Here is a 207059-nt window from a genome sequence, read left to right as displayed (position 1 = left end):
GCTAAGGAGGAAGAGGAGCTATTTCAGTTAAAGGACAATGCTGACACAAAAGCAAACAGGCATCATAAACCTGGCATGCAGAAACCGAGGTGGGAAGTTAGGTAGATGTCAGGCATTGCTGCTGGCAGGGTGAGGGCAGGGTGAGGTCAAAGGGCTCGGGCAGCTCGCAGGGAGGCTGCATTGCTGTGGCTACCCATGCCACGGGCTGGTGACAGCAGCCATGGGATTGCGGGACCCCAGCAGGAGATGTCCGCCTGAGCCCGTTTGGTGGAGTGCCGGGGAGGTGGCACAGCAGATCTGCAGCTCCCACCCTGACTGGACCCTGAGGGCACCGGCAGCCCTGATGTCCCTGCCTGCTCCCGCAGGGCTCCCTCACGGCCTAGGACCCCATGTCAGCCCTCGGGGCCATCAGCCCCTGCCCCAGCGATGCCGCAGCAGGGCTACTCTCCACTCCCCACAGCTCTGCCCTGTCCAGGCATGGGCCCATGCGCGGGCCTAGGCCTGTCCCCGTCCCCAGGGAGGTGCCTGATGGCCGGGGCTGGCGCTGCCCTCCCTGGGCCTGCAGGGGCTGTGGGACAGGCACCTGCCAGCCATGTTAGCCCTGCTGCTGGAGGTGGGCAGCGTGGGGCTGTGCTGATCTGCGTGCAGGACTTTCACCAGCCCGTCGGTTACAACGGCCATAGCAGTCTCAGTTTGCCTGCCTGGAGAGGGAGGAAGCACCACTGAGATGGGGCGTGCTGGTGCCCGCTTTTTTCGTGGCCGGGGAAGGAGAGTTTTTCTTGTAATGGCTTCGACGGGGGATTTTGGGGTATGGAAGGAGGCGGCTGCCGCGGCCTGCTGCTGGTCATGGGGCTGGGGCCTGGGAGCGCAGCCAGCTGCCAAGGGCTGATGCTGCAGCAGCACAGGGCATCCCCAGGAGGCCACAGACATTTTGTTCCTGGCACAGAGCATGGTCAGCCACTGGAGTTAGCCCACAGCCGAGAAGCTCTCTCTGGGCATATCTGTCACTTGATATCACTCTCACATTGTGCTTCAAATCTCCAACTTAGGCTTCAGATCTCACTGCCTAAAAACGTTGGCAACACCGGCAGATGAGTGAGTTGCTCTCGGTGATGGGAGCCGAGTGGCTGCTGGTGTGCCAGTCCAGTTTTATTTCTACCCTGCACCATATGCTCGCTGAGACACTTCACCTTCGCGTCAGTGGGATGGAGAGGAGCTGCCAGTGAAACTGTGTCTCCTGCCGAAGTGTGCCCGGCCAGGGCAGGAGCCCTGCCTTTCCTCCCCAGGAAGATGCTGCTGCTTGCTCTCGGGACGCTCTGCCGGTACAGTGCTCCGAGCACACCCCACCTTTGGTGGCCAGGCCACCTGTCTGAGGACCGAGTGACATAAAGCGATGGAGATCTTACCTAGCTGGCAGGGGTGGCTTTTATTGCTCCTTGCAAAACAAATAACGTCGTGGTCACAAGTATCCCAGCTCATGTGTTTCAGGGTTTCCCCCCCTTTTCTATTTTCATTGAGTGAGGCTGAAGGCAGCCCATGGGATGAATATTTCACTCTGGACTTCCATTCAGCTGTTAAGCCAGGATGTTTGCCAGAAATGTAATTCCTTCTTATATCTCCAGGATAATAGCTGGGCAGGATGGCGGATGGCTCATTCAGGACGAGACATTACAACACTTTTATTCCTGGCACAGGATGGTATGTGGCTGTACCGCCTCTGGGTAGGTGCTTGGCTGCTTGGCTGACAGTGCTTCTTTAAGGGGAGATTTTTGGGTTTTTTTAAATAACTCTTCTCTTGCTTTGCCCAGTGAGTTCTCCTGGTTGGGACATCCTGTATCAGAAAGGGACCCGTCAATGCATGTGTTAGATGCCTGCTGCCCTCTAATGGCTGCCTGTCCCTGCGAGCCTTGGGACAGCAGAGGTTCTGTGCATTCAGTGAAAGAAATCTGCCTAGCTCAGAGCCTTTTCCAGCGATTTCATAGCATGGGACAAATCTCTGGAGAGAGAGTGTGGAGAGATCTCTTCATTACTCTTCATGGTATAACGTGCCTCTTCCTTTTCCCCGCGCTCAGTGCAAACCCCATCTTTTGCTCCTTGCTTCTGCCACATCCCATCCTGCTTTGATTCCTGTTGGGGAAGTACTTGCCTTTTCTAGTGGCTTTAGATGCAGTTTAGAGGGTGGACAAAGAAGAAAAACAACAACACAGCCCTTGAACTCCATCAGCTTTCTGCAGACCACAGGAGACCTGCAGAACATGGTCGGGGAGACACTGCTGTGGACTTGCCAAACACTTGGAGAGAGTTCAGACAGCTTTATTTGTGAAACGCTTTACTGTGGTAACGGAGACACATAGTGTCAACTTCTGCTGGTTCACTACCAGACGCGTAATAATGTCTCCTCTGTTCTGAGAAAGCTATCGGTGCCCTGCCTGCCTTGTTGACTTAGAGGGATTACATTTCTCACCAAGCAAGGACCATGCAGTTCCCTGCTGAACAGCTTGCTGCTTCTTATCTGCAGGCAAGGTACAGCATGTTGCTCCCTCAGGAGCATTTCCTGAACCAGCACAGGCTCCCGGGAAAGCCTGATGCTCATCGAGTGTTGTGGAGTTCTTCTGGTCTTCTCCCCCAAACCAAAATCTTTAAGACCGTCTGGAGGTCCACTGCTGTATTGGAGCAGCACAAGGGAAGCAGTAAGATATCTGGAAGGAATTTTGCAGATGAGTTAATGATCAGTGGAGTATGAAGAATGGTACCGACACAGCCTGCATCTCTTTGCCAAGGAATCTAGCATCCCACTGAGGGCTGGAGGCTGTAAGTGACAGGGGAAAATGAGAGATGAATTGCAGTTAAGCAGACAAACAAGCACTCTGAGTGCTCTTGGAGGAAAGTTCCAGGGGCTGGAACCTAACTTCATTCACAGCTTTCTCTCTCTTTTGACTTAACTACTTTTGCTAATTTTGATAACAATCTCAATGAGAACACAGGATCACAACTCTTTCATCACAGTTAGCCAGCCTCGGTGAAAGTTTAACGAAAACAGCAAGGCTGCAATCTTTGATGTTCCCTCTTCTATCCAGCCTGGAAAGAACAGCTTTAGTGCTCTATTTATAAAATGTATTTTAAATCTGGGTTTGTACATTTTGGAAGGTGGGGGGTGAAAGCCTGGCTTCATTCAAATCAATGGGAGTTTTGCCATGATTTGCACAGGCCAGATTTTCATCCTTGTTTATGTAGTTTTGCAGCCAGGCTGAAGAACTATTAGGATGCCTGGGCCAGAAAAAGAAATCTTGAATCTCAACATTTTTTTTCACTGTTGCAAACAGTTGGGGTAAAAATGCTGGGAAAGTCCCAAGGAAATTGAACTGGCATAGAAGTCATGTGTTCAGCTGGCCGTGCTTTAGATGCTTTTTTTGTGCTCTCCATCTCTTCTCTTGCTGCCTGAACCGAGAATGATGTGCTACAGACCAACCTGATCTGCAGAGAGCTGCAATTCTGACACACAGCCATCTGCAATGCGTTCACCGGCAGGGGATTGCTGGGTAGCTTTTTAAGATCAGATAATAGGCGGGTGCAAGACAACCAGAAGTCTGAACATACTTAGTAAGCAATGTTCCTGACTAATATAGGCAGCAGTTGGTTTAATAGCAATCCGCATTTGGTAGCCAAGGTGCTATGGGATGTGCTTGGGTCACGTCTGGGCATGCATCAGGTGAAAAAACTGCTCTGTTAGATGGGTTGCTTTTTCTAAGCTGCCATTCTAGGTCAGTGCAACACACTGAACTAGAAGCCACGTGTGAAAAGGATTTCTAGGTCACATCCCTGTGACTGTGAGTTTGCACTCGTGGGGTTTTCAGGTGGTCTTTCTATATCTAGTAGCACTCATCAGCTTCTAAATTCCCCAGTCTGTGTCTGCGCAGCAAAGAGCATGTGCAGCTGTTCATTTCATTTGACAAATCCTGCACCTCATATTCCAGAATAACAGTCAACATACTTAAAATTTCTATTTTGGGCAGAACAGTGAAACCAATAAGTTGCAATGTAGTTTTTACCCCAGAAGCTGCACTGATTTTAAAAAAGGCTACATCTGTGCAGCTTCTGCTAAAACACTGGGGTGCAGGGTGCCAGACAAACTAACCTGAGCATCCACACACGTCTGCAACACTTTAAAGCAGCTGTATGACTTTAAGCTCATTTAGTTTAATGTTGTACCACCCAAGCACAGCACCTTGTGTAGGGAAAGTTTCACAGGTACCACCAAGGGCTGTGCTGGATTGTTAGAACAGCCAACTCTTAAGGTAGAGCTTTGAGCTAAAAATAAGTCACTCAGTTCAAGTGTCCACATAAGGCTGTGCTATGCTCCATAGCTTATCTGGTAGCAGTGACTTCAGAGGAACTACATTGAAGAACACAAGAAGAAAATTTGGTCCCAGGCTCTGATCTCAGAACCTCCTGTAGGACCCAGAAGCACATAAAGCAAACACCAGTGCTTGTTTGGTGCAACACTGTCCCTTTTGCCTCAGAAGAATGAGGATCTGGTCAAGTACAGGCTAATTCTGGACCCGAACATGATGGCTGAAGAGTTGCTGGACTGGATCCTACAGGCCTTGTTTAAAACAAAACAAAGAAAAAAGACAAACCCAACAGTCCTGCTGACACAGGTTCGATTTTTGCCTGAGGGAGACCTACCAGGTTTGACACTTGGTGAATGAAAAGGGAAATTATTGGGGTGACTTCCCCGTTTTCTTCAAATAAACATGCCAACATTTCCATCAAAAGCAATGCTCCAAACAGAACCAGTTTGGCTTCCTCTCCTAGGCAGGACCCACCAGAGAGAATTTTGTCGAATCTTGCCAAGATGCTGGCAGCTGTAATAAGCTGGATATAAACAGGGCAAAGGGACAGCCCACAGGCCTTCCCTTGCCCCTACCAGTGGAAAAAGGATGGGTGAGAATTCCCTGCTGTTGCTCAGCTGCTGGTTAACAGAAGAAGCTGTTTTCTATTTGGGCTTGCGCTGGTTGAGCAGCCTGGTCTGCAGCTGTATCGTGTTACACGCTGTTATGCAACCCCATCCTCTCTTGCAAACAATGACAGGAGCAACCTAAATCATGAAACATAAAGACTATAATTAAAGAGGGGAAAGTGCTTATTTCGCATTCGGATACCCACAGCCAATTCAGATTAGCTGAACTAGCAAATCGCTTGGCACAGGCTTAATGAGGATAACATTTGCACTGGACTAAATGATGGTTGTTTTACCCCACTGTCAGCCAAGACAGTAGTGTAACCTGACTAATGCTGCCATGGCAGTTCTCTCCCTTCTTAACAGACAGTGAGGTTTACACCATGAACAGGAGGAGCCTTGCAGTCAAAGGCTTTGCCTCAGGTTTCAAAACCATTAGCACTCGGGGGAGCTCTGGTCCAGGATGATGCTTCAGCTCTGTTTCTTATAATTGGAAGTTTGTAGGTCTACAAACCTGACAGTATCTGCTGAGACTATGCTCTATGTTTCCCTACCAGGCTTACCCTCTTCGTGTTGGCTGGGGGGTTTATGCGTCCATGCAGCTTGCTGCTGCAGTTGGCTGTGAAAAGTGGAAGCCCCCAGCCGGGCACTCTGAGTTTAGAGAGTGTGTGACTGTGCAAAGCCTCTGAAGGCTTTGGAAAGGAAAGTGTTTCTGAACCCCCTACTGCCTCCCTCCCACCTCTTAAAGAAAAAAGAGCCACAGTTTTTAAGATCTGATGTTTCTTTCAGATTTTTCTTGCTGGAGGTCTTCCTTGGGGAACCCAGATTAGTAGCTTACGCAGGCATTAATGGAACAGCAGCTGTTTAATGTTAAACAAAGAGAGATTTTCATCCAACTGATTGCTAGATATTTGACTTAAATAAGAATTAATTAAGAATAAAGGCCCTGCTTCCTTTTAGCTTACAACTTTTACTCTGGTGAACATCTCCAAGGGACTCAGTTCAGTTTTCTGATTTGTGCCACAAAAGGCACAAATCAGGACTCCAAAAGTTCTAAGGAAGCTGGAAAAAAAAGGTGAATGTTTTTATGTTGCTGCCTATGAAACTATATACCTGCTGGATCTTCAGTTGACCCTGGGGATATCTAGCAGGGGGAGGAAAAGAGCTTAAGTTTAAAATGTAAAAAATGGGGAGATGAATCAGCACAATTTTGATGCTGGTGGCTCCACCCACCTGTTTTAATCATGCATCTTTCCCTTTTTCCTGCTGTAGTCACCCTCTGCACGTAGTTAGAATTATTTTACAGGTCGCTGAATGCCAGAAATGATGCAAGTTACACTGTCCCAGTATCAGTGACACCCATATCTTGCTAATTTATATTGGATATGAAGATAATTACCCATGACTTTGGGCAAGTAGGTCAACAGTTTAGTTTATGGAGAGTTCTGCAAAATACTGATGACAAAACGCTGCAGCATCTGTACCGCTGGTTGCATAGTGTCCCACTGCTGTCCAGAACCCTGCATTATCCCTTCCCACAGCCATCCCATCACAGCCAAAAGCTTATCTATCTGAAGACTCAGGCTACTCTTCAAATGGGAAGATGTTGCATGATATTGAATAACAGCTCTGTTTCTCCATATGCATACATTTTTCACAGTTAATCTCATTCTTTTGCCTCAGTCTCCAAGAGGAAAAGTTCAGGCATCTTAGCTTTGGAAACAGCTCTGTGTTGCTCCGACAGTTAGTTAAATTTGAGATGCAACAGGTTATTCCACAGAGGCATCATCAAGGCTGGGGAATGATCTAGACAAATTAGAGAGCTGGGCAATCACCAACTGTATGAAATTTAACAAGGGCTGGGTTTTGCACCTGGGACATGGCAACCCTGGATGTACATACAGACTAGGGAACGAGAGGCTGGAGAGCAGCCCCGCGGAGAGGGATCTGGGGGTTCCGGTCGGCGGTAAGTTGAACATGAGGCAACAGTGTGCCCTGGCAGCCAGGAGGGCCAGCCGTGTCCTGGGGTGCATCGAGCACTGCATTGCCAGCCGGTTGAGGGAGGTGATTGTCCCGGTCTGCTCTGCACTGGTGCGGCCTCACCTTGAGCGCTGTGAGCAGTTTTGGGTGCCGCAGTACAAAAAGGATACGAAGCTACTAGAGAGTGTCCAGAGGAGAGCCACAAAGATGGTGAAGGGTTTAGAGGGAAGGCCCATATGAGGAGCGGCTGAAGTCACTTGGTCTGTTCAGCCCGGAGGAGAGGAGAGTGAGGGGAGACCTCATCACGGTCTACAGCTTCCTCACGAGGGGAGGAGGAGGGGCAGGCGCTGATCCCTTCTCCCTGGCAACCAATGATAGGACCCGAGGGAACAGCAGGAAAATATGCCAGGGGAGGGTTAGGCTGGACATTAGGAAAAGGTTCTTCACTCAAAGGGTAGTGAAGCACTGGAACAGGCTCCCCCAGGAGGCAGTCACGGTGCCAAGCCTGGCAATATTTAAGAAGCATTTGGACAACTCCCTCAGACATATGGTGTGAATTTTGGGGTTGTCCTGTGCAGGGACAGGAGTTGGACTCAATGAGCCTTGTGGGTCCCTTCCAACTCAGGACATTCTATGATTCTATGACTGTGTTTACCAGGAGGGTGCAATATCACATTTTACTGACTGCAGTATCGGTCAGACATGAGACACTGCCTCTGCCGACACACTGAGTCAGTTCTCCAGCGCAGGTGTACCTATACGCCAGCTTCCCCTTAGAGCCCCACATCCAGAGATGCTTCTTAACCTCCCCCAGGTTTTAGGCTCCTCTTTTTTTTGTATATCCTGGGATGAGAACCTCAGCAGCCCTGAGTCAGTCTAGCTCTGCTTCTGCTTAGCTTTACTATAGGTTTTGGGTGGGATCCATGAGGATTTTACATGCTAACGAGCCCTTAATTGCACCTGCATTGAGATGCCTCCTCCCCTTCGCTTAGCTGAGCTCACAGCAAGTGGTTCATCATGTGCCTGAATGTACAGCAGGTGACCAGTCTTACATGCTGATAGAGAGGAGCTTATTTACAGCTGGGATCATTTCCAAGCTATAAGGCCCAATGGAGCCTAGGCAGGAGGTTTCTCTGTGGAGGCAGGGGGGGAGTTGCAAAGTGGAGCTAATGGGGTTAATTCAGCACTCCCTTGCCTTTAGGGCTGTCCCAAGTTGCTCACCTGCTTTTACTCAAGTGATGAAGCAGCAGCTGGTGCAACCCACCATTTTCATCACCTTTATATTTGGCCCTCCAGTAACAAGGAAAGAGAGTTTAGACTTGGCCTCACTAGTAGTGCTTGCTTTCCCTTTAGGAAGGATGGAGGTGGCTGGAAACATTGCTCCTAGTGCAGGTTCCTGCTCTCTCCTTCATGGAGAGACAAGCTGACCTGATATTCCTTCTATGTACAGGAGCTTCTCTGACTCTGAAGGTACTGTTACCAGGTAATTTTTAAAGGATTGCATTGTTTATTTTTAGTTCCTTAAATATGGGCTTAAGTTCATAGACAATTGTCCTTTTTATTTTATTTTTTTTAAATAAAAAGCTATTTTGGGAATACTTAGACCTAGGCTGATGCTCAGTATCAGAACTTGGCTCTCTGTGATGTTGCAAGGAGCACAGGGAGAAACAGCTGCCTATGGGCTGCAAAAGAGAGGCTCTTAAGCAGCCAATGGTGTCACCCCTGTAAAGATCCTGGGGAAAAATGTTTCCATGGATGCCTTGTTGGATGTAGGAGCAGGTGGGTATTTGACACTTCTTCAGAAGTTATGTATTTACAAAGTCAGATGCTGCCATCAAACACTTAAGTTACTAAGAAGGTGGAATTGTATGTTATGCTGGTGTATTCTTCTTTTTCTTCCATGTCTTCACTTCCTCTAGACCACCAGTCTGTTTTCTGCTTTAACTCTGTAGTGCCAAAAGCTGTTTGAAACAGGCTGTTCTCTTTTTCAGCTCTCGGTGACTCTAGTAAAATTCAAAGAGTTAATCTCTTCTACATGTGTTAAATACAAAGGCTCCCTTCTGGCTGAAGTGCTGCTTTGCTGAGGTCTGTCTTTTCTCTATATATTTTTTTGGAATCAAATTTATGGTTGCCTCTCCACAGAGTATGAAAGTTTCTTTTTATTATTATTTTAAGTAAAAAAATATAACTGCCGTGGTGTCCCACTTCCTGGATGACATTGGCAACTTTATGTGTGGCTACTGACATTTCAAGAGAACCATCTTATGCAGGCAGTCTGTGTTTGGCTAAATTTAGCAAGCCACGGATCAAGTGGCAAGTATGTTCCACCCTGAAACCTATTTTAGGGAGGAACTCGGCATAGGCACCAAGAGGTTAAAAAGCTGTGTGGGAGAAGAGGAAAAAAAAGACAAGAAGCAAAATATTTTGCAAGAATTGTTGCTATGTTCTGAGCTTCAGCTCTTGAACACTGTGGCTCTGAATCACGTTCACTGGGGAAACAGCTGCAGCTGTTTAAGATGCTACTGCTCCTCAGCTGTTTGTTACCTTCCCTTTGCAGGCTGGGCTCTGAGTGCAAACCTTCCTCAGCAGCTTAGGCTTAATGTACTGGCTTCTAACCTGTAGCAAATAAGATCCTGGCATGTACCCCTTCCCCCCAGCATCACTGGGAAGCGCAGCGGTGCCTGCAAAAGGGCTGGGGTGACTGTGGATATTGTAAGCAGCCTCAGTAAGTTTCTGTAATGGGTTTGGAAGGGCTGCATTTATGTGCACTGTGTGCTTGAGAGTCCTGACTGTATTCTGATGTCCCAGATCATGAAATATGTTTCTACATATTCAGTTGTGACTAGGTTAGTTAAAATTGTTTTGGAAAATTTACTTGGCTAAGTCACAGAGAAACCATGGTGTGGACATGCTGGTCTGTAATTAATTGATGAGCGCTAACCAGATAAAAACCGGTTGTCAGCTCGCATAAATGCATTCATATGGGTTTGTGTGTGTTTAGCCAAACAATTCAAACCCTGTTTTGATTCAGCTGCTTCTAGACGCTGTTTATTCCCTCCTATAAAAGTGTACATTAGCAAAAAGGAGGTGTAATGCTGTCCTAGAACAGAGGTGTACCACTGCGTGCCCATCTTCTCCCTACTACCAGGGCTGCCCTGCGATGGAAGATGCAAGGCAGACTGCCTCCCTGGGAGCCCTGCCAGCGGCTGACTCAAGGCAAAGTATCTCGGGGACTGACTGTAATGCATAAGAGCCGCACCCGGGCTGGTTAAGCAGCGCACCTGGTGCTGTCTGCTCTGGCAGCGATTGGGAAAGACATTGGTGTTTGCTGGCATAGCCCCCTGACAGCGTGCCCACGGCTCACCTGGGCTTCAGCCGCAAGCAGGCCTGCGAGCTCGCACAGCTACGAGGTCTTGCCTTGCCCCAGCCTGTGCAGGTGGGGAGCTGGCATGGCCCCTCTTCTTTCCTGCTGGAGGAGGGAGATGGATGAAACTAGGCTGGGGGCAGCTGAGTCACAGCCTGGCTCCTTGCTTACTCTTGGGGCAACTTCTTGATTGAGGATCCGGAGGTATGTTAGAAACGGGAAAGGGACAGCTAGTTTCTAGTGGGGATGCTGGGCTGGGAATCTAGAAGTGTAGGAGAGTCCCAGCTGTGCTACTGGCCTCAGCTTCCCTTAGAAACAAAATAGGGCTCGTAACTACTCTATCGTGAAGTTCAAGCTCTGGAATATTGAACATTACTTAACAGAGTATTCATTGGACTATCATTTGTGCTTTTGTTAGCAACACTGGCACTTATTAAAATGAGGATCTAACAGGCTTTTCATTGTGTAGCTTGCTTATTCTTTTACTGAGCTCAACTCAATTGACAAAATAGTTCAGGGTCTTCTGCATCAGCTGGTAGTGCAGTGTGAGAATAAGTATGATTAAGACTTTAAGTTTGTACCATAGTCACAGGAAAAAAAGAGGGTGTTCCCTTTTTTCTTAGGATGTACTAAACAGGTCTTTATTATTAAATCTTCACAGAAGTTTTGACCACTCTGAAAGGCATCCTTGCAATGAGCAAATTAATGCGTAAGTGCTTTTGATGCCCAAGTGTTTAGGAGAGATGCTTTCCTAAGCATTCATACTCTTTTTCACAAAAGTCATGAGAGCACTCAGTATTCAGCCCTAAAAACCTCTTGTTCTCTGCAAAACCAGAGAAGGCTGTGTTTAGCTTTCTTGGTATTCCTATATCGGGGGGGGGGGGGGGGATGACAACACCCCACACCTGAAAGGAAGTACACTTAATTTCCCTCCTCCATGGGAAAAGGTCAAGTATTTCTCAAGACCCAAGAAACTCCCCTGAAAAAGAGCAGAAACCCAATTAATAAGGATTTTTTTGCAAGCAGCCTTAAAATCTTGACAAAAGACAGAATTACACCTCTTGAAAACATCACCTTGACCTTATTTGGGGCAACACAGGTTGGCGTACAGTTTTCAGATCAGACTTGTCCTCCCCCATTTTCACTTCTGTGAAAGTAAGCAGAAGGGGTGATTTCAGCCCCTGCTTGCAGGACACAGCTGTGTTGAAGAGCAGAAAGCAATGCTTCAAGGCTGCTTGGAAAGAGAAGGAATTTAATTCCCACCTTAATTGGTGAAATGGGCTCTTTCCTATCAATTTCAGTGAGGGCTGCTGCAGACACTAACAAACTGAGGTGAACCTGCAAATAGACTAAACCTTGCTGAAACTGGTGGTGGAGGGAGAATCTGTGTCCCCCTGTTTATGGTAGGAGTAGGAAACAGATAAGGTCCCTAATGGAACTTGAAAGGTGGAAATACTGGAGTCCCAACCCCAAATGCATGCTCATGGCAGGTGGCAAGGGCTTCAGCTGGCTGTTGGCTTATCAAATATGAAAGGATTGAGAAAAGCAGGGAAAAATGATGGTGGTCTTTTAATGATATAGGAAGGCTGTCCTAATGCCTAACTGCTGCTGACCACACCATCCAGCTCTGCCCTTTCCTCTGTTCTTCTTTCCTGACTCTGAAGCAAGCTACCTGGGGATACACAAACAAACCCCTCACCCTCCTAGCAGTGATTTTTATCTTTTTTTTTTTTTTTTAAGTAGGATCAGCTTGCTGTGGGATGGCAGGGGTGGTCGTGCTGGCCTGAGATAGAGCAGCACAGCTGCAGATGGGGGTTGTGAGGAGGTAAGAGGCAGTGAGCTGACAGTGATTCTCAGGGAAAAAAAAAATTTGCTGAGTCTTGTGTTGGCAGCTGAAGTTGTTAATGAACTGGCTGTGGATCTGCTGCAGGGGATGGGCAGCTGTATTAATGCCTGGTGTTGTCAAGTTTGCTAGTGCAGCAGCCTGTTACTGGAGGCGATTTGGGAGCAGGTACATGCTGTGCTTGGCTGTTCCCTCTGCAGGGCAGTAATCTTTGGCAGAGAAGGGTTTGGTGGCCCACAGCTGGTAGTGTCCTTGAGTCCTGTGGCAAGAATAGCCAGAGCTACTGTCAAGGTTTGAAGAAGTTTCTAAACAGAGTATGAATTTCAAAAGGGGACATGAGAATGTGAGCAAATATATTGCTTTGCATTATTTGATCTCTCCTGTGTTCATGGGGGGGGAGGAGGAAAAAAGGAATTTGTGCATTCTTTGTAAGGGATGGAGGGAACACCTTATTCAGCTTGTAACGGAAACTTGCCGCTCCCTAAATTTTTGGCTGGCTGCTGAGGTCAGAAGGGATAACAGTGGCACTGTGCTGGGGTTAGCATTGCTCTAGTTATGAGGAGGGAGCTCTGTCTTGTCAACATAGGCTGAAATCATCCCATAGTATGGACACAGATGATGTTTGTCATTAACACTTCAGTGATAAATATCTTCTCACATGGTAAAGTCCTAGGAAAGTGGCTTTGATAAAAATCAAGAGGATTGCTTAACTGGAAACTTTCTACCTTTATGGCACTTGCACAGTGTTGGCGTATGACACTAGATGTGCTCCAACAAGTAAGGGCCCAGCAGGACAATTCATAAGGATTGTGGCCTGATCCTTGTTGCATTTTTTGGAGGGCCCTTCAAAGTGGGCAGCAGGCTACTGTTACCCTGCTGGTGATGGCAGAGGTAGCAGCTGAGGCACTGCAGCCCCAGCTGTGTTTCATGATGCCTTTCCTGTACCAGGAGGCCAGGCGTGAGCTCTCTATGGGAGAGGAGGGGCTGCCGCATTCTCAGGAAAGCTGGTAATCGGGTTGGTTTCTAGAGAATTGGTGCTTGTGGGTAGCTCCTCTAATGAATCCCAGGAGCTCTTGGAAAATAGTTTGCTCTGGTGCCACCAGCCGAGGACCATCCTCCTGATGGCCTTGGTGAGAAGCAGGGTGGGTACGGGCTTGTGTGAATGCCTGCAGCGAAGGCAGTGTTTCAGAGAGGCGTTGAGCTGACTGCATGTGCGCAGGTTGGCTCTTCCCCTGTGTGTGATATGTGATGTTCAGGGATCATCAGGTGTGTAGTACTCATGTGGTGAGAAGAACTTGTGGCCTGTCTTGAGCTAGAAATTTGGGCACTGCTGTCCCAGAGCACATAGCTTGCAAAGCCTCATTTGCTGGTAGTTTCTGCAATTGTGGTAGAGAAGGGACAAGTTTCAGGGAGGAAAAAAGTGGCCATGAGAACTTTTAAATCACTAAAAAAAGATACAGACACCACAGTCTTTGCTATGACTCATCTAGGCTGTTATTTGAAAAAGGCAGGCTGAGCAGTTGGGGACCTCCTTGCTCAAGGGAGCAGCAGTCATTTGTGAACTTGCTGAAGCCTTGAAAAGCAGAATTGGTGTAGGTGAGCAGTTCCCATGCTGAGCCTCTGACCACTGATTTCCCTCTAACCATCGCCAGATGCAGCTTAGGGAGAGCTAGCAGGTCATGGCTGGCTAGTTTCTTTCCACCTGTTGTTTAGCAGTAGTGGAAACAAGTTTGAGAAGTAAAAATCCAGCAAATATATTCTCATCCTCTTGCTCCTGCAAACAAACAATGAAATAGTTGCAGGCATATCAGTAATTCCTGGATGGATGGAGCTTTGCATGGCTATAAGTGTTGTGAATGGGAGGTGGGGGGGATGTCTATGAGGAAAGCTGGTGTCTGCATTATCAAAGTGTGAGTGGAGATAACTTCAGGATGTTTCGGGAGCGTTTTTCTCACTTTGAACTTTATTCCAAATTCACAAAGAGGCAAAGCACTGCTGTGAACTGCAGCAGCTTGTTCAGTCACCTTCCTTCAGTGAACAAGCCATGCTCCCGTGGGGCGTTGCTGGGACATGAAAGTGCCGGCAGATGAGTTCTGGCAAACCTCGCAGCATCGCTGCCTCCTCCCTGGGGATTACGGACCCGTCGAGTCCCAGCAGGAAAGAGTATGTCCCCTCAGCTCAGCAAACCTCGGTGCAAACTGCTGAGGGGGATAGGTCTGCGCTGTTTCACTGTCTGGCAGCCTGGGCACTGGGCAGAGGAGTGCTGCTGTCCCCGGCCACTGCTGGTGTTTGTTCAGGGAGCGGGAGTCGGGGTGATAACGTGTCCCTTGTGATAAAGCGCTTTTGTTGTTTGCCTGCTCGGTCAGAGCTAGGTAGGTGTTCTGCATTGCTGTGCGTTAAGGGTGTAGGCTGTTTAAAAAAAAAAAAAAATAAGGAACTTTGAATGGGCTGGGTCTAGGTGTTGGAGGGTTAAAAAGGAACAGTTCCGGCAGTCGCTGGAGAGAGAAAGTTGTATAACATCACCTTACACTGAGTAAACATCTCCATCTTAGCTAGTCAGCCCCTTAAAATCTTGATGCGAGAGGAACGCTCGTGCAATCACGAAGCCACCGTCTGTTTAAGGAGCTTTCATTGTTTTCAGCCAAGTTTTTGCAATGGTGTATCGCCATCCTCAAGGCAGGAAAAAAAGATAACGGGGGGGGGGTGGGGTGGGGGGAATAGACGGGTGGCAAGGCTCAGTAGGTTAAGAGTGCCACCTGCTGGCCGGCCGTGCGAGGCAGGGGTGTCCCAGCTTTGCACTGACGTGTCCCACGCTTGCTGTTACCGGCAGCAGCCGGGCAGTCCCACGCACGAACTTCTTGCCAAGCGCTGGACGGCGCGGGGCTGGAAAGGGGGAAATCAGCTGCAGCTTATACCTAGTCAGCGCAGCAGCCAGGAATGGCCTTTGGTGTGCAAAGGCTGGCCCAGGCAGGATTTTTCCGCTTTGCGCAAAAACCACAAGCCTTCAGTATTTCTCAGCTGCATGGGATGAAAAGAAGTCCTGATCTTGCCTCTTCTCCCAGAGGTGGGGGGGCTCAGAAGATAAGAAGTTTTGATTCATAGGGGGGTAGGACAGATCCTCTTTGGTAAGGTCAGATCAATTGTCCAAATGCTTATATTTAAATTTCATAATGTTAACTAAAGGCAACAGTTAGAAAAGTATTTTGAAGTGAAAAGCCCCTTCCTATAGCACTGGTGTAAAGCTTTCCCTTTAGGAACAGGCCAGGATTTACCGGTGTGAGGGGGTATCCGTTGCCCCATCCTCTAGGCCCCTGATCTCCCTATTAACACCAATTAGCACAAGGCAGCACGGATGTAGCCAGGCAGCCCTGCTGGGGCTGCACGGGGTGCTGCTGGAAATGCCTCCTGAGCCAGGGTGATGCGAGGGCAGCGTGGCTGGGCAGCTCCTTGAGATGGGATGGCAGCTGGAGAGCAAGGACTTGCCTGGGACTGAGGAGCTGGAGCTTGGGATACTGTGGAAAAGGCTGTCCCTAGGGAGGCCAGCAGAATAGGTTCTCAGCTTTGCAGGAAACCTTGGTTTCCCTAAAGGGTTGGGTTTCCAGCCTTGCTTTTACTGCTGCACTTGAGTTTCCATGAAGCGGAGCAGGATCCAGGACTGCCTTGCATGTGGGTGGCAGTCCCATAGCAGTTTAGGCAGCTTTTAACCTCCCATCTTATTTCCCTGCTCCTGGCTACGGCACTCCTATGACCCCTGCAGAGCCAGTTCAGGAAGTTAAACCACTGGAAAGCACAAGGCAGAGGTGAGCAGCTTTTGCTGGCTCAGTTTCACGAACAGACGTGCGGTAGAGCAGGGTGAACCTAGCGTGGGTGTGAGGGAGGGGACAGGAGCACATAGCTGTGGTGACAAGGGCATGAGCACAGCCCCAGTGGCCTTGGTGCTTTGCTGTGCCCTGGATGCTGTGTTTGTGGTGGCCCCCAGTACAGCTGGGGCAGGCTTTCAGCAGCAGCCTGTGCTTCCTGAGGCACATCAGCTACTTCAATGTACAGTTGAGTGCTTAGAGATGCTCAGGACCTTATAGGCAGTATTTTCACTCTCTAAGGAAACAATTTATCTTCGCAGAGGTTCCAGTAACAGCACGGGGTGGTTTCTTGTCTCTTTTTTTTTTTCTCTAGATGGTACAAAAAAAATACATTCACTTACACAATGCAGCAGACCAGCTCTCTAATCTTCCCTCTGTTGTACCACTTTGGCAAGTTCTTTGGATTTATATCCGTATTTCAGTGTTCCCCATCCTCCTCACTTTCATCTCACCCTATGGTGTTTCCTGTGGGTGTAGTTACTACTGAGGAAGCAGGAGTGGCAGGAATGTCTTGAAATGGCTGTGATGGAAAAACCTGGAAGTGGGATAGCACCTCTGGAGCAGCACTTCAGCCTGTAGTGGGGCAAAGCAGAAACCTCTGCAACACTTGACATGAGGAATGCTGCATCCTGGGGGACCCTGACCCTTCAGCTGGACTGAAGGATTTGTGATAGGAGCCAGGCCAGAGAACTGGCTGAGACTAAAATAAGTAAATAAAGCTACAGTGTAAGTCTAGTGTGACACAACTGGGAATTCTTTCAGCCAGTTTTGCTGATAAAGCTCCCATATTATCAAAGTACAATTTAATGGTTTCCTATTTGGACTTTCTTCCAAATCACTCATGAGTGAGTCTTTTTCCTACCAGCCCTTTCCGCTGTGTGACCCCCATCTGTGTCTGGGAGGTTGTCTGTTTAATCGATCCTTTAGCTACCACCCTTTCCAGACAAACTGCTTTGCTTGATCTGACTGCTTGCCCTGAAATTGAGCAGAAGATCTTCAAACCTTAATATTTGTCTGTTAGCTCTGTCTCACCTGTGTTTGGGGTTTCATCCCAAGTGGGAGGTAAAAAAAACAGGAAACTTGCCAAGAAAATGCCTTTCAATCCTGATGGTGATATCAGTTGTGTGAAGGTCTGCACAGAGACTGTGATTTCCAAGCCAATGTAGAAAACTTTCCCTGAACTGTCACAGGACTGGAATCTTTCTTTTTGCCTCTGGTGTGATTAAACCCTGAGGTACCCATGAGTCTACTTAAGACTAAGTTTCTTACCTCAGCTGTACTTGAGATTTGTGTCCATGTAGCTGTTTTTGCTGGCCAGTAAATGCCAGAGTGAGAGCAGTTTGCCATTGTAGACACAACTATATGAGATCTGTGTCAGCAAGCAGCAGTGACTTGGAGGTGAAGAAATTCTGCAGTGTTTGCTTGCCACCTTCTGCAATTGCAGTACCAAAGCTCATTGTAGTAGTGGCTCTAGGCCTGTTTGTTTATTCGTACTCATCATCCCCAAGATACTGATGTATCTTTGAACTCTCATGTCTCTTGTGTGTTTACCCTTGGAGATGTTGATGAAAGAATTAGGGATGGAAAAGCATTGTGTATTCCTGATCTGGATCTGCAGTTCCCTAGCATCCAGGGAGGAGACCTTGAATTTGATGCTACTGTCCTATGTCTTAGGGAACAAACCAAGCTATGAATAAGAAAGATGAGCTCTGGGGGAAAACAGTCTTCCATTCATAAAATTCAACAGTAAAGACTGATTAGTAATTTCTCAGCCTGCTGCAAAGCAATAGGAACTCCACATTAGGACTAGAAAGCTACTGACAGCTTCTTCAGCTTTTGCTGTGCCACAGTAAATAAATTGGTTCAGCTTTGATTTTTATCTAGATACAACAAAGGTGTCTCCAGCTAAGTGATGCAGACTAGGAACTACACTAATCCAAGCAGTTTTGAACTCCAAAAAAAATAAAACAACCCCCCTTCTTCCTTCTGTTGGCTTCTCTTGGCTTTCAGAATGGGAAATAGCTGGGGCATAACTTGAATAAATCAAGTAAAAGAACAGATTAAAGTTATAGCATTGTATTTTGGGCTGAATCAAAACCTATTGTGCAGACACTGAAGTTTCTGCTTCAGTGATGCTGGGGTGAGAAAGAGAAAATTATTTTCACCTACGATTTGATGTGGTCCTGATCCTGCAGTTACTTGTTTCAGCAGCCAAAGGGTCCTGTGGGAGCTCAGGCAGAGCACTGCCAGAGGGAGGCAGGCAGGAGGGGGTAAATCACGGTCAGTAGAGTGGTGCAAAGGTTGAAGAAGATCTTTGATTTGGGTGCTCTAGTAAAGAGCATCTCAAGCATTCAGTAGGGAAACCTGATTGCGACTCCCTCTTCTCCTGCCCTGGAGCAGCCTGTTGTTTTCCAAACTGATGTTTGTCAGGTGGTAGAAGGAGACGAAGTTTTGCAAGGGGCAAGAGAGCATCCTGAATCAAAGTATTTGGTTTTTCAAGGTAAAGCTGCATTAAATGGGGGAGAAGCGAATCAACAACAGTGAAGAATAAGCTGTGCATTTTATCACTCTGCTAAACCCAGCTGTAAAACTCACCATAGGAAAGCTAATGAAATGGGAGCCACACAAGCAAACAGAGGGCATGGGGCTATCTGCAAACATTTATTTTGGCTCTGGTGGAGCCACTCTCCTGATCAAAGCGGTTGGAGTTTGAACCTCTTTTAAGTTGTTCCCTACTTGGTCTGGGAGTGCCCTGCTCTTGCATTGATGGCATCGGTACCCTCTGTGCAGCTGAGTGGAAGAAGGAAAGCATCAGTAGGGAGAAGGAAAGTATGTGTGAGGCTGCCTTACTGCAGTGTGAGACAACAGTAGCTTATTTTAGCTTTGCCAGCTGCTGCCTGGTTTAGGGAAACAACCTAAGGCTTATTGTATAACTAGATAGTACAGGCATTATCACAGGGCCAACAGGGAATGCTTTACCCTCTTGCAGGCTCATGCCTGGCAGACTGAGTAACTCCGCAACCCTTGTCAACAAAACATCCCTCTGGCAGAAATCCCCTTGAGCCTCAGGCTGGGCCCTTCGGGAGCCTCTTCTCTGATCTTTGTTCGGGGTTCCCCTCTTCTCTCCCAGCTAGAGATGCTTGAATCCCTCTTGGCAATTAGTCTCCTGGCTGAAATGAATTGCTCCTCTCTGATCGTTTCAGGCTCTGTGGTTGGTGTTTGGCAGGGGGGCTCGCTTGGTGAATGTGGTGTTCTTGCCCAGTCTCACTGGCTGGGGAAATACTCTAAGAGCTTCTGGGAGGAGGTAACATGGGTGAGGAAGGCAGTAGTGCTATGGAGAGAGGCAAAGGGAGGAGAAAGTTTTAAGGCCTCATGAGCAGGATCTTTCTATGCAAGCATCTTGCATCTCACTTTATATGTTAAGAGCAGATCAAAGGCAGCTTTATTTCTGACTTGCTTTCCATGATTTCTTTTCTCACGATTTTTGTCCCTTCTGCACCTTCTATATCTTTCTTTTTTCTTTTTTTGGTAGTCTGTTGGGAGATTGTTGTAGACACCGGTGTGCTTGAGTTCAGATCTAGTTTAAGACCAGCTCCTAATGTGTTTACACTAGAGAGGTGTGAGAGACAAGTGGGGAGCTGGGCTTGACTGTACCTGCTAATACTGTGTCCCTCCTCACTGGGTCAGGGCAGTGCTGAGGAACGACAGTGCGTCCCTGCCTCGAAGGAGGGGCCAGGCTGAGCAGCGAGGGAAGAGAGCAAACAGTGTGAAGTTAACCCTGTGGGTGTTAGTCTGCAAAGGATTGCTTCATTATATATTTTTTTAACAGTTCTTATTTTTAAATAGCTCCACACTATCTAGCCAGAGTACTTGTTTTTGGGGCCCTCCCTGGACGTGGGGGTATTGAGGGTAAACCGGAGCAATCTGGAAGGCTGGCAGAGCAATCTAAGCAAGACTTTCCCCTCGCTGTCCCAGGGGACCATATGTGACTCTGTCCTCATACCTGCCACAGCCGGCTCTCTTGTGCTATGTGAGGAAAGTCCTGTATCCATCGTGTGAGGTCCAGGAAGGCTTTCCTGTTCTAGGCTGGTTGAACACTGGCATCTGCCACATGAGTCTGAGAGCTCTTCCTCCATGGGAGCCCCATCTTACTGCTGCACAGAAATGAGGATCTTTGCAGTGTACACACATGTAACAAGCCCGGGTGGGCGACAGCTAGATTTGTGGGTGGACCTTCATGTTGATCTGGGGATATGCTGGTGTAAAGGAGTGGTGGGAGCTCTGTTCATGTCTGGCAGTCTTGAACTTTGCCTGCTGAGATACAGAAGTCTCTGACTGGGCTGTGCATGACTTGGTAGAAACATTGTAGAAACTGTTCTGTCTCAGCTTTAACTGACTGAGTGTATTTGTAGCACACTGATCATTGTGTTTGCCTGAGCCCTGTGGGAGTTTCTGGGGATCAGACTCCCATCCTATCTGCCTCACTGAGGCATTTGTTAGTCCTGGGAAGATTAGTTCAGAATATTCCACAAAAGAGACTGGGGTCTATATTCTAGGCAGATCCCTCATCATAGTCCATTGCATGAGAGCTGAGGCTAAAGATAGCTTCATGCTTTACCGTCTCAGTGTCCTCTGGGACAAAAACTTAATTTTTGTTGTGAATATACCACAGACCCTCTGGGACAGCAAAGGATTTGTTAGCTGTGCTGGGATCAATGAAACTGAGCCCTGGTTTTGTTGCTTGACCATGCTCAATGGTGTCTTATTAGACACAGGAATTCATGGAAGAAACAGAGGCATTTCTTAGGATGGTGGGGCAGAGCTCTTTGTAATTTAGAGCAGCTGAGGCCTTGAGCTGCTAAGCCTTGAATGATTTTCAGACAAGAAAGCTCCATGGCTCTATGGTATGGCAAACACACCTTTCTCCTGCTATGGAGAAAGCTCCAGTTTAAGTCTTGGAGTGTGGGTTTAAGATTTATTCTTGGTTCTTCAGCTTAATTGCAAGAGAAAAAGGGCAAGCAATTTTTGTGATAGGAAGCCAAAAGTTGTTCAGCTGGTGCTGGGAGTGAGGCTTTGCAATGTCTGTGTGTGAGCTGGGCAGTGAAGGGTTGGTGGTGGAAGATCTCAAGGGCTGGAAGTCTGTCACTTTACATTAAATTCCTGCTTTTTGGGCAACTGAGACCTGCAGCATCTTCTGCTACAGATGCTCTAGGGAGCCCCTGTACCATGTGGAGGTGAAGGCTGGCTTGTTTGCTGTGGTGGGCCTGGGGGCCCCTCCAGGTGTACCCCAGGGTGTAAGGAGCCTGGCAAATTTAGCTAAGAGGATCTTGGCTATTATGGGACTGATTTCAAGTAGAAGTGCTTAAACTAGCACTGGGTTTGTTTTTCATCTGATAACAGACCAAGAAGCTTGGTGGAAGGAATTTCAGTTTTAGTCATGCTTTTGTTGTGTGGTTGTGGTGGAACAGAGCTGAGCAAGTGGACTCTTGTGTGAGTGCTGCTGCTGAATGCAGTTTTGTTAGCTTTTCCTCGAGGTATGGCTCTTCTGCTATCTTATGGGAGTCTGGGGAGAGAAGTGAATCTAAAGAGCTACTGACATAAGGAGAAAAAATGGAGCCTGTGTCTGTATTGTGATACTCTCTTATTAGCTATGATAGACCTAAAACACAGTAATGGTGGTGACTTGGATGAACTGCTTCCAAAACAGCATCAGCGCTTCAGAGTTGACCCTGATCTAGGGAATGGTGGCCAAAGCTGTGATGAACCCCCTGGTGTTCTTTTTTTTTTTTCCAAATCAGGGTGTAATAGAAATGGGCTGAAACTGCAGTGTGTTAAACATGCACTCTCCCGTTCTGTGGCATTTGCTGGTTCATGTTCAACAGTGGTAAGCCTCCCTGATGCAAGTCAGGCCTCAAAGACTTGCTCATCTGTGCTGGGGTGGCAGGTGAGAATTTCACTGCATGGGAGGGAAGCAAGGGACTATCCCTTGCTGCTAGCTGTTGGCTGCTCTGCGGTGTTGGTCATCTGTGTGGCAGGGATGTTCTTGCTGCTCAGGAATTTTTGAGCCACAGCATGTGGGGGTGTGTAGGATGGAGGCCATGTGTCGGCGCTCCTGTGTGGCCAGCTGTGAGCCACAGCTGCCCTAGCTGTACATGCTGAACCTCTCCAAGATGAGGCATGCAGCCCAATGCTTGCTACCATCCTTCATAAGCCTGTGCTCAGCTCCAGGACCCTCCTGTGGCTCTGATTCCTGCCCATACCTTTCCAAATCAAACTTAACCCTAGTCCTGACCCTTCCCCTATGCTTCAAGTCTCCCAAACAGGTCTCCACACTCTCCAACCCAAGATCCTAATCCCATGTGCTGCCCTATGCTTGGTTATCTACCTACCCATCAGTTATGCCAGCTGCAAAGGCTCCTGGAATGAGAGGGTTTGGGGAATGTGCTGCACCTGGGAGTGTAATTTGTGTTTACTTCTCCTGGGGCTTCATGCTCAAAGCAAGGAAAAATTTGTCCTCTGCTACCATAAAATGTGTGTCAACATGACTGATATTTCATATTTAAAAAAAAGTGCTCATTTAACTTGTTTCCCTCAATCTTTTTTCCCCTCCCTTCTCCCCCCCACTTTAAGCTTTGGATAGATCCTGGAATCATGAGGAAAAATGAGAAAAATATATTCTCTCATTATGAATTTATTGGGAAGCAACAAAAGCACATAGCTTAGGTACAGAATGATTCACGTATCACTTAAAAGACAGTAAAGAACAAAAAATTTCAGGTAGACTCCAGAAGACTCGAGTCATATGAATCTAGTGACAGGACATGGATCACTGGAAAAAAGGCATGTTCATCCTATTTGGCCTTTGTTCTGTGGTTATAACAAAATCTATACTAGTGGAGGCTCCAGACAGGCCCCAGGGAAGATTGAAAATGTTGAGTGCTGTAACTGCATAATGTGTTACATATGAAAGTCATCTTTAGCCTGTGTTAGAAATGGATGCCTCCATAACTTCCTGCAAAAAAAAAAGTTTAGGCTCTTGCCTGTTCTGCCTCATGCTATTTTCATCCAAAGATGAGAATGTTGGTATCAGATACTTTCTACTTGCAGCTGTATGTATTAGAAGCAAAAAGTGAGCTCGTGTGCATTTAGAAATAAAATTACCACTAGAGGGTCTAGTGACTTCTTGAAAATAGTGGATTATAAAAAGGAATAGCATCAGAACCACCATGTGGGGATTATTTCCTTCAGAATCATTGTAGCATGCAAGCAGCTCACTTGGCTTGAATAGCTTTGGTAGTCTGTAGCTTTCATGAAATTGGCTTGTTGCTAATAATACTCTAAATAATTTTTCACGGTAAAATCAGCACAAGCAACAGTGACGTGATCTTCATTAGTCAGCTTTGCTGAAATAGTGTAATCTCCCTGTATGAGACAAACACAAAACAAGAGATTAACCCATCAGTAGTATATAACTGCTTCTGTTTCTATGAGGGAGTCCTCTTCCTAGAAACAGAATAACACTTTTCCCATCAAGTTCCTCCGAAACCTTTCCTGTCCAAATGTTTCAGAACTGGTAAAGGACTTGTCTATATTTTCTGCCAAAATACTCTCATCAGGGATATCAATGCTGACAGCACAAGTTCAAAATTAAAACAGCGCAAGGGGAACAAAACGTTTTGATGCATAAAAATTCCTTTCAAATCTGTGTAACTTCTCATGTTTCTTATGAGCAAGTGCAGTATGGCCTGTGCTGTTTAACTGGAAGGGGAAGAGGTGCTTGGTTGTCTGGCACTTGTCTTCCTTGGAGCTTGTTTTTCAGTGTGTACACTGTTATTGATATGAATTTTTATAGAAGAGCACCTTGGGGGATGTGTGTATAGATGACTCAATCTGTAATGAATTCCCATATAATAAAACAAGAGGTAGTTTAAATTAAACTTGTGTATAGAATCATAAAGGTTGGAAAAGACCCTTAAGATCATCAAGTCCAACCGTTAACCTAACACTGCCAAGTCCACCACTAAACCATGTCCTCAAGCACCACATCTACCCGTGTTTTAAATACCTCCAGGGATGGAGACTCAACCACTTCCCTGGGCAGCCTGTGCCAGTGCCTGACTACCCTTTCGGTGAAGAAGTTTTTCCTGATATCCAACATAAACCTCCCCTGGCGCAGCTTGAGGCTGTTTCGTCTTGTCCTATCACTTGTTACTTGGGAGAAGAGGCTGACCCCCACCTCGCTACAGCCTCCTTTCAGGCAGTTGTAGAGAGCAGTAAGGTCTCCCCTCAGCCTCCTTTTCTCCAGACTAAACCCCAGCTCCCTCATCCACTCCTCATAAGACTTGTGCTCTAGGCCCTTCACCAACTTTATTGCCCTTCTCCGGACACGCTCCAGCACCTCCATGTCCTTGTAGTGAGGGGCCCAAAACTGAACACAGCACTTGAGGTGTGGCCTCACCAGTGCTGAGTAAGTGTAGTTAAAACTATGAATACTTCAGGCTTTGGGGATAACTTGTATCATTGCAGTGCAAAAAATCTTAACCTTAAAGAAGCCATGGCTTTTTTTTTGTATTGGTCAAAACTGCTCTCTCCTCCTTCTCCAAGTGTCTGCACTGGGCAGGGGAGGTGACAATGCTCATTTAACAGATTTGGAGGAAGAGGTGAATTAGATCTAATTCACTCTGGATTGCTGGCACTGCAGTATTCCTTTCTGTTTTTTTCTGGAGCGTGGAGGGGAGCAAAACCTGGGGTAGGAGAGCTTGGCAGCAGTGGCCTCCTGGCTTTGAACCATAGAAAGCCCTTGCCCTGCTCAGGACTCTTCTGGCTGTGGAGTAGAAGGAGGCACAGCTAGAATGAGTCAGGCTTCTTGGTATTTGCCTTTTACCATGGGATTTCTAAAGCAATAACTGGCCTGTGTCCTCACAGAGGTTCAAGCTAAGTGTAACATCCAAATTTAGAGAGAGGCCCAATGGCAACATGCTCATGAGAATACAGCCTTGTTGTAATCGCTGTGCAGACTGTGCAAAAATCCTTTGGGCTGCTCAGATGAGGCTGTTCTTTGTAACGAGCAGAAGACAACTGCTGCATGGAATAACACCATCCTTCCATGCCAGCAATAAGGAGTTATTTGCCTGATTGATTAATTAACAAAAAAGGCTTCCTGTTCCCTTTCCCACAAGCATGTTAGTTCTCCAAAAGCTCATAGTTTTGTTCATGGAAGGGAGTTTATAATAACTCATTTCCATTGCTCGTTAGTGACTAGATTTTTTTTCCTGTCAGAATAACTTTTTGCTCATGGGTAAAAATTGATATTAAAAGAGGATTGTGAACAGTCTTAGAATATCTGGCTCCAAATTCAGTTAATTTGCCCAGAACTGGAGTTTTATTGGTCTGTGTGGATGTTTCTAGGGCTTCCTCTTGGTCTAAAGACCTATTCCTCAGTCTGTCTAGAGCCTTTACTATAGAAGTGTCCTCAGTATGTTGGTAAAGCTGCTCCTGGAGCAGGATGCTGACTGATAGGAGCTTGGGCACTCCAGTGTGGGAGAACAAAAGACATTGCTAAACACAGCATCTCTAGGCATAGCCTTTAGGGAAGCAGGCTGGTAAGGGTAGGATAACAGTCTGCATAAGGGGGCCCAGCTCCCTGTGTGAGAGCCTTGGAAAATGAAGGTTGTGGTTGCTGCTATCACCAAGGAAAGACTGAGACATATGAGATGGTAGCTGTTATGGAGGCTCAATCCTTCCAAAAGCCAACTATCCTGGTTATTGCCTCCGTAGGTTTTGGCAAGCCTGGTCCTCTGGGGCTCATGTCCTTGTTCTGTATTCTTGTTCTGGTCTTGTCTCTGCCTGTTCCTGCACCAACCCAGTGCTGAGCAAGCCCCAGACCTCATCTTTGAGGCTGTGACATAGGTTTTATGTCTGCTGCTGAAGAACTGAGAGCTTGTGCTGCGCTTCTCTCTGTGAGTAAATCTGAGGAGTGTTTGACTGACTACCTGAACTGTGTGCTTTCACAGTGGTGACAGTGATCCTGTCTTCACCACATTCTCAACTAGATGCCTTGATGATCCAGATGTTGCCTTCTCCCCTTCAATCCAGTCTCTTTGTGTCTGTGGCTAAAAATCCTGTGTTATTTACTGGTCAATATAGCTTCATGTTGTGCCCAGTTAAGAGACACTGGTGCGTTCAGCATTTGAGAGCTGTCTTGCTTTGCAGTGTGATTTAGTTGACCTTTAAGAAGGAGACTTAGCTGAGTGTGGAGAAGACTGCTTGTAAAAAGCATCTGTAATGGATGACCAGGAAATTCAGAGCAGTGCCTAGAGTACTGCTTGTTTTCACACCTTTTGAAGAAATTACTTTCTTTAAGGCTCCATAAGTCCAGAGAAAGTGTCCTTAGCCTAATAACTTGTACTTTCAGTTGCAACCTAGAATACTTCTGTCTGTATCTAACACCATATATGTGCAGAGGAACATGTACAATTGCAATAGTTTTAATCTGCCTTTATAGCCAGTGAGGATGAATGAGCTTCTCCAAATTGTTCAGCCCACTAAGGAGTGAGCTGAATTGCAGCCTTGGTCTATCAGAAGTCCCTTGGAGCTGCTTCTTTTGTTGCCATTTTAAGAGTAATAGAGGGGGAACCTACTAAAGAACTGTATGGCTGCATGACTTACTGCTGGTAGAAGGGATCTGCTGTCCTAAGAAAACCTGTCCATCTCTGGACTCTAATGGTGCCTGGTCTCTCTCTGGTGGCTCTCTAGTGCTTTAAGCAAAGCCACTTAATTTCATGTTGAAAAGGATTAGTCATGTAAACACTGTCAGATCCAGTGTGCCAGCGGGGGGAGCTTGGAATATGCTGATATGATTGCTGGTATTCCTCTGACCATACCTCATCCAGGAAGCCCTTCTGCTTGGGACCACAGCTGTGACCAACTTACCTGTGGGATTTCTTTGATCCCCAGTGTGACTGGTCCCTCATAGTAGAGGTGTTCTGAAAAGCAAAAATGGTGATGGGTGGTTAGACAGGCAGCGCGTGAAGGAAACAAGCAGCTGATCATAGATGCTTTCTTGTAATAGCACTCCAAAGTGCTCCAGTGACAAGTGTTATGGAACTGTGAAGTGCTCTATACACAGTCTTGCAACAGCCCTCCTGAGAGAAATGTTAGTATGTCTACTGCCTTATGGGGAAAGCAGGGCAGAGCCTGATCTAAAGGAGGAGGACCTGCAGTCCCTGGCTGAGTGGAGGAGGGGAGCATGGCTTTGCACAACTGGGTGGGTGTTCCTATGTCAGCATGCCTCCTGCAAATGGGGCAATGAAAGGGGAGGAAGATTGCCAGACACAAGTCCTTTAGCATGATCTGTTAAACACCTGCAGCTGCAATAGTTGAACTATAATGTTTTGGTAACTTTAAGAAAAACCAGTCTGAGTTGAATGTTTCTGTAGGTGTGGACTTCTGACTGCTTGCTGAACATGACCTTAAAGTAATAAGAACATGTCTATCTCGCTGCTGAGAGAGCGTTCACCAAGAAGTTACATGATGTGCTAAAGCCATCACAAGTGGTGTTGGTGACTGGAATAGAGCCCAGGAGTTCCACCTTCCAATCCTCATCTCCCTAACTGTGCAGCATGCTTGGTTTTTTGCCGTTGAAGAAAGGGAAACTTTGGCATTAATGGACAGAATTAGCAAGTTGTTCTGCAGTTCCTCCTACTTTTTCATAGCTTACTGGGCCAAACTGTGCAGACTTGACTGAAAATAAAATTTGTAGATGTTTCAGTATTTCAGAATTTCTTGCACAACTTGCCCTCCACAAGTCATGGAAAAGTCTAAGAACTGTTTAAGAATTCTATTTTGTAGGTGTCATGAAATATTCTTTACTTTGACAGTGACAGAGGAGTAAGTGTTTCATCATATTTATATGAGTATGTGCTGGCATATTGATGCTTGTCACTTCTTGAGAGTTGTTTTAGTCCAGTCTCACTGTGCTGGTTTAAACCGTTTCTTGTGAAAGGTTGGACAAAAGGTTTGTAATGTGTTTGCCGTATGGTCCATCCCACCATGCAGCAGGTATCTGACTTGGAAAAGAGTTCACAGAAGGTCTTCCCCACACATGCCATGAAATGTTAGTCAATGCCTTATAACAAACTGATATGAAAGAGTCATGACTAGAAGATAAACTAGGAAAAGAGTAGGAGAAACCTGAGACATCACCAATGTCCTACACCTTTGCATTAATGAGGAGTTTATTAAATGTAATGCCCTGATGATCCTGGGAGGTAGAGAAGATGCAGAACTTCTTCTCAGTGTTGCCCTGAAGAACCTAATACCAAAACTGAGACTTAATAAGTATGTTTTGACTTGTCACTCTCAAACTGATCAACTATGCTGCAGCACTCATACTGTATTCATTCTCCTCTGCGTCCCTGGCTACTTCACCTGGACACCAAGAAGCCTTTTACTTTTCAAAGAGCAGCCACCATTGCTGTTTGCTTCTGTGCACGAAGTGAGAGCCCTGGAGTCTGACACTTCTCTGCTGCAGAGAGCGGTGACTCAAGAATTTTAAAAATACAGTACAGCCCACTTCTCAGTTCACAACTTACTGGAGTCTAAATGGGAGTTAGAGGCACTGCAGACTGCATGACTTGGGTGATGACTGACTCCCTTGGGACTTGAGCTGTATGTGTGGTGTGTGCTAAGCCATGTTGTGAGCTGCCCCCTCAGGGTGGTGTGGGCCATGCAATGGTGTGGCTTGTGGTTCGTGTATCCTTTTGTTCGGTAGAGATCCTTGTTTGACTCTCTCTCCTTCAGTCAGCTCTGAGCCTAGCAAATCTTGGATGGCAGCAGAGGAGAGTGAAGAGGAAACTGGGCTGTGAACTATCACCCTTTCCCAAAGTCCTTCTCCACAGGGACATGGAAACTCCTCTTGGATCATGTGACTCATTAGGGTCTTGCCTAGACTGTTGGAAAGCCATCCAGGATCTAAACATACAGATGCAGCGTTCAAGCTCTGTAAAGCCTATATTTTAAAATGACGTAGGAGTCATCAGGCCATAAATTTGCTTCTGAAATGATGGCAATGCTAATCTCTCCTTCAGTGTAGGTAGAAGCTATTTTTTTCCTACTTTGCTGTGACAAAGTAATGATTACATCAGAGCTAGATGAATGCAGTCTTAGGGCTCTGCCTCAGCCTTCTCTGGAAAGTTTTCTGGGATTGCTCTGACTTATGGTAGCCATGCCTTTGCTTGGTAATCAATCTCATGGGCTTTACTATCTTTTAGGGAGGCTCAAACTGTGGAGCTAGGTGCTGTGTGTCCAGTTTGAGGTCCACGTTTACTGCTTTGTGTTTCAGCATTGTCCTTATTTAGCTCTTTCTAACCAGGGGTCTTGCAGTGGTTCACAGTTATTAATCATATGGAGCTACTGGAGAGAGTCCAGTGAAGGGCCACTGAGATGCTTAAGGGACTGGAATATCTCTCCAATGAGAGGAGGCTGAGAGAGCTGGGACTGTTCTGCATAGAGAACAGAAAGATTAGGGGAGACCACGTCAGTATGTGCAAATACCTGAGGGGAGGGTGTAAAGAGGATGGAGCCAGGCTCTCTGCAGTGGTGCCCAGTGACAGGACAAGAGGCAGAGGGCACAAACTGAAACACAGGAGGTTTCTCCTGAACATCAGGAAAGACTTTTTTTTTTACTGTGAGGGTGACTGAGCACTGACAGAGGTTGCCCGGAAAAGTTGTAGTCTCTAGTCTTGGAGATACCCAAAAGCCCTGCCTGGATATGGTCCTGGGCAACCGGCTGTAGGTGGCCCTGCTTGAGTAGGTGGGAGTTGGACTAAACGGCCTTCGGAGGTCCCTTCCAACCTCAACCATTTTGTGGTTCTGTAACCAGGCCTCTAGAAAACTCTTGTGACCTTCCTTGCTTCAGTGATGTGGAGGGGGGGAAAAAAAGGCCTATGCTGCTTTGAAAGTATGTCCTGATAGGAAAGCAAGGGCAGCTTTCATTTTCAGCTGTTGAGATCTGCCAGGAAAAAATATAGATCCATAGAACTGCTGAATTTTATCATTCATACTCACTTTGGACCATGGCAACCTCAGTGCATATGGTGGCTGGATCAGGCTTTTCAAAGCCCATTCAATGTTCCTCTTGCATGAGGATTTCTGCTATAATTCCAGAGGTGTAAACATCCTCCAGGGCTTTAAGGACTGTAGTTTATCACAGCATCCTTCATATACTCATACATTTTTTTTCTCTATGTATTCATATATTTTTGTATTCCTGCATTGCAAGAGGATGAACACATCTGTTGCAGTAAGTGTAACTGTCACAAACACTGAGCCTAGCTCATTGAAAGAATTCTGTGGTCTTTCTAGAGCAAGCCCAGATGTAGTTGGAAAAATGTACCAACATTGGGAACAGCGTAAATCATGAGTGCATTTTTCCAATTAAGAATTCCCTTATGTCTTTATTGGTTTGCTGTTAAGTTATGGTATTTGTCAAGCATGCTGTCATCGGTGATGTACTTCCAGTCCACCTTCTATTTTCAGCCCTTTTTCTTAAAGACTTAACTGAAGGTGACTTCTGTAGAGCATCCTGGAAAACATTTCTAATGTACCACTGATTCAAGGTGATATTATTGTCTTTTATATTATTGTATTTGTTGTAGCAGCTTTTTGCTATTTTTTTCTACCAAAAGTAACTTAGTCTTTTTCCCTGCCAGCAGCCAGGCCTCCAGTAGCTTCCAGTATGAAGCAGAGCCTTCAAATGTGTAAGAACTTCCTGAGGATTACTTCAAGTTACTAGTTATCATTTATTGTGAAGATGCCTTTCATTCCTGACAAAACACCTATAATGAAATTCTCACTCCTCTTTCTCAAATCTTCCTTGCACTGAAAAATCTTTAAACATTCTCACACTCTTGTACTATATAAAGGCCCTGTACATCTGCACCCACCTCTTCCTTTTCCTATGTTTTAAATCTTTTTTAGAGCTTAAATGCTCCATGTTGGAGTTCTTCTAGGACAAGATCTTGCACCCATGCAACTGACACACAACTTCTGAGAGTTTTATGGATGCAGGAATGATCTGAATAACTGCCAGCTATAGATGTATAGTTGAGTGAGAAAAACCATATATAAATACATATCTGGGTGAGAAATATCCAGTCTCTTTACTGGGGAGGAAAAAGTGAGATGAAGGGGCTAAGCAAGATGGCATTGTATATCAGCTCAAAGACCTAGCTTTGTGGTGTGGGTGCTTTCTCAAAACATGTAGCTAAACTCTGAATGTGATACGCAGTTCTGTAATTCATGCAACGTTCTCTACTTTTATTCACAAATACTATTTTAGAAACTTGCTCGCTGTAACACCTACCAAAAGGCAATAATGTAAAGGAATGGAGGTCCAAAGCAAGAGGGGTGGGGAGGCCTCTACGGTTTGGGAGTGTGCACAAGGAATCATGCAAGTGCTCCGATGGTGCCTTTATCAGTTGGGCCTGAAAGAAAACTTGTGGACTTGCAGAGGATGCAACTATCTTTTGTCAGGATGCTTTGTTTAAGCCTGCAAGTTGTGGTTGGCATGTTGCTAAATACTACCCTGGTAGGTCTTTTTCTCTCATTTTAGTGATTGCACTGGGAAATCTGTTAAATCTTATGTAACTATTTTCTTTAGAGGAAATGGGGAATAACCAGCCCTTCCTACTGAAAAAGGGGAAGAGCTGAGTTCATGTTATGCCAAAAGAATTTAGCAGTTTTGTTTTTCTTAAATGGATGATGGCCCATTTCCTTGCAACCTTTGAGCTGACAACTTCACAAGAGGCATATAGTTCAAAGAAAAAGATCTTGGAATCCTATTTAGGAGTCTCAGTATGCAGTGCCAGATGTGACCTTTCATTAACATAAATAGTAAATACTGTATGATCATGATGAACATGAAACCTCTAGCTATATTAAGTCTCCTAAAGTATTTCCAGTCATGGCAAAACTGTAGCATTGTAGGAGAGCAAAGAAAAAACAACCCCAAACACCAAGACTTTGCCGCATCCAGCTCTTAAAGTCTCTTTTCTTTGTAACCTCTGCTCCGCTTGTCCACATGAGTGAGAGGACCAACAAAGCCTGTAGCAGAACCATGTTCTGTCTCATTTTGGAAGAGGGAGGAACAGGCAATTTTTGGCCTCCTTGTGGAAGGCAAGAAAATTCTGTGTGGAACTGTATTTAAACTCAGGTCGGGTCTGGCCAGATATTGGAAATGTTGCCCGTACAACAGGGAAAAAGGGGCTCTGTATGAAAAGCTTCAGTTGAAAGGGCTATCTGCTCATCTGTACCTTTGCTAGGCTGCATACTTGGCCATTCCCAATGTTGTCCTTTCTGCACAGGTATTAGGTCAGGTTTACAGCTGTGCTAATATGGTAAACTATGGCTGTGCTGAATTGCCTCAAATTAGTCTTCAGCTCAATTCTGTGTCCTGAAACATGGGTTAGAATCAAATGTCAACTAATTAAGAAATACCACATTTTCAGTTTGAACCTTAGTCTGAGAAAGTTCGCTTCTTTCCCACTGTGACTGAATTACTAAATAAAACCAGCTACTGAACAAGAGGGTGTGTATTAAAAAGTGTGTGGCAGAGGTCCCTGCGCTAACTTAGGGATGCTTCTAAATGAAGATATATAGTATTATTTAAGCAACCAACTATGGTTTTATATCATAATGTACTTCAATTAGTAGAAACAATCACCTGTCAGTTTAAGATTAAGGGACTTGGAAACCCCAGGAGGTTTTGGCTTTGTGGCTTAATGTGTGAATAGCAGTTTGTGCTCTGCTCAGGACTGACTCTACTTCTCCTTAATGTATTCTCTAAAGGATGTTATTTAGTGCTTCATCAGAATAAGATAGTTTTTCAGTAGGTCTGTGGGTGTTTTTTTTTCCCCTTGTAATTCAATACACAGTTGAAGAAACCTCCGAATTTAATTTTTTTGTCTATCTGGCTTACAGGATTTACATAATTGGTTGCTCATGCAGAATTTCTCTATTATTCTTTGTGATGTTTCTATGCTGTGTGAAATGTCTTAGTAATTTTCCAGGGGCTGTCTTAGCAGTAGCACTGTGCATGGTCTTTAAGCTCATAGCCCTTGCACATGAATTATTGCAGTGTTATCAGGACAGGGATGCAAGTGAACGGAAGGAAACCAGAGCTTCTGAAAGTAACTGGTGCTCCAACAACTTTGAAACGTCCCTGCAGCTCTACCTGTTTATTTTAAAATCAGCCTAAAGAGACAATCGTGATGTAAGAGGGATTTAAAAAATAACCATTTAAGGTATGTGGATCTTACAGTCCAGAGGCATGATCATAGCTCTTCTGGACACACCATGGCTAGCTTTGCACTGCCTGGCCTGGGTTGTGGCAGAAGGGACCTTGAGGTGCCCAGGTGCACCTGGGACCAAAGGTGCCTACTTCCTGGGGACAGCTAATGCCACTGTAAACCAACTAGTGCAAGTCTGCACCAGGTGGCACTTTGACGGGCGTGAACTGAAATCATCCGACTGACACACAGGCATGCGTTGAGCAGAAACAAGATGCAAACCATAGATGGGATCAAATAGTATCTTGGTCCAAATATACTTATTCAAGCATAATTCCTCTTAAAGTGAGTTAAGAGCTGTCTTTAAGGACAGGAAGTGTTACTTGCTTAATAGTGAAGAAAATGTTCAGAGCAACTTGTTTGCTCAGCCATTTCTTTTACAGAACTGGCCTTTATTTTTGTCATACTTCTTGCTCACATGATGACCATGTGGCTATAAATAGGGTTTATGAATCTCTCTGCTGTTGGATGGGGTCATGTTACCACAGTTACTTTTTAATGGACTTGAAATCTCATGTGTGTGCAATGTTCTGTGATTAAAAGAAAAGCAAGCAAACAGGGGAAAAGGGAGGCTCTGAAATTAAAACATCTCTGTCCTACTGTGTTTCTGTCATCCATTAACATGCCGTTGAAGTAAACAGAACATTACGATGTATCGGTCTGTTCAACAACGCAGTGGGTGCATCCTGCTTGGAGTATTCAGTAGCCATCAAACACTTAGTGCTACCTAAATTACCTCCTTTCTTCTTTCCACAGAAAATAAGCTTAGAGACACCCGGCTCACACAGCGTCTCTGAGTAGGTTAAGACGGTCTTCCCATTTACGATCAGGTCAACCTTGATGTACAGTTCCTTGATGCTGTGTCCTACACACAAAGTAGAAAGAGCTCAGAGAAAGTGCAAGGGTAAGCAGGTTTATTACTTTATTTTTTAAAATTTCCTTTTTTCCTGTGCTGTTTAAGCCATTGAATGTTTTCACTGAGAACTCCTCATACATAAAAATCCATGCTTCAGGAACAGGTTTCTAAGTCCCTTAAGGTATATAACAGGGGACATAATAGCATATATCTTTATTGTTAAATAAACTATGCCCATGACCATTCTTTGACTCTGTGGCCAACTGGCACAGTAAATCTTGTCTGTACAACTAAACTTTCTTTCCTACTGTCCCTAGCAGAGGGACCATACCCAGCGGGCTCCTAGGAGCAGCCTGTGGTATGTATGTTCTGCCTGGGAAAACCGTAGGTGGCTCAAGCAAAACCTGTGCCAGGGACCAGCATAGCAGCTTGGGAGTGCTGGGAGGTTGCCTGCTTGTGCCTGGCTTGCTAACATAGATACAGCCAGTGAGGCTACTGGATTTAGAGGGAGGGCCTGTACTCTGAGTTGTTAGAAAAGTATTTGCAAGTGCCTGTAATGTGATTTTGCAGGCTTGTTTAACTTTGCAGCCACATGAAAACGGGTGCTCCCTAGGCAAAAGGGCAGCATGTCTCACAGGAGGGGGACCTTTTGCATGCAAGGAAGCATTCCCAAGTGCTAAAAGACACTTGGCACACAAACTTATTTTCAGTACCAGGAGCATACAGGAGTGCTCTAATATTTATGCTCTGGTAGTAGAGGTTCTAGGTGAGCTTGGGGCTAATAGGGTTGCAAGAAGGTGGCTTTCCTGTGCAAGGATCACAAGTCAAGCTATGGCTAATATTAGCTTGTGCACAAATGCAGTTCTGCTGTTGACCTTTCATTGCTGATCAGTCAAGTGCTGGAGGGTATAATTTCAGCTAACACAGGTGGTGAGCTGATGGCATGACTGTATGGCCTCAGGCTAGCACTCCTGCAGTGCTCTGGATCCCCAGCACTCCCCAGCATACTTTGTGTGGCAGGAGGTGCCCCACCTTACTCTGCGGTGGTCCCTTAGTTCAGTCTCCCACCTGCAAGGGTCAGCCTTGGTGATCTGGTAAGCACTGCTGGTGCTTACCCACAAGAGCGTGGGTGCTGTAGCTGTCTTAGCCAGCAAGACTCTCCCCAGAAGACTTAGCTGTGAAGGTACGCTCTAAAGCATCCCCCATGTTGGCTATCCATACGTACAGATGAAGGGTTGTCGCAAATGAGTGGTTAGGTCAGAGGAAGGAGGGCAACAGGGGCTGAGGGCTGGTATGACCTGCTTAGGGTGACACATGTAGCCTGAGGCAGAGCTGATAACAACTGACACTTCTGTAGCCTTATGCAGGCTTTGACATTTCTCAGAAATGAAGCCCATTCATATCTTATAGGAGGTTGTCATCCTTGCTTCTTAATACCAGCACTCACACATGCAGTACCTGTTTATGGTGTGAGAAAATAACAATTCACTTACTTAGGACTATTGCAGCTCTGATGTTAAAGATGTGGGTTGTGACATCAGAACAACGGTCAATGCTGAAAGCAAAATCTTGCTGGGGATCTGTTTGGAGACAGAAAAGCAGTGGGTAACAAGTTATGTTTTTAATGAGATACTGACTGTATAGAAGAAAACAATAAAATGTAGAAGTGTTATAAAAAAACAGATTACATATTCCTTAGAAATTCTCCAAGATGTGCTCAGAGCTCCTATGCTCTGTGTTTAGTAGCTACTCCTGTCCTTCCTGCCACTTCAGTCTTGAACTTTCAGATGATAGCCTATATGTGGCCTAAAACTTACTGTGTGAGAAAATGAGCCAAGTTCAGGGAAGGCAAGCTCCCCATGGTGGTGGGTAGTAAATACTCATTCAATAGTGCAGTCTTAGCACAGATGCTCTTCCCAGGCTCTGTATCACCATTCCTTCCTCAGCACTGATGAGCAATTGGTTATGATGATGTTTTTTAGTTCATTTGTATCACAAGATGACTTGGCGAGGCTGTCTGAGAAACTGAATCCTGAAGTGGGATGAAAAGCCCAAAAATGAAAATAAAATAGTGTAACTGAGATCCTGCAGTATTTCATGCTGGGTCCACCATCATGTGATATTTCTAACCCAGGAAATATTCTACATTTCTCCCTTTCTGGGAGACTTTAGCAGAGCTGGGGTTGAAGGGAGACCTACAGCTGATAACTGACATGAATGTGGCTCTTACCAGTTCCTGCAGTACCCCTTTCTCTGTATCGGGCTCCAAAACTCTCGTACAAACATAATTGCTTTCTCCCCACTTCCACCTTCTTCCTTAACTAGCCTCCATGAGACTCCGTGCTATGCCTGAAGGCTTGCCAACATGTCACTCTGGTGACACCCAGCAGTAACAACTGACAGCTCAGCTGCCGCAACCGACAGCACGTGCAAGTGTTTTCTAGAGCCATGGCTGGAGATGAAAAATTTGGCTGGTTTGGCAGCATATCATCTTGGGCCTCAAGGCTTGCTTTAGGCATAGGTTTATCCCTCATGGTGGGTTTCTAGCCAGCCTGTGCATCCGCTGTCCTTCTCTGTGGAAACCAGAGAAGCGACTGCAGCATGTGCAGAAGCAGCCATAGGCTCCCCGGTTTACATAGAACTGGTGGTGACAAAATACAGGCTTGGGAATTGAATTCTGTTTCTAAGTTATTGTTGCTTGAGGTAATCTTTTCACTGAATTGAAAGAATGGGTTGGGAGAATTTTCTTTTGATGCTGTGGTGAAACTTGAGTCACGAGTGTCCTCTGTGAGGCTGAGCTAGTATCTCTCTAGTCTGACCCTATTTTTGCAGCAGTGCCCTACAACTGTAGCAGCTGGCAGGGAGCAAGCCTGCGTGACCAAAGCCTGATTGCTTAGAGGGGAGCATGAAATGAATGAAAGTGCTGGGAGGAGCTGGAGGCTCTAACTAAGCCAGGCTCTGCAAGCACATGGATTGTTAGTGTGGTCCGAAAGGAGCTGCCAGGTCTTAAGTTCTGGTAAATTAAAATAATTGTTTGAAGGAGGGAGGTAAAAGCCACTGTGATATTTCCCACAGCTCTCTGCTTCTGTGCTAGATTTTGTCCTCCACACCACTAAAGCAGTCTCTGCAGTTGCCTGGAGTTGTTTATCTGCTCAAGTGTGACAAAAGTCAGAGGGTTGCCTTTCCTACTTTTCCATATTCTTGTCAGTTCTTGCTTTGTTATTGCAGCTTCAGAAGCTGTTGCAATCGGGTGGGAGAGCGTTTTCCTGCTCCAGCCGGAAAACGTGCCAAACTTCTCTTTTCTCCTGGACCGTTATGCGTGCTTCCCCTCTGGTCTCTACCACCTCTCAGGGCTTGGTTTCTGCTTTTCTCTGGACTTTTGCAAGAGCCCCTTTCATTTCTCTTTTGTGTGTGGTGCAATGACAAGGTTCAGGAAGCAGCTGCTCAGATTTGGAGCAACTTGGGCATTGATGCTGACAGGCAGCGCTGGTTGTCCTGTGACAAATTGTCAGCTCTCTAATTTCCAGAGGGAGCTATGGTCAAAAATGGCACTGCAACATACATGATGCTCTTCTCTTTTCAAAGAGACTAGGCTGTGCTTTACTCAACAAACTAAATCATGGGCTAGAAGTTAAATTTTTACTTCAAAATTTATCATCAATAAATGGATAGAAAGGGGATGTTCATGAAATCAAGCTTCCCTGGAAAGCATGGGTTTCTTACAATGAACCTGACCTCAGGGTTGTTTTAGTTTGGATGTCTCATGCCTGGTTTTTTGTTTTGGTTTTTTGTTTGTGTGTTTTTTTTTCTCTCCTGTGGGTTGAGCTGTTCTGCCAGATGACATATTTCACAGTGCATTGTAGCCATGGGTGTCTTCTGCTGCACTGCTAGTGATGCAGCATAGGACTCTGGCATATCCAGAGAAGTGTTGTCTGGTCCCCAGAGAGGAAGAGAGCGTGGAAGCGCTCCCATGAGAAATTCCAGCAAAATTTGTGAATTAAAGCACTTGGCTTTTGTGTTGTTACTCTGTTGCTGAGAAAAGTAGACTTTTCCACTGGCAAAAGAAGCCCCAATTAATGTTTATCTCCTTGTGGAAATTCAGGCTATGACTTTGCAGTCCAACATCTTAGGTATTGTGGTGTATGTGGGGGCCTCCTGCTGAAATCAATTGAAAGGATGGCTATGTTGCTAAAGCTATGGTGCCAGGGAGTCTGGATTCCAAAACATGTAGGCAGAAAAGTTGCTGCTAAAAGGAAATTAAAGAAAATAGTGATGCTTAACTATTTGGTAAGTGAAGATGTCTGTAAATTGAGCTGTGTACTATGAACTAAGGTAGTGTGCCATACCCCTCTTTCCTTAAATGTTGAGGAGTCTCTCGTGTAGCAAAGGCAACTCGAGGCAATTGCAGTTTTTCTGTTTCATCTCAGATGCACAACTGTGAGTCACTGTGTGTCTCTTATGGAGGTTTAATACTTATTCTTCCTTGTTTGCCTCAATCTGAAGTGAGCTGGTTAGACTGAAAAAAATACATGTTATGTCTTTCACATGTGCAGAGCAATAACATTTACTGTTAAATCTCTAAAATACGTGGGGCTGACCTTCAGCCTTCCACTTCCCTGCAACATTTCATAGTGCACAGTACTGTACGTTCCCAGACTTCCCTCCACCCACTCCCTTCAATCTGCTCCCTCTTCCATAATTAAAACTAGAAACTCTTCAACTGGTTGCAGAGTTTTGCTTTTCCAGTTCAGCTTTGCTATATTACCAACACTTAAAACGTTGCTGGAAATTTTGCAAACACGTTGAGGTTTATCAGTGAAAATCTGCTTATTGGGTGGCGGGGTGGGGAAAAGCGCCTTTTTTGTGTCTCTGTGTATCTACGTGAGAAGGGCTTGGGCTGCAACATATTTGCAGCTAGCACGAAGGTGCCTGGGAGCAGGATTTTGACAGAAGTTTCTCTCTAGACAGTTCTAAATCTTTCAGGCAGCTGCTCTGAGAAAGAGGAAAGTCCTTTTTTTTTTTTTTTTTTTTGTAAACAATCAATGCATTGTAAGATCTATTAGACCTGTTATTTGAACTTGATGCTGTGGCTAATGCTGAGCTCTCAACTGAATCTAGCACTGAATGTACAGCTCTCACTGAAGACTGGCTTCTGTAGTACAGTCCTGTTTTGCGAGAGGTAAATCTGGGATGTACCTGGCATCTTGCCACCAATCGCATCTTATGTGGTATAGTGCCAGATGACCCCATGCATCCCACCTCCCATTTCACCCTTGCCCAAGTACCCTAGTGGAGATTTATTGCTATATTGGCTTGGAATGTGGTTTTCCTTGCATATGACCTGTAGTGGCACCATAGTGCAAGATTTCAGCCTGGCTTACTATTGAGAGGTGCTCACAGCAATGAATTTGGCTGGGTCTTTCTAGAAGACTGAGCAGGCATGCGTAGTACAGCCTTAGAAGCTCAGATGAGTTCCTCACCTTTTCTTCCTAGAGTTTCTTTTCCTGCCCTTCCTTGTTCTTGGCAGAAGGCTTATAGGTAAATTAGCTCAGATATTTACAGTAGTGTATCTATGTGACCCTTCTGGCTGTAAGTCTTGTACCTTTGATGGAGATTATTATGCCAGTAACAGGGACAACAGATGGGAACGCACTTTCATGCCTCAGTTACTGCAGTTGTGGGGCCACCAGCTCATGCTCCTGCTGAACATCAGTGCGTGCCAAGCCACAGGGCTGTGAGCTGGGGCTACCCTTATGCCCCAGGTGTCTGTTCAGCCTCCTGGGCTCTGGGAGGTGATCTCCAGGAGGAAGATGAAGCAGACAGCTGGGAATGATAATGTGCTAAACTGCTGTGGCTATGTCCCTCAGAGCCTGAGCTGCTAGATGACTAACTGGGCATTACTGAAACTGCATGGCCAGATGGGAAGCACCCACTATCGGAATTTTGCTGGGCTAGTGTACAACAGTCTCTTCTATTCTTCTCTCTCCCTCCCCCCATCTTGTTTAACTATCCTCTACTGGCTTTACTCTCATCTGAATCTGCTCCAAAATCACATTGTTTCCGTATGAGCATGAAAATCAGTGGTACAAGTGAATAGGAGCAGCAAGCAGGCGAGCTTTGCTTGTAAGAGTTCACATCTGTAAGTCTTGCAGTGGTGAGAAGACTTTCCAAATTGGTAAGCTTTGAGTGTTTCAAAATAACACTTTTTAGGAACAAATAGGCCACATAATTGAATGCTGTGCTTGGCTAGGGTCATACAAGGACAGACTGGTGCTAAAGGAGCTGGAAATTAGCACAAGGAAGAAACATATTTAGTAATTGCCCAACACTCCTCACCTTCAAAGCTCTTAATAAAATTAAATCATTAGTCCTTATAATATTCAAGGTGATGAAAGGAGAGGGAAAGAATGAGGAACTGTTTGGGATCTCAGACTTTATGTATTCATTCAACATTTTCCCTTTAATGTCTATTTAAATGAATTAACCTGAATGCTCAAGGTTATATTTGACACTGGAATCTACTTATGAGGTACTGAGGAGGAAGCATCAGCTGAATTAGCAGCTCTCCAGTTGTGCATCTAGATTTCCCTGAGCACCTTCAGTTTAATGAGCTTCCCTTTGGGCCTGCCTTCCCTGCATGCCACTGCCATGTCCAGACATGGCTGGGAGAAGCAAAGTGACCCTCTGTTCAGAGGGGAGCAGAACAAATTGTGAGACTCGTGTTGGCTGTGGCTAGTTTATTGTGAGGATGCTTCATCCCAAGACGCTCACCTCAGACATGACCAGCTCTGGGTTTTTGCCTAGTTAGGACAGGCACTCTGGCCTCCTTCGCAGAAGTCATGGTATGTTTTATCTCCTGTACCTTTCTGGCTTGATTAGGCAATGTGGAGGTGAAGGAATAGGGAAGAATACAGTTCATGTATACTTGATATCCTGGGGGTACAGACTGTGGGAATTCCTCTTTGCAAATAGTGCTATCAACTTATGGTCTCTGAGGTCTGCTTAAACCTGAAGCTCTTGGAGATGGCTGGTGGCTTGAAGAACTGCTTCCTTTATGATAAAATTGACATGGCTGTAGAGGGAAGCCTGAAGATTTGGTCTCAGTATAATCTATAAGCTAAAAAAGCCCAGAACACTAGCAAGAGAAACTTAAAATATGGTTTTAAAAAGTGTTTATGCAATACTTAAATAATTTCCACTTCTCTCTCAAGAATACTGAACACTGACAATGCAAAGAGCAATTATATATAGTTTGGTTAGATTAAAGCACAGGCATTACTGGCCTGTGTTTACAGCCCTAGTTTTGAAGCAAGGCAACTCCTGTGTCTTACAAAGTCAGTTTAAATAAAGGACGAAGACTTTGTCTCTTACTATTTCAAATAAAACTCATTGTTGAGTATAACTGATGTCCAAATGTACAAATATTCAGAAACAGTAACTCGGGAGGATGGTAGCTTCTCCAGACGTGTTGCTGGGGCACTGACTGCAATAGCAGCAGTGTTTGGGCTGTGAGGAACAGAGGGCTCAGCCCGTGAGCAAAAGGCTTGAAGTGTGGCTGATGGAGAAGAGAGGAAGAGATTTGCCCAGTACCAAGCTGAGGTTGCCCAGCTGCCACCTGTGGCCATGGAGCTGCTGGTGGCCTGGGCAAAGAGCTGTGTGGTGTGATGAGCTGGAGGGAAGCCCCTGTAAAGGCAGCAGGGGTGAGGGGCTCACTACAGCTGGAGGGCTGTGTTTGAGGATGGAGGTGTCACCAGCGTGTATAAAGCAGCCTTGCCAAAGACTTGAGCTGAGCATCCCTGCCTTTTCCTGCCTGAACCACCTTTCTTAACAGCAAGCTTGTTAGAGCTGTTTGCTAGGGCTCAAGGGGAGGCCCAGTGTCTGAAGGTTCATGGAGGCTTTCCTTCCTTTTGCCAGTGGTGGTATTTGGAAAGGGGGGTTTCTGTGCTTTGTGTGGTGTGACAAAGCTTTGTCTAAGCCTGTTTGAGAAGAAAAAACTGAAAGATGCTGGCTTTGAGAGATAGCACATATAGATCGGTATTTGTATTTGATAATCCTGAGTTGTCCTAGTTAGCTTGAGAAAGAAAGGGAGGCAGGGCAGGCTTCAGCTACAGCAGTGTAACAAGAAAATGCTGCATTAATTTGGGCCCAGCAGGGAATGTATTAGAAGGAGAAAGTCTTTGTTCTTCTGTTCTGTTGGTAAGAAAACACCATGCGCTGCATGAGTAAGATGCATAGAGTATCTGCCTGTATTCCTAATCAGATCTGTCTCTTCTCTCTTCGTGTGTTTTTTTAATCATTCTTTACACTGCTCTACTTGAGATAGATCTCTGGACATCAGTGCTTGCCAGTATGACTGGGGATTCACAACAGACTTGCAGACTTGTGTCAGAAATAGAACCAAACATTACTAGAAACTGCCCTGCTGTTAGACACATGCCATGCTCTGGGATAGCAGGCTTTACCGCTGATTATACAGAACAGTAATCAGCAGCATATAAATGGGCTAAATGTTCCCTTTTTCCCAGGATGGGTTGAAATCCACCGCAGGAGCGTGGCAGTAAGCTATAATTGGAATGGCATGCTTCCTCTGCTGAGGAAACTAGCTGGGTTTCTGCCTGCCTGATCACCACTGGATCATTTGACAGGAGCCATCCATCTTCAGGTGAAGAGGAAACTGGTGCATTGAATTAATTTGTGGTAGCTTTCAAGATCCTAGCTTTTGGCAACTGGAAGCTCTTCTGAGTCTAAAAGCAGCATCTGGGACAGATCAGAGGTTTTGGATTCGGTACGTGGTTCTGTACAGGGTATTTCAGTATCTTGTCCCCGATGGCTACTGTTCCTCCTTAGTTTTAGGTTGCCATAAGCCTCCTTGAAGTTGGTGCAGTGGCACCAACACACAATAATGCTGAAGTCCTTTTTGCATTTTTGAGGTGTGTTAATTTTTGTTAGATTATTCTGGATATTTTTGCTGATGGATATTAAATTGCTGTGAGAACCTGATCTCCTGCCTCTTTTTTTTTTTTTTTTGTAAACTGTAAGCATTGTAGGGTCCAGAGCTATTTTGAGGCTTTGACAGCTCTAGATGAGATGGTGTGGCAACGTCAAAGCCTAGCAATGCTTCATATGCTTACACAGAAAGCTTTACACTGGAGCATTTATGAGCAACTGTGGTTTGCTCTTGCTCCTGACTTGATACAGTGTGAATGTGCCTTTTGATAACTTCTACTTTATGTAATACAGGAAGCTAACCTCAAATGTTCATCAAAACGTTAACAGAGCTGTGACTCACCTGTTTAGTATATTAGACTGCTCCCTCCATAGAGACTCAAATTTAGTGTGCAGTAGCAAATGACAGTTCTGCCTTGCTGACAGTACTACTTGACTAATGCAATATACAGTTTTTAGGTATGTCTCTCCTATTTGTTTCTAAAGGGGAGAGCACCTTTTCTTATGGCTTGCCTTGCAGGCTGTTACCCCTCCTGCTTGCAATTCCTTAGTGACTCAGTGGCTACAACAACTGAAGACGTGGCAAAAGTCGACAGGTGGAAAACGTGTCTACTAGTTTAGATTTAGCAGCTGCAGATAAGCAGAAGGGGCTGTCATATGTAAACAACCCTCTCTTGCAGTCCATGGCGCAGGACCTTTGTTGAGTTGATGAAGAAATGGACACTGAGCAAACTTCTGAGAACTAAATTAGATAGGAAAATTTAAAGCATGGTGGGGAAAGTTCAGCTGAGGTTTTCTCTCCACTACTAGTCTCGGTGAAAGCATTAATTTTGATTTTGCTAAATGGTTCAAAGTCTAGATGCTGAACCTAATGTTTTTGCCATAGTACCTTGGAGGTATGAAACTGTCTCTTGCTCCTCCTTACCATTTACATTTTAAAACTTACTAAATACTCTCCTCTCTAAAAGAAGATGTAAAATTAAACCAGAACCACCTTAAGAGGTCACATAGGAAAAGAAAGTTTTAATCCTCTCTAATGAAGCAGGTAATGAAACAGAAGGCAGTTTTAATTCATGGAGGGACCAAAACTTTAAAAGGTTTGCACATGCACTCATATCTATGTTTACCTCGATTCTGATGATAGCTTTAGTTTGTTAGGATCTGGTGCCAGAAATATGTATGTCGACATCTGGCCTTCCCCTTGGAATAAGTAAGCTATACCAGATGAGTATAGCAGCAAGGCTATGACACTAAGATGACTTGGACAGAGCAAACAAGCAAAATGTTTTCAAGTGAAATTCTTAAGTTCTTTGATTGTTTGCCCATTAGCGATCTATGCAACGAAAGATCAGAGGGGAGCTGGTGTTGTGTGGCTTTAAATAATTTAGAAGCAGAAGCAATTGCTGGATACTGCTTGAGGGAAATAAATAAGTCCAAAAGCAGCATCTGGCTCAATATGCCTGCCAAAAAAACCAAAGAAAAATGGAAAAAGAACCTTCTTTTACCAAGTGTCTAGAAGAAGACTTGCCCTGAAGATGCATGAGGTGAGAATTTTTTTCAGACTTTTCTTTGCCAGCTGAAGCTATCAGCTTACTTATATCATTTAATTAAAGGATATGTGTGGCTAGGGAGGAAAAAGGACTAGTAACATTGGTTGACATAGAAAACAAAGTTACGTGCTGTAAAATTGGTGCTACCATGATGACAATTTAGCAGGTTTGTTTACAAGTTGGTATTGCTGATTGAGCAGGGATGGGTGTTACAGGTCTATTTTTTAAAAAAAGGAAAAAGTATTTTAAGAGAAATAGTATATTTGATCTCTCAGTATGTTGGGGAAAGGATATGATGGGCTGAGTGTGTGAGGGGGACCCTAGTAAGACTGAAACTATTCAGCATGGACAGACAAATCGTCAGAAAATTGTAATCTACCCAGTCCATCAGTCTCCAATTTTTTTTTTGTTTTTAGTCCTGAAAAGTTCTCTCAAAGCAGAGTTTAACAGGAGGGTGTCTATACTGTGCTATCTGAACAGAGCAGGTCTTACACCAGAATAACCCTGTTGACTTCAAGGGGCCATCTTAATGGAGATCTAAATCTGAGCTCACAAGTTTAAAGAAAAGCCATACGAATGAGAGTTTCTCTACCTGTAAATGCAATCCAGTGCACGTCTGTACTGAAGTGGGCAGCACTGCTCTCTCCTACTGTACTAACATAGGGCAGGAAAAAATATTGTAGAAAAGACCCTGCTTGAAGTGTGACATAGAGCTATATGAGCAGTCACGCAGCTCAGTGGACATAAGTTCAATCTGACTTTGCTCTCTTTAGGAATCGGTATTGGCATGTAAAAATAATTCTCTAGATGACCATAGGGCCCTGCTTCTTTGTCTAGCAGAAGACACTAATTAAAGCAAATGGTTACCTATATTGCTAAATACGTTTTATTATTTTTAAATCTGTAGATATGCAGATATAAAACTTGTAAAGAAGGGTGCAACCAGTTTCATATTTAGGTTCTGGAGGTTGAAATGAATACTGATTGGTTGCTCCTTCTCCTGAAACTTCAGCTAATGGCTATTAATGTTGCTTCAGATGAAAAAAGAAGAAACAGAGAAGTCGTACATGAACTAGGAAATGTGTTTCTCTGTGATAGCAAAAAAATCCCGTGTGGTCTGAACAGCATTTTATAAAGCCTAGGGAATATCTCTCAAGATGTCATCTTCAAATACTACTACTTTGACTCTCCTGAAGGTCTCCCTGAAATTCTATTATTTATTCCTGTGCACAGAAAACAAAGTCCTTAATGGCTGGTGCTCTTCAGACCCTTTCTAAGAACCTTCTGCTTTACCAGTAACCTTTCTGCACTGTCAAGAAATCTACAGTTTCAGGCAGTAGGCAGCTCTGAAATCTCCCAGGTCCTCATCTAAATGTAGAGCTTTATTAATCACAGAGCATCCTGGTCTGGGTTTGCTGGTTGAAACAAAACCAGGCATTCTGAAATACTGATTTATTGACATAGGCCCAACTAACATTTCAAGAAAGAGCTGTAAAAATAGCTGAAAAATGGTTTTTGTGTGTCTGCAGCAGCAATGACCTGCTTTACCCTATGAAGAGGGCATCATTTGAACACTACATTGTAAGAATGTTTTCATGGCTAATTAAGACAATTAGGCTAACATGAATGGTCTGGAAGCAGGTGCTGGTAGACGTGTTGAAGAGTTATATTTTGTAGTCTCTCACTACTTTGCACTTCGAGGTGGGTGACTGACACTCGAATAGCACTGGAAACTGCTCGGGGCACTTTGCTACCATTGCCTTCCCGCCTTTCCATTCCCAGACAATTGCCTTTTAAAATGTAGCTAGAAAGATCAAAAGAGTTATTACTGTAAAAATCACTGTGAAATTAAAAGGGATAGGAATCAGCCATTTGTGTAGCAGGTTCTTTTCATCTCTCTGCATAGACTTGCCAATTACGGTTCTCTTTTCTCAGTCGGAGATGTTAACCTGTGCTGCTTTCATCTCGGGATCCCTGCCCAGGTTTCTGAAGTGATTTGTGGTCATTTGAGATCTTCCTTCGTTTTTGTCACTTGTTCCTGGGAGGAAAAGTGGCACTGATGGGAAATGTCTTGCTATTTATAGACTGTCTCGGTGTTATGTCTCCTGCGGTTATATAGAGGAGGCAGCATACTGTCTATTTACTTTACTTTTAGACCACCCGTCTCAGCCTGAGTTTCTTGCTATGGACTTGCTGCTGGGAATTTTTGTCTGATTTCTTCTAAATGACTTTTTTACAAGCGCATGATATTGATGAACGGGGTCTTGTCCAGCCCTTTCTCTTTTGATGCATCCCTGGGGGTCCTGGTCACTGAATGTTTAGTCTGATGTGGCTGGGTGGGAATGGGGATCCTTTTAAAGGATCCAGAGCATGGAGTGAGGCTGGGGGCTTGACGCATGCCTGCATCTTGCATGTTATCTTACACTTACAAGTGCTTGTGACAGGGAACTGGGACTTGCTCCTGGGTGCAGGAGATTGCTATGCTTTCTCTGTCTGTCTTCAGTTATCCACCTAAGCTTCTCTGCTATGTTTATCAGAGTTATATTAGCTCATATTTTTGGCTTCAGTAAGATTTTTACTGCATCATAGGAGAGAATCTGATAAACTGCAAAGTAAAAATATACACTTAGCTCCTTTTTAAATGCTCAGACTGAACTCTATTAATCTGTTGATAGAGGGCATTCAGCTCCAGAAATAAAGTTGCGTGAAGTACTTGGCTAAAATTCTCCCAACTTCTGTAAATTTTACTTGATTCAACCCCGATTCACTGATAACATCCTAGAGTTTATAGTAACAATAACAGAGGTGAAATCCTGACCCTCTTGAAGCCAACAGGGAGTCCTTTACCCAAGATTTCATACTAGGTACCTCACTGTGGCCACAGTATCCCAAAAATGTGGCATCCTCTGGCATCTTCAGGGGAGCAGGAAATACCGCAGGGATTTCTCAGACTGGAGGGACATGCAGGGCAGTCTTCCCCTGAAACAGCTGAAGAGTATGGGCAGTTGCCTAGCATTGACTCTGTGCTTGCTGACAGTATGAAGTTGTCACGAGAAGGTTTGTTGGGAAAGGGTCTTGTCAAACCTAGGCACTGGCATGTTTGTTCCCTCCTGGGTGAGAACAATTGGCAGGACACAGCTAAAGAACGAAGATACGTTCTGCCCATCTAGTTGTGGTTTACAGTGAAATGAAGTGGCGATAAAGCTTCCCCTCTCCTGAAAGGGTGATCAGCACCTTTGGCACCATGGTGAGCTTGCTCAGTAAGAGCAGTGCCTTCTCTGAAGGCAATGTAGACTACTGTATTCGGATTTATCCTCCCCAACTGTAGATTTTTGGGCTCAGCCCAAAACACCTTATATTTTTCTGCTTTATGCAAGCTACCAGGCTATGAGTTGGGTCAGCAGCGATGCAGATGATGGATCCTGATCTGATGCTGCAAGTGTGGTAGCCTCTGGAAAAAGCAAGGCAGAACATTGTGACAGCAGCTGTGAGCGTTGCTGTAACTGAATCTGCCAGAGCTGTAAGGGAGTGAGGAATCGGGCTTCAAACAAGGAATTTGATTTAATTCTTGCATTGTTTCCACATCTGTGTAATCTTATCTCCCATAGTTGTGCCCAGGAGAACAGAAAACCACTCTGTGTTGGGACCTGACCTGTATGATCTCTGGCTTGTGCTTCTCAAGCTGTGAATTCCTCCTGAATGAATGTACCTCTTACCTTTCTGTGTGTGGCAAACCAAAATAAGTGACACACAAGCTCTAAACAGATGCATTTTGTTAGCTAGGCCAGTGGTGTACATAGTAAGAAGCAATGCCTGACACATGCCCAGCAGACAAATTTCATCACCATTTGAATTGACTCAAACTCTAGCCTGTGCCTCTGTGTCAAGGCATCTCATGCTAACTAAGACCTGTTGAGGGAACAGAATTAACTTATACAATGAATTCTTACTAAAATAAAGGTAATAACAAAGCTTGTATTCAATATCTAATTAAATATTTTCCTAATGCAGTATACCCATTTATAATATGTGAAGCCTGACTTTAGTCTCCTGGGAGCAGGCCAGTAAAGAACAGCATTACAAATATTTATTTACTTCTCTTGTCCCTCACTGGCTTTGTTTTAATGGGTGTGCAAAACCGCATGAAAGCTACAGGGGAGAAAAAGCCCCCCGGGAAATCCTTTGTATCAGGATGAATTGGAAAAACAAACTCTAGGGTGCTCATTTGCCATGAATCGCTTTTCACATCACGTGCGGAAAATGAATGAGGCGTCTGTGAATCTAATTCCCTTTGTCCCTGCTGTAAAGCAGATCAGCACAATAGGAGAGGCACAAGGCCAGCAAAGCAAGAGGTGGAAAGCAGGCACCATTCAGTGAATTCATTTTCAGTCATTTCAGTGCCGCTTGCTCCTTTTCTTCTCTATGGATTTAAAGAACAAACAAAACTCTATGGGTTCCTGGGAAATGCCTCTGTTAAGTGCTGCTGCTGAAGTCTCGCTAAGCACAGTGGCAATGGTGAAGAACACAAATCCTTCCCACTGTCACGCTGGGTCCCTTGTCACTCCAAGTGGGAGGACAGAAAGCACATCACCACAGCCTCGTGCTGCACATTAGGAAAACAGCAGATCAGTGCATTGAAGAGACTGTGTCGCCCCAGGGGTAAAAAAGATAAAGATCTAGGGTCTTCCTCTTTTTTTTTTTTTTTTAATCTAACTTCAAGATAAAAATCCTAGTCATCTCTTTCATGCTGAACTGGATTTTTGACAGCTGTTTATTGTTCTGAATTAGGTTACATTATTTCCTCTTTATTACCTTCTATCTAAATACAGTTAGATTTGGGTGTGCATGTCAACCAAACCAGCTATATTTGAAAGACTAAAATATTCTAGCTGTGAAACCCAGTGCCGGCTTGGGAGTGTAACCCTTCCATTCGTTGCCTGGTTTATAAGCCTCTCTTGCTGCACAAGAACAACTTTGTTGCCCAGCTAAAAGGAAAATGGAAATTTAAAAAATCTCACCACAGCTTTTGTAATATATTTCCAAGTTGTCCTCTTTGCAGACTGTGTGCGTAGGCCATTCTGTGCTGGCATTGATGTAAAGCAGGACGAAGATGAGAACCAGAACATTTGATGTCTTCATGGTGGTGGTGGTAGTTTGCAGGATTACTTCTCCGTCTCTTGCCAACCCTCTGTGGAGGGAGGTGTTCCTTCCTTTTTCCAAGGGAGGCAGGAGTTACTACATTTGCGCCTGCAGAAGGGTTAAGCGAGCCAATGCAGCCTTAGCTTACCACAACGTTGTACAAACAAGAGGCTAATCGGAATTGGAGGGTGCTATTTCCGTGTGCATAGACTTCTGCTTTCTGCTTCATGTTAGTTTAAACTAATGACAAAGGAGCTAATCACACCTCACTGCACGGCATAGCTTTGCCTCGGTGCCTGCTGGAACAATGCAGCAAACTGTTTAGTTTTTCCCTCGCTGCCAGTTTCTTCTCCTGAAGTCAAAGCATTTGGGTCAAGACTTCAGACAGGCTTATTTAGCCCTTCTAGCCGCAAAACATTGCAATCTAAATCGCTCGGTCTTAATCACGCAAAGTCAGACCAAATTTTGCAAGGCGGATTGTTTGGTTTCTATGTGCTTCTTAGTAACAAATCTGTCTGCTAGAGGGAAGGGAGGTGTGTCTGATGAAGCTGACACCAAATAAGCAAGCCTTGAAACTTTTAGGAATGAATCCTTTCTGCTTGCCTATGCTAAATACCGTGTTTATGTTCATTTTGTTCAATGGTTCTTAGGAATGTACTATTTAACAGCATACCCAGTCAGGTAAACCTAGACTTAATTTTTTTCCTTCTGTCTTCCTGGTTATTTAACTGCCCACTAGTGACACTGTGCACTTGTTATTCACACTAGATTTTTTTAAAGCTATGCTTTATGCAAAAATTAGTGGCCGTTGCAGACGGCAGGGAATGATCAGTAAGGAAAAGAGGGAGGGTTGCTGCATCTCCAGTAAACTTCTCCAAATTCAGTTTAAGATCCAGGACTGGGATAGAATTTCAAACTGCAGCTGCCAAAAAGGTCTTTCCTGGACAGAGCACCAACTGGAAAAAAGCTACAAGCTAAATTCAACCCTAAAGCAAATGTCTGCAATAGTCTTCTCTGAGCTGGAGACAAGGAGAAATTGGCTCTGTAGCATGACAGAGTTGGATAAAAGATCACTTTGTCCATCTCTGTCTTTCTTGCTCTGAAGGCTGTGAATACCGTTTGCTCTGCCACTGAATAAAGTTGAAGAGGGGAAAGCCTATGTACTTTAGCAAACAGGAGTGCACCGTATAAGATAATTATGAAATAATGCTGAATAGTAGAGCTGTTCCTCAGGCAAAATCCTGGCCTGAACGAAGGTAATAAAAGTAATCCCATAGATTAAAGAGGAGGCCAAGATTTCAACTGTGATGTATTAAATTTAAAAGCTAATTCAATGCAATCCAAGAGACCTTGCTTTGAATCATGAGGCTTAGGCCTGCTTTGTGGTTTTGGATACTATCATAATGGTAAATTACATGTCCAGGGCCAGGGAGAGAATCCAGGCAACCGTCCTTAGGCATGGAATGCGTATGAGTTGTGTAAAGAGATTTGAGTTACAGATGTCTGGTTTGACTGGACCTTGGTTGTACCCAGCTGATAGCTGATGAAAGCAAGCGCAATTGCAAAGGGAATAGTAAGGAGAGACAATGTCTAGGATTACTGTAATACATTTAAACTAGAATCATGTAAAGTAAAAGTCCCTTCCCACTAAGGTCTACAAAGACAGTGAAAATTGGATATAGCAATTTATTACAAAATGCAAAATACTTGAGATTAGGACTGTGAGAACATAACCTCCAGATTTTTTTTTTTTTAAGGAATGACATCATTATGGTCCTTCATTTAAAATGTCAGCTAAATGCTCAATAACAATGAACAAAACAAATCAAATGATAAGCAAATGCTTCAAAGAGACCCACTGGGGATCATTAAATAAACCAAATCAGGTTCAGGACCTCTCCTGAGATGAAAATCATTAGAAGCCAGGAAAATACGTGGGAGAAATACCATACATGCTTGCCCTGCTCTTACTTTTCTCTTTTCTGCTTGTCCACACTGCTGGGAACAGGTTACTGGGTTAAATGGAGCCTTGGTCTGGACTAGAATGGTTTACCTGGACATTGGGCTTGTTCTTTACCTTGTCCACCCCATTCTCTTGGAACAGTGTTGCCGGTGCTTGTGGCTTTCAAAGTGCTGACTCAAAGCAGTCTTTCGTCTTTGCAGAAGCCCTGTGGTAGCTGCTCTGCAGATACCCAGGAGCCTGGGCCAGGCCTTGCCTTGCAGAAATTTCAGTGTAAGCACAAGTAGACAGCCTGGGAAAGTGGAACAATGCTGGACTTTTGGGATACAAGTCTTCCTGCTTCACTGAAAGCGGGATGGCTGGGGTAGATCTAACGGAAACCAAATATGACTTTGTAGATCAGCTCAGGAGCTCTGCTATGCACAGGCAAGTGCCTGCACCATTTTTCCCGTCTGGTGCATAGACTCTCTCTTGCTCTTTTGAGACAGCTACTTCATCTTTTTTTGGCAGTGCTCCTGACACTGACTCAAAATGACAAGTCACAAGATTTTTTTTTTTTTTTTTTTGTGGGTGTAAGGTTGGAACATGTGTCTCAAGTAGTTTTTGGGTAGCCAATGTTCTGAGGGGAAACAGCCATGATAGCTAATGTTTTGGAAAGCTGCGCTGTCGCTTCCACTTTGCCCCACCATGTTGTTCGCAGTGGGAAGGGAATTTTACTTTGAGTATTTCAAGTTTACAATGTGTACTCCAGACACTGTTTCGCCATTTCATTCCCTGTGTAATCCTTGTATCTCCTAGAAAGAGCTTTATTACCAACTCCATCTGTTCTGAGAACTGCTTTCCCTTCAAACAGCCAAAGCCTGTGGGATGAGAAACTACATCTAAACGAAGTGGTATCAGTGCTGGCAGTGGGAATTCTGTTTTGGCAGGTTGCTTAGCTGGCCAACAAGCATGTTTCTTTATCTGTCTGATTGAAGGCTTTGACCATAGAGATAAGCAGCTCAAAAATGCCAGTAAAGAAATCTATTTACTTAGAAGGGCAGTGACTTCATATATCTAGAGCACTCTTCACCTTGTTTGGATGCTTCTGCAGTATTAAACAGTGGAAAAGCCTCCTGTTGCTTATCAAGATTATTATATCTGTAATATAATTGGGAAGAGTAAAAGATACAAAGATAGCAGACTAGTAAGCAGATAAATCTTACATCAATGTCTAACTTCTTGGGTTGGCTGATACAAGGCTGCCGATATAACTGTATTAGCAAATCACACGCCCACACCCCCAAGTAGCTTATACCAGTAGCCTCATAGCTATAACCAATAGCCAGTACCAGCTGCTTGGAGAAAGTATGGCAATAAAGAGGTGTGGGGTTTGTGGTCTTTTTTTTTGTTGTTGTTTTTGGTTTTTTGTTCCTTGTTACTTCAGGGTCCAATTCTCCCCTTTTAGACTGTAGTCAATATTGAGTCATAACTGATTTAAGACAGCAACATCTATTAATTAAATAACATACTATTAAGTAGCCTAATTATACACTATTAATAGATACACTGTTACCATAAATTTACAAATGTATCATTTTGCACAGTTACAACCAAATATAAAACCAATTCTTATTCTCAGATCTTATAAATCACACCCAACTATTTTATTATAATTCTGTCACTCTTCCCACACACGCTACTTGGTGCCAGAGTGCAAGCCTGTCCCTCTTTACTTGCCCCCACTGAGTCTTTCAGGCATGAACCTGATGGAGAGTTGTGTGGGTTGTCAGCAGGGTTCCCTTCACTGTCCTGGTGGGTTTGGGCGCACAGGTAGCTTCAGTCCTGTTTGTAGGTGCCTGCACTCCTACTGTCAGAAGAACCCACCCTCTTTTTTCTTTACCTGGTTTTGTCTTATTCCCCCTTTTTTCTGTTGCGGAACCCATCCTTTTTTTTCCTACCTTTACCACCCCCGTTTCTTTACCTCAACACTTTGCAAACAAGCAATTCACCTCTTCCCCCCCCCCTCCTTGTTCTCAATTCTGCTACATCCGTACCCAGATTTGATGTTTCCAACACCTTTACTCAGGCAATGTTGGCCTCATGGATATTACTGATACAGTTGCTGAGGCACAGGCAGCATCCTAAGACTACATCCCCAAACTCCCCTACAATTACCTGGTTCATACTGGCAATGCTTTTTCTTTTGCTTTCATACCCTCACTAAGGCAAATTATTTTACTTTAGCCTTGATTCCTCTATCTACCTCCAATTAATGCAAGTAGTTTCATATCTGAGGCACAGCCTGCATACCAGAGCAACAAAGCTACGTGTTTTTCATGCTCGGTTTTGTGCTCCCACAGCATCCTTGCCCTTAAATTGTTTTAATTACTCTCTGGGTTCCCTGCAGAGGCTTAGCTAGTTGTGAGGCCCAGTGCTCTAGTGGGGCCTCTTGCTCGCATTTGTACAACTGCTCCTATACTATGACTTTTGCCAAAATAGTTATGAGTATGGTTTTTTCTATGCTCCTAATCAAATAGTTGTGTTTGCAAAACTTTTTGAAACATAGATCTGGATACTGCTTCACCTGATCTCAGTAATGGGGTTTCCTCTTAAGAGTTTCTTCCATGTAGAGCTTTTTTTTTTTTTTTTTTTTTCCCCCCCTCTATCATGCAAGCCTGGTATAAGGTGAGTCCTAACCAAAGTTTAAATTCTTTCTTTCAAGCCAAAATCTTTTTTTCTTGCCTTTGGCACCTTTGAGTACATTTCCACAGGGAAATGAAACATTTCCACAGGGAAAGCTTCACATTAAAAGCTTCACTGATTTATCTTCCTTTTTCTTGCAATTCTTTCTGAATAAAAGCTTTCTGCTTCATATTTATCAGTGTGGGTCTCCTGCTAGTACAAGATGAGTGAAAATTTCTCAGTAAATAGATGAGACTTTTCAGAGGAGATACCTTCACTCTCTGTAAAAGTCAGCTTTTCCTACTGTGCTCGTAATAGTGTATTTAATAGTTAAAAAACAACAAGGCCTAGAAATGTAATACAAGCTAATGTGCCACCGCCACCCCTTTCCAGCTGCACCTGAGAGGAGGGGAGTTTTGTTTTCTGAGATTTCTGCAGTGCTGGGGGTGTTCGAAGTGCTGCGCTGTCAGCAGTGTGCCTGACAGGGTTCGTGCACAGTGCAAGCCCTGCAGGAGCAGAGACCAGCAGGCCCTCGAGCCCCCGAGGCTTCTCCCTTCCACAGGATGGCAAATTTTTTGAGACCCACCAGCCCTGTTGGCTGCCAACGCAGCACCCGCTTGGTGGGCACCCAGCTCCTGCAATCACCCCTTCCCCCTGCAAGTGCTCCAGGACCAAACTGAGAGCTGAGACCGCTGCAAAGTGACAAGATTTGATGCAAGCAGGACTTGCAGATGGGGCTGCTGTTCCCTTCTTTCTCTGAGCGCTGTAAAGCTGAGCTTTGCTGAGCCCTGGCATGCTCTCAGCCCAAGCCCTTTGTGGCTGGCTGGGGTTGGACTGCTGCTCAGGAGTACCTGCTCCTTGTGAAACACTGGTGCTGTTTGTATATAGCATGAGCCTACACAGTTTTATACAGGTCAGGTTTTAATTACTTTGACACCTTAAATAGTAGCGGACTACTATGTTAGCTACCTTACTAATTTTAATTGCTCTTTTGAAAATTAAAGCTTGTAGCAAAAGGGAGTAGTCAGTGGTACGGAGGAAAGGAAAGAACTTTCTTCTTTTTATCATTTATTTCAGAAAGCTATCAAAGTTTATATGGTGTTACAACTTTTCAGGACTCTATCTGGAGTCTACAGCCTGTGAGACAGACTAAAGGTTCCTGGTTCATCTGCTACCAAGTGAGAGGGTGTGCATTTGCACCAACGTACACACCTTAGGCCATGCAGCTGTAATAGATATGCGCAAAAGTGGAGCCTTGTACAGCTTCTGGTTACAAACTAGCTTTTTTCTGGAGGAAACTGGTGGATAGTCATGGAGAAAGGGCATAATTAAGCTGTTGTCATGAAGCAAGCGTTGCTCCTTGGGTCCAGAGGAGGGCCACAAGAGTGATCAGAAGGATGGAATACCTCTCCTATGAGGAAAGGCTGAGAGAGTTGTGGGTTGTTCAGCCTGGAGAAGAGAAGGCTCTGGGGAGACCTTATTGTGGTCTTTCAGGACTTAAAGGGGGCTTATAAGAAAGATTGGGACAGGCTTTTTAATAGGGCCTGTAGTGATAGGACAAGGGGTAATGGTTTTAAACTAAAAGAGAGTAGATTCAGACTATAAAAAATGAAGAAATTTTTTACAGTGAGGGTGGTGAAACACTGGAGCAAGTTGCCCAGAGAGGTCGTAGATCTGCTGTCCATGAAAACATTCAAGGTCAGGTTGGTCGGGGCTCTGAGCAACCTGTCTAGTTGAAGATGTCACCGTTTATTGTAGCAGGGTTGGACTAGATGACCTTTAAAGGTCCCCCAAACTATTCTATGATTGTATGAACACTTCTAGATTTTAACATTTGAATCCTTACATATATAATGTCCAATATTTCAAAGACTTGTATGCAATTTCTGTGCTTTGATTATACAGTGTCTTTATATAAAAACATAGATTGTTTGTTAAAACTCCATTTAACTCATTTATAAAGTGCTGGAAGACAAGATGGAAAGATTCTGGTTTTTTGGGGCTTGTAGGCTTCTACTGGTAGCAGAAGAAGCATTTGAAACATAGGTATGAAGTTGATGGGTGGCACCTGGGCAAGAGCAGTTGTCTGGTTTCCAGCTTTCATTTATCACTATACGTTTTTATTGCCCTCGGTTGTACTGCTATGCCAGGGGCTCTTCTGTAGTGACACAAACTCTGTGCTCAGCCCCAAGGAAAGAACTAGTCTGTCTCCTGTATGGCCTCTTCTCTTTGGCACCTTCTTTCCATATATCAGAGACACAGAAAACATTCAGTCGTGGTAGGTTTGGAGTAGGAAGGTGATTTTTATATGCTGTTCCTCTGCCATTTGTTTGTATGCAGGAAGAAAATGTAGGATGAGTTTGCTCTGGTGCTCTGTGAAAAGGATAGCCATACTTGTGATGTGGCTAAGGTGACATACATCCATGTACAGAGTGAGTGACTGAGAGTTTGGGATGTTATTCTTGGACGAGTGTTGCCATTTTTATGAACTCATCCACAGTGTGCCCTTTTGAATAAGGGAACGGGAAGGAGGAAAGTAGACTTAGCACCATCAGAGCAGAAGCAATGATATGCACATACAGTTATTTGTGGTTTGCATTGCATGTTCATGATGCAAATGTACACAAGCCTAAGGCTGAAAAGAAATTCTGGCCTTGGAGTCATGTGGCCTCTTAAACCCCCACCCCGTAGTAGGGGTGGAAGCGACAAAACCAGCTTTGGTGCAAAGAGAAAAGCATTCATCTGCTTCTGCATCTCCCCTCCTTGGTTCCACCAACCAATCTCAGTAGCTGTGTGGAGTTATTACTGTGGTAGTCGGGTATTGAGGTGGGTGGGAATTTTCTAGTGAATACTGTTCTTCTCGGAAAATACCACTTCACTGAGTCCAAAGCTTCTTATGGAAATGCTGGTAATTTGTGGTAGGAATCTGCATACCAGTAGGGGAGTTTTCTCAGCACCAGGAGCAAGCGCTGCAGTTAGCAGAAGACTCCCTTTCCAGAATAGCCTGTGTAGGTTGAGCAACTTTTTTACTTCTTGTGAGGCTGGACTTCAAAGTAGGGACTTGTATGGGGACTTCTCCTGGGCTAACAGACTCTGAGCTGCCATGGGGGTGGCCTCCTCCTATTCAGATGAAGCTCAGAATGGGAGAAGCTTTGAAACCTCAAGTTTCAAGGGGTGAAAAAGGGTGTTTCATGCTGCTGTGCTGTCTCTTTGGTGGACTGCCTCTCAATGCATGGCAGCAGCAGCAATATGGTGAGGAACTGCTTTGGTGAGCAACCTTTAATTAGCTAAGGAAACAGCCTCTGGCTTAGCATGAACTTGGCAGGTCTCATTATGTCAGGAGTCAATATCTCCCACGTTACTTCATGGCTGTGCTTGTGAGCAGCTCTTCGTCCAGGCAATGTGTTTAAATTGGTGTTGAATCGGGATCACAGTGGATCAATGGCCTCTATTAAAACCTTGTGGCCCTCCTGGGTGGACTGAATTTGTTTGCCAACACTGCGGTGCTGGTGTGCAACTTTGGACCGATGCAGATCGGTGCCGGTTAGGCAGTAACAAACGGCACACCAGGACAGTTGAACGGAGGTGTGGTGTCAGCTTTTGTAACTCTGGTGGAAACAGGTGTTTCTCCATCCTGGCTAATGGAGTTTCCTCTGTGTTCATGGGGAAGTGACTCTTTCTGTAGAATAAGCTCAGTTCGCTGCCTGGGAAATGCTCAGCAGTGTCCAGGCGCTCCTTTCATAATATGCCCTGGGACCTTGTGACAGAGCTGACTCAGCAAAGGACTAGTTAATGTCTGATGTAAGGACAGACTTTCTGGTCCTACAGACAAATTCTGTTTACAGGTGACTCAACAGCGCAGGAAGGGATATCTCTAGATATCAAGATAGCCAAATGGATGTATTGGAATGGTGTGAAATTTTGCACAAGTATTGTGTTGGGGAACTTGGCAACTCAGCAGGGTTTTGAATTGAATGATCATCCACAAGCAGGGATGAACGTCCAAAATAGCTGCCCTGGTGCTTCTGGATCACCTAGCATTGATAGTCTTTCTCGCCTAAAATGATCCAGTTGACTTCCACACAGGCCTGACATGAAATATTTAAAAATGTTCTCGCAGTCATGTGCTGGCAGGTATGTAAAGAAGCGTCTGTTCACTGAGAGCACTCTAAAAGGGAGAGCAATTGGAAGTGGAGGTCTCTTACCAGCAACAGACGTGAACAAGCGGCTCAGCCTTTCCAGCTGAAAAAACAGGGCTTAAATTAGGCAAGAATTTTGGATTTCATCGACCTACTTTGCCATTTGCTCCCTGTTGGTACCTGAGCGTTCCCTAACCTATATTTCTTCTCTCCTTTCTGACTGATGGGTGGTGAGGTTGGATTTGTTTGGATGCGTGGAAAAAAGGAGGTGAAGGAACTACAGCTGAAGGAAGACTAAGTTTAAACTGGATTGTGATGGATTTAGTAGTGAATTTTATACTGGTCAGCCTACTGCTAAAAAGTTGAGTCTGATGCAAATGAATTTCATAGCTGCTGCTGACGTTCTTCCAGCAGAAGCGTGTCTGCTAAGAGTTTGCAGTTGCTCCCAGTGAAGCTATTCCTGAGTTTATCCCGCTGTTCTCAGACTATAGAAACGCAGGGTTTTTGAGTGTCCCTTTGTCATCAGCATGATGCCAATGACAAGAATGCAGGGAGGTCACTTTCTCAGTGGCTTGTGCTGTTTCAAATGCTGATGGGAAGATATTGCTCCCTCCGTGTCAAGCATTACTGTAATTGTGCGGGGAGAGCTTGGCTCCTGCAAACGAATCTTAATTGTGCGGGGAGAGCTTGGCTACTGCAAATGAATCTAAGTCTGACAGGAGGGAGCAAAGCCTGGTACAGGCTTCTCCTTCCTAGGTGGGAGGGAAGGACGTGCTGCATCCATCCCTTCCTCAGGCCCTCAGGGGACAGAGCTGGTACAAGGATGGCTTCAGCTGAGGTGGGGGGTTCAGAATTGCTCAAATCTGAGTTCTCCGCTCAGTCTCCTGAGGGTGCCAGTGCAGTGAGCTGTTCTCTACCCCGCTACATCATCCAGGCACTCCTGCTGGCACAGGTTGGTGTGGATTGCATCTGATGTGAGGGTGGGATAGAGCTGAGTGCAATCTGTGACGGGAATTTGCCAACAAGTCAGTAATTATAGATATGGGATTATATGTGTAAAGGGCCATTGCCACTTCTCTAACGTTTCTAGAGAGAATGACAGGAGCCATTTTAGGATGAAACTGCTACTCCCTGCTCTGTGTCAGGGTGGGACAGCAGGGATCCTTCCTTAGTGGTACAAGAAGATTAAGAAGTCCAGAAGGAGACAACTGTAATCTGTGCATTACCCCTGGTTGCTGCTGAGAAAAAACAATGAGAAAAGCATCATCTTTGGTCCAGGTCCTGGTCTGATATCACATGACAATGCTGACAATGCTATTGTGCCTTTTCAGGAAGCCAAACTTGCTTGCTTTAATAAGAGTTTCTTAGGGTGGGGCAAGTAATATATTAGGGTAGGCTGCTTTTTCTCAATGGATATTCAGAGAGCATCATCTGGGAGAGCTTCCAGCTCATTCTAGCTTCTGTTTCCTTAATAGAAGTCAGTATGGATCAGAGCCATAAGGTATTTGTAGCATGCAGACTGCCAGAGATCTAAAATTAACGTATGGACCTTCTTGTCCCAAGAGACCAGTGTGGCTATGGATAGCTTTCTTCAGAAAAGTCTGTCTTTGTGTGATAGCCTTCCCTTCCAGGTAGGCAAATACAGGCTTTCTGAGTTAGCAAGGACATGACAGTTTGGACTAGCTAAGCCCAATTTGGATGTTGCTGAAATGAAAATGTGGGATTTTTTTAGTTTCCTCTGGCAGAGAAAAGTTTCACTTAGCAGTCTTGGTCAAAGCCTGTCTGAATCAGTTTCCTAGCAGAAACGTGCTCATCTTTCCTCCCACTTCTGTTGCAATCTCTTCCAGAGGATTGGTGATGGTGGGAAGGAGCAATTGCATTGGTTTTGAGGACTCTGTTTGCTGTGAGCACCCCAGCCCAAGCTCCGTGTTGGCTGGAAAGAATGACGTGAGGAAATAGGATTGCAGAGCCTGGGGAGAAGGTTTGCAGACCACCTGGCCTTCAAATTCCTGGCACTGCTCAAACTTGTCTCTAGGAAATCCATGTTCCAAGTCAAGCTCAGGTCACATGAGAAAATGAATTTGGCAGGAATATTATGAGTCCCTACTGATCTGCCAACAAATCCACCCCAAGCATCTTGCTCCATGGCTCTATGCTTAGAATAGAGCAGCACAACTGACAGCCCAGCACTGAAAAATTGTGCTTATAGAACTGCCTGGAGGTGGCTTCTGCAGATTTTTCCCATGAACCAACACTGCTGCAAGCTGACTTTCCTTAGCACTGCATTCTCCTTTTACAGAAAAATAAAAGGCAAGGTCTGAGGGAGGGCTTGAAAGCAAAGAGAATTAAGGTGGCAGGAAAAAAGACATTCCTCCTTCTTAGTTTTCTGTGTTCCTACTGTCCTAAGATGACATCAGTTCTCCTGGGTGCTGTGTAGTCACTCAATGTACAAATGTAGGGACAATTCATACTTCTGTGCCCACTTGACTTCCTCTGACATCATTAGTAGCAACTGGTGAGACGTTGCCGTGTGCATTTAAGTACCATTTTGTGCATTGTTTTTCCCAAAATATCTCAGATTCAGAGCAAGGTGCATAAAGAAAACGAAATTCAAAATGGCTCTGGCACAATTATAGTAGAAATAAGCAGCTATCGAGCTTAATGCAGATGCCATGATGGGAAATGTAATCTTATTTCCTCTTCTTTTTTTCTGTCTTTTGTGTGAGGTGCTCTGTTATCATCTTTATGCGGGATGTTCAGAAATTTTATTGCATTGAGCATATCTGGGAATTGGGAGGTCTCTTTATTACAGAACGCAGAGATTTTTGAGATGGGCTGTCAACAACTTGCAATGCTTTAACATCCCTTCAAGGTGACTGGATAATGCGCTTTGTATAGGAGTGCCCCTTGGGGCAGTATAACTGGAAACACGGGACTTCCTGTTCAGGCCACAAGTTTTTGAAAATTAGAGGCCTGAAATTAGATATGTAAATCAACCCTTCTATATGCATAAGAACAAACATAATTATGGACGTCCTGATTTTCAGGGTTGCTGCTGTAAGATCTGTGAGTACTCAAGGCTGAAATTCTGAGCTGTGGTGTTTCCTAGAGGAACTGAGTAACCACATGTTTGAATAGTTTTCCTTTAAATTTATGTACATGGCTGTGTATGTGTCTGTGTATTTATTTCTATATCTTATATAAATGTAAGACATAATATTTATCTTCTGTAAGTAAATATATATGTATAAACAAATAACTATACAAACAACTAAATATAAATATTTATATGCATTTCTATTTAGATGACCTAAGTTCTGCTAGGAGACAATTAGAAATACCTAATTAATGACTGGAGTGGAGAACACCCTGAAGAAAAATCTTTCAAAATCCAGGTATGAGAAGAGGACCTGAGACTGGGATAGGTTTCTCCCTTGGTAGTCACGCAAACAGTGCGGGTATGGCTGTAGACACTGCAGCACTGTGGGTGAAGCAGTATTTTGTTTTCCTTCAGATTGTCTCAGCCAGTGCTCTCCTGTCCTTATGAAGATGGGTAAGGATGATAGGCATGAGACGGAGGGCAGAGGTTGTGACATGCCTGAGGTCTGGAGTCTGGGAGCTGAATTCCCATCTGTTATCTTTATGTGTGTAGGGACTGTATCTGCTCAGTGACTTTTATGGGATGGAAGGGGCTCTGGCTCGTCAGTGACAAATGCTTCTGCTCCCAGTTTGCACTGACCAAGTATGTAACTGGCAAGAGAAAGCAGAGGCAGCAAAGATGCTGAAGGAGCCAAGTTATTTCAAAGGCAGTCTTTGGTGAAAGAGCACCTGCTTGAGGCTGAACGGGGTATCCTCCTTCTTCCCTATGCAGGCAGCGGAGGTGGATGCCAGTAATGGCTCAAAGGGGGTTTGTACACTGGGGATAGTTTTTGAGGTGAAAACATCAATTTGCCAGTGCCCCCAAAATTTTAAGAGGCTGAGGGAAGGAATCAAGACTTGTACTCTGCTCAGACCGGCACTCTGGATGCCAGAGCAGGTAGCCTGTTAATGAATCAGTTAAACTATGTAGTTAAAGCCGAGATACATATAGCTGTCAGCAATGAAAAGGACAAGACAGAAGACTTGCATAGCAGGGAGGGAAGAAGCACGTTGGACGTTTTCCCTTAAGGCTTTGCCTGGATATGCCTTGCTGCCACTGAAGCTTTCTCTTACAATTTTGAACTCGGATTTTTGCAGGAGAGGCAGTGAGCCCCTCCTGCTTGCTTGGAGGGGTGGAAGAGGAAAGCAGAGGGATGGCCAGGTCCAGCTGGAGGTGTCCGGGGTGGCTCTGCACATCTATTTCCAGGCGAGCCACCTGATGGTGCTGTTTGTTCAAGTTCCTGGCTGTGATGGGTGCTCCTCGCCTGCAGAGCTGTGGACCTGCATCTAGATCTGCCTTATCACAGGGCGTTTAATTAATAAATGAATGATTAAAAAAAGGTCTGCATCGCCCACCTGGCTCTGGTGGTGGGAGCTCACCTTTCTGCCAGGCCCCGGGGCAACAGCTGATGGGGTTTTTTTAAGCCTGATTTCAAGAAAGTGCCTTGGAAAAGGTCTGGGGGAGGCCAGGCCCGGGTGCCTCTGCGTTTTGTGGAGGCTGGTGATGGCTTGCTAGGTTTTCCTAATTTATTTTGCATTCTCCTCACAATTTCCATTGTGGAGCTTTCCCATACGAGGATTAACCACCACAAGCGGTGCAGTGCAGCGCTGGCAACCTCCCTAGAAATCATGCACCCTGAATAATGATGAGAGCTGAAAACAGGATGGAAAATCCACCCTTCTGTTCCCTAAATCAGCACTGGGTAACACCACCCTAGACAAAGAGCAACGCTTGGCGACACCCCCATTTCTACAACCTGCCCCCCTCGCCAAGCCCAGCCTTCCTCTCTGCAGGGGCTCGCATCAAAATGCACAGGCAAGGCAAGAAATGCAAACTGGGGAAGTTTCTGCCCAGTACCAGGCCCCTATCTGGGGAGGCCAGGGTCCCCATTTGATCTGGAGGGTACAGGCTTGCATTTGCAGTCTTGGGGACCAAGCCCCTTGGTTAAGGACTAGCGGTGCAGTGCTTTGCAGTGTAGGGTACCAGGGATGGGGGTGACTGGTGTGAGTAACAAGGGCCAACATACGGGGGAGAGCAAAACAGCTCACCCTCCTGTCTTGCCTGGTTCATTTTCTGATGGTGAAAGAGCAGGGAGTAAAATTTAGCCCAGGTTGCCCCACTCGCTCCCACCACAGGCAGCACCACCAGTGGGTCCCTCTGAAGTGAACAGGCTGGCTCCTCATTTGTTTCTCACTGTCAGGATGATGAGTCCAACTAGATGTCTTTCTGTTTGTGTTTGCTGCTTGTCTGTGCTGACAAAACATGCGTAGTTTGTAGCTCCCTCGCTTCAGCTGGCTGCTGTTCCATTTTAATGCGAGGCGCTTCGTCGGAGGTCATTTACTCAGTATGTTGCCGGGCCATTTACAAATATGAGCTGATGAATATTTCATTGTCATTCACCAGGAATTCTGTTGAAGTGTAGAGCTTCATGGCAGTGAGTCAGTACGCGATGCACTCAACCTGAAATTGTTTCCTTGCTGCATCTCTCGTCAGACGTGCTAATTGCCGACGTTGAGGAGGTGAAGTTGGAAGGGGGAGGAATATGTATATGTATTAATATAATAATACTCTTTATCTCACCTTGATTCTACTTAAATATCCCTGGAATCAGCACTGCTCAGGGAAGGGGCTCTTTCCATGAAATAGCAAGTGCAGCTATCTCTTCCTGTTCGCTCTGAGAGCAATACCCAGGCTGGCTCTCCTTCCCGCAGTGCCACACCTCCAGGAGGGAGGCTCTGCTGGACTTGGAGACTCCCTCTTAAGTGCCAGGAAGAGCGAGTACTTGCAGCAGAGTAGGTGGTGAGACCAATTTATCTTGCTGCAAAACATCCTAGTGGAAGCAGGGCACAGTGCACAGGGAATGCATGCCAGTGTTAATGCCTGCTTGAGACTGCAAAGAGCCTGGAGCAATACTTCTGCAGAGGGAGACCCGAGCCATTTGTCTCATAGTCCAATGATGATTCAGGCGCCACCATCATTAGGTATTTTATTGATGAACAAACTGAAGAAAACAGAGGCTGGGATAGAGTACCAAGGTTGATAGCAGGGGTCTATAAAGGTCATTTGCCCAGCAGCTGCCAGCTCAGAGGAAGAACACTGCTCTACCATAGCAGTGGAGTGGCAGCAGAAAGTCACAGCTGCATGCTGAATTGTGCAGTTGTGCTGGTGGCAGTGCCTCCCACCTCACCTGCTGACTAGGGAAAAGCCAGTGAGAAGGTGTTTTCATGTTAGTGTTGCATACCACTGTAAAACAGCTTGTGTTGCACTCCTGGATTTTCCGGACTGCACGGTTTTGTGGTGAACAATGTCTCACTGATAACTAGGGCTATGGGTAACAGTAGGGCACACTGTTTCACTTGAGAGAAAATAATCCAACCAAAGAGGTCCTGTAACCATCCAAGCTTCTTTAGCCCTCTCCTTTGGTGGTGGCAAAGTCGAGCTCTGGAGGTGTCCCAGTAACAAAGGTTATTGTAACTGTCAGACACAAGAGAGGGAAAGGAGGCCATGTGTACCTGGAAGTCGTCTGCTTCTCTGCATGCTCAGAAGCTTCTCTCTGCTGCCCAGACCACAAGGATGGGCTGCAAAATGTGCCTGCTTTTCATTTGCTTCTGGCTGGTCATCTGGTGCTTCAGAGCTAGAGCAAAAGAGAGAAGCTGTGAATACATCAAATTTGGTAGCTGTGTGGGAAGTAGGGGGTCATCCTGTCAGTTGCCAAGGAGAAAGGTTGGTAGTCTGGAACTAGGCTCCACAACTCTTCTGGGGGTGGAAAATGAGATAGGTGCCTCTTCTTTTCACTCTTCCATCTCAGCTTGGTCTACGTTACACAGTTCACACAGCTCTCAGTATTGCAGTTTGTCTAGTACAGCGTGCCCTTATGCAACAGACCATCCCATGCTGTGCTGTAGGTAAGGTCCTGCAAACCCGGTTGGGTGCCTCGCTTTGTGCGAAGCTCTTGCCATGCACTGTGCACAGCAGAAATTGGATCTGGAAACAGGGCAAAAGTGGACTTAGCACTGTGTTCCAGAGTCTTCTGGCTTTTTGGGGACTGAGCAGGGGTTTTATGTTGGTGACACTGTCTAGTCATTGCTGTTCAAAGGGGTCTGGTGTGAACTCATGGTATGTGAACTGGCCCCCAGTACCAAACTGCCTGGAAGGAGCTTTAATCTGAATGCTCTGTGGTGCTTTTACTTTGGGGTATTTTTTATTTTGTTTTTAAGATTCTGTAAAGGCTCTATAGCATGGACAGTCCACCACTGTGCTATTCAAGTCTGCACATGTCTGTGTATATATATATGTGGTATGTTTTCTCTTATTGCATGTTTTCACATACTTTCTGGAAGCACCCCTAGAAGAGGTCTGGTTATCCCAGGTACAATGTCATAGCTGTCCTTTGGTTCCTGGACCTGGCTCACCCCAGGAAGGGCCCAAACCCAGTGAGGACAGTGGGAACGTGTCCTGCAGAAGTAAGGTTAGGTTGGGATGGACATTTTGTTGCTGGAAACTAATCTCTGTCCTGCTAGAAGCTTCACATACATGTCTGTGAAAATCAACCTTTTTGACTCCTTTAAACCCCTCTGTGTTTCATGTCTACTTTTAAAAGTAGGTTTTGGAAGGTTTTTGTTTGTGTTGTTTGTTTTTTTCTCTTTAAACTTGACTAATGTCTTCAGTTTTTTGAGCTGGTGCTCTACAATACAAAGGGCTTACTGAAAACTGCTGAAGGCCAGGCCAGCTTGTAAAAGGAGAATATGGTCTGGAAGTTAGGTGTATGGGAACTTGATGCCAGTGTTCATGAAATGCAATAAAAGCAGGCAGTATGGAAAAAATATGAGGGCATCCTAGACTCCATTATAGTCTTTATTGGGTTTTAGTAGAATTTTTTAAAATATAATTGGTTTTTTAATTTGACCAACTGTAATGACAGAATGAAACTGATTCTGTAGCCAGTTATTCCAAAATAGCTTGATTAACCTGTAGATCTTTAAAATATAATTAATAATTTTTTGTAGAATAAGACTTCTTTTCTGTGGGGGTGTAGGCATATGTGGGTGGTTACTGAGAATACATGGTACTCTAATCACTTCTCACTGTCTCTCTTGCACTCTCCCTTTCTGATGCACGCAGATATTATAGGCCATAATTTGCCATTTCTGTTATCCTAGAAATAAACAGGACTAGTCATAGGGCAAAACATGACTTACTACAAATACAAGCAACAGAAACTGTACCTAAAGAAGGAATAAAAATGGTCATTTTTAATAACACTTGGTTAGTTTCCAAAGTGGAGAGCAAACGAATGAACTTGTATTATGCTCTAGGAAAAGAAAGAAGGATTATTACCATTCTAGAGAAAACTGGTGAAGGGAGGGCAATTATGATGGAAATTGCTATTTGAGGCAAGGTGTCTAAATTTTGATTCAGGGTAGGTTTTCTCAGCAGCATTGCTGACATTTCCCAGTTTTTCACACTATGATTTTACAGTTCTTTAGCTGTGAGTCAAGTAAGTTCAGATATTGCACAAAAGAGTAAATATAACAGATTTTACTTAAAAAGTACATGCTACACCTGTCTGTGTCCTCCATTGGTCACTCTTCTCACCAGACATGGATGCTGTATGCTCTGTCAGTCCATCTGCTGGCTGATGTCTTTGCTTATCTGTCTCCTAAGGAAGCCTGAACTGTGAGAGCAATTAAATGTTACCTCAGTGTAAACTGGTCGGAGGTCTCCCACTGTTCTCCGCTGTTTCCAAGGTGGTGGTTGGGCAGGCAGGGGTGCTGGTAAGAACCCCAAAGAAACATGGAGGTGGTGGGGGGGAAATCCTTCTGTTTCTCTTCCTGTTACCAGCCCATGCAGATCCGCTTGGCTACTTCCATCTCTTGCAGCCTTGTGTTTGGTGATACTGAAGACCGACTGCAGATCTCACCCATCAGGTCAAGGGAGGTGTTTATTCACCTTTGTGTGGCACTTGTTGGCGCAGTACAACAGACATGGCCTCAGTTCGGAGTCCCTAGCACAGGAGGGATATTGGCAAGTTGGAGCGAGTCTATTAAGACATGTAGGGGGCTGGAGCATATGACATACAAGGAGAAGCAGAGGGAGGATGAGAAGCAACAGACACAAGTCGCAGCGTGAGAAATTCCAGCTAGATATAAGGAAGAAAATCTTCACAGGCAAGGTAGTCAAACGCTGGAAGAGGTTGCACAGAAACACTGTGGAATCTCATCTTTGGAGGCATTCAGCTTTGGAAGTTGGACTAGATGACTTCCAGAGGTGGTTTTGTACTTAAATTATTCTGTGGTTCCATGATTTTGTGCAAGAGTTTGTGTCTTACACAACCTGTACTGCCTCTTTAATGCACCAGAAAGACTTTCAAGCAAGCACACTCCCTTTCAGAAACAAAACTCCCTCAGGACTCTGCATACCACAAGCAGCTTTGCCACAACTATGCAGGCTGCCACTCTTCACCCCATGCACAATGAACTTTGACTGCCTGTATTTTCTTTTATGTGAAAATGGCTGTTAGACCCATCTCCAGCTGAAAACACCTTCTGCTTTAATGAAGAGCCTGAAATGATACAAAACGTGTGAAAATTAGGCCTGCTTCAGCCCGGTGCTTTCCAGGTATTTCCCTGTGCTCCTCAACAGATGTTCATGGAAAGCTTCTTCCTCTGGCAAGTCTTATTAAGGGACTTGTCAGGGAGGGTTCTTTGCTCTTTTCACCAACAGATGTCATTGATGAACTTTCTCCTCTTCCCCTCCCATCCCCCCACCCCCCCCCCAAGTTTTGGGCCACCAGGCCTAAACAGACTGCAAATGACCACTATGTTGGCATTTAAAATGAAACAGAGAACTTGGCTTGTGTCTCAAAAGGTTGAAATGAGGATCCATGCTTTGGATTGTCCAAATGCTGTTTAGTCCATATCAGCATATCTGAATAGGATACAGGACAAATAGGATTTTTTTCTTCAATTTAATTTTAAAAAAAAAAAAAATCTCATCTCCTATTCCATGGGAGAAAAAATTACGGAGGACTGTTTGTTTGCAAGTCTTCCACATTTTCAAAAGATCATAGGATAATTCAGGTTGGAAGTGATCTTGGGACATTTCTAGTCCCACCTCTTGCTCAAAATAGGGTAGGAAATGAGGTTAGATCAAGTTATTCAGGGCTTTATCCAGTTGGGTCCTTAAAACCTCCAAGGACAAGAACGGTACAACCTCTTTGAGCTATGACTCTTCCAAAGAGGTCAGTTGTTCCTAGTTTTTCTGCAAAGATGTTGGTAAGATGAAGCCTTAGTTCAAAAGAATGTCGTATTGTCAGCAGAGAATGGTGAGCAACCTGACTACGGCTTGAATAGGTCATTAAACTGTCCTCCAGCTTTCCTTTTGTAAAGTGGATCCAGTAGCACTGGAGGTGCCAGAAAGACTGTATCCTAGTTTGAGCTGTAGCTGAGCGTCAATGCAATCACAAGTGCTGGCACTCTCCTTGCCTTCAGTGCTGGAACTCATCCAGTTCTGGACAAAGTCATGCTGGCCTTAAAATCCAGAGCTGAACCCTGGAGGCAATGTGGGGTTTTTTGGTGGTGTTTTGGGTTGGTTTGTTTGTGTTTGTTTTTTTTTTTTTTTTAATTTGGAGTGAATGAGAGAAATAATCACTGAAGGGCACTCTCCTATTAGCAGTCAGTAAAGTAAGAAAGTTCAGGATTTCTGTTTGAGATCTTATGCAATGATATGTTAATTGTGAAATTTCTTTGCAGTAGCTGCTGTGAGCTGAGAACATTGCAGCGTATGCCAGCTTAGCAGAAAGATGCCACAAGTAACTGAGTTTTGACCCAGGAATTCCTGGTTGAAAGATTATGGCCTGCGCTCTGCGGGAAGCCAGACAACTGCCAGGTTTTGGATCAGCAAAGTTCCTGTGCGCTGCATAAGCACTTGAAAAGTCCTTTTTGCAAGTCCCCAAAGTTCGCTTTGCCAAACTTTTTGTGGTCTCAATATTGGGACCGTTTTCATGAGTGAATGGATCTGTGATGGGGAGCGTAGAACAGTGTGGTTAACCGTGTCTAAGCTAACACCAGTTGCAGAAGCTTTTTTGAAGCATGTGCTCTGAATGCTGACAAAGACTAGCTAGTTTTTTGATAAGATGGAAAAGTTTCTCACTTCTTTGTTCCTGCCTCCTTTTCTATGCACTTGAACTTGATGAAGCACCTTTTTCAGGTCAGCTTCAACAGGATAGATGAATCTCTGGCATTTATCTTGATGCTCAATGCCGGGGGGGGGGGGGGGGGGGCGGGAATCAATAATTAATAATTCCTTCTTAATACAGCCCTCCTGTGTCCCTGTTCAGAATATTCAAGGTCACCAAGTGCTGTTCAAAGGCATAGAAACAGTAAAGACTGTGCTCTGAATGCTATCATATACTGCATGTCATTAAGCTCATAGGTTGTTTTTAGGGACTCCCCATGGCAGCATATAATACTCTTAATCTGACGTACTCAGATGGCTTCCTTGTTAACCAAGCAAGTACAAGAAACAGCTTGTTTGAACTGACGCACGTGTTTCCTTTTGATAAAGATGGCCTTCATCGGCCTATTAATAGTAGAAGCAATGTTTAATTAACAGCTTTCCTACAGCCCCTGTCCGCCTCCGATCTGATGCTGAGCTCTGTCATGGTGGCTTTCTCTCATTTGTTTATTGCCATAGAGGTGTCTCTTCTCTTCTTGTTCTTCTAGAAATGGATGTCATATTTTGGGATCAGTTAGAGAAACATGTAAGACAGTCCCCAGCCTTGTTGAGTTTACTTCACTCAAAGGGAGTGAAGGACTAAAAATCATCAGAAATGTGTGACACAGGCTCCAAATTTAAGGAGATTGGGGTACCTAGATGCCCAGACTTCACTGGTAGTTAATGAGACATAGACTCCCAGTTTTTTTCAGGATGTAGACATTTCCTTCACACTCTCTAATCACAGGACAATGCGGACAAGCTTAGACTTGTCTTCCACAAGGCACAAAGCCCTTTTCAGCAGTGCTTTAATTTCATGGTCTAGGCTAGACATTCTGTTCATTTTCTCTGATTTTCCCCTTTCAAACTGTGCTGTTACCTATCCTTTATGGTTCTGGATGTTGTTCCATTTAGGGGCTAAATCCTTATAGGAGGAACTCATCTGTAGTCACTGATCCTCGGATAGCCCCCTGTAAGATTCATGCAGCTTAGTGTATGCATGGTCGTATTTTACCTCCTGTTTTGATCAGCTCTCCCACTTTTTACTTTCTAGATTGTGCTCTGAGTTTCAGCGATATTTGCTATTTGCATCTATGCTGGCCCTACTTTTGGCTTAATTTTGTATTGCATTTTTCATTACCTCTTCCAGATAATGTGCTAGCAAAGCTGTGATTGATACCGAGCAGGTAAAACCTCTCATTCTACTCAGTAACCATAGGCCTTTGTTTATGGCTTCACATGCAGAGCGCTGTGTTTTAGAACCACCAGTTTCCATGATGAGCAACTTTTTCCATGTTGACAGTGCAAGTAATAGTTGAAAAAGTTTGGAGACCTTCTCTCTGCCTATAAATACCCCAAACGAATCTTTCTTAGCCTCTTCTGAGGTCTTGTAACTTAAACTATGTGGTAAAATCCAACCACTGAGGATTTATGAAGCTTGAGTAATGGTAATTTATTGACTTCAGTGTTCTTGCTCATTTACAAAGACAGTCAGCTGAAGGAGAAGCATTCATACTTTATTACTCTTCCTTGAACAATGACATTTTTATTTCTCAAGGATTGTTTTTCTTTTTCATTTTAATTTAAAGGCAAAACACAATTTCCCTTAATTTGACACATAAGAGAAGATTGGCCTGAGATGCTTTGAATTCCTTTTTTAATAATTACAAAATTCACTGTCCAATCTTACTTTCTAATAGCTGTAGGATTAAAAGTTGAAAAACAGACTGCTCAAGAAGAATAAAAGTCATTGCTGAGATGTCATCATTACTTTTTTTTCTACAATAAAATAGATACTTTTGACCACTCCTTCACAAATCACCCTAATTTCAGTGGATGCTCTGCTATTACTAATACCTCAACAAAATAATAGAAACTGTTATGAGAATAGCAGAACTAATTAAACCTGGGCACCTGTAAGTTTGTGTCCTAAATCATACACCAGCGCAAAACTACCAGCTCTGGCAAGAGCAAACACCAGCGATACTAGTCTGCTGTTGAATGTGTACGGGTTTGTTGGCTGTCTCAGGCTCACTGGAATATATAGCGTCTGAGTTTTGCCTGCTTTCCCTTAATGGAAAGCACTAATTTTGGTCTTTCTTCTCTCTCCAGCTGCCAGATCCCTGAAACTTATAAAAATATAATTATCTGTGAGACTCCAGCTCTTCTTTCAAATTTGGTTAAAATTAGCTAAGGAGAAAATTCACTAAAAGGAGCTGACAGACAGGAATCAGGCCAAAAATACATCAGCCATCATGTCAGTAGTGTGTGTCATGGGTAGCTGTTAATTTAATACTGTGTTTCTCCCAGACCAGCCTGTGGGGATAGCTACTCCAGTGTCCAGGTGTGATTGTTCTGTGCCCGCTTCAGCGAGGAGCTCCTTAGAAATGTTTGGGTCCATCCCCTCCAAGCACTGCTTTCCAGTCCTCATAGATTTGGGGGCACACCAGACTGCTCTGCACAAGGCAGGTGGGGCTGCCCCTATGGGTTTGCTTGTGGCTAAGGGCTTTAGGTAAGAGCAGCAACCAGGCTGTAACAGTTTGGGACTTGTTTCTGGAGGAAGACCAGGGCTCTCAGCAAGCACCAGCCCTCTGTGCACAAGTTGGTGTTGCTCTGTTGGCAGAAATAGGCAGAAATAACCTTTCTCTCTAGATCAGAGCTAACACAGCTCGCCTTGTTGCAGCTGCATTTTTGGCTGTACAAGATTCAGTCCAGCTCTTATGTTTTGAGCCTGTGTAGAATAAGGTGCTTTCAAGTGTGCAGTAAGTGCTGTATCCAAGGTACAACACCCACTTATGTTTGGCACTGTCACCCCAATAGCATAATATCTTGCATAGGCTCTGTTGAAGAGCTAGTTTTCGTTGCGTGGGGGGGTTACCAATTTTAGGCCCTGCTGCTGCAGAAGACCCATATGCCTGGATTTAACTTTGTGCCTGAGTGCATGTCTGTTGAAATCAGTAGGCATATTCGTGCAGTTAAGCTGCATAGGTTGTCCTGGCTGGGGTCTTTCTACAAGGTGTATTTAACATCCTATGTCTGCAAGGGTACCACAGCCACTATTGCACTGGTATAACGGAGATAGTAGTGTGTTACCTGCCTTTTCAAGGTGCCCTGCAGAGCTGAAGACTAAAAGAAGTATTTTTCCATTGCACGGTGAAATTTGGTGAAGAGATTTCCGAGAGAGCTCTAAACTAGTTAGCTGTAACTACTGTAAGCAATATAGCTGCATTAGCACAGAGCTCAGCTGGGTAAATTAGCATTGTGCAGCATAGACATACCCTAAATTTCTGGTATGGTTTCCTCAGTGACGCTTTTTCAAACCACAGCTTGAAAATAAAATATGACTTTTTTTCGCCCCTCCAAAACACGGTGCTAGGAAAGCTTGCATACATTTTTCTTTTTTATTATCTCGCAATCTCCTCTTTTAAAATAAATTCTAATCTGACTGACTCATTTTATTTCATTCTATTTTTTTTGCTTTTATTGGTGACATCCTCTCAATCATCTGAGCCTGGATTCTCCTGTAACCAAAGCTGTTTCAGATGGGGCACAGAAGATACTGTCTCTGCATTATAAAAGCTATTGTTTCAGTTCCCTCATGACCTCATGATGGAAGGCTAGACATGATCAGAAAAGGAACAGAGATCTATCATTACGTCTCTATATAAATCTATGCAGTTCTGATCGCACCATATCAAGTAGGATGCAGTAGGACTGGAAAATGCTCGGAAAAGGGCAAGAAGGATAATAAATGCTGTAGCTTTTATAGCATGAGAATAAATCATGTTCTCCAGGCTGGGGGGAAAAAAAGTGACTGTGGGAAGGCAGTTGAGGGGTGTCATGGATGTCTGCTGTGATGACTGGCATGGAGAAAGTGGTTAAGGAGCTGCTATGGGCTGCTACAATGCAAGAATACCTGGTGAAATCCACTGAGGGAACAGGCTTAAAAGTCTTCAAGAAATAACTCTCCTGGTGGTGATTGATAAGCAGTGAAACTCATTGCCACAGCATGTGGGCAAGACCAATATTTAAAAGGAGTTAAAATGATGACATGGATGAAGGTAATTACCTTGATGATAGTTCAGCAATGATTAAGGGGTTTAGTAGGTGGAAATAAGGAAGGTAAGGATGGGTTATTCATCTCAAAGGGAGAATAAGAAATTATTATTCTTAGTCCTTCTAGGAGTGGTTGCTGGCATCACTGTGTAACCCACTAGGTTATTCAAGGTACTAAGCTTGCTCTACCTGTGACAGCAAAACTACCATTTTGCACAGCGTAAGTTCTTAAGCTAAAGCATTGTAGAGCAAGGGAGAAAGACACAAAGCGCTACTGGCTGAGGTATATTTGCTCACTCAGTCTCCCAGAGGAAGAGTAGCATTATAACCGTACCTGTTTGAAAAGACTTCAAGAAAATGAAAATGGCTATGGTGTGTCAGAGATTGATGCCTACCCTGACGTACATCCCCTGCATCCCACAGTCAGGTGCTTAGGGAATTCCCAAGATTAAAGTTCCATCAGGATTGCTCTGTTTAATCAATTACAGTGGCTATTTTAGACCCCTGTAAATTGGAAATAAGGGCAGCGGATAAATGAGATACAGCCAAGATCATAAGAACCTATACAAGGCTTCAGTTCTGCAACTGTTTAAACATCCTGTAGAAGGTTCTAAGGAGAAAGTGTTTTTGCAAGGAGAGTCTTTGTTCAGTAGAGAATAGTCTACATTCAGTATTTGTTGAAGTCTTATATAGCTAACTTTTAACAGGTTGTAGTTTTCCGTGATGTTTGTTTAATGGCTACATGATGATTTTCTTCTTCCTGGCTCCAACATCCTAAGAATTTGATGAATAAATGGAGTGAAAAATCATGGACCGCTGGCATTTTTCCATCCTCTGAAGTGGTAGGAGACAAAGTTTTAAGCTTATGATTGATATATGGATTTTGGAGTTGGTTTCATGTTTGGAGGAGTAAGTATGAAGGTTCTGGGATCAGATAATTTCTGCCCATCTGAATGCTCATTCTGGGGCAGAATGATTACCAGAAACTGGACTGCAGGCATTAAAATACAGGTTTCAATACACAGAGTCTGGAGCTGGCTAAAACGATAGCATGAGTGACACAAGAAATCTGATCCCTGATCTTGGTTATGTGCAAGCAGTCAAAAATAGCGTTATTTTTGCTAGAAGAGTTTGTTCTGTCTCTGCCTTTATACCTGGCAGAGAGGCAGTAACTCCGAGGCACAAATCAGGAACTCCCACGCACAGCCCTTGATTGCTTCTTTTTCAACTCACCATGCAATTGCCATATGTGAATCTAGCAAGTGACACTTCCTAATGTAAAGCACTATCACTTTCCTAAAAGTATAAGCTTAAATAGACTGTATGATTGTGTAAATGAAATGGATACCAAACCTAGAATGTGAAGAAGGATAGACTTCTAATAGAGGACAAGTGCTCTCTCCTAATAACAAATGGTACTTATTGATACTGGCAGCAATAGGCCAAGAATTCAGATGTCACAGAAACCTGGATTTCTCTGTGTATGTGAAATGAAACCTAGAGAACAACGAGTATATTGAAACTCTGCAATGGCTGGTCAGGTTGTCCACATCCTTTTTTGTTTTCCTCTGCCTGTTCTGCTGCTGAGATAGTCAACACATAGATAGGGCAGAATGGCAGGTAATCACATCTGATGCTTCACTTTTCCAGTATTTTAAGACCCATCTTTCACAGATTCTCTGAGCACCCCAGTAATATGCATACAACTTATAGCAGAGAGTGGAGAAAAAAGTGAAGCAGCCTGGGAAATTTCTGTCTTAATCTCCTCCATGTCACAACAACAGCGCTTCTTCAGAGAAGAGCCAGAGCTAGCATGTGCCGGCACTGCAGGAGTGAGTAAGATGGATTTGGGTCTGGATCTCCAAAGCACTGACAGGTAAATTACAAAGGGCAGAATCTTCATTACTGGTGATTTAGGAGGCATAAAGAGACACAACTTGATTTGTGGACACCAAGTGGCGTTTTCAAGGCTGACAATTAATAATATGAAATCGACTTGTAAACTGAATGAATCTGACACAGGGTCATGGAGAGAAAATTAAATTTGGAAGCACTAGTGCCGTTATTCTAGCTACTTGTGAGAAGAGTGTGGAAGTGTGTTACCTTTCTACTTTTCTCCTTCCGTGCTTTTCTCCTGCTCTCCCACCCCAAAATTCAAGCCTTTCTTTGGGGATTTAAGTACTTAACTTCTTAATCTTGTAATTTGAAGTAACAAGACAGTCGGGTGACATTTTACTAGATGAAAACCATTGAGTCAGCCTCTCATAACTACACAACTGTTAAAATCCCCATATGACTAATCTCTAATTCCCAGCAGTCTACTGCAAATAAAATCATATATTGAACTGTGCTACTTTAATATCCCAAATAAAGCTCCCACACGACTTCCAGTTCAGCTCAGAGCTTGGTTAGCCTAATAGCATGGTGATGTTTATACAGATCACAGACTGCATTAAATAAAACTCTCTCCCCATAAATGTTTGTGGGAGACTATACTAAGATAAACAGTCTGTGAAATCTCCTTAAAAATGCAGGGTGCTTGGCCTCCTGTGAAATGGTATTTAGGAAGATTAAGCCACAACAGTACTTCTGAAAGTGTATCTTTACTCCTCCACAACTGAAGGACTATTCTGAAAGAAAGATTCCTTTGCCTAGGATGATTTTCGGCCCCATCCTTTCAAACTTGCATACAAAGGACCCTTTGGGAAGCAGCTTTCTTGGTTTGCTCTCCAGACACATGTTCCTGGGCCCAGGAGATCTCGTCTGCTCTGATTCCTTTTCCAACTAGCTGCTCACAGGTGATGTTAGGGAATGTATGATATTTGTACTCTTTCACAGTTTCTTCCTTAAGTTTCAAAGTGATGGGATAATTTCTGAGTTGGAGGCAAACGAAAAGATAGCAAGAATCAAGCCTGTGCATTTGCAAGGAAAAGATGGGGCATGTTCCATGCCTGTTTTTAATGGTATCCAACCCAGGGGTGGGCAAGAAGCTGCTTCTGGGCTTCCTGGAGATTGCAAATCATTGAAGTGTAGATATGTACAGCACAAGAGCTTTCTTCTGTGTGAGAGAGCAAAGTGTGGCTTCTCTGTCTGCCTTCAGAGGGACAGGCAGCACCTCAGGTAAGAGCTGTGGCAGGGCTGATGTCCTCCAGGCCCTCAGATGCAGAGAGGTTTGGGGATGGATCCAGTATCTTAGACGTGGAGGTGTTTGAGGTTGAGGTCCTGGCTGGGAGAGGCAGCATGAGTGGTAGGAGACCGGTACGTGGTAAATGAAAATTTTGCTATGTGGCTGGCTTGCTAGATCAGGAAGTCTTTCCCTTACCCACCTTTCAAAGAAGTGCAGTGGTACAATGGTGGTATATTCTGGCCCTGTAATATATACTGTATTTTCAAAAATAGCGTATATCTTTGCTAGCAGATGTGTTTCACTTAAACTGCAGTTTCAACACTTTTTGTAAAAAAAAAAAAAAAAAAAAAAATCAAAACCCTCAAGTGTTACCAATTACTGTGCTAACGAAGTTTCCAGCATGCAGTCAGAGCTGCCCTGGATGACACAACATTAGGCCTTGCATGTTTCTCTTCACTTAGCAAACACTGCAACTTGGAGGATGACCTGTGCCACTGTAGATTTTCATAGTATTTTTATCGCGAAACATACAAAAGAAGATCTTAGAAGTGCTGCGTGATGTACAGCCTTCGTGATTGCCGTCAGTGATATGTTCCCAGTACCCAATGTGGGAAAGGGAAATGCAAATGAAACATTTGTCTCATTGGAAAAGGCTCTGAACTGCTTGAATTGGAGGGACAGGCTGAGGCTGCTCTGCAGATCAGCACTCTCCTCTGCCTGTGCAGCGGAGAGCAGAATTTGCCTTTGCGCTTCTTGGCTGTTGGTACAAATTCGTGGTGCCTGCTCACCAGCTGGTGACATGAGGTGGTGGCTCCTGCCCCTGCCTGGGGGGGAGACCTTGCATAAAATTAATTGACGGCTGCAAACTTGGCACCTTTCAGCAGAGGAGCTAAAAAGGCACTGGCTCCGAGTCCGACTTCCCCCCCCGCTGTGGTCCCATTGCATGGGGCTGGCGTGGGGGGACGCGCAGCACTGCCCACTGTGCTGCAGCTGCTCCAAGCTGTGAAAAAGTACTGCTTTAGGGTTGTTGGTCCAGCAGCTGTCACGATCCCTGCGTGGATGCAGAATTTTAAAAGGAGCTGCAAAATGTCAGGGATTTTGTCTGTGTGACCTGCCCCTGCTGTGCAGACCAGAGTCGACGCGCAGCACGGAAATGCAGGTAAGATGATGCAAATAAGCACACAGACACGCACACATAAGAACTTTTGCTGGGTTTAATTGCAAGAGGGTATTTATTTTTCGGATATATGTTTATTTGTGATGGCTATCCACATGCCTGCACGCAGTGGGCTTTCACCTCCTTGTGATAGACGAGACCCTTGATCTGTCCAGGGTAGCTCCTGGGTTTTCATTCACTCCTCTACTTTGGGCTGCTATTTTAGTATTTTTATCTTAGCACCTCACCTGGCTACAGTGCCCAGCTGGAATTGCATTCTCTTGTCAGCTGTCTTGCCACCACTGTTCTGTAGACAAACAAGATGGGCAGCAGGACTGCAGCCTGGTCCTCATCAGACCTGGAGAATAGCACCTCTTCTCACATCAGATGTAAAAGTCTTAGGAATCATCTTTGCTATGATACTGTTTTCCCACAGAACAGATCCCGGCTTAATGGCAATTGTAGTTAAATGCTGAGAGAATTGAGATGTACCTGCAAAAAGAAAGGAAAAACTTTGAAGGCTGAAGTGACAAAAACATTTTGATTCTAGTCTTCTGTGTCTTTTCAGGTTTTTACTTTGTTTTTGTCACTCGTGTTTTTCTGAGACCATTTATGGTGCCAGTGAAAATCTAACTTGATCTTTTTCTTGGAAGTAATATGGTCTAGTTTGATCAACACTGGTCAGATGTTTCTAGTTAGAAGGGGAATGGAAAAGGAAAACTCTTTTCTGTTATATAAAACAAGTTTTGGTGTCCCCTACCCTCTGGCTTTTTAACAGCTAAAATGGTTTAGAGCAGGAATAAATTATTTCGTGTGAATATATTCTTAGAAGAATAGTACCCTGAGGTTTCCCAAGATCTGAAGTTACTTTTTAGGTGGTGCAGAGTTTTACTACCTGTGCATCTGGTATGTTTTGTGGGACATCAAAACTTAGGTCTGTTTGCACATTTCCACTTCCTAGACTCAAAGACGACAATCAAAATTTTGTCCCTTGCTTGTAGGCTTCTGGCTATTGCTTCTGGTTTCATTGTAATTGAAATTTAGGGACCAGGTGTTTTGCTTATTGACCTCATGCCATAGCTGCAAAAGGTGCAGCTCGTCCTCTGCACCTCAGTGGGGTGCTCACGCAAGGAGTCGCGGTTCCGCTCTTGCTGCTTCTTGTCCCTCCAAAAACCAAGGACTGCATATGTCTGGTCCTGACACTTTGCTCTAGGTTGTCTACAAAGCTTGTAAAGTTAACAAATAAACAAAGCTATCAAGCTTCATGCATTTATTTTGACTATATAACATGGACCTCTGGAGCCATGTTATTTCATATGACTTTCATGTGTCTATTTTTAAAAAGTAAGATTCTGATGTTGGTGGCTACAAAGAAGAGCTTGAGAACCAAAACTCATCAACGTCAGAATTCTGAAGACAAATCTCCTCAGAATTCATAATTGTTTAAAAAACTGTTCTGTGTCTAAAGCAGTCTGATGAGGAACTGAGTCATTAATTTTGCATGCTAATGGCTGGTGAGTACTGGTGAGAAGGCTGGGTATGCACTCCAGTGTGGATAAGTTTAATACTGATCAGATCTAGAAACATTGAGGAAAACTCCTGCACGTTTGGTTTTTATTGTAGGAAACCCTGCCATTATGCTATTGAGAAGCTTTTCAGCTAAGGAAGTATGTGGGACACTTTCATGGCATCTAGCCAAACATGTAAAATGTTGTATGAGAGAGTAGGGTAAAGATAGGTAAAGACCGAGAAGTTGTTAGTCTTGTATCTACACTTCCTGGGGCAGCTAAAAGGTAGGCGAGAGATCCCCTTTTGTTCTTGCCTGTGACTGTGTCTAGGCTAAGGTATATGCCTAAACAGCTCTCAGTTTCTGGTATTTTTGAGCATTGCTTTTTAAAATTCTTCTTACCGTTTGTACGTGCTTTTACCTGGTTCTTCGCAAGCACGTGAGGCCTCAAAGGCACGTAAACTGAAGCTCCTTCAAGTTTTTCATGTTTTTCATCATTTTTTCTTCAAAATAACAATAGAAAATACCACAAGGAAATCCCGTCTTGTGAAGTCTTTGCTTGAACCCATTTGCTGTTTCCTGATATGTTTGGTGAAGAGCTACTATGAAGCATCTGATCACATCAAAGTGTGTTTTCCAGCAACATTCATGCAAAGGATCCCGAGCAGAGATAAGTCTGCCTGGTTTTCTGTGCTAAGATTAACAGTGTGGCATAGCAGCCGCTCCACAGTAAAAGACTCTTTTGCATTTTTCCCACGTTTTCCCACGTCTTTAAAATGTAGAAAGTTATACTTTTGAACATGTTGAGAGCCAACAGATGTTGTAAATGAGACCTTTGAGGTGAGTGCTGTTAGAAGCAGTAACCTACCTGAGTGTTAATGCGGTACTTACCGTATACAGGTTCCACAGAGTAGTTTGTCTTAAATTTTAGGGTAAAATTTGTAGTATAGATGTCGTATGGAGAATACATTCTTTGGATTGATGGACTCAAGTCTAGATAGCAGGATAAAGGTAATATTAAGATGTCAGTTGAGAGCCTCCAAAATCTTCCAGCATGCAAAGACTAGGTCAAGCGCAGGGCAGAGGGATGGAAACGCTGGAGGGAGGTCCACTGTGATAAGTCTGGCAGAAAAAAAGCAGAAAAAGAAGTTTTTTGGAGATAAGGTGCCTGTAAGGAGTGGTGGGGGTTATACAGATTTTATCCCCTGCCTAGGTTCCCAGACAGAAGGCTGAGCATGCAGTACTTCTGGTAATCTGTTCTTCTGCTTAAGAATGGTCTTGGCAGAGATGCCACATGCACAGCATTGTATTAAAAGTAGATTTGATTATTTCTCATGGCAATAGTAGGGCAGCAGATGTGGCAATAGGAGGAGAAACAGTAAAATGGGTGCAAATGGATGCTCGTTTCGGTGGATGTTCCTATTCCGCCACTGCTTCTGCTGCTGGAAGAAAAGTGGTTGAGAGATAATACAGATGGCACAGCAGCCTGTCAGCTACCTTTCTTCATTAACTTAGACTGCAATAAAACACAGCTTTTTAAAACAAAGTTCAAGTAGCCAGAGCTTCTCTGTGGAAATTAATTTCCTCTGGAAGCTAGTTTCACATAACTCATCACCTACTTCACTGAACATTATTCAGCCCTGTCACTGGTGACAGAAGTGCCTGACAGAGCTGCTGGAAACTGGGTCATGTGGTGGATAAAACATAGCCCACTTTCCCAGGCTGCTTTTGGCGTAGACCTCCCGAGATCGTAGTAAATAATAAATACCTGCAGGCCACTGTGGGCGCTTTCTGCAATGTTGCAGAGCTCATCTTTGGTCCACGAGAGGAGGAGATCATGTAATGATATAAACCCATGAAGCAGGTATGCAGGGAGAAACTTTTGGCTGCCCATCTCTGTTTCTGAGCTGTTACCATGCTGATTTTTTCCCGAGTATGGGTAGGTGTATACTGTTGGACGATGCAACTTCTACCCTCACGGGCCTGCTTCCCAGGTTGGGGATGACTTTTGAGGACTTCATTTCTGTGGTGGTAGCAGCTGTGGGTCATTGATGCCTCACCAGTCGGACTGAAGGACAAGAAGGTCCTGGGTGAGCACCCAGCTATGGCCGGTTACAGGGGGAGATGTTTGTCTGCAAGATCAGCAGTCGCTGCCAGAACAGCCATTTCATGTCTCCCCCATAGAAAAAGGCAGTGGGCCACGTGGAAGTTAGTGTCTTTAAGAAGTCTTTGTTAAAAGTGCAAAGCAGTGCTGTTACAGGCTTTTTAAGTCATGTCTTTTACTTGAAAAGGAACTCACAGAGAACTAAAAAAAAGAAATTTATGATCTGTTTTCATGGTGTATAATTATCTATTCCTTTCTCTTCCCTTTCCCTCTCCCCTTCTCTTTCCCTTTTCTATTCCTCCCTAGAAAGGCTGGGAGTTTTCCCACTTATTAACAGCTTGTTATCCAGCCTGTAAATGCTGGATTTCAGTGCTTCCTCTCACTGGAAGAACCAAGGCACCGAATCATTAACAAGGCTATTCTTTGTGCCAAACGTTTGTCTGTGATTAATGTTAAGCAGACTTAAAAAAAAAAAATAAATGAAAATATCCTCTCTACTAAAATACTCATCCTGCAATTTTCTTCCACAAAAATGTATGTTTGGACAACTCTACTCACATTTTTCTTTTTTCTGTCAGAGTGTACTCCAAAGAATTTTTACCCTTCCTTCCTCACCACTCTGCTTGGATGCCTTCATAGCGACAGGACACAACATCCACGTGTGATCCCAAAAGTGAAGTTGCATGTTATGGCTGAGTCTTACAAACAACTTATATCTGCTGAGGAGGAGAGATCCTCTTCCTCTTTGTCCTCCCTGCCCTTGTTCTCAGCTGTGCAGTGTCGTGCTGACTCTGCAGCTTGTAAAACTTTTTACTGAACCAATTTCACCCCCATCCTGAAGGAAAACTCAATTGCTTTTCCTGTGATAATTTGCTGCTGGATTATGGGGTTGTATCAATTCCCAGAGGCTTCCAGCAAGCACCAGAGCCGGTGGAAGGTAAGCAAAAGATCATGTCTAAGAGTGATGTCGGGGGTGTGGGACTTCCCCCTTTCAACAGTGGCAGCAAAATGTTGGACGGGCTCAGCTGTCCTGTGCTGCTTCTCCACTGAGGTGGAGTCACTCATCACTTGAGCCATAGTAACTCACCATATGTGAAGTCTCAACCTGCCTCAGGAATGAAAGGTGTATGTGTTCACACAGAAATACTGTCCTGAATGTTCAGGCAAGACGAGTGTTCCTGCTGTCTCTCAAGTCACATTTCACCAGGATGAGGGCTGCTCTTACAGCAGCTGCTCTCTAGTAGCAATGTATCCCCTTGGTTGGGGATGGGACTATTCCTTCAGGGCATTTTTCAGGGTAAAGAGATGTGGATTTCATCCTTCCAGAGATTTTTTGATAGTGATTGGACCACGGTTAGCCTTGAGGTGATGTTAGTGAGAGGAAAAAATGAAGAAGAGACCTGCCCCCACTGGAAGCAGAAAATTGGATTAGCAAGTACAAATTGCAGAGGGCTACAGAAATATGAAAGACAATGCCAGTGGATCAACTCCCATTAATCTTGCCATGCTGTCAGCATTTCATCTATATTGCCTAGCAGTTACATCCAGGTTGCCTCCTCAGTACAGGCAAGTGAGGAAGCAGAGATCCCTCCTGGGAAACGACACCTCTGTTAGGCATCTGTCTCAGTTGGTGTTACACAAAAGAAAAGAGCAGGAATGGCTTTAATAGCAAAATAGAGAGCCCTAGCAGTCTGAGCAGCATGAACGTTACGTTGGTAGATGGGCACTGTTGCCTTTAATAGGTTATCTTTTTCCATTAGAAGACTCTTTAAATTTTTAAGTGGTGCACAAGCTCATAAGAGCTTTTACTGTGTGGGTTCCGATTTTCATGTGGGTTTTGAATGTGTGGGAGAAGCTGATGCATTAAGAACTGCTCATGAATCTCCTCTATTTCCAGTCTTCCCCCTGGGAACTATTGATGGTCATTTCATCTTTCTTATGTGACTTTTAAGATCCTAAAAAAAAAAAAAAAAAAAAAAAAAAAATGGTTTTCTGGTTGCTTCCCAGTGGCTGAAAATGAGAAGTAGAACATAAATTCCAAACAGCTTAGATTCAACTAAACCCACAGTTAGCGTCCTCAAAATTTATTTTTATGTAAGTTCCAAATAAAGTTAAATACCTGGAAAAGTAAAGAAAAAAATAGCAGAAAGAGATGACAATTTTTATATTGCGATTTGGGTTAAGAGTGCTTAAACAGATTTGCTGATGCACAATATATCCAATGGTATGACTAGCTTCCAGATAGGAGGTGGGGAACTGTATTAATGAATTATGGGTCTGATGAAACGTCATTTTTTTACCTATCATATAGATTTCAAATCAGTCAGTGTGTCGCACTTGCTTTCTTCTAATCAGAATGCTGCATATTCCAAAACATCTTTTCCCTGGTGTTTTGCAGCTAAAGTAATTTCTAATTTGCTTTAAAACTTGTTTATGGGTATGGAGAGAAGCTCAGTCATATAGAGAAAATGCTCCTCACTTTGAAGATCTCTTTTGAAGGGCTGATGGAGAAATGCCCTGAAATTAAAGGTATTTTCAGATTCAGAGAACAAAGTGGAGAAGCACACAGACCTAAGAAAGGTAAGCGACTTATCTATTGGAGAAATTGCCTTGAAGTAAGTGAGATTATTTCCCCAGAGATCATTTGGTCTTAGGAGTCAAATTGTCACTAAACAAAAAGCCAAATCAAGAGCAGCAAATTGATTTTGCTTCCGGTGTTTCCTCCATTTTTTCCCTAATTAAAAAGTGAAGAAGGATGTGGTACATCCAACTGTTTTTTTTTCCTCACAGTTGCACTCTTCCCTGAAGAACCTCTTCACTGTATCCATTTTATTGGGGGTGTGGAATGAAAGCTCCTAGTTTAAATTTTCGGAGGTGAGCACCTACATTCAGCTTAATTGGAAAAGCAATGGTTTTACAGACAGCAAACGCCTGCATCTCTGCCTATTGTCGGGGAAATTTGTATGTCCAGTGTCTATGAGAAAAGAGACACATACATAGATGTGAGGTGTAAGCATTCGGGTCTGGTTTTGGTCGGAGTGATCCAGTCAAACACATACAGAAACTCATATTGGGAAGGGGAAATGAAAACCTAAAAAAAAAAAAAAAAAACAAACCAACAACAACAACAACAAAAGGAGTTCAGGTCTCTCTCTTCTTGACAAAACTTGGCGAGTGTGGCGAGTGTGTCTTTTGTGATCATCTGTTTCTTCTCCCAATATGTGCACGCATAAAGACTACGTGTTTCTTCCTGCTTCTTGGTCTTGCACAACTTTCCTTCGCTGCTCCTGGACACCCAAAGCACTTTGCACAATACTTCCCTTTTGGCTTCTCATTTTCCCATATCTGACGCTAGCATTTCTCACCAGGTTCCTTCTTTCTGTTATTCACTTATTAAATGAATGCTTTCTCCCCTGAGTTAATCTTTTTTTTCCTGGAGAACGGATGATAGGGGTGTACAAAATACATCCAAGCACTGCTTGCATGTTTGGAGACAAGAAAAGCAAGGCGCCAGCTCTAGGGGAAAGCTCAGGGTTTGTGCTGTGTAATTTATGTTTAATGCTGCAGCAGAACCTGGGTTTTGTGCCTGGGTTTTCAAAGATGTAACTGCTGTGACATGTTTTGCAGCTCCTCTTGTGCGTGAGAGAGTAAAGGACACTTTGACTCACTTGAGATCCCTGGAAATGTTAAAAAAAGAAAAGGAAGAAAAAAGTACAAGAAAACACACTCATGGAACTGCTGAGGTGATGTAACCAGGTGTCTTTTCATGTGTATCCTTTATTTTCCTTTCTATCTCATCAAATTTAAACGAGCTAATCCTATGAAGGATTAAAGCTGTAATGTCTCTATGCCATGTTTTGGTGTTCTGAGCTTTTCTCATGGGTTAGCATTTAGAGCTGTAATGAGCTTTGAGGTTTGGTGGAAGCAGAAGATGCAACTATTTACACATGAAATGGTAGAAGGTAGTGTCTTTTCCTTGGTGAAGGGGTGTTCTTACTTTCAGCCACGATGAAATCCCTTCAGTCAGTCATATGGTCCTTTAAAGCACCTGAAAATGGGATGTTTCATTTGGGTTCACTGAGACCTGATTTGTTCTTTCTGGGTAGGGGGGAGGAGAGCTGATGCTAGAGGAGAGATGGCCTGGACACAGTTCCTATTCAGCGTGCCAAAACCAATTCTGCTCTGCAGAGGCAGCTATGCACCTCTGTGTGATGGCATGCAGAGCTCAACCATTACTTCTTTAGAAATGCAGAGGGGCTGGCACAGCTAGTGCTTGGGCTGGGGCCTGCTGCTACCCTTGCTGTCAAAAAAGGTTGCGTTTGAGTTCAGTGGGAACAAGGAATAGCCTGGAGAGAATAAGAGAGTTGTACAGAAAATTAGTGGACTATTAGAGATGTGGAGAACATCATGCTGTGACCTGCTCTGGGAGAGAGCAGAAGAAACTGGCGCTGATGGAAGAACCAGGAGCGCTGCCTCCCTGTGAGAAAAGAGAATAAGAACAGCATCAGGCAGATGGGCAATGGCACCTGTGTTTTCTGGAGATGTGAAGCAGTTTGCTGCAGGACTGGTTGGCTTGATTTTATCCAGGCAAGGAAGATGGTATCTTCTGGTGGTATCAGGGCTGGGAAGCTTCATGTTGTAGCCTTCCTGTTGCTACATGATGGGCTTCGTGGTATTTGCTTAGGTCTGGCATATCTCGCAAAACAAACGTGAAACCTGTGTGTGGAAGATCTGGGGCTTTTTGGCAGCCCTGCTGCACAGTGCATCTGATCTCTGCCCCAGGGGTTGCCCAGTTGCTCCTTGGCTCAGCCATGCTGGGTGCCTGGGCAGCATGCATGGAGCAGTCCCGATTCCCCAGGCTTACACCAGGCTGGTGACCAAGGCTGGCCGGCTGCCTGCTGCCAAAGCCAATGCATCTGGGCAGTGGTTTTCCTCAGAGTTGTTTCCAGGCCCATCATGCCAACAGGATAGGAAGTCAGGAAATGTGCGTGTTTGCCTGTTGTCAATTAATGTCTTTTATAAACACCTTGGGCTCCATTCAAATCACACTGAAGTCAATAGGATTCTTTTGAGTCTGAGGAGCTGGACCTGGCCTGTTTGTAGCCACATACTGTGAAAAACCAAAGAGCCAAATTCAGGGTGCATTTCCCTTGCACGCTAATATTTATTCCCATTACGATTTTCATTCAGTGTGTCTCTACTTACAGCCATGATACTTTGGCCCATGGTCCCTGCCTGAAGCCCTTTGCTATCCAATATTGACTTAGTAATTTCCTACTGTGACTAATAGTTCAAAGAAAACACCCTGGGACTTAATCTGTCCTCTCTCCCACACTTTGTTGTGTTTACTCCGGGTTGAGATTGTCCTGAGTATAAATGAGAGTTGGTCACGAGGAGTCTGAACAATTCTCCGTAATGAGAGAGAGTTGGTTACTTCCTGCTCCATACGGTTAGATGTTCACATAGGGAAGTCCTGGAATTGAAATCCTGTCTTCCTGCAAGTGCATAGCACAGACCCAGGCATCACAGGCTCCTTACCTGCTCCGAGTGGGAAGAGTTTATTCCTTGTTCGTGGCCCTTGTAGAAGCAACTTTCAAAAAGTCACAGTGAGTTCTAACTGTAATGTACTTACATGTCTGCTGTGGAAAGGACTGGCTCCTGAAACTAGCTTTTAAAGGTCTAACTCACTCTGATCTGACCTTCCTAGTTATTTGCAACCACAGTTTGACATTTGGATAATTAAGCACATAATTTATGGCTGAAAAGGGAGTGCAATTTTTTTTTTTCCTGGGATCTGACCCAAGATGTGGATAGGTCATGCTAATAGGAGTCCTTATATCTCTTTCCTGACATCAGTAAACTCACCCTGAGTAAGGTTATAAAACTTATATCGGTAAGTCTTGGCTCTGAGAGACAGCAGGTATGGAAAACCTCTACTGAAGTGAGTTGGTACTGTTCTAGTTAGCGTGCTTCAGGGTAGTCTCAAAGGGGTCCCTGCTATCCTTTCTTCTACATGAAGATAATGCTTGTATTAAATATTTATATGGGCGGAAATATTTTCTTTGTGGTTGGCACTGTGGTTACACTATAGCAAGATAACCCGTGCAGTTCCTGTGAAACCACTGGTCTATCTAACTGACACAATATCCGCTGGGGTGAATAATAAGAATGGCCTGCTTCTAAAATGGCTTGACAGGCCTTACTTTATTGGTTATGGCAGGAGTACACAGCTGGGATGGGGGAGATCATTTGAGCATGCAATGGGAGCACAACAGCTCAAGCAAACAAGCACCTCTCTTGTCATGAGAAGTCATGTTTCTGGAAAGAGCTTTCCACTTGCAGAAAGCCACCTTTTGCTGTATTTCATGTTTCCGCATTTTCTGTAAGTTCAACAAGTATGCACATGCAAAGACGAAACTAGTCCCTGCTGTAGCTTTATAGGAGCAAAGAAAGCTTTCATGAATGATGAGCTGCCTCGTACACAACTCGCCAACAGCAGCCATGGCTGGGTGCGCCCTTACTCTTTTGGGCAGGCATAATGGTCAGTAATTGCTGCATGGCACTTGGCTGCGATTTGGGTGGGACTTTTTTCTCTGAGCACCCTGGGTGAGTACAAGGGGCTCGTAGCTGTTGTCCTGCTGGAGTTAGATGTAGCATGTTTAAAAAGATACCTACATTACACTTGTCTAGAAAAAGCTTTCTTGCTTATAGCTTTTTTTTGTTGAACGCTCTTCATATTAGTTTAGATTACAGTTGTACTGCTCACCCATTGTAAAGGTGGTGTGTTGGTGAGGGAGGGGATGGGTCACTAGAGGTTGGTCCTAAACTGGACTTCTGGATCCAAATCCCATGAAACTTCAGAGGGGGGAAAAAAAAAAAATAATCTGAGTCTCATATTGAGCTCTAAGGCTCTGGGTCATGGCTGATGGGCAGCTCTAACGCTGGACTACAGGATAGGTGCACAAAAAACAGTTGTGCTGTCCAAGTTTGTTTCTGAGCTGTATGACACTAGCTAATGCCTAATGCAGAGGCCTCTCAGACCAGCTCTATAATGTGCTGCAATCTGCTTATGAGAGGGAACTTGGAACTAGTTCTTGTGTTGGTAAACGCTCTCTAGAGCTTGTAATACCAGAGCTTGCATGGACATGACCTTGTGCTTTTTAGAGACGTGCTTTCCAAACCTCACCTCTGTCGTGTAAAAGGTGTAGATGTACTTGAACACTCAGATAGTTGACTCTGTGCCCACAGGTCAGGAGCACGTTTCTGTCACCACTATAAATACAGTAGCTGTGTTTTTCCTGACACCCTGTAAATTTCCTGCAAGGACATCTAGGAATATTTCTTGGTTTACTTTAGATGGTATAAGTAGCCCCGTAATGGCCAATGCTCTGTTTTGTGATACAGCTTTAGGCTGCTGTTATTTCGCATGTTTCCAGTGGTGCAACTGGTTCCCCTTTCTGCATATTACAGTGGGGAACTGGTCTTGTAACATTTGCCAACACAGTTTCTGTTTTCTCACTAGGATCGTTTCAAGTGAAGGAAAAATGGGCTGATTTACGAGGATGGGGTGTTCTCTGCCACTCCAGAGGCAGAAAAATTTCCTTTCATAAATGATTTTCTTTGTAACCAGTTTGAAGTCTCCTCTTCCTTGACCTGTCAGTATATAAGAGTTAAAATGGAAAGAAAAAGCAATGAGAACAAGCCTTCTTGGTAGTAGCCATTAAAGCTACAGCCTGGCCTTCTTGCCACTCCGTGCTTTCCTTTGTGGGACGTGAGCCTTTACTGACCTGCTGAACAAAGATGATCAGGTCAAATGAAAATCAGGCTGTAGGTCTTCAAAGAGCCATTTGTTTTGCAGGGACACTGAATATCTAGGCCTCAGCTGAAGGCTATTTTGAAGCACGATCTGAAGAAAGCACAATAGTTTCTCTTTTTTTTCTTTTTTATGTATTTTTGACTTCTTGGATTTCTCATCACCCAAAAAACATGCGACCAGCTGAATGGTATTGAATGTTTTTTAGCCTCTAGAACTGAAAACACTCTCTGTAATTGATGGTTTGTTTTAAGACCACAGGAAACTACTTGTCACTATCCATTAATGAGCACTTTGCTAGCTGTTTGCTATCTTAAGAAAAATAGATGATGAAGCAGAAAACCCCACCATCCAGTCTGCTGTTTTTGTCCCTCTGTCAAACTAATACTGAACTAACTCTCCACACAAAATACCATTTTCATCATCTGTGTTCACTATTTTTCCTAGCCTCATTAAAACCTGCCAGAATAAGAAAAAATGAGCTAAATTCACAGTGAGCTCATTCTGTCTTGGGAGCAGGGAGGCTGTTGCTCTTCCCGGAGATGGTGGCCGAGTCAAGGCCGGACCCTATTCAGTGCGAGAGGGGGAATAACTACCCTGGCACATCAGTAGGCATCTGCAGTCCAGGGTGGGCTATTCGGGAAATAATTTGGCTATTTTTCCTATGGGAAAAAGTGGTGGAGAAGACAGAGGGGCAGAGATGTTGACCCACGTTCACAACCTGACTGTGTAGGCAGAATGGCAACAATGTCATCCCCACCCAACGGGCATGTCTGGCTGTAACAGCAATGTAAATAATTTAGCAGTGAGATTTATGTGCTTCTTTCTCACTGCAGTGTCTTAAATTGTATTTAGTCACATTCAACAAGATAATTACCCTGAATTTGTGTGCTAATGGCATGTTAATATGTAAGACTGGAGCTGACATCTTCAGGTCACTGATTAAAAGGGAAAACCTCTCTTCTCCTCTCAAAAAAGTGTGAAAGACTTTTTTTTTTTTTTGGCAAGTTTTCAAAGGCACAATGGAATATCTCTCTACAGGTTAAATTCACATCTGTTTGAATTCAAGGCTCTTTGGCTGTAAAAGTTCACTGTTTTGCTCATTCTCAGTAATCAAACCAGTGCATTAGACTTCATACGTATGCTCTATACAGAGGATGATATAGCAATTGCTTTGTGAGAGGGGAAAAATGGAGCCATTTCTTGCAGATAAAGTATTTCTTTTTAAAAATTGGAAAAATTCCCTTTTTGTTTATTTGCTGCTCTGAATAATTGATGTTTTTCTGTTTTCCACAGCCATTTTCTGACATGCAAATAGCAATTTATTTTTATGTGGGATAAAGCCTTCCTGTGTGCTTCCCACTATGTGAAATGGGGTTGGAGGGAAATATGCCTTTTTCCATGAAAATACTAATGTCTGAATTAAAGTATGACTCAAGTGGGCACTGTTCTAAGCAATAATATCAAAGTTGTCGCAATTGTGTGTGTGGGCTTTAATGTTCCTGGATGGTACTTGCAGCTAGTCTGTAGATCTACGAGCCACGGCAACTGTTAAAATCTCTCTGAATCTTAGGTGGGGCCCAAATGACGTATTTCGAGGTGCTAATAAAGTAATCTGAAGACAAAACAGAGAACTAACTGCAAAACAGGGCCAGCTGGGAGCATAGGTGATGTAGGCTGTTGCCTTGGGTGGCAGCAGCCTGCCAAGTGCACAGCAAAATGGTCATGTCTTCATCGCTTGCTCTGCCTCTGCCAGCGCCTGGGGAAATCAGGTTTGCTGCTGCTGCCAGGGCAGGGATCAGGATGTGTGAGATTGGGGCCAGCTGCTTTTGTCAGTCACTGCTCCTGCCTGGTGATTTACCTTCTGACAACAGGAGCTGCCTGAGATGATATGTATGGGGTCACAATTTAAGCGGATGCTTTTTTCTCATGAACGTAGACATAATCCTTAGTAACTGTGGTGGCTTGTTCAAATCCTGCAAGGTTTGTAGCCTGTGTGAGCATGGGCAGAGTTTCTGCTATGTCCCTGCTACCGGCCTGTGGTGCAGCCCGGCTGGAGGCCATAGCCCTTCTCATCCTCATCTGTCCTCTGAGATGAATTTTATACAAGTGCCTGGTGTTCCCGTGGATGGGATGTGGCGATGCAGTTTGGAGCTCTGACAGCTCTGCAGTGCATGCAGGGTGGTTGTATTTTCCAGCAAATGGAGGTATGGATGTTGTCGGAAGCATGGATAGTGAATTTCAATGTAAAAGTAAAGTAAATTTCATGACGGTATATAGAACTTATGTCATGTGAAGAAAACTTTATTAAAAGTTCAGGCCCCTAAAGACATGAGTCTGAGGTTCTGGAGTCAGTGTCGCTTGTGGCTGACAGGCTCCTTATTGCTTTGACCCTCTCTGTCCACACTGATAAATCTTGATAATTAACGAAGTCAACTATTTGACTCTCCTTTACAAAATGATTCTGTCTTCCATGATCTTGCACAGCAAACTAATGTTAAGGGAAATCCCCTTGTGGTTTCTGGAGACAGAACCCTTTGCACAGCATAAGGATCAGTTCAGAGTGTCTTTCTAAGGGATGTATCCAACTTTCACCATCTCATTTCATGACTTCTCTCTTCAGTAAGAAGTCTTAGTGAAACATAAGTACAGTCCCAGTAGTGTACTCAAAGGCTGAAGCAGAGAGCTAAACGGAACTGGGCAGAAAATGTTATGTTCCAGCTGGAAAAGTGTCATTTTTCTGGTAATCCTCGCCCAGTGTCTACACATACTCTTCAGGCAGTTGTATTAGAAGCAGTTGTGGATACTGCAGTATTGATTGGTTTCAGGAACAGAATGGAAAGTATTTCTTTGAGAGTTTGAAAGCCAGAAATCATTTTGCAGTTGGCTGTGGGATGGATGTCATTACTTCTGAAAGCAGCAGCACAGGGCAGTGTGAACAAACATCCCAGGCAAGGCTTGCTCAGGTGGTGATCTTTTGAAGCACTTCCTCCCTCCCCCCCCAATTATAGAAGTATTTGTCTGAGGGACTACATTGGCCATTTTTAACCTGGATTCCATTAATTAATGTCACAACAGTCATCTGCCACTGCCATAGTGTTTTCACTGGCAGAAAGTGGTGGTAGAGTACCAGAAACTGGCAAATACAGGTTTACAAGTGAATTTATTCTAGTAACTATAAAAGGTAAAGGTTTCTCCTTTGCTGTTCTAAGAGACAGCATTAAAGACAGCATTGTCTTTAACCATCTTATGCATCTGTTTTTAGAGATATTTCTGTATGGTTGCAAATTACTACCTTATTGTGGCTGACCAAGTGAGCTCTCCTCAGTCAGCTGAGTTGTGGCTGCTGAACACATACCTTCTTGTAACCTATCCCAACTGCTAAGGAAAATATATCAGCGTAAACTGCTCCCTGACTGTCTTCGGTTTAATGTAACCCTCGTGTGGCACTTCAGATATGAAAAGAAAAATCCAGGTCACTGGAGCTCTGTTGTTGATTGTGGTGAGGTTTCAGATGTAACTGCTTCAGGTTGCTTGTATTTAAGCACCTGAAGTAAGACCTTGTTCAGTTTTGGTCCATGAAATTCAACTCCCTGCTTTTGTGTATGACTAAGCCTCACAGGGAAAAAAAAAAAAGCTTTAGAAAAAAATCTCTGATTTTTTTTTTTTTTGGTAGAAAAAAATATCTCTGTAGAATAACTGAAATTTGTCAGAAATGTGTCCAGGCTCTCCAGCTACATGGTTAGCTCCAAGTTCACCACAAAAGCAGTATCTTCCATTGAGACTGCATGAAATGGGTATGCATTCACTGGTACTTCAGTAGTGAGTGAGGCAGTATATGTTTTTAGCTACATTTTTTTTTTTTTTTTAACATAAAGAGGAGCATATTTGATCTCTTCAAAATTTGGCATTATGGTACGCGAGGTGAGTTCATACTTACTTTTAAATGTGCAGCTGGTTTATGGTAGGGAGTATCTGGCTCAAGGTTGCCCCTCACAAAAGGGGATGTCTACTCTGAAAAAGTCTGTAATACCTCTGATGGACATACACAGTGCCTGAAACCCTTTGGAGTGCTGCAGATTGAAACTTGACCGATCCTAGGACCAAACTAGATGACTAGCATCAAAGAGGCTTCAGTATCTGATGGGGAACTTTAAGTCAAAGTGCTGATTAAAATGAAAGTCAAGTTATTTTCAAAATATATATATTCCTGGCAAATAAGTTACAATTTATAGCCTTATTGCAGAGAAAGGTACTCTCAGTAACTCTAAGGCACTGTTATCTAAGCACTGGTACTGCCACTGCATTGCCTTATGGCAGCAGGAGCAAACCACTGAATGATGAATACTTAATGAAAAGGTTGATGTATATCTGCAGTGAATCATTTGCTGCAGAATTGTAAATAAAACAGTATTTTTAATTCACTGCCTAAGGCTACTTAAGTATACCATGTATGAGTTATGTCCACACACAAGAGAAGCCATGGTTAGAATAAACTGGGCTGCAAATTTGGTAGCATATATATTTTTATCTGGTGGCAGTAGGAGGTGTCTGGATCAATTTTCAACATAGGTATGTGTGTGTTTGTATGTCTGTGCACTGAAAGTTAAATGTTCAGATGTGCCTGATTTAAATTCATCTGTCCAAACCCCCTCTTTGTTCCCCCATCCTTTTCCTCTGCTGTGTGTCTGTTTGCATTAAGACAATCTTCAGGTAGGTGGTCACACTGTATTTTCTCACTTTGGACTTCTCACCTCAGTCAAGATGGATGGTGCTTTTTCATTTCCTTTTATTCTCCTTTATGTTACTTCATACACGTCCCCTGAACCCCACACTGAATACAGACTTTCCTCAGGGACTGCAAATACTCTGATCATAGTTTCTAAGCTGTTCATGAACACAGGTGGATTTCTGCCTGCAGCTAGCACTGCATAAGGTGAAGTGTTGTTAACCCCATTTTATATGTGAGCCTCTGAGATGCAGATGTTAAAGCAATTCCTGCCTGATATGCCCACTCATTTTGGATTCTGTGTCGAGGATATGGGGGACCAGAGTACTTAGCATTTTGTTCTCTTCTTGTATTTGCATTTAAAGCACAGCTCCCATTGACCTGTAGTGGAAGGTGGGAACTCTTATGCGTTATCCACGTACCAAATGTCCCAAACTGGACATCTGGAAAATGAAACATGGGTATGTTTATGATGCTGGCTTATAAAGTGTCTTGGGGAGCTTCGTGATGTAGGAAAGCTGTGCCCAGAGAAGGGTGAAAATGTTGTTTTCCAGGGTGGCACAGAATTGCCAGTACTACAAACCCGCCCTTTCAAGGCAGTTTGGAAGACAGTTCAATCTCTCTTAGTCAAACTTGCTGTTGGAATTACAGCTTGTGCCCACGTCGGGTGCTTTGGCTGTGCCTCTCTCTCCGATGTTGACCATGTAGGTGCTTTTTACTGTCAGCCCCTGTCTCCATTGCTCAGTTTGAGGGTGAGGACCTCTGGGCCTGAACAAGAGAAGCTCCTCTGCAAAACCTAACGCATTTCCATATCTTCCCTGTGGACTTTTTTTACCCCTTTACAGTCAGCCCCAGAGGTTCCCATCTACAGGACTTGGCACAGAGGCAGTTTTTCCTTCCTCCTCTGCCACACTCCTCCTAATCACCTTGCAGGAGGGGATTTAGGTCAAGAAGAGGGGCTCTTGCTCTACACCATGAAGTCTCCGGCTACTTGTGTGGGTATGCAGGAAGGCAATCCCTGACAGCTTCATTTGTAAAGCCACCTTATCTCCAGGTTTATTATCAAAGGGAAGCACTGCACCATCTCCCAACTTCTGTGATTGTGGGTCCTATCAGACCAGAGTCCACTTCAATATGCTCCCTTTGTGTCCAAAGCAGGATTCAACCTATATACTGAATGAGGCTGGAAACTGTGGGAAAATACTATATAACTAAACATTGGATCCTGGAGTATACAGTCCATGGGAATTAACTAGGGTTTGCACAGGCATCTCCTGACTTTTGAGGGCTGGAATTTGCCACGCTTTATTTCTTTGAACTGAGGAGTGTGGACTATGTGCCTGGTCTTTCTGAAAGGGAGGGAACTAGCCTCTGCAGTCTGCCTGAAAATGGGTCTTTGGTTCAGTTTCTTGCTCTCTGCGGTTATTTGATTTCTTAAGACTGACTTCATTCCTGAACTTGAGCACCTTCCTTGACAAGTAGCCTCACAAGTTCAAAGCAACATGCTACAAAACAGCACTAGTATGGAGATCAGCATCTGGCAAGACTGGCTGTTTTAAGTGCTGTAGAAAAATAGCAAGAAAATAAGCATATGTGAGACCAGAAGGCCATTTATCCTACTAGCAATTCTCATATGTGCTCATTCAAGCTTACTGTGATGTACCCTGGGGACTCAGTCTAATGGTAAAAACATTAAACTTTGTCATTAAGGGAATGGACTGTGTAAGTTGGTTGGAAGGGTACCCAAGAGGTTTTATTACTTTTGCCTATGATGTTTATGGTAAAGCAGCTTCAATTTTCTAGGAATCCATCTTATTTTGTTTTCTTCTGAGACTTCTCTGTTATAAGAAGTGTTGATTTAAAGAAACTATGCGGAAATAAGTAGTAAATTTCTCAGAAATGTTTCCGTTCTGTTTTTTCCAAATGTTGTAGGCATCTAAAAATTTCACATTTTTCTGAGAGATGGGATGAAAACAGAGCCGAAGATCAGCTTGGGGTTTTGGCAAACAATACATATTCATGCAGCCAAAGAGAGTGAGAGTAACTTGATATTGTACTAGCCAGGGTTGGTGGGGAGCAGACACACCTGGTTTAAGTATGTTAGGTGAAAAGAAACCAGGTGAGATTCAAAAGCCAGAACTTCAGAGTAGTCTAGCAGGTGAGAAATTCTCTTAGGATCATCAAATCCTGCTCCTGTTTCATTAGAAAGGAGAACCCTGGTCTTCAGTGTCCCAGGTGAATAACTTTATCATTGGAACTAATGGAAAAAAGTCACAGACTTCCCCCTTTGTGCTGACTTGGTGTGAAGCACATGTGAAAAATTCCCCTTCCTCGTTTTCAGATTCCTCCTGCTTGGATTCAAACATTAAGTCTGATCCCAGATTGATTCCATTTTCCCTTCTCTTGAATTTCAAAGTCTTTTCGAGGGGGATCCATCCCAATGTAATTCACTATCGCTTCCTCAGGCCCCTGACACAAGCCGTTGCAGTGTGGTTCCTTGCAGGGCTTGCCGAGTCCCAAGGGGGTGGCAGTGAGGGAGTCAGCCAGAGCTGCCTTAGACAACGCTGGCTTTGAGCTGTTACTGCTTCAGCTCTCAGCCTGACAGAGAGAAACAAAATGGAAATTAATCAGGAGCATGAACGAAAGTGGATGTGCTCCTGGTACCGGTGGAAAAGGCAACCCAGAGGCCTTTGGCAGGGGATTATAGATGTCAGCTTTTGTGTTTCCTTGGTGAATGAGTCACTGTGGCTGTGTGTCTTCCCTTTTTAAGCATTCACAACAACGTTTTTTCCCTGTTCATATGACTACTTCCAAATACTAACTTCAGATACATCTATGTGGGCTTTTGCAGATCTGTATGAACTCTCTCTGTTTTGCTGGATAGAATCCAGCTTTGACCCAGCAGCTGTTTAGCCATGTTAGCAGGGTCCAAAACCTGGCCTGATCTCTCTGGCAGGGTTTAAAAGCTCAAGCTCAGATTTTGCTAGCTGGCTTTCCATTGTAAGAGTGGGTTCTTGTGCAGATGGATCAAAATAGAGGCAGACCGAGCTTGCAGTTACTTACAAAGTAAGGCTGACTTTATCCTATGAACTTGCAGTAGAAGAAACAACAAACCTAAATAGCACGTCAGTTCCTGACTCCATTTTTCCTTGCTTCTCCTGTTCTGGGAGAGCTGCTACCTCGTCAAAATACAATATGTATGGGAGAAAATACCAGAAAGAAAATCAAGCAACATATGGGATGTTCTCATCATATTGAATTTTGCGGTGGAAGATGGGACTGTTCCCTGCGACACCACGTACGAGAGATCATGCTGTGGTATATAACTTTAATTTGAACTTTGTCGCTGCCAGTTTTGTTGTGCCAATGTTTGAGTGCTCTGCTGAGTCGGCACCGCCGGATGCAGGTTTTTCCTTATTCAGTGCTGGCAGGAAGCGTTGCACCAGAAGGGTGGATACAGAGCAGGGTGGCTGCTGGGTGCTTGCAACGGGAGATAATTTCCCGAGTGGCATGAGACAGCATGGTTTGTTCATCTTGTAAAAAGCCCAGCTCTCATGGCATTTTCCTCTGATTGCTAAGTCCATTGCAGAAGAGTAAAAACACATGACACTTAAAAATAGGCTATATCCCGAACCATTGCAAATGCCATCTGTTCTCAAAGGAACAACTGGTAGAAAAAATAACCTTGGGTTGAAACCTTGCATGAAGTTGCCATTTAAAATAAGCAGGGTTGGCTTTGTTATTTTTATTTTTTGGAGGTGTGGAGAAAGGGCTGTTCGATGGCAACTGAAAGAAAACAGAAATGTGGAACTAGAGTGTACGTGTTACAGGCATGTAGAGAAGTCGTGTCATGAAGACCTGTTAAATAGCAAACTCTGGGATCTAAAATCATAGTGACACTGGAAGGGACCCATTAACTGTTTTAAATCAGCTCATGCAGATAACTGCAGTAAGGTGTCTGCCCACCACCAGAAGGTGGTTTCTAGCAAAAGTGTCTGCCTTACTAGTCATAAACAGTTAAGACCTAATTTTCCAATTGGGCCCAGTTCTCTGGTGAATGGTATGGCTTTCTCACCCATTCAAACTCATCCAGTCTGACAGTGAGGGGTGGATCAGTAGCTTAGGGAATACCGACTCCATCTCCATATGCTGCTACCAAATGACACCCAGAGCCATCATCTGTGGGAACATGAGCAAAGTCTCTTTGTGCTTTGGCTGTTCCCGGCGCTCAGCATTGCTTCTTCTGGCCCCATTAGGGTGTGATTACATGACTGAAAAGAATTGAATTTTCACAGATGGGCAAGTTGCTGTCCCCCCCGAGAGCTGCAGTAACTAGCCATGCCACTGCCCCAAGTCTGATGCAAAAGCCTGAAACCCCATTAGCAGCCTTGGTCACTTGTGCTGTTTTGGATACCCTGCAGAGGAGTAAAATGGGATACCTTTAGGGTATTCTCATTATTTGCTTTGGTATTGGAACAGTCTGAAGGTGAACAGCCAGTTACCAAGCTGAGGAGCGACTCACCTCCTTTTATGTGAGCTCATGGCTTTAGAGCATCTGTGGTCTGCTTACAGGTGTGGTGGTATATGAAACCGGCAGGACACAGTAGAGATATAAAGCAGCATGTGCCTTGGGAGCATTATGCCGGTTAGAGATCTGAAAATGGGATGCCTGCATTTCAATGAGTTTACTCATGTTCTACACTGATTTGAAGAGCAGCGGACTTGTACTGAAGATATGTGCCACGAAACTGTGTGAGGTAAAGAGAATGAATGCCGCATGGTGTTTGCTCCAACAGGACAATCGTGTTCCAAGGGAGTGTCCTAATCCTGTCAACCTCGCTGTTTCTGCTAATCCCAAGTGGGACAGTGTGGTGAGGTAAGAAAAGGGTGTTTTAATGAATAGGTTTGACAGTGATATTTCTGACTTCTTTTTTTACATCTTAGTCTAGGAATAGCTTCAGTGATGTAATGTTGCTATTTAGAATTCTTTCAAAGCATGTTTTGAGCTTGGTGATAATTTTGCTTTAGAAATGAGTGCACCTAAGGTAAAAGGCTGTGTGCGTGCATCTTTAGGCTCTGTCAGTCTATCTGAATTTGGCCTGCCACACTTGTAATCCTCTTATCTCTAGTCTGAATGTCGGAAGTTTTGAACAGTACTAGCTTGCGCTCAGCCTTTGACAGGCAGCTGAGGGATGGGACAAATCTACTAATCACATTCTCTGCTGTGTGGGGGAATAAACCAATAACCTGCTTACCAGTGTTTAGTTCTAGTAGACCTAACTCTTGAGGTTAAGACCTTTTGGTACTTGCCCCAGGGAATGAGTAATTCTTTTGTGATGTGCTGCTAGAGCACATTTCTGCATTCTAGGGACGTGCCTTCACTGTGCTGCAGCAAAATCTCACGGTGTTGCCCCACAGTAGAGTGACAAAACACTGTGACCTCGAGGGTAAAACTCCCTGGAAGTATGAGGAGTGATGTGGCTGGCATAGTTCACAGTGGGTGGGAGAGCAAGCTTCTGATTTCATGAGTGACAAGACAACAAAAACCTCAGTTTTGCATGAACTCCATTTTTTTTTTTTTTTTTTGAAAGTAGTTTCACACTGGAACAGTGCAGCTAACTTAACAGCCCACAGAGAGAGGTAACACCGAGCCCTGTTTAAACAAAATACACCATTCTTGCAACACAGCTTGTATTTCTAGTTTTAAGCCTTGCATGTGGGTCAACTATAGTTAACGTTTTAATAATATAGCAATATTTCAAAAACACTCTGCTTTTGTTTACCAGCTTTTTCCATCTCTTGGCAATGATGGTCTTGATCTGCCATGGCAGAAGTTTGATATCTCTCTAAAGTTGAGGTAAAATCTCCTGTACTCTGAAATGTTAGATCAGCCTCTTTTTTTTTTTTTTTTTTTTCCCCCCCCAGCTGTCAAGCTTAATGCATTTTTAAAGCATCCTACTACTTTAAGGTACAGCTAAAGTTGTGAAAAGTGAGTATGTAATGGTGTATATATATTCACTGTATACGTATCTGTTTGCGAGAGACCTGGGCTGAAAACTAAATTCTGCCACCCCATAAATTTGGTGGAAGTTCAGCCCTGCTCACAGGTTTAGGTCTAGCTGTGAAGTTTGTAGCTTTGTGGATCTTTATAATGGGTTAAATGAAAACTCTGGTTTTAGGCAATACTAAATTTTGGCCCAAAACATATGAGTTGGCTTGCAGTACGTTCCTACTGTGGGCTTCTATGTTTGTATCCTATCACGTTCTCTTCTGTGACTTCCACCTCATGTTTGCTGTGACGCCTAATATTTAAACAAGTTCATTAGATACGTCCATGTTTTAAAAATATAAACTACATTTTTCAGGCTATGGACCAACATGTTAAAAACCATCTGTGATATCAATTGCTCAACTTATGCTCTCAGAAGAGCCTGCTTTACTTAAGGCAAGTGCTTTGCACTTAAAGAGAATTAAAATGATCATTAAGTACCTCAATTCACTTTTGAATATTTCAGCTGAGACTCTACCATTACAGTTTTTATTGTACCTAACCCTGTGGGCTCTTTTGAAAATGTGGCAGGGTTAAGTGCTTCTGTCATTCATCCCAGTTATTTGTGAGCCCAAATGTGGAGTTAGGTAACTGATTTCAAACACATAACCTTGAAAACAGGTGATGAAAGTGGTGAGTAAAAACTAAATGAAATTCCACAGCCCGACGCTTAGGCAAAACATCCCTTTGGCTGTTCAGGTTAATGTGATTACCAGGGGACGCTTCTTTTTCCTGAAGCATTTATTCCAGATATGTTTCTTCAGCCCTCTGTTCCGCTTGGCTGACTGTCTGCAGCCCATCCTTGCTCTTCTGTACATAAGTAAGTTGAATTGTTAGATATTAAATTAGGAATTCTCTTCTGCTATCAGAATGGTTTCTAAAGAGGGTAGGAATACTTCTGAGAAGAAAAAAATATATATTCTAGGTTGGATTTTGTAAGCCACGCTGGTATGACCATGCTGGGGGTTACCTAAAATTGTAGCCCTGTAAAATGCATAAAAGTTGACATAAAAGTGCAGGGGCAAACGTGTGTCATGCAAAAATTTTGTGTTTACAGAGTGACCTTCCGTACTGTAGGGACACTTTAAAGAAGAATATTAAGGGTGATAAACCTTAGTTGTAGAGCTCTTCTGAATTTTAGTCCTTTTAAATATATTTGATGATTGGTACTTTATGCCATGTGGGAACAACAAAGGACTCCTCAAAACAGCAACACCAAATACTGCTAACTTGAGGTAAAAAGATCTCCAACGCTTTCTTGTTTCTTGCTCAGTGTGTGCTGCTTCTGCCTTCAGCCACTACAAGTGGGTGGGCATCTTGATTTAACTGTTCAAGTAGATGGGCTTCCTACAGGTCACTGGGGGTTTCTACTCTGTCATTTAGTTCAGAGAGAAAAAAATAAAAACCTTCCAACCTCCCTCCCCCAGCCTGGGCTGTGAGCTTTTTAGGACTAATGCTTGGACGTACCTCTTGGCTAATATAACCCTACGTTCAAGTTCTTCAGCTTTGTCTCTTGTTCTGCCCAGAATTTGAGGACTTCAGACTTTTTCAAGGATTCCAAGTGTTTTTGTAGCTTTATTGGAGCAAAAGCAATTGCAGCAACAAAAAGAGCTATAATGATTCCAACAAGACTGCAGACCGTGTGGTAACCTGGTGCTCGTCCCTTGTGGATGTGCAGGTCCATCGTATAGCACCAGCACTATCGCTCGCAGTTCTGCCTGGGTTGCATCTGTCTGCATCCTGGAAATGTTGGACTCTCAATGCATGCCCCATGTTGTGTACATATGTATACTTCTGCCTGGGGAAGCTTTACCCTCTGCCCAGGCTTCTGAGTACGTGGCTGTGAACGGCCACACTCACCTATTATAAATTTGTTTTCTCATATTACAAGTGCTACAGTAAAAATTATTAATTCACTGCTGGTCATGAAAAAAGACTGACTGCGAAGACCTGTAAACTCAGTTCTTGTTTGTACACAGACCCTTTTCTATCTACGTGATGTGTCATCATTAACAGATAAGGCCCTTTGCCCTTGCAAGAATGCTATGATGGGTTTTGACATACGTATGAATCAGGAGCTGAGTATCTCAGAGTACGGAATGATTTATGAACATACACTTAGTTAAAGGAGAGATGACTACAGCATTTGCTGTTTCTCTAATGCATATTTTCTTGCATTCAGAGAGCAAAATGTTGAATGAAGCAGAGTGTCTGAGGGCACATCTACATAAATTAGGGCTGACAGCCTCACCTTCTCTGTCCACACTGAGAGCTATGTAAATTCCACACTGCTCCATGTCCAGCCAGTGTGGAGCATGGGCAGTGAAATCTTGGAGTCTGAAACCATCTCTGTACATGTGCCCTTCTACATGTCCCAGTTCACATTGTGGCCTGGGTTGCTCTCTTGCAAAGCTGCTCTTAGCCACTCAAAGTGGACCATTCTTCCAGTAAAGACTTTAGATGCCCAGAATATGTCTTTTGTTGTTAATTGTTGCTTCTTGCAATTCTGGAAAATTCTGGTATCTTCATGCAAGAATGTATTGCCCATTAAGGTTTGCGTAAGATGTTGAATCATACTGTACAAACTGTCTTTAGTCATGTAATTCCTTGGCTGTTCACTGAACTTCGCTCAGACATCAACTTCCACCAGTTTCTTTCTCAGAACTCCTCCTCAGGTTATTGCTTTTGTCAAGCAAGACTCCAGGCTTGCTTCTGTTCCTCCAGCTCTTTCTAAAAAAACATCCATTTTCATGTCCGTGATCAGTGTTCTATGATTTGTTGTTAGTATCGTGTCATGTGAGAAACCAACGTTTTTTTGGCTCAGTTTGGTCTGTTGCTGATAGACTACAAAAATTTACACACTAATGTGAAACAGCTCTGTGCCAGGACTGGGGTGGTCCCCACACTTCAAGTTAGTACAGTTGATTTGTATTTTTGTAGAAATATCAGTTAAAAAATTTTACAAGCCTTACTTGTTTTAGTTCTTACTTGCTACATTTATTTCTAATGTTTTGGTTTGGATCACCTTAAAAATTCCCTTTTCCTACTGGGTTCCCAGCTTACTGTGTGAGTATATCAGCATCCATAATAAGATACAAAGACATCATTCACATGCTTTTCTTTATAAAATAGTTGGGATTGTCAAATTCTGATGGTATAGTTGGTGGCTGAGTTACCAAGACAGCACAGTTTCTCCAGAGCAGAGGTCTGCTGCTGTGCTTGGCGATTAGCTCTCCCATTTTATGACTGTGTGGTCATAGCCGAAATTAAGAAGCTAAAGGAGAAATTTCCTCCTTTACTTAGCAAGAGCTGGTGGCAGAGTTAATCAGCTGCATGGAGTTGCTGCATGGCACACAGAAGGCACATCTGCTCCTTGTCACCTTTCAGGCCGGTGACTCTGTAGAGACACAGGAGATTATTGCCAATAACATTCCAACATTTGTTGTCGTTATCAAGCTAGCTAATTGTGCAAAGATGGTCTGAATTGTGTAGGTAATATCCTGCATACTGAGAGAAATGTCAAACTGAACAGAAACACAAAACCCCTTGTATTAGCTGATCAAGTTGCCCAAAGGTCCCAAAAGTAAATTGGAATCTGAAAGTGTTACCTTACTAATGAGAAGAAAAACCATAGGACTCAACTCATGCTCAGCTATGCTTTACCTAAGCAGCTATTTCTGTTTCTACTTCAGTGTGTGCTAGAAAGCAGATTCTAGATAAAGGGTTTAATTTTCCAAACAATTTTTTTTTTCCCAGTAAAAATCTGTATACTTTGAAAATCAGATTCCATTTTTTTGATACAATTAAATTTTCCAAAAAAAATATATAAAATATTCTTTCTTAAATTAGTTTTGTTCCCTTCCAAGTATGAATAAGGGAAATAATGTGGTTTTGATGAAGAGATGTCAATAAGGCACTTGACTAAGATTGAATACAGTGTGGAAGTCCTTTTCAGTAAGAGCATAAGAAAAAGTGTATTACACTCAGCTCCTAGCCAGGAAAGAATGTCTTTGCAGAGAACCTCCTTTTCTTCAGCCTGCAGTCTACAGTTTCAGATGGTAATAATGACTCCTTAATATTTCTGGCTGGGAAATGGAGACATTAATATTCTCCCAGAGAACACACAACAGTGACCGTAAATTACATGGTACTGTGGAAACACAGCAGGAGGTGTTTCCTTCCTTGGACAGTTTAACACGGGGCCTTCGTCCCATCATGTATTACCCATATTTAACTAGCATTTTGAGTAATGTCATTGTGTCAAATAACAGCGTTGTGGAAACTGTAGCATATCTTCTCTTGGATAGAGAGCTGGCAGGAGCGCCTGTCCGTGCAGGTGAGCTGTCCCTCGTGGTCTGTGGCTTATCCTGTGTGACAGCAACGAGACGTAAGGTCTGGGCTGAAATTTTCAAAGTCTTCCTAGGGATTTACCTACTGTTTTTAACAAGATTTATGATGAGACTAACCCCTTCTCAGTCTTGAAAACATCTACTCTGTTGCCTTTACTCATGGCAACGTCAAAGGTTTTGAGAAGTTTCTTTTGCTTTATCTGAGGCCATTGTTTTGGGTGTGAGATGTTATCATTGGCATTATGGGATTTTTTCTAAATAATCATAGTACCAGATTAAACACTTTGTGGACATTAAAGAAGGACCTTGTCTGAACATCCTGGGTTCAATCTAAGGGAAGAACAATATGTTCAACTGGGAGATCTGTTTTACTGGCGACCCTTCTAGGATTTGTTTCACCTAACAGTGGTGAATAGTGATGACTGTTACTTAATCAGGACAAATTAAGACTCATTTGCATAATGAGGATATATTCAGCTGGAGCCAAGTAATTAAATGGTGCTTAAATTCATATTACAGTCTAAACTTTTGGAAGTTTCCAAATAAGTGTTAAATCAAGATGCAAGGCAACAAATGTAATTTTGAATTTTTGATTTTTTTTTTTTTTGCTATATTTACATCTCTTAACAACTATTTAGACCAAGGTTTTTAAAGCTTTTTTTTTTTTACAGCTGTTAAAATAGAACAATTTACAGTTCATTGAGGTGCCTCAATTCAGAGGATTTTAGTGTATTGTTATTGGCACGTAAAAGTACAATTTTATGTGCTTTAAGTTGAGGGTTTTCCTCTATGGGCAGTTTTTCTGCACATTCTTGTAAAGGCTGCGACACAGTGATGTTTTCTGATGTCAGTCACCTGCTTACTGCAGGCACGGGCTAGTGCGGTGGGTGGAGGAGGCGACGTTCTCAGGTGCTGCCCCATGCTTGGCACGTGGTCCCAGAAAACAGCATGGCACTCATCTCTCAGGTGGGTGGGGAGGGACCTCAATGCACGTGGAAACAGAGGCACCAGAGTACTGGGTTTGGGGGAAAAAACCCTCCAAGAAACGGAGGAGTTGGTGGAGCACTCTGTATTTTCTTGAGGAGCTGCTACAGGGGTGGGACCTTCCCAGCTGCTACTTCTGTATTTCCAAGACCTCAGCAGCATGCCATCCCCATGGGGGACAGGGAAGAAGTCTGGACAATGAAGTCACTTGGTATTGTTACTGGTTTGATTCCCATCTCAACGTTGCCTCTGAAAAACTACATCTTCATGACAAGAAATCAGCTGCTGCCTAAAGCCTTTGACTTTGAGGTAAAGAGAAACCCAGAAGCTGTGTGTGTACTTGCATAGGTAAGAGAAGGGCTGATGGGTAATCACAGTCTGTGTGATAAAATGAGTTCAAGGAAAGATAACTGCAAAAAGTCTGACTTTGAACAAACCTGTGATGTCTCTCAAGCGGGATGTTCAGGTGACAGTTTTGGCCACAAATATTTTCTCACTGATATTTTGGATCGAGTGCATTGGTTAGTCGTGAATGAGAACTAGAAAACGTTATTTAGAAGATCATATGTGTACTTAGAGGGAAAAGAGCTGGAATCTCTGCTACCTTAGATCAACAGCTTTATTTGGAAGTCACACAAGTACAGCTCTGTACCACCCTGAAACATCAGTCTCCTTTGGCTAATCTCACTTAATTAGATAGCCTTTATTTTGCCCTCAGAAGGTATTTGGCTTGGTTTTACAAAGAAAAAGTTGGTAGTTTTGATAGATGGATATGCTTGTTACATCCCTACTCGCATGTCAGTGAGGGCTTGAAAGCACTTACCCTTCTTGTCTTTTACATGGTCCTGAGACAAGGGAAAAAAGATTTCTGTCAGGCCTCTTTATGGCTTTCAGATCTGAGGTCAATAGTGTTCCTATTTTTATTACTGTGATATAATGCTATAAAGCCATCCTAACTCTGAGTGTAAAAATGAGGAGCCTGAGACCCGTGCTTTGTCATTTGTCTGCCTGGTAGGGCAGGGCTGGGTTTCCCCGTGGTCTGGGAAGAGGAACACGGGGTGATTTTCCCAGCCTTGTTGCAGTGTGATGTCTCAGCTGGCAGAGCAACACATTGCTACGGGGTAGCAAGCCAGGTCTGAGGATTTCCATGTACGCTTTCCTTCTTAGCCTGTGCATTCATTTATGCGTGCAGAGGAACTGTGGCTGAGTGCTGCACAGTGGGTGGATGTGGGGCACTCTGGGAGGCCACAGAGGAAGGTGAGCAGGAGCCCAGGCAAGGCTCTAACTGTATACCAAAACCCCAGGCTTCTCAGAGCACTAGGATTTAAACCTGTGTCTAATAAATGAATGAGGCTGATAAATAAATGACTTCCAGCTATGCTGTGATAGGCAGCAGCTGTTTTCCTGCATTACCTTGTTTTTTCACCTTGTAGTCTCTCTGCTGTGTTGTGTGCAGCTGATATCAAGGACCATGAGCAGAGCCTGGGTCAGTCTCTCAGCTAGTTGTGTTTTAAATGCAGCATGGAGAGAGGCCTTTATCTGTCAAAATACCTTAACTGCTTCCTGGACAGGCTCCCTGAAATCCAGGAATCTACATTGCTTAATGCATGTGGAATGTGACACTTAGCTTAAAATGGAGACTCCTCTTTCTCCTCGACTGAAAACCTCTTTAAAATCTCAGCACACCCACACACTGAAGGTCGGGCTTATTTGATGCATACCCAAGATCTCCCTGGGTGGTACAACACGTTGCTGCCTCTGCACAGGTTTCCTTTTAATCTGCTGTGCTGGGCTTTTTGGCTGCGAGGTTATTGCAGTCTCTCAGAAGCACTTTACACTTTCTGTGAGAAAAAGGGTGAATTTTAAAAAAGGACGTACTGCTTGTCTTTCTAAACAAACATGGGGTTTGGGTCTTAATGTGAATCTGTAGCCTTTGCTGAAGTATATGTTGACATGATAGATGTATGAGGAGAGAGATATTTTCAGTTATGAAACATTTAGAATGTCTTCTAATTCTCTCTATTATGGTAAGCCTCAAGTCCTGTTCAAATTCCCATTTTGGTTATCCAGCCTACTTACCAAAAATGGCATAATGCTGAAATACAGTGGAGGCAAATTATTTTATAGCTGTCATAATGGAAGATATTATTAGCAGAGTAATAATGTGTCCATTCCTAGTTAGTGGATCCAATACCTTCAGGGCTGAATTATAGCCCCTCTTGATAATACCTTCAGAAAGTGGATGGAGGACCAGGAAATGCCTTTATTTGGAGGAATTTCTTGCCAATCCTCTTTGCTGGAGAAGGATGATCTTAGCACCTGCTGTTTTCACTCAGTTTCGTGGCTTGCTTCTCCGTAGTGCCATCTCTCTGTTGGTGTCTGTTTTGGCGCTAGTAGCTGAGGTAAATACTTTATGGAAGAGAGAAAAGGAAAATGTAGCTACTGGGGAACTTTGAAAATGCATCAAGTCTTTAAAGCAAGTAAATCATGGAGAAGAAAGAGTTACGGAAGTTGGAAATGAGCAGAATAGAAAAAGGTGACTCATTAAAGGGTTTTATGTTATACCCAGGGTCCACTAGATTCTGACCACATCAGTTTGTCTCTCTTGGTCCTTCACGAGTCAGAATGAAGTTCAGTCAATGACTTAGACTTAAGAAGAGCCTACTAAAATGAAGCCTAAATGACAAAGGTCATGAAAAGAGGGATTTCTGTCCTTCAGTATATCAACATCTCCTTTTTTTGTATCCAGATCTACTTCAGGTCACACCACTCGCAAACCGAGGTCTCATTCTCAAGGTGTTTAATTACTAGGAATCAGTGATGTAAATTCCCTCAGTCTGAAACTTTCTTGAAATCTGAGGCCTATGCTAGGTATTCCAAGGTCTTTGCTTTAACCTTTCACAAGAAATTTATTGTATTGTCAGTCTTTGAATCATGTCTGTACTTACACTGACTGAATATTTAAACATGTTGTTGCTGGAGAAAAAAAAGTGTTTTCCGTTTCAGTACCACTTTTCAGTTCATTTGAAATGGTGATACTTCTCATGGTGGCAAAGGAGAAGCCAGTATCCCTTATCCTTTTCCACAGATAAAGAATGGCTTGTTGGACTAAAGTACTCATGAGGGAGACACATGGCTGTTCTCTCGTGTCTTACATGAGTGCTCTGAAAATCAGCAAATAACTGCTGCTCTAGAAGTCAAGAAATCTCACATGAGAAACATTGATGATGATTTTGGCAGAACTGGCCTTTTCCTCTGAAATAGTTTTTGATGACCAATTTGGTATATTCTATTAATAGAGCTTGTTCTGGAGAACTTTTTGGTAATCTCTCATATGAATAGCTTGTGTGAAGAGTCCCGGACATAACTGGAATGCAAGTTATAGTTCCAGGGGATGAGAGATGTGAGGATGGATCGCAGTGGTTTTGCAATGAGTTAGAGGCAAATGCCCTGTACTTATTCCGAAGCAGACCTTTGCAATCCCAGCATTTACTCATCTCTGAAGAAAAATAACAACTATTGTCCTTCTCAACCTCTTGTTCCACCATTGGAGCATATCTCTAAGTAATGCAAACCATGGAAGGTCTGAGCATATCTTCAAAAAATATCATGGAGCATTACCCCATGGAATATCCATGATTCAGTGGTGCCTGGTTTCTAATTCAAGTCTCAAATCTTTTAAAGATCTTAGCATCATTGAAGATGAAGGTTATAAATAATTTTGAGAGGAGCAGATTTAAAGTAGAGAAATTTTCTCTGAGGAGACAAATTTATAAACATGCATTTATTGTAGTTTATCAGTTTTATCTGAAATGTCTGAGCATATCCCATTCAATTTCTTCTTGTATGAAGTACGATCAAGAGCATTTCTTGGTTTTCTAGAAAGCTGTAGCTAGGTTAGAAAGCACCACTAGGTCAATTCTTAGTCTGATAATAACATAATAGCCTGAAGTCCCAATGCTGACCACTGAAATGCTTCTTCAAACATTTTTTTTTGAACAGTGCTGGCTGTAATGACAATAACAATCACACTTGGAGGTCCACATGAGGAAAATCTGTCTATGTAACAGGTCAAATTGGAGTTTTCTTTCTCACATCTCTTGTAAATACACATTAGAGCAATAGTCACTGGCTAAATTTATTATTATGATCTGTTAGTAAGAGCCTCCAGATTATTCATACAAGTGGTTCTTGTTAAGGCCAGTCTTGCAGGGCTAAGTCTCTGGTTGACTACATGATATTGTGTTAATGGAAACAGTTGTCTTTAAAGAAATTGCATCTCTTGGCCTTTAAGTGAAGAAGAAAACAGGCTTCAAAGATTAGGCAAAAAATGTAATCATCACAATGTGTGAGACTGCATTGCTTAATATTACAGTGTTCCACAGCTGGAGAAAAATGACTGTGATGGTTTGCTGAAAAAAACAAACAAACAAACAAAACCCCAGACCTTTATCACCTCTTCTGATCAATAGTCATTTTTAGAAAATCTCAGACAGGCAGAAAAGCTGAAAGAAAATAAGCAGGTCGTGAAACAAGGTGGCTTAGGCTTTCTGGAATTCTGTGGAAACACTTGTGTCTAAAACAGTAATTTTTAAGCACCATTCATCAAATCTCCTTGGGCAGCATTCCATTACTGACTCAAATGTATTATAGGTGCTGTTATGCCTCTCCAGAGCAAAGGCACCTTCACACACTTCACATGTCTCTTCCAAGAGATGACTGTGCGACACTATCCACAGCTGCAGCCATGACGGGCTTCCCACAACTCTTACTAACATCATGTGATTCAAAAGGCATTGGTCTTCTTTCAGAAGTCACTGTACTTCCAGGAGCAGATGCAATCCTTATCTACATGGTTAAGGTTAGTCAGGTTACATGTGGGACTGAGTGTTGCTGGTGCTAGTGTAGGAAAGAAAGTCTCCGTACCTTCTCACATAATCTCTCACACCAGCTGCTACCTGGTTTCTGACCAGCTAGCTTTCTTTTTTTTTCTATTTGTTTCTTTAACTCATACTCTTGTTTTGACAGATTCCAGGCCTTTTTCCTAAAATGCCTTTCTTAATATAGCATGTTAATGCCTTCCTTCATGTCAACCCAAACTCTCAGCTCTAATGTGCTGCGTGTCCAAGCCCTGTTACTTCTCTGTGTTTGTTCCAGTTGAAGCTGAGCAGTATGTGTGCCATAGGCTTTAATATTCTTGCTCTTACAGGGCAGAACTTTTATTTGGTATAGCCCACCTTACATTAAGGAGCTATTTCCAATGATGGCCTACATAGGGAATCTTATTAAGACTTTGAAAAAGCATTTGACAGGGTGAAGTGAAAACATTTCATGCTCTTTTGTGCAACATGTTGGACTATACTTTTTTTTTTTTTAGAGAAGAGGTTATTTTTAAAAGTTTTCCTTTCTATATCTTCGGATATTTGTGTTGAGAATCAGTCCAAGAAATTGCCTCTCTCTCAAAAAAAATTCCTTTTGAATTTGAAAAACTATTTAAAATCCCATTTTCCCTTGCTTTATTCCTGCTTGCTCCTCTTTATGTATACATACATATATATATATATGAAAATGAGAAATGGAAAAATAAACCTGAATCTTTTTTTTTAATTTGAAGGAATGATGCCTATTTGAAAGGATCACTATTAAGACGGGAACTGGTAAAAAGGAGTACTTCACTTTATTAATTCAAGTTCTGCTTGGGAGAACCTGAAAGGAAATATTTTTATAGTCTAGAGATTTTTGCAAAAGCTTGTTTTTAAAAATTCTGAAGAACTTGTCACTAATTTAGCAATATTTCTTCAAAATTGAACAGTTGAAAGGATAAAAATGGAATTATGTTATTTTGGGGTTTTTACTGTTACTTTGCTTAGAGATTAATATATAAAATTCAGTTACATTAAAAAGGCCTCACAATCATTATCAATTGCTTGACTATTGTTATATTAACTATTCATTTTGGCAGATGTTATTTATTATCTAGTATCTTATCTAAATAGTACTTGATCTTATTAAAAAAAAACAAAGCAAAACAGAGATCCAAAACTTAAAACCTTTTTTTTTTTAGGAACTGAAATTTCAGTTCCACAGGGAATTTCATTTTTCTAATGCATTTGTTTGAACTTCAAAAGAAAAGCCAAATACTGTGTATTTCTTGGAATAAAAAAAATTGCTTGGCTTTCAAGTAAAGGGTATGAAAGTATTTAGATATGACAGTGCCAAACGGATCCATTTTTTACAGCATTTTTATTCATTCTGTATGCACTTACTTTTAAATTATAGCAAGTTATCAACAGCATTAGATGTATGGTAAATTAGGCTCTTTAAGATCATAACTGTGTACCTGCTTCCCCAGTGCACTTTTTTCAGGATGAGGGTCTATAGAAACAGCCTGTTTGTAGGAGAGTGGTGAGCAGATAGCCACAGCCCTGGAGATCAGGAAGGAATTTCTGATACACACACATGGACTCATAATATGGTATTTAAAATGGCATGTTCATCCTGAAGTAAGAGAGAGAGATTTTAGTAGTTTGCTAGAGAAATACTCCCGTTTTTCCTGCTGTAGAGTACCTGTAAATCAGCACTTTCTTATCTCTATGTATCTTTTGAAATTTCTCTGTTCAGAACATCCTGCGGTTGGAAAATTATAAGCATGCCTGCGACCTTCCAGAGGAGACAGAACGATTCAAAGACCTTACCTAGACTGTGATAGGAAATGGAGAGCCAGACGTCAGGTGTAAACTGGAGAGGACTTTGCTGCCAGCAAGATGCCCTTTGAGGCAGTTGCAGCTCAAAAGACTGTTGAAATTAGCAGAGCCAGAGTTTGACTAGAAGCCAAGAAAGAGAGTAGCTCAGGTCAGTTAATCTACCATGTTGTATGTGGGGGATCTGATATGGTACTGTCTCTGCATTCTCTGAAATAGTGTAGCTGAAGGGATACAGTCTTCAAATGTATCCTTGCCTGAACAGTAGCTATTAGGGCTTGCTAGACACCACTGGTGTAGGACTCGGGAAACTATCCCAGAAAAACCATGGAACTGGTGAGAGAAATAGTTGTGTAGCTTGTAGAGCTCACAGGGAGAGGTCTTTTGGGAGGGATAGGAAAAATACGGAGAGGGAGACCAAGCTATTCAAAGGTATGAAACCACTTCTGTACAGGCAGTAGCTGAATAGAATTGGATTCTTTAGCCTGTTAGTGGTGGAGTGCCATGACAGAGACTGATAAAATCATGAGTCTGAGATGCAAAAAGAATAGGTGACTTCAGATTTTATTATTATTCCTAGTCGCCATTCAGACACCCCAAAACCTGAGCAAGCCTCCTGTGCTTTACATGCAGCTTTCTTGACATGTCTGAGGTACAGCTAAGGGTACTTTGCAGACACTTATAAAATCACGTTGGGAGGGGATGCAGGAAGCGGAAATATTCAAAACTAAATGGATGATGGAGCTTGGAATAACAAGCATTCAAAGGGGAGAACTGAAATCGTGGGTGACGCATTCAACATCATGTCTCCATTTTGAAGAGAATTTCAATGTCAAAGTGGTGATATTTCAGTACTTCTCTGATATGACAAAAACAAGCAGAGCGCGCTGTAATTATTGAAAGAAGAAATATCACATGAGTTTAAAAAAAAAATATCTCTCTGGGAAATGATCCCCTCTGTCTTTTCCCCCCACTTTCATCACACACACACACTCACACCTGCCCATAGTCTCCTTCCTTCAAATCCTAAAGGACAAAGCCCTCAGTGGGTGATGAAGAAATTAAGAAGCTGCACAAGAGGATATTAGCTGATGTCAAAGTTCTTGTTTGGCATCCCAGCGAGACTACAGAGTTGATGTATTTCTGGAAGATACCTCTGTGTTTTTCCTTTAACCTCCTCTGACTTCTGAGAACTCTTGCATAATTGCTCATTTCACAAATCTCTTGCTGTACCAGAAAAATTTGTTGCCCTGAGGTCAAGATGCAGTTGTGTTGTGTCATCATTGAAGCCTGTTCTCATTTCTGGTTCTGGCAGGCTGGCTACCCGGCTTCAACGAAGGTGATCTGCGTGAACTCCAGTCCAGATCTGAAGACATGAGTAGAAAATTCACAATGGTGAAACTGGATTATTTGAATGCAAATCTGAACATCGTAAATATGTTCTGGTAGCTTTTTCCACAGATTTTTGAAATGTGATAGAAATTTCTGCTGAAAATTTCATCTGATTCATAATGGTTATGCAGCAGCTAACCAGGTTTGGAGTGAGTCTGCTGACTGGATTTGTTGATCCCTTGAGCAATAAGCCTTGCAGTAGAAACAAGAAGAAAGCAGAAGGATTCTAATGGAATTTCCACCTTGAAAATTTCATTTGAGCATAACCCAGGGAGACATGCACAGCAATGGAGAGCCTGATCTTAAAAACAGCCTACTCCCTGATTTCTTCCATTGTATTTGATGGCACCCAGCACTTTGTACAATCCTGTGTGTGATCATGTAGCTGTGGATTTCTTCACGTCAGTAAGAGACCGCACCAGCAAAAATTTTCCTTTAGAAGTAGTCAGGCAGCTCAGAGGCCAAAATTAATCCTTTAATAACTGAACTGAACAAAGTTACTCTTTCAATACTATTGTTACTGGTCCCGTGTTGGTGAAATAATAATTTGCTCCAAACAAAAGGACTCAACTCATTCCAGACAAAAAAAATCTGAGCTTTACCTGCCCCCTGACATCCTAGGGTTGTCAAGGTGTCACAAAGAACCCAGGGAGAAGGTAGAGAGAACTCCTAAATAATTTGGTGGTAAGGAAACTGTTCTCTTATCATAAAGTTTTCCTTAGCACTCTATAACAAGCTCCATCTGTCTGACAAATAGTTGACTTCTAGTTTAAGAGTTAGAAGTAGGCTCATATTTACTTTATAAAACTTCTTTTAAATATAATGCAATTTATATTTCCAGTGCAGAGATAGAGAAGTTGTGTTGCTTATGAGCTACATTTATTATCCCAATTCTCCCCCACTTGGGACAGGTTAATCACATCTGGATTGAATTCACATGGACTTCTCTGGGAATACTGGACCATGTCACACTGAAATGGCAACAGCTGGAATTATATTTGATTTTCTTTAACTACGTTTGAATTATCTTACCTTGGCAACAATATCGATGCTCCTTGTCAATCCTTTCAAAAGCAGTTTCTCCTATTGTGGTTTCATGGCTCTTTTAATTGCAAGTTAGACTAGGCCAAATCTTTACTCAGCTTTCATTTGGGAAAAAATTCCCACAGAAATGTCTTTGAGAGCTTGTATAAGTGAGGACTCAGGAAAAATGTAAGCCAAAAGATTTGGTCGGTTTAAAGAGCTACAGAAAACTGCATCTCTCAGTAGTCCCATCCCTGTGCTATCGCTGGTTTCCCCAAATTGCTAGTGATGAGCTTTTTTTTGCATGTCCACTGTTTAAACTCTGCCATCCTTCCTTGAATTCCTTCGCAGGCTGAGTATCAAGCTGAAACTTCTCATATTCAAGACCATTTACCATTTACTACTACACCGCTGCTGACATTACTGACCTTGTGTCTCACTAAATGCCCTGTGTTGGGCGACACTTCCGTCCTCTTCTTGGGTTCTGTATTCGTAGATCGCTTCTGGGCATTACAGTCCTATTGAAGCCACTGAAGAGTGTCTCTCCGTGACCTCATAGCTCTTGAGTCCTCTGTGTTTTTTCCTTGGTGGCTCCAATTAGGGTATGCGACAGCTTTTTTTTTCCATATGTGCAGCAAGGACTTGCGGAATAGGTGGCATCCATCAGGATGGGTAGGTGTCTGGCTCTCTTTGGGTGCTCCATGCAGGGTGCCCTGAGCTCCTAAGGCACCCTGAGCACCATCAGATGGGTATTTCTCAGGAGGGTTCTGAAAGGAAAACCAAGACATGGCCACTGTGTGTTAGTCACCAGTCATGCATTCATATGTGATCTGTACGGAAAGAGTATTGTTGCTGGAGTACTTTTGTCCTGTGGGTGCATGTGCATTCAGACAGACTCGGTCGCTCAGGGACTGCATGGTGCTGTGGCTGGTGTAGGATTATGTGGTTTATTTGGGCTGTGGCTTTACTAATTGTACGGCTTATGAGCCATGTGGGTTTTCCTAGAACATAACTCAGTAGAAGTAATCAAGAACTAGCTTAGACAGATTTGGAAAAGATGTTGGAACTGTTTTTATCTGTTCATAAAGACAAATGCTTTAGTTAGAAGTTTGAATTTTTAGAGTTAAGAGGTTACCATAAAATCCTAGAAAAAGTTAAATAACCTCATGACACTAAATGGAAGCCTCAGGACCTTCCAGGGCTTCAACTAAGTCCTTTCTGCTCCCTGTAAAAACTGAAAATTCCCTGTATCCTTTGTCACAGAGCTCTTATTTCAGTGTTGGCAGGATGGGAGAAGAGGAAACTATGAAAAAGTCCCGAGTCTCAGGCTGGAGGGTAAGCAGCTTATTTCAAGCAAGAAGGAGAGAAGCTTTACTAGGTAGGTTGATTTATAAACTACCGCTGTTTGGAGTTACCTGTAGAATTGGGATGTGTTATCCTATAAATTGCAGAGAGATGGATGACTAGACAGAGGACAGGGGAAGCTGCAGGAGAGATTCACTTATTAAAAATCTCTACGATTTATTGTGTTGTGATCCCAGCTAACCCAATGGACATCAGCTTCACATGGTAGCAAGGGTCATGTAATATACATCTAAAAGGTTCCTGTAAATCTGCAAGGGACTGTTACTGGTCATTTTCCTCTCCGATTTACAAATGTTTGCCCAGGAAAAGGAAGTAAAGCTCTTTAAGTGAAGCCCTTTTATCTGTGGCAAAATATTTTAAGAAAACATGTTTTGGGTAAATGCTGTTCTAAATCTCACTGGGTTATTTTCTTTCTTGTTTTGTGAGATTACTTTGTTGTCTTCATGGTTTTTCATCAGTATAATGCTTGTGGTTGGTGTGAGGGAAGGGTCCTATGGTTAGTATTTTATTCTGGCAAAGCTCAGATCAATATGTTGTGCTTTCTTTTTTAAATTTAATTTCATATAGGCTGCTTCTTTTCCAGGGTTGACAATTTCCTCCACAACCTTTCTGTCTACAGGTCTCTGAAACTAATGTGAATTTGTCTCTCACAACTTTTGACTTAATATAAATGTTGTGACTTGGAACGAGAGCTCCAGAAGAGGGCAAGACGAGGTGTCCAGCCTTTATTTGCTGTGCAGCCTTTTTTGGCCTGTGAGTCTTAGCTCTCATAAACTATGTGGACTCTGGCTTGACCTCAGCTTGTCAGGAAAGGCATAACGTTCCTGCACATCCTTCCCCTCCAAAGAATATTCAGGAGGAGACACAAGTAGAGAGAGAGAGTAGGGAATTTTTGAAGGGCACAAACATGTGACCTAGTTTTCACTGTCTTTTGGTGAAAAGTGTTTGTCTGACTACTATTGCTAAGTTCATAATACTTTTTTCCATGAAATAATGGTCCGAATTGTGTTACAGAAAATATCTTTTCCTGATGCCTGCTTGTACATCTACCTGGTGGAAAACTTTCTGTTGCAGTGTTCAGCTGACAAATTGAAATGTTTAACAGAAACACATATTGGCTTTATTGACATTTTTATGTCAGATATATTATATTCCATTCATTTATGTAAAAGTCAAAAAGATAATGATTTTATCCGAACAATCCTTTTGGGCTTTCTGAAAAGCATTCAAATGAAATATTTATAGAGCATTTTGTTTCATGAAATATTTGGAAGTTTTGACTTTGAAAAGTTGTTTTTAAAGGGTTTGTGGTTTTGTTTTGGTTTTGTTGGTTTTTTTGGTTTTTTTTTGTCTTGAATAAAATCTAGATGTTCGTATCATGATGGAAAATTTGTCTTTTAATTAGCTCTATTTGTAATGGGGAAATCTCCCATCTCTTTTTCATAAGAATAATAGTGTTCCCTCCAGCTAAGTGACTAAATTCCATTCTGCAGCTTTCAGGCTGTAAGAAGCATTAATTGAATGTGATATTCTTCTTCACTTCTTGACCTACGATTACATGTAGTCAAACAGCAGTGTTGTTTTGCCCTTGAGTTGAATGCATTTTAATTCCAGATTAAATGAGTCATTCTACATGGTGACACAGAAATGTTTGTATTCTATAGGTGTTAAGAACAGTGATACACTAAAATGCAGAGCTATGTAATTATGTGCCTTTATCCTGTACCGTTAAGTACCTGTTTTCTACTCAGCCTGAAACCTGCTAGGTCTCTCAAGAATCCCTGACTATGCAGAGCAAGAGCTGGAAATGGAAGTGTAATACCGCTGAAAAGCAAAGATTGCCAGCATTACGATGTGCTGTACAACTTTTGTTTCACACTAGAAGATTCTGAAATGAAAACCCGGTTTAGCTCATTTTTTGGTGATATTTCTTTTGTTATCTCCCTCTTGCTCCCTCTAAGATCTATGGAGTTGGTAAGACATGAAGGATGTTGCAGAAATCGTCCTAGTGAAACAGAGGTGATACTCTAAAAAAACTTGCTTAGCTCAGTTCTTCCAGTTAAACATCTGGAATGTACATATAAATTGAGGGGCAGCTTAAAAGCTTTGCTGGCAATAGTTTGGGGTGCCCTTCCTAATGGATTGCACTCCTGATGAGGAACAGGATCAGACATCACAAACTGATTGCCAATAAAATTTTTCTGAGGTCCTTGGTCTTAGGGACCACTACCGGTGTGATGCAATGATGACCCTGTGGCCCTCTGCATTGTGCTACAAGAAGGGATGCAGGGGGGTTCCCTTTTGCTGGAAAGGTACCACTGAAGAGAATCCCACTGTAAAAAAAACTGAGGACTGATGCTTTCTAAAACCCCAAGCAGTGTGGCTGAAGGGATTGGAAAGCTCCCAGGAATATAGGTCTTGACAGTTTTTGTGGGTTTTTTTCATCATGAAGAACAGCTTTGTAGTTCTCAGAGGATGGCCTGCGTGCAAGCAGATGTCATGAACTGACAAATGCTTGCCTGTGAACTTCCTAGCTAAAACTCAGGCTGGGCTTCTGCCTTTGCTTCTGAAATGGACTCTGCTGGAAGAAGAGCCAAAGGACTCCTCTTCCTGATTCTTATCTCCCTTTGCTGGTTTTGTCATTATGAGTATCTTTCACGCAGATTGCACTGCCTTGCTGCACCTCGGACAGGCTCTCGGACCTAGGCTGCTGCTCATCTTGTGCCTTGCTCTCCTCAGAGCTCTGAGGAACAGTCCAAGAACATCTGAGTGTCTCTGGCTTTATCCATGCGAGACCTTGCGTTGTGTAGACAAGCTGAGATTTTAAATGAAGTGAGTGCAGGTAATGATTGTTATATTTTAGCTTCTGAAGACCATAAAGGTAAGAGCAAGATGCAAGAATCAACAGTTTCAAAATATTTATACTCTAAAAGAACACAGGTATTTGTGTGCTGAAAGGAACCAGAAACTTATATGTTTGTTGATATTCCAAATATCCCTTGTAAGGATATAAAATCCTTACCTGGAATAGACCCTGATTCTTGGCTGTTACTGACTTCCCTGGAAGCAGGTTTGGGCTTGTGATCTGGAGCAATATGGAAGGTGGGCTTTTAAGCCAGGGATAAACTGCAAATTTATCATTTTCTTAGTTTCTCTTATTTTTCTTTTTTCCCCGTCTCCTGGCAAACTCATCATGGATAGACTCTCCCTCCCACCACTGGCAACATTAGGAGTGCGCTGAAGGCTGCTCCTTCTTCAGGTCTTCTAGTAAACACAGGGATTACTCACTGGAAGTCCCCTCCCCATCTTTCCTTCCCAGTGGATCACATGCAGCACTCCAGTTAGGCAATACCTCACTCTTCTAGGTCAAGTGGGAACCCATTGCTCTCATGTACGTGGCCAGGCTCTGCCCTTTGCTTTATAGTTGCCTTCCACAGCACATCAGTGAGGTGCATGAGGATGGCCTTTCTTTTGCTCACTTTATGAGCGACAGCATGATTCTACCAACAACCATGTATGGTAACTCAGCCTGGTGTTGGTTTGTTATTTTAGTACTTACTTTTTCTCTGCCAGTATGGATAATCTGACAACATATTTTGGTGGTCTGTCATACAGACTCTTTTTCATATTTGCTTAGTGGGCTAGGCATTTATTGATTTGTTTGGGGTTTGTCACAACAACCGGGGAAAAATATTTTGAACAGTAATTTGGACAATGTCTGCCTGAAAAGCTGTACAAATTGGCAAGGGGAATTAAGAGACCTGAAATAACTTCTAAGTCCATTATCAGAATATATCCTAAACTGAAGGAATATCCTTTTAAATAGACTTGTGAAATCAGGAGAGGGGATTGAATTCTTTTGTGTTTATAAGTAGGACTTGCTGTGAATAAAGATATGCAGTTTCTGACTTGACTGTGCATTGCTTAGGTTGGACTCGGAAGGAAGGACATGAAGGAAAAATGAGACTATAGATGTACACATCAGTAAAGTCTTCAAGATTCCCATTTACATGCCTGGTAAGAATAGGACTCCTAATGATAATGAGCAGAGAGAGAATAATTGAGGCGAGGAGGAAAGTATATATGAGACTATTAAGGAGAAGCAGGCTTGAGAAAAGGTGAATTTGTTGATTTACGAAGGAGACAATCTTTTCACTGAATGAAGATGATAATATTTTTGGTTGTTTTGAAGATTGGGGTGGTGAAATTGAGGATCAATCTAGATTTATCTCTTTTTATTAATGTCATGTTTTTGTAAGAATGTATAGAGATTTCTTTCTTATAATAGGCATTCTGTATTGGAAAATGATCAAGAAAGGATTCACTGCATACAGACAACACTTACTTTCCAAACTCAAGGTTTACTTGGCAAGGAGAAAGAATCAACTGGTACTGTGATGACTTCCTGATTCTGAAAAAAATTGGAAGGGCATGGTGAACAAAGAAAGAAATGTTCATAAATCCAAGGTGTCCTTGAGGAAAACAAGGCTTCTAAAGCTTAGAAGATAAAGCAGCAAGCTCTGAGACTCACAGGGGCAGAAATTAATGGCAAACAGGAGAAGAATTAAAAGGCTTCAATCGTTAGTAGTTTCAAAGGAACCGTTTCCTTTGTTTTCCTTGCCTTAAATGGAGGCTGATGTGGATCCTGGAGAACTAGGCTTAACCTTGATGCAGAGTCTGAAAAGAAGTTTGAAAGAAACATTTGTGGCTGTTGACCCAAATGATAACCTAACGCTGAGCATGATGTTGCACAGAACTGATACCAGGCCCACAGGCCAGTGCCGAATATGCCCTTACAATCTTCACAACCTCCTGGGGAGGAACCACCATCCCCTCACCGCCAACTTGAAAGTAACAATGGAAAGGAGAGGACATCTGGGCTTCCAGAGGAATGAAGCTCTTGGTCGGTCAGTCAGTCAGTCTCTGTCTTTCAGTTCTTTATTATTTGTGCTGTCAGGGTGGCACTGGTGGACTGTCGCATCTGAATGTTCAGCTGCTCATCTTAGAGTGTGCTGCCTGACCTCCTGCTCTCTATAATGTGATGCATTTCCCCCTCTCTGGCATACCTGAAAAGCTGGCCAAAGCCCAACTGGAACTTAATCTGGCTACTGCTGTAAAAGACAACAAAAATGTTTCTACAAATACATTAGCAACAAAAGGAGGGCTAAGGAAAATCTCCAACCTTTATTGGATGTGGGGGGAAACATAGTGACAAAGGATGAGGGAAAGGCTGAGACACTTAATGCCTCCTTTGCCTCAGTCTTTAATAGTCAGACCAGTTGTTCTCAGGGTACCCAGCCCCCTGAGCTGAAAGACACGGATGGGGAGCAGAATGAAGCCCCCATAACGCAAGGGGAAATGGTTAGCAATCTGCTACACTGCATAGACACACACAAGTCTATGGGGCCAGATGGGATCCACCCAAGGGTACTGAGGGAGCTGACAGAAATGCTCACCAACCCACTTTGCATCATCTATCAGCAGTCCTGGCTAACCGGGGAGGTCTCAGTTGACTGGAGGTTAGCAAATGTGACTCCCATCTATAAGAAGGGCCAGAAGGAGGATCAGATAGGCCTGTCAGCCTGACCTCGGTGCCAGGCAAGGTTATGGAGCAGACCATCCTGAGTGCCATCACATGGCACATCACACCAGGACAACGAGGTGACCAGGCCCAGTCAGCATGGGTTTATGAAAGGCAGGTCCTGCTTGACTGACCTGATCTCCTTCTATGACAAGGTGACCTGCTTAGTGGGTGAGGGAAAGGTTGTGGATGTTGTCTACCTGGACTTTAGTAAGGCCTTTGACACTGCTTCCCACAGCATTCTCCTGGAGAAGCTGGCTGCTCATGGCTTGGATGGGTATACTCTTCGTTGTGTGGATGATGAGGCCCAAAGAGTGGTGGTGAATGGAGTTAAATCCAGTTGGCAGCCAATCACAAGTGGTGTTCCCCAGGGCTCAGTACTGGGCCCAGTTCTGTTTAATATCTTTATCAATGATCTGGATGAGGGGATCGAGTGCACCCTCACTTAAGTTTGCAGATGACACCAAGTTGGGTGGGAGTGTTGATCTGCTGGAGGGTAGGAAGGCTCTACAGAGGGACCTGGACAGGCTGGATTGATGGGTCGAGGCCAACTGTATGAGGTTCAACAAGGCTTAGTGCCAGGTCCTGTGCTTGGATCACAACCCCATGCAACTCTACAGGCTTGGGGACTAGCAGCTGGAAAGCTGCCTGGCTGAAAAGGACCTGGGGGTGTTGGTTGACAGCTGGCTGAATGTGAGCCAGCAGTGTGCCCAGGTGGCCAAGAAGGCCAACAGCATCCTGGCTTGTATCAGAAATAGTGTGGTGGCCAGCAGGACTAAGGAAGCGATCGTCCCCCTGTACTCAGCACTGGTGAGGCTGCACCTCGAGTACTGTGTTCAGTTTTGGGCCCCTCACTACAAGAAGGACATGGAGGTGCTGGAGCGTGTCCAAAGAAGGGCAATGAAGCTGGTGAAGGGCCTAGAGCACAAGTCTTATGAGGAGTGGATGAGGGAGCTGGGGTGGTTTAGTCTGGAGAAAAGGAGGCTGAGGGGAGACCTTATTGCTCCCTACAACTACCTGAAAGGAGGTTGTAGCGAGGTGGGGGTCGGTCTCTTCTCCCAAGTAACAAGTGATAGGACAAGAAGAAACGGCCTCAAGTTGCTTCAGGGGAGGTTTATGTTGGATATTAGAACAAAATTCTTCACTGAAGGGGTAGTCAGGCATTGGTAACAGGCTGCTCATGGCAATGGTTAAGTCCCCATCTTTTACTGAATTTGGGAGTGAGGGTTACTGTGAAGGCAGGTGAGAACAAGCTAAGTGGAAATAAAGATAGCAGATCCTTGCTGCAGGCTCTGTAAGGTAAAATGCGATGCGTGGATGTGACTGGGTTAACGGTACTTGCTGCGATACCATTGTCTGCTGAAACCTGGCTATCCCAGAGGACAGGGGTACAGCTGGTACAGGAGTTATTTAAGGGGCTAGCAGAGGATGATATGAATGGCCACCACATCTCATTCCCTGGTGTCACGGGCTGTGGTGAGCTCCAGGATAGATCTCTAAGAGAAAGGAAAGTTGTGGGTAAAGAGGAGACAGAGGTATGTGCTGACCAGGAGGGTGGACAGGATGAGAGATGGCAGGGTGAGGAAGTGTCCAGTGAAGTCAGGGAAGTAAAAAGGTGCAGCCTTCCTGAAGAAGCCTTCTTCCAGCAAGGAAGTTTAAGCATGTCCAGCTGAGGGGAACCATGTTTATGTCTTGTATCAGGCCCCCAAAGTGACTTCATGGGAGAGAGAGACAAGATATCAAAGATACTTTCAGAATGGTGTGGTATTGAGATCTGGGTCATTGGATTGATGTTCAAAGAGTTGATCAGGTCTCTGGCTTCAAGTTCTCACTCTCTTCACAAGGGTTGCAATATATGAAGGGAGGACAGTACTTCTCTTTGGGAGAAGCAAAATTTGGCTAACCAAGTACCTTGATGCCCTGTTAATTTCTGTCCTTTTCTTTTGCCTATGATTTCTTTGGACAGTTACCACTTGAAACCTGTTGTGCTGCCTTTTCATTGACTTTCTTTCTTTGGAGGTGGAAGATATGCAATGCCTGTTGAAGAATACATGAATTCCAGAAGTTTAGGTAGCACTTTGATAGGTAGCTCTTTGATAATTTTTTAAATTTCTAAATATATCTACTTTTGCAACCATTCTACAAACTGAGAGAAGTGTCTATAATTCTCAAGCAGGGAGATGGGGTAGCCAAAAGATTTTCAGAGTTTGTACCATATTGAAATAGGCCAGTGGGAGGCTATGTTGGGGATATCTAGCAGTTCCCATTCTAATTTGGAAACAGTTTTTCAGTATATCTGATTGCTCTAGTCCAAAGTTATTACCTTGGACAAGAACTGAGATGGCTGGTGATCCAACATCAGCTGCATCTATGTGAGTGGAAAAAGTAGATGAGGGTGGTTTGGGCATAGTGATCCCTGAATGCTAATGAAGAAAGAAACATATTTGGCACCATTACAAGTTAGGCACTCTGAGGATTTCAAAATTGTGTCCTTTTTTATAACAATAATAAATTTGTCAGTTATGTGGGAAAACATTGTGAAAAATGAATGTCTTTTACTGCATTCACAGCCGTTGCTCCAAATCTAGCGAGATAATGGCCAATAAAACTTTGAGCTGGGAGGTTGAGTTCTGCATTGCTAAAGCCTTCAGTATGTATGGTTTTAGAAAATGTATGCATGTGCCAGAGCGTCTCATTGTTCTTTTGCTGTTTTATTATTGTATCAGTATGAAGTGGCTCTGATTCCAGCTGTGAAATGTAAGTTTAGCTTATATTGATCCTGCTGTCCGTGTATAGGTCCTTAACAGCTTTGCAGGATGCTGTTAAGAACAGTTAGGTTTTATTTGCAGCTGAACCATACTGTATTATGTTCCCTATCAAAACAAATTGCATCTCAGTCCAAATGTACTCGATTTACTTTTTTTTTTTTTTTTTTTTGCACTGTAGAGGATTGCAATTCAGACGCCCAATTTTTTTGAATGCTTAGAAGGAGTCAAGAGCCAACCTACTTGGGCGTCCTAAGGGGAACGTGACTTTGCAGTTCTCAGAACTGCATTCTTAAATGGCAGTCTCTGCTGTGGGTCCATAGCATAGCATCCATAGTCTGAGCAGACTACTCTTGTCTTTGTAGTATAGACCGGATTCTTCGTTAGGTGTTAGGCTGAAACTCACCATTAGGTTATCTGCTGCAGCTTCTGGGATAACACAGGTTTCCTTTACATAATTGAGAAATCCAGTAACTCCTTGTTTGACAAAAGTTTATATTTGGCCAGGCTGGAATAAAATTAGGAGCTCTTCTATAACTAGGTTCAGTTTTCAGCACTCAGTGAAAGCACTCTATCTCATGAGAAGTTAGCATCTGAATTTGTAGGTATGTCACATTACCAGTCCACTTGTTGGTTCTTTAAATGTTATAAACCCAATTCACAACAATGATACTTCCCATGTAGTGCCTTTTTTTTTCCTAACTGGTGTACAGTTTAAAAAATGATGTATATGCTAGCACCCTTCACCAGATCCTCAGAGGTATGGGGTTACAGACACAATGACTTCAAACAGCATTGAAATACTGCAGCCTTTAGGGTGGGATATGTGAAGTCTATTTGTAGTGTGACCAATGCTATGCAAGGAAAAATGTAACACCTCGGGCTAGAACAAAGCTAACAGACAAGGACATGTGCTTGCATAAAAACTCTACCTAGACAAATCACAGAATATTTTAAAATAGAAGAATGATGTGGTACCTAAGAAACGAATTAAGAAATTGTTGGTTTAGCATAAACCAACATGCCAACAAAACCATGTTCTGGCAACACCAAGGGTCTTACAAAAGGCTATGAGAACTGTGTATTAGTGTAGCATCATTGATATATCTCATTAGATCCAGACTGAACTGCCTGAGGGACTGTGCCCTGTGTTTTCTCAGCATAGATGGAAAAATGCTTGATGAAGTGATGTTTGTAGACAGTATTGAGCCTTTGCAGGGGAGACTGGGCACAAAGCACATTAAGAGTAAGACCTTACCATTGAAGATACTTTCCTGCTGCCCTCCTGCCAGCATAGTTGGGGATAGGCTGCTCCAACCATCTGCTCCAAAGGACACCTTTCTGGGAGGGCAGCAATGTATTGGTTGTGGGTCCCCTCCTTGGGTAAGGAAAGCTCAGTGCTGACAGTGGTATCTGCTAGAGGATCAGAAAATGGAAATTGTTATTCTCTGCTACCTCTTTACTATCTCTGACACCTTGTCTATAGTGCACAGTTTTAGCACAGTATTACCACACATATGGGGCTGTGTAATGGGTGTGCTGTACCAAAAGAGTGTAGAGAGATTTGCTGTTCCCTATAGCAGGTTACAGCACAGACGTACCACCAGGAAAACTCTTCCTGAAGTCACCCAGCTGGGTTTTGCTGCTGGTTATATGCATTTGGAGAAATGCCATAGTCTTCAGTACTGTCCCTTGGATATATACAGCCAATGGTGGAGGATCAGACCCTTCTTTTTACCTGAGGAGTCAGAGTTAATTGCAGCCAGAGGATTCTAAAGGAGAGAACTGAAAACAGGGGATTACTTTCGTTTTGTTTGGTTTTAGAGACAAACATTAAGGTTTTGAATTTATTCTATCTGGCTGTCAGATGCAGTCAGGTTTACCATGGTTAATTTTAGAGAACTGAAATATAAACCAAAATTACTTAAAAACAGAACCAGCTTTCATCCTTTCCCAGCCAGCATGTTTGTAAACAATGGAGTATTACAAAACTTAATTCTAATTGTGTGTTACTGTTTCTCCTATAAGGATGAGCAAACATTTGCACCCATGGGGAACAGCGTTCCACTAAATATTTGGAGATCAGCTGCAAACCACAGAAAGAGGTCCAGATGGTTTCCTGATGTCCACGTGCTTTTGATAATGCAGTGCTCTCATTCTCCTCCACAGCCAGGGAACTCCTTCCTTAGTCTTCTGCCTCTTCTCCTACTGCTGGCCAACAGGCTACCAACCAAGTGTCCCCTTCCAGTTTACTACGTCTAAACTCTGGTGAGTCCGCTCAGGCCAAGTGCTGCCAGAAGTCATCTCCTCTCTCTTTGCACCCTCATCCCTGTACTTCTTTCTGGGGACAACCACAGGCACTTTAAAGGGCTTCAGTTGCCTGCTGCTATGGCTTGCCACGCTGTAAAGCCCCAGCTCAGGAAGCAGCATCTGTAGAAGAGTGTCACTGAAGTCCTGTCAGATGTTTTTGGCAAAGAAGCAAAGGGGAAGGCTCGGTTTGAGCGTGGGAGGTTTAAAGCTTCTGTGCTGGTCTCTAAAGTCTCTCTGGGACCAGAGTACTCAAACAGGAGTCTTACATGGGTTGGGTAGGCGTGGGTCTGCACCAAGTCGCAGGAGTGAGTAGTGGGAAGATGGAGAAAGGGCTTCAGGTGGGGGTATGCATCCTTCGTAGCTCGCTGTGGGTTCATTGTTTTCTGATGGGAGGTGAAATGTTCAGTCCCTCTTCTTTTCTCTTAGCAATTGTTTTGCCCACTGCTAATTTACATCTCAGGCATAAAAGAAATCTTTGTGTTCAAATGAAAAACATAAAGCTTCACGCTAGAGATGATTAAAAATGAACAGCCAAAATATTATAATATACTTAACAATATTCAAATATTTTTTAACTTTTTCCAGAAAAATATGTCTGCAGACCTGTGTGCCATTGCAGAGATTAGTCTAGAGGGGTGCAATACATCAAACAGAACAATATAATGACTTTTGACCTTTACTGAAGTAGTAAGAGAATAGAAATAACAAAAAAAGAAGAAGAAAAGCAGCACAGAAGGTAGAAATTGTGGAGAATACACCAGGAATTTCTGGAACAATTTACACTTCAAAAATATGCACATGTAGGTTGTGAGCTGCTTCATAATTGTTATAGGACCTGCCTCAAAAAGTCTGCCAGAAATGCTGGGGGGGGGCAAGGCACTCATTTCTTTTTAGACCAGACTGACAGTAGAGCAAACCCAACAGAAAGGTTCCCAGGAGTGTTTTATAGACATAGCGGCCACACAACACAGAGCACTGGTGCCATAGGTATCATTCAGGTGTCTCCAGATATGGGTCTGTGCTGTTTTTGGCTGGGGTAGAGTTAATTTGCTTTATAGTAGCTAGCATGGGGAGATGGAGGCTTTAAGTTGGGGCCTCAAAGGTTAAATAAGCATTAACAAGCTATAGCAATGATCAACTGCGATTACCAGAATTAAGCCTGTATTCTAAGGAGCTGGAAAAATTAATCATAATTTAAAAATATCAGTGTGTAGGCTAATTAGTCAAGCCACAAAGCTAATTGAAAATTAAGCTCTGGAGAAAGGTGAGACAGTAAATATCCTGGTCTTGCTCCCCTTCCCCCCGAGTTGAGCTCTCCTGTCTTTTATGATACTGATTTGACTAAAGTTGCGTGAACGTTTAATACCTTTTGGCAGCAGGGAAGGAGGGAGGAAAGCAGTCAGAATTGAAGACATTCAGTGTGGTTTTATCAGTGAGGTACCTTCTGTCTTCATTTCACGTGGGGTGGAGGTAGAGCAGGTGGTGTGTGGTAAGGCAGTAACTAGTTGAGGCTCTCCAACTTCTTACCTGCCTTGACTTAGGTGCTGCTAAGCTCCTCTCTATAGGTTTGCAAAAGCTGCTGCTGAAAATCTGTATTTATTACTAACTTGAATTTATCTGGTTTAAATATCTGGCCAACTGTTTTTGTCTCTTCCGTGCTTATTATGGCCTTCTTTTAACATCTGTTCTCTCCAAAATTGCTGAGATGTATGGGGAAAATTATTTGTGAACTGTAGTCTTGACTTGAGAATTGGGTCATGAGTTATTGTCTGAGAATTTGGTCCTTAAAACTAAACTGTCAGCAGGAATCATTGAAATTGCCAGGAAATATGCTGTTAAAAAATTCAGTTTGTTTTTACCTGGGCAACTTCTTATCAAGCTCTGCGGGGATTTGATTCCAAGTCCAGTACAGCCGAAAGAGACTACTGTTTGTACTTCAGCAAGGCTGGGATTTGGGCATAAGTTAGGCTTGCTTTATAGCACAGGCTTAATTCTGTCACACACCTTCATCTCTCTCCAATATTTCGCTCCAGAGCCAATGTAGCAAAGGCTACAGGGTTTTGAGCTGAGTACATCCTTTACAGATATAAGTCCCTTTTCTAAAACGGGAAAAAGAGAAGTGTATTGTGACTGACAGCTCAATCTGAGATTTGCATCTAAGCAAAACTCCAGTCTGCGTGCGAGGCAAGAAGTGAATTGCAGAGCTTCAGAAATAGCACAGAAACCCATATTCTGCTTGCAAATGCACCGTTCATAGCTCCCACAGGGGCTGTAGCTCAGCCCCCTGTAACAAAGGCAGCAATCCGGGTGTGGAATAACACGTAAAAAGCTATGTTATGATATGCACTCACAATAAAGCTGCCTTACAGCAGGTAGGAAATCTTCTAATTGCTTGGAGTATTGTTGGAAGGTTGCCTTAATGCAGAGAGTTTTCATGGAAATGGAGCTGAGCGCAGCAGAGTGGGACTTTGAAGGTTCGGTCTGGTCCTGTGAAGCTGCAGTTAGGTCAGGCTTCATGCATGCTAAGGGGAAGTGAGCCAAAATCCAGAACCTTTGGCTGAGGATGGGAAGCGAGACCTAGCATTTATGGATAACGAGAGTTGTCAAAGTAGCTCTAGGCAGGCTGGGCTCCATCCAACAGAGTCTGCTTTGGTTTTGTTTCTCTTACAATGCAACTGAGTTTAAATTACAGTGGGTCTGTGGAGTGACATCTGACTCTCTTAAAATGACCCAGCAAAGAGGTCCAGCTGACCCTGCATGATTTTTCCCAGATCCCAGGGCTGTCACTTCCTTTCTTTGCAGAATTCTGTCATTTCTAAGGCATAGTGTGGGCAAGAATACAGAGGTACACATTATGCATAAACGCGTGCCCACAGATTACTCTGGTAGCGGTGGCATCACAGAATGGGATAGAGCAAGGAAAGGACCAAGGTGAAAGCAAACCAGCTGTCAAATCCTGCCCTCCCCACACCAGCGCATGATTAAGATCACAAGCTGGATCATGCCCTGCGCGGTCTGGTGAGGGAATTGGCGTGGAGCAGTGACATGCCGACTGCCGTTGTGGGAGGCCTGCTGGCATCGTGCAGATGAGCACAAGCACAGCGTCCCTGTTCAGCTGCTGCGTAGGATCCAGGGCGTCCCCAAAATATCATGCAGGGTACAGTCTAGCCACACGCGTGTGTCATCCGTGTCTGACGCATTGCCTCTAGGCATCAGTGGGAAGGCAGGGTCCAAGTGCCCTCACCAGGCTGTTGATGGTGGGAAAGGATTGGAGGGGTGGTAGGAAGCTGTGTCCTAGTTCCATCAGTGCTGCATAGGTGGGTTTTTTTGCACCTCTGATGTAGTTTGCTGCATCAACAGGCTGCTGAATCTACCAGCATCTATCCACGGAGTGTTAAGACCACAGAGGATCGTATTGCTTTTTTGGAAGGCATGAGTTTCTAGCACTTACTGAAAACTTGCAGATGAAATCTTAAAAATCTTGAAATTTCTAGAGAAGCAGTGAGAAGCAAGAGACACTGGCACATTCGTGCTGTGGTATTCTGTCATCATGTTTAATGCAGTTCATAGTAATTGTGTGTGCGTGTCTGTGTGTAAATAAATATATACACCTCTGTTAAGCAGTTTCTCTGTTTATGATTCTAGGACTTTTTCTTATGAAAATGAAGAAAATACATGGTTTCATATTACCTATATTTGCAATCCCATTGTAACAGAAAAATTTTGTGGTAGCTTCTGCTGGTGCACCTTAATAACAAATGTACGAATCTGGTTTATTCAGATACACCAAACACATTTGGTTGCAATAATGGAATTTATAAAACCATTTGGAACGTCACTTTTTATTTGCCTGAATGGAAAATAAACAAGCCCCTTGTTCATTCCCACCTCAAAAAATAATAGTCTAGAAATTGTTTTAAATGCTGGAAAACACCCGTAGGAGGTACAAAATGGAGAAACAGAATTGTCAACTTTCCAGAATGATTAATCTTGGATTTTAAACTATACAAACAAAATTTCACCTCAAACAATAATTTTTCAGAAAAATCACGACTAAATGAGAAGACAGCTTTCCATTGCCCCAGTTTAGTTTATTTTCATCTATACTGCATGGTATCCTTTTCCGTGATTAATCTCATAGGAGAACTCAATGTGAAGCAGATTATGGGAAAGCAGTCTAATGAAAGTAGTTTTGCAGCTTTAAAAACACAACCATTCCCAGGACGCTCCAGTTTGCTATTCAGAGCGAAGGGAAAGGAGACAAGCACAGGATGCTTGAGGGATGGACCTCCACCCTCCATCAGCACCTCCTTGTGTGCTGTGCACTACTGCCATGCAATGGCAGAGCTATAGGTTTGGGGGGGTGGTGGTGGTGGTGCTACCACCCTTACTTTGGTAGAGCCATGCAAGGATATGTCTACAGCCCAGGCTACAAACGGGAATAACTCGCCATTGGCCATTTCTATCAGTAGAAGTTTTGTACTTCTTTTCTTACTGTGCATAACAGTTTTCTCTGCCAACAGCTTCATTGATCAAGGTATAAATGAAGGTAGGGAGCTGACATTTGCTGTCCTCTCCGCAGAGAGAGGAATGCTGGCTCTGCAACCTCAGGAATGAAGGAAAAAAATGAAATGGCCTTGCTTCCCTTCTGCAGAGCAGTCGTTAACCTCGCTAATGGGGAAGGAGGTAGCTTCTTTAAACCCCATGCCTGGGGGATTGCACATGCAACTACTTTTAATGTCAGCATTGATGTTTCTGAGTCAGTATGTACCCTCCTGAAAATGTAACCCAGGCAAGCAGAGGTTCTGCCTGCGCATCTCAAGGGGATGTAGGAGAACAGCGGTTACAAAATCAAGACCAAAACCAGCCCTGTTTATGATAAAGGAATATTTACATGTTTTCATCTGTAAATGTGAATTTCAAGAAATAGACATATATATTATTCAGTGTGAAAAATAAAAGGCTGTTCACCAATGTTTTAATAGTATGCCTCAATAAAATGACACTTTCCAGAGCCAGTCATGACTTTAAGCCAGATCACGGCTAAAAATGTTAAGGGAAGGATCACCACAGCAACAATCACATTGCTCCCCTTCTGCAGAGGAAATGGAAAAACACTCAAACTTTGCCAACCTGAATAAATTATCCAGATTATCAGAACTGTAAGGAAAGCTGTATGTAATCAGCTCTGTGTGTGTGCCCGTGAGCGTGTGCATATGTTAACTGGATTGCAGCCCGTTAAATACATATGTCAAAGAGGACAGCTCTGGAAATACACTCAAGAGAAAAATATTGCCATGGTTGTACCTTAATAGGCCAGCAGATAGCATGTGTGGTGTGGTGCTCACTGGGGGAGTCCAGTCCAGCTGCTGAGCTGGGCTCTCCTGACAGTGGTGGCCTGGAGATGGGCTGGAGGACACCGGTGTACTCTCTTGGTCTTGCTTCAGTGTGAAGCTGGGAAACGGCTAGTTTGCTCACACCGATTTGGGAGTGCAGACGCACTCTTATTCCAGTTGTTTTTATGTGGTGGGTGCAGTTTGCTTTGCCAAAGAAAATTGTCTTATTAGCCGGGGAGGGAAGAATGAGGATGGAAGGGTGGGGGACAGGAGCAATATTGAAACTGCTTGACTTTAAGCACCTGTGTGGGAATCTGCACTGGAAGACTCCTTTTACCAGGCTGCCCATATGGTTAGTGGAGAGAGGCTGGCTTTTTTAGAGGCAGCCTGAGGAAAGGACATGACTTAGAATAGCGGTAGTGATGTCAAGATCTTTAGCAAATTCAGGATGTATCAAAGACTCCAAAATCATGTTAGGGAAGCCCAAAAGCACGTGCCTTTCAACCACAGGAAGACAAGGTTAGGTCTGGAGTGCAAAAGCTGCGTGTTTCCGCCCCTGCTTCTCCTGCCATTAGGATGAGTCCCATACTAAACCCTGGATTATCAGCTGGCCTGTGGGCTTCCATCATTTTCTGGCTGGGGTTTCTAGATAGAAACATCCCTCAGTTTTTCTGGGATCATACATTTTAAATAAATGGTGATGTGTGACTAGTCTGTGTCTTTAGTCTTTTATACTTTTGAGGCTCATAGGTGTTTTGCAAAGGAGGTGCATGCTCCTGCTGAACAAATTTAAGCCTACTGATAACAGACTTCCTTTTCTTTGTTTTCTTTTATGTAGGCCAGTGAAGACCTGGGCTTGGTTAGATGAGCTAAGTAATGCTAGCTGTATCCTGGCCCCATTTGGAGTATCTACTGAAGGATGGCTCCAGTATACGCTGTAATGCTGATGCAGATTGAATTCCAGTAATCACCCATACCTGATGGTAACGTGGCTGGAAAATGTTTAAGATGGCTGCCATCAGAAGTGTATGGGGCTTTCTCCTGACTTGCAGTACATGCTGTTCAGGACCCTCAGGTGCCAGTGGCAGAGGGGTATATGAGCAAGCAAGAGGTTTAAGTCTGATCATGGCTGAAGAGCCTCTCTGGCTTTCACTGCCATTACCTCCAGCTTGTCGTAAAGAGCAGTCTATGGCAAAACTGGTTACTCTGTAATATTCTCTTTTTCATTTTTTAAAGTGCAAATTTTAAAATTTGCTTGCCAATTCATTTCAAGAACCCTATGGGCCCATCCACCCCTTGCTCTCTTTTCTGTCCTTTGCTATCTGTCACCTTGCTGTGCCCACTGTGGCTCCAAGGCTGGCAGCCTGCTGAACTGCAGAGCCTTGCCACATGGCATGTGCTTTTGGGCAGGATTCTGTGCTGGCTGGCAGTGACACTGAGCCATTGCAGCGGGGAAAAGCTAACAGCGGCAGATGGAGTTAATGAATCCTACATCACTCTGAAACAGAGACGGGAATCCCAGAGCTCAGGGGGTTTTCATGGAGGTCTGCTGCAGTCTTGATGTGTGAGTGACTGGAGGAGATGAAAACACGTCTGGATGGGCTAAGGAATACATATGCACTCGAATTTTTTGCCATTCTATTTAATTCAGTGCTTGTGCGTTAGTTTGTTTTCCCATCTCTTTTTAAGGTTCACGTGTTTTTCTGGGTAAGGAAAGATATGAGTGGCGCATATGGTTAGATGAATGTCTACTATGATTCTGTTATTGTGTGCTGGATCTTTAAAAATAAAGTGTTCCCTAGGCTGGTGTCTAGGAGGGATCGCTATGTATCAATACAAGATGACCCTTACAGTGAGTTACACGCTTGCTTTTCTCTTGTGTAGTTGTTATTTCTTTCCTTGCTTGTTTGATTTAATTTGAAACAAAAGCTATTCTGGTTGTAGGCAATTTTGATTTAGGTGTTCAGGAAATGGAACAGAATTAGGTCTGTGGAAAAGACCACCGAGGAAATCCTACAAGAAGAGCACATTGCTTCACCCACCATCCTATCAAAGCCACATCTGGTCAAGACATCTCCTCTGTACCGCCCTGACCTACCTGTCAGGGGGACAGGTTTTGAAATAGACAATAATCTAGAGTGATTTTCTTTTCCCTTTACACTCCCTCCCTCCAAACTAAGGTCCATGTATTCTAACTAACACCCTGGTCTAGAAAGCTGAATGGATTCCTAGCTGCAAAACTTGTGTCTGGGTTCCTGATAATGAGAAAATATCTAAGAAGCCACCAATTTCTTTCATCCAGATCTACTGGATGAAAGTCTCAAATATCAGAGATATATCTAGACCAGCTGTGGGTCAGATGTTTCTACTGTGTATATATTTTTGTCACAGAATCGGCTCACTTGCGTTATAGTTTGGGAATAAGAGACTCAGCAGCCTCTAAGCTGAACTTGGCCTCATAGAGTGCCTTCCTGGGGGGTTACTTTATTCTCTTTGTTGTACCTTCCTGTCAAAAGTGATGGGAAATCAATGATGAATAGGAGGTCCCTAATCTCCATGGATACTTGTCACTGCATGGTGTCAAAATCTGAGTTGGCTGTTTATTTTCTCATAATTTACATATGACTAATTTACTTAGGAAGGGGAGGGGAAAGAAGGAGGCTATTTGGGGTTGAAGTAAAAAATGAGAGAAAGAAAATTTGGCAGTGGTTCTCAACTGGAGCTGCTGGGAGGCCTCCAGAAGCCTGTCCCATACCTGCATCCCCTGAGCTTGTAATCAGCTGTCACGCTTTGTTCTGTGCTCGCAGCAGGGTCTCAGGGGAACACAGCTGCTGCAGCTGCTCGTAGACCAAAAGGTGACCTTTTGAGTAGCCGAGGAATGATGCATTATTTAGTGCATTCCTGGCTAAAATGGAAATGAAATGATTTCATGAGCAGAATGATTTGTTTGTCCTTTCATGCGGATGCATTCTCTTTGCACCACACAATAGTGTAGTGTGCACACCACTCCTCATTTTTTCTTCTGGATAAAGCTTTTGATAAGACGGGTATTGCACTTTGAAACACACTGGCTGTTAACTAGGTGGACCCTACTAGCTAAATGTAATAAACTTCAGTTTAGAGGTACTAAGTTTGCAAAAACCAGCTTCTGTTTAAATAATGTGTAGGAGTGAAAGCTTGCTGGTGAAGTGTATGTCTCTAGACTACCAGCTGATGCTGGTAAGTATCATAACCAGCTGTTATATCAACACGAAGTGTTCTCCTTCTTTCAATTAATCCAGAGTCTCTTGGAAGGTGACATAGCAGGACATTCATTATGGGGATTTTTAATGAATAGAGTATTTGCTATTCACATAGATAGAGGCTTAAGTAACTGCTTCCCAGTGATCTGTGATAGCCAAGTACTTGGGTACTCTGCATATCCATCAGGCGAAGAAGGGGAGACAGATGGGAACAATTTTTCACAATGTCTAAGTTTAAATTTCCTGTGTGGTCTTCCAGACAGAGATTCAAAGAACCTGAGGCTGGAGCCTACCTCTCCTGCTGACTGTGAATGAAGACTGCAGTATACTCTGCTTCAAGTCCATCTGGTCTTGAACTTTATAAATACCTTTAAAAGACCTATCTAATTGTGTTTTTTTCTTTTTCTTTAAAGTTTCCAACACCACTTATGAAGGCTTGAAAGTGGTATTATCCACGTGTTTCAGATGAAGAGAGCTGAATTGTCAAGGTAACAACTGATTTGAGAATAGCCAGTTTTCTCCGAGAGATGAGCACATCGAGGGACCTGGGGGAATATCCAGTGCTTACCAGGAATTTCACTGAGCTCAACAAGCCCTGAAACATAGGAAGGAGAAGAAATCTGCACAAATGAAGAGGTGCCCAGCAGACCATGCTATCTCACTGGAGAGCCCAGTGGTAAAAATTCTCCATAAAATTATAGGTATCTGCTTCTATGGGATTATTTTTATTAGTGGAAGATTAGACGGGGTAAGGCAAGTAACCAGGGATTCCATAAATGACTACAAGTGTTTCAGTTGCCTGTTTGGCATTGTATTAATTGTTACAACAAACAGCACAAGATGATGAAAAATGACCACCTTTCTACTCAGAAGATAAACTGCCTTTAAAAAGAAAGGAATGAAACCCAGCTCTATGATTTCTAGGATCCCAATTAATTAAAATGGAAATGACTGGAGATGTGTAAACACCTGAGCAGCTTTCAAGACATTTCTCTGGCATGTTCTTACTGACTCTGAGCCCTTATTTCCAACCACAGTGTCTGCTCATCCTGCAGCACCCTTCAAACCAGCCTCCCCCGAAGGATCCAGCAGACATGGTCTGAGAGAAGAGCTGAGCATAAGCTGGTAAGCATTCACTGCAGGGAGTTCCAAGTGCTGTGGGATTTAGTCAAACAGCAAAGTACAAGCTTCTACTGTGACTCATCTGGTGTAAAACTAGTGCTAAGTATTGTACATAATTAAGACAACATTATTACAGTGAGATAGCACTTCTTTTTTTGGCAGGTTAAAGTCTTGAAAATGTGTAATGTTTTCAGCCTTCAGAGCTGTGAAGAAGATGAAGAGTTCTGATGGGAGTTCATTCGAAAAGATATCATGGCTACAGTGAGTTTAGATCATTATTTGCGTTATTCCTGAAGCTCTGTGTGTATATTTCAGTCATCTTCATGAAAGGCTGTGGTTTTTGTGAGAATAAACACAACCTTAAAGTAGTATTCATTAGATAAGACTTGCAACAATGGCCTCTCTAGACATTCCAAGGGTTTGCTGATTTTTATGCCCATAAATCATGTATTTTATTTTGAGCCACATTTCTTAAGGAGGTGCTATTGGTATTTCAAGTAACAGACATAAAAAATTATATTTATCATTGAATGCAATAGAAATTGTTAGTAACAGTGGTGTTAGAGATCTATAGATTCAACATTTGAACACTGACTGTCAGCAGGTACAGAACAGAAGTATCAGTCAGCTAATGGCCCTACCAATAGGAAGAGTTAAACAAGTAGGTCGTTACAATTTGCCTACTTGCCCCAAATCTTTCCTTCAGAGGTCCGCAAATCAACTTTGCTTTTTATGAATGCAGGTTCTTGATTAAAATTTATTGTGCTGTAACGCAAACAAATTCAGCTTATTGGTTGCTCAAAAGCCATTTATTCAGGTTGCTTGCTTCTCATTATCCTTAACTAGTAACTGTTCTTTATGGTATTATGGTATTGTTTCTGTTCATTTATCAGCTGTCTGACTTGCAAGCAATAGGTGGGAAATCAGACTACAAGATGGTAACATGGACCATTTTAAGGGACAGGACTTTGAATGAACCCATTTCCATCTGTGTATTCCAGTGGATGTCTTCAAAGCATGTTTATGCTCTTACTTGAAAATATATTGGCTACTTCTTCAACCTAATGTTACTGCCACTTTCCTTATAATTTCCTAACATGCTGCTTGTATCCCATTTTCATTCACATCTCCAAGGAATGACTACAGAGTTTCAAGAGGAATCCCAGGCAAGCAAGGCACTCGGGTAAAGACATCCGAGCCACAGCCAGTGAGCCCCTTCTTTTTGTATGAGTTGAACAAACCACAATTTTTTGCAGGTCTGAAGATTATAAATTCCAGGGACCTTTCTGACAAAATGATCGTGTAATATAAAAGATAGATCAATTCCTGTTTTGTTTGTACTGCTGTTTTCTGGATGAGTTTCTAATCTATTAGCGAAGTAGTAAATGCTCCCCCAGCAACCAACCATTGATGTTTTGAAAGGAAATCAAACACAGTGTAAGAAAATGGCTTGAAAGGAAAAGAGTGAAAGATCATACCATTCCTATGATATCCGCGAAAGTTTGTGAAGATGATAACTGGGAGAGAGATGGGCCAGAGAGAGATCAATGAGTCAAAGAGAAGATATCTGCCTGCAGAGCTTTGTCCTACCATGCCTTCTTGCAGGCTCACAGCCTAAAACTTTGTAGAGGTTGATCTGTTAGGGGCACACAACCAGAGGTGGAATTGTGGTAGAGGATGGATAAGCCTCAAATGGAGACAGCACCTGTTGACTGTGGTTATTACTTTGGACTTTGTATGGCTTTGACAGGATTTACACAGCTTCTGAACACATGAGAGAAATCCTGTGAGCACCTATTCTTCATAACATAGGGTTTTAACATTAGCTGAGCAGTCAGGGACCTTGCTGTGGGTGCGTGCTGGAGGTGCCATCCTGATGCAGTGTCTCCCAGCTGATCTGACTTTTATCTTTACTCCAACCACGAGTTCACTACGAGCACAAAAGGAAAAGTATTTGTATTCCACTGTGCGTATTGACAGTAATTCTGTGGATGCAGCACAGCACTATAGAAAGAGACAGGTATGTGGAGCATTTAGAAGGCATTAATTTCTTCTTAATTTCTTCTTAAGTTCTTTTTTGAACCATACTGCAAAAGGTTACAATGGGAATAGCAAAGGAAAGAACTTGCAGACTTCACAAAAATCAAAGCCTACAGCTTGTGCTGGATGGGTATATTTGGCACACATCTGTGATTATGAAATGACTTTTAAATTGCTTTTGAACTTTATCTGGATAATGATTCATCCTTTCAATTTCCTTTGTCCCTCCAGAACATCCGCCATTAACAAACAAACCAGTTGTGATGTTTTACAATCCACATTTGAACCTACTTCTCAAAACATTGCACACTTCCTTAAAAAAGCAATTACTCAGCTCATTTGCACAAAGATAAGGTCGCTCTTGGGACTGAAAGACAGATCAACAACCCACTTTGGCAACCATCTTTGAAACGACTCAAGAAGCAGTTGCACTAGAGACTTGTTAAACTGCAACATCATGTTGCAGAAATGCACCGTCAACAGGCAGCTTAAGTGTTTCTGTACAAACAGATATTGTACAGCCTTGATTTGGTTGAGCTGTACCCATTATAGGATTTAGGCATATGCCTAAAGATGGAATTACTTACACAACTGAAGTTAAGATGTGCTTAAGTGTTTTGTTGTGTATAGGCCTACACACTACATCTGTGTTTGTATTAAGAGGAAAAGCTGTTCTACAAGACATTCGAGCGTTTCAGAACGTATTTTTGCTCTGAACTGGAACAGGAAGTTTTACCCTGAAATGAAATTTAGGAAATCTTTAGTTCCAGAAATCTTGTAATTGAGCATACTTGAAACATTGTGTGTCAGTAATGTTGAAATGCTTTGTGACATTAAGATTGAAACATTGCATGTCCACATATGCTACTAAATTAATTAGAACCAACTGTCAGCTAAGCATGCCGGGATTGCCTGGGTTGTATATTACCCGCCCCCCTGGATGCAGGAAGAGCTCTGGTCTGATCTAGCTTCTTGGCTGAGGTGCTATGCCGCATAAACACTGTTGTTCAACCTAGCACTGAAAGAAGGATATCATCTGCGCATGATGTAGAGCTGGACCTACTAAACCCTGCTCAGCCCAAATGGCTTTTTGTAGGGACATCTCAAGTGTCTCGTACCAGGTCTTTGACACAAGTGCTTTAGGGACACAGGGCACAGACCCTGCGCCTGTGCTTGTAGGTGGTTTTGGTTGTCTTTGGCTTGTCAGTTCTGTCTTGGATATATCCAAGGTGACTCCACACTGGCCGAGAGCCGTGCTAGTTTGGGCACAGCACAGATGGATGACCCTCATTTGCATCTGATGCTGTATGTGGCAAGTGAGCCCCTCTGGAGCTGAGGGCTGTGGCTCTGCAGCTGCAACTACTTAAACTCAAGCTGGGTCTTTGCAGAAACTTTAAGGTTCCCTTCCCTGAGCTCCCCAAGCCTGTCCTGCCGTAGACATCCCAGCATCCAGGGCCTGGGGACTGCAGCCTGGCTGCAAACTTAAGAGTTGAAATGATCAAATCAAAGCTAAGTATGTTTTGGTGACTTCTTACTAACTGGTTTACCATAATCAATTGTCATTTTCTTGCAAAATGTTTCAGTGTTGTGGAATCAGCATTCACTGAAAGAAGACCGATGCATTGGAAAAAATTCGAGCAGCTCTGTGAGTATATAGCAAGAATGATAGAAAAAGTCTTACCAGACTGAATATATAGTTCTCTCTCCCTGTCTCTAGATGCAATGGCTGTTCAAAAGGGAGTAGATATCTGTCGGTAGTCTCTGAAAGGGGATCATACAAATCATCTCTTTCCCCTGCTCTTCAAGTACAGTCCCTCTTCTCAGTCTCATTGCCTGATGGACCAAGTATGGTTGATCCCTAGGCCAAGAGCTTCTCTTTGGGTATGCGGGATTGAGAAGACATAATGGCGCTGAAGTGGTTGCTTTAGAAAAGTCTCTTTCTTTGGCCCAAACATACGGTGCGTGTGGTGAAATTTATTTAAACAAATTATTTGTCTAAAATGGCTTTCCCTGCTTAAGTTTCTAGATAGTTGTGGCTTTGCTTTGATGTCCTGTCCTTTTTTGGGGGGTTGAAATAAAAATCTAAGGTCCACAGCCTTTGTGTCTCTACCAGCTTCTGGGTCAGCTGGCCACTGCACAGAAGTTGTCCACTCCCATTTTTGGTAGATGTTCTTTCATCCCTTAGGGTCTCAACTCCAGCAAAACATAAGCCAGTAAGTTAGCTGGAGCCTGTGAATATCATCTCTTATGAAAGACCCCTTTGCCCTAGCTTGGCTTCTCTCTTACTCTTTCTGTAAGAAACTGGGACAGTCCCTAGTACCAAACCAACTGAATGCTTTGGATTCAGATATCAGGAAGAATAGGAGCGGGAACCCGGATTGTATGTTCATGACAGACAATAGAATTGTTTTCTTATTTTGCTGAAGTTACTACATGTACAGTTATATTTCTGTCTGAGGAAGCAAAACGCCTTCACAGATGAGTACAAAAAGATGCATGTGTATTCCCAAGCCTGAAGTTATGAGCTTGTATGTGCTTTACTGTAATCTGACACTTATTGTAAGAAATACATTTTACATAATTGGCAGTGGCAGCCACATATTCTGAGAGAAAGAAGTGTATTGAACTGTATACTGTGTATCACCGATAATGATTTGCAGCAGTATCTTCCATAAAAGTAAAGGATAATTTAACACTTGGACGCCAGGCCTCAAAACCAAAATAAAATCCTTTTCTTTTTCGTGCCTAGGCTAGGATTTATCTCACCTCACCGTAGACATTGGCAGTGTAGACACATATGGTAGGACCCATCACCCCAGGCTCTCTTTGCAGTCAATACAGGGAACAGGCACTTTTAGGCCATGATTCATCTGACCTATTTACGTGTCTGCTGTAGGAGGAGATGAATCACTGCCTAGACTAGATGTGTGAGGAGGATAAAGGGAGCCTAAGATGGCCAGCTCAGACGTGGATGCTTATATGGATCCACAGTTTGAATTTAGACTTGCAGTTTGGAACAACAATTTTTCAGAGAAGAGTTAAATTTCCTAAGCCACATTTTCCTAGCAGAACGTGTGTACCTATATATATATGTTTTTTTTTCTTCCTGCAACAGAAACATTTGCAACAATATCTTTTGAAAACTGGCCCTATCTCCCCTTCTCCAAATGTTCCACCATCTGAAGAGCTGCCATTTTCTCTCTCTCTGTCTCTGCCCCTCTTTCACACATACAGACGTGTGTACACATGCCATGTTTCAGACCTGGGCCTTCTGAATTTTCAGCATTAACTCAAAATATAATCCACTGTGTGTGGTAGCCAGAGCTGTTACACGCAGCGAGATATATTAGCTTGTTTTGTTATTTAAAAAGCCCAAAGCAAAATATGCAAACAAAACCACCAAATGAACATTTCTGAAATTTGCTTCTGTTTAAAAACAGAAATTTTTTTCATATTTTCTGTTAGAATCTGCTCTACTCTTCCTGCAGCCTTGGTGTGGCAGGGCATCGCAGGAAGAGGAACGTCAGTTTCTGGGAGACAAGTACTGATGCAGAGGGAGAGGGAAGCCAGACTTGATCATCTAAGAAAGGGTGCAGATTCCTGAGTGAAGCTCTGAGAAGACAAGAGAGAGGCAACGTTTTATTATTATGTATTATGTATTATTTATTATTATGTATAGAAGATCAGAGTTGAAAGAGTCTGGGTTACGGGCAGTGAAGATGATGTCCTCGCAGGTATACTGGTGCACATGCTGTAGTATAATATCCCAGTGCAGCCACCTAGACTGCAAATGGCACGAGGGTAATATTTAAAAAAAGGAAGAAAGGAAGTCACCCTGTTGCAGAGCTTTACAATGCTCAGCTGCTGCCAAGGAGTGCTTGGTGTAGCTACAGTAGTGGTAGGCAAAATATCCCTCCCATGCAGCCGTTGGCACGCAGCACAGCAACCCTTTTATGTGAGCACCTGGTTGATCAGTTTGCTTGTGACAGATCTTGGCACGCCCTCTCCTCTGGCTGTAAAGCTTTACTGACTCTTGTGTTTTGAGGGATTTTTTTCCCCGCAAACTCTTGTCTGGTATGGGAGGACTGGGAACAGAGCGACACTGGCTCTAGCGACAGCAGGGAACACTGCATTTTGGATAACCCTTTACGGCGCAAGCTTTCCAGCCATTTAAGGGCTTTTCTGTGGGGATCGGAAGGAAAGGCTGTCCATCATCCGAAGTCCATTGCAGGGGGAAGGGTGCCCGTGACTGCAAAGGTCTTTGGCAAAGGCCACGAGCATCTGAAGGCTGCCTCTGAGAAACGGCACGGGCTCCTGCTTCCCCACAGGGTGCAGTGCAGAAGCGGCTTCAGGAAGAGAGAATGCTCTTTCACTGGTCACACCAGTGCATCATTCATTAAATATAAGGCCCTGCAGGAAAACCAGGGCTTCGTGTTCTCTGTGCCCCCTCCTGCATCAGCCCTGATGTCAGTAGTTTCGAACCATGGAAGTTAAATTAAGGCCAGCGCAGTCTAATAGGCAAGGGAGAGCAAATGCTAAGAAGTCAAGGTAATGAGAAAATACCTGCCATCTGGAGCTGTCATAAGCACAAATTTACATCACTCCCCACAAAATAAATAAATTACAGCCTGCGGAACATTACTCTCCCTGGATGCAAAGCCCCACTCCTGCTGCCACCGCCAAAAATTTTGGCCTCCCTGCTTTCCGCATGATCATCGGCTTCTGCCGAAAGCCCCGGAGAGGCGCGCATGGGCGCGGGGGAACATCTGCAACTGCTGGCTGTTTGAGCGCAATGGCTGGAGCGGGATCTGTTCAGCTGCATCCGCTCGCTCCCTTCCTCGCTCTGGCGGAAAGTTTTCCTCCCGGCTCTGACAGCGCCGCAGCCACTTGGGGAAGCACATGACTTCCTCGGGAGACGGCGCTTCTTATTTGTGTTGCAGGCCTCCAGCAGGCATGGCACCGAGGCAATATTTATATCAGCTTTTGTAACATCGTTGCAGCAGCTGCAATTCTGGGAAATGAAGCGCTGGCTGGAAGTGGAGAGAGAGGCATGCCATGTTGAAATCAGGGTGGAATGTAAAAAAAAAAAAAAAAAAAAAAAAAAGAAAATCAGCAACCAGCCTCCTCCCTCAGAAAGCTCGTTGTGTTCCCGGGTGCCAGGGGTGCTGCTTGCCCTCCAGATGGTTACTGCAGGGCCCATCTGCCTAAAAGCGAGTCAATGGAAATCACAGCTCAGGATGCCAGCGAGGGGACCAGATCTCTCCCTGTGGGGCGCCTGCACTCCTGGGGGAGCAGGGCAGGTGAAGGGGAGTCCCCGGGCTTGGTGGCTTTCCGTGCTACTTGCCTAACAGCCTGCTGGGGGAGGCAGGGGAGAGCTTGAGCCCTTTGGCTATGAGACAGCATAGTGCAACACTTGTGTGCAGATAGCGAGGCTGCCTCCAAAACCGCTGCAGCCTGGTGCCGTGCCTTGGCAATCAGCCCTAGCAGGCTCGTTAGCCCAGCTACAAGGCCATGCTGGTGCAGCCACACTGCTCCCCAGTCCCCAGCTGGCATCTCTGCCCCATGCTGTGCAGGTGTCCTGGCTTGTGTGGAGCTACCTTGCTGTGGCTGTGGCCTCTACTGGGAAATCCCCAGGGAACTGGGATGGGGGTCCTGTCTTCCAGATGATTTACTTGCTGCTTCCTGTTACAGGAATGTGACCCGGTTCTCTCCTCTTCTGCCTCCTGGCTTGATTTCAGTGGTGTTAAGCCAGCAGAGGTTTGAGGCTTCACTGATATTAGGGGCCTGGAAGCCATAGCTGGCAGAAGGAGAGTGGAGTCCTCTGCACTGTATCTCCTTACTCTTTCGATTACTCTGTAACTGAGGCAAATAAGTGCCTATGGCTTGTCCCATGTGTGTAAGAGGGGCTCTCCACTGCCCATCCACGCTCTTAGTAGGTGACTTGTACCTTTACTACCAAACAGTAGCAGCTGGCAGGACAGTGGGACTGAATTCTTCCCCATACAATGCTTTTTCTCTACGTAACTCCACTGGTCTGTAGAGTTATATCTGACAGAGGAGGTGTCATACAGTCCCCAGTTATCTTAGAGCTTAGTGGAACCAAACAAAATCGATGTGGAGCTAAAATGCTTCTACCAGGTATGGCCCCAGACACTAGTTGTTAGGTGATATGTATTTTGTCATGGACAAGAGCTGAAGGTCATTTGCCCCAAACAGCTGTTTGGTGCAAAATACCTTCACTCTCCTGAGTTGCACAGGGTCTCAAGAAAAAGGTCCTCTCTGCCGGGCCACCAGCAAGCTCTCCATGTCCATGTTCCCGCCGGTCCTCTGAAAGGACTGCAGTGAGGCACCAAGCAGGGGAACCGTCATTGTGTCTGCCTCGGAGTACTCTGAAAACCAGCACCTGAAGTTGTATTGCAGGCATCATGAGATAGAGACACCATTAAAGACTGGCAACATAGTGAGCACGGCTTTTTGGGCTGCATCCCTCAGAAAATCCCCTCCAGTCTCCCACTTTATATGCCCTTGTGCCATGAGCAGCTTTACTCCGTCTCACTAAGAACTGAAACTTCAGTACCCAAGCTGTTTCCTTAGCCCAAGTGCCCTAAAATTGTTGGGGTGAGACAGGCAGAGAGAGGGAGTGAGTAAGCAAAGACGTGCCAGCAGCGGTGGTACATCCTCGGAGGTGGTGTGGGGAGGGCTTGGCAACCCTTTCAGTACTGTCCTATTGCAAGAGGAGGGAGGAGGATATACAGAGGTTACTTAAAAGCCCCCAACTTTTTCCAGGCTTCTATTGCACTTCAGAAATTCTGCAAGGGAGAAGAAAAAAAAAAGACTCTCTGAAAAGAAGGTACCCTTGCTAACTAAAAAAACTTCCTTTAAGAGCTTACTGCTATTAAATGGCTACATTTTGAATTGCTGTTTTCAGGAGCTTTGGGAAGAAGTTGTGTTCTCAGCCACGCATATTTTCTTAGAAGGATGGTGTGGCTTTTTCACTGCTACATGCTTACACTGAAATAGATGTGAAAGCAGTTTTGGCTAGCTCAAAGAGAAGTCTCTGATCAGCCTACATCTGAGATTTGCCTTAAGGTCATTAGTGGGAGAGAAATAAGTGGAGAAGTGCTTTTTTCTGTTGGTTTTTTTTTTCTTCCCCCCCCCAACCCCTTTTTTTTTTTCCCTCTCCCTGTCTTTCTCAAAAGTGGATTTTCTGGGTGCAGGAGTTAGCCCTTTAGATACTGAGTGTTCGTGTGCATAGGGACAAAAATACAATTCTCCAGTAATCATCCACAGACTGTTGTAGGCTGTAGTATTTGGGATGATTGCAGTATAACTTAGAATGTCATTTTTATTAGGGGGAGGTAGTGTGTGATGCACTTTCTGGAAATATAATTTGCTATTTTGGATTCAATAATGCTGTTTTGGAGGGTGGGAAAGTGGATGATTTTCTAGTTCTTTTACCTGAAACTCCCTAATGTTTTTAATGCCCTGCTTCTCCTAGGCAAATACTTCTGTTAGGCTTCCCTCTCCTTCTCCCACCCCCCTTCTTCTCTTATTCATGTGTTTTGACAAACATAAAATGCCTTCCAATCCTTAGAGAGCTGTACTCCATCATTAGACTGATGTTTTCTGCCTCTCAGTTTTTATTTATGTGAGTTTAAAAATGTGTAGCTCGCTGGCACCCCACAATGTTTTTTGTTTCTCCCATCTTATATGTGCCATGCTGGCTCATGTTTGCTTTTTCCTTGCACTCTTTTTTTTTTTCATGGTATTACAACGTTTTTAACATAGGATGTCTGAAACAATGAACACCAACGAAGAGAAGAAGAAACCTCCTCTGAATGGGAGAAGAGCCCTCCCACCAAACAACTCCAATGATGAAGAAAATGAGGTCCCTGAGATGGAGGCTTTTGGATTGATACCTAGAGGATTTAATCCAAAAGGTACAGTGTACAATTAAGACATGAGTCTATTTTTATGTCTTCCATACTCACTTCTGCCTAGGTCTGTGACTTAAAACCAAAACACTTTTTTCCTTACATGTTTTGATCTTAGGTAGCTTTTATTGCTGCTCATAAAAAAACTTGCTAAAAACACCCGTGTGCATGGAAATATTATCGCAGGTTACAGGTAGGGAAGTTGAGGAGTGGAGAAGCTGAGTGACCAGTTTTCAGCTTGAACTGTCGGAGTGGTTAGAAAAAGGCAAGAATGGGTTTTCCCGGTTTGATCACAATCACAGAGCCACTTTAGGACCTGCTGGCTTCAGGCATGGCTGTGGCAGCACTTGAGTGAAGGGGGCAGGAGGAGCCTCCCCTCTTAATGGCCCTGCTGGTTTGTATGGGCTTAAATTGGCTGTGAAACTACAGCAAAATTTCAGCTGGCAGGGAAAACTTTTGCTAGATGTTCAGCTCACTCATAAAAATGACTGCAAAGCCAAAAGGAATCTCCATATTTTTAATTATTCTCCTGCAAAAAGTGTCTCATTGTTTGGCTGGGGAGACAAGCAATATCATGGTAGAGGACGGGCAAATCACACCACATTCTCAGTGCCAACTTTTTGGAGTGAACCTGAAAAAAATAGGTCAGATTTGGTTTAAAAGAAATCAGGTTTGGTTCCTGAATGAGTCACCAACCAAATGACGTTAATTTTTTCGCCTATTTGAAATGAATAGCAGAACTTGTTGAACGTGGCAACTCAGGGTAGCCAGATGTAATAATACTTAATGCTCGTATGGGGCTTTTCATCCAGGTTTGAAAGAACGCTTAATAAATGTGGACGAGCATTAATTACTGCATTTTACATATTGGGAAACAGGCAAAGAGATTTTAAGTGACAAATTAAAATTTTTATTGCAAAGCATTATTTCTGTAATCTTAATCATGTGCCTTAACCACACATTCCCCCCCCTCCCCCCTTTTAATACACACATATTTCTTTAAAAAGCATTTATTTTTAAAAAAAGCCTGAGCAAACCAACTGGCATGTTAAGACTGTAGAAACTTTGCTTGAACCTTTTCAACCAATCCTGTAGCTCTGGGGCAAGTATATGTGTTTAAATTGTCAAATGTAATGCAATACAGGTCCTGACTAGATATTGTTTCAAACCCAATATGCTCACAGAAGCTGGAGAGGTGTAAGGGTGTGGGATATCTTAGAAGGAATGCAACCTGTAGCTACAGCCCACCAGTACCAGGAGAAAGATTCCTATTGCTTTTTGACGTGCTTCACATCAGGCTCTGAATGAAGTGCCGTGCTGGTGGGGGGGAGCCTCTTGCTTTTCAGAAATGCAATGGGAACTTAGGAATGTCAGGTCAAGTGAGTTGAGGCAGGAACCAACATATGCCTAAAGTGATGCTGCTGGTGAGAAAAACAGCCCTTGTCCAAAGTGAGAGTTTGTGTGGCCATAGGATAAACCTGGCTATGGGACCGGTATGGCTGAAAGATAAATTTGTGTGTAAGAGCAAAACTCTTTTTGTACAGCTCAATCAGCTCTGCTGTGCAGTTCAGCTCTGCTGTGCAGTTCAGCTCTGCAATGCTTGTAGCAACAACATGCAAGGGGTGACCTGAAGGCAAGGGACTGCAGCAGTGCACGTCAGCTGTGATCTAAGCCTGTGATATCAGCTGATGTAAGTGTGGTCCCTAGACACACTGCTTTGGGGTAGGATGCTTAAGTCACCTGTCAGACCGCATGAAAGGTTTATAGCCCAATGGAGCTCAGACTGGGACTTACATTCAGGAGCTGAGCCTGCCCAGAGCACTCGCAGAGTTGTGCTTGGGGGATAAAGTGAGGGATAAAGTCTGCAAGCAGAGCAGGAGCGGCAGAGTGCCACAGGGCTCTAGCACCATGAGTACATCCTTGTGCCACCTCCTTCCCTTTCTCCTGCACACCTCTATGCTTCTGGGTTGTCCAAATTTTTTGTAGTGGTTCCCACATTTCATTGCCATAACACACTGAAAAAAACATGCAAATGCTTTTAACTCTGCTGTTACAACTGAGGTGTTTTCTAGCCCTTGGGATATGATTGGACACCTGCTATAAACATCTAAATGTCAGTGTCTTCACCTGTGCCAGATCATAGTCAATACAGAGCCATCCAGTGTGGAAAGGTGAGGGCACAGGCTGTCCAGAGAGGCAGTAGGTGTCACTTCCCGGGTGATCTGTATCCTTCTCTCAGCTCCACTGGCAGCAGCAACTGGCCATAATAAGAGGTTACATATCAGGCTCACATCATTTAGATGCCTAAATTTAACTGAATCTTGCCTTTGATCTGTGCAGTGTAGGTGTCTACAGCTGAGCTAGTCACCCTCATTTCCCTTGACAGCCAACAGAGAGAAACAGGCATTTTTAGGGTGTGATTCATTTGACCTATTTTAGCTACTACTCTAGGATGAGGTAAAACCTTGTGCTTGACTAGCTCTCTGCTGACACCCACTTCTACTCTGCTGAATCACAGCCGGAGTGAGTGGCAGAGGCTGCCGGGGACAGCTGCCTCCCCAGCCCGGTCGGTGGGCTGCCTGCTGCGGGAAGAGATGCTCAGTGAGGAGGACGCGCAGCCCCCGAGTGTTTCTTCGGCAAGAAGCCTGTGTCTCCGTGAACACGCCTGTGCTGTGTCCTCCCCCTGGCTCTTCCTAGCCAGCTCATCTCACCGCCATGTGTTACGAGTGGGCCTGGCGCTTTCAGCTGCGCGGGGGGAGGACACAGCCCTGCAGCCCCACGGTCTGCAAGCTCCCCACGCACCCTCCTTTGCAAAGTTCGTCGACGCGCCAGGGAATCATGCTTCCCCTGTTAGCAGAGCGATGGGCGTCTCCTTTGGAAACTGACACTATTCCATTTGTAATCCGGAGCCCTTTCTAGTCCTGCACGAAAGCCTGCTGTTTGAAGGTTTTTCTTGTTATTCAAAAAACAGCTCCAGCTTGTGCTTATTTATTTCCATGCAAGCTTAATGTTGCAAAAGCTTTAAGAAAGCATCAGACTGCTGTCTCTCATGCAGCAAACCTGCTTGCACTAAACAGCAGACTAGGCTACAGGCAAACCGTCAAATGGACTTGACTTCAAAGGAGCCCTCGATGGCCACCTGCCCCTCACAAAGAGATGAGCAGTGACGTGCGCAGTGCCTGGACCCTTCCTTTTGATCGTACTCTGGTGGTGGCGTTAGCACATCCCGTTACCCTGCTCATGTTTTGTCCTCCGTAATTACCATTGCCGTAATTAGCACAGGCTCGGTCACAGGTTATCTTCATCTGGCAAGCTCAATGTACGTTTTACCACTGACGGTGAAAGTGGAATGTGTTTTCTGCAGATGTGTGTGGCTGTTTTGACAGGAGTAAGTCCTGAGATGAAATGAAGCGAACGCTGAACTGATGGCCCAGGGTGGCTTAGCTTTGCAGTTCCTTGAAGGGGCTAACATGTGAAGAAAGGGTAGGGTCACTGTTGCCTTTTATTTCAGAACATGAGATAAAAACACAACAAACCCTCAACTCCATTTTTTATGCCTCCTTGGAAGGAGGGAGAAGCTGAGCCAAACTTACTGGTAGCTTCATCCCTCACAGAGCCCCAAGATACGCAGCTTTCACATGCAGTGCTTTCAGCCTGGGAGGGATTGGGAGACATAATGGGAAAGACTCTTCCCTGCCCCTTCTTTACCCCCTCCCCTCCAGGAAATTCCTGCCTCACGTAATTTAATGGTGAGCTTTGTCAGTATTATTGTGAGTGAGCATTGGTAAATTTTGCAGAAAGGAAGGCAAAGACATGCCCCACTTCACAGAGGGGCAATGAGAATGTTTTCTGAGCAAAATGCATTAAATGTTTCACACAAAAAACATCTCTGTAACTTCAACCAGTGCTAAAGCCAGTGGGGATCTACAGAAGTTACTCCAGAAGCCTGGCGAATTGAGAGGAGAATAACGATAACATTGCCATGGGACTTTAAGCCTGCCTTAGTATTGAACAGGGTATTCCAGCTTCTCCATGGATTAGGGTTAGCAGGAGGCGGATGGTTTTGAGTTCAGTTCTCCAGGGCTTTTCCATCAAAGGATCCTTATCTTGCTGTGTCCTCGGACAGTTTCCTTTCCTTCTGTTTCGCTCAGGGCAGGGCTAGGCAGCTGTTGGTGACAATGCAATGCAGGAGTGGGATCTGCTCCTGCTGCCCTGATTTCCCCCTCTCCCGTTAGCTGTCACCCAAAGCCCAGTCTGGGTGGCTTGGCCAGGGCAGGAGAAGGGCCATGCTGGCACCTGGGGAGTTGCTGCCTGTGGGGCACTGCTGGTGTCTTGAACACATCCCTGCAGAAGGGCAGGGCTAATGCACACACTGTTGTAGTCTGGAGGCTACACACCCGAGAGGGAGCTGCTCTACTCCTTGTCCAGAGCTGGCTGCTATGCAGTGTCTCCCTGCCTTCAAGGAAAAGCAGTGTGCGAAGCTGTTGTCTGAGCTTCTGTGAAATGGGCCACATTCAGCCCTCAGTGACTTGAATATTTGACTCATTTGCTGAGCGCATCATTCCTGCTCACAGTGTACTCAGTAGCAGGCCAAATTAGCCACCATCGCGAGTACACACAGCTCCACCAGCTGCTGTAAACGTGCACCTCTTTTTGCCAAGCATGAGTTTGGCTCTGTCGTCAGTATAAAATGCAGAAATTAGCTAGTTTGTAACTGTCAGCACCTGGAAAGACAAGCCGAGAGCTGCAAGTCAAGCTTTACTCTTCTGTCTCTCTCCTGGTGGCGAGCAGTAATGGTCCTCCTGGCAGAGATTTCGTGACTATCTGCCCAAGCATGTAGGCGAAAGAATGATGTCCAGTTCGTTTTCATGTGGTTGCTCGTTGTGAGAGAAGACTGCCATTGTGAAGATTCCCGGTATGGTACAGTCACATAGCTTGTGGTGACTGCAATTGCCTTTGCCACCCCACACTGGTCATTAGCTGAGCAGGCTAACTTCTAGCAGTGGTAGGCTATAACCCTTTAGACAGCCCTAATTTGAGGCGAGCGAAGCTTTGCCCGTGCATGTTATAGATACCTACTGCTGTTTGCCTATAACTCTATGCTGTAATTATATATTGTAATGTTATATTTAGTTTTCATAAGAAGACACTAATAGTAGCAGAGGTGTACTGAGAAGCTGAGTCTAGACACATACAGTACACCAAAACCTTATTTAATACAGACAATCCAAGCTCTCAGCTGAACGCAAGATCATTTACTGCCTCTCAGGCTCTTCAGCACTCGATAGCAGTAGCGCTTTGCAAACATTAATGTATTTAAGCATCACAAAACTCCTGTGGATTTGCATTTTACAAATGAAGGGCTGCAAGAATGGAGACAAGAAGCCATAGCTGTCAAAGGCCCACTGAGTGCACTGGTAAACTTGTGACAGCGAGGCCCAGACTTGCAGAAAGCCAATGCCAGAGGGAAGATGGAGCCCAGCTCTCCTTGGGGACATTCAGCTTTCCACCCGTAGCAATTTGCTCTTTCTGCAATTGCTTTCACCATTCACTAGAAGCCTTGCAGCCTCTGTGAAAATGGCAGGTGAACAGAGAAGTGTCAGTCCATAAGTCCCTGCTCAGCCAGGAGGATGTAAGCCCCAAACAGATCCCGCATGCTCCATTACATAGTGTTCCTCGATGAGGCAACACTGGGGAAGTGGAGGATAGGGCCTCTAATGATGTCGATATTAATATTGATATTCTAACATACTGACTCCTTCCTTCTCTGTTCATTTACGTGCCTCTGCAGATTATCTCCGTGTTGTGGACATTCATATGTTCAAGGAGCCCCATGAGATTAACAAGCAGCAGCACCACACTGACAAGTACTACAGCCCCAAGCTGATAGTGCGCCGGGGACAGCCTTTCCAAATCCAGATTGACTTCAACCGACCCTACAAGCCAGAGACGGACCAATTCTGGCTGGAGTATTTGATAGGTAAGTGCTGGGCAAAGGCTGTGTCATATTAGCAAAGTAAGGTTGAAGAGTCTCATAAACAGGAACACAGCAGTACTTAATGGCTGGGCCTTTTCCTATTACGATTGATAAACCATAAAAATAGGCTTAACCATAGGCAAGAAAGTGCTTTTCTAAACAGGGTCTGAATCCTTACTTGAGAAAGTCAGCAGAATTGCTTGTGAGAAAAGGAGTAGTACTTAGGGCTTTCTGTTTAGCAAGAAGCTGTACTTTATTGAGCTTTCAAAGTTCTCTCTGATTAATGCTGTATGGCAATGCTGAAAGGTAGGTGGAATGGGAAACACCTTTTATTAGTGTTTAGGAGATGCAGGGAGGAGGAGCCTGTTGTTGAAGGTGGGAGAGATGACTATGCACGAACTGGGATAACAAAATGTTGAGTACGCAAGGGGGAAAAATTACGCAGGGCGGAAGAACTGGAGGCCTTGCAGCTTTGCAGCCTGCATTTACAGCCAACCTGGTAACAAGCAAGAAGGTTCAGAGATTGTAGCTTTGGACCAGGGACTTGCTCAGGGCCACATCAGATGCTTTCTTGATTTACTGCAATAAGAGCAAGAAAGCATTTTTCCTCTTACTGAGAGATCTTCATCAGAGACCCAGGTCCTAAGGTACTTCTTGGCTTATTGAAGGTACAGGGCTAGAGAAGGGGAAAGCAAACAACAGAGTGGGGCTTCTTGCTGTGCTCCAGAGATGCCCCACCAAACACTGCTCCCTACATCACAGCTCTGGGAAAGCCCCAGCTTCATCTAGAGTGATCTGGGAGTTTCTGTGTTAAGACGACAATGTTCCCTTTATAAACCCTTTAAAGTAGGTTTGAATTGATGTTTTAATTTACTTTCCTGAGAGATGCAGTTCCGAAATTTGTAACATTGATTTTTTTTTCCACCGTTGAATTATTATGATGTGGCCATTTATTAGATTTGTTGCCTTTTAAAGCTAGATGGGCGTTTATCTCTTAAACATATGTGCAGTGAAAAGGTTACTGTCTGCACATTTTTTTTCATGAGTCTCTTCTTTCTAATTTAAATTAGGGTTGGGAGGCATGTTATGACAGTCCAGTGAATGATTGGCTGAACTGCCACAAGTGCCTTTAAAAATTTAATATGCATAAATATCATTAGTTCTTTTGGGATTTAATTAAATTCAAGACTGTTCCCTTAATCTTTATATGTTTAAAACAAACAGCTGTAGCAAGAAGAAGTGGAAAATGGAACATTTGTTTTTTATTGCATTGTGTGCAGTTCGTATTTGTTTTAATCAGACATTCTATATTGGAAGAAGAAATTTAACACTTCTTTTGACATTGCACAGTCCACTTAAGAGAACATATTCACTTATTTTCCTGTTTCTCTTTCCTAACACATCTGTCCATGATTTGTACCTTGAATCTCTAAGCATGGGTAAAAATCCCTTCATCCTCAGCCATCGTAGGAATGGGGTTAAACGCAGCCCGAGCCAGGGGAGACTTTGCAATAAACTCAGCTCTGAATGATGACTTTGGACTCAGCCTTGAATCTGTGGTTGACTTCCCCTCCCCGTTCTTCGCTGTTGCTGTCCTTTCTGTGAAACGGGAATGATAATGCTGATGTCCCATGTGTGGGGGCTGGCAGTCAGCTGAAGGAAATGCTATCACCTTCCTCTGCTTTTTAAGTGTCTGCTTCTGGGAGCACCACTGCCCTCTTGCTACAAGGAATTTAGCTCACAGAGATTCAACTGGGAGAAATGTTCAAGCTCCTCTTCTAGGAACCGGTTAATGCTCCGTGCTCCACAAATGTTTCTCTCTATGCACATGTGGTGAAAACACAGTACATTTGTTCTCAGAGCCTAGCAACAAAAACAGTCCACAAAGGAGAAGGAAATTATCCAGAGACAAGCTGCTTGACTCTTGTTACTTCTCCTTTTAGTGGCAAGTCCAAAGTTTAATGCCCTGAAGGGGAGAAAGAGGAGATTTTTTTGTACTTGGGAAAGGGCACTGAGTGCTCAAGGTTTCAGTGCTGTGCTCTCCAACCGTTTGTCATAGGGAGACGTGGCCATTTACATCCAGTTTTTTTCTGTTCGTCTGGCGGAAGAGCAGGCATTCACCTCTCGTAATGCCAGCTGCCTGAAAACCAGAGCCCCGTCCAAAAGCTGTCGCCTAGGCTGCCTCTGTGAGCAGAGGAGGGAGGCAGGCTCCTCCAGGTGGCAGTTTAGCCCTGCTGTCTTAAAATGGGATGAACTCTCTTCTGGGTTTTTCTGTCTTGTCTTCCTCTGTTGACTCTCCCCCGTAGACCAGGCTCTGACTTCAAGATCACCAAAGACAGGGGAGGCGAATCCTACACTTTGGTACTGCCAGGCAGGAGCTACACCTAGGGACTGGTTCAGGCAACAGCCATACAGCAGAGGCAGCTCGAGCTCAGAGAAGTTTTTTGCACTGAAGCAAGGGATATACCTCCTAGGAAAGTGCTGAGTTTGAGAGATTAAAGTGATGGACACAAAGAAATATCAGCAGGTTGTTGTGAAATGACATTACCAAGGAGCTCTCTGTGTGCCTGAGCAGTGGATTTCAAATGCTGCAGCAGAACTCTAGAATAACCTAGGTTGGAGGGAAGTCCGTAGGTCTCACATCCAATCCCTTGCTCAAAGCAGGTCCAGCGTGCCCAGGTTGCTCAAGACTTTGCCCTGGGGACAGGCTTTGAGTATCTCCAAGGGTGGGAAGGTTACCCCAATCAGTGTGGATCAGGCTGTCCATGAGCTGTAGAATCTTTTGGGTGTTTCAAGGTGCTATTCTCATAAGGTGCAAAGATACTTTTGGTAGGGATGGCTGGCCTTGGCTCCCAGGGAATTCAGCTGGAGCTGGGAAAATCCAACATCTCTTTTTGTAGGGCTGTGCCAACAGTGAGGGCTGTTTATACAACAGCACCGTATAAAGCTATTCAGAAATGATTAGTTCCCAGCACTGGAAATTTCCCAGCATTGACATTAATCCATCACAGAATTTTTGTCCATTAAAGACTAATTTTGCTCCTGAAAAATGTGACAATGCTAATAACTTGATCCTCTGTGTGTGCAGAACTATTCTATTTCCTTTATTCCCTAAAATTTAGTTTTACTTCTCTTTTTTTGCTCCTATTTTTGCTTCTTTTGCATCATTAAAAAGATGATTAATGAGGCAAGTAAAGCAAGGAGAGACTGCTTAATCCTTCTAATTGATAATGAATCAAGCGTACCTGGGACAAATGCTTCTTGCGTCATGTGAAACTAGGTCTGAAGCACTCACAGAACAATCTTTAGTAACAATTTTTTTTACTCCACAGTCCATTTAAAGACCATTCACACAGAGTCTAGAATTCATGGGCTAACTTGTATAAAAAAATATATATATGTAAATATATAAAAAAATTTGCCCCAATTTTACTGATATTCTTCTGAGATGGTTCCTTATGACTAAAGTCCTTTTTGCTTTAACAGACTGTTTTCCATAGAGTCATCATCAGTGAAAATGGCTGAAGTGCTAACATGTGAATTATTATAATTCAGTTTTGCACGTAATGCTTCATTAAATTAGGACCATACTTGTCTGCCAAAGTATGGAAAACAATGAATGTGCCAAAAATCCACATGGAAAAATATCCACTTATGAAGAGTAATGGGATGTTATTCCAGTTCTCGTGCTGGACTGCAGCCCTGCCTCAGTACCTGCGGTTTGGGAGCTGCTCCATCACCACGTATTTCCTTCCTCGCAGCCCACTTCCCGGCTTTAATGAGAGGAAAGGTGAACATCACCCCTTGGGAAATATTCATTTTATTGGTCTGGGGTTGAGATGAAAGAGCCACCAGAGAAGTGTAGATGCTGTGCTTACACCCCATTCCCCATAGCAGGAACAATTTCAGTTTTCTTGGAGCCCCAGGGAGCCCAGAGGAGCCAATGACTCCTTCACCCATCTTGATCTCTCCTGACTACCACCTTCGTGGTGATGGGGATACTTTGTGCTGCTCTTGACTTTCCACAGTGTGGGGCTCAGCCTACCTGAGCACGGCTCCTACACGTGGGGCAGCCAGTTTGGCAGGAGGGCTGCAAAGTTTCCACAGTCACTGCTGCACTGGCAGTGATTTCTCTGAAAAGCAGATGTATGATTAGGTAGGCTTATACCTTCAAAAGCCTTCAATCTTGCTTTTAGTAGTAGTTTCCTGTACATGGCTGTAAATCCTAGAGTGGTTGATGAGTTCATATGGTGCATCCTTACTCTAATAGTATATTTCCCCATACCCTCATAAATTGTTGTATATTTGTATTTTCCTTAAATGGCTTCATAAATCCATATATATTGATCTAGCCCTAAATATTATTATGAACGTTTTATTCATTGGCATACTTCTGGAATGATCATAAATCCCAGTCCTCCAGGCTACTATCACCTTTCCACACGTGTGCACGCGTGGACACCCACGCGCCCGCCCATATGCACTCCTCAGGCTTCTATAAATCATTGGATTTTGGCCTGAGACAAGAGCAGAGACTTGCTGCTCCTTTTTCTACAGTCTTCCCAGGCCTGCTCCAGAGGAATAGTTATGAACACATGAAAGCAGCTAAGAAAAACATGTTAGAGCTGATCCCATAGGGCTTATTTAGATGACACCAAATTCCCACCTATAGTCAGAGGGATATCTGAGTACAACTAAATAACCAGGGGTGTGATGCAGGACCCCCCCCAGAATCAGTGGAGCTCTTCATACTATCCTGCAGTGTCCACAGCCTTTCCCTAATTTTACAGCAATGTTGGGACATGCGTTATTCCAGGAGGGTTGAGGTTTTGTTCCTTTTGTCAGACAGTAAATCTGTCTTAGTGGGAAGTATTGCTACCCCTGCTGTCACCTGTCCTCCTCAGCAGCCCTGGGGCAGGGCAGGTGGTAGCTAATGGAGTGGCCGGGACATGAGGTGTCACCCAGCACCTCGGATGGGATGTTAAACTGAGTTCTGCCTCTTGGAAAAAGTTGGATCTTGTTTTTTTTATAGCCTTCTCAGCATTATACAAGAGAAACTAATGCTGGTACTGGGGACAAACTCTGTTGGTGCTGGTACATAACCCAGTACTGAGAGTTTGTTAAATAACTATATCCACATTTAACAAAGAACTACAAAAATGGAACAAAGATACAGAAACAATGGATGGTCTGAAGATGGAGTCCCATTTTGAGGAAGAATGAATAATGTATTAGTAGTGGAACACTTTTCCTAGAAATTGACTCCAGACAGAGAAGAGACCTGTTTGCCAGCTCTTAGTAAAGAACAAGAAAATTCACTTTCTGAATGAAGGCGTTGGGGTATTTTTTTTCCTCCCTTCTGGAATTCCCAGCCAGGCCCCAGAGAAGCAGAGGGGAGGGAGTCCCTCAAGGTGCTCCATGAATGCAATATTTCATGCAAAGGAATCTTTATCTTTATTATACTCTCCTTTTGCACTGCTGCAGCAGCATCAAGTGGCACATAAACTCTCGCCATATTTTTTATTGGTTTTAATAGCTAAGGTGCGTGACTGCAGTATGTGGTTTATGACTGTAAAGTACTAGAAACATTCACTCCTGGGACAGAGTGGTCAGATGTTAAGGATTCCTAACTGGAGCCATAAGCAAAAAATTATTTCAAGATATTTGGATTTCCTACATTTCCAAGTTTGTATGCAGCTCTTCTGAAGGCAATGGGTTTTGAGGGTGGGAGGAACCCAGATGTGATATTAAAGCAGTGGCTTAAAGACACTACTGTTTTTCACAAAAAATTGTTTTCTTGCTTGTTTTGCTTGTTTGGGATTTTATTACAGCATCTCTCTTCTTTCTTTTCCTTTGTTTTACTTCCCCCCCCCCCCCCCCCGTTTTTTTCTCTTCTCTCTTCCTTCCTTCTCTTCTCCTCCTCCTTCTTTCTCTTCTTCTTCTTTCCCTTTTTTCTTTTCCCTTTTTCCTTTTCCATTTTCCCTTTTTCCTTTTCTGATATTTGTTGTAGTTATTCATAGTGATTAATAAGGCATGGTCCCAGTATGCTAACACCCATCCCCAGGCTACTTGCTACAATAAGGCTTACCTCTGCTACACAGCTACTGTACTTGTGGCTTCCAGCTCAAATTTATTTATCAACCTGTCACAATTACTATACTTCCAGGGCTGGCATTGAAATAGATTCTTTACCCTTTGTATGAAAGAGTGTATCTAGGTAAAACAAATGAACCTAACAGGAAAATAGTTACCCTTACTATGTGTCATGTATGTCCCAAAGGGAGACAGATTCCTCGACTCCCTTAAAAAACCAATCTTCTAAGGAGGGTTCCTAAAAAGACTACTGAGAAATAGCTTTGTTCACCTCCTCTCTTCTGAGGTATCCTACTTCCACCAGGGAGGAAACGTCCTCTGAAGCTCACTATATTTCTAATCTCTCTGTTATTAAATTTTCCCTCCTCCCTGCCGAAAGTAAAACATCTACTCACTTGTGTAGGGCCTATCCAAGAGCACCCATCAGTCCCTCCGCTGGCTGTGCTGACACCACGGTGCTAACTCAGCAGTGGCATTTAGGAGCTGTTTAATGTATGCACATGTACAGCAATGTGTATGTCCACTGGGGATCAAGGGAAAAACTAAACTAGGTGGAGACAGGGGCTTCCAGGCACTGGGCAGGGGAAGAGGAGGAGTGTGGTTTGAGCAAGGCCTGGTCCCTGTTAGTCACTTGGAAGGAACATCTGCAGACTTAGATAGCCGGAGGAGCAGCGCTCATGTTTTGCTGACTGAACTTGCTGTACCTATCTCTCGCTCTCCCTCTGTTGCTGTAAATCCCTCTCTGCTGCAGCCATTTTACCCAGAATTAAACACAGCTTGCCTCTGTGCCTGACGGGCCCAGAGCTGACATGCTAAGGAGCCGAGGCGTATGTTAAAAATAACTCACTTTGAATGCATGTGTCTGTGGCCACAGTTCTGTGTTTTAGGTGGCTTATTCTTTTGCTACTGTGTAAATAAGACTTTGGCAAGCTTTAACAAACACTGCACTCTGCTTTTTGCCCCTGTAAAGTGTGTGTGGGTGTGGTGGGGGGCATCCCATACATGCCCACATCCACACATGCTTCAGTCATGATGCATGTCACCATGTAGACTTTCGCTCATGTTTACTTACTTTCAAAGCCTTGTGATGCAGCACTGAGGGAGACCTGAGCTCCTTTAATAGCAACAACAGCTATTTTGCTCCTCTTTTCCTGGGTGCCTAGAAAGCCCAGGAGGTGTAGAGCAGAGCTGAGCTGCAACTGAATTGGACAGGAGCTTTAGGAGCCCAGCTTGGATAGCTACAGAAACCAAGGTGGGATGAGAAAGAAGTACCAAAGGGTTGCAGACCTGTGCACTGTGAAGCAGGCGAAATAGATATGTTTGGGCCATTAAATCTTCTGTAAAAGGGAGGTTTCTGTAAAAATAACATCTTCTGGCAGTATCATAGCTCAGCACCTAGCAAAGAAATGCAAAGAGTTGGAGGCCCGTGAAAGAGGGCCACCATGAATTCTCTCCTGTCTTCTCCTGCCTCGAAGGCAAGACAGTCAGCAGCCCCCATTCAGTGCCTCATATCTTCTAAGCTGCAAAAGAAGCTTATAAAAAATTCACCCTTTGCCTTGTGGTAACAGTGCAGCAACCTCCAGGCTTTCTGAATTCTCAGGCTGGATTTTCCCATGTCCATGTGCTGTTAGAGAGAGCGGACAGGGACATCCCAACAGTGTGATGTCACACAATGACTTTGTCTTTCACAGAGCAATTGGCTGTGAAATGTCCTCGTGTGAGGGCCAGGGCCTCCTACGCCCAAAGCACACGTGAGCATCGGGGAGTGAGGCAACCACAAAGAACTGGCTGCAGAGCGTGGTTCAGGCTGCCAGCTCCTGGAGCAAATCAGAGTGAGAGGGATCCTGAGCCAGCTGATGCTGCTGGCAGAAGCACCCTTCTGTCAGCATAAAAAGAGTTTCTCTTCTCTACATGGCTCCTGGTCCTGACATGCACCCAAACACCCTCCTGCCTCTCCGTGGGTTGGGTTAGCACCAACGATCCTGTAGAGAGTGCTCTGCCAGGCATTCACAGGCTTTTGGTAATGAGTCTTTGGATAACATTGAATCTTCTTCCTTAGAGACTCTAACCCAGAGAATGAAATCACCATTCCACATTATCCCTTCTGAGAAAGGGCTGACATTACAGATTAACAACAACAAGAAAAAACACTGTATTTACATGTGGGCCTGCAGTAAATCACAGAATCTTAGAATCATAGAATCCTTATCCCAACCTGGAGCCAAAGTTAGCCCTACTTTTCCACTGCAGTCAGAAACGTGTGCTCAAGATGTAGATAAAAGTCAAATGGCCAAGTCATCCTGAGAGGACTTCCCTATGAGATTGATAAACATAGTACTGAACCTACATAAGGATTCTTTTGCTAGCAACCTTAGCATGTAATGCCAAAGTTGCTCAGCTTTACAGTGCTCTAGTATCAAGACAACAGATGTGTGTAAATGAGACTAGTGTGACTGGTGCTGTCAGGTGTCTAGATGTGTGATTACAATTCAGCTCCACAAGCTCCTGTCAGAAGTAACAATTCCCTTGCTCTTCCATTTGCATTTAGGTTTTTTTTTTCAGAAGTTTAGGGAACCTGTCCTCTCTTCAAAGAAAACATCAGAAATTGCTCACTGTGCTCTTGAGGGCTCTGCCCATCTTCCCAGGCTTCCTTGTGGGTTCAGGATTTGTGCAACCATTAGTGAGCACCAAACCCTGCTCGTCTGTCAGAAGCAAACGATGTTCTCTTGTATTTACTGTTTATAACATCTGCAAATTATCCTGACTTCTAGGACGCCCCTTCCCTGGTATCCCTGCTACGTCTGCAGGGATGCAGACAATACCCTAGAGCACCTTCTGCTTATGGGTGAGGAAGATAGTGCTTACTGTGTGCGAGCAGCTGCATGGGTCATGCATAGGCTCTGGGCTGAAAGGACCTTGCATACTCCTCAGCAGCAACTACAGGTGCTCCCTTGGCAAGTAATAGGTAGATTAGGGTGTCTTGTGGCTTTATATGCAAGAGGGACCTTTGGAAGGGCAAATGGAGTTGTGTGTTTTGAGGTTTCAGAAAAGTAAGAATACCAGAGGCTTGGTACTTTGCCAAAACTGCTATGAGGTGCCAGTGAGGGGGTTTCCATAAGGATGTCTTGTAAAGGTCCCATGGCCTCTTGGGAATCCTATCTAGTTCCTATAGGCAGATTTACTGGGGAGTGATTCTGCAGCCTCCTCACATGCACATGGCGCACAGTGACATGGTGGTGCAAAGTCTCCGCCACAGCACAGCTCCCACTGTCCCCAATGGGCTCCTACACTGATGTGCAGCTTCCAGGGAAGATGACAGCGTCAGTTCCTAACCACGTTAAAATAGTAATCTCTCTCTGCTCCCACCTTCTGAAGGAGGTAAAGGAGGTATTTTAAAAAGTAGCACTTGTTAACAGTTTTCAAGGATGTCAGTTCAATTACTTGGTTTGCTCTGCTGCTTTGTTTGCGTGGACTGCGTTTTTAAAAAAACAATTATGTCAAAACTAGAAGCAAAATATCAACTGTAGAGGCAAGCTAGGTCATACCCAGTTGCACTACAAAGAACAAGAATATGTTCAGCTCTCAGATCGCAGTTGTTAGCAGGCACAAGACTCTCATCTCTGTTACCTCTATAGGCTCTTCTCTCTAGACTGGCTTTCCTTTGATGGCTTGTATTTGAAGTGTCCAGTGGTTTATCTTCTAGTGTTTTCTATTGATTTTGCTCTCTTATTCTAGTCCTTTTTTCTTCTGTAGATCTTTCCCTTCTGGTGTGTCCCTCGCTGATCTGAATGGGTTTCATGGGTTACAGCATCCCTAGCCAACAGGGAAAAATGGGCTATTTATGTGCACTGAACATCTGCAAAATGGAAATTGATGTGCACCAAATAATCTCTTGTAGCCCAGATTTCTTAGAAACGCGGATGTCGTGGCAGCTCACAAGCTTCAGATTCAAAGCTGGAGTTGTCCTTTCCCAGAATGTAGCAGTGTTCAGATCTGGGATTATTTCTACATCAGCTGTATAAAAATAAGCAAGCAGGAAAATCAACGCCCTTGTGAGTTTAATTTTGAAGTTCTTAAATAGTAGAAAAGAAAAATATAGAAGTCTGTCTCTCTGTCTGCCATTGTTGCTTTTCGTTACCCTGTTTTTGAATGAGAGAGTCTGAATTTCTGCCTAAAATATAAAATGAAGAATAGATTTGAGAATGAGACAAGGAACTCAGCCTTCTCACAAGTGTCTTTTCTGTCTACGCTGCTGGTTGGCTTCCAGATATAGTTTGGCTCTACCTCAGGCTCAAAGGGTGGATCCTCACACAACTTTGAATCCTGGCAGTGTACATGTTTACATGTAGCCTATCTGTCTAGATGCTTTTTATAGTTGGCAGACTAAAACAGGCTTCTCTGGGGTGTGATTTGTCTTACTATGAGGTAGACTATCACGTGCGGGACTTTGGAGGCATGTCATTCTTTGGAGGCATGTCATACTTTGGGACCCATTGCTTGCAGAGAAGGTTTGGCTATCCAGCCCAGATTTGCTCATCTATATTCTGGGTGTCCAGAGTTGATTCCTACTCTGTGCGTGAGGAGTGGACGCTCAGGAGGAACTGAGCATTGGGTATCTGCTGGTGGACTGACTTGTATTTCCTCCATCTGCGCGGACTTGCATGAAAGAGCGTTTGGTCTCTGCTTATCAGCGCAGTAGTGCAGTGAGAAGAACGAGGTTCTGCCCTGCTAAAAAGCCCCAAAGCCAATGTCCATGCTCCAGTTGGCACTTGTGTGCTAGCGACGAGGGTGGTGGGTGCATCTGAACTGGGGAAGGGGCTCATCTAAACTTACCAACAGTGTAGCTGACACCAAGGCAAGGAGCAAGCTGGAGTGCAGCTTGCTGCATTAGGATAAGCAGCAGTGAGCAGGAAAGCCTGGGTCAGCCCCTGCTCATGCTGCCAGTCCTACACTCCTGTCAGTGCTTGAGCCAGAAAGGCTGAAGCTTGCTGGAGCGAGATGGGTGGGGGTGTCTGCACAGGCTGCCTACTGGGAGGTGTTGCATGTATTCGTGCTGCTGTACTGCCAAGTGACCAGTCACTCTGTGAAGCTCTAAGGGAGGTAGGTGGTTTCCACCCACTAAAATTTGACGCCTCCATTGAAAAGGGATAGAGAACCGCCAGGAAATGAAGAGACTGTCAAAACAAGGTGAACCTCTTCATGGAGTTATCCCCTCCTCTCTTTCCAGGTCGCTACCCACAGCAAAACAAAGGCACCTACATCCCAATCCTAGTAACTGATGTGCTGCAACCTGGCAAATGGGGAGCCAAGATTACCCACAAGGAGAACAACTCCATTCGCCTGTCCATCATGTCCTCTGCCACCTGCATCGTTGGGAAGTTTCGCCTGTACGTTGCTGTCTGGACTCCCTTTGGCATCCTCCGGACACACAGGAACTCGACAACTGACACTTACATCCTGTTTAACCCCTGGTGCCAGCGTAAGTACCTTATCAGAGTCAAAGGTTCACCCTTTCTGCTGCTGGGCTCATCGGTTTTTGGGAGGGCGTGGTCCAGGAAGGGGAGCTTGGTACCAAGGTGGTTGGAGACAAGCCAGTTTGGGTTTGGAAATGACATAGTAACTCTGCTAAGAGGCAAGTCTTTCAGGCTGGGGAATAGCCCTGTGTGAGCGGGGCTGCGTGCTGGAGACTTGTGCCTGCGGTGTAGCTGCACTCTGCAGTTTTAGGAGGCCAAGCCTGTGTTTACCAGCTCGGGCAACACGATGATGCTCTGTTTCTCGTGGTAAATACACCCCAAGACTTTGTTATGACTTTAGTAGGCATCAGCGTGAGCCTCCTGCCTGCCTGTGTGTGCCTTAAACTGAAGAGTCAATACGGGCACGTTTTTTCCAGGATTTGGTGTGGGGCAGGATCCCATACTCTGTTGAGTTACATCGCTGATTATCACATTTAGGATCAAATATCTGCAGCTGAAAGCCTGCAGGAATTCAATGGGAGCTGCTGCTCCTGCACAGGTTGGATGCAGCCAACCTGCTGTGGTATCGCTGGTGGTGCCTTCCAGCTGCTACACGACATTTGCCCTTATAACTTCCCCTTTAGTGGTGACTAATTACCAGCAACCCTGTCCTCTGTGAGGAACAGAGCATTTTGCAAATGAGCCTTTTTTGTAATCCAGTGGGCTGAAGAACAATTTTTTTTTTTTAATCTCCATGGATCCCATTTAAAATCAGCCCTTATGCTGACAGGATTGTATTTTACCTAATGAACTCCAAGTGTGGCTTTAAGGAGAGGGCAAGGAGGACTAGAGACATTTGGCTCAGCCTTCTGACAGGCTATAGCACTGTGTCTCAGCTTCCGACACTTGTAAGGCTCCAAGTCTGGCATACATATCGCTATGTATTTAGGTCACCGGTGAACTTTAATATTCTCCCGTCACCCTTCCTTCATCTTTCAATGTTTTTACCAGAGTATTTACATCAAATAATCCCGTACCAAACAAGGGCCATCCTACTGAGTGACGAGTAAGTTTAGTGTTATTAATAGAGTCCATTATTCAGCTGTACTACTGTCAGTACATCAAATGATTTGTGCTGAATTCATTACTTGCCCCTGGTCCAAGGGAATATAAGCAATGATTAGCTTATGCATTATTTAGGAAGATATATGTTAATGCTGAGTAAAGCGGAGTTAGCTAAGCGGGAACAGGAGGGAAGGGCAGGGCCCAAGGTCCCATGACACCATGAGATGCTTCTGAAAGCAGCGTAGAGGTAGATACCTCTTAGCAGCAAGCTACAAGTTTGTTCTGGGAGAGGAGGGAGAGTGTTGAACAGAAAGAGAGGAACGATTGCTAAAATTATGACCCACTGCGAGCAGACAAAACTGCTCAAGGTTTGCGAAGGCATCATCAGCCTGTCACAACTCCAGGTAGGGAGGTACAATTCTCCACCCCAAGGTAGAGCATCCCTTGGCTTTAGTCATGAGTGTCATAACAGCCAGTTTGTTAGCCAACACGGTGACTATGCAGTGGCTCAGCACCTCCTTGGAAGGGATAAACCCCAAAGAACAAACTTCTTAAATTACATCAGGTTGCCTCATGACTAGCATACAACCAGCTAGGGCTGCATACAGCCATAATGTGGAGAAAAAATATGATGTGGGGGGTTTGGCTGGCCCACTGTGGTGTGACTGGGACCACACAGGCTGATTCAAGGTACTAGTCAGGGGGTGGCAGGGGAAAATCAATCCCTTCTTCTCACCTCTTTCCCCAACCAGCTCTCTGTGCTGACTGGTCCACATCTGTTCGTAGCACATGGGCACTTTGCTTTCCTATGCCCTCCCTCCCTCACACCTGAGCTGAATGGGGCCAAAAGCCAGCAAGATTAAAACCACAGAGTGGGAGCAAACCCGTAGGGAGCAAGACACGCAGCAGTTGCCTCCAGCATCAGTCATTGGCAAAGCTGACAGAAAAGCTCTGCTTCAGGAAAGCAGAAAGAGTCTCCGGGCAGCAAGGGTGTGCTGTGTGCCCTCAGACCCAGGGGAGGCAACTCGGGGTCACCCCTGGATGACCACATTTTCATCTCCCACTTACATGTTCAAGTGTGTCTCAATGACTTCAGGTCCTGTCCCTTGCTGACTATTGTAGTTTTCGTTTTCTGAATGTTTCATTTGGATTTGGATTAATTCTCATTTCTTGCCCCTACTTTTACTCCTAGGTAGTTTGGACTAATTGGCTCCTATATCTGCCTTTTCCCCCTTGCCTTGTGTTAGAAAACCAGGGACTGTTTCTCCACACTTTATCCCCTGGCTGGAAAAGATTGTTTAGTGGAATGACAAAAGGGTATAAAAACTCAGGCAGTTAAAGTCCAGAGGAAACAATAGTTTGAAAATCTCCTAGACTTGTTTGCTGGGTTAATAGCAAAGCAGAAAAGTCTGAGTGAAAAGCCTCATTAAAAAGAGAGAAGACTGATGCCAGGAATGAATGGAGATTGTTATAATAGGGAGCAGAGTATGGGCTCTGTCAGTGTCTAGCACAGCTTTCCAACTCATCATTTTGGAGAAACATCAATGTGTTGGTATGAGCTTTTCTTTAAGACAGAGCCATTTGTGCCCTTTCTTATTACTCTTTTTCTCACTGTAGTTCAGTTTTGACATATCTTCCCAGCCAGGGATGCGATTTTTTTCCTGCTGTTTCAGAACAAGTTTGAATACTTTACCAGCCAAGCTAGAGAGTACTTTGCTTCCAAAATCATCAGATGCTTTTATATGTTTTAATCTCCTTATCTACATTTAAAGCCGATCACCAAGAATAGTTTACAGATGCAGATGCAGGGCCTGATCCTGCAAAATTATATACATCAACCCCAAACATCTGGGAATTCAGCAAGCTAGTGGATTGAGATTTCAGATACTCAGGTGAAATTTGCATTACTTAATAAGCAAGGTAAAGCCTTCGAGGAGAGGCAGCATCCTTTCTTCAGCCAGCTGACACAGCTGGCAAAAACAGATGTGCTTTTGGGCATACCGAGCCCTCTTCAGATCTGAAACAGGAGATACAAATGGCAAGTAGTTAAGGATAACTTCTAGGAGTTTAACTTAATTCTTAGCAGTATCAGACTATGTGAAATCAGAGAAGGGCTCCTTTGATCTGAATACTGTGAGCTCTTTCCAAGGAGGTGCTGAGCCCCAGCAACTTACTGCTGAGGAACATTCAGTGTTTATCAGGAAAAGACCTTGCGTTGATTTGTGTGGCTGTCTCACAGGTGGAGATGCATACTGTATGTGAAAAAGTTGCAGACTCTGTGGGCTGAGGGTGTGCATTTCATTCACCCAAGCCTTCTGCAAAGTACATTATATGTAAGCAATTAATTATATTGCAACTTTATTGAGTCGACTGCATATTTCTTCTGCTTATGTGTTTCAAGTGTCCTAATACAGTTTGAGGATTAGTAGCATGTGGTTGACTTTGGACTCCTCTTATATGTTATCAGTTAGCCAAATTTGACCCAATAACATTTTCTGGCGTTTGTAGCTAGATCTTAAATTTGATCTCCTGTATCATAGATTCCACATGGGCAAAACTGACACAGAGCTTCATCTCTCTGATACATTAATGTAGGCAAGCACTAGCAGTTGCAGGGCAGCATACTGAGCTTGGTCCTTGGTGGAGCGGGTTTTGCAGATAACTGTATTTAGCTCTTGCAACTCCATTTTTGCCACAGCACTGTCCTCTTCCCAGCAAGAGCCCTGGGAGCTTTCTGGTTCCAGCAAAGCCCAGCCTTGCACTCCTGAGTTCCCATGGGAGTGCGCTGAAGGGAGGCTGGGTACTCAGGGCAAGCCTGCCGCCTCCACCTCCACCTGTCTGCTGGTGCTGCTGTGCTCAGCGGTGACTGTCTGCACGAAGAAATACCATTTCCAACTCCAACCAGTTGCTGTGCTGGCGGAGGAGGTCCCCTCTTACTGGGTAGTGTCCTCCCATGACCAGTCACCCTCCCAAAGGGAAAGAGCTGCTCTGCACTCCTCATTTCTTTTACAGAGAACCTGTGTTCAGTGGGATTCCTCACCTGCAGTACTGTCTTCACATGAAGTGTATTTTCACCTTATCCATCTTCAAACAGAGAAGCATAGAGGCTAATTTGCTTCTTTGTAGCATTGCTAGTGTCTTAGTAATTTCCCAGGATAAAAGAAGTGAGTAAAAAAAACCCTAAACTGCTAGAGGAAAAGACCAAACAAACCCAGCACATTTCTGTGGAATTCTTCTGTTTGTCAGATGTGAGCCTCCACTTGCACAAAATAATTAGGAGTTGTACTATGTAGAGCACGCTTAGCATCAAAGTAGTCACAAATGCCTCGTATTTTCTTCTAAACAGTCTCAAGGGTAGTGAAAGCTGTCAAAAATCAAAGCAGCTAGCTTCTGTGTGAAACACAGAAGCCCTTTTACCTTATCAAAAAACACAAATATTTTAAAATAATTGACAGAGAAGTTAATCAATTTTCATCTGATTTAGCAAAGATCACGCAGTCTCGAAATAACACAAGCATCTCAATTGATACCAATGAGATCAATATTGATATTTTTAATCCCTGAAAGAAAGCAACAGCTGTCAGGAAGGCATATGCACACACTCCACTGAATGTGTAACTGTACAGAAGAAGGTGTGAGTTCTTCTTCTTTAAACATGTTCTCTGTATGGAATTGTTTTAATAAAATCCAAAGCTCGGTGAGTGAATACATATAATTGTTCAATCAGCAAATCAGGCAGATCCAGCCTAATGAAACAGCCTAGATGATCTGTAACATCTGCAATATTTTGGTGGGATGTTATGCAGAACTTGTTTAGAGCTGGGAGTTGGACCTCAAAAAAGTCACGTAATATACAGTTTCATAAGTACGAGAGTCCTTGCTGGCATAAATGACTACAGCTTTTTGATTCACTGTCAAGTTTTAAAACTCTCTTTCACCTGGTAGCCTCTGGATATAATAAACCCATGATCTTCCGCTTTGTGCCTGGGTGCAGGTCGACTAGGTCATGGGTAGTGACAGCCCTATAAAGAAACTTCTTGACGACCCAGCCCTTAGAAGCTGGGTGAATACCACCACCCCACCAAATGCAAGAGCAGGTCTCAGACCTGCCCACCTTAGGGAAACCCCGATAAAACCTGCCACTTCCCCGTTTGCTCGGATTCGGATGTGGTCTGCAGAGCCCCTACAGCAATCCTGTCAAAAGCATAATGGCAAGCGTTGATCTCCTCAAATGCAACAAAGGCTTCTTATATCTAACACCTGCTTCCCTATCATTCCTCGCACACCAATGTGGAGGTCATTATGTTACATATCTCTGCATAATCCCTTCTGTACGTATAGGCATAGAAATATAAATATATCTTCAGAGAAAACAAAACTTCCAGCAGGGTCAGGTGTGTAGACTAGCAAAACCCTTCACCTAGCTGAAGCCAGTGTGAGTTTTGCCATTGATTTTTTCAGTGGGCTCAGGTTTTAGCTTATTTTCAGCCAAATGGCAGTTTTATGGGCAAATGAAGAAGCTTTTGAGGATGAGGTTTACAAAGAAGTACAACTCTGATTTGCATTTCAACAAAATACAACAAATCAATAGGCTTTTAAAAGCAAAATGATCTTCTAGTAATTTGTAGTGGGATGCTGAAGAAATCCACGATGGCAGTAGTGAGTGGGAGTTTTGTACTCACCCATATCAAACTATCAGAGGTTATTGCTTCCCTTTAATTTGCTATCTGGTACCACATTACTGATTTTCTCTAATTAATTAATTCCCATACTATTAGTTAAGCTGTATCTCTTAGTCTCAAAATACAAGCATTGGCACAGGAAAGAAATCCTTAACTATTCTAGCATCGCAGAATCACAACCTGCCTCCTACTTACCTGTGAACATCTGAATGGTTTCATGTCATTCAGGGTTATTTATGAATGTTAATAATGGGTTATTTACCTATGTGAATTTACCTATGTTTGCAGGGTGAGGGTCCACACATATGCTCTTGACTCTTAATATAAGATTAATCTAGGATATACCCTTCGTATATGTTTTGATAAAGATCTCTTCCAATTACTTCCAGTTTTCACTTGGACACTTGAATTTCTCCTCATATTAGCTGGCCAGTCAAGCTACACAGGGGAGGGACACTCCAGTCAATAACTTACATACAGAAAAAGCAATCAAACCCTTCTGTTAATACACTATAAAAACTGTATTCCAATTTTTTTAATGCACTACAGATTTTTCTTTAGATCTCTTGACTTGAGCTGTTTTCCATTAACATTAATATGTTTGAAATTGTTCTTTGATCTGTTTGTACAGATGCAGAATTGCGTCATTGTGCTCCAACTTTTAAATTAGTGGTACACAGTAATCATAAAATTCTCGATAAGATGTGACATTTTAATTGTACTTTACAGATCCTGAGAAAACAGGAAGGAGTTGTCAGCATTTTTGCATCTTGCGTGCTTTTGTGTATCATATTCCTAACTGGGGTCACTACCTCCTTATTCTTGTACTCTGTTGAAGCAGGTAATGCTTTGTTTGATGGAAGAGGGGTACTTTTCATCAGAGATGACTGTATTATATGCTAAGATTTTTTATCTGTCCTATATAAAAACTTATGTGATTGTGTTAACATTTATTTTCGGTAAACTGATGCAGAGGATGCCGTGTATCTGGATGACGAGAAGGAAAGGGAAGAATACGTCCTGAATGATGTTGGTATTGTTTTCCATGGAAACATCAACGAGATAAAATTAAGAAGCTGGAGTTACGGTCAGGTGAGCTGTTTAGACCTTCTCTGGCTGCACCCAGCAGAACAGCAAGTGAATTTAATTGACGCCAGACTGTGGTTGAGACTGTGGGCTCTGGAATGCATTATTGGTCTCTCCTTCAGAAAGACAAGGGGCATAATTTTAAAATTGTATGAAGTGGGTATATGCCTAATCCAGAAAAGCAATGTTATAATAGCTAATATTTAAAGACCTTGTTTTAGGGGTATATTTCAGATACTAAGAGGCTGCCTGTTGAAAGTTATAGTCATTAGCTGAGGTTTCCATAGTGCAGGTGTATTTTTGCTGCTACGTTATTGCTTCAGGATCAAACTGATTTGGTGAAAGAGTAGAGAGATTTTTTTTTTTTTTCAGCAACAGGTTTTATTGCTTTTTGACTCCTCCTTTTAGTTCTAGTGACTTGATGGAAATTATTCTCATTTGTTCAGAGGGGGGTCAGCTTGTCACAGGGGTCCTATGGTAAACTGGGATGTAATCCCAGAGTTTTAAATTTCCTTGCCACAGTGACAAAGGCGGGGAACCTCTTCCTTTGCTGCCTGGACTTGACAACATCAGTCTCCAGTAGCCTCTTGCAACCTGTGGGCAATACCCCCCGCCAGGCTGGTGTGCAGTATTGGTGTGCCTTCCATAACATCAGACTCCCATTGCTTGCTTGCTTGCCTATTTTACCTCAATCTGTTTTTAAGCACTAGCCAGCCTGAAAGTCCCTATGGGATGAAAGAGTTAAGCTGTTGTTTGAGAACAGGGAAAAGGCATTAATGACCAAAATGAAAACGAGCAAAACTAACCCTAGCTGTCACTCAGAAGGCCTCCAAAGGACAGTTATTGGACATGGTGAACTCTGCTTATCTCACCTCCTGGATTTTCACAACAGCATGACTAAGAAAGTATTGAAGTATTTCCTTAATGCTATGGTGACGGACCCATTCAGTTTTTGTGGCACCTCCCCAGTGCAGCCTTGCAGAAGGGGCCTTCTTGCTTTGCTTTCTTTCCCTCAGCCAAAGACAATCTCAAAGCTTGAGCTGGATGGATTGCCAGTGAACTCACCCCGGAGAGCTCTTTGAACTCACATCTCTCTTTTTTCCTTACTTAAGGGTACAGTTTCATCCTTTTTTCCTGTGGCAGCACTGCCTTAGGGAGTTCCTGCCTCTGCACTGTTCCTTTGGTTGTGTCAGGGCCGTTGTTTGCGGGGTCTATCTGTCATCCTGACTGAGATAAAAATAACCCTTAAATAAGGTGGGGGGGGCAGCAATTCCATAAGCTGATGGTGCCTCTGATATAAGAGATGTGGAACCAGATCCTGTAGGCCAAAGCTGGGTGTGCATTTAAGTTGACCAAAAATGCCCCCTCCTGGCCCTTCCTTCCCCCTGCAAGTGCTTGCGCAGCGGTGCAGTGAATCAGAGTGGAGAGATGATCTAGCTGAATAAGCATCTCCTTGATTTTTTACTTTTTTTCCCCTGGGTTATTTTTGGGGCTTGCTCTGTTCCTAGATTTGGGATTCACTCTGTGACAGATGTAAGGGGGAGGGAGAGAGGGAATGAGGGGCTGGAGGTGGACAGTGCTGCTTAAACCAGCTGCTGGGTTTATGTGCTAAGATGCTAAATTTATGGCCTACGGTGGCTTGGCCTGAGGTGCTTATATTCTGCAAATCTGGCACCTTCCTGACACAAACAGCAGCCTCCCTAGAGAAACTGCATTATTTATTTGGTTTTGCTAGGAGGTAGCTCTGTCTGGGAGGTTAGGGCTGTTCCATATCCCTTTGTCATGTACTTTCATTCCTGTGTTGTCTGAAATCGGAGGACCTGATTTCCACACTGTGCTGTGGTCCACCTTTTGCTATCACTTGCCCATGTAAAAACTAAGTGTGGCAGATGCATCTAAGGGGGCCCAAGACGAGTTTTAATGGGATCAATCATTTTGTATGGCTGGAACAGACATCTCAAAGTGCAAAGCAATGGAGAAACATTCTTCTGGTTCCCTCACTTTCAGTGAGATGGAGGAGGTAATGTTCCTGATCTTACCCTGACAATTTCCAGCCATTAAAAACATGCATCTTCCTCATTTTCAGCAATCCTGGGTGTTAAGAATAAGAGCATTGCTCTGAGTGAGTAAAAGTACTAGCAGCAAGGCCTATATTATGGGTATATCATACATGTATGCCTCTTGTATTTATGACATATAGCCCTGTAGAACAATGTAAGTAAAAAGCATAAAGCCACATACAGTGATAGAAGTGAAAAGTATTTGTTCATATACAAAAATACAGATAGACTTGTGCACAGTAATATTCTTAGGCTAAAAAATTGCTTTGAACAATGACAGCTGGAAGCTTTAACTCAGGTTGTAAATTAAAAAGGAACATACAGTTCAAAACTGGGTTACTGGTGGGAGATGATTCTCACAGCTGCTGTCTTTAATGAGCAGCACCAACATGAGAGGAGGACAGGCAAGAAAAATGGACCGAGGAAGAAAAAACAACAGACCAGTTGAAATATGGTTGCAAAGCATGAGGATGGAGGTATTCCTTGTAACGTGACTGTGATTCCTTTCTTCTAAGAAAGCATAAATAGCCAGTCATTCAGAAAAGCCGGCAGGGGATTCAGGTGAAATTTGGCTTTGGAAGAAATCTAGGAACATAGGAATTCTCTGGCTGAACAATGACAGAAATTGGATGCTATATTGATCATTTAACGTTGTTTTTTTGTGAGAAAAATAAAATAAACCAAGTGGGCATAGAGTTCTTGTTGCCATCCTGAGTTGTCTCCTGTCCACACGTTAAGCTGCATTAGCTTTGCGGCCCACTGTGCATGTGTAATTTTACAGCACGTGCATTTGGTCAGATCAGACCACAGGCAATGTGAGATCACATCTGCCTGCAACTGACTGTGAGAAATACAGCCCTAATTCAACCAGTGCAAAAGGTGATACAGCCCTTCTTACTTTGATTTAAATGGAAGGTCATCTCTTAGAAACAGGTTAGCATGAGAGAGGATGCCCACTGAAGGCCAGCCTGACTAAGTGCATTGCTCTGTAACACAACGCATGTCTGTGTGCAGACAGAACCCCTTCACCTGTGTGTTTTCTCACGCCTTGTTTTCCATCTGCAGTCTTTCCCAGGTAGCTCTGCCAAAGTTCCTTGGTCCTGAATTTGGTTTGTCTCCATTTCAGCTTGTGTTGAGCAGGCAGTGCCTGTGCCTGGCCCAAGTTCACTCACCTCTCCTGGCTACCTGCCGCTGCTCTGGTTCCTCTGACATTTCAGGGTTGTTCAGCCTTACAACTGCTATGTTTCTGTGCCATTTCCCTCTAGATAGCATCTTCATGCCAAGACTGAGAGCAGGGAACTGATTTAGTTTGATTTAATGATTTTAAATCCCTGGATAGAGAAGAAGGGAAGAACTGGGTTTAGAGTTAAGGCTACACTGTATCCTGCACTACTGCAACAGTGTAAGGCAGCTAGACTTTACAGCTTGTCCTATCTCTTCTCCTGTTAATCCAGTTATTTCACAAGCATTCATGTCATTTTGTAAATGCTAAGGTGGAAGGCAACAACCCTGACAGCAATTTCTTTCCTCTTTATTCTTCCTGTATATGCTGGCAAGATTGACAGTGTCTCATAAACTGTAGATGAGGAAGATTTAATTTGCAGGGTAAACTTCTTATTGATTTAACTCAGGTCTTAGGCACTGCTGATGACTTGAAGTGCAGAAAGCAGATTTTGATCCTGGTGAGAGTGATAAATCATTGGGCCAGACCAGAAGAAAATTGAACTTGAAGCAGGAAGGATGGCTATGAGTTTACATTATCTGTTGTGAGGATTCTTCTTGGGAAGGAGGGTCTCTACAGCGTGGTGACTCTCCCGAGATTATTTACATCACATACCAGTGGAGTGGACTGGAGACTCTACTGTGCAATTATTCAGCTTCCCAGGGATGATACAATATTAGGAATAGGTCCCTGGGAAACACTGATGTCTCTTTTCCTATTTGCCCAAACACCATGAATTCAGTTTTGCTCAGATTATAAGGTGTTACTCACTCGTGAATGTCTGCTCCAGAGAAAGTAATTCAATGCAAATGTGGGTGGTGATGAGAGAAGTGTGCTGCCTTGGAGGATGTTTGCTGAGAAGGATCCATACGGCAGTGGTACCCTGAGCAATGAGAACCAGGAGGCCCAAGGCAGAGGCAAAGAAAAGGACTTTCCTTGGCCAGGAAATGGCTGAGGGTAGTGAAACATGGTGGTGCTTCCACTTTCTTGGCTTATGCCAGAGCTTGGCTGCTGCCTGGGATGTCCCCTCCATCCTTCCCATCTTCCCTGCAGCATCAGCAGCCCTCTTGACTCTTTGAGGCTTCCTTTTCAGCTGTCTGGCCTCACCCTTCCTTCTCCTCTGCCTCTCCCGGGGCTGCCGAAGCAACAGGTTGGCCTGGGTTCTTGCTCACTTTCTTCAGGAGGCAAAACTCAGATTGTCCTTATCTGCCAAGGAGCCCTAAGCCAGGCTGGAGACAGTTGCAAAATCAATCCAGCTCTAGCAGCAGCATGAGAGCAAAAACCCTGTTAGCGTGAATAATATCTTTAAGGATGCAAGCATTGAACATAAAGCCTAACACGGCAAGGGGAACAAGGTCTGTGGACTTCCTGTAACAGCCTTGAATGTTAATACAAGATTGTGTATCTAGAAGATATTTGTTTCATTAATGTGCATTTCCCTGTCTCCTACCGTTTTCCAGGGGACAGAGGTATTTTCCTTTGCTATGCAGTTTCTTCTAAGGAAAATGAAATACATCACAGGGCAAGTTCTGTGACAAATGGTTTCTGGTCTATTTAGGCACCTCTGCCCTCAATTCATTCTTGTGCTTGTTCATGCTGGATTGAAGAAACTGTACCTTTTCACTCTATTTTTGAAGAAGACTACTTTAGGTCGCTTGGTATTTTTGATGTCTAAGTTTCATAGACCAGGATTAATCTATATAATCAGCTTTTGGCTTGTCAATTTTGAACATATTTAAAAATTAATTTTAAAATGTAAGCATCTTCAAATTAATTTTGGCAAACCATTTATTGTTCAGCTTCCCAGCATTGCATTGGCTGGGTCAGAGAGGTCCTAAAATTAACAGGTCTGGAATCTGTGAAGGACGTGAAGTCCTTCGCAAGCAGACTACCTTCTTGTAGTTATTATTATAATATCTTCCTATTATATACTTGTTAGCACTTAAAATTTTATGTCCTGTCAGAAAGGCTGTGTTGTCATTTTAACCTTCTGGAAACTGGACTGCAATTGAATTGAAAATGACAGTCTTGTTTCCCTCACAGCATCTCACATTTTTTTGCTATACATGGGTGATTATTCTAGAAGAAAACTTGTATTTTTAAACACAGAACTTTGTCTTGACCAGCTAATTTTGAAGCTGATCAGCTATTATAACAACAATGAAAGATAACTTTTCCTTTGCTTTCCGGAATAAAAAGTGAGTCGATTTTCCCTCTGTTTCCTTTTTTATTTTCTTTTATCTAGTTTGAAGAGAACATTCTGGATGCTTGCCTGTTTCTGATGGACAAGGCAGAACTGGAGCTCTCTGGGCGCGGAAACCCGATCAAAATCTGCCGTGTTGCTTCTGCAGTGGTATGTAATGGATGCCTAAGATCTGTCAGAATCAACTCATAAATCAAAGCCAGGCTGGTTTAACGGGCCTTCATGCCCTTGATGTATTCACTCCAACAGGTGCCAGATCAATTGTCCATTCTGACCTCTGGGATCTGGCATTTTATTTCGCTCCACTAAAGGTGAAATATTTATGTCAGCTCATCACCTTTTCCTGAGAATGGTACCTCACTAGTAGGAAAGCCACTTTTAGACATTGCACTCCAGGCATGATAGCATTTCTTGTGACACTGTGCTCTCTTTCTGGTAGCTGAGATAACCGAGAAAGCTATTTCTGCCATGGATGGTAAGGTGGCCTGATGGGTGGAATTTGGGATGGAGAATTGAGAGACTTTATGTGGACTCCAGCACCAACCTCAAAGGGGTCTTAAGATACTGCCATGGTGGATGTCACTGTGTCCGATTTTTAAGCCTCAGATGGCCTAGTCAAGCTGATGACATTTTTGTAAGATACCTTGGCCCCAGAAGTAAGCATTGTGAGAGCTGTGCTCTTAAACATGGGGTGCACAAAACTTACTGTATTCAGAATGCAGGTTCCTAAAATAATCAGAAGCAAAGAGTAAGCAGAAGACTTCCCACATCTCCGTTCTTTCCAGCTGCTAGGCACCAGGAGTCATGCTGTGCGTAAAACAGCAGTCCCACCGCTGGTATGCAAGGTAAAAGACTCATCCAGGATGTGGAAGTCAGAGGCTGCATCCTCTCCTCTGCCTTATAGAGGTCTGAATGGATGCTTTCTGCTTCCCAGAAGAATACTCTAGTCATCGAGCTAGCGTCATTAGATGTTCTCCAAAGTCAACTACTAAAATAGACTGTCTGCAAAACGTGGCTGCTGGAGATGGATAATCCTCTAATCCACTTGTTGGAGCATTTGCCCAAGCTTTAAGAGAATGAGCTCTTTGTCTTAGACAACATTGAAATGGGATCTCCAGCCTCTCAGTGCCACACGCTGACTTTTGCATCCCGCTTCTCTTTCTCTTTTAACCTTTTGGTTAGTTCTTTCACCACAGACATTAGAAATACAGCTTCAGACCTTCAGACAGAAGTAAGAACTGAATGTGGTTCCCTCATCACTGGGCTAGTAGACGTTCAGGGTCCCTCATGCAGGAACCCTGGAAGCCCTGTGGGCAGAATAGTACAAAGTTTATGAACCCAAAGGGAGCTTGGATATTACTTAGGTTTTGAGCCACTCAATCATTTTAGGGAGGTGGAGAAGTTCACCATTGGAAATCCAGGAGTCAATGGACTTTAGGTCTAATCTGCAGGATTAGGCCTTAGCTGGGTGGGAGTTTTGGCTGTCTGAAATCTGGACCTCAGTAAGAAGTGGCCAAGAGGTGTTGAAGTCCTGCCCATGTTCCTTACCCTCATTCTTGCTTAAGGGGTGATGTAGCAGAGCTGAGTTCACCTGAGGAGGTGCCCCATGCTGGGGTCCTTCTGAGGCTTCCTGGCATTGCAGAGCAGGTAGAGTCACCCCCTTCTTTGTCTCCTTACAGCCAGAGGAGAGCCTGAAGATCAACACGCTGCCCTGTCCTTGAAGTGCCTCTTTTCTTGGCGTGTTTCCCACAACAGTGAGATGGGCACAACCCCTTAACCCTTTGGTTATGACTCTGAATACTTATCTTTATTCAGTCCTAGGGTTCACAGGAAGTCGATTTCCTAATTATAAAACAGTAGTTAATCCAGCCAAAAGCTTTTAAATGAGAATTGTGATTTATTTGGCTGGCGTGTAGCTGTTCCACATTAGCATAATTAAAAGGTACAGAGCGAATGAGCTTTTTGCACAGCCTCAACTGGTTTGGTTCAAATTGCAGCTAGGAGATGTATTGCTCGTTAATGCCTATCAGTATAGCCATTAGTCAGCAAAACTCCTTGCTTTGTATAATCTTACCAGGGGAAAACTTATACAGCAAATTCCTTCTTGTTTTCATGTGTGCTGGACCGAAGAAATTAGTTTCTACTCTAAAAATAACAGTGGACTGGTTCTCTTCTCAAGCTGCCGTAAATCAGGAGTGATTTTATTAAAATCTCTGGGCTGATATGGACAGAAAAAACAGACGATGTTAAGAAAGAATCCAGCTTATTATTTCTGAGGCTTGATTATCAGCTTATAACTGATCACATTTATTATAAATACATAGCAGTAAACATGTTTAATGTTAATAAAACTTACTAACCAGGCAACATGGATACTCAGTGTGGTGATTTAATTTCGCCATGATTTTTAAGTGTCTGACCTTCATTCAAAATTGTTCAGTGATGGAGAATCCATGGCCTCTAGCAAGATCGTTCTATTCATCTCCTACCTTCATAATTAAACATTTCTGTCTTACTTCTAGCCTAAACTTGGGTATATTCAGTCTCTCCCATCCTATCTTTGTCTGCTGGGTTAAAGAGCTCTTTATTATTCAGTCTCTGACATCCCTAATGCTCATTTCCTTTGTCTTTAGATCAACTCCAGGGATGATAATGGTGTGATCGCTGGATCCTGGGACAATACGTACACTTACGGGGTTGCACCTTCAGCCTGGACGGGAAGCGTGGACATTCTCTTGGAGTATTACAGTTCTAAGCAACCAGTGCGATACGGCCAGTGCTGGGTCTTTGCCGGTGTCTTCAACACATGTAGGTATCAGTGAGAAAAGCTCCACCCTGCTATATGATTCATGCGTAACAGAGAGAGCTTTTAGGTTAAACTAGCTAAAATACTTCCTGGCTCTGTGGTGTTCAGGAGTAAATAGTAGAGATACTTAAAAATACACGGCTAAAATAGATGCTCTTTAAAGAAACTTTTGGCATCTCCTTCAGTTCTGCTGCTCTTGCACACAAATCTGTTAACTATTTATTTGTTCAGTAAAATGTATTCAGTGACTCACAGAGGGCAAGTTTGGGGCAGAGGAAGTTAGTCTTTTGGCATACTTCACATTTCTGTTAGGAAATCTGAGACGAACAGGGGGCTTCTAATCTAGACCTGCAACGTGAAACCATTACCCAATATGGGGTATGTGACAGTGTCTCTGCTCCAGAAAGGCTAAATCTCACCTACCGAGGATTGTTCCTAGCAAGACTCATGTGCACTATCCCAGCACCTGTCTACTGAGCACTGTTAACATTTTCTATGGAGTTTGTGAGTGAGAACAATGAGGAAAATGCTGGCCTGGTTTATGAATTGTCTAGCATTACAAGGTTAAGCCTAAACACACTTGCTCAAACTAGAGTTCCAATGTTGCAGCAAATGGGGTGTGGAAGTTTGTAAACCCAGTAGGGAAAGCAGTATTGGATAGGTCCCATTTTTTACTCTCTAGCACTTGCTAACAGCAGCATCCTAGATGAACACTGCTAATACACTGGAACACACTGCAGTGTATTAGGAGTCAAGAAAGACTCTGGGAGTGTAAAAAATGTGCATTATACAGATAATGGGGACCAGACATTGGAAGCAACGCTTATGTCAAGTGCCAACGTAGAGCCAATCAAGCAGTTCCTATGCTTATGGCACTGGCCAATAGAAGAAGCTGAACAGAAACTAAAAGTAAGTGTCTTAAGCCCAGATGATCTTCCTTAGAGGCACTTACAACATATACATTTAAGTATCAAACTGGGAGGGACCAGATCAGTTTAGGACTAGGGGGACACAATGGGTATTTCTGCAGGCTTGGAGCCTGCTTTGCATCAAGTACTTTTCAGCCATGGCTGAAGGTCTGAGCTTTGGTCCTTGTATTTAAGATGTGAAAAGGAAATTACAGAAAAACTCTCCGTGAAACCTTTCCCTGTTTCATCTCTCTCAATACAGTCACATGTTGCTGTCTCAAGGAATAGCATTACACTTCCCTTTACATTATACTTTTATCAAAAATGAAGGATATTAATCACCCATCTTCTGCAGCAAATATGGAAATTGAATAATTAATGACAAGTTACAAGACTGGTTCTTCGCCCTCAGGCAGCCCTGGACATCTCTGCATTTTTCACTTTGTTTTTGCCTGTTCTGTATGTGTATGTTTCACTTTGTACATAATTTTCCCCCAATCTGGATAATTGAATTTCATAACTCATTTTGGTTACCTGACGTAGTTCAAAAGCTATTCAAAACAGTAAGGACCTCAGAAATAAAGCTGTCTTCTGACCACCTAGCCTTCTGCTGGCACATGCTTCTCACAGCTGCGGTGGGAGAAGCAGTTTCAGGTTTCTCTGCTTCTCTGTCATATATCCAGAGAGGTTCCTGTTTTGATTTGGGGAGGCGCTGGCAGGTGCTCTGTCCTTCGACACATGAAATGGCTCATTTTATTCCTGGTGCAATGGGATAATCAACAATCACCCACATCCAAAGAACCTGAGAGATGTCTACTTCCTTCACTGCCTGAGGTTGCATGGTCTGTACTTCATGCTCCTCAGCCTTTGCACAATGCAATGGTTTTGAAAAGGCACTCGCAAATGTTTCTTATGGATGAGGTTGCTCACAGTGGCTTCCACCTGTTGCCACATCTGGATTTCTCTAGATCACAGACGCACACACCAGTTGTCCCACCTTAACCCCCCGCCCCACACTGGCCCTGAATCATCACTACACAGTATTTTGCCTGCAGGCCACTGTGAAACTGGGGCAACGCAGTGTAGGCCTGGAGCCTGCCGGGTTAAATGGAGAGGTGTATTTATCTGGAGCAAAACTAGACTCAGTTTGCTGACTAAGTTAGGCAAGTCAGAGACCTGGTACTTCGTACTGCTGCAAGGATTGCTGAAGCATAAAGTTTGTTGAGCATTATGAAATGAAAATGTTGTCCAGTGGCTGATCTGATACATAGTCACTGACACGTCCAGCTGCCGACCACTGCACAGAGAAGACAGCAAAGGACTGAATAGCCATGTGCAACTAAAAGGGTTGTTTTGAGCTGATTTTGTGTCTTTCTGAGCTGCCAATGTTTTATCATTGTGACCAGTCCAGCTTTCCAAGGTTACTATATTGTACACTCTGGAGACTCATCCGTTAAAAATGCTAAAACATTCTGAAAAATGGTCATTAATCTTGAAATTGTCAGACAAATTATTTTCAATGAGCCCTGATGGCTCATGTGCTGGAAGCCTGGGAGGGTGCTTGAATTAAGTTTAATCAATAGGTACATATGGTATTGGATGCATCCAGGTAATTTGTCATCCAGGAACTTGAAATGAATGTGCAGTGTTACACTTTATTGGGAGTCACAGTAGTGACACTAATGAATATACAAAACCCAGCAGTAGCAGCAAGGGTCATTCAACATTGCAGTATCAGAACTATTTTTAAATAAGATTTTCAATAAAAATGTTTTCCCTTTCCAGAAAAAAACCCTCTGTTTTCTGCAGAATCATGTTGGCTCCTAAATCAGAAAACAGGAACTTTTTTTGGCCAAGAGACAAAATATTTCATCTGGAGAAACTGAGATGATGTGTCACCCTGCAGCCCCACTCCCCCCTCGGGACTATGCTGCATGCCTATTTGTCAGCCAGGGTGCACCACACACAGAAGCCTAATGATGCACATGGCCATAGCATTTCCACATATCCCAAATTTACCACTTGTCAAATGGGAAGAAGAGCCGAAGAAGAGCCATCAGTGCTACATTGTGATGGTCTGAGATTCTGAGATTTAGGGGTAGGGGCTTTTTTTTTTTTTTTTTTGGATGCTCCTTTTAAGATCCTGTAAGGGAAGGGACTATTGACTCCAAAATACTATTACTTAGCAATCAATACAAATTATGTAATGCATTTTGTTCAGACTCTCTAACTCTGACATTTCACTTGCAAATAACGCAGCTTTTCCCTCTTGTTAGCAATAATTTTCTGCTTTATTCTTTGTGTTCCCCAGATCCCTTCTGATGGCAAATGTCAAACAGGAAAACTCCAAATCAACCAAAAGGAGACACTTTCTATTAATTTTCTTTTTAGCACAGTCTCATGATTCTCCTGGGTACTAGGACACTAGGATACTAGGAGACCTAATATATTTTGCATTTCTTGCAGGCTTAAACTTATTTTTCTTTATACCACCTTTGGTCATGCAGTGGACCCACTGCACCCAGATTTGCCCTGAAAAGCTACAGTGTGGTCACTATGCAAGACTATTCTAAAACTAACGGTAATCAGCTACTTAGGTTATAACCATTGTACCATTACATATCTTGAATGTTCATTGTTTTGGGACCGAATAAAATATTTAACACATTCCATATAAAGGCAGATAGGAGGAATTATTTGGGTTGATTTAGCTGAGCTTTCCCATTTTATTCTAGTTATTAATAGTTTCTCCCTATTCATCCTGTCATCCATGAGCACAGTCTTCATATTTGTCCTTCTCATCACACTTATCTCTTTGCCACAGTTCTGAGGTGCTTGGGGATACCTGCAAGACTCGTTACCAACTATTCTTCTGCCCATGATAACAACGGCAATTTACGGTTGGACTTCTTTCTGGATGACGAAGGGAAAGTGGACACCAAACTTACAAAAGACTCTGTCTGGTGAGTTCTCCTGGCAAATGTCTTTAATGTGTCGGCTATGTAAGTAGTAAAAAACATGACAGCAAAGCCTGTGGTTTATTTATTTCTCTGTCCATTAAAGAATACTGTTAGCTTATGTAAAACAGAATGAATGGGTTGTTAGTAGGCTGACTAATATGAAGTGCTTGTAAAAGAGACATACCCTAGGGGATCCAACTACTAATGTTACCATTCTGTATAGTACACATTTAAGCACACTGGAGGAGAGCTGGAATGGGTTTGTGCTCCTTAGGGCCAGGCCATTTCTAAAAATGGAAAGGGGTAGGATGGGCACTTACATCAGTCTGGAGCCAGGCTCAAAGGAATACTTCAATATCTATGGAAAAATGCCCTTCTTGTCCTGCTTCTGCCCAGTCCCTATGTTTGTAGGCTAGTTTTATGTTTTGTACATGAAGCCACTGTCACAAATAGGTACTTTCCAAAATAAATCCAGTTCAGCTGAAAAAGAAACAGGCCAAGGTATCATACAAGTTACTGAAGTGCTATCACCAGATTTATAAAAAGAAAACTCCCTAGGAAGAAGAAATGCAGTCTAGGTATTCTTTTGGTGAAGACAGTGCTCTAACTTCCTCCTCGAGCTCTTACTGTCTCCTGTCTGACAGGAGAAGTGTAGCATATATTGATTATATGCTCTGTTCAGTAGAAATTATGTGTGGGTTATTGGGCCTCAAGCTTCTCCTCCTCAGAGTGAAGCAGTGAATGTGACCTCTGTATATATTCCTATATTCAGGAGGTACTTGTCCTATTCAGTGTTAATATACCTGATTTGTGTCAATGATATCTTCAACTCATCAGCGTAGCTGCTCATCAGCATGTTTCATTAACAACTTAGTCTCTGGAAGTCTTTATATTAAAACTGTAATAAACCCATTCTGTGGTGGAGGAAATGACTGAACCTGTTGCTGTAACCTTTTTTACGCGATTTCCATAATCTGCTACCAAGAGGGAATCTAAGGAAAATAATTAGATTCATTTATATCTGAAGCTTGTATCACAGCATCACAAAATAGCTGAGACTGGAAGGGACCCCTGGAAGTCATCCAACCCCCCTGCTCAAAGCAGGGTCAGCTAGAGAAGGTTGCTCAGGGCTGTGTTCAGTTGGGTTTTGAACATCTCCAAGGATGGACAGTCCACAGCCTCTCTGGGAAACTTGTGCCAGTGCTCAACCACTCTCAGAGTAAAAAAGTGTTTCCTGATGTTCAGACAGTATTTCCTGTGTTTTAGTTTGTGCTCATTGCTTCTTGTGCTGACACTGGGGGCCACTGAGAAGAGTCTGGCTCTGTCTTCTTCCCCCCCAACTCCCTAACCAGGCATTTATACACATGGATGAGATCCTATTGAGCCTTCCCATCTCCAGGCTGAACAGTCCCAGCCTCTCCTCATGTACAACCTCTAGTGTATCAGCCATTCCTTCCAGTTTTCTATATCAGCAAACTTGCTGAGGGTGTAGTAGGTCTTGTCATCCAGGTCATTCATGAAGATGTTAAACACTGTTGGACCCAGTATTGACCCCAGGGTACACAACTAGTGACTAGGCTCCAGCTGGACTTCACACCAGTGATCACAATCCTCTGATCCCAGCAGTTCAGCCAGTTTTCAATAAACCTTACTGTCCACTTATCTAGTCTATACTTCAATGGTTTGTCTATGAGGATGTTCGGGGAGATGGCGCTAAAGTCAAAAGAGAAAACAAACCCCATGTTCTGGTCTCCCCTTGCCCACTTAGTCATTCATTTCATCACAGAAGGCTATCAGGTTGGTCAGGCATGGCTGGCCTCTTGTAAATCCATGCTGACTACTGCCAATCACCTTGTCCTTAATATGTTTGGAAATGTTTTTGAGAAGAATTTGCTCTATAACCTTCCCAGGGATCATAGAATCATAGAATCATTAAGGTTGGAAAAGACCTCTGGGATCATCGAGTCCAACCGTTAACCTAACTGCCAGGTCCACCTCTAAACCATGTCCCTAAGCACCACACCCACACGTGGTCAAGGTGAGGCTGACAATTCTGTAGTTCTCTGGGTACTCCTTCTTCTCTTGCTTGAAGAAAGGAGTGACACTTGCTTTCTTCCAGTCCTCAGGAACCTCCCCCAATCAGCATGACTTTTCGAAGATAGATATGAGTAGTCTTACAATGACATCAGCCAGCTCCCCCAGCACTTTTGGGTCCATCCCATCAGATCCATTGGAATTCTGTGTGTCCAGTTTGTTTAAATGTTCTCTAACTTGTTCCTCCTCTACAGATAGTAAATTTTCATTACTCCAAACTTCCACACTGGTCTCAAGGGTCATGATTCCGGAGGGCAAATATTAGCAGTAAAAACCAAGGCAAAGAAGACATTGAATACTTTGGCCTTTTCTTAGTCCTTTGCCATCAGGTCCCCTGCCCCATTCAGCAGCAGGCCCACATTTTCCATAGTCTTCCTTTTGATACTGATGTACTTGCCTTTCTTACTGCTCTTCGAGTCCCTTGATATACTCTGTTTGATCTGGGTTTTGGTTTTCCTAAACCTGTCCCTGTCTGCTCAGACAATGTCTCTATATTCCTCCTGGTCACCTGTCCCTGCTTCCACCTCTTGTGCATTTTTTTTTTTTTTATGTTTGAGTTTAGTCGGGACCACCTTGTTCACCATGCGGGCCTTGTGCCGCTTTCGGTTGATTTCCTGCGCATAGGGATGAAGCATTCTTAAGCTTGGAGGAGGTGACCTTTGAAAAACAACTAGCTCTCTTGGGCCCATCTTCTATTCAGAAATGCCTCCCATGGGATTCTTCCAAGCAGGACTTTAAATAGTCCAAAGCCGACTCTCCTGAAGTCCAGGGTTGTGGTCCTGCTATTTGCCTTGCTCCCTCCTGTTAGAATCCTTGGGGGTTCCCAGTTTGCTAAGCTGCATCTGGTCTATGTGACAGCAGGACCTCAGTACATCTCATGGGGCTGGTGGCTGGTCCTTCTATGGCTCACAGAGCAGTAAAGGAAGAGTCACTCTTCTGAAACCTCCTCTGCCTATAAAAGATGTGAAACAAGACCCAATGACTGGCCATCTCACTACTCAGTCCATATACACCCAGTAATGGATCATTGCCATGCTTCAGACTTTCCACCATCTCATCTCTTCTCTCCTTCTCCTAACCTGATCTGTGACATAACTTTCACCCACTTTTGTCATTTCCTTTTACTTTCCTACCTCTCCTTTTCCCAGCTGTTTCCCAAGACTTCTTAATTCAGTCCTGGGTTTTTTTCTGTTCTTTTGGGACAGGACCAGATCATCCAAAATCATCCTTACTCCACTGAAATCTATATGCAACTTCACACTAGCATTTCATCCTCCCATCCTACGTTTGCTTTTCTTCAGCTTGATTACTTTTTGAGCTGCCTTGTTCATCCTTCTGTCCTCCCGGTGCATTTATTAGTACATGGCGCACATAACCCTTTGGGCATGACTTAATATATTACACACTTCTTTTCATTTCTCCTCTGTGTCCTTTCTCTTCATTACTCTGTAACACTTCATGGTAGCCCACATGCCGACTTTAAATGGCTTGTGTCTTAACCTTGATTTTATTTTTAATGTCTTTTTTATTTCTTTTTTTTTTTTTTTTAAGAGGACAAGCTCAAGGTATTTATAATGATTTTTTAAAATGTATTTCTCACTTTTATTTATAATCTCCTGAAAACTGGAAGCAAAGCTCTTTTTCTTTATTAATATATCATTTCTATTGCCCTGTACTGCTGGAGCTGATCTGTCTTCAGGTTTTAAATACTCTCAGACTTCAGGGATACTTGGAGCCAGGATTTTTAGTCCAATCAATCTCTGAGTGTGGGGCTCCCTCTGAATGTTATCTGACATTTATTTATTTTTATTAAAGATCATCTTCTCCCTCAGGATAGGAAAAAACGACAACAACAGAACACATATACAAAATTACACAGACTTTGCAAAAAGTTATTTTTATAAACCTGGCCGGATTTGGGCCCATCAGTACTGTCTCTGTCCCCTTACTTTGTTCTCCTTGTCTTTCTTAATGATGATATAAAGACACTTAAAGAATATTTGTCTTGGATGGGAATCAAGACTCACTCCTACTGTGAGGTCCAAGCAGAACAATGTCAGTACATCAGCAGAAACTTGCTCAAAGTCACCTGGCCCCACAGGGGTTCATCCATGTCTAGGCCCATGGAGAAAGCTCTTCTGAGGCCTCTGCTGTCCCATTCACTTCCAGCTCACTTTTCTCTGATTTCTCAATAACGTTATCAGTGTCTCTCTCAACCTCGATGCCTGAGCTTATTAGCTAATGAAAGGGCAGAAGCTGTTTCCAGCATGTGCTTGTCTCATAAGCAATACGAAGTACCCGTCTTAAATTGTCTTCCAGGCATATAACCCACCTGATCATCTTTTATTAATTTCCCCATCGCTTTGTTTAGTCTATTTGTAATTATCTCTGTAAATATTTAATGGTCACTGCATTGATCTGTATAGCCATTCTTGCTTTCTTTAATGTCTCAGGCTTGCTGTAGAATACAAGAACTACAGAATCAGTTTAACAAATTATGGCTGGGAAGGCAGTGCCTCAGCTGTGCTCATTTCTACCACAGAGAAGTTGCTGCTACATTTTGGAGAAGGAAATGTTCCCCTCATCCTCCTTTCCTCAATGCTCATGTGCTTTACAAACAATGTATTTCTGTCCATTCACATTCAATATCCTTAAGTGTATTTGTTATTTGCATGGCAGCAGACCTAAAAAAATTGCCATCCTGTTGCGCCCAACACTACACCAATAGAAACCAGTAAGAAAGGTCCTGTCCCCTAGGATGAATATAGAAAAAAAAAAAAATTAGAAAAAAACCTGCATTACCTAATTACAGAATTGAAGCAGAGCTGCCATTTTCTGCAGTGTTATCCCCCCCTTGGTTTTATCATCCTTTCCTCCTGCCTGCTCTTCAGGTTCTTCTTTCGCAGAACACAAAGCCAGTGACACATCTGAGTTTGATTCAAAGTGAATCAGTGAAGGTTTCAGGGCAGGGATTGTCTCTCTCACATATTGGCATAACAGTTTCCAAAAACCCACCTACCGCAAGTGCGTCCCCATTCTCTGGTAGCCTTCAGCAAAGCTCTGCAAGCATGATTCAGCATTGACTACTCTCAGCAGCATCAAAAATTCTTTGAGTGTGTGTCATTTTCCTTCAATAATTCCTTTTTCTGTAGTGCTGCTTCATTAACTCTCCTAACTGACAAGTTTTACCCTGATCCAAGCTTTCATTTCCACTTTGAAATGTCTTGTTAGACAAGCCTCAGATCCTTCCGACTCTGCTCCATGGCTGGTTTTCACCTATTATTAATGAAATGGAAGAGTTTAACAATCCCCATTTTGGTTGCTAATATCATTGCATGTACTAGGGGCTGCATCAGCAGCTACATAGATGTAATTTTATTGATATCTGCTGTAGGATATGTATAATTTGCAAGCAAAATTACCCCTTTCTCCTCTCCTTCCTTCCTTTATTTTTTACAGTAATGAAATTCAAACACTTTGCTGGCTTTATTGCAAGACCCTCTTCCTAGATTGTCTTCTTTTCTTGCTTGTGCTCTCCCTTGAGCGCCAGTAGCATTGCAGGAAGTTACAAGATCTGCCTTTCTTTTCTGCCCATCTCCGAAACATTCTGGGCAGACAGTGATGGTGCTGTAGTGTTTTTTTCTTTTCCTGAGCATCCAGCCAAGTGAGGGCATTTCAACCCTGAGCGCCTAGATAAACCACTCTCAGAAATTCACCTTTCAGCATATTGTCCGGGGCCCTAAAGGCAAGACTTGGCCCACAGTGGTTGTACGTGGGTTTTATGGAAAGCTGTCTGTTCTAGGAGATCTGACCTCCCTCACTGGTATGACACATTGGGAAGACTTCATAAGGAATCCACAATGAGGATAGTCTTATATCGTATAGTCTTTTTCTCAACCAACATTGAAACCAGCTAAGCATGTTTGTTTTGAACCATGAAAACAAAGCTACACACTGTACATTATAGAGCTGATCCTGAAATCTCTTCAGAAGAGGCACCAAAGCTTCAGTCTTAATAGTTATAAACCAGACCATGCTTCAATGGCTTGAAGAAGATTCAAAGCTTGCTTTAGCAGGCACACTGAAGTGGAAGTGTCTGGCAGGAAAGGGATTGTAGTTTGTGTAGCTCTTCATATACCCCAACAATCTCCAAGCACTGGAAATTTTTCTGAGACATTTGCATTCAGAACACATTAGAAGAATCAAAAAGCTTCTTCAACTTGCAGTCAAGAAACTACAATGAAGGATTGTGGCCTTCAGGTTTTAACAGATAGGTAGCAAACTTTTAGACCTAAAAATCTGTTCTCTAGAAATACCCAACTTTTTCACCCCTAAATTGGCAAATGTTGTTATTGAAGCAATAGCAGGACATAAATATACAGGTTTGTTTTGGTCTTCTTTCCAAGAATTTAATATTCTGGTCTCATCTCTTGTCTAAGGAACTATCATTGCTGGAATGAAGCATGGATGACCAGACCTGATCTTCCTGTTGGTTTTGGAGGATGGCAGGTTGTTGATGGGACACCTCAAGAAACCAGTGATGGTAGTATCACCTGAAGTCCTCCTTAGCTCCCTTTCCAGCACTTGGGTTCTGAGCTGATGATAGCTGAGCCAGTGGCACCATATAGCTGGTGACAAATTCCTGCACCAGATAACCACACTCACCTGTGCTCAGGGCCTTCTCCTGATTTGTTTTGAGCTCTAAAATAAATCTGTCCTTATTATAACACTGCTCATGATGCACGTGCACAAAATCGTGCATGAGAAGGGCCCTGCTTGGTACAGAAGAGGTGTAGTCCTGTTGCCAAAAGATGGCTTCTAAAATTTTGGAGAACCTATACAGGTGCCTGATCCAACTCTTTCTCCTTCATTTTATGTCTGCAGTCCTTACTAAACTTCCTGAGCAAGTGGTAGGCAGGAGAGAAAAAGTGAAAAGTCACTGTTATTTCTTCCCAGTCCTTAATTTTCCAGTTCTTAAAAGACAGTCTTAGCAAATTTGCAGTGAGATCTCTCTCAGTCTGTGGTATAACTGAGCCCTCCCAAAATTATCTGCTTTAACCAAACCACCTGTAACTGTGTTTCAAGCACTTGAGACTTACAGTGGACTTTACAGTGCCATTAAGGTACCAAACCATTAGGTTGTTTCAGACTTCAGTCTGTGTTGTTTAGAGGGCTGGTAACAGAAATAAAGCTTTTCACTTCTTGGTTAGGAGTTCCTGGAAACTATTAAAAGAGTTCACCAAACCCCAAGAATTCTTTTTCTTTGAGAAAATATAACACTTTGACATGTTTTTCAATTAATTTAATTTCTCACTTTATCTCTCTTCTCCCTGTAGGTATGTACAGGTGTGGCCCAGCCTCAGTACAAGCCATTAAACATGGTCACGTTTGCTTCCAATTTGATGCTCCTTTTGTCTATGCTGAGGTACATATCTGAAAATTTTTAGTGCATTGAGTGATATCAGTGGGACCATCGGTGAGACAGAAGATAGGGCTCCACTACAATTTATGGATTGAGAAGTTGCTTCACGTATACTCCACATCAAAGAAAAATCTCATAATTATATTTTGACATGCTGGCCAGTAGGTGTGATATGGCTCTAATGAATGACAGAGATTTCTCTAATGTCTGCTCACCAATATAATAAGCAGAAAAATCTACTCTGGCTCTGATGAAACTTCAGGCTGTGGTCATTTATCCTTCCCAGATTCCAGCTATGCTGGCAAATGAGTCACTAGCTCTAGCTGCTCATCTTCATCCCTTGTTAGCTGTTACCTCCTTCTCAAGCTTGCCAGCAAAGCTGCTTATGTTAAGGCTCCCTTACTTATTTCCGTCAAAATGGATGCAGTGATTTTAAAGAGGCCTTTGCTCACCATGTTCATTTTGGCTGCAGTCAGTCAAGGAGAGCTCACATGGGTGGTTTGACTGGCAGATCTGAGAGGGAAATATCTCCATGAGGGGGGAGAGGGCCTCGTCTGGAGTTTTAACCTCTTGCACCACCAGAGGTGTGCCCAGAATTGCAGCAGCTGTAGAGCCAAGTGTCTCTCTGATTGAATTGTGTATAGCTTAGGACAGAAGAGAATAAAGATATTCTATCTATGAAGCATTCCCCTCTCTGTAGTCTAAAGCTTTTTGTTGCAAGGAGTGTGTAATCACGCTCCCCAAGTCCAAACATTATCTCTGTAGCCTGCTCAAGTTTACACTGTCCGTTGTTCTGGAGCTGCAAATAGTAAAATTAACCTAGTCATTATTGTAGCATATGACTAATTTTAAACATGGGACTTCAAGTCAACATGTCATTGTTTTGAGGGGAGATAGGCTGGCTACCCTTCCTCTCTCTACTTCCATATGCCTCAATCCTTTTTCATTTAATTTTATAGGTGAATAGTGATATTGTTTACTCAAGAAGGGAGAAAAATGGAACCCAAGTGATAGAAAAAATTGACACAACGCATATTGGGCAGTTGATTGTGACCAAGGAAGTTGGGGGTGATGGAATGATGGAGATTACTGAGGAGTACAAGTTCCAAGAAGGTAACCTGAAATGGGGTGGGACCATACTGATATACATTTACCTCAGTCAGATCTTGGATGGTGGATTTTCAGACCTCTGGCACTGAAGGAGCTGCATGACAAGCTGCCAAGGTGCCCCCTGGAATCCTTTATTTATAACTCCATCTTAGAAACACTGCAGATGCCTTGATAACAGCACAGACTTTGCTACTCAGAAATGCTTTGGACTGAGTAAGCTGTAGTGAAAACAAAGGGTAGTCATGGAGTAACTCAAAGCATTCAAAACAATTCAAGGCTTTCTGTGCAGCTGTTTAGACATTTCTCACTCAGGACAGATGTTTGCACAGAGTAAATCAGCGTAGCTCCATTAATATCAGTTAAGCTAGGTCAATTTATCTGATATGGCTTGAATCTTTAAGACCAGCTCATTTGGAAGTTGTGAAGTTCTCATAATATTAACTTCACCAGAGGAAGGTTTACTGTCCTCATCCATTCATTTCAGCTACCACAAACTATGGAAGATGCACCCTTGTGATAGGTGAGTGGGGATGTGCTAATGCAGTACCCCTGTTTCTCTTCTAAATTTGATTTTCATTCATTTCTAGGCTCACAGGAGGAGAGACTGGCTCTTGAGACTGCTGTGATGTACGGTGTTGAAAAGCAAACTACCCAAAATATTGCGTATCAGCCACAGACGGATGTTGACATGGACTTCCAAGTGCAAAAAGCAGTCCTTGGCAGTGACTTTAAAGTCACTATAACTTTCAGGAACAAAAGTCGCAACTACTACACTGCCACTACATACCTTTCAGGCAACATTGTGTTTTATACAGGAGTCACAAAAAATGAATTCAAGAAACACTCTTTCAGTGCAAAACTGGAACCCTCTTCACGTAAGACTTGCATAGTTGTTTTCAAACCTGCTAGCTTTTTTTCTCTGTGTCATTAACTGTCACCAATGTCTCTACCCATGGGTAGAGCCAATTCTAGTAGCTAGGGATAGGATACTCTGTTGGGTATCAGGAGGCTCCACTCCCAACTCTTGCCCTGCCACCGGTGACATTTAGAGCTGAGGCTGTTTTCTTCAGGCTGTTGCTCCCTGCATAATGCTCTCTTACACCAAGCTGCATGTTTGGGAACTGTTAATTTTTCTTATTTAGTACAAAAGAAAGCAAAGGAGTGCAGATATTAAGCTGCAAGGTATCATTTTTCATACCTTTAGTCTCCTAGCAGTGTCTCAGCAAGTGAAGGAAAGTTCTGGTTCCCCAGGGTGTCATTTACAGGGACGAAAAGGTGCATATCTTGCCTTACCTGAAAGAAGCTGACAAGCTCTGAGTGGGTCCAAGTGCATATCTGGCTTTGGGGGACTGGGTGGTTCAGGATTTTATATTCTCAGCGATCTAAAAAGTTGATCTGTGACTAGAATGTGCCACTATAGAGCAGGGGCATTTATCAGCTTGGCCGGCACCCAAAGGTGAGTTATCTTTACAGATACAGTGTTTGCTTTTCCTAGTGCCCTCTGGACTGCAGTGGGGAGATTCTGTCTCCCTCTTCTCAGGAGAAAAGCAGTTCCTGGCAGCCTAGCTCACACGGCTGAGGGCAGGATTTTGCACTGCTCGAAGTAGGGAAGAGGAATGTTCTCCTTTTTTATTTTGGACATAATGAATTTATTTCCTGTCAGCCATGGCAGCCCCATTTGGAAAACAGTCAGCAAGTGTTGAGGACCTACTTTACTCCAGAGCACTATGGAGCAGGCTGATTGCAGATCCCAGCAAGAACTGACTGCCAATCGCTTGTTCTTCTGACAGGCTTGTGCTCTTGGGTCAGTGCCTCCAGCTCAGCGAAAGTGATGAGAACGTGCTGTTACGGAGGCTAAGTCAGAGGATCCTCTACTTGACTTCCCTATTGAGAAAGTCAGAAGCAATGATTTTGCCTTCTTGATGCTGCTACTGGGCAAAGGCAATCTCTGCTGAGTGCAGCAGGAGTGGCAGGACTTTGGGAGGCCAAAGGATGGGCTTCCTGATCTAGGTCTGGTGCTGAATCACAGCAACCCTGGCTGACCTCAGAGCTTTCTCATCTGCCTTGTCTGTCTCATCCCAGCTCAGGAGACACTGTGAGCCCTCTCTCCTCAAAGAGGATAGGTTTTGTCTCAGTGAGAAGCCTCCATGGAATCACGGTTCCTGCCGTGCTGTGAAAAAAAGTCCTCCAATTTGAGCATCATCTAAAACTGCACATTTTGATTTGAAGCTGATTAATCTCCATAAAGTAGGAGTCCAGTTACAGGGATCTACAGGTGAAGGTTAATAAAAATTCTATCTCCGGTCTATAACAAAGCCCTGACAGCTGCTTTCTGGCTCTTTCTAACTCCCTGACTCATTTGCAAGGGGTCTGGAAATGGGTTGACTCTGGGTTGCATTGGGTTGTTCCGACACAGCCTATCAAAACACAGTGTGGGTTTTTATACTGGCTTGCATCAGTTACTAAATAATTGATCTGAAATACTGCAAAACTTTTTGGAGACTTGGCTAGGTACAGTAAAAAAATCAATTTCATCTGCTCAGTCTAAATTCTGTGCCACTTCTTTGACAGGGGAAAATTCAGTCTTACATCTGCTCTTGCATCAAAGGTCTGTGTAAGGTATTATTACCTGAAACACAGCTTCTGCAATGCTTTGAGGCTCATCTATCTCTTCTGTGCAAGAAATGAAATGAATAGATGATGTTTAAGCATCACTGAGCCTCATAATTCATTTTTTCTAAGTTAAGTAAATGGTTTGTAAAAAGCTTCTTGAAACAGTGCTGGAAACTCTGAATTGACTGATGCCGAGTGAACACAGACTAGAAAGAGAAGCACCAGAGAGAACAGAACATGAATTTTTTGCATGTGTACCAAAAGTATGTCCCCATCACTGCCTCTGGTCAAGGAGACATGTTTTAAGGTATTACCACCTTTCAAGGTGGAAATTAGCTTATAGCTGAGCTACAGTCATCGACTTGTGGAGCACTTTGTCCCACAACAGGAAAAAAATGCCCTCACCACTTATGCCATCTCTGAAGGTGAATTCTTTCAGCTTTACCTTGGAAAGGAGTATGCATGCAATCAGGAATGGTGTCTGAGCAGATGGGCAGTGTGAAAGGAGGCAGCGTGATCATTTGCAACAGTGTGAGAATACTCTGTCAGGGGTGTGATGGTAGTGTACCTTCCAAGGCACTCAGGCAGAATTTGTAGGCTTTGTTCATGGCAAGAAGTGTATATATACATATATATGGAGGTAACAAAAAATTACAATATAATACAGACGTATCAAAGGCATTCTTCCAGCTCATGCCCCTGAAAGAATGAAACGAACTAAGTTTCCAAACAGGAAGTGAATGCACGATTTTCAGAATAATGATTAAAGGAATTGTGTGGGTTGAAAACATCTTTGAGGATTTGAATAGCTTAAACTTTCCAGTGCCTTCAAAGGTGCTCTTGCATCTACTAGGTTATATTTAGGGTTTTTTGGTTTTGTTTTTTTTTGAAAGGCTGTAAGGCAGCTTGGTGTTGTGTCTCCCTTGGCTTTCCCAGGTGCAGTAAGTGGTACTGGCAACTTAACAGCACAGCCAGTGCTAAGGAAATGGAAGTCTATTATTCTTTTTTTTTTCCTGTTGTTATTAAATTTAAATAGAAAAGTTCGTCTTTCTTTCCACTGTAAAGTAAATTTCTCTTTGATTGTAACTAATTTGTTTATTTATTTACTTACTTTACACAGATGAGAAATACCTTGCCTGATGTGTAATTTGCAGTTTGGGGCATTATGGGAAATTCTTTTACAAGAGATACAGAGTGAGAGGGAGGGAGGGAGGGAGGGGGAGCACATCAAGTAAATTTAAGGCTGGCCTGGTAAATCCAGGTCAGGTGGTCACCAAGGGAATAGCTTGGAAACCAAATCAAGGAACTGGTTTTGATGTGAGCGGATCAAAAGAGTGAGAAGGGGTGAATGTCATTTACCCAACTGAATTCAGTTATCTCAGTGTGTACAGTGTATATCACAAATACAATACAAACAATGGATTACATTAATAATCATAATTAACAGATGGGAGATCTTGATATGTTTACTAGGGTTATAATGAATGTTTATAGAGGCAAGAGCTCCAGATCTATATATTCTGCCTGGTCATTTAGTTAACAGGTCTGCTTCTCTGCATCACATTCTCACACCATTGTTGGCCTGGGAATTGCAGTTCAATATGGTTAAAATTAATGATTCCCTGCATCTCAACCATCTAGCTTACAGGGACTTGTTCCTTCCAATAATTATTGTCAGGGAGCACGTGAAATCTGTCTGGAGGGCATGCTGGTGACAGGAGGACCTTCTTGCTAAATTTTGCAGGCAAGTCCAGTGTAGGACAAAGGAAGATATCCAGATATACCCTGGAGAGCAGGTGGTCTCCCAGGTGGCCTGCATGGGCTCACAACCCCCAGTGGCTGCTCTGGTGGCATCCTTCTGCCAGAAAGAGAGGCAAAGAAAGCACAGGAATAAAGTGAAAGAGCAAACATTTACAAGGGTGACACTCAAAAGCTGGTTTGGACCTTTGTGCCCAATAGCTATTTATTGCCAGTCTTCCTTCTCACTTATTTTGTGGTAGTGCCTAGAAACCTTCAACAGTGACTTGGGCCCGTGCTGACGGGCGCTGGGCAGAGGCTGTGCACAAACCCAGCCCTTGCCCCAGGGAGCTCACAGCCTAAATGGAAAGAGGAAAGATACGAGGGGGAATGGTGAGGTAAAGAAATGAAGATAGTTTGGACAAAGAAATCATTCTTTGGTGGTGGGCCACCTTTTTTCCAAGGTGCTTGTGTAACTGCTGCTAGCCATGATGGGAGGAGCAATTAGCCATTAGATTGCTTCAGATGCCTTTTTCCTTTCCTGTTTCTCCCCTCAGCTACATCTTTTGATGTTGTGATCAAATCAAGCGAGTACCTGAGTGACCTGCTGGACCAAGCCTCCTTTCATTTCTTTGTGACGGCACGGATCAATGAAACGGGGAAGATTCTGGCCACACAGAAAGCGACAGTCCTGGAAATTCCCACCCTGAGGATCAAGGTAGCTCAGGGCTAGGGTGGAGGGGAGTGACCACCATGCTGCATACAGGCTGTTCTCTACAAGGCTATCACATTGACTTCTGGGATGGTGGGGTGTATCTGTGTGTGTGCATGTTAGACCTTCAGTCTAACATAGACCTCATAAAGCAGCAGCTGGCTGGAGTGTATGAGGGTGTATAGGTATGTTAGGTATAGGTATGTTATATATTGTACTGAGTATCCCTACATTGAAGTCTGAGGCTGACAACATCACTGGTAATAGAGTAAAGTAGAGGGGAAAAGATCTGAGAAAGCTGGAGAAACTCAAAGAGTAAGAGAGATTACTCACTCAAGTCAATCAAGCCTTTAACTACTTCAGAAGTCTATTATATTTAAAGCAACACAGCACAGAGGCTTCTTGCTGAAGAATGAAGGACCCTGCTGTTGAGGTGAATTTGCTTGGAAAGTTCCTGCAGGTGTTGTGGGAAGTTTCTCCCAACTCGGATGGGCAGCATCCATTTGGGATGATGCTTTCAGGATTTCAGTGCTTTGCTGCCACTCTGTGAATGTACTGTTGGCGGAGTTTCCTGAAAGTTCAAGCATTTCTGCAGACGGTGGCATGATACCTATGAAAATGTAGAAGTGTAATGGTTTTGATAGGACAAGGACCCTATGTCATATGGCAAAGGCAGGGCTGAGATTGAGAGTTCTCAATTCATACCTGGGCATTGAAATAAATTGCCTCCTTTTCAAAAGCGCTGAGCCTTCATCTGCTTTGAATGATGTCATTTGGATCTGCTTTTTTCCTAATGCTAAAAAAAAAATCAGAACACCTGTTCAGGAGGCTTTACATGAACATGAATGCAGCTCCCTAAAATTCAGGACCTTCAAAAAAATCTAAGTTTATAGACCTTTTCCTCCCTGTGTATTTATTTGAACCAATGTTCGTGTTCCCATATAATAATATATGTAGTAACCTGAAACAGCAGCCTTCTGCAGAAAAAGCTTTTTAAAAAATGTAGATCAAAACTACAGTGAAGTTTGCAAAATATTTTGTGGTCTGCAGAAATGTCACTATGATCTGATCAGTTTATTGGTATTTTCAAATAAAAGTTTTTTTGTTTTACTGAGCATTCTAGAGAGGAGGTAAACAAGACAGATAAAATCTACTTCAAACACCTGTCTTCAATAACCAAGTTTTGAAAGTAGAGAGTTCTTTCAATTCAATACTTAAACAGAACATCTTATACAGGATCCCAAATTTCAGCTTCAAAATAGTTTATCCTCCCTGCTGTTATGAAGAAAGGATGTTTAGTATATGAGATAGGTTGCTGTCCAATAACCATGTCTTCTAGTAAAACTGAGTTTGTCTCTTCTCTGCTTCTTTGTGATGTGTAAAAATAAGCCGAAATTTTAATAGCTGGATTTTTTTAAGAGCATGTGTTTGTGTGCGTGTGTATATACCTATGTATTTATATAGGAAACTTTCCTTTATTGTTTTTTTAAGAAATCTAAAGAAGCTTATCTCCCTAGATTTCTTGTCAGATTTCTTCATTGAATTTGACTGGTAGATTGGAGTTCTTAATGTGAGAGCAAGGGAGAAGAATGAAAAAATATATTTCCCCTCTTGTCTTCAGATACACCTTTGATCTTTCTCTGTTGGTCTAAGGACATTGCCAGAGTTAACAGTGTAGGAAATTACACCTTATTCGAATTTAGCTTGAGACAGGTTAGAAAAATAAGCTCGGCAAATACAGGTCATGGTCTCAGCTGCATGTGTGGAAATTCAGGATGATTTTGAATCCCCCCATGTAACAGTGATCTTAAATGGGCAATTGAAATAAGAAGGAGATAAGACCTCTAATTGGGCTGGGAATTCTGAAAATGTCACCGATGTCTTTTTGCAAAGTCAGGTGGCCAAATACTGTTGAGACCTTAGCTGTGAGTATCTCATACTTTATTCCAGTCAATATATTGGTATTTGGTGCAGAGTGATCCTTTAGACCAGAGTCTTTCCAGTTTTTTGGAACTGTCATACTCCTTAAAAATTAGCAGTAGAGCTGCAGACCCCAGCATAGCACTTTAAATTTATTGACAAGAGACTTGTTTTTCTTAGTTACCTTCCTCAAGGCCCTTTAAGTAGTCCATGGACCAGCTGGGATCTGCCAGCCATAAGTTGAAAACCCTTTTGCCTGAGCCTTTTATATTCTGTGAGAAATGTTGTGTTTCTAGGGGAAAAAAACCAAAATCCCCATGCATGTAGTCTTTTTTTAAAAACACATTCATTTGGAGGTGTTTTCCCGGCAGCTGTACTACCGGCACTGATCTGAAGGGACAGACAGATCCCTTCAGCTGTGTACCATAACACACATGGAACTCAATGTGATCACTGTTCATTAGTCTCGCAGTTTAATATTTTCCAGTGCAAAATGTATTGCCTTTTTGCTATGTAAGGGTTTTGGAGGGCAACTGGCTCTCGGGTCTATGTAGAGCACGTGCACAGGATTAGAAACCCTTCAGAGCACAAGAGGTGGTTGCAAGGCAGGGGGAAGACGGGCACAACACTTTTGGGGGGTGCGAGCAATGTGACCTGGTGTTTCTAATTTAGGGTAATAAGACCTGCCCTTCTCTTCCAGAGCTTATATCTTGAGCAGGCCATGTACTTCAGTGCTGGCAGGGAGCCTGGGGAAGGGGGGAGAATCTGGGCAAGAGGCCCCCTCAGCTGGACTCGCCCTCAGTTGGACACTCAGCTTCAGGACTGTGCATGCAGATTTCTGGTTTTTCTGTGGAAATGAGGGCCTGCCTCTTGACCTGCCATGTGGCTTGAGGGAAAATTACAATGGGTAGAAAAATCTGCAGTGGTACCTATGGATCCATCCAACAGTTTTCTTCTGACTAGGTTTTCTCTGCCTCATGCTGTTTTGCTGTGTGCTCCATTCCCCCTCCTCTCCTTCCTTGCAACTACTGTGTGTTTAACCCTACGTCTTTCACCATGGGGCATTTTATTATTATCAGTTTGTGCAGCGTTATCCTTTCCTTGTCTTGCAGACCCAAGGTGAGACGGTAGCTGGTAAAGAAATGTCTGTGACTGTGGAATTCACCAATCCTCTGAAACAAACCCTGGAGAATGTCACGCTCCGCCTTGAGGGACCCGGTGTGCTGAGAACAATGAAAAAGGAGTTCAGGTAGGGAAGAAAGCACAACTGGCTGGGAGCTCATCTCTTGCTTGCTCACAGGAGGAAGCTCACAAGGGACACTTAACTAATGCTGCACTGAGTAATTCAATTCAGACACTCTGTCCTTACTTTAAAATTCAATACACAGGGGAGCTATAGGTCTCAATAGTCAGAAGTCAGGCTGTCCAGAGAGACTGTGCAGAGAGACTGTGAGAGCATTTCATCTGTTCAGTACCAGTGTTGGAGGAAGGAGTAGTCGTTGTGGGTAGCTGCTAATGCAGCCTGAGTTTACTTTTTCACTATATTACATTACTTTTAGTGCTTGACAATAGCACCTACGAGCCGCTATCACAGAAAGAAAGACAGATTTATCCTACACATGAAGTGTTTACTGCCACTCGCTCAGTATGTGCAAATCAAGTCCTGTGCTGTTTTTCAAAAAGGGCTTTTCTCCGCTCATGTTAATCATGATTACACAAGACATTCAGGTACCTCAGATGATCTTTGCAAGCTTATATCAAGACACAAAATGTGTGTCGGATGCAGCAGAGCCCGCTGGGATGGCTGCAGCCGGTGTGCAAGCACACAGCTCCCCCCCAGTAGCACCACTGCATGGGGCTGCCCTGGTACAGAGGCGTGTTCCCAACACAGGGTGCTCCCAAGCCTGAGGAAAAGGAAAGCCACCTTCATTATACTCAGACTTGCACCTCATGCTGACACAGTGGTACCTGTACGCTAAGCAAGTTGTTTCCTAAACCCTCTTTTCATTTCAGTTCAGTGTTATAAGCTCAGCACTAACCAGTTCCAGGATACATAACTGAGATCCTTGGAACATTTTGCAGCCATTGCTTAGTCTTGGGCAGCCAAAGCAGCGTTATCTATCATTACCTGAGCTGATGGTCCCCAGGTGTGTGCAAAAGGAGTTTGAAAAATTGCCTGTGCTTCAGCAGCTGCATAAATTGTCAGCATTATCTGCAGCTAGTAGGGGAGGTCTGAGCCTGATTGCACCTGGGCCAGGGATAAAAAGATCTAAAACCAGTCTCCAGAGTGGAGCTGGATAGAAAAATGACTGTGAAAGGGCATCATATTGTGCTTGCTTTGTGCACGTGGTATGTCACAGATGCTGCTGAACATGACTCAGCACGGTCCACACGACTTACACAAATTGTGGCAATAGCCCTCGTTGCTGCCCGGCCGTGCCAGCCTCCCCTGTTGTTCTGCATTCTTCTCAATCCACAAGCTGCTGTGGGCTGCTCTCACCTTCAAGGATGCAGTTGTTGTCAGGTGCATCAAAGGCACAGGAGTTAGGGAGAAAAATGACTCACGGAACAGACGTCATTTTCCTTCAAGTCATCATGTTTTCCCCTTTTCCGTAGTGCTCTTGGCATCATTTAAAATGGAAATGGATCAGCTTAGTCATTTTAAGATTTACCTTCTCTGAGGTGAATGAAGACTGCAGGTTATACACACAGAGGACAGAGCAAGGGGCAGTTGTAGTTTATTTAAATAATAATCCAATTAGCCTCCATACATTCAGAGTGATAAATGGCTCCAGTGTGGTGATGGCTCAGCATATTACGCAGAGCCATTCATCACTGAATTCTCTCCTAAGAAAATCAGATTAGGGTGGCTTTACTCCATTTGCAAAGGGAATTAAACCTATTCTAGGCTTTCCCCACCCTTCCGCTGCTTCCCTGTCCACCAGGGACTGTCACATATGGGATGTGGCTTTTGCAGTTCTTTGTGGGGATGAGACTTTTGACCTCTCTATTTTTAAGGTAACTTTTCTGTATCACTTGGGTGACTCCACAAAACAGGTATGTGTGTTCCAGCTGATAAAACATTATTCTGGGAATGAAGTGGCTTAGGGGCTTCAGTCTTGACCATTCATAAAGACTAGATAGATAGATAGATATTTAGCTATTAGCCTCAGACAGATGAGGAGCATGACTTACGGAAAAGCCTTTGGCAGCAGCAATTCCTACATGGCGCATAGCCTTTGCATGACAAATGAGAATTAGCCAGGCAGTGATGGATAGTGTTAAAAGGATTTTAGCCAAGCATGCATTCACACTACCAGGTAAGTTGCTTTGGATGTTTCTACATGTCAAAGCTCAGCTAGTATTAGCATCTGTGGAGAGAAGCAAGTTGTTTCAGAAGTAGGACAGTAGAGAAACATTAAAAGGTGAGTTTGGTTTCCCAGCACAGCTGTTGTCTTCCTGCATAAACACACACATATATATAAATATATATATACATGCAGAGATGATAGTACTATAAATCAGAGATGGTAGTGCTGCCCTCTCTTACTGGGGCACTGTGAAGAAGTGGTCTGAAAACCTTTATCCTTGGAGAATCTGGCCCCCAAGTGACCAAGAAAGTAGACTGAACCTTGCTGCACAGCAGACTTGTATAATATCTTCTTCACTTCCCATACAGATAATCCATTGCAGATCATTCCCATAAACTCTAAATTTAAAAAGGTATTTAACCTTGTGCAGCAATTGAAGTCATTGTTTTATCATGTTACCATTTTAGTGGACATTTGATGGAGCAGGCAGGCCACCTGAGGGGAACACAATATCTCTTATTAAGAACAAAGATAAAAAGAGGGAAAACACTTGCTGGAAGTGGTCTGCACATGCTCACACTAGAAATACGATCTTCCTCTGTTTTTTCTTTTCTAAAACTGGGTACATGCCCCAGGGTACCTATGACTGTATATGCAAAATGCAATGCAGTGCCACGTAGAGATACCTAAGCTAACCTCTAAGGAGCTAGAATACCTCTCATTTTAGCAGGGGCAGACTTGCACTGAAAGAAATATTCAGGTGGGAGGATTCCAGGCTAGCTCATTTACAGCTAATTAAGGTTTTTTGGCTTGTGGCAACTTGTGCTAAGCCTGGGCAGTCATTTCTATCCTGACCCTAGCACAGGACATGGCCTCTGAGAGCCAAATCCTACCAGATGAGAATCTGAAACAGTGACTAAAGTTTAGGCTTACTTTACTCTCATTTTATTTGGTTGTTTGCAGAATATCATAGCCATGTGAGATGAGAACAGTGGCTAAATTCATAATCATCTTGCTTAATGCTGAGGAAAAGAACATTCATTTTTATAAATAGCTCCCCACTATGCTACCTTCTCCATTGGTAGTTCCTTTGGAGCAGCTGTATACTGACATCCCCCAAACATAATCAGTCAATCAATTTCAGCCTTCAAAATCTGCACACATAACATAGTGAAAGCACTGAGAAAACACAGAAACCCAATATTTGTGGCTCTCCGTGCATCTTAATTGTAACAAAAATTGAAAATCGAGAGTAGCACAGACTACAGTTGCTTTATAGTGTGAGTTATCAAGAGTCATACGTAATGTAAAAGAGTAACTGCTAACAGCAGGACTCCCAAGAACACTTTGACTTATTTGTATGGACATGAAGAATTCATCTGATGTGGCCAATGAGGAGATCTGCTGATGTTACAACCATGGCAGGGTGGTTCAGGGTAGGAGCTGGCGGAGGGGCTCAGCATCTCAGCAGCGCTGCATTGGGTTTGCATGGGAATGCCCTGGGCACTTCAAAACAAGGACTTCTCATTTAACCATTTCAGGAATCACCAACAGGCTATAGGCTATAATAAACAGGTAAAATGGAATTATAAAGTAGAAAATGTATATGTTAGCTACAAAGAAGATAATTCTGAAAGTGATCGTGAGAGGAAGTGACAGGAGGCAGAAGAAAATTGATTCATTTTGGAAATTTAAAATTAGCCTGGAGGAAAGGCTAGAAAAGGCTTTGACAGAGTCAGTTCTGAGAGGCATAGAAGATGGAGGGAATAATTTATAGGACACTTACGAGAATGAGTGAAACATAAAAAATTTTAAACGTGTTATACTGTCCACCTTCAGTTTCTCCAGTTGTGGGTCAGGTTGAGAGCACTGGCTGACTGATCACAGTATTGTTGCTTTCCTTTTTCCCTGCAGGCAAATCCCAACAAACTCTACCTTGATCTGGGAAGTAAAATGCATCCCAAAACGACCAGGGTTACGAAAGCTGATTGCAAGCCTGAATTGTGATGCTTTGAGGCATGTGTATGGTGAGCTGAATGTCCAGATTCAGAAACCATGAACCAAGATGCTTCCTTCATCTCTCATTTAGCTATATTTGAAAATATCATGTTGTGGGGGTCAGGGGGGAAGAGGTAGAAATCTGCTTATCATTATTTTGGTCATCCTTGTGCTGAAAAAAATTTGATGAAGAAAACTAATTGGTAAGACTGGGGAGAGCATGAAAAAGCACCTGGATAGTGAATGATTTAAAATTAGATACATGTAATTAAAGGCAATTCTAGGCCATATTATTCCTATAGTTCACTTGTATTTATGGTCTTTTGCATTAGTGCTGCAAGGGAATCTGAAAAGCTCCATTCACCAAAGCAGTCTGAACTTTACTTTTAATTAAGACCTGATATTTCACTGAAAAGAGAGAAGAAAAAAAAAAAAAAAAAAAAAAAAAACAAAAAACCTCAGTGTTATAAATTCTAAGACTGAATTACACAACCCTATGGTAAATCATTCAGGCTGCAATAATAACAGATATTTCTAGCTAAAGGGTCTGCTTTACCTTACAATGTTATAATTGTCCAGTTCAGGGAGAGTTTGCTTTGCTGCAATCATCTCTCAGGATGTGTTATCTCCAGAATATTCCCAGCTCCTTGTTTCCTCTTGCTGCTTCCCTATGCTTTTTCTCCTACTCTTTCATGTGTGCAGGCACCCACATGTACTCGGTCTTGTATTTTATGCCTTCATCCCACCCCATATGCTGCTGATACACTGTTCCTCTCCTTTGCATGATGAAAATCCAGAGTTTTTCATGCCCCTGCTCAGAGTTCACCACAACAAACTTGCATTTCCTGGTCACATCTCTGGCGTAGGATGTGTTCTCTCTTCATCCTTTTCTGCCTTTTCTTCTCTCCTGAACCCACCCTGCACCCCCATTTCCCACGTGTGTGTGTGTCAGCGGGGTTCGCTGCCCCAGAGCAGTCCAGGCTCTGCCAGCTGGTAAATGGGGTGAAGGAGAGAGAATTGGAGGGGGCAGCCTGAGAGTCGTCATCTGCCAGCCTCACAAGCCTAGCAAACATCCTGCACTGGAGCTGGGGGTGAGTTTAGATTAAACACCTGGGGATGAGTTTAGATTAAACCATGCCTGAAAGTTCCCAGGAATCACGGCTACTGCAGAATGAAGTCCTGTTACATGAGCAACCCCAGAATACACAGGGACAGAAGCTCAGCTGGAAAAGGAATAAAGATGTATCCTGAGAGTCAGAAACTCCACAAGCTGGATCTGCTTCCTGCCTTTCTCACAGCATATTCCTCTGTGAGGTGCAGTCCTCCTGCCTTGAGGGCAACGCTCCTCCCCTGAGGACCTTCTGGCCCAGAAGCTGCATTGAATCTGTAGTTTCGATTAGTCTTCCATGCAGGGTACCACTCCACCCTAAGCCATGTACCCCGTTGTGCTAGGGCAGCGGGGGCTATGTGTGTTCATTTCTCATCTCCACTGAAATCCTTCTTAGGATCTTTTTCCAAGAGGCAAAGATGCACATGCCACAAGCTGCAGGAACTGGTCTCCACTGGTGACAGTGTGTAAGAGCATGTCCCATACTAACAGCACAGGTGAGCTAATTGAGCTTCCAAAGAAGTTAAAAAGAGCCTCATGCTCATTAAAGACTGGGGCTTTATTGTGTTGTGTATGGCCATGTCATTTTGTGGTCTCATTAGTGAGAAAGCAAAGGAGATGACTTGCCTTCTGCTCCTCTTCTTGTCACACATTGCCTCCTGCAAAACCTGTGACCAGCTGTTAAATATAAGCAAGTCCTGGGAGGGGAGAAATGCAGGCTGCTCTTTTGCTAAAGGATGAGGAACAAAGCAAAGGCATCCAGGATCCCGGATCCAGGAACACCAGACTTTTGGGGGCTTTCACTTCGGGCATGGGCACACACTCATTTTGTACAGCTTATGTGACCACATTAGAAACTCTGCAATGTCAAAGTCTCCCAGATAAGCCCTCTGGGGTACAAGGGACTGAACAGTGTGTTGTAAATGCAAGGTGGCAATCTCTGTTAAGTAATAAAGCAGTCTTACCAGAGTCTACATCAGCTAACAAAATTATCCATTTTTTGCTCTTGCATATAAACCTGCTTTCCATTCCAGACTTTTTATAACCACAGTGTAATAAGAATTTGAAATAAAGCATGTCTGATTGCACTTGTGTCTTGTGTTCTGTATTTTGATAAATCCCTTGTATGTAGTAGCACTATAGACACCACCTGCTGCAACTGAATTGTAAAAGTTAAAAAATTTGCTTCTAAGCCATGCTAATAAAGGTGCCTTTTTTGGTGCTAAGGCAAAAACCCTACCTTTATTACAAAAAAAAAACCCAACCAACCATTTACAGGCTCAGTTTAAATGTTTGCCTTTGTTTTTCTTTCTGTTTTAACAACTGACTACCTGATGCATTGGAAAAGGGGGCAACTTCCAGAGCACATCACAGTGCCAGCAAAGAGAATTCCCAGATTCCCCTGGAAATTGCTTTAACATGTCAAATCCATTAAGTGGCTGGTATGCTCCTAATGAAACTTTACCTACATCCCACTTCTAAAGTGTGTTTCTCTCGATTAAATATTTCAAGGCATTTTACCAACAGTCATTAAGATGAACAATGTTCACCAGGAGATAGGAAGTATTTTTATTGATCGTTTACAGAGGGGTATATTGAAGTAAAGACAAGTTCAGTGATGACTAGGAATAGAGGCCAGGGATGTCAACAATCCTTGGCATCACCAGCCCGCTCGCTCTGTACGGAATTGCTCACAAAAAACTAAGGACAAAATGAGGATGACCTTCAGGATTTCAGCCACTCATCACCCTGTGGGTGGGCTCTCACATGAATCATGGGTAAAATCTGACTGAAGAAGCAGTGAGTGCTGTGATAGCACTATATGTATGCATAGGAAATAATCAATCAATAATAAGGTCAGATTGGCAACCC

The 207059-nt window shown here is 43.5% G+C and overlaps 2 protein-coding genes and 2 long non-coding RNA genes across 7 annotated transcripts; 2 read left to right on the top strand and 2 right to left on the bottom strand.

The window, feature by feature from the left end:
• Positions 1-22680: 22680 nt before the first annotated feature.
• LY86 (lymphocyte antigen 86) lies at positions 22681-50042 on the bottom strand. The gene is made up of 5 exons (XM_009475446.2): positions 49726-50042; positions 35705-35791; positions 34092-34220; positions 26940-26992; positions 22681-23429 (listed from the first exon to the last, which is right to left on the bottom strand). The coding sequence occupies exons 1-5, from the start codon at positions 49844-49846 to the stop codon at positions 23334-23336; spliced, it is 486 nt and encodes a 161-aa protein (XP_009473721.1). The 5' UTR covers positions 49847-50042; the 3' UTR covers positions 22681-23333.
• A 28299-nt stretch (positions 50043-78341) lies between these two features.
• Positions 78342-82602, bottom strand: LOC148057482 (uncharacterized). 2 transcript variants are annotated; one of them, XR_015705942.1, is made up of 4 exons: positions 82471-82569; positions 81577-81876; positions 80700-80930; positions 78342-78793 (listed from the first exon to the last, which is right to left on the bottom strand). It is a non-coding gene; the product is annotated as an uncharacterized LOC148057482 (long non-coding RNA). The 2 variants fall into 2 exon arrangements; XR_015705941.1 differs by lacking the exon at positions 81577-81876 and having other exon boundaries at positions 82471-82602.
• A 2098-nt stretch (positions 82603-84700) lies between these two features.
• On the top strand, positions 84701-140359 carry LOC148057481 (uncharacterized). 3 transcript variants are annotated; one of them, XR_015705930.1, is made up of 4 exons: positions 84701-84786; positions 85540-85655; positions 135965-136676; positions 140297-140359. It is a non-coding gene; the product is annotated as an uncharacterized LOC148057481 (long non-coding RNA). The 3 variants fall into 3 exon arrangements; XR_015705931.1 differs by lacking the exon at positions 140297-140359 and adding an exon at positions 136836-136886; XR_015705935.1 differs by lacking the exons at positions 84701-84786; positions 85540-85655 and adding an exon at positions 87469-87518.
• A 5074-nt stretch (positions 140360-145433) lies between these two features.
• Positions 145434-206275, top strand: F13A1 (coagulation factor XIII A chain). Its single transcript, XM_087762842.1, has 15 exons — positions 145434-145563; positions 146502-146653; positions 152439-152627; positions 163945-164196; positions 170891-171009; positions 176531-176638; positions 179122-179296; positions 183027-183165; positions 189696-189799; positions 190593-190681; positions 191638-191791; positions 192376-192663; positions 196696-196856; positions 199883-200019; positions 203996-206275. Exons 2-15 carry the CDS (start codon positions 146503-146505, stop codon positions 204138-204140), a joined length of 2211 nt encoding a protein of 736 aa, XP_087618968.1. The 5' UTR covers positions 145434-145563; position 146502; the 3' UTR covers positions 204141-206275.
• The last annotated feature ends 784 nt before the right edge of the window (positions 206276-207059 follow it).

The sequence above is a fragment of the Nipponia nippon genome, unplaced genomic scaffold (genome assembly GCF_047370975.1).
Source record: "Nipponia nippon isolate SJK-2023a ecotype South Korea unplaced genomic scaffold, ASM4737097v1 scaffold_1, whole genome shotgun sequence".
NCBI lineage: Eukaryota > Metazoa > Chordata > Aves > Pelecaniformes > Threskiornithidae > Nipponia > Nipponia nippon.
Note: the sequence above shows the minus strand (reverse complement) of the source record. Positions and strands in the feature narration are given on the sequence as shown.

Bases quoted from the DNA above. Each gene is read 5' to 3' on its own strand.
- LY86 (XM_009475446.2), bottom strand. From the start codon at position 49,846: ATGAAGACATCAAATGTTCTGGTTCTCATCTTCGTCCTGCTTTACATC. The intron at 26,993-34,091 runs GTAATTTAGGTA...TTTGCTTTTCAG, and splicing joins CTGTGGAAAGAAGAAAGGAG to AACACCTCTACTATGAGGGA. The intron at 23,430-26,939 runs GTAAGTTGGTCA...TGTCTCATACAG, and splicing joins GGATCAAAGAAATCCCACAG to GGAGATTACACTATTTCAGC.
- F13A1 (XM_087762842.1), top strand. From the start codon at position 146,503: ATGTCTGAAACAATGAACACCAACGAAGAGAAGAAGAAACCTCCTCTG. The intron at 179,297-183,026 runs GTAGGTATCAGT...TCTTTGCCACAG, and splicing joins TGCCGGTGTCTTCAACACAT to TTCTGAGGTGCTTGGGGATA. The intron at 191,792-192,375 runs GTAACCTGAAAT...ATTCATTTCTAG, and splicing joins GGAGTACAAGTTCCAAGAAG to GCTCACAGGAGGAGAGACTG.